The following is a 240,544-nucleotide window of genomic DNA, read 5'->3' as shown; positions in this document are numbered from 1 at the left end:
GATTGTATGCGAAACAATTGACAAATGCTTGAGAAAGTTGTTCCCAAATCTTGATTTTATGCCTGAGGGTACCTTTACATAAGGAAAGAGGCGGAGGTCCCTAAACTTAGTGGATGGGAGATCCACCGCACGTTGCGTTTATTATTTTTTTTCCTCCATTTCTCGCAGTTGCTCACTTTTGGAGGGATCATATGGGAGAGGTTTCACCCCTTACCAAGCTTGTCCTGTATCATTCTCCTAATATTTGACCTCGTTGACACCCCTGTGATTCCTACTTAGAGGAGGCTGAATGTGGTAGTTTCTCCCATTATAAGGAGTTTGTTGACCTGAGACTAGAAAATGAGACTAGAAAGAAATCCTGGTTGCAGGAGATTGTTGAAATTGACTAGAATTCTCGTAATGGAGGGAATTTTGGAATTGACTAGGAGTCCAGGGTGTGAAGTGATAGAACTTACTATCATTCATGGGAGGATATTGGAAGAAATAACCTAAGGTAGATGGTCGTGCTAACTTGATGTCTCCATTGGGAGGATATCAGAAGTCCAATGTGAACCTTGACTATTGTGCTTGTTGTGTTGGGTCAGCTTATGTGTTAGCTATTGGAACTTGTTGTGAGTCGGCGAAGCATTTCTTGCATGATTTTTATATTATGGACCACCTCCTAGATGCAAGAGACTAACATTGGTCTTCCTGGATGCGATTATGGAGGAATGCCTTTCTATATATTGAGAGCGGGGAAGGGGAGAGCTCCTTATTCATGGTTGGCCATGGCTATTTAGGATCTCGTTTAGATTGGGTTGTGGTAGAAGGTTATGGTGGTGGTTTTTTTAATTTTTTTTTTCTTTTTAAGAGATTGTGATTAATGTTGAATGCAAATGCATAAGAACTATAATGCCTATAAGTTTGTAAAATCCTACTTTTCAAATCAGGTCTCAGCTTAGTGGGACTAAGGCATCCCTAGTAGAGTCGTTATTCTGTGGATGTTGGATCTCGAACGGAATCAACTTGTAGCTTCCATGGATTGCCTCTTTCGAGGGCTTTTGTGTTTGGTATGTTTAAAAGGGTGTTATGTTTGACCAGAGTCGACACTAACCAGTTACTCTATTTCTACAGTCGGCTAGACCCTATAGAAACACTAGAAGAAAGGATCCGAGGATTCTTCGCTCTAAGATAACTCTTTGATTTGCATTAAGAGACTCATGTGAAGGACCGAGATTATAGAGAGGGAAGGTGTTAGGTACCTCACTCTGCTCTGTACAAACATATGGTCTCTACTTCACATAATTAAACTATTTTTGAGGATTATTTTTAGTTTTTACATTTTGATGATGCGATTGTGTATAGTGTACTATTAAATATGAATCAACATCAATTTTTATTCAACAATATTCGATTATATTAGCAAGCTACAGAGCATACGTTTGTACTGACTGGATATAGGGATGTTTATATGTGCTATGTGGTGTTAACTGCAATGCATTTAATAGACTTTGATTCGGGCTAGATAAATCTGTCATAACTTCACTTGCCAAAGAGATAGGACCAACCATCAGAAGTTTCTGATGAGCAGGATCCAATTACGTCATAACAAGTTTCTTCAATATTGTCCTCCATATATCCAATTCTTCATTATCTTATTTTCAGCTCTAAATTCATTCTTTTAAGCACATATTCATTTTAGGTTTCTAAATCACATCGCATGACGAAAACATATATAATTAAATCAAACTAACACTTAAATGCTAGCAACACTAATATAATTGAAGGGTTCAATATACAACCCCCCCCCCAGCATTTGCTTGTCTCCGGCAAAACATGCAAAAGATATTTCGAAAACAAAAGAATAATTTCCATAAGCTTCTAAATGTAATCCAGATTATAGAAATCTAAAATATATTAACGTTGAGTACTACTTTCTCCTAAACTCTAGCACTTTATAAATGTCCTAATTAAATTCAAAGCATTAATCTTATAATTAGAAAAAAAAAAAAAAAAAAACTCTAACCAATGAGTTTTATGGGAACATAGTAAGGTTTATACTTATCACAACCAAAGGTTTGGTTCTCTACTTTGATGATAACATTGATGATTTAAAGAACATTAAGGATAATCAAAACCTAAACAAAACTTGCCTTACAAGTCAACATTCTACTCATCTAGCTTTTAATTTTTCCATCGACGACTTTCACATTATTTTCACATTTCTTTTCTCTTCTTCTTTACAATCCATTTCATATAACTTTAATAGGTAGCCCTTTTCGACGACAACTGTTTTTTAGCTGAGTATCACTTCTCTCTTCTTTTTTTCCTTTCAATTCTTTTCATTGAACATGATAGACAAATTCTCCAGATTTGGTTCCTATCATTCTTAATAATCATCAAGTTAACAATTCAATATAAAACTTAAACTTTAATGTGTAAGCTAGATGTAATATATGAAATCATGACTCAATCAATGTTTAAAACTTCCAATTCAAAGATTAAAAACTTCAAACTTAATTTTGAAATATATCAAATAACTAAAATTTAGAATTCAAAAATCCTTAACAGTAAGTATCTTATCATTCTAATCTCTAGATTATCTTCGAAATTACTTAAATTTACAAAAAAATAAAAAAATAAAAAAATCCATTTTTTTAAAAAAATTTATGGCTCAAAAATTTAATAATTCAGCACAAATCTGAAGTTTTGAAGGAAATCTATTCCCCGACTTAAATTCTACATTGTTCGCAATGTATAAACATATGTAATAAGAGTAAAATTGAGAGCAACTAAAATAAAGAGTAGATGAAAAGTACCTGAAAGGCGACAGGCAGATAAGCAATTGCAAATTTCCTATCAAAAGATATATCAGAACTACACTGAACTGAGTAAAGAAAATTAATCCTAAGGAAGCAATAAATTCATGATCCTAACTATCAATCATCTAGAGGCATCGGTTCCTCTAGCAAGTATCTCAACAGATTTCTCAACAAGCTTTTTAACAAGATCATCCAAAAATCTACTTTAAAATAAGTTTGGATGTCCTGGACCATCATCATCCAAAGAAATATATGCACCTCATCAAATATTTTCTTCTTATTGTCATGAGGTGTCCAAAGAATGTAAGATTCACCTGTGGCAGAAAAAAATTTCAATTGGTGAATAAAAGACTACAAACAGTTGAATATCAGAAAAGTTTTTAACCAGCTTGTCTCCATAAAATTTGAAATATTAAACTTCAGTTCAGAATTCAACTCATCCACCTATAATGGTAAGAAGTCATCATTGGTAGAATGACGGTTTTCAAAACAATTATCTTCTCAGCCAGTGTCAGGAACTGGGACACAATCCCATAAGGCATTTACTATGTCTTTAATTGTAGGATCTTTTGAATATGCATAGTGTGCCAAATATACTTCTAGAGATTTGGGAGTTTCAATCGAAAGAGGCTCATCATCTTCAAATATATCAATCAAGTTTACCTCATGTATCGCATCCTCTTGTGATTTGTGCAAATTAAACACGTTCAATTTTAAGGTCATATTCCCAAAATATATTTTCATGATCCCATTGCGGCAATTAATTATGGAATTTGCAGTAGCCAAAAATGGTTGGCCTAATATGACATGGATTTGAGTACTCACGTTTATAACCGGGTGTGTGTCCAAGATAATGAAATCTACTGGGTAGTAGAATCTATCAACTTGGATAAACACATCTTTTACCACACCTCTCGGTATCCTAGTTGAGTGGTAGGCCAATTGTAATGTTGTCTTGATGGGTTTCAACTCACCAAGGCCCAAGTGCTCGTATACCAAGTATGGTATCAGATTAATACTTGCCCCAAGGTCTAAAAGTGCTTTATCAACCTGAAAGTTTCCTACTATACATGAAATTGTAGGACTTCTGGGATCCTTGTATTTAGGGGGAGTATTTTGATTTATGATGACACTCACTTGTTCAGCTAAAAATGCTTTCTTATGTACATTCAGCTTTCACTTTACTGCACATAGATCCCTTAAAATTTTGGTATAAGACGGGAACTATCTAATCGCATCCAACAATGAGATGTTGATATTGACTTACTGGAAAATCTCTAAAATATCCTGGTTTTCACTTGGCCGTTTTGATGCAGTGAGATGTTGGAAAAACAATGCCACAAGCCTATATTCCCGCACTAGCTTTATGTTATGTGAAGCACTATTAGATTCACCATCATCCTTTGAGTCTTTAGACTCCTTGGAATTCTCAACCTTCTTAGGAAACTCATTGCCAATCTCTTTTCCACTTCTCAAGGTGGTGATGGATTTAACATGTTCCACATGTAGAGTTAAAGAGTTGGGATCACTTGCCTCAAATTGTCCCTTAGGGTTAGGTTGAGGTTGGGCTGAAAAGGTCCCTTTCTCCCTAACATTTACTTATGTCTTAATTCTTGCAACTGAAGTTCTGAGTTTATTTATGGCCTGCAATTGCCCTTGCATGAATGTATTCAATGTATCCTTAAGAGTTCTTCTGGATGGAGGTCCATTAGATAGCTCTTAGGGATTATTGGTTGTATTCGCAGTCAATCCATTCTTCCAACTAAAGTTCAGATGGATCCGTCAATCGGGAGTGTACGTGTTTGTAAGTGTTATGGTTTCTAGCTCCTATAATTGTCAAATTTTGTAGTGTCAAAACCTCTCTTGGAATCCATGTCTTGTGTAGCTCATTTACATAATGAAGACTGTGCATCTCTCAAGGACAATGGTCTTTAGTTCAAGAACTTCAAAGGCAAGTGTACTTGAATTCAAGCTTTCAAGCTTCAAGAGTTCAAGATTTTCAAAGCTTCGTACAAGTCAAGACAACATTATTAGATTTTGATACTCAAGTTCAAGCTTCAACTTTACTCAATTTCAAGCTTCAAGAGACTCAAGTTCAAGCTTCATCCTATGACAAGATCTCAAGCTTCGCGATCTTCAAAGAATGACTATCAACTGAAGGAAAAAAAGTTTCAATATTCATACATCATGTTTAAGGTATGAATGACCCTAGATTGACCATAGAGTAGGTCATTTTGAATACATAATTCAATTGGCTCATTTTATAAGTGAATAGCCTATTTCTTGACTAGTCTTGGACTCTATTCGACTAGTCCTAACACTGGCTTGACCAGTGTAAGAAATTTCTCGACCAGTCCTAAGTTTGTTATAAATTTTTAGAATTTTTTGTTAAGCCTTGACCAGTCCTGGAGACTGCTCGACCAGTCATGTGAACAGTGCTCGACTCGTTCTCGACCAATCCTGTAGCCTCGACTCAAAGTCCAACAACTAAATCTGGTTCCACATGACCAGTCGTGGACATGTCACGACCAGTCGTGTAGGTCCTTCGACCGGTCATGAAGGGCCTACGACCAGTCGTGGAATGATTTTATCTTATCGCGCTCAAAATTTCAAAAATCTGTTGGTCCTACGACTAGTCGTGGTGTCCTCAGGATCAGTCGTGAACGCGATTTCTTCACCTATAAATAGAGCACGAATTTTAGAGTTTTTTTATTCAATTCAAGCTTAATCAATACGCTACTCTGAGAGATAAGTTAGTGATTTTTTTAAACTATATTGTGCTCATTTAATATTATCTTTTATTAGCTTTCTTTGCATTTGATTTTGAATTTCCACATTCCAATTTTACTTGAAAGAGGGATTGAAGTATTCCCATTTCTTGGAATCAAAATCAAATCAAACTAGGCCAAGGTGCTTTAAATCTAAAATCAATTTAGAACTTAGAACTATTTCATAAGTAAGTTTGGACATTGAACTTCTACTCCGATTTGGTTCTTCCAGGCTTCATCAAAAAGAGAATACCCATGTATTATATATTATTGTAAATTTCTATATTTTGGTTTCATTGAGATTGTGCCAGAAAAATCTCTCTGTTTTGGTTTGTCTGAAGTAATTCAGAAAACTCAGAGTGTGGGGTTTTTGAATTGTGTAAGCCCACTTGAAAGACACAATTGTGAGGGTTTTAAGTGAACCTGGAAAAACCTATTTTCATAGTGAACGCTAATATCCACTGTGTGAGGATATTAGAAGTGGAGTAGTTGTGTGGCTATTTTTCTAAATAGTTGGTGTACACACAAGCGAACTACTATAATTTCTGGTCTTGTGGATTGATTGTTTATTTCTTTTTGTGGATGATTGTAATTTCCCTTTTTGCATTATGGAGAATGTTGTAATTTCTTTTATGCAAGTGTGAAAAATGTTATAATAGCATAGATTTTTTTCCTTGCTATTTATTTCTTTATTCCTCTGTATCACTTTGAGTTTTTGATACACAAACCGTTCTAGTAAGGTTGTCCTACCATAAACCCTTGATTTTTATGGTGTAAGGTTGTCCTTAGAACAACATTTGTATCAACCTCTCAATACTCATTCATTTGAGGTTGTCTTTAAATTCAGCATTGTGGGATTGTCTATTGCTATCTATATTTAATTTATTTAAATTCCACTTTTATTTTTTAATTTGGCATAGTCCTATTCACCACCCCCCCTCCCCCCCCTAGGACATATAACTCGGCCTTTTCAGTGTTGGACTTTGGTGCACTGAAGGGGCGTTGATAAGTATTCGTAGAATTTGCTTGAGCATGCAACACCTATTGGAATATGGGGATTGTAGGACAATCATTTGTTAGGTGTACATTGTTCACAACCCCAAGTGTAGGGTCGCGATGTAGTAATAATCTCAGTGAGACCGATGTCGAATCCACAGGGACTGAACTTGTGTATCTTTTGAATTTAACTAGAACTAGAACTAGATGAAGCACTAAAACAGAAATCTGAATTTAAAGGAGTAATTTTGAAATGAGTAAAGTATCAATTAAAAGTGGGAACTAGGGTGCCAAGGATCCACTTGTAGCAATTGAGGTGCTACCTTGCTTAATTCAAGAGATCCAACTAGAATCAAAGTCCTATCCTATCTAGTTGGAAGAAGAGACAGTCAAATCTCTGAACCTCTCATTGATCTAGCCTCAATAAAAGAAGATTGTGGTGAATTGGAAGGGATCCCATCACCCAACCATGCCCATGGGACGATGGCAAACAAAAGAATTTACCAAATCCATAATCTCAAATAGAAAAGAAGATATTTAAAATTATTACAAATATATTGTAATTTGAGTCACAACAAACCATTAAAAACTGAAAATATTCCTTAGAATCAACTAGAATTCAATGACGTTCGAATATAAACATGAATCAAAATAAAGTAAACATCTCAATCATGCTACAAGCTTCACCTCTTAGCCCTAGGTAAGAGTTTAACCAACCATAGACATGATTGAACTAAAGTCTCTTAAACAAAGCATAAAACAAACTAAAGAACGAAGAAGAAAGCTCTTGGACAGCGGCTCCACTCCTTGAACCCTATAAGATGCTTAGCAACGTCCTAGAGACTCCTATTTATAGTTGTGAATCCTCCTCTTACGCACCGACTTAGAATTTCCATAAACCGCCTCAAGCTATACAATCCGAGTCGACAATTCTATGTGATTTCGGTGGCACTGAAATCGTATATGAAATTTATCGCATCTGAAATTGTATTGTGCAAAGTACTTAGGTGGCACCGAATTAAGCTTAGGTGACACCGAATTAAGCTGTTTTCTTATTAGACTGTTTTGTGCATTTTCAGTGGCACTGAAGTTGGCTTAGGTGGCATCGAAATGTCCTTTTTTTCAGCTGTTTAACTTGTGCCTTTGCCAATCTTTTCTCCATCCTCTGTACTTGGTTTTCTTGGATCTTAGGCATGAGAATCTCCATTCTTGGTTTCCTAAGTTCCCTTCTTTGCCTTGATGATTCTTGAGCCCTAAATCCATGCTTTTAGCATTCTTTTTAATCCAAGCTCTCAGATTCACCTTGTAAACACAAACATGCATAACATATAATATGAAGCAATATCATGTTCATAAAATCAAGATATAAATGGGGGATAATATGCAATATTTGACCCTCAACATACATCGCTTTCACAAATACCACATACAATCAATGACCATTTTGGGTTAGATCGCTTCCTTCCAAGATTCCAAGGCCTCAATCTTCCTTGTGAGATCCGCCAACCTTATACTAACATCTTCCTATTCTTTGATCATATTTACACCCCTCTCTCTTGGCACTACCTTGGGATTACTAGCTTGGTTAGATGAATCCCATGATTGGGCATTTTAGGCTAGCATGTCAAAGTAATCCCAGGTATCTTCCAATTCCTTGCTCATAAATTCGCCATTGCACATCATCTCTATGAATTTGCGCATATTTGAATTCAGTCCTTCATAGAAAAAGTTAATCACCTACCAAATCTTATAGCTATGGTGTGGGCAAGCGAGAAGTCCTTGAACCATTTCCAACACTCGAAAAAAGTTTCATCCGTTTTTTGGGAGAAGTACATTATATCTTGTTTAAGAGTGTTGGTTTTATAAGTCGGGAAGAACTTTTTAAGGAACTGTTAGGTCATTTCGGCCCATGTGTCAATGGATCTCGGCCTTTTGGAGTGAAACCATGATTTGACATTCTCCTTAGAGAGAATGAGAATAATTTTAGTCTAATCATGTCAGAAGGAGCATTGTTAAAGTCTATGGTCATAACAATTTATTCAAATTCTTTTATGTGAAAATGTGGACTTTTTGAATCAAGTCCATGGATTTTAAGGAGTAATTGGATCATGAAGTCCATGTTTTCTACATTGGTTGGGAAAATCATGCAGGAAGATATTCTTATTCTTGTCAACTATAAATAATCACATAAGGTCCAAACTAGTGGAACTTGGTGTACCTCATTCTCATCACGCAACATCCTAATTGGTGGTGTGTTCCGCATCGGATTCTCATCAAAGTGTTGTTCAGTTTCAACCATAGTTCCAGATGGTGTTTCAGGAGTATTTAAATGTTTTATAACTTGTCGATGGATCGCAAGCCCGTCAACTAAACCTCATTTACTCAAAAGTCTCCATGTATGGTCTCTTACCCACCTGGGCATGAACCACACCAAACTCTAATTCTAACCTAAGTCCTAAGTCATATAACGATTATGAAAGTAAATAGCGAGAGAGAAAGGATATTACCCATAAGAAAGAACTAGAACTAGAACTAGAAATAAGAATCATACAAAACCAAAACAAGTGAACAATGTTAGTAATGTTAGAAGATCTAAAACAAAACAAACTCCAAAGAAAATTCTAAACTTTAGAAAAATCTAACTTAAAACAAAAATCAAACCTAGAAAACCTAAATCTAAACCTAATTGTCTTTGCACCACTCATCAGCAACGGTGCTAAAAACTTATTATGACAACCCCAAGTGCAGGGTTGTGATGTAGTAATAACTTCGTGAGACCGAAGTCGAATCCATAGGGAACGTGGAACACAGTTCAGAACTAATCTAAGTTTAATGTGTTGGTCTGAGTTTTTAATCCAGCGATTTAGGAAAGAGTTTTAAAACAAATAAATAAAAGACTAAGGATCTGAGAATCCATTCATAACAATCATAATATTCAATTTACTGATTTAATGTATATCTCAATTGAAATTGAAGTTCTATTATATCAAATTGGAGGATAATTCAGTTAAAGCATTAATAAACATTATAAGAGATTTTAATTGATTGATTCTCTCATGAAGTATTCAGATATCAATCGCAGGGAATCGAAAGCATCTAAAGAACCCATAAATGACAATATACCAATAAATTATATAGATTAAATCATTATCAAATTAAGACTAAACAATTTTTAAATCAAACCATTCACTGTACCCTGAGTGCAAACAAATCCAGACATGAACAATTCAAAGAATTATAATAATTCCAAATTAAATCAATCTAATGTCATCATTCAAAATAATGTATTTGAATACAATAAACTAAATACTGAAATTAACTGCAAGCTTCATCCCTTAGCCTTAACTAAGAGATTAGCTAGTCATAGTTAAATAAAAAATAAAAGAAAAACTATAACATCTACTAGAACCCATTAAGAAATCGAAGTGGAAGAATGTTGTTGATGCTCTACCTAAGCCTTTGCTCTTTTTCCAAACCTTAGAAGATGCTTTGGGACGTCCTAGGAACCCCAATTTATAGTTTTGGAACTCTATCTTTTATGCCACCTTGAAAAAATTGCAAACCGACTTTGAATTTATGCAGTCGTGCGGGCATCTTTTTTTTTTTTTTTTTTTTTTTGTGGCACCTTCTATGGCATTGGAGCTTTTAAGTGCTATTATTTTAAAGCACATTTTACACATTACTTGTCAAATTTCGTCTTCTCAAAATATCTTAGCAAATAATCTTTAAGTTAAACTCATGTTGAAGTTCAAGTTAAGCTCAAGTTGAAAATCAAGCTCAAGCTCTACTTGAAGACTAAGCTCGATCTACTAAATTTCTAGTAGAAGATCAAGCTCCTAAGAGATGTTCTAGTCTCTAATATACTTCAAGGCAATGAAGTTTAGTCCATACGAGTATTAAATCTGTAAAAAAATAATGTTTTATTCAGTAGCCATTGGTACTATGGTTGTAATGTAGTAAGGGTCGAGGTTGTCATGTTATAAGAGTCGAGGTCGTGGTTATAATATAGTAAGGGTCGAAGTTGTTATGTTATAAGGGTCGAAGTCATAGTTGTAATGTGGTAAGGGTCGATGTTGTCATGTTATATAGGGTTGAGGTTGTGGTTGTATGTTATAAGGGTTGAGTTCGTGGTTGTATATTATAAGGGTTGAGGTCATGGTTATAACGTGTCAAGGGTTAAGGTTGTCATGTGTTAAGGGTTGAGATTGTCATTTGTTCACTACCTTCACAACAAAAAATGAATCAAAGGCTACGGATTAAATTCGTAATGAAAGAATATATTATAAGGGTTAATGTAGTGGTTGTAATGTGGTAAGGATCAAGATTGTCATATTATAAGGATCGAGTTCATAGTTATAATGTGGTAAGGGTCGAGGTTGTCAAGTTATAAGAGTCGAGGTCATGGTTGTATGTTATGAGGGTTGATGTTGTGATTGTAATGTTTTAAAGGTCGAGATTATCATTTGTTCATTGTCTTCACTACAAAAAATAGATTAAAGGCTACGAATTAAATCCGTAACGAAAGAATATGTTATAAGGGTTAATGTTGTAGTTGTAATGTGGTAAGGATCAAGATTGTCATATTATAAGAATCGAGTTCATGGTTATAATGTAGTAAGGGTCGAGGTTATGGTTGTATGTTACAAGGGTTGATGTCGTGATTGTAATGTGTTAAAGGTCGAGATTGTCATTTGTTCACTGTCTTCACTACAAAAAATAGATCTACGGCTACGAATTAAATCCATAGCGAAAGAATATGTTATAAGGGTCATGAATGTAATGTGGTAAGGGTCGATGTTGTCATGTTATAAAGTTGAGGTCGTGGTTGTAATATAGTATATGTCGAGGTTGTTATGCTATAAGGGTTGTGGGTCCTGCTGTGAGTTATGTGTTGAATTCACTCCATCCATTAGATTTATAATTTAATTTAACTTCATAGGTAAAAAAATGAGTTACATCTCAGAATTCTATGGCTCCAGAAGATTTTTAATGGTAGGTTTTCAATCTCACTGTTTTCTATGGTGTGGTACACGTGAGCCTTTGATATGCCTCATTTTTAGGCTCATTCCCTAAAATGATCTTTCAAAATGGATGTACGTTGTGGATAAAATATATACATCACAGTGGTCCCACAGGACTATCCATCTCTAAGATGGGTCCAGTTAACTGATCCCCGACCCATCACATTACGTTGACGCGGATTTCGAGGGAAAAACTTTTTGGAAGTCGTTTCTATTGCCGTAAGCTATGTTAGGCCCACCTTGATGTTTGTGGAAAATCCACTCTATCCATTCATTTTTGAAGATAATGTCCATACATTAGACAAAATATTAGATGGATTTGAAACTCAGGTGGACCACACGACTAAAAATAGTAGAAATAAATTGCCTACCATTCAAACTTTTCTAGGCTCTACTGTGATGTTTATATCAAATCCAAACAGTTTGTAAAGTGGCCCAAATGTTCATAAACTCATTACCATGGGGATGGACTGAAAGAACAAAAATATTAACTTGATCCAAAGTTTCTGCAGCCCCATGAATGTTTCAACCGTGGGTGTATGATCTCCACTTAAGCTTTGGATCTACCTCATTCTTGGCTTCATGTCATAAGATAATTTGACAAAACATGTGAGCAGTGTGGATTTCTCACAAACACCATAGTGGGCCCCACAATGTTTACCCATCCGAATCCCTCGGTCGCTGTCACAGGCTGGCTCAATGCAAAAGGCAGCCAGGGTAATTTTATCTCAACTTAAAAAAAAAAGAAAAAAAGAAAAAACAAGAAGAAGAAAAGGTGTGAGGTCACTATCCATGATATTTGTTTAATCCTTCTAATATTCTGGGCATTTGGGAATATCACGGTGCTTTGTTTTTATTCTTCGAGTTAGAATCCCTTCCCAAAACCATAAGCTCTGTAGGGCCACTATCATGCATATCACTTCATTCATCAGGGCATGAACCCAAACATGAGCAGATCCAAAGCTCGTGGGGAAATAGCGGAGGAATGATCATCCGCCATTAAAAGCATTTTGAAGGCAGATAAGTATTGGATCAAGCTGGTTGAAGTGTCCTTATGAAGGGGTTGGATGGAAAATAAACATCATGGTTAGCCCTAGCAAAGTTTCAAGCGGGCCTCATTTTCCCTACTGTTTCCTTTTCGGGCGTGGTTCACTTGAGATTTGGATGTGTCTCTTGTTTGAGTTATTGCGCTAAACGAGCTGACCAAACATATGGACGGTGTAGATGTAACAAATACATCACGGTAAGCCTCTAGTACTGGGAGCGGATTACGTGCGCCCCGTCCCACCCAACACAGTGCGGCCTTGACGTGGGGCCCACTTGATGTCTTTTTTTTGGATATCTACGCCGTCCATCTGTTTTTCCATCACATTTTAGTATACGAGCCCAAAAATGAAGAAGATCCAAATCTCAAGTGGATTACACCACATGAAATAGTGGCGATTAACCGTTAAAAACTTCTTGTGGGTCACTAAAGTTTTGAATTAAGCTGATATTTGCGTTTCCCTTCATCATGGTCTGCATGACCTTATCAAAAGACTGGATGGCAAATAAAAATTAAGGAGGGCCTAAGGAACTTTTTAATGGTGGGCATTCAATCACCACTTTTTCTTATGGTGTGGTTCATATGATGTTTAGATCTGCTCATTTTTGGCTCACGCCCTTAAAAGAATTTTAAAAAACTGATAGACGGTGTGGATATAAACTACATATATCAAGGTAGGCCCACGTTCGGGGCCGCACCTAATCCGCTTCCCTACTGCTGCGGAAATATTCTTGGAGGGCGCTCAGGTCAATCCGCGTCCGCCTGCTGGTCGGTGCTGGAAGAGGTATGTGGGCCCACCGTGATATATGTGTTTTATCCATGCGGTTTCCCCTCATTCTAGGGCATGATCCCCAAAAAGAGGCAGATCCAAATGTCAGGTGGATCACACCACCGAAACAGTGGTGATGGAATGCCCACCGTTAAAAGATTTTTGGGAATAACAAGTAGATATATGTGTTTTACTTATCAAGGTTCGTGTGACCAAATCAACAAGTTGAATGGACCTGTTGATTTGGTCAGTGGACCCTAGGAAGTTTTTAATGGTGAGCGTTCAATCACCACTGTTTTAATGAATGTAAGCCATGAATAAACACATACATCATGGCAGGGCCACAAAGCACCGACTAGCCACCGACGCTGTGGATTGCATGCTGCATCGGCCAGTAGGCACTGGTCGGTGCTGGAAAAACTCTTTCAGCCCACCACGAGGTATGTGTTTTATCCACATCCACACCACGGGACGCGGATTGCGTCCTACCTCCGCCAGAACGGGCAGGAGCTTTGGGTGGCCACCGTGATGTGATGTATGGGTATTATCCACACCGTCCATTCATTTTTTGTATCATTTTAGTGTATGAGACCAAAAATTGAGGCAGATCCTAGGCTCAAGTGATCCACACCACAAGAAGCAGTGGTGATAATGATTCTCACCATTGAAACTTTTCTAGGGCCCACCGTGATGTTTATTTTCCATCCATCCTATTCATAAAGTTACATAGACCTGGATTAAGAGAAAACACAAACATCAGCTCCATCCAAAACTTCCGTGGCCCCCAAGAAGTTTTCAACGGTGAGATTAATACCCATTTTGTAGTCCACTTGAGCCCTGGACATACCTAATTTTTGGGCTTATAACCTTGAAAAAAAAGAAAAAAGAAAAAAAAAGAAAGAAACAAGGATGGATGGTGTGGATAACACCCATGCAACATGGTGGCCACTCAAAGCTCCTGCGCGTTCCCAGCAGGAGACGGGCGGGGTTAGGACGCAATCCGCGTCCCACACCGCGGTGGTTGTGAATGGTGCCTTTGTTTCGAAAAACAAAAGCAATAAAAAAGAAAAAAAGATCTCCACTTTGCAACAATACAAATCACTATATTTAAGTGAAGATTGTAGACGATGGATGTAGGTCCTATTCAAATCATCCAAACCGTTTGTATGATGGGCCCCACCGTAGATGGAGGGTGCATTATGAAAGTTATCTCAGTTTTGAACAAACCTTCGATTATTTAATTCTTTTCCTTTGTATATGTACATTATCTTTAACCATTATTTTCATGGCAGTGATTAGTAAATATTCAAATCTTAAATTTTGTATTTCCGCAGATCATATGAACGGTTTCGATCATTGCAACATGACCCGAATGAAGGGCTACAGTTCCGAAAAAAAAAGCATCCGGATGTATTTTAGCAAAGGTCGTTCTAGATACAGAGAGTTACCCGCTTATTAGCCACCAAGACCTAATTTGAAACGAGGTATCTTTCACTCAGTCTACGTCTTGAAACGAAGTATCTTTCACTCAATCTACCACTTGAGCCATGGATCAGGGTGTGCGTCACCCGCTTATTTACGGTACCTGTAAGCTATCCGATCGAAGATATTTTTGAGGCATAGTCCATGAATGAATGAATGGTGGGACAATAGATGAACGGTAAAGATCACAAAACCATTGGCACCATTTTTCAGAATTAAAAGCCCGTGTATGCCCACCAAAGATGCGGAGTCGGATTGGGGAGTGACCCCTCCCATACCTACTGGTCGGTGCTGTGTGCCCCACCATAATTTATATGTTTTATCCATGCCGTCTATCCATTTTTCCAGCTCATTTTAAGGCTTGAGCCCAAAAATGAGGCAAATCCAAAGTTCAGGTGGACCACACCACAGGAAATAACGGTGATTAAATGACCACCTTTAAAACTTCCCAGGGCCTACTTTAATGTTAATTTGCCATCCAACCTGTTGATAAGGTCACAAAGATCTGAATGAAGGGAAAACACAAATATTAGCTTCATCCAGTACTTTTGTCACCCTCCATGAGTTTTTAACGGTAGTCATTCGATCACCCAGGACCCACCAGTACAAAGTTCCTCTTTCATAGAAGATCATTTCCTGACCAAAAATAAAATAAAAATAAATAAACACGCACTCACCCCCCCCCCCCCCCAACACACACCCCGTAGTAGTTTTTCACCGCAATCGAATCCCAGACCTAGCGTTTGAACTTTTTATTTATTTATCTATTTATTTATTTTTTAAAGCTTGTTGATACACCCACTGACCTAGTGTTTAAACTCAGTGAGAGGCAAGGGAAGTCTAAGGACTCATCACTACGACTTGTTAAGGCCACACGGTGGTGTTTTCATTTCGACTAAGACTACCAACGCCGCATGCGTCTACAATATCAGGTCCATTCATGAGGTAAGACACAAAGTCTAACTCTCAGATGGGACATTTGTATGTTGAATATGTACCATTAATCGTATCTTCCGTTCATTCATTTTTCTCATATGCATGGCCCATCTGACATGTAGGTCCCAACTGATTTTTTGGGTCAGAGCATGATCATGATCAGAACCATATTTATTGGATGGACCAGATCCCAAACGGTTGTGCCAATTTGGCAGGTGTGCCGTGAAGAAACGCTGCCATCTCAAGTGAGCAAATCCCGTTCGGCTGTTTGCCGACGTCTTCCATCAATGCCAATCCACTTTCATTATCACAGACTTTGCTCCGGCCGCATTGGATATGGATGAGAGTTTGTCGCATACAAGCAGAGACGTGTATCATGGGATGGCCACGAATCCAGATCATCCATCCATTTGCTAGAAAAACCGCCAAATGGACGACTATCAGTGAAAATAGATTGGAAGTAAGAAATTTATTGATAAGATCGCCCATTTGGGGAGATCTCTAACGTAGGTCCATCCATGGACAGGAGAAAATGTAGAAGACTTAGATCCACTTACCACATGCCACGTGTCAGTCAACGGACAAAAACGATCTTAACATAATCCAACGCGACCGGAACGGAGTCTTCCACCACACGTCTTATACTCAACACCAAAGTTCACACCGTACATCAGGTGAAGACCACTATCTGTACCGTAGAAAAAGAAAAAAGAAAAGAACAAATGAGGTATAAAAAACTCAGGTGGGCCAAACCAATGGGACAATGTAAAACACCTCCTGAGTTGACGCTGTGTGGCCCTCCCGATACTTGGATCAGGATAACAATAGCAGCATCGTGGCCCCACACAAATCTACGGTTGGCATCCACCTATGGTATCACCCACCTGTGTTGAATCTTGCTGACTTCTTTTTTGTTTTTTTTGAGACCAATACCTATATATCGAGGATAGAATCTGATGGACGGATTGGATGTTACATATACAAGATGACCCACAAGCTTGGGTGTTGGAGAGGATTCCAGTCCGCCGCGATGGATATCCGAAAAGTCGGGCCCGATAAAGAGAAGCGGAGAAAGGAAATTGGAAATTGAAAAGAGAGAGAAGGGGATCTGTTGTATAATTCGAGAGAGAGGGAGAGAGAGATGGGGAAGAAGGCACTGCTGGTAGGGTGCAACTACCCAGGGACGAAAGCAGAGCTGAAGGGATGCATCAACGACGTGAAGAGAATGCACCGCTGCCTCATCGACCGCTATGGCTTCTACGAAGACGACATCACCGTCCTCATCGACACAGATGATTCCTACACCCAGCCCACTGGCATCAACATCCGTCGCGCCCTCTCCAACCTCATCCGATCTGCTGAGCCCGGTGACTATCTCTTCTTCCACTACAGCGGCCACGGCACCCGCCTCCCTGCCGAGACTGGCGAGGACGATGACACCGGCTACGATGAGTGCATCGTCCCCTGCGACATGAACCTCATCACCGGTATATTATCTTCCCTTTACCTCTTTTTACAATTATTTTCTCTGACTAGATTCGAGCTTATCATCTTCTCAGCTTTTGGGGTGCGTTTGGCAACCCCCCCAAATTTATTAGGATTGTGATTTGGATAGGGATCATGCCGAGCTCACTTCTATCTATGCCAGATGTGTCCTTGATTGTTAAATTGAGAAACTGAAAGAGGCGTGGCCCATGAACAAAGTCATGGTCTGGAGGTAGTACTGTTGGTGAATGCAGACCCATCCATCTGTGTTTGACCTACTGTAGTGAAAGAAGAAACACCAATCAAGCAATCCTATCGGTTCATATGCTGCCTTGAAACACACCAGTGAAAAACTGTCAATGGGTCCAGATTCAATCAAATGACACTCTACTGTACCATGTTTCCCAGATGAAGTTAGATCAACCACAAACCATTTCTCCTCTTAAAACCAATTGAGTGATTTATTGCAATTAGCAAGCATTTAATCTAAATCTGTTGTTGGTGTGCAGATGATGATTTTAGGGAGTTTGTGGACATGGTCCCAGAAGGCACTGTGCTAACCATAGTATCCGATTCATGCCACAGCGGAGGCCTCATTGATGAGGCCAAGGAGCAAATTGGGGAGAGCACCAAACGTGAAGAGCAAGAATCGAGCTCCAGTTTTGGCTTCAAAAATTTCTTGCACCAGACTGCGCGAGATGCATTCGAGTCCCGTGGTATCAACCTTCCATTAGGCAGGCACCACCACCACCACCACCGACATGATGATGAGGGAGAAGGTGAAGCTGAGACTGAATATGGTGGGCCAGGACACATAAAGAATAAGTCTCTCCCTCTTTCAACACTGATAGAAATTCTGAAGCAGAAAACAGGTAAGGATGATATCGACGTGGGGAAGCTGCGGCCTACATTGTTCGACATTTTTGGGGAGGATTCGAGCCCTAAGGTGAAGAAATTCATGAAGGTCATAATGGATAAGCTCCAAGGTGGTCAAAACGAAGGCGGCAGTGGTGGCGGATTCATGGGTATTGTCGGGAATCTAGCGCAAGAGTTTCTCAAGCAAAAGCTGGAGGGTAATGATGAGGATTATGTGAAACCTGCACTAAAAACAGAAGTGCATAGCACCCAAGAAGTTTATGCCGGATCGGGTAATCGTGCCTTACCTGACATGGGTATTCTGATCAGTGGTTGCCAGACCAACCAAACATCTGCAGATGCAACCCCTTCAGGCAATGCTGCTGAGGCATATGGAGCTCTGAGCAATGCGATACAGACCATCATTGCTGAGACCGATGGTCGCATTACCAACCAGGAGCTTGTGCTGAGGGCTCGAAAGATGCTGGCCACACAAGGGTTTACACAGCGGCCCGGCCTCTACTGCAGCGACAATCACACTGATGCTCCTTTTATATGCTAAATTGAGCACAGATATAAAGTTGAGAGTGGAATCTTGTGCAAGTGGTTTGTGTCTAGTTTGCGTTTGGAGTGCTGGTGTGCTTTCATGTCTGAGTTTTATGAAAGTTGAACAATAATAAAAACTTGAATATATAGGCTCTTGCATTTCATTTTGAATAAATTGTAGTGTTTGTGTTGTTCATCATACCAATGTTCCTTTTCTTCTCTTGGGAAGTTGTCTGATGATGTTGATGATTTACAAGACATCCAAAAAAAAAAACAAAAAACAAAAAACAAAAAACAAAAAAGACAAAAACAAAAAATCAAGCAAATTGTTTTACATGAATGCTTCAGCTGGTTGGATTGATCTTGTGAGCATTGCTGGCTCAAGCACACGTAAAGCTGTGGCATATATTTATGGAGGTGGCATGGTGCCTAGCATCGTTTGATCAGGCCATCAACCCGAATGCAAAATGTCTCTGCGACTGTTATAATCTCAATCATCGATCTCCTGGACCCATGATAAATCTGCCATAAAGAAAGCAATGATTACTAAGCTTGGACAACTGTAACAGTGATATTCCACTCGAAGTTGGTGAGTGTGTACCCTTCATGCCCCATTCCATACTATAACTTGAGAAATTTTGAGAGAAACATATAGCATTCCATCGTATGTTAATGGAAGTTCTAAAAGAAACATAGAACATTGGAAGGGGCTCATTCCAGATGATTACAGAAAGAAAAAGGGGGGAAAAAAAACGAAATTTTATAAATTTTGCTGCCATTACTGCACCACAAGATGCAAAACCAGTTAAAGTGTACAGGTATCTTTTACAATGAAAAAAGTACTTGTGATTAAGTGTATCATCTGCTGTGTTGGCAAGAGAATGAAATGAGAGGTGCAGAAACTGACTGATGATGCATATATTGTAGCTAGCAAATCATATTTGGAATGTACTTAACAAAAGAAGGAACATACCATGGAGAACTGATTCCACTGCTGCATTTGGAACGAGAAGCCCAACTATCCGCTGATTGTCAGTTGTAGTCTCTAAACGAACAACACGGAGCCGCCTATGGCTTTGACGAGCCTGTCAAACAGTGAAATCAGTCGATATCCATGAACATTTTGCCCTCTGGCTATGAAAAGTCAAATGAGGTGTGCTACCACACAGGAACACCAAACTTGTGGCACCCAACTGATCCTTTTTTCTTTTTTTTTTGTTAGAGAAAAAAAAGTTGTCTACAGAACAAATAATTTGCAAGTATATCTGGCAAGTGTCAATTGCAATGGTCTGCTGCATCCTTCAGCAACCATAGAAATAAAACCCAGTAATTTTAATTTTCAAGGTAAAAATTTTGCCGATAGATGATCCATAGATCCTCCCAGTTGTTGAAAATTTGAGATTACCACTTTCATGCTCCTGCAAGTGCATCCTGCTTGCACACGATGCAACCAAGGGGAGACATACTTCAATAGGTTTATTGTACTGCATTGCTGAAAAGAACGGGAATTACACGTGCCCTGGTCAGCTAGATGTGTAACCAGCATTTTCCAATGTGTAAGGACCCAATAAGGCTATCAAATCAAAGTGGTGGATCGTATCTATTGAGACCTACCCTATCAAATCAAAGCTGGGGATTTCAACATTGATCGAGCTCCCCTATATTAGCATATTTGTGGTATCCAGAAATTGCCAAAGAATCACTCAAATTCAAATTCCACTGTGTTTGCACGAGGATTGCCTTTTCTCAAGCTGACTTGAATGAGAATTTCTTTTCTCCATTCAAATTGTTGCTTTGTTAGGGAAAGATGGAGCAAAGAAAATTAATTGCCCCACATGGTAACCAGGTATTCTTCTGCTAATCCCAAGATTCAATTATTCATGAGATTGACTGTTTAAATTAAATTCCTATGGAAGACATACTTGAGAGGGAATATACTTAAATTAAATTCTTCACGAGATGCCTCTGAGACAAAGTGCAGGCTTTCTGTGACTAATGAATTGAAGAACTTCTGCCTTATTTCGTTCATGCAAGTTTAAGAAATTCGGGAATATACTTATGACGGAAGTTTTATTGATAAACCCACTGATAGGATCCAAACCATGCCTTAGGTGCAGATATCTACACCAATGTTTTAAATAGTGTGTAGTGTATAGCGTAGCATTTGGTTCTCTATAGCGTGTAGCTTATTATTATTATTTTTAATATTTCTTAATTAAAATAATAGAAAAATATGATAAAATTTAAAAAATGCATAATTCCTATGAGTTATTGATCATGAATCTGGATCATCAACCACATGTTTCCATGCAAAATCTCCATCTCTGTCTTCAGACATCTGGTCTCTAAGTGTGACCTCTTCATATATATATATATATATATATATATATATATATATATATATATATATATATATATATATATATATATATATATATATATATAAAATTATTTATTTATTTATTTATATTGAAACATCACAAATTCACAATATGGACCACAATTTGGATGGTCTGGATTGATCTAAGTGCTCTATCCACGATATGGACGACAATTTGGATTGTCCGGATTGATCTAATGTAGTGCCACGTGTGATGGGGATGAGTCACCATCATTTTAAAATAGGAGTTGAACTAGCATTAGAAGAAGAACTTAAAAAGGAGATTTCAGGTAGCATACGCTACCTGTGCTACACGCTACATGTAGCGTATGCTACATGCTCTGTAGCTTATGCTACATGCCCCGTAGCTTATGCTACCAGGGAGTTATGCTACCTGCATGCGCTACATAGCATTTTAGCTACGCTACAAGCGCTACCGAAAACACTGATCCGCACATAAGAGATTTGTTCAAAAATGGACTCCAGTGGCTAAGCATCCAAGCCAGCCCATCTGAATCAGCAGATTGTCCTATTTAGTGCTTATAAACAACTGTATGAGGTATGCCCTCTTTTGTTTTGTATGGTTGCATATCATGATAGGGTTGATACACAGTTTTGGGATCTCTAGCACATAAAATTAATATCAATACTAGTCTTCTGCTTGTTAGATGAGCTGGTAGAGAGCGTAGTGTGTGTGAGTGATGCAGGTTTCAATCCCTGGTAGTGTTACCTCTAAAAAAATTAACAATAAAATAATAATAATAATATAGATACTAACCAACTATTATAGTAGGCTCGTATATGCAATACGGTAAACCTCGGTAGAAAAAATATTCATGTATGGAAGTTGTAAGTGGGCTAGAAAACAATTTTGGACCAGTTTACAGCCCTAGAATACACGTACGGTTGTGATATGGAACCAATATGCCCGGTTTATAGAGTAAGCTTGGACTTTCCGTTATTTCCTAGACATATTTTTGGAAAGGAATCCCTATGAGCCAACAGGATAATTTCTTTGCTTTTTATTTTATTTTATGGTATCGAAAGGCGGGAGCATGCCACATGTAATGGGAACTTTCCCTTGGTTTTTGGCATCAAATAGCAGTTTCTATTCATGATATTAAAAGGGAGTAATATAATAAATTATAGATGATGAATATTCGACTAGAAGTTTTGTTTCTAGAGGTTTCAAGCATGTGTGCTTTCTCTACGGCCTTGGGCTAGCATTTTTACTGGTTCTAGCTACATGAGTTCCTTAACTCTCCTCAATAACTCGCTATTCTCCTATTTGATCAAGTTCCATGATGAGAACAACGCAACAGTCCACTTTCGTGATTTTGATCCTATTCATGTTGCGCCATTATTCGACAAATTTTCCATCCGCATGCATGGCAGCAGTCCATTCGTTCTATTGACAACTTAAACAGTTAAAGGGGCATTAAGATTGATTGACCTAAAACTTCATTTCCTAGAGGGGTTTGATCCTCTCCTTCTGCCAAAATACAATTCAGCATTTTAAATCCATAAAAGATCAGAATAATTATTGACTAAAAATAAATCAGACGAGTTGCACTAGCATGCTATACCCAAGCATATGCAAAATCACTTTCACCTCCTTGCAGCATAACACAATAAATTCATTCTTTTCAACAATGTATACCTACTTTCAAGGCACAAGGGTTGCAATGTGCATCAGGTAAAATCTTAAAGCTTAAGCCAGATAATGGAAACCAGATGATAAAAAGAAAATACAAATGTAACAAAACGATCCATTAGACAAGAGGATGAGAATGAAAACCTGCTTCGAGAGGGCTTTCTCAATAGTTCCCCAAACAGGAAGAATGAGGCCACCCAAAACATTTACTTCTTGTAATCGTCTGCCAACTGTACAATAACTGCTGAGTTTGCACTTGGGCCCATGCATGCACTGCAATTTACATCAAGTTATGTCTAGATAATCAAAACATATACACTACACAGCAATTTAGAGAAAGTGGTTTCAATCAGCCTGTGTAAGGAACAACTTTCTCAGCCTGACTATTAGACTTTGAGCAAGGAAATACTCGATAAAAAGAAGAATCAAGCCGTTAGAGATGGTAGAGAAAGTCATCATCATCATAGCATGTTTTATATATCCGATAGATATGGACCAATATGGGGTCATGTTGTGGCCTATAGGGATATGTCCCCCAATGCCGATGTTCATAAGCCTGCATCAAATGCATAGCCTTTCTCCCAGCAATTTGGGGTTGGGTTAACTTTTTAAGTGGTAGATTGGTGAAAGTTGTACGATGGCTGCCTACCAGACATTAACCTCCACCTTTTACTTGGCTATGAGACCAACCAGTAAGAATACTTGGACATAATACCAACTAACAATGCCAACAAAACCAAGGAATTGCAGAATGAAGAAGTGCCTCTATAGCATGATAATTTAGGGCTCAATAGCTTATTTCATTTTCATTCCCAAAATGTAACAACAATCTGCAGAATATCATTTTCACCAATTTGCATTCATTATCAACTCAAGTGGAAGGGAGGGGGGGAACACTGGTGAATGATAAATAAATTCTACCAGTAACACTATGGCTTCAGTCAATATTTTCATATTTAGCATTAGGTGATCTAAATGAGATGCATTACTGACATCATCAAGAGTAAGTGGGTGCCCAGATGCATCTCTTGGTAACAGTCATGTGAAGCACATATTACTTCCAAGTTCCAAATGATCATTAACTTTTGGCTCCTCTGGACCACTTAGCAAATGCTTAACAATTGGCAGCCTGCCTAACATCAACCATCCTCTAACCTGGCTTGGGACCGGCTGGCATATCGTTGGAAAGCACAGTTCATCTAATTACATGCTTCTTTTCTGTTCTTTTCTTTTTTCACTTTTTTTTTTTTCCCTGACTAGTTCACCAGCTTTTGTTATTAATTAAATGCAAAAATCCCCACCAATACGATTCTTAAGGCTGCTTTATATGAAAAGCCAGTTAAGACGTATATTAAGTCTCCTCATGTTAGTGCATGGCCTATCTGCTCAACAAGGACTACCATAAAGAAAAAAGCTTACCATTCTGAGTTCTGGGCCCTTTTGGATTTTTGGGCTTCACAACAGGTCTGGCCCACACAACAACTAGGCCTAGCCATGACAAATCTCCCCCATTGAAACAAATATCACCAAGATATTTAAAATCCCAAAATATTTTCATGGAAATTTGATAAAACAATTTTATCATGAACTGTGATAACATTGGGAGATATTCAAAATTTCCAAATATTCAAGTTTTGTAATTTTATCACGAAATTATCACAATTTTAACCCAGAAATTATTTAACAGTTAAACTAATTAAATTTTGTACCTGTATTTTTGATGTTTTGAAGTTATTTATTCATTTATAAATACACATTTACAAACCTTTCCAAAACATTTACAAACCATTCATATCAGAATCTCAAGGGGTGTCAAACAAACCCTTCACCAAGATTTCTTTTAGGTGTTTTAACTCCGGAGCTAGAAGCTACGTTTATAGCATTGATTCCAAAAAAGGAGGGTGTGAAAAGCTTATCGTATTATAGGCCTATAAGTCTTCTGGGTGGGCCGTATAAACTATTGGTGAAGATCTTGGCTACAAGATTCAAGGAAGCAATTGGGGGAGTCATATCAAAGTCTCAAGGGGCATTTATAGCAAGGAGGCGGATTGCGGATAGCGTGTTGGTGGCTCATGAAAGTATAGATGCATGCCATAGGAGAAAAGAAAAAGGGGTTGTATGTAAGTTGGACATCCAAAAAGTGTACGATCACGTTGATTGGGATTTTCTGGATTACATGCTGCGTCGGTTGGGTTGTGGAGAGAGAGGCGGGCTTGGATTCATGCATGCGTAGCGTCCGCATAGTTTTCAGTCTTGGTTAATGGCTCGCCAGATGGCTTTTTCTCCTCATCTAGAGGGTTATGACAATGAGATCCATTAACCCCTTATCTGTTTGTGGTTGTGATGGAAGCATTGAGTAGAATGATTGACAAAGGGACAAAGGAAAAGCTAGTGCAGGGCTTTGCTATTAATAACTCAGATTTTCAGCTAACTCACCTTCAGTATGTGGACAGCGCACTTTTGCTATGCAAGGCTGACAAAGATCGGGGGAGAATCTGTGCATGATCATTGTATGTTCTGAAGTAGTCTCGAGACTTGAGATTAATTTGTCAAAGAGCGAATTAATAGGAGTGGGTGTATCTACAGAAGAAGTAGCTCTTTTTGCGACTCTATTTGGGTGCAAGGCATGATCTTTTCCATCCACTTACCTCGGCCTTCCTTTGTGTATTGGAAAGCCCCCTAAGTGTGTTTGGGACTAGGTGACTGAGCACTTTGAAAAGCAACTCTCAAAATGGAGGACTACATCTCTATCATTATGGGGGAAGGATAACACTCATCAAGGCGACGATGTCAAATTTACCGGTCTACTACATGTCTTTGTTTAAATGTTTGAAATCAGTTTTGGAGAGATTGGAGAAAATCAGGAGAGCTTTCCTAATGGAAGGGTGCAGAAGATATGCAAAAGATCCATCTTATGAAGTGGGAGGAAGTTTGTAAGCCATGAGATCAAGGGGGCGGTGGTTTGAGAAACTTGGAGAGAATGAACAAGGCGTTGATAGGAAAACGGGTTTGGAGGTTTGAGGTGGAAGAGGATTCCCTTTGGAGGGAGGTCAGTGGGTAGGAGGTATGGGGTTGATGGCGGGGGTTGGTGGATTTGTTCCTCATCGCTGTATAGGTCTTCCTCGATGTGGAAAGCGGTAGCTCGAATTAGGAGTAAGGTGTGGGAAGGTGTTGGGTTTTCTTTAGGAAACAGTTTGAAGATCAAGTTTTAGAAGGACATTTGGGTGGGGGATCAGAAATTAGAGGAGGTGTTCTCGAGGGTTGCCAGGTTGGCAATGGGGGAGGGGATGGTAGTGGCAAGTTGTTTCTCGATTTAGGGCGATGTGGTTACGTGGGCTCCGCCATGTAGTAGGAATTTAGATGATGATGAGGTCGAGGAGCTAGTCAATTTGTTGTCCCTCTTTGAGAAGGTGAAGCCGGTGATTTCATAATCAGATTCGCTAGTGTGGCTGAAAGATAGGTTTGGAAAATTTTCGATACGATCCTTTTATAGGTTTTTGGAGGGTGGGGACATCAATAGTTGGCTAAGCCTGACTGCTTTTGTTTGGCGTTATGGAGCGTCTTTAAAGGTGGCGGCTTTTGCTCGGCTAACAGGGCGTAGCAAGATTCTTACGGTTGATAAAGTAGAAGATGATTTGATGATTATAGTGTGGAGAAAAGAGGAGAAGAGTGAAAGAGAAGAAGAGGAAAGAAGAGAGTTTGGGGGAAATGTTATGTATTGGCCACCATGCCCTAACACACAATGTTTTATTAGAATAGACCATATAGTACACTGCAAGAGAAGAGGAAAGTGTGCACATACACTTACATTAAAAGAGCCACTAACCACACACAATATACACTAACACTCTCTAAACTCCCCCTCAAGTTGGAGCATAGATGTTGATCATGCCCAACTTGTCACGAACACGATGAAGAGCACCTCGACTCAAGGACTTTTTAAGAACATCAGCAAGCTGATTCTTGGATCAAACAAAAGGGGTGATGATTTCCTTAAAGGCAACTTTCTCCAAAATAAAGTGACAATCAACCTCAATATGCTTGGTTCGCTAGTGAAAAATCGGGTTACGAGCAATATGGATGGCCGCTTGGTTGTCGCAATGAAGAGGAATAAGAGGTGAACGAGGATAGCCAAGTTCTTCAAGAAGGGTGCGAAGCCGCATGAACTCACACGTCGCATGAGCCATAGGCCCATAACACGATATTCTGCTTCAACCGAGGATCGAGCAACAACCGATTGCTTCTTACTTTTCCATGTGACAAGATTGCTACCTAGGAAGATACAAAAGCCGGATGTAGAGCGTCAATCATAAGTACTACCTACACAATCAGCATCAAAATAGCCAGAAAGATGAAGATGACTATGTGACTAAAAGTAGAGGCCAAGACCTGAGGTTGATTTTAGATATTGAAGGATGCAGTATACAGCCGTGAGATGTGAAGCATGGGGAGCTTGTATGAATTGGCTAACAACGCTCACTGCAAAGGAGAGATCTGGGCGAGTAATATCAAGTAAATGAGCCAACCTACAAGTCATTGATGTATCCCGGGATTAGAAAGGAGAGAACCATCATTTGGCCGAAGCTTTTGCGAAGTATCCATGGGGGTGGTAGTGAGTTTTGCATCCTAACATGCTAGTCTCCATGAGAAGATCAAGCGCATATTTTCGTTGTGACAAGACCAACCTGAATGAGGAGTGACTAACTTCGATTCCTAGGAAGTAGCGAAGAAGACCAAGGTCCTTGATTTCAAACTTGGTCTTCAAAAATTCTTTGACCTCCCGCATTCCAACTGAATCACTACCGGTTAGAATAATATCATCCACATACACAATGAGAACCATGATGCCCGTCGATCGACAACATATAAAGATGGAATTATTAGCATGACTATGAATAAAGTTGAACTCCATGAGAGCCTGACTAAATTTTTCGAACCATGCATGCGGAGATTGTTTGAGTCCATAGAGAGCCTTCTTCAACTGACATAGCGCAGGGTTGTGGGAAGCAACAAAGCGAGGAGGTCGATATATGTAAACTTTCTCTGTAAGGTCCCCATGGAGAAATGCATTTTTAACATCAAGTTGAAATAAGGGCCAAGATAAATTAATGGCCAAGGAGATAACAACACGAATAGAATTAAGCTTAGCCATCGGAGAGAATGTCTTTAAGTAATCCACACCATGAGTTTGCATGTAACCCCTAGCAACAAGACGAGCTTTATAGCGATCAATGGAGTCATTTGGAAGGAACTTGATCATGTAAACCCATCAACATCCAACAAATTTATGCCCTAAAGGAAGATGCACAAGCACCCAAGGATGATTCTTCTCAAGAGTAGACAGTTCTTCTATCATCGCCTTCGTCTAGTCAAGACTTTGAAGAGCATGTGAGAGAGACCGATGAATATGATGCAATGAAAAGGAAGCTACAAATGACTGAAAAGACAGTGAAAGATGATCATATGAAACGAAATTACTAATGGGATGTTGAGTACAAGATCGTGACCCTTTACGCAAGGCAATGAGGAGATCCAAACTCAAGATAGGAGAGTCACCTGAGCCAACATCCAAAGTGAGCGGAAGGGTGGATGACTGAGCGTGTGAAGATTTATCTCAACGATGATACACTAGCAGAGGCTTAGGGTCACTCAAATCACCAACAGGATGCTTCACGAAGAGGAGAGTTTCCCCATGATCACTAGTGGAAAAAGAAGATGAAAGGATCATAGAGGGATCGACCTGGAGCTGAGAAAAAAGAAATATCCTCAAAGAAGGTTACATCGACAGAGACATATTTCTTGCGAGTCAAGGGGTCATAACGTTTATACCCTTTCTGACTTCGAGTGTACCTTAAGAAGACACATTTAATTGCCTTGGGGCTAAGTTTATCATTACTTCCATCTGAAATTTGAACAAAGCATGTGCAACCAAAAACTTTAGGTGGTAGATGAAATGGATTGTCTTGAGGATACAATATAATAAATGAAGATTTGTAAGATAGGATACGTGAGGGTATATGATTAATAAGAAAAGTAGCAGTTAGAAAAGCAACACCTAAAAAATGTTTAGGTAGGTGCATACCAAGGAGAAGGGTGTGGGCAACTTCAAGAAGATGACGATTCTTTCGTTTTGCGATACTATTTTATTGAGGAGTGCAAGCACACGACGTCTAAGACAAAATACCATGCTCCTGCAAGAATGATAGAAAGGCAGTAGACAAGTATTCCCCCCCCCCCCCCAATTATCAGAATGGAAGGTTTTGATGGAACAATGAAACCGAGTGCACACTTTATGATAAAACACTTTAAACGCATCAAACACTTCACTTTTAGATTTTAAAAGATAAACCCAAGTTATGTGTGAATAATCATCAATAAAAGTGACAAAATATCTAAATCTAAAAGTGGAGGTAATCGAATCTAGTCCCTAGACATCTAAGTAAACCAGAACAAAAGATTGAGGTTTTCTCCCAGAAGAACTAGGAAGAAACGTAGCATGATGATGTTTAGACAATTTACAAATATCACAGCATAACGGTTTAGTAACAGATAAGGAGGGAAACAAAATTCTCAAGAGGACAGAGGCAATGAAGGAGAAAGAGAGCTGGAACCGATCCTAGAGATAGGAGTTTGGGTTCCATTTGCGATTGTGACATACTGAGTATGAGGAGAAGGAGAATATGAGAAAAAAAGTTGTGACTTACTATTCATATGGGAGGAAGTTTTAGAGTTTATGACCCAGGAACTAAGAGAGGCTGACGTAAGAAGAGCAGTACTTGACTGGGCCGAAGCTGCGTCAGAAGGATCAGGAATATCATGAACATGAAGCCACATTAGGGCATCATATGTAGCCCGATAAATGATGAGACTACCGTGAAGAAGATTGTTCAACTGTCGGGGTGGAAGACTGTCCCTTAGGGGAAATTGTGGAAGCAACAGAAATAGCGGCACATGTAGGACGACCATGGAGCTACCAACAATAATCAGCAGTGCAATTGGTTTCAATGCAATGCGAACAAATGTGGGAACCGTCACGTCCTCGTCCACGTCCACCACGACTACGAAGATTACGACCGTCATTGTGATCTCCCTCGCGGCTTCTAGCACAACCACCATAACTAAAATTGTGCCCTAAACTCAAGATGTGTTGAATGCTCTGGTGGTACAAATGAATGGAAATGAAGAGCGGGGATAGTAGCATGCTGGCACATGGCATATACTATAGTCAATAAGGGAAGATGATCTTGCACAACAACTTGATCTCGGATATGAAGATAATCGGAGTTCAACCTGGCTAGGAACTGCATGATATGAGTATCATCCTGTTGCTTATGGCATGTTCATGATCCTCTTTACATTTGGAAGGAAAAGGCTAATACATGTCCAGCTCATCCCAAATGCCCCGAAATGTCGAATAGTAATCTTTTAATGAACTTATGTTTTGTTGGAACCGATCAATTTCCTGAATAAGCTGGAATACCCATGAAAAATTCTGACACTCTGACAACATATCATGAAGTATATCCCAAATGCCTCTAGCTGATGATAAAAACATCACTGAGTGGCTAATCGAAGAATCCATACTATTCAACAAATATGCAATAACTTGATAATTCTCCTTTGTCCAAGACTTATAAGTAGTATCTGTAGAGCTTGGTGGATCATCCAAAATATACGACAACTTCTCACAGGCTCCTACGAACACTTTTACAGATTGCGCCCATTGAAGATAGTTGTCACCATTCAACTTAATGGAGGTAATCTGCAAGGGTTTGGATTCAAGACAGCCCATGCCAAGAGATGAGGGCCCTTTTGTCATACATAGGAGACTCCAAGTAAGAAGGATTGATTCAAACAACTTTCTCAATCAATCCGTTAAGGGAATGAGAGATAAACCTCAAACAATTAGTAATCTTCCAAATTAACAAGAAACCCAGTCAGATCTGACGCAACCGATTGAAAAATAGCCCAGCCGCACGTTCGTTTGAGGTTAAAATGCACTCAAACATGAATAATAGCTAAAATATCCTCGATGAGTAGCTTGGGAGGAAGATTTTGGTCTATCTTGAGCAAAGAAACCAAATAAAAACTTACTGATTTGAGGTAGATCAAAGAAAAACGGATGGAGGATCCGATTTTTGAATTTCTCTATTTCGGCCAAACCACCATGAAAGGAGGTCTAAAAAATTCTGAAAAAATTACAACAAATCTTCTGAAATCAAGATCTATCAAACCCCTAAACTTTTAGCTCAAATGGGGTCCATGAGTCCGTACAACACTAACGTCAGCCCTATGGCTGCTGACGTCAGCAAGATGACATGTCGCCTTTCAACTTGTTGAATGCAGAATGCCTTGATCTATGCTTTGATACCAAGTAGAAGATGATTCGATAATTACAATGTGGAGAAAAGAGGAGAAAAGCGAGAGAGAAGAAGAGGAAAGAAGAGAGCTGGGGGAAATGTTGTGCATTGGCCAACATGCCCTAACACACAATGTTTTATTAGAATAGAACATATAATACATTGCAGGAGAAGAAGAAAGTGTGCACATGCACTTACATTAAAAGAGCCACTAACCACACACACTATAACACTAACACTCTCTAGAGATAATTTTAGGAAAAGAATGATGATTCTCCCCAATGTATGCGTTATGTGCTATCCAGCTAAGGAATCGGCGGATCACCTATTCATTCATTGCGGTTTTGCGAGTAGGGTGTGACAAGAGTTCCTCAATCTTTTTGGAGTAATGCGGGTCTTGCCAAACTCTATTGGTCAGTTTTTTGTTATATGGCATGAAGGTACACATAGGCAAGTGGGGCAGAAAGTGTGGCGGCTCACTTTGCTGGCAGGATTATGGTTCATATGGATGGAGAGGAATAATAGATGCTTCAGGAATCGTTCGGGGGAAGTTGAAGAAGTTTTTAAGAAAGTGAAACAACATGTAATAGAATGGGCAGTGGCATCGAAGGCTGTAGTTACTTTTTGGGATAACTGGGCTGATTAATAAGCGCTACTGGGTTGTTGTATAGTTTTTTCTGCTTTGTATATTCTGGCTGTGGCATTCTCTCAATAAAAATTTTCTCATCATTGCTCAAAAACCTTTTTAAAAAAAGTATTCATTTATAATAAATGCTTTTTATTTTTACTTTCAGTGAGATTTTCCCAATGATATTGCAAGTAAAACATCAAAGGCTGAAATCTTCCACAATATTCCCAAGCTGAGAAATTGCCAAGAATTGAGATTTGCCACTATGATTACCCCAGCTAGAAAATTTGATGGAAGAGCAAGTGAGCCCATCCTTTGACTTGGTTTACTTCACAACTTCGCACAAAGTTTAGGGCAAGGATGCCCTGGGAAAAAAAATAATCTTCTTCCCATCAACACAAACCTAGTTTCTTCATTGAGATATTACTAAACAATACTCTTTTTCTTTTTAATTTTCTTAAATTTTTTTTTTGTTTTTTGAAGGCAAATGAGCTTATTAAAGGAAAAGGAAAAAAGCATTGAAATGACAACAGTGAATAACGTTATTGATGAAAAGCATAACTGTATATCATTGATGGCTGATTGGAAGCTGCTAACTAGGACAGATGTTCCAACAATGTTCTCAAGAGGAATCTGGTGGTTTTTTTTTTTTTTTGAGAACCCATTGGAGCAGCACCTGTGTAGATGGTTCATGCAACAAAGGCTTCAATTCTCATGTTAGTAAATTTGGATCAAGATAACTAGGCATGCTTATAGCTGAGCTACTTTTTAAGTTTACCAAATGTCCAATAAGTATGAATAAAACAAAAATTATAAAACAAAGGTCCTGTGCCATTCAGAAGATACCTGGGATGACAATCCCTAGAAATATACATAACAATGACCACATATTCGAAATCATTGAAAGGTGAAAGGATTACAATTCCTCCAAAGAAACCTTACCTGTTTAGATGATTCTTCATATTCATCTTCCCAACCTTTACGAGCCTTATCAAGTGAAGACACCTTTCTGTATTTATTTTTGAGACCCGATAAAGGCATCTCCCTAAAAGCAACCAAATGTGAAGTGGATTGAGAAGCAAATGGAGGCGTCTTATAAGTGGATGAAGAATGAATTAACACCATTCAAGATTACCTCAAGGCTTCTCCAACAGCTGGACGAAATATTTTAAACATTCCTGAATCTGAACTGAAACAACAAATTAAGGAGAGTGGAGACAGTGTAAGTAACCTAATGAATAGTGGAGACAGAAATATTGAATGAATAGCAGATCCAACATACAGAATCACGTATCCATGGCAATCCTACAATATTTAGTGCACGAATAGACCATAAAACATTTCGACAGGTGCATGGATGTGACTACAGCGCACTGGTAAGCAATAGCTAAAAAAAATCCGGCACACAGGAAAAGACAGGAAAGTGGCCATCATAGGGGGAAAAAACATAGTAGAACAATCACCTACAGGCAATGGTATCACCACTTGTGGTACTGTACCACTTTTCCACCAATGCCACTTGTGTACGAAATCAGTGCACTGAAAACAATAGACACAACAATGAAGATCACCCTCCTTGACAATCAGGCTAATCTGTTCACTAGGTGGGCCACACCCGTGCATTGAGTCATCCCATCGGTTGTCTATTGATTCCAACAGTCTGGCCCACCTGATGAGCAGACCAGCCAGATTTTTGTGCCAGATGATATTCGTGGTGGGGCCTACCATTTTCATGGTACTGATATCCCAAGGATTGTGGTACCTTGCCTGCAAGTAATCAGTTCTCAAGACAAGCATTTGTTAGACTGCCCAATGTAGCCCAATGTAGAAACCTATATATATGGACGCATAGCTCCGCATTAATTTTGTAGTTTTCTGTAGAACAAGTAATGAAACCAAAAAAGGATAATAATGCCCCTGACTTTATTACAATATGACATGGGCACCTTAAGTACATATAATAGGACTAAGGGACAACATGACCAACAGGAAAGATTAGGTGGGCCATATGAGGGTCCCAACTCATGGCTTAGTGGTGGATTCACAAGAGTTAAAACAATAAGGTCATGGGTTCGAGTACCCATTGTGGTGTGTCGGTGTGAGGGTGTGTGCGTTAAAAAAAAGGTGGGCCATATGACTATAGGGCCCTTTTTACAATCAGCCACGTGGACCATACAATCATATGGCCACATCCATCATAATTAACATTCCAACACAAGCTGGAGTATAGATGTAGCCAAAGCCTAGCTTGGAATAAATACATGAAGACCAATCGTGACCAAGAGCTTTAGTGAACATATCAGCGAGCTAAGACTTCATGTACGACATAGAAGTTTCACTGCTAGAAACCTTCTCTTATATGAAGTGAATATGAAGTGACAATCAACCTCAGTATACACGGTTCTCGTGATAAACCAAATTATTTGCAACATGACAGGCTGCTTGATTATCACAAAACAACTGCATTAGTAGGTTCATTGCAAAACACACCCAGATCCATAGCTCAACTGGCAAACTGAGTGGAGATACCTCGTTTCAACACTTGAGGTCTTGGTATTGATCCCTAGAGGGGGTGGTTAACATGGAGTGTGTGTACTGACATGGGTGTGCACTAACAAGCTAACCCAAAAAAAAAAAAAAAAAAGGTTCATTGCAAAACCTATATCCTATAACAACTTTAACCACACAAGCTCATATGTGGTGTGAGTTATATCTCTATACTCCACTTCGACATGGGATCGGGTTGCAACGCCACTTTTTTACTTTTCCATGTAACTAAATTTCCACCCCTGAATGTACAATATCCGGTTGTAGACCGCCTATCAGTAGGAAAACTTGTCCAACCCACATTGAAAAACCCTGTAACTTGGAGATGATTAATCTACAAGATTCCTTGGCCCAATGCTCGTTTTAGATATCACGGACTCCGAACTACTACATCCATATATGGGATCCTAGAACTCAAAAACTGACCAACCACAGTCACAACATATGATAAATGCAGTGCGGTGGTGGTCAAGTAGATAGGTTTCCCAACCAGTCTTCTATAACTTCTAGGTCAACCACATCTAGTTGATCACTAATAAGAATCAAATCCATTGGTTTATCAGCCTTCTTAGCACGGCATGTTTTTGTGAGCAAATACAAGACACATTTGCTTTGAGATGGATTAATGCCTTCCACTGATCTTGCAACTTCTATTCCAAGGAATACCAAAGATGAGCCAAATCCTTTTATCAGAAAGTGAAGTTCAAGATACTAAAGAACATTGATCCCTCTACTATCATTAATTATGACCATAATATCATCTACACATACAACTAACCAAAAAAAAAAAAAAACTCTCTCTATATGAAGACAGGATGATCAACATGGCTTTGTAAGAAACCATAGGCCAACACAACTTTATTGAATTTGCCCAATAACACATAACGAAGATTGCGTCAACCTATAAATCACATTTCTTAATTTACACACACTATATGAATCCCCCTAAGCAACAAACCCAAGTGATTGCTCTATACAAACCTCCTTTATGAGACCCCCATAAGGAAAAGTGTTTTTGACATCAAGTTGGAACAGAAGCATTGATATCACAAGTTTTGTTGGCCGAGGATACAGAAGAGGATACAGAAACAATATCGATATCACTGATAACCGGAAATGTGGAGAAACATTGGGGAAATGGTGGAATTTTTCAATGAAACTTTAAGAGATGCTAAAATATATATATTTGCATATTTAGGAATAAAAAAAAAAAAGTGCAAGAGAATGCACACATAATAAGTTTCCATTTAATGGGGGTCTAAACGCATGTGCTATCGTAAGAAACTTGTCCAACCAGCACATCCATCCCAACTATTTGTGTGACCATCCCATCTATCCATCCAAACATCCATCGATATTTTAAAATATTGACAACACACGATATTTCACCCAGAAATTGTCGACAATTGGAAAGGAAACAAAAGACTATGATCTTGATATCACCCATGTTGTGATAAAAATAACATCGTGATATGATCAATATTATCATCGACAATTTGAACACTGCATACAATCATGCCCCCATAAAAAAATTTGAAATGGAAATTCTTTTAATAAACAGATTTTTGGCGATATCAATACATTGGCGATTTTATCAAAATATCACTAATACACAGGAAATACAAGCGGCACTTGGAATTTACATAGTCGAAATATTAGTGATATTGATACATCGACGATACAAGTGACACTAGAAATTTACATGGTAAAAAATATTGGCAATACTCAACGAAACATTGTCGATACCTAGAAATTTTTTAGATTCCCAATGTTATCAGTATCACTACCAATATCACCAGTACAACCAAGCTAGAGATACGGATAATATCGAGGATACTTCAATAATATCGGGGATACTCTAAACAATGCATCCATGATTAACCACTATAGAAATAATGGCTCGAACGGAATTAAGCTTGGTGGCTTGAAGAAAATGTCTTTATATAGTTGACACCAAGAGTCTTAGTGTATCCTTAACAACCAGCCAAGCTTTCCATCTTTCCATAGCATCGCCAGGCTGAAATTTAATGGTGTATACCTACCAACATCCAACAACACATTTGCTAGCTAGAAGATTGGTCAGCTCCCAAATGTCATTGTGATGAATAATAGCCATTTCTTCCTCCACAACCTGCTTCCACCTCTTATGAGAGAGCTTTACGATATGACTCAAGGAAAAAAAATGAGAAAAGAGACAAGGAAAACTTATGAAAAAATTGAAGATAGATAATGAAAGGAGATAGGTGCCATCCCTCCTTTTATGATGGTGGGAGCCACGTGTTTGACGTTGGTGCCAGCTTGTGGAGGGTGTGAGAGGAGAGATGTGTTGTGGTCGGTGATACTGATATCGACATACCATTGACTCATGCGAAGGGAGGGGCTCGTGCGCCTGTATTTCCACTGCAACTCATGCACTGGGTCTCTAGAGAGTCAGTACAACGCGAGTTGATTACTTCTCGTATCGAGGGGGGGGGGTCGGTCATTGTGCATGGAGGATCAGGGAGGCATTATTGTTTGGGATAATCTGAATGTAGTGGAAGTAGAGTTGTAGCCAGTGTTCGAAATATTGGTATCACGCTATGTATCGCACCCTAGGGATACAGATATGTATCGGTTATCGCATGGGATATATCGTTTGTATCGCGTAATTTATTGCACTTTTTAGGAAACATGGGGAAACATTGGGAAAATTGTTGAATTTTTCAATGAAACTTTAGGGATTATTAGAAAAAAACCTTAATACACACTTTTAAATCATAAAATCTCAAAAAAGAAGTGCACATAATAGGTTTCCTTTATAAAGGATCCTAAGCTATATGTTGGCTGACTGAACTAATGCAATTATATTCAAATTGAATGCATAAGATTTATACATGTATCAAGACATGTATGAAAACATAATTAATTCATTCAAAAGCGAAAAAGAAGTAGAAATTGTAATACATATTCATCAATAATGTGAATGGATTGATAAACTTCCCATGTCTCCCCATGCAATAGAATGTGGACACAAGTAGTGACTCACTACTGAACGGTGCTTTGTAGGCTCCACCATGATGTGTGTGTTTTATCCGCACCGCCCCATCCATTTTTCCAGCTCATTTCAGGGAATGAGCCCAAAAATGAGGTAGATTTAAATCTCAAGTGGACCACACCACAGGAAAAGTTGGTGATTATTAAAAACTTTTTAGGGGCCACAACTTTTAGAGGAAACTGATATTTGTGCTTTCACTTCATCCAGGCCTTTGTGACCTAATCAACAGGTTGGATGGCAAATACACATTATAGTGGGCCTTAGGAAGTTTTTAATGGTGGGCGTTCAATTACAACAGTTTTCATTGTGTGGTCCACTTGATATTTGGATTTGCCTCATTTTCCGGATCATGCACTAAAATAATATGAAAAAAATAAATTAATGGCATGGATACAACACATACATCATGCTAGTACCTACAAAGCACCGTCCAGCCACCTTGGTACTAGAAGCATCAATATGGTCCTGCGGATTTAGCGAGTTCCTGCATTGGGATGATGGGTGGAGCCCACTGTGATGTTTGTGAGAAATCCAACCTATTCATCCATTTTGAGAGCTCATTTTTGGACATGTGACAAAAAAATGAAGCGGATCTAAAACTCAAGTGTGCCATGCAAGAGGAAACAGTGGGGATTCAGTGACCACCTTTGAAACATTCATATGGTCCTAAAATTTTTGTACCATGCTATTTATTTATTATTATTATTTTTTGTGCTTCACTTTATCCTAGTGGGAATGACCTTATAAACGGTTTAGATGGCATATAAACATCAAAGTGGAGTCCACGAAGGTTTCAACGTTAAGAAATCCTTTCCCCCAATTTTCCCTCTTGTGTTTTGGACTTGCCTCAATTGTAGTCACATGTCCTAAAATGAGCTCTCAAAACAGATGAACAAAATGGATTTCTCACAAACATCATGGTAGCCCCACCTAAGTATCCTAGCGCTGGAACTTCCTGCCAAAGGCTTTCGCAAGAGGACGCTTCCCAATCCATGTATGCGCACTAGTTTGGGTACTACCCAATCCACGTGAGATGAAATAGCGTAATGGGTGGGATCCTGATTGTGGGCCTCACCACGATGTATGTGTTGAATCCTCATCGTTCATCCAGCTCTTTGTGACCTTACCAACAGGTTGGATGGCAAATAAACATTCCGGTAGACCCTGTGAAGTTTTATTGGTGGGGATTCAATCACTATTGTTTCTTGTGTTATGATCCACATAAGATTTGGATCTGCTTCATTTTTAGGATCGTGTCCTAAAATGATCGTTCAAAATGGATGGAGAGTGTGGATGTGAGGTACATACATCATAGCGGGCCCCACAGAGAACTACCGAGGATCCACCCAATCTGCCCAGAACTAGTGATCCGGGCATCCACCAAAACCACACAGATGGAGCAATAATGTGGGTGGGACCCTGACTGTAGGCCCCACCATGATTTATGTGTTCTATCCACATCGTCCATCCATTTGGAGAGATTATTTTAGGGCATGAGCCAAAGAATGAGGTCGATCCAAAGCTAATGTGGACCCCACCACGGAAAACAGTGGGGGCAGTGATGCCCACCACTGAAACTGAAACCATTCCTAGAGGGCCCACCATGATGCTTATTTGAGATCCAACCTGTTCATAAGTTCATACAGATATGAACGAAGAGAAATCACAAATATTAGCTTGATCGAAAAATTTTGCGGCCCTAAATAAGTTTTTAATGGTAAGTATTCAATCCCCATTGTTTTCTATGGTGGGGTCCACTTGAGCTTTGGATTTGCCTCATCCTTTGTCTCATGACCTAAAATGATCTCTCCAGATGGATGGGCATCATGGATATACAATACATACATCAATGTGGGCCTCATCGAAAGGGCCGCACTGTCTTATGTGCAACCGGGTCGCACCGAATCCACTCTTCGTTAACTTAAGGGGCACGGATTAAGTGTTACTCGGGTAATAGCTGAGTGGGTGTAAACCTTACAGGAGGGCCCACCTTGATGATATTGTATATATCCAATCTATCCATTTGTTTTTCCATCCCATTTTAGGATGTGGTCCCACAATGATGATTGAACGATCAAAATCTCGTGTGGACCACACCACATGAAACAATGATGATTGAACGATCATCATTAAAAACTTCCCAAGGCCCACCTGAGATTTGGATCTGCTTATGTTTTTGGATAACGTCCTTAAATGATCGAGAAAAACTAATGAACGGTGTGGATATGAAACACATTCATCAAGATGGGCCCCACATGGTAAGGTTAACACCCACTAAGCTGTTGTCCGCAGAATAGCTAATCTGCTCCTGATTTAAGAGGAGAGTTCGAGAGAAAACTCTCTTCTTCTCCGTTAAAGAAGCCGCAAATCCCCACCTATTCCCAAATATCAAAACCTAAAATTTTCTCCCGATTTTTTTTTTGGCTTTTTTGGCAAATCCCAATCCAAATCCCATCTTTCTTGGCGGAAAATTGGTTTCCTTCCAAAGTAATTTCCTTTGAAGAAAAAAAAATGGGTTCTAGGGATTTTCATTTTCTTACATGATTTGGCAATGTTGACCGCGTCTGCGTCCTACCAAATCAAATCGAAAGTAACTCATTCAGGAAGATCACAAATGTAAGAGAAATTTATTCTACAATTTTCAAATTTGTGGATGGGAATTTTTGCAATATTAGGGATTATCGATCGATATATCGCAGATATCACCGATATCTCAGGAAAATTTGCGATATCTTGCTATATATTGCACGATACACTGAAGTTGGTCAAAATTTTAGTATTTTTTGAATTTTTGGTTGGGCCGCGATACCGATAATATTAGCCGATAGTATCGATATTGCGAACACTGGTTGTAGCAACCCCTTATTAAAGACTGCTCTTCAATGGCCTTGGATATTTCTCCTTTGCAGTATAATAAGAGGAGCAATGATGAGGTGCAGTGTTTAGCAAGAGTTCTACTTTCTAAGTTAGTAATTCCCTCTCGAGGATATGTAAGTCATGTGCCAATGGTGAGAGGTACGCACTGGATAAAGAATGCTTTAGGGCATGTGGGAAGAGTGGTTGGGGTGACGTTCAGGGATTGTGAGGAAGATTACCTAGCACTGTTCAAGCTCATCAAATAGAGGGGTCTATAGAAGGCCTAGGAGTCTGATGCAGGATGGATAGTCTAACCTAGAATGATGCAATGAAATTAATCAATAGATTAATTAAAGAAATCAAAACACAAAATAAAGCTAATCTATCACAAGGTTAAAGAGTTCAAGTATTAAAGGATGCTCCAATTCAAGAGTACCTACAATTCCGTAGTATAAGTCTTAGAGTATATTGATTAATTAGGACCTATGGAAGGTAGAACTCAACTTCCATCTAGCATTGGGATAATCTTAATTCAAAAGAAATCACTCGGTTTCATTAGGATTTTGGTAAGTTAGGGTTAGGGTTTGGAAATTGGAGTTTTAGGAATCATGTTTTTGGAAAGTTTTTGAGAATTATGGTTTGAAGATGGGAAGCGAAGAAGCAAGAAGGGGGGTTAAGGCTGTCCATACGGACGACCGTATGGTCGTATGGACTGGGTTGTTGATGCAAGACAATTAACCACTTGCTCTAAAAGCTCGAACTGGCAAATTAATCCCTTCATCTCACAGCCCAGGCCCCACATCTCATGGGTTAGGACCTTGGCCGAACCCCCCTCGTGGGCCCCAAATCACATGGGCCGCCCACCTCGAGTGTGTCCCCGCATCCACAGGCTACCCCACTCGAGCCCAGTGTGAAATGCACATTAATCACTCCCGGTGAGGAGTCTCGAACACGAGACCTCCCTTGTGGGCCCCAAATCACATGGGTCACCCACCCCGAGTGTGTCACTGCATCCCACAGGCTACCACACTCGAGCCTGGTGTGAAAATGCCCCCCCATTAGTTGTTCATACAATTGGGTGGGGTGATGGCTTAGGAGTGGTCCGAACAGCTAGGGTGATGGTGGTGATAGTCTTTGGTTAGAAACCAAAAAAAAAAAGATGAGAAGAGAGAAGGAATTTTTTTTTTAAAAAAAATAAAAAATAAAAAATCTAGAAAGACAATAAAAGAAAGAAGATAATTAGAATCACTCCATGGATTCACACCGAACTCCAATCATAAGAGGAATTTTGCTTCAAAAAAAAGCAAGAAGAAAAATTCATTCAATAGCCAATAATGCCCTAGGATTCATACGTCCAAGCCTTATAAAAACACCTTTAATACTATAAAATGTCTAAAGCACCCCTAATATCAACTAAATCATAAAATAAACCAAAATAAATAAATTGGCTAAACAAAATAACTAAAACTAGTTCCAATATGAGTCCATGATCAAACGGTTAAGTTGACCCATCGTTTGAATCCAACAGTCCGATGGATGTATCCAATTGATCCAATACTCTCAACTAAGTGGCCCACATGCATCTTCCTAGTATGGGGTCTTCAAAGATGCATAATTATGCATTCTTCAACGTGGCTAGGAACTTGAAGTGGGCCCACTGGGCTTACCTAGCCACAAAAGAATTTGGGGCTACTCTCCTCCTCCTCTGATAAACTCTAAAAGGTGCTCAAATGTCCTCATAAACTCCCCTCGGTTGAGAAGAGTTCGCCTCTGGCAAAAAAAAAACTGCGATAACACTCTAGGAGATTCGGGTCTAATCTTTGAAGCTTGGTCTCTATAATCCACGAATTGTCTGACTCTGGCATGTTTTTACACTTAACGAGATTTCCTGGAAACCTCTGTCTAGTAGAAACCACTTGTTCATCCAATATACATTCTATCTCCTCTTTTGGTAGGTATGGATGGTAAGGGAGGTAAATGCTAGGAAGGTTGGGTTGGCAAGAGCCACGGGTCATGGGACAGATCAGAAGCACCACCACCTGGGCCAATGTGAAGTAGGGAGAAAGGCTATTGGGTGGAGTTGTTGGACTCTTTAAAGAAACGAGATCTTCCACATTGATTGCAGAACTAATTCCCATGTTACGTGGAAGATCTACAATATACGCATTGGAACCTAATCTTTTCAATGTTTTATAAGGTCTTGCACTATGGGCTTGTAATTTCTTCACGGCTCCTTGCGGATACCGTTCTAGCCTTAGCTGAACCATCACATAATTTCCTACTTGAAAATCTTTAAACCTGCGATAAGAGTCGAAAAATATTGTTTACATTTCATTGCTCACATTAATCCATTTCAATATTTTTTACTTTTCAATATTTTATAAGGTCCTGCACTATAGGCTTGTAATTTCTTCACGGCTCCTTGTGGATACCATTCTAGCCTTATCTGAACCATCACATAATCTCCTACTTGAAATTCATTAAACCTGCGATAAGAGTCGGAAAATATTTTTACTTTTCATTGCACGCATTAATCCGTTTCTTAATTTCAGCATGCAAGGCATGAATATGTCGTGCAAATGCATCTGCGGACTCTGAAGGAGACTGACATGGGAATGAGATCTATAGGCTTCCCGAGCTTGTAACCATGCATCACCTCAAAATGACTCATGCCTATTGACGTATCAACTTAACTATTATATGCAAACTCTGCTATTGGTGAAACTGAATCCCAATCCTAATATGGTCACCCACACGACACCATAACAGGTTTCCTAAGCTTCGATTAACTACTTTCGTTTGACTGTCAATTTGGGGATGGTATGCTTTGATTTTCCTGAGATCTACAGACATGAACCCTAAGAAAACTTATCAGACATGAAAGAACACTTCTTCATGTTGGCATATAACTTGTCCTGAGGATCCTGCAAACTTGCCTCAAATGGTGATGTTGCTCCTTGGAAGTACTATAAATGAGGATGTCATCAAAATATTCCATCAGGAATCAAGGGAATTAGGATTTAAAGATAGAAAACAAAGAAACAAAAGGGGGGGGACGGCCATATGATGCGTCCGTACGGACTGAGCGTACTAACCGAGTTGCCCATACGGTTGGGTGGGGTAACGGCTTGGGAGTGATCTGGACGACTAGGGTGATGGTCTTTGGTTGGAAACAAAAGAAAATGGGGGAAAAAAGATGAGAAGAGAAGAAAGCGAAAATAAGATTACCTGGAAAGAGAATAAAAGATAGAAGATAATTGGAATAACTCCATGGCTTCATACCAAACTCCAATCACATGAGGAATTTTGCTCCAAAACAAAGTAAGAAGCAAGATTTCAGTCAATAGCCAATAAGGCCCCAGGCTTCACAGGTCAAAGGCTGATATACTCTATTTGGAGTGTTTTTTACAAAAAAAAAAAAAAAAAAAAAAAAACCCTTTATACTATAAAATGTCCAAAACATTCAACTAAACCATAAAAATAAACCAGAATAATCAAACCAACTAAACAAAATAAACTAAAACTAGTGTCCAATATGAGTCCATGATTAAGACGACCCAACCTTCAAAATGGTCTAACTGTCAAGATGGCCCATCGTGTGTAGTCTAATAGCATGATGGATGTATCCAATTGATCCAACAGTCCCATACTCTCAACTAAGCATCCCACATGCATCTTCCCAGTGTGGGGTCTTCAACGTGGCTAGGAATTCGAATTGGCCCACTGGGCTCCATGTAAAGATTACCTAACCATAAAGAAACTAGGCCAACTCTCCTCCTCTGATAAACTCTAAAAGGTGCTTGGATGTCCTCATCAGCATCTACGCAAACAAAAGACTATACGGGAATGAAAGGGAGCTGAGAATTAAAGGGCCTCATTTGGTCGATCAACTACGAGGTTGGAGTCACTTCAAGAAATGAGGAGAAGGGGAGAAAAGGAAGAGAGAGCGGTCGATGAAGATTATGAGTTGGAATAAAAGGGGATTGGGTTGCCCACTAAAAGGAACTCAAATAAGGGCTGGTTGTAGGCATTACAAGGCACAGATCGCTACGCTGCAAGTAAACAAGATGCACACTTTAAACCAAAGGGTTATTGATGAGTTGTGGAGTGCGAGGTTGAATGACTAGGTGGCATTGGATTTTGAACCAGAGGGTTATTGATGAGCTGGGGATTGCGAGGTTGAATGACTAGGTGGCATTGGATCCTGAATGCACAACTGGTGGTGTGGTGGTGATTTGGGACACCGACGTCTACACAAAGAAAGACAGGTGGTGTGGCTAGTATGTAGTTTCAATCTAACTCAAGGATGTGGTCTCATGATTTCAGTCCAATTCAAGAACTCAGATAAGGTATGCTTATAGGCATTATAAGGCAAAAATAGTTAACACTACAAGAAAACAAGATGCACTCGTTGAACCAAATGGTTGTTGATGAGTTGTGGAGTGGGAGGTTGAATGCCACTGGCATGGTTGAGGGTGTGGTGATGATCTAGGACACCAAAGTCTAGGTGAAGGAAGACCGGTGGGGTGGCTGGTATGTAGGTTTGATTAGTTTAAGGATGTGGTTTCGGGATTTTGGTGGGTTTTCATTGCAGTGTATGGTCTAAATACCTCAAGTCATTGTCGGCTCTACGGGAATATCGAGCTGATGTTGGTAGGAGATGGGTGCTCATGGTGTGTGTGCATATGGGTGGATGAGGACACTTAAATGCTGTTAGGTTTCCCTTCGAAGTAGCATGGGGAACTTCTTTGAATGGATGCAAAGGAGCGAGCTTGTCGATCTTTCGTTGGGAGAATAAAGTTGGCAGTCAAATGGGCTGGATTAGCTTGGTTGGTCCACTGTTTTCAGTGTCTCCAGAATGGGTGGGCGGATTTCCCGTTCTGAGGTAGCGCGGTCTCCAAAGCCTACGTCCGACCATTACTCGATTTCGTGGGAAGTAGAAAAGGACAATAGGGGCCCGATGCCGTTCAAATTTGAGTTTTTGTAACTTGAAGTGAGTGGCCACGCAGAATTAGTGAAAGAGTGGTGGTCTTCATTTGCGATGGAAGGAACCCCAGGTTTGTTTTACTTTAAAAATTAAAGCTTTAAAAGGCAAGCTCAACGAGTGGAGAAAGAAGGTGCTAAGGAGTCTGTATGTGGAAATGGAAAATATTTTAAGTGCAATCCAGGCTCTTGATATAAAAGAAGAGGGGATGGAGTTATCGAAGGAGAAAGCCAAGAGGGATTCCCTTTTATTTGAGTACAAAAAACACCTGGAAGAAGAGGAAATCGAATGGAGATAGCGATCAAGAGCCATGTGGCTTAAGGAGGAGGATAAGAAGGTAAGGTTCTTCCACGAGATTGCGTATGCGAGGGCAAGAAGCAACATAATTAACAATGTGGTAATCGAGGGGGTAAGGTTGGAAGAGAGATTAGGAGTCTATGATGCAATTGTTAGGTGACAAAGAAATTGCGGCAAAAATGGAATGTACCTAGAATCTAGTTGTGGCTCGTGATAGAGTGTATAACTAAAGCACAAGTTGCATCACGAAACAAAAACTGAAAATAATTTACCTTTCATCTACTTTAAGAAGATTTCATGCCAGCTTAACATAAAATGATACAAATGCAAAGTTGTGCCCATCAACTTTGGCCAACAAGAAGGAAAAAATGAACAATTATAGCAATGCTACTGGCTATATGGAAGCCACCTAACCAGTAGCTAGTTGCCCTCCACATGGAAAGTAAATGGACTAAAGTAACAGACACATGATACAAAGTTGTACCCGTATCTTTGGCAAACAAGAAAGAAAATGAACAATTATAGAAGATACTACTGGGTACATGGAAGCCACCAAACCAGTAGCTAGTTTCCCTCCACATGGAAGGTAAATGGACTAAAGTAACGGCCACATGAGAATGAGGATACAAAATCCTTGAAAACTGACATTCAAACATGCTAAAAGCCAATCATTTGGTTTTGATGACTAGACCAAAATGTTAGATATCTCGGTTGTTAGCAAATCCTTTTGCTCAAGCCTAATACTACTTTTCCCCCTTCCTACCAGCACGCGAGTCATTTTTAGGGATAATATCTTCTGCAGCATGTGTGGTTGACTGCATGTATGGCGATGGAAATACAGATTTCCAAGAACGGGCGATCACATGGAAGTGCACATGGAAAGCGGCGTGTGATGTGTAATGTGTATGCAGATGGAAGGTTCAGATTCAGAATACTACATCAACAAATGAAAGCATGATACATTTCAAGAATAAGCTTGGGGTTCATTGGAATAGGTAACAAGCTAACAGCAAATTCAGATTGAAGTATATAGACAATGTAAAACCAAAAATAAAATGAAAATAAAATAAAAGCCCAGTAAACCTAAAACTAAAAATAAAAAAAAAAGCCATCAAGCATTCATTGCAAAGAAAGATAATGGCTAAAACATTGAATGACATAACACAGCATGGACAGTTCATCATCATACCCTTCAAATGCTAACAGGAAGTGCCTTCTACCAAACCATTCCCTTCTAGATTCATAGAATCCATCACTGCTATTCTCAAGTCCATCTTTTCTCTTATCATTAAGCAGGTTAGTTGCAGCCTTCACACCGATAGGTAAATTTGGAAAAAGATAATAGTTAGTTCAAGAAGTGCTTAAGCAGAGAGACCTTATACTAGTAATCTTGTTCATCTCACAATGTAAACAACTCTTTCTTTATTTCCTCCACAGTTTTTTTTAAAAAAAAAATATATATATATATAGGCAAGCTGGGCTCAAACCCAAGACCTCAATGCTGAAATGCAGTCTGTCTACCATTGAGCAACTGGCTTAAACCCATTAAAACCTCCCATTTCGAAAAGATCGTGCAAGTAATCTTTAAAAAAGTAAAAATAAAAACACATGTACTTACTTCCCAAGTGAGTCCACGATCGACAATGAATGTGAACAATACTGTAGGGGCTCCAGACATATGATCCACATGAACAGTCTGCAGCCGAATGAACAAAATACATCATCAACAAATTAGCGATACAATAACAATATAAGCATGTATTCATGTTACATTAAATAACCTTTGGCGGTCCTTGTTGTTGAATAATGTTAGCCTTGATATCAACAATTCCTGAGTCAAAATTTCCTTCGTTGCGTGCATTACGAACTAGGAGATCAAGGATATTGATGAAAAACTCAAAGAGCCTGAAATTAATTTTATCTGTTAACATTTAACATCCAGGTATAATTTACTTCAACAAGAACAAAGAATCCAAGTAAAATTTCAACAAGCACATAGACCTTATAAACAATCAACAACAAACCTATTTTGGATGTCAGGAGGCAATCCTAAAAGCCGATTAAGGAAACGACCAACATCATGCATGTCTGACTCAACTATACGGCCAGAAACTTTTCCTGCGTCCATTCCATTGCCTATGCAAAAATTAAAAAAAAAAAAATAAACATAAAAAAGAAGAAGAAGAAGAAGAAGAAGAAGAAGAAGATAAGAGAAAAGAAAAAAGGAAAAAAAAAAAGAAGAAAAAAAGAAAGAAAGAGAAACTGTCTGTCATCAGACTACTCAAGGAGTGAGAGTCAAAGATCAATTCATTACAAAATCTCAAGTAATGGAAGCAGTTTCTAACAAGTAACAAATCAACTACTCAACATAGACAGTAACTTGTACAAATTTCCTTCAACTTGAAACCTTTGCTAGAATGTTCTCATAATGCAATCAATTATCACATTTTGGACGAGAATTTTTTTTTTACCTAGAACTGTATCCCTGATTATTCCAACAGACACAAGAGCAGCCTTTGCCTTGATAATGAAACCATGTATGGTTTCTGGTTTTTCAGATGAACATCCAGGAGGTACAGCTGGTAGAGAAGCCTGAAAAACTAAGCAAATGTTACTTTATTCATTTTCTTGAATTACCCTAGCAGAACAAGAGGTTGATATGAAATTTTTTTTTTTTTTAAAAAAAAAACACCTGATCCATTATTCCTTTATACATCATCATCAGGGCCTTCTTTCCATAATTACTGTCATAATTATAAGCACTCAAGGATGGCCCCGCCCTACAGCATATGCAGATGCATAGTGAGCAAGTAATAACCAGAATGCCAGTACATTGACCGGATGATCAACCCTGATTGTACAAGTAAAGAAACAAGATAAATTTAAATCTCAACAAAACTTACCTGCGGTCTCCCTGCGTCAAGGCTCCAAGAGTCGCCAATCTCTTTGCAACAATAGAAGCGAACCGGCGTTCACCTCCAAGATTAGTAAAGAGAAGCCTGCCCAACATACATGAAAGCCAACAAATCTTTTCAAAATGATAAATCAAGCAGGTCAGTCAGGCAAACAAAGCTGCCAACGATTAAATTGGCCAGCCACTAGAAGAGGAAGCTAACACTCTTAACTGGCCAATATGCCTGGAATCAGTGTTCAGAGACCATTGTTGTCAATTAATAACCATATTAGCGTTGTTTTGAGACACCACACAAATCCAAATATAGATCACCTTGTGACTCCCCACAAATGCAAATATCAACCTCCCCCACAATTCTCCTTAATCTTCTAGATCGATGTATGAAAGCATCCATCAGGGGAAATCTCATTGCATGATAAAGGGAACTGTACAATGGATAACCATCAGAATGTTATAAGCTACAATAGATGCATAGTTATTATATTTTGGGGTTGTAGAAGAAATTAGTATTTTCTTCAATTTATTGACATAATAGGATTTGTATTCCGCTTGTCTCAACATTTCCCAGTATGACCTGGTAATGGAGCCCACACAAATAAGACGGGGTATTCCCATTTGCATAAGATATGATTTATTGTTCGTCTTTTGAAAGAAATTTTAATACCAGAAAATTAGAATGACGTAAAAGACCTGATCAAGAAGATCATGAATGACACAACTTTTGAAAGATCTCTCACTGGTGCCTGTGCAAAGACAAAGTTTGCCTCCATTTAAACAGTCCATCTGAACGAAGTGTGGAACATACATCTGTCTTTCATGGTAGTTTAAATATGTGTACAGATTTTATGCATACTTTCATCAGTAATTGGTTCTTTTAAGAATTTTTATTTTTATTTTCCTAATGATAGGTGGTTCCTACTTGTGGCTACATTCCTGATATACATTCCTTTGCAATTGTTGATGATTTTATACATACTTTCATCGGTAATTAGTTATATATTCAATGTTCTTCCATTTAAAAATTTATGAAGCATTCACTCATGGTAGGCCTCTTCATAAATCAGCAGGTTTCATTACTGCTATTCCATTCCGTCCTCTCATAACTCTGAAGGATAGCAAATGATTGTTTTGCTATTGAGAGCATTAACCCCAAAAGAACAAATATAGTAGTGTTCTAACAGTGGCAGATTGCTAAAATACACATATTTACACATTTAAGAATATGTTTTTTTTTTTTTTTAAATGCGAAAAAGATGCATATTTTTATATTTAGGAATCAATAAGTTTAGTTTTAATGGGGCCTAAAAGCATGTATCGTTGACTCAGGGAAGCATTGGGGAAACATGGGGAAAATGGTGGATCCATCCATCCATCCATGCATGCATATACATACATACAAACACACATGATCCATCACGCGCGCGCGCGCGCGCGCACCCACACACACCAATACATATATATAGAGAAATGCTCACACAAAACTAGTCATACCCAATGTAAATGTGAAACCCACCCCAACAATCAGGTGTCACCCCATGTAGACCCAAGGCCCAAAAATCAGCCTCATCAGCGGTTCAGATGGACCACATGATTGGACATAGTGAGCAAGGAACACACACACACATAGAGGTGGGTAGGATCCGACTCGACCAAACCGGTCAAATCCGATCCAACCTGAACTGAAAGCCAAGGTTGGGTCAGATCGAGTAGACGCACTCGGATCCGATGCCAAATCGAGTCGAGTTCGGGTCATGTAGCAACTCGATCTGATCCGATCCGGACCGAAATCGAATAGTATAAAGTCAGATTTTACTTTAAAAAAAAAAAAAAAACCTTTACCCTTCTTCTACTGGAGCCCTAACCTTACCCGAGCCGGCGCCGCTAGATGAACCTTTGTGGTGTGTAACAGCTGCAACTATACTAGCCTTCCCGTCCTGCTAGTTGAAGCACGACCAGCGAACAGGGCTTGACCTGGTTTTGAGGTCCTACCCGGTGTGAGAGGAGAGTTTGGGTTGCTGACTCGGGTTCGGCGGACAGCCTGGCGTGGTGCGGCACAGCAGCCCGAGCCGACTTCCTCTCTTCCCTCCTTCTCTCCCTCTTTCTCTCCTGATTTCCCTCCTCTCTCCCTCTTTCTCCCGATTTCCCTCATGTTTCCTTACTAGCACCAGAGTCTCTGGCTCGACTTGACTCAGCCCAGTCCAAATCGACCGGACAGACTAAACTCGATCTGACTTGGTTTCCTTGACCAAGTTGGACTTGGTTCGGGTCAAGTTAGCAAGGAATCGGTTCGAATCGAGACAGCCCTGTTGGACTCGGTCCCGAATCGATCGAGTTCGGGTCAGGTACTTGTAAAAATTGGATTAGAGTCGAGTTGGACCTAATCCGGTCCGACTCGACTCGATGCCCACCTCTACACACACACACAATGATACATACATAGAGAAATGCTCACACAAAACTAGTCATACTCGATGTAAATGTGAAATCCACCCCAACAATCAGGTGTGTCACCCCATGTTAGATCCAGGGCCCGAAAATCAGCTTCATCAGTGGTTCAGATGGACCACACAATTGGACATAGTGTGCAAGGAAAACCTCACCCTCCAAATTGTTTCCCTTGGTGTAGCCTGCTCGAACCACGTATGGGTCTGATTTTGGGTATGATTTTTAGGTCCCATGCCTAGCTTTTGGTGTGGAATCTTAATGGTTGGAGTGGATTTTACATACTCATAATAGTGGGCCCTATAAAAATGAAGGGCAGAAGTTTCTCTCCCACTATTTCCCTTGGTCAAAGTGGATCTCACATACACATCATGGTGGGCCCTGTCAAAATCAAGGGTGGGCGTCCTGCTAAATTCCTTGTTTTATTGAATTTAATGAGAAGGCATAAAGTCCAATGGGTTAGACTATAGGTCAAGGTCCAACAACAGATAACTTCCAACCTTTAATGTGTATATGACGTCCAATCCATCTATACTAGGTTGGCTCGACATGAGCATCACTATTTCGAAAACTATGCAACAGCCACTCATTGAGTGGACCAGACTTGTATTTCACTATTTACCAAGGTTTGAACATTGTTTTATATGGTGTGAAAAACTTGATGTTTAGATAATACTGACCATTGCACTAGGCGATCCTCCTTGTAGGGCCCACCTCAATGTTTGAAATATCGGTATCGCATTACGTATCGCATTCTTGGGATATGGATACATATCGGTTATCGCATGGGATATATCAGCTGTATCGCATAATGTACCGATGTTGTTGGAAACATTGGGAAATTGGTTGAATTTTTCAATGAAACTTTAGTGATTGTTAAAAAAAGACATCAATACACACTTATAAATCAAAATATTAAAAAATAACTAGTGCACATAATGGTTTTTTTTTTTTTTTTTTTTATATGGAGTCCTAATCTATGCGTTGTCTAACGAAATTGATGCAAGTATATTCAAAGTATATTCATATAATTTATAAATGTAAGAAAACGTGTGGAAACACAAGCAATACATTAAAAAATGAAAGAAGAATCACTAGATTAGGTTACATACATGTTTGAATTTATGTTTGGACACAAAGATTGCAACCAATTTGAGAGAAATTGAGAAATTTTGATTTTTTTCAATTTTCATCAACTCGGCCCATCTCCAAATCTCAAAATCGAAGCTCCAAATCTATGATTTTTCATACAAAATATGAAAAAATCATGGATTTATAACAATTTGACACTGATTTAACATGATTTACAGAAAAAAGGATTGAAAATCGAAAATGCTCACCGGATCAAACATATTGGATATATCGCACTACTTGTGCATTTCGTATTGCACAGGTGGGATAGAAGATATATCGTGGGATATATCGGCCGATATCAACGATATTGAAAACACTGGCCCACCTATTGGAAGGGCTGAATGTCACATGCACCTAACACTTTGGAAGTCATTATATGGGTAGATTGTAGCCTATGGTCCAACCGGTTGGAATTAAGAACAGTTTTTTGGAAATATATAACTATTTTCTTGTAACCTGTGTTTTAAATAGCGAATAGCGTGTAGTGTAGCGTTCACCCCTTTGAAGCATGAGGCGTAAGCTATATAGCATGTAGCATAAGCTACACATTACTCTTAGATTTTTAATTGAGGTTGTGCTTGGTTGCACTAATTCCATGATTCACCAAATTAGATTGAATGAAATTTAACAAACTTTCATGATATTTGGTGCAATCAAACAGGACTTTAAGTGATAGAGAAGGGTAATCATTAAGTACAAAGGTAAAGAAAGAGCAACAAAACTAATTCAATACTGTTACTTTTATTATTTTCACTAAAAGCATTAAACATTGAAAATAGAAAAATGTCACAAATCATTGAAAATATTATTTAATTTTAATGTGTAAAGAAAAATAACTTGTAATGTGAGGTACGTAGCGTATAAACTAATGTATGTAATGTGTAGCGTATGCAAATTATCATGCAGCGCAGGCTACACACGACTTAAGCTATTTTCATGAGCTACGTAGTGTAAGCTACACGTTACATAACATCACTATTTAAAACACCGCTTGTAACTATGGGAGACGGATGCCCCCACCCTTAGTTTTGTACAGGGCCTACCTTGATGTGTATATGTGAATTGAGATCCACTCTGTGTAATCCCATCTTGGGGCCAAAGCCAAAAAATAAAGATGACCAAATATTCAAGTAGGCCATACCAATGGAAACAATTGGGAGAGAGATGTCCACCCTTGATTTTTACAAGGCACACAGTGATGAAATGTAAAATCCACTCCAACCATTAGATGCCACACTAAAAGCTAGGCTTCAGGCCCCAAAATAAGGCCCATATGTGATTCTAGTGGGCCACACAAAGTAAAATATTTTAGAGGGCGAGCTTTTCCCTGTATATTGTTCCCAATCATGTGGTCCACGTGAACCACGAATGGGGTTGATTTCTGAGCCCTAGGTCAAACATGGGGTAACGCACCTGATGGTCGGTGTGGATTTCGCATTAACAACAAGACCCATCCCAAACTGCCAACCCCTTTGACGTGAAATAAATCTTATCGAATCATTTATTAGCCCTCTTGTCTCGGTGTTTATTAGGATTAATTTAGGCAACTAGTTTGACTTAGAACTAATTGTGTGTGAGCATCTCTCTCTCTCTCTCTCTCTCTCTCTCTCTCTCTCACACACACACACACACACACACACACACACACACACACACACACACACACTATTGGGGAACCGCAGAAGCACACAGACATGAATCAAACAAAGTACGTGCAATCGCACAACCAAGCCCAAACAAGAGCAATCTGAATTTTATGTGGAAAAATCCTTTTGGGAAAACCACGGCACAAAGCGATGAGTAATGCACTATGAAAGCATAAACTACAAGAGATGGAGTCTTACCGATTCGAACAAGCCTCGAATATCCTTCCTTAAATACTAGTTATTCCCTTGAACCCTTAAGAATGAATTAGAAAGCCCTAATACACCTTCACTCTTCCCAAATCCCGATTACACCCAATATATATACTATCACAACCAGAATAGGAAACAAATCCCACACTTATGCAACTTTGTGCGCGCTCAATGGGACCTTCGATGGCATTGACAGCCAATCGAGGATCTATTGATGGTATCGAACTCCTTCAATGCCATCGAGTAGCAACATCAAAACGTTCCAGCAACCAACATGGATTTTCCAAATTTTCTCGATGGCATCGAGTAGTCTGTCAATGGCATCGTAAGACCCCTATTACTGACAAATTTAAGATATCAACAATAATCTCCACCATGTCTTCAATCTTCATTCTTCATAGCTCATTATCAATCCTCATCTCTAATTCCACCTTCGATCATTAGCTCCACCATCGTTTCTCATGCACACTCGGTATTCCATTTGTGCCGTTGCCAAGCCTAAAGAAGTTGCACAAAACTTGAACTTCTTTGTGGGAACTACCTTTGTAAGCATGTCAGCCGGATTAACGCTTGTGTGAATCTTCTCTAAAGTCACGCCATATTTCTCAAGCACTTGTTGGAAAAATGATTACGCACATCAATATGTTTAGTACGTTAGTGATAAACAGAATTCTTTGCCAAATTGATCGCGCTTTCGCTGTCACAATTGACTGGCACGGCCTCCTACTGAAGCCACAACTGATTTATCATTCCTCTCAACCAAACACCTTCTTTAAATGCTTATGTCATTGCCATATACTCAGCTTTGGTCGTGGAAGAGCCACCACCGACTGAAGCTTCGACATCCAACTGATCACTCCACCCGCTAGCACAAAGGAGTAACCGGAAGTTGACCTTTTGTTATACATATTGAATACGTAATCTGAATCCACATAGCTTACTAACTTGTCCTCTAATTTTTCAAATGATAAGACGTAGTCCTGCATACCTTGAATATATCAAAGTAGCCATTTCAGTGCCTCCCAGTGTTGCTTGCTAGGGTTAGAGATGTATTTGCTAACAACACTCACCGCATGTGAAATATCTGGTCTCGTATAGACCATGGCATACATCAAGCTACCAACTGCTCTCGAATAAGAGACATGAGACATAACCTACTTTTTTCATTTGCTTTAGGACACTGTTCAGAAGAAAACTTAAAATGAGCCGTGTGAGGAATGTTGATTGGCTTTGCCTCGTCCATCACATACTTCACCAATACCTTCACAAGGTATTCTGCCTGAGATAATCATAAACTGCTCCTCTTCCTATCTCTGTGTATGTCAATCCTAAGAATCGCTTTTGCAGCCCACGGATCTTTCATCTCGAATGTCCCTGATAACTGAGTCTTTGGTATGTCAATTTCAAACATGATATGACTGACGATAAGCATGTCATCAACATACAATACCAAGATAATGAACTTCCTATTACTCAGTGTCTTGTAATAGACACAGTGATCATACTCACTCCTGGTAAACCTCTAACTCACCATGAAAGAATCAAATTTCTTGTACCACTACCTAGGCGACAGTTTCAAGTCGTACAATGACCTCATCAACCTACAAAACTTGTTTTCTGCCCCTTGTGTTTCAAAACCTTCTGGTTACTTCATGTAAATCTGCCTCTTTGAATTCCCGGTGCAGGAAGGCAGTCTTCACATCCATTTGTTCTAACTCGAGATTGTATTGGGCAACCAGCGCCAATACGAATCTAATAGATACTTGCTTCACTACGGGCACGAATATCTCAGTGAAGTCCACACCTTCTCTCTGAGCATATCCTTCGCTACCAACCTTGCCTTGTACCTATACTATTTTTTCTTGAAGATCCCCTTACACCCGATCGCTTTTCGGTTGACAGGAATCTCTACCAGCTCCCGCTTCTCATTCTTGTACAAAGAGTCGATCTTGTCATGCATTGCTTTCGATATTTACATCGTCAAGAGCCTCCTGAAAAGTAGACGAATCCCCCTCATTCGTAATGAGGGCAAATGAAACATTCGAGTCATCCCAATATCTCGACGGTAACCTACAATCCCTTGGCGGATTCCTTCTCACAGGTGGCTGCTACACCTGCTCATGTACCTCGGTCAGTGTCTCTGTATCAGCATGTGTTTCATCTCTATCTATATGAACGTCCACAACCGAGTTTTCTGCTTCCTTATACTGATCCTTACGGAACAAAGATCCTTTGTCGAATTTGACTTTATGACTAGGGATGATTTTACGTGTGAGCCGGTCATATAGCTTATACCTCTTCACACCATTACCATAATCGACAAACATGTACTTTTTGACCCTTTTGTCAGCTTATCTCTCAACTAACGATACATGAGAGTAAGCATCGCAACCAAATACATGCAGTCCCAAGTATCCTACCTGCTGACCACTCCACACTTCTTTTGGAATTTTACAATCAGTAGCTGTAGAAGGGGACAAATTCACCAAGTAACAAGCCATGTTAACGGCCCCAGTCCACATTTCCTTGCCCAACCCAGCATTACTGATCATGCATCAGGCCCTCTCTAAGAGAGTTGGATTCATTCGCTCAGCCACACCATTTTGCTCTGCCATGTGGCACATTGTGTTGTGCCTCACAATCCCTCTATCTTTATAAATACCAATTGAATTCCTCGAAAGTGAATTCCCCACTGTTATTTGTTCTCAACACTTTCACCTTTCGCTCTTGCTATTTTTCCATCATCGCCTTCCACTGTTTAAAGTTGGTGAAAACATCAGATTTATTTTTCATAAAATAAACCCACACATTTCTGGAATAGTCGTCAATGAACGTGACAAACCAGAAACCACGGGTGACAGCCCCCATACATTAGAATGCACATAATCTAAAAGCCTCTTACAAACATGTTTCCCAGATTTAAAAGACAACCTCGATTGTTTACCATATATACAATATGCTCGCATATACTAAAAAATCAGTACTTTTAGAAGCTAAAGTCAATCAACGGTCATAAAGTATCTTCATGCCCCGCTCGCTCATGTGGTCTAAGCATCCATGCCACATACGTGCAAACGTGGAATCCGCTACAAACGATGCAGCTCCACCAGATGAAGTGCTCCCGATTAACCTGCAAAAGTTTCAATTCCTTTGCACCTTCATGACTATAAGTACCCTCTTCGAAACTTTAAGGACACAATCAAACCTAATGAATTTGCGCCCTGGTGCCTTGAGTGAACCCATAAATATTAGGCTCTTCCTTAACTCAAGAACGTATCTTCAGTCAAGATATGCTCCATGCCATCAAACATCTCAATGTGCACCGATCCAACACCAACCACGTTACAGGTAATGTCAATGCCTATAAACACCAGGCCACCATCGCACTCACTATAACTGGTGAAAAAACTCATATAATCAAGGTGTCCCGTATCAGTATCGGTTGGCATAATGGTACCCTTCGAAACCGATACGGATACGGGAGCGTAATAGCGATACGGGGGCGTAACGGCGCAATTTTTTTTTTTTTTTTGGCCAAAAAAATATGGATTAAATCCGGAATATTCTAAGCATTCCAAATATGCATTCATTTATAAATTGGAACATGTTTATGGAGGTGTAACAGTCCACTCTTTGGTGAGAAGTTGTATCGGATTGTTTGATGAATTTATGAACCAGATAACCTGAATTTGACTACAAAATTCATATATTTAATTTTCTAAATATCTAATTTATATACTTAACAACTTGAAATCATTTCCCCCAATAGTTTTTTAAAAAAATGAAATTAAATTCAGGTAGATGGCGTTGCCAATTTGGGGCTGACTTGGAGGACTAATCTATGCACCAAATTAGCCTCAAATTCATGCAATTTATTGTCATTATGCCACTTATGAATTGGTGGACATTTATTGGATAGCGAATCATGAAAAAAAATCAAAAGGCCCTATTTTAAAAAATAAAAGTCCACAAATTAACAATTAAAACTATTCAAACAATTTGATTTTGGCATTGTGAGTTAGCAATTGCAGTCCATAATTTAATTGCTAAATTTTAAGTTAATATATGTCTCGTGTACAATTTTTTAAGGCTCGAATTAGGTAGGACTCGGATTGTGAAGTGTAGCACACGTGTCAAAGTTTTTTAGGCCCCACCCGTGATGAATGTGTTATATCCACACCGTCCATCCATTTTGCCTAATAATTTTAGGGCATGAGCCCAAAAATGAGACACATCCACAGCTCAGGTGGATTGCACCATAAGAAACAACAATAATTAAACGTTCACCATTAAAAATTTATTGGGGGCTACAAGTTTTAGATCAAGCTGACATGTGTGTTTTCTCTTCATCCACGTCAGTGTGACCCAATCAATAGGTTAGATTGAAAATAAACATTACAGTGGACCTTAAGAAATTTTTAATGGTGAGCATTCTATAACCACTGTTTCCTATGGTGTGGTCCACCTGAGATTTGGATATTATTAATTTTTCAGATCCTGACCTAAAATGACGTGACAAAATGGATGGACGACATGGATAAAATATATACATCATGGTGGGGCCCACTCGGGTTTGATCAGATCAGATTGGAGGGAAAATAAACATTACTGTGGGCCCTACGAATTGTTTAACAGTGAAAATATTATCTCCACTGCTATTTTTGGTGTGGTCCAGATGATCTTTGGATATAATTCATTTTTTGGGTAGTGCTCTAAAATGATCTCTGAAAATAGATGAACGGTGTAGATGTAATAAGTACATCACTGTGGAGCCCATATAACTTTGATCTCCTTTGAACCGTTTGTACAACTTGGAGCTTGAGGAGTGTCAACGCTCGTCTTAGCGTGACAAGTACCTACAGCTAGCTGGTGCGCGGCATGCTTGCAAAAAAAAAAAAAAAAACAGGGATAGGGAAGCCGAAAAGAAAAAAGAGGGAAAGAGGGAAAGAAGAGAGAGAGAGAGAGAGAGAGAGAGAGAGAGAGAGAGAGAGAGAGAAGAAGAAGAAGAAGAAGAAGAAGAAGGCCGCAGCCGCAGCCGCAATTGCCTGAGAAGAAGAAGAAGAAGAAGAAAGAGAAGAAGAAGAAGAAAAGAAAGGAAAAGAGGTACGTTTTTTTTTTTTTTTTTTTTTTTTTAAAGGCCGGTAATAGCCGTTATGCTCGTAATGGGCCCGTAACGGTTGTTACGGTTGCAAAATCGGCCCATCACCCGTTACGCCCCTGTATCACGTAACGGACCCCACCGTTAATGTTACGTATCGGCCGTTACGGCCGATATGTAACCGATTTGGGACACCTTGCCTATGATGGGTCATGTGGTATGAAGTCCCCATATACAAAATCCATTCTCCGTTGAGTGAACCCAGAAATATTAGGCTCTTCCTTAACTCAAGAACGTATCTTCGGTCAAGATATGCTCCATGCCATCAAACATCTTAATGCGCACCGATCCAACACCAACCACGTTACAGGTAATGCCATTGCCCATAAACACCAGGCCACCATCGCACTCACTATAACTGGTGAAAAAAACTCCTATGATGGGTCATGTGCTACGAAGCCCCCATGTCCAAAATCCATTCTCCGTTGAAGTACCCGGATGTTAATGTGGTCAATCCTCCTCACTGGATTCCACAATGTTGGCCTCTCTGGAAGAATTCTCTGAATTCTCTTTTCTCAACTTAGGATTCTATCAATCCTTCTTCATGTGCCCGATCATGCCACAATTTCAACACTTTAACTTTCCTTTCCCCTTGCCCTTGGATTTGGACCTCGATCATGAAGATCCACTGTCCCAATCAGAATTTCTCCCCTTGTAACCAATGCATCTATAGAAGCACCCATGTCATCGTTTTCCTTTCTCATTGCCTTCGACTGAAGGGCTGAAATAACGGTCTCAATGCTAATGGTCATTCTACCAGTGCACAAAGAGTCTTTGAACAACTCACACGATGCTAGAAGTGAGTTCAGCAATATACATGCATTATCTTCATCTTTCATCATTTCATCCAAATCCAATAGTTTGCAAACAAGCCTATTAAAGTTATTGATGTGGGCCTCAACGTTGGGCCTCTTCGCCATCTTCAAATTGAACAACTGTAGCTTAAAATACAAACGATTTTCAAGAGACTTCTTCGCATAGATGTTCTCTAACTTTGCCCATGTATCCACCGCAGTCTTCTCTATCATAACATTATAAAGAACCTCATTCGTTAGACACAGCTGGATAAATATATTAGCTTTCGTATCTAAGTTGTTCCATTCTTCTTCTGACAGTTTCCGGTCGCTTTCTAAGGAGAGCTTCGTCCGATCCTTGATGAACTAGGATACCGTTCATCTTAACTTTCTATATTTCAAAATCGTTTTTACTGGAATGTTTTTCTAAATCGAATTTCATGTTAGATGTCAATGATACCTTGCTTTTAGATTTGATCTGCTTACCAATGTTAGCTCTGATACCACTTGTTGGGGAATTGCGGAAGCACACAGATACAAATTAAGAAAAGTGCACGCAATCGCACAACCAAGCCTAAACAAGAGATAGTCTTACTGATTCGAACAAGCCTCAAATCTCCTTCCTCAAACCCTAGTTATGCCCTTTAACCCTTAATACACCTTCACCCGATATATATACTATCACAACCGGAATAGGAAACAAATCCCGCACTTACGCAACTATGCACATGCGCTCGATGAGACCTTTGATGGCATCGACAACCCATCGAGGATTTGTCGATAGCATCAAACACCTTCGTTGCCATCGAGTAGCAACACGAATACGTTCCAGCAACCAACATGGATTTTCCGAATTTTCTCAATGGGATCGAGCATCTACTCGATGGCATCAAGTGGTTTGTCGATGTCATCGACAGACTCCTGTTACTGACATATTTAATACATCAACAACACACGCATCCATCCATCCAACCAACCATCCATCCATCCATATATACATTCATCCATGCATGCATACATATACGCACATACAAACTAGCATTTCATCATACAACCACGCACCCATAAAAAAATTTGAAATGTTTTTTAATAAATAAATTTATGGCAATATTGGTACATTAGCGATATTATCAAAATAGCGTTAATGCATTGGTGATACAAGCAACACATGAAATTTACATAGTCGAAAATATAGGGGATACAAGCGGCCCCTGGAATTTACACAGTCGAAAATATTTGTGATACATTAGCAATAACCATACATTGGCGACACTTACTGATATATCGCCGATACCTAGAATTTCTAATACAACAAGTGTTATTGATATCGCTGAGTTGGAGATACGGATAATATCGGGGAAATTATCAAAAATATCAACGATACTCACAACGATGGTCATGATTCATGAGCATACCTACATAGGTATAGCTATTATGGGAAAGTGTATCCAAGATATAAACATAGGTTTGGAGGTGTTTAGAAACAAGTGGCATTAGGAGCGATAGTGACAATTATAGTGTGACTGCCCAATGTTTGTTGTAGATATTTCTGGACCATGAGCCTTCTCTCTCTAGACCATGCTTCGTCTCTTATTCTCCTCTTATTTATTATTATTATTATTTTTCCTCTTTTACCCTTGGTTCCAAGCTTACTTTATGTAATTTAGAACATAATATAATATAAATAAGAATGGAGCTAGACATCCACCCTTGGTTTGAGTTTTTTGTCTCCCGAAGGCTTTTTTCCTCTCAGAAATGAATCGGCCGTAATGGCCGATATGTAACGGTAATGGTGGGGTTTGTTACGCGATACGGGGGCATAACGGGCGACGCCCCGATTTTGCTACCGTAACGGCCCTTACGGGCCTGTTACGGGTGAAACGGCCGTTACTGACCCGTAACGGCTGTTACGGGCCTTAAAAAATAGAAAAAAAATTAAAATAAATAAATACTTACCTTCTTTTTTCTTTCTTTCTTTTCTTCTTCTTCTTCTTCTTCTTGGGAAGCTGCGGCTGCGGTTGTGGCCGCGGTGGCCTGCTGCTGCTGCTGCTGCTTCTTCTTCCCCCCCTCTCTCTCCCTCTTTTTTCTTTTCGGTTTCCCTCTCTCCCTTTTTTTTTTCTTTCGGAGGTGTACCGCGCACCAACTGGGGGTACGTGTCATGCTAAGACGAGCGCTGACAGTCCTTGAGCTCCGAGTTGTACGAACGGTTCAAAGGAGATCAAAGTTACGTGGGCTCCACAGTGATGTATTTATTATATCTACACCATTCATCTATTTTTAAATATCATTTTAGAGCATTAGCCAAAAAATAAATCGTATCCAAAGATCGTTTGGACCACACCAAAAATAGCAGCGAGATGATGATTTTCACAGTTAAAAAATTCGTAGGCCCACCATAATGTTTATTTTCCATCCAATTTGTTCAAAAGGTCAAAAAGACCTGAATGAAGAAGAAAAACAAATTTCATATTGATCCAAAAGTTCTGTGATCCCAAAATGGGTTTCAATGGTAGACGTTCAATCCCTCACTGCTTTTTGCAGTGTGGTCCACTTGATAATTAGATCTGTATTATTTTTCGTGTCAAGCCTTAAGACAAGCTCGTCAAATGAATGGACGGTTTAGATATAACACATACCTCATGGTCAGACCCACAGGACTTGCTTGCGTCAAATGAATGGATAGGTACGCGTTACGCAGCACGTTGCACAATTTAATACAATGTACATGTGCCACATGGGCCCCACCATGCTGTATGTATTTTATCCATGCCGCCCATCCATTTTGCCACATCATTTTAGGTTATGATTTAAAAAATTAGTAAAATCCAAATCTCAGGTGGACCACAGCATAGGAAACAGTGGTTATAGAATGCTCACCATTAAAAATTTCTTAGGGTCCACTGTAATGTTTATTTTCCATCTAACCTGTTAATAGGGTCACACTAACGTGGATGAAGGGAAAACACACATGTCAGCTTGATCTAAAACTTTTGTAGCCCCAATAAATTTTTAATGATAGTCATTTAATTATTATTGTTTCTTATGGTGTGGTCCACCTGAGCTTTGGATCTGCCTCATTTTTGGGCTCATGCCATGCCCTAATATTATTTGACAAAATGGATGGACGGTGTGGATAAAACACATTCATCATGAGTGGGGTCAAAAAAACTTTGACACTCGTATGCTACACTTCACAATCTGAGTCCTACCCAATTTGGGCTCTTAAAAAATTGTACACGAGACATGTATTAACTTAAAATTTACCAATTAAATTATGGACTGTAATTGCTAACTGAAAATGCCAAAATCAATTTGTTTGAATAGTTTTAATTGTTAATTTGTGGACGCTTGTTTTTTAAAATAGGGCCTTCTGATTTTTTATTTTTTTTTCATGATTCACTATCCAATAAATGTCCACCAATTCACAAGTGGGATAATGCCAATAAATTGCATGAATTTGAGGCTGATTTGGGGCATGGATTGGTCCTCCAAGTCAGCCCCAAATTGGCAACGCGATCTACCTGAATTTAATTTCATTTTTTAAAAGAACTATTGGGAGAAATGATATCAAATTGTTAAGTATATAAATTAGATATTTAGAAAATTAAATATATGAATTTTGTAGTCAAATTCAGGTTATCTGGTTCATAAATTCATCAGACGGTCCGATATAACTTCTCACCAAAGAGTGGACCGTTACACCACCATAAACATGTTCCAATTTATAAATGAATGCATATTTGGAATGCTTAGAATATTCCGAATTTAATCCATATTTTTTCATATTTTTTTAGCAAAAAAAAAAAATTGCGCCGTTACGCCCCCGTATCGCTGTTACACCTCCGTATCCGTATCAATTTCGGAGGGCACTGTTATGCCAACCAATACCGATACGGGACACCTTGATCATAACAAAAAAGCTCCTAGGGTTTTCTCCTCATCCACCCTTCTTGATCTCCCTTTTATTTTCTCTATTTGTGCTTCTTATTTTCTCCTTTTCTTTCTTCTTCTTAGGTTTTTCTCTCAGTTTGAGATTCATTGTAGCCTAATCAGCAATTGAAAGTAATTAACGAGGAGGGATTTTGTGGCAGTTTCTATTTTTCTTTGAAGAGTTGCTAGACATTCAATTTTGATAAGTTTTTTAGTGTGTTTTTTCTTGTTTCTTTTAGAAACTGGTTTGTGGCAGCAAGGGTTTCCTGGATATTTTAGTTTGAACAGTTTTTGTAGGTTCTTTTCATCCCAACTTACAGAGATCCTTTTACAGCCAGCAATCAAGTATTTGAGATTGTTTTTCTTTTTTAAGATTATTATGATTTGTTGTTATCTGGTGAATTTATCCATAAGATCCCATTCTCCTCTTTGGTTGTTTGATTAGATGATACAGGGATTGGTGCCTTACTTATTTATTTTTTGGGTCTTTTTTTAGACGGTTGCACAGGCTATAGTTGGTTATAGCAGTTTTTTGGCATTAATTGGTGTGACTGTGAACCTTGATATTTAGTACTCTTTTAATTGTTTGGAATTAAATATGACTTCATCATTAACATTTGAGATAGTTAATGCCATCACCTCCAAGATGGAGAGGTTAATTGTTCACTCTTAAGAATCTTGGATTACATATTGCTACTCATAAAATTAAGTCCAACAATTATCTTCGATAGTCTGTTATACGAGCCCTAATGGCCATAACGGCCTTGTAACTATCAGTTTTTTTTTTTAGGAAGAAAAATGTATCAACCACACATCGAACCATTACGGGCCATATTTTCAAAAGGGGCATACATTATGTCCCCATATCTTACGTTACCATTTTTTAACACCATGTTTCTCTATGGACCTATAGTGTGGAGCAGTGTTCGAGTTGTCGTTATCGCTACAAGTTTCGCTAGCCAGAGATAAAGATACAATATCGTTATCGCCGATAATATCACCGATAACCGGAAATGGGGGAGATACATGGGAAAATGATTGAATTTTTTAGTGAAACTTAAGGAAATGTCTAAATAGAGATATTTGTATATTTACTAATAAAAAAATTGCACATGGAGTGCATACATAATAAGTTTTTATTTAATAGGAGCCTAAAACCATGTGTTGTTGTAAGAAATCAATCCAATAGGAACACAACAATGGATTAAATCCCATTAAATCAATGAATAAGCAAATAAACATGCATAATGTATGCATACATTACACATCAATGCATAAATAAAAATATAAGCGCGGCACAAATGCATGATGATCCAACCATCCAACAATCACATCCCATCCATCCAACCATCCATCCATTCATCCAACCATCCCATCCATCAATCCAATCATCCAAACATCCATCCATCAATCCAATCAATCCATCCATCCATCCAACATCTAACCATCTCATTCATACATCCAACCATCCCATCAATGATCCGAACATCCATCCATACAACCACCCCATCCTTCCATCCATACATCCATCCAACCATCCCATCCCATCCATCCAACCATCCATCGAACCATCTCATTCATCCAATCATCAAAACATCCATCCATCCATATCCATCCAAACAACCATCCATCCATTCCCATCCCAACCATCCATCCATTTAACCATCCAACCATCCATCCATCCCATCCAACCATCTATCCATCCGCCCATCTAACCGTCTGACCATCTCATCTATCTAACCATCCCATCCAATCATCCAAACATCCATCCATCCCATCCAACCATCTCATCGATCAATCTATCCATCTGTCCATCCAACTAAGATCTATCCATCCCATCCAACCATCTCATCGATCAATCTATCCATCTGTCCATCCAACTATCCAACCATTAGATCTGTCCATCCCATCCAACCATCTCATCGATCAATCTATCCATCTGTCCATCCAACAATCCAACCATTAGATCCGTCCATCTAACCATCCAAACATCCATCCATCCCGTTAATCCATCCCAATCATCCCATCCATCCATCCATCCATCTAACCATCCCATCCATTCATCCATCCCACCTAACCATCTATCTATCTATCCATCCATCCATCCGTCGAAACATACATCCATCCATCCATCCCATTTATCCATCCATCTAACCATCCATCCATCTACATCCATCCAATCATACAACCATCTTTTCCATGCAACCATTCATCCAAACATCCATTCATCCCAACGATCCATCCAACCATCCAACATTTTTATTTTATTTAAAAAAATATTTAAACAGATTCTTTTTAGCAAGTGTCCACCAATCAAGAGGTGCCATGTGTACAATTCCTTACTACCCGTGTATCAAGCATCATACACCGCCCGAGTAACATATAAGGCCTTTTAAAGACAACACCACTTTTCATGCTCATTTATTAAAATGTCAGAAAACAGCCTTTTCCTGGCTCATTTATTAAAATGTCATAAAACAGCTTTTCTAGGCTCATTTATTGAGAGGAGAGACGGCCTTTGTAGCTCATTTTTCAAATGAGAGAGAGAGAGAGAGAGAGAGAGAGAGAGAGAGAGAGAGTTGCAGCAGATAAAGAAGAAGAGGAGCTTCTGATGAAATTCCCTCCCCTTTCTCATTTTTTCTATTATTTTTTATTTTAGGCTGTTTATTCGAACAACAATTTGCTTTCGAGATGGTGCGATAACTAGCGAGGAAATGCCGATTTCTCCACCAAATCGAACCTCTAATCCAACGTGCATTCGTAAGAACTGCTGAAAATGTCTGTTTAACTAAGATCCAAAAGAAGAAGAAGATATTTCGATTTTTTTTTTCATAATTTCAGAGGTATTTACGGTCCTTGCTAACTTGCGGGTGTCGACATCCAGCGAAAATATCGCCCATTTTATCAACTCCTCTCGACTTTTGTGGTAGATAAGCACAAATATTGGCAATAAAATGATGTTTTATTGATACTAGTGATAATATCGCGATAATATCGACGACATTTGGAAGAGAAAAGATACAAGTGGTGTTCATTGTCGCAACTCCTTTGACAAACGATATTATCGGCGATAAAACGATATTATCATCGACAATTAAAACACCAGTGTGGAGAACAACATTTGGTACTATTCTCTTATAGGAGATAGATCAGGAGAGCCCTTATCAATCAAAGAGGGAATGGCATCAATTCTTCTCATCAAGGACACGCAATCGCCACATATGATCTAAACCTTTCATATTAGGGTAGTATATAGATGGAGATTCAATATTGGATTAATAAAAATAAGGTTTCAAAAGTATCTACACTTCCATCTTTTGAACATTCCTACAATTTCCACATGAGCAAACCATCACAATTGCTCCCCATGATCAAATAACGGTTTTCCTACATTTTTTGTGGTTGTAAAAAGCCATTGTCATATTTTTTAATAGCAGACCGATGCATGACATGTGATCTAACCATTTGGAAGCAAGAGATTATTAACAGATTAATCAAAGTCAAATATAATAACATGCCGCTTTACCATGATTAAAAGAGTCCCAAATAGATAATAAAATTCAGATTTATGTTAATTCACGATCCCACACAAGCATAAACCACATAAGCATGAAAATCTAAGGCCCAATGAGGGATTGGAACTCTTACGTTAGCATAGATATGGTTCTGATTCCATGGGTAGGTTTGCACAATTCTAGGGGTAGGATTTTAAGGGCTTTTGGGAATTTTAGGGAAAATGGAAGATTTAGGATTTGGGAAGTAAGGATTTAGAGTTTAGGGTTTTGTAGGGAATTGGGGAATTAGGGTTTCGTACGGAATTAGGGGATTAGGGTTTTAGGCTAGGGTTTATAAAATAGGAAGATGAATTGAAGAAAGGAAAGAAAATGGAGCGAATGGGGCCTTATCCGCGCGTTTGGCTGTTGGTGACGAGTTGGGTTTGGAGTGATGGCTAGAAAAAAGATTGATTTAGGTAACGGGTTTAGGTCTAGAAGGAAAGGGTAAAGGGATTTAGGGTTTATAGAAGAAAAGCAGTAGGGAAGAAGGACTTGAGAAGAGATGATGAGAATTTATAAAAAAAAAAAAAAAAAAAAAAAAAAAAAAAAAAAAATTTAAAAAAACAAACAAATAAACTAACTTTTAGAAGAGAAAAAGATAGAGATGAAAAGGACTAGGCTTCACACCTTTGGATTCACACCAAATAGTCTCTTTTCACAAGAGAATCTCAAATCATATGAGAGTTCTTTCAAGCAAAAGAGTTGTTTTTCATTCCGTTATTTTAGTCTAAGCCATAAATTTCTCAAGATATGACCATGTATCAGTTATACCTGGATGACAAAAGAATGAAACTGAATTGTTAATAAAAGATTAATGATATCTAAAGGGACAGTAGATAGGTCAATTTCAAGATAAAACTAACTTGAACTCCACCCCAATTTGCTTGGGGTTTTCAATAGTTATTAGATGAACAACTGTAGGCTCAAAGAAAGCTTTACAAGAACGATTAACAGGATGTTGAACAAACAACAGATGAAGTTATTTTCTCTTTAGTTTATTAATCACTTGGTTTAGTGTCAATTTGGTAAGGTTACCCCTCAAGGATTAAAAATAAAAGGCAAGACATGCTGTTTGTGCTGGAAATTTGGGAAAGTGCATAATTTGCACTATAGGACATAATTATAGGTCAGTTATCTTTAAAGAAAAATATAAGTATAGGTCCATTGCTACTTGGGGAGGAGACTTCATTGATGGCAATGCAAAGGACAACAACTAATGCCTTTTTACTTCACAAAGGTGCAAGTTCAACCCAGAAGACAGTAGTTATGCCGGACATGTATACTTGATTTTGCAGTGGATCTGATAATATAACCTTTGCCAAAAAGATGAGACAAGTTATTATGCAAGTGAACCTGTTAGTAAAAAGGGGCAGCAAGATGGATTTCCATTTTTATAATTGGATATCCAAATTTGGGTTTACACAGAAGGTAAGTAGGGGATGGAGAGTAATCAAATGCCAAAAAGTAGAAAAGGCTACTATCACTTCTGATGATGCATCTTGGGCTTCCAATTGGGGCAAGGCTTCATCTGGAGTTTTTTTAGGACTCATTCAATGAACGGACCAAGAAAGGTTAGCACTACGTCATGAGGAGGGTACTAGGCTTATGACTAGATTGAATGAGCGTCGTTTTAATTCCTCATCCAAGAATAAGAAAATTTGGAAATGGACTGCTAACAAGAAACTTATCAGTCCCTGAGATCCTTCTTATGCGTGCTATCTAACCACGAGGCAACTGTATCGACGTTGGCCAAAGTTTAGAAGATTTACGCCCCTACAAGGGTCTAAGCAATTGTCTGGATTGCCACAGCTAATAAGGTCCTAAACATTGAAAACCTCGATATGAGGAACATTGCTATCCCTAATGGGTATACCAAATGAGTCAGGAATAACTTATTTCATCATTGCAGTGTTTCTTTGGATGTGTGGAACCGCATTTATTTTCCCTTTGGGGTAATTTGGAACTTTAATGGAGACATCTCTAAACTGTGGCTGGTCAACAGGGTTGTGTTCTCATATGGAAGATGGTGCCACCGGCAATCATGTGGGTCATTTGGAAAGAGTGAAATCTCAAATTTTTTAAGGGAAAGGGGATTCCATTGAAGCATTAAAGCAGAAAATCCTCTCCATGGTTGGGAGCTGAGCTAACCTCTTCCAGAGTTTAAAGGAATCCAGATCTCCAACCTTACAAGGAACTGGAATTTGATAATTCAAGGACCAGCCTGATTTGAGGTCACCTGCCTTTCTTTTGGATATTATGATCCAAGAAGAGATTCAAAGCAATCGATTGGATGAATCAAAGCCTAAAGGATAAAAGTAGCAGCAGGAACGTTTGCATATTGACAATATTGTTGACCATCCTCCATTTAATGGAGAAAAAGCGGATAAGTTTTTATTCATCAAGATCTAGTAGTCTTCCCTATCCTATTACATTCTTTCCTTCCTGTATGGATTGAGGAACGTGTACATGAGGCTTTGATGTTTAAGAGATACTTTTGTAGATAAACAAAGAAATGTAAGATCACCAAAGAGATTAGGAAGCTGATTCTGGGAGGTTCTATGAGGATTTCTATCCTGATAAACAATCTGTTAAATCAAACCGACAGAGAAATGGGCATGGAGAACTACCAAGAATAGAGTTGTATCCCGTTTAACTCTTTTGTATTGGGGGATCATTTCCCTTGTCAATTCGCTTTTCTCTATGATCTTCTAAAATAATTAAAAATTTATCCTCTCCTATCCAACTAGGAAGTACTGAATGCATAATCCAGACAATTAGTCAACTATAAGTAAAAGATGAAGATGAAAGGATCTACATGAGATTGCGCCAATTTTTTTTTACAATGAATTGAATGCTTTTAGATGATAAACTATGCAAGTAATGACCTGATTATAGAGCGAAAGAAAAACCAGTCGCAGTTAAATCTGGTACGAGTGAACTTACAAGAACACTCGTGATAATCTAACTGGCAATTCATAGTGATAATGGATAAGTCGGCAAAGACATGAGAAGCCCACCTGTACTCAGGTGCACTGGCTTGATTTGATCGATGAGTTCTTCCAAACTGTTGAATCGCTCGATCAGCACTCCAGGGAAGTTCAAGAGTTAAGTGAACCCTTCTTCTCTGGTAAGCAAAAGTCACAAGCACACAATTTGAACAGAAAAGCCAGCTCGAGTTCTAGAAAGCAATTTTCAGAACTCATCGTATAATAGGAACAAAGTGAAACAATGTTTCAAAGAATTAGAATATGGAGAAGATCAGACAACCAATGTACCTGATTTTTCGCCCTTCTATCTGCTTGCAAAGAAACACCAGCTGATCCGGCTTCAGAAATTATAGCAACCAGTTTCTTACCATCCATAAACAGTTGCTTCTCATTCATATTGACCATTTCCATGGCAACATCCTTTCTGGAAACAATTACAGCATTTCAGAGACTGAAGAACAATTGTAAAGCTAGGACAAATACTAGAGCATCCAGACTCACGTGTTCCTCGCCTGATAAACCACACCTTTTCCACTAGTAGCCCTAACTAGCATACCCCGCCTGCCTGTCATTTCTGCAACATTATCAGGGCCTCCAAGCTGCATATAAACATGGCAAGTAGTAGCTGTTTAGATAATTGATAGTCCTGATGTTAGGTTATCAAAACCAACACTAACGAGTTCAGATCACAAGACCAATTCTAATAAACAGAGTTACAATTGAAACCTCATTTAAACAAATAAGTATATTAACCATAAATGGAAAATGAGAATGATGCAGGACATGAAATTCAAATATGATGTGCAAGAATTCAGGCTTAAGATCACATTAGTTCAAAAACAAATACACAAATTCCATATCCCACATGAAAGTCCAAACATTCAATTAAGGGGAATCTATGCAGGTCCAGGCCTACACAAGCTAGGGCTGGAACAATAAAAATTATAAGCCAAACAATACTCAAAGGAAAATAGAATTGAGCCACACATGCATAGTAATCAGTCCCTAATCCAAGGGATTCATCAATTTCAATTCAGAGAACCCTAGGGTAAGAAAAGTGGCATAAAATTGGAGATTTGAGTAATTTAGGGTTAGGTTTATGGAATTTGGGTGAAAGCGGAGTGAAAGAGAGGAGAGACAAACCAGATAAGTACCGCATGCGTGGACAACAACAATGGCCCAGACGCATGTGCGTGTGATCCCGGCCGCACGTGTGTGGGGCCCACTATTTAGAAAAAGGCTACCTTGGCCCTGGTCGGCTAGGGATGGACTCCAAAACCCCCTATATCTCAGCTCGATCCGATGCACGGTTTGTGCGTGGTACTCCGCCCATAATTGATTCCTTGACCAACTCCATTCATTGGTCTATCCTCCAGGCCACCTGCCTGTGGTTGGACATCTACCCCAATGGTGGGATTTGTCCTGGCGATGGTCTTTAGTCGGGTAATGTGCACATCAAGTTGTTCAAAGCATTGGTCCATTTCCAAGTGCTTATCCAAAGACTCGATTTGCTAGGACAGCTTGTTTAGTGACTCTAGCAGTGTAATATCTTGGAAAAATCCGTACAAAGACCCGAGTTTCACCTCAGGCAAAAATCACTCAGGACCAAATCCTTTAGAAATTAGGCGAGAATTAGCTAGTGCTAAACTAGAGTACCTGTGAAATTAACACTAATCACTTTAAATATAATCTGCAAGACCTAAAACGTGCATAATCATTACTGCTACATTACCGTAAAACTTAGGATCAATCTCTAATCCCAGTTGCTCTCGGGAGCACTCCGAAACTCTGTATCGGACCTAGACCGCGCGTCGAAAGTCCGATTACGACGAAACCATACGGTTATGACCGCCTTGCTGGACTTGACTACCACCTCAGAAATCAAGTCCTAATAGTATCCAGAAACGCACAACTTGAGTTCGGATCAAAGTGTGTGAGAAACGCGAATACCTTTAGAAAGAAAACTGAAACTTAAGTGAATTGAGTCGTCTCACTTGCGGGCCAAATCTAAGGATTCAGACTGTCAGAATCTGACCCAATTACACCCTCGGATCAGGGAAAATTTCCAACCCATGTCAGTGCACTTGTGGCCCTGATCAAGTACCGGTGACCGTTGAATTGAAATTGGTCCGCGCGGCTGATCTGTAAATCCGATCGGACCGAAAACTTAGCTTGACCTAGATCCAATGTCAAGGAGTTTAAGTCTTACCGCATGCAGAAAAGGGGCCTCCAGAAGTGCTCCGTTGAGCCGAAACAGATGGGTTTTGGCTATAACATAAGTATACCATGGCCCTGGGGCCATTGAGCTCACATTTGAGCCTATATAAGGGCCTTAAACCCTCTCTCTCCCTTCACATACGAATTTACAAACCCTAGAGAGAGAACAGAGAGAAAAGAGAAGGAAAGAGAGAGAGAGAGAGAGAGAGAGAGAGAGTGGGAGATCGTTCTCGGGACTCAATCTCGCCGTTGCACATGCTTAGCTACCACTACCGTATCGCTATTTCGACGATTCTGATTCCGTTTTCGGGTAAGAAATCCTAACCCAAATCTGTTTTAGGGATTCAAATAGGGTATGTGATGAAATAGCTAACCTATTTCATACTATAGGTTGCCGTTGTGCCATAGACGAAGGCGGAGTGTTCAAACTGAATCCATTACGAGTTTACCGGCGAAATGTGTGGACTATAAACGTATAGGTTATGGTTTTCAAGGCTTTCAATGTCTGTTAATGATTTATAACCGACTGGGTTGCCGTTTCACAAGTTAGATACGATGTTTTCCTTGCTTTACAGTTATATATGAACTATGTTGAATATAGGCTATTTCATGTGTAGGTTGAAATGACGGGATATGTCGGGAATTTGGTTTTGTGCTTGCCATGATTATTCACCGTGAACATGTGATTGTTGAATTCGTGACAACTCCTTATGAAAGGATTTGCCCTAATATATCTTATACCTGAGTTGTACCGTGTAGGTTGAAGTGTTTATGGACATGATTGAATGAGTATGGAATTTAAATCCCTGCTTGCCATAATTATCCGTCGTGGATATATGCGTGTTGTATTCGTGACAACTCTTTAGTGAAAGGATTTGCCCTAATACATGTTGTGATCAACATAAGTCATGTATGTTGATGTGTGTAGTCTAAGTGTTTGTGAAAATGTCTGGATGAGTAAATATTTAGTAAAGTGTATGTTATATAGGTGTTGAGGTGAGATTCTCAATTACCTTAGCTATGTGTATATATCCCTTCATGTAACTTAGATTAAATTTTTGTGATTTAGCATGAAATGCATTTATGTAAAATATGTTTACCTTGTATTTTGTGAAATGTTCAATTGGTTACGTTACTTGAAATAATTGTTTAACTTTGATATGCCTACCACATGTGTTATCCTGTTATATTTACATGCGTTTGGGACTACTACGTAGTCCAGGCTATCGGTAACGGTTCCCGAACGAGTGGCTGAGTTAGCTTCGCCACAACAGATGTGTTCGAGGAATCCGAGTCATACGGAGTTTGTCGACAGTGGTTAGGCCACACGGAGTGCTTACGCACTTCATGTCGATCATCTTGACGTGCGCTCGTACCAGTCGAGCTCGTCAAGTAACCCGATTGACCCGATGTATGTTCACCATGTATAGACGCTATTGCTTGAACCTAATGTACCAAACTCACTAGTGGAAACCCTTAACCTTGGTACCTCGATCCGCTAAGACTCATGAGCTGGACATGGTGGTATGGGACACTGTGGTCCAGCTGTCGGCCTACGCTGAGGCGACGAGCCTCCCCATAGTGACCAGTAAGCAACATCGCCTCATGAGCCGAATACGGTGGTATAGGATACTGTATTCGAGCTGTCAGCCTACACTGATCAGGTGACGAGCCCTTTGTAGTGACCTCGAGCATACTCTGAGACTGCGTTGAGGCGACGAGCCTTTCCGTAGCAACTAGAGTATAAATTAGGCTTACACTGATCAGGTGACAAGCCCTTTGAAGCGACCTATAACCGCAACATCGTATGAGACTAGCTAGGACTGACGACCCTAGAATGGATCATTGTTTGGGAAGTGACACAAGGGAGGTACCTTAGCTTCCCAAAAGTGCTGTATGAATAAATCTAATTAAGTATTAGCTAACATGAGCATGCACCGCATTGCATGTGCTTTGGCGAGGAAGAGCACTTTCGGGTGGTTGCCATGTGCGCTGTAAGATGAAGACGCTGAGGGAGTGCAGGCGAGGGCATGCATCATTATCGTATATCATTCTTGCATTAACAAGAGTATCTAAGACATGTTTGCTGTACTACTTTATCATTACTGCTTGATTGAATTGATAACATGTTAACCTTTGTTTTATAGTTCCACTGAGTTGATCACTCACTCCCACGTTCCGAGACGGTGTTTTAAACACCAACCGGACTCTATCTTAGCTGCAGGTGATGGCGATGCCTACGAGGCCGAGCCAGACTTCGAGGATGACGAGGAGGCGTTCTCATACATGCAGTTATCGGGCGGGTTCATGTGAGCCGTGTCCTGATTGCCGGGGCTACAGGGACACTGACTAGATGCCCTTACACTGTTGTTCTGTATTTTGGGACACACTTGTATATTCATTTTGATCACTTTGGGAGTATACATGTATATGGTTAACCTGGTGACATTTTCACACTCTGGAGATCTACAACAACTTATACGTTATATTTATCAATCATAGTCTTCCGCTTGCGTAAATTTATTCGTCGCTGGAGTGTGATATGCTGTTTTGGCTTAATCTCATTCATCTTTAATGCACTAACACGGACAACATTAAATCATCATTATCTATGTTGCATAAGTGATGCATTGGAACTCGGGAGTTGAGTCTATGCTCAACCCCCGATTTTCAGGGCATTACAAGCAGTTGTTTCATGTTTAGTGTAGGATGCAAACCAAAATTCAGCAATATAGTTGTCAAAATATAAGAAAGTTTATTTATTTATTTATTTAAAGAAACAACCTAGTTTCTAAAAACGAAAAAGGAAAGTTTCTGAAAACAAATTAGGAAAGTTTCTAAAAAAGAAAACTATTTTCTAAAAATGAAAAAAGGAAAGTTTCTTTTTTAAAAAAATAAAAATAAAAATTAGGAAAGTTTCTAAAAAAGCAATCTAGTTTCTAAAAATGAAAAAAAGGAAAGTTTCTAAAAACAAATTAGGAGAGTTTCTAAAAAAACAAATTAGGAAAGTTTCTATAAAAAAAAAAAAAAAAAAAAAAAAAAAATTAGGAAGTTTCTAAAAAAAACAACCTAGTTTCTTAAAAATTAAAAAAAAAAAAAAAAAAAAGAAAAAAAGAAAAAGGAAAGTTTCTAAGAATAGAAAGTAAGTTAGTTTCTAAAAAGAAAAAGGAAAGTAAACTAGTTTCTAAAAAAGAAGAAGGAAAGGAAATTAGTTTCTAAAAACAGATTAAGAAAGTTTCTAAAATAGAAAAGGAAAGTTTCTAAACTTAGAAATAGAAAGCTAAGTTAATTTCTAAAATAATTCAAATAAGGGGATAACAGAAAATTTCAGCAGCTTATGTCAGGGTTTATGGACCTCTAAACAGCCATATATGATGAGAATTGATGCGTAATGGACATAAACAACTAAACCCTAAACATGTAATGCATTCCCCTATAAGAACCCTAAGCTCTGATACCAAATTTGATGCAGGACATGAAATTCAAATATGATGTGCAAGAATTCAAGCTTAAGATCACATTAGTTCATAAACAAATACACAAATTCCATATCTCACATGAAAGTCTAAACATTCAATTAAGGGGAATCTATGCGGGTCAACGCCTCCACACGCTAGGGCTGGAACAATAAAAATTATAAGTCAAACGATACTCAAAGGGAAATAGAATTCAGCCACACATGTATAGTAATCAGTCCCTAATCCAAGGGATTCACTAATTCCAATTCAGAGAACCCTAGGGTAAGAAAATGAGCATAAAATTGGAGATTTGAGTAATTTAGGGTTAAATTTATGAATTTTGGGTAAAAGCAGAGTGAAAGAGAGGAGACACGAATCAGAGAAGTACCACACGCGTGGACAACAACAATGGCCCAGACGCACGTGCATGTGATCCCACCCGCACGTGTGTGGGGCCCACTATTCAGAAAAAGGCCACCTTGGCCCTAGTCGGTCAGGGATGGACTCCAAAACCCCCAAATCTCAGCTCGATCTGATGCACAGTTTGTGCGTGGTACTCCGCCCAAAGTTTCAGCCCTCAGATTCTAGAAATCTGTTGTAGAGAGAAAAACGGCTGCAATAGAAGATGGATTTGAAGCGTAGATGATTGTAGGAGAATAGAAATATGGATTGAAGAACTTGGGAAGTATGGATGATAGAAGATAGGGGCGGATCAGGATGGATGTGGCTTCGCACCACTGTAGTTAGCCCTTCGATGAAGGGAGGGCTTCGCACCCAATTAGGCTTCACAACTCAAAGAGTAGGAAAATGCAGAATTTTTATTAATCTTCAATGAATTAAAAGAGCTACAAGGGGTGCCTATTTATAGAAAAACCTATACCCCAAAACTCGCGCCATGTGCGCAACCTATTACTTGGCGATGAAGTAAACTAAAATAAAAATCAAACAAAAGCGTTCATGATGTTCTAAATAATATCAATAAGCAAGACCTAAAATATGAGATCAATCCGACTACTGGACCATGATCATGAGATCCCATGATGGGCTTTACTTGACTATCGGGCTCACTCTTTTGAAGCAAACTTCGTCTTCTAACTAGGAGGCCCTCCCTGGACGTCGTCATCGAGCCAGATTGATGGTGGGGCCCTCCGTACGTACGTGCGTAGGGGGGGTGGCGTGCGTGCGCGTGTGCGCATGATGTCCCATCAGAGAAACTCGAGCTTCAAATGGAACCCTAAGAAAATCCATGTTACTAAACATTCTAAGTGTGGTGGTCTTTGGAGAAATTGGTTAGATGAGGACAAGTGCCCAACAATGTAACAACACGCTCAAACTGTAGCTAAGCTGCATTTAAGGAGTTCGTTATCCATAGCAAAGAAAATACTCACACCTGATCACCTTTAACGAAGGGACCATAGTGTCACAAACCAGACATTTCCATGGAGGAAATGACTGGTGAATGGGTCTTATGAAAAAGGGCCATAGCCAATGGAGATGGCCACAAAGGAAACCCTTAGGAGAGAAACCAAATATTGAGTCCTTCAATTGGTTGGGAGATGCTAGGGAGATGGATGATTTCACATGGAAGATGGATCAATATATTGAAGCTACCTCACTAGATGATGAGAACACAAAGGTACTAACAACAACTATGTATCTCATTGATACGATGGTCCTATGGGAGCAAGTCATGCAGACATGAAATGGCATACATTCGTGATCAACACTTGGGATGATTTCAGAAAGGAGATTAAGAAACCATTCTATGAGGACAACACTGAATTCTTAGCACAACAAAAGCTAAAACGATGATGTAGTGGTTCGATTAGGGAGTATGTCGGGGATTTCTCTACCATTATATTAGAGATTCATGATAGAGTAGAAAGGGACTCTTATTATTTAACTTTATGGATGGTCTATAGACTTGGGGCACCGCAATGATGAGCCATGTGGGATCTTGTATCAACCATGGAAGATGCAGTGCGCATTCCAAAAGTTACGTGGGTTGTAATACAAGAACAAGTTGGGAGCAGACTCCCACTTGTGATTTTCGATGGGGACCACTTGGGTAGTTAAACCACCCAAATTTTGGCTTGACCTCCATCAAAGTGAGATGAAGGGTTTGAATGGCCTAGATTTCATATATATGACACAATGAGGCCCCATGCAAATCAATTATGGGGTTCCCTTTCCAAATTGGTCCCTATGGTGTGGCCCGCTTTTGTTTGGATCAATCTGCTTTCTTGGTACCAGTACCATTGGAGCACAACCCATGCATACAAATACATGTGCATGCGTCTAGGGAGAGAGGTCTAAAGTCCAACTGGTTGGACCCACTGTTTGGAGTATCCTCCATATATCCATATCTCCAGCTCGGCGACATTGATAGACTGGTAGCGATGCCGATAACACTGGTAGTATCAAAAAAGTTCCACATATCGACGATGTATGGTTAAGTATCGCCAATATCTTCGACTATGTAAATTCGAGGTGTCGCTTGGATCGCAAATGTATCGATCTCGCCAATATTTTCAGCTATGTAAATTCCAGGTGTCAGTTGATCACCAGTGTATCAGTGATATTTCAATAATATCACCAATGTATCAATATCGCCAAAAATCTGCTTACTAAAAAAAAGAATCCATTTGAATGTCTTTTGTGGACGCATGGTTGTATCCAATGTTCAAATTGTCAACAAAAATATTGATAATATCACGATATTATCATTATCACTATCAAAACCACGGTCTTTTGTTTCTTTTCCAGTTGTCGATGATTTCTCCGTAAATATGGTGTTGTCAATAGGCTAAAATATCGATGGATGTTCAGATGGAAGGTTGGATGGTTGGATGGATAGATGAGATTGATGGGATAGTTGGACTGATTTCTTACGACAACACATGCTTTAAGGCCCCCATTAAATGGAAACTTATTATGCATGCATTCTTTTTACAATTTTTTAATTCCATTTCTCATCAATCAGAAAATTGAAAGAAAAAAAAAAAAAAACACATAAATCATCCATTTTCTCATGAATATGCACCAAAAAAAAAAAAAAACAACCAATAACCATGATATTATCATGTGATCAACTGTATGCGGTGTATCTATAAGTGTAAAATGTGTCATTGTGTGATAATCAATTTCAAAACCTCAAAACTTTGCCCCTGTTCAAAAAATGTTCAGCCCGGCACTATCATCCTCATCATTAGTAGCACTATCATCCTCATCATTAGTAACAATAAATTAATAATATCAATGTTAGCATCATCTTCTTGTTCAAAATTTAATATCGAAGCAAATTCATCATCCTCCTCTTCCCAAACGTTTGCTTTCCTCTGCTTCATTTCTAATTGAAAGTTTTTTAGGACCTACAAAATAGTTTATTCTCATCAATTGAGCATAACTAAATGGTATGTCACCCATCTGATCTTGTGGCAGAGCCGACACCTTCATCACCCTCCAATGCCTCAATAAAACTTTAACCCATATTCATCCAGTCGTTATCTGTAGAAATGGTAGGATTCTCCTTATTGGTGATCCACTCATCATCGGATTTCATATCCAATTAGCATTTGGATCAAGCCCTTAATTTCTCTCTTCTCATGACCCACTTCAACTTGAAGATTGTATTTTATAAACACGAGTGCTTTCAATCTCTGTTGCTCGAGTCTTTTTTCATTTTTTAGTACATATTTACATCAACATATAATTTTATAACTAGTAAATAATTATTAATTAAGTATCAAAACAATTAAAAAAGAGATTCATGAAATAATTTCTCACTAGCTAAGAAGTGTTCCAATTGTGCTCACAGGCAATAGCACTACATGCTAGACTCAAAAATATGAATGGCCAGCTTTTGCAATTCTAAACACTCATCCATGTAACGCTCCCACCAACACTCCCACCATGCACTTTGGTATCATATAATACAAAGAATTAAATGTTTAAAAGAAATAACTTGAAAACCAAAATAGACATTTAACTAATCAAAGTCAACTAACAAATAACAAGCAAAATAATTCAAAAGTCACCTAGTTACTTTGTCGCTTTTCTTAATTTTGTGGTTTCTCTTCCAAACAAGGCCTTTAAAAAACCCTTTGCCTAGAATCCGCAATCATTCTTTCAATATAATCATATAGGCCCATTTTTATTTCCAAATCCACATGAAAGTTTTTGTCATATTGAAATCTTGGATTTAGAAAGTAGTCTGCCACATGCAAGGACCTATGGAGCTGAAGATTCCACTGCTTGTCGATAATGTCCCAAATCACCAAATACCGTTTTTTAACCTCTCCCAAATTCTTTGTTATACTCTCTTTCGCCCAATGTTTGAAATTGCAATAGCGTATTGCATAGCATTCAGCCCTTTGGAGCATAAGTAGAGTAGTGTAGAGCGTAAGCTACACGATACTTCTATTTTTTAATTTAAAAATAGGAAAATTTGATAAATAATAAGAAAAAAAAAACAGATATATATATATATATAGGGAAATGCTCACCTGCGCACCAGTTCGCATGGAACTGGTGCGAACTTTTTTGAGAACCCATCATACGTGATTTGGATCCAAAATCTGAACCGTTCATGTGAAGCAGCACCTCGTGAAACCCCCCGGGCCCAAGATTTACTTTGATCTAAAACTTCGATGGGCCATGAAAAATGAAAACAGTTTCCTCCCTTGATTTGCATTTCTCTTTGCTATGGCCCACCAGAATTTTAGATCAGGGTGAAAATTTGTCACATGGGGTTTCATGGGATTCCGCATCACATGGACCGTTCAGATTAGACACCCATGACACGTGTGCAAAGGTGCGCACGTGTGTAGGTGCGCAGGTGAGCATGACTCTCTCTCTCTCTCTCTCTCTCTCTCTCTCTCTCTCTCTCTCTATATATATATATATATATATATATATATATATATATATATATATATATACGGCTGAAAGATGATTTATTTTTTCAAGTATAAGCATGTTCAAACAAGCTATTAATTATCATTTATCAAAAGCCAATCCACATATAAACCAAATCAAATCATTATCACAACAACTTTCTAAGCAAACCACTTTAATTAATAATGCCTAATTAAAATCACAAGTTACAAGTATGAAAAGAAATTAAAATCTCACACAAAAAGAGATTTGACTATTAAATAAAAAATACTATTATCATTTGCATAAAAAAATGCAGCGTACGCTACATACGTTATGAGTGCAATACATATGCTATGAACCCTGTAGCGTATGCTACAAGGGATTTACGCTATTTGCTAATGCTACGTAGCATCGTAGGTACTGGCACTACTACGTTACGGACATTATTCAAAAACATTGCTTCCGCCCAATCCATCACATCATATATGTTTCTCATAACCAGCTTTTCATCCAAATCAACTAACCTTCGTAAGTTAAAACCAATGGGATAGTAGTCTTCAAACAATGCTTGACGGATGCCAGAAGCTTATGTGGGCAAAGACTGTCACGAACATGCTTTCCCTTTAACGTCTTGAAAAAAAGGCTATCTTCCCATTCCTTTAAGGCAAACATTGACCTCAAACCAATCCAATGCTCATGTACGCTCTTCAGTGTAAAAAACAACGTAACAAATCATGTCACAACTTGTCTAGTCAACTTGCCTTTTGTATGCTTTCGCATCAAATCCAAAACCTAACAATACTTGTAAATGTATGCAATTTTAGCCCTTACATTTGCCAGTCTTCGCATGAACTTTGCAATTTACCGATGTCCGTAAGTATGAGACCTTTGCAATGGGCTACATACGGTGACCAAAAAAACTTCTCTTCCTCATCAATATTTGACATGCTTTACATACGCAGATGCACTATCCATAATAACATGTACCACATTCTCCTCACACACCTCAACAATGACAGACTCGAAAATGTTAAAAAATTGATTGCATACTTCAAAATGTCAAGACGTATCAACATACCTTAGAAAATTATACCACTCAGACTATCAACCAAAAGTTGGTAATAGACCGATTCACTCCATCCATCCGCCTGTCCAACATTATAGTACATCCTGTTTTTATCATTCTTACTTATACAACTTCTCAACCACCATCCTTAGAAACTTGTTTCTCACTCCATGACAAGTGGGAAGCTTTAACCCCCATCCATATGTGGGTCTTCCATTACTATTGCAAAGACAAGCACTTCACAAGATCGAATGGTAAAGCATTTTCACAAAGTAAACAAGCAATACAAACACATACATTATCTCTATCTCATTTATTTATTATTATTTTATTTTTTTTACAAATTCTATTTAGTGGCTTATCAGTTTCCTCGTCCCCCACTCTCTCTTCCAACAAAGTCGTCCATAATCATATTCCATTTTACTCTGTCACCCAAGTCTTCTACGTCATGTATGCTTGGAAGGCTTCCAACATCATACATGACTTCTTCTTGTTTCTTGTCATAGAATTCGTGTCCAACAATTTCTTAAACTTCTCCCATTACATCACCTACTTGTAAACAGTGTTTTAAATATCAACGATATCAGCCGATATATCCCACGATATATCTTGTATCCCACCTATGCAATACAAAACACATAGGTAGTGCCGATATATCATATATCCCACCTATTTGATCCAGTGAGCATTTTCGATTTTCGATCCATGTTTTTGTTGTAAATCACGTTAAACCAATTTCAAATTGTTACAAATTTATGATTCTTCATATTTTCCATGAAAAATCATGAATTTGGAACTACAATTTCGAGATTTAGGGGAGATGGGTCAAGTTGTAAAAAATTGAGAAAAATCAAAATTTCTCAATTTCTCGCAAATCAATGCAATCTTTGTATCCAAACACAAAATTAAACATGTATGTAACCTGATCTAGTGATTTTTCTTTTGCTTTTGAATGTATTGCTTGTGTTTTCATACATGTCTTTTTACGTTTATAAAGTATATGAATAGACTTGGAATATACTTGCATCAGTTTAGTTCGAAAGCACGTATATTAGGATCCCATATAAAGGAAGCCCCTATTATGTGCACTTCTTTTTTTTTTTTTTTTTTTTTTTTTTACTGTTTTGATTTCTAAATGCGTATTGATGTCTTTTTCAACAATCCCTAAAGTTTCATTGAAAAATTTGACCAATTTCCCAATGTTCCCACATTTCCCAACAACGGCGATACATTACGCGATACAACCAATATATCCCATGCAATAATCGATATGTATCCGTATCCCAAGGGTGCGATACATTACGCAATAACGATATTTAAAACATTGCTTGTAAACATACTACTACATTCTTCTCTATCCATGGGACATGATTTTTCATTTGAAATACACCTCCCTAATAGCTCTTTCCACAAAAGTTGCATTTGAGGTGAAGGTTAGTGTTTTCAACCACTTTTGAGCAAAAATCCCATATAGGACCATTATCCTTAGCCTTAGACTTCTTCACCATTTTCAAGAACAATCAATGCAATCTTAAAGACAAAATTAAAAGACAAACCTTCTACGTGAGTGCCAATCATGTTTCTAATGATGCTTTATACTCGCAATTCCACTTAGCCAACATTTCGAAACAGATGCCTCCCCACTCCCACACCCAAATTTGTTTTCACTTCTTCCAACTTCAGGAAATATAGACTAGGGATTAAGGCCTGAAAAGAGGATGAGAATAACCTAAATGGACCTAGACCGAGGTGAGGAGGGTATAATGCGTACATTCACTTACGAAGGATAGGGGCTAAGATAGGATAAACTGAAATGCACAAGTAGTGCGATATATCCCACATGTTTGATCCGGTGAGCATTTTCAATTTTTGATCCTTTTTTTTTTTGGTAAATTATGTTAAATCAATGTCAAATTGTTATAAATCCATAATTTTTTCATATTTTGCATGAAAAATCATAGATTTGGAGGAGATGGGCCAAGTTGTGGAATTTATATATATATATATATATATATATATATATATATATATATATATATATATATATATATATATATATATATAAACAAAAAAAAAAAAAAAAAAAAACACAAAACAAAATTTCTCAATTTCTCACAAATCGGTTGCAATTTGTGTCCAAACATAAATTCAAACATGTTACATGTGTATCACCTAATGTAGTGATTCTTCTTTCGTTTTTGAATGTATTGGTTATGCTTCCACACATTTTCTTACATTTATAAATTATATGAATAGACTTTGAATATACTTACATCAATTCGGTTATACAATGCATAGATTAAGACTCCATATAAAGAAAAACTATTATGTGCACTTGTTTTATATATATATATATATATATATATATATATATATATATATAATATTTTGATCTATAAGTGTATTGATGTCTTCTTTTTTTTTTTTAACAATCAATTGAGTTTCATTGAAAAATTCGACCAATTTTCTAATATTTCCAACAACACGGGTACTTCATGTTATACAACCGATATATCCTATGCAATAACCGATACGTATCCATATCCCAAGAATGCGATACGTAACGCGATACCGATATTTCAAACATTGGAGCTGACCAAGGAAAATGTCAGAGACCCATGTTGGCCTCCAAATAAACATGTCATACTCCATGTGAATAGAGCATAAATCATGGTGCAGATACTTTATCCAAGGAAGGTGTCGGCCGAGCTGCTTTATGCATATTAACTTGTTTCCCCTCGTTTGATGTCCTTTCTTGTAATTGAATAAATATTTTAATTCTTCAAAGAAAAAAGGAAGTTCAAGGAATTAATTGAAAGGAAATTAATATAATATAACAATATCCCTCATTTCCGGATCAGTTGTGATATTATTGTTCATTAAATTATATCATTGTTTTCACAATGAGAAATGCATGTGCGAAACAATGTGATGAAGGATGCAAGAAACATCCCATTATACAGTTGTAAAAGTAATCCAAAAACATTAAACAGATGCAGAAAAGAGGAAGAGGAGATGCAAGCATGTAAAATGAGAAACTAGTTTACGGGTTATGTGTTGGAGATTAAACCAAAATTTGAATTTTTGTCATCTCAGCATATGGGTTGTGTTAGAGATTAAACCAATGTTTGGATTTTTTGTCATATCAGATCAACCAAGTAATATTCCAAGTTATAAAGCACAGTGTCAAAGATGCATGACCATCCACATTGTAAATAGATGAAATGCCTGATTGATTATCCTATCAGATCAACCAAGTAATATTCCAAGTTATAAAGCACTGTGTCAAAGATGCATGACCATCCACATTGTAAATAGAAGAAATGCCTGATTGATTAAAAAATACTCTCAAACACTCTAGGCTAGACCAAGATCTCAATGCTTTAAGAACTAAATTTAACGGACTGGTCAACCAGAACTACTGATTCAGGCAAACTGGCTTAACCTAGAAACTATTTCAACAACTTCTTGGAATTGAACCACCCAGATGTTTGGCAGTCATTTGCACCAGCAGGTTCACTTGGTTTTCATTTTCTCTATGAAAACTACAGTTGCAATGGGTCAGGCTCGCAAGTTTTGGACAAGGTCCAATACGAAGCTTAGGCCTATAGTAGAGAACTGTGGATCAGGTATAGGCCTGATCTTGGGACCGACTAATAACCAGGTTTAACTCGGACTTGGGCCTAGGTTTTGTAAAATGTTCTATCAATGACAGAGACAAGCCATAGAACAAGCACATCATAATGCTAATGGGTGGGCTTGGCATGCAGTCAAACCCCAAATTACTAAATGGTATCGGTTCCGAGCATGAACTTTTTCCCTGATTAATTTGTCAGGGTAGGAATGCAAATGGGTTTGGGTCAACCCATCCCCATAATAAATGGGTCTGGGTCTGAATTTGGACCCATTGGAGAGGATCTAGGTCCAAAAGTTCAGCCTGAATACTAAATGGGTCAGGTCGGGGACCTCTCAAAATCTACCCGATCAACCAGCCCAGAACCCGATTTTCTAAATGGACCTGAAAGCAAACTAAGATGGACCCAACCAAGATCCAAGACCTGTTCCAAGACCTTCCTAACCCAAACCCTGCTAAGAGCAGACTCTTAAAATCGACATATATTGACTTTAGCATAGGTTTTGTTAGAGATAGTAGGTTTACTTTGAACCCCCAGTAAATTGGTATAAGGCCTAGATGATGTTGATGATGACATGACTTTGACCACTTGAAGCTGTTCTTTTAGATTTTCCTTAATCCATAGTGCCAGATTAGTTTAGCCAATACAACTTGAATAAATTCTTAAATTCTTCTCAACTTTTACCATGGCATAACACCGTGTACTTTTGGAGCTCATTTGATTTAAGACCAGATACAACCAACATATTCAGGGCATCAGTTGTTCCACTATACTTCTTAAACCTGAACTAAACCCATCCCAGACAAGAGCCAAACCCCACCCATTAGATAATGGGACAGGTCTAGATCCTCTTCCGCTATGCCTATTAGATAAATGGATCAGGATATTCTGATATGGACCTGATGCAGACTCACCAGATATTAATCGGTCAGTTTCAGGGCCAAAATACAGACCCAACAGTTAAACAGATCAGGGTCAATAATAACTGTCGACCTTAACAGGACCGAGCCAACCCATTTGCACCACGCAGTCGGTCTGGGGCTGACCCTGACCTGGCCCATTGCCAGTGCCAACAAAAATAGTATTTAATGCCTTTTGTCTTTTGGCTGGTTGTTTTTTTTTTTTTTTGGGGGTTGGAAATCCATGTACCTTGCTTTAAGTAGGTGTCCAATACTTCAACAGTAAACCAGAAAATTAAGGGTGTGTTTGCATGCACTCTCAAATTGAATTGCAATTGTTAGTCCAATAAAGTGGCAATACAATGTTGCAATTTCCTTCCACAGAATTCATGTTAAGGTATGGCCTCCTTGGGGTTTTTGTTTCAAGTGAGAAATGAAAGAAACCCATTTTGTTGAGAACTTTCAGCCAGTTTCTTCCTTATTCTTAACATTGCTCAAGGATAAGCCCACCAAACTTGCTCAAGATGGGTTCCAAACTACAATAGTACGAAAAGAGAAAAGAAACGAAAAAAGGGGCATATGGAAACATGGCCTTCGTTCTGTTTCTATGGTTATGAAAAATTAAATAAATACCAAAAGAAATGATCTTTGGTTTGTCTAGTAACTGTTTTCTTCCATCTAGAAAGGAAGTAACATTATTGTTGGAAAACTGACAAACCAACCTCCTCTAGGTAAGGTTTCATTTTTCAAAGATATAAATGAAGAAGAAAAAAATAAAGAGTGAAAAACTAGAAAAGAAAACTAGAACTTTCTAAGATTCAGCTTTATTACGATCGTCTCTAACTTCCTACTGTAACAACGTGCTGCATTTTTGCATGTTGTGAGATATCAAGTCATTTATTCAAGTTTTAAAAGAAAGAGGTGTAAAAGAAAGAGGTGTCCTTAAGCCAAGTTCTAGCTCATCAAAAGCAGATTTACAGCCATGAATAACAGCAAGCATAGTTAAGTATTAAAATCTTGACATAGTTTTAAGAGTTTAAAACCAATTGATATCTCTGAGTAGAAAGAGCTGATGATTATCATGAAGATGGTTTAAAAAATAGGGACCAAAGCCAACCAAAATGGGACCAAAACCAACTGAAACAGACTAATACAGGGAGAATCCTACCAGTTTCGAACCCCTGGAAAGTCACACTTCGAAACCACTACTTAAATCCCTGATCTTGTACAAACTAAATGAAGAGTTATCAGATAAATATACAGTTTACTTGGTTTCTGGTTCTTTCAAGGGTTTCCTTTTCTGTCTTCTCTTTTCTTTTTCTTTTTATTTTTTTTTCTTTTCTTTTGGCTCTTTTCCTTTTTCTGAACAGGATTGTTAATTGAAAGCCCAATTTCTACCAAACAGGCATGGTTTCCGGCAAATAGGCACAGTATCCCAAAAGAAAAGAATTTTAGTAACTAGGGGTAAGCCATATAAACATTTTTTTTAAAAAAAAAAAAAAAAAGGATTAGCATAACAGTCTTCTCAAGCAACTAGAGTCGGATATCGATCAGATTTTCAAGTGTCTAACTAACAATGAAAGGATTTTCAAGTGTCTGACGACAGAAACATTTCCACCCAAGTTCAAAATGATAAAATTGCAGCAAATTCAGATGGATACAGAGTGTCAGCAAACTGTGCTTTTAATTCACAAAACTTAAGCTCGCATTGGACAGAATCTTAAACCTCAGAAACCACTAAATGTCACAATCATACAACATAACAAAATACTCCAGTATAAGAAAGATTGCATTAGCTTCAAGAATGAGAAGCAATAGCCAAACAGGTCAATGCTTCTATGTACACACATCTTGTTTCTAGAGGACCTCCAATAGATTCAACCGACTCAAGAACTATATTGAAGACATCAAATGGCACTACCTGATCAATAATATCATCCAAGGGATTGTTTGGGAGATCCAAAGAACGAATTATCTCCAAAATTTTTGTTTTGCGCTCCATAGCTGCTTCATACCTAATCAGCAGATTGACGTAATATGACATCCTTTTCTCCTTTAAAGTAGAATCGAGTTCAAGAAAAGGTGAAAACTTAGTAGTGTATCAACATCCTAACACACACCTTTTCAAGAGCTCAGCTACGTACGCATGTTTTGCCTGAAGATACTCTTCTGTCTTTTCCGTACATGAATGACATGACCAATCCTCAGGCGGTAGCTCTGTCAATGGAGGCACTAAACAAGTAGGGTGAACTAATCGTCCACAACAGGAACAACGAAGCAACTTCTTCTTTTCCTGCATTGAAAAACTTATAAGGACAATTAATAACAGTCTGTAACAAAACATTTAATAAATGTAAAACAAAGAAAATTAAAAATTACCTCTTCATTACTGCAAATCTCGCAAAATTGAAACTCATCATCAGACTCGGTTGATTCGTGGTCTGATTCAGCTGCATTAATAAAAAGAATTCATCTAGCAATATGAAAGTAATTTTCCGAGCACATCATGGTTCCATCTCTAATCAAGAGAAATTGAATGAAGATGAAAAAAAATCGAAATACGAAAACATCCAAAGATCAAATTAATTTAGCATGTGAAGGGCAGAATTTTCAAGATGACATCAAAACAAGGCATGCATTCCAGTGCAAGTTACACATTAATGACAGTTAGAATCATTATAGAGGCCAGTTGTGTGCTATATCACATTGCTTTTTTTTTTCTTTTTTTTTTTAAAGGAAAATATTATCAAAGACCTGCTAGAAAACACAAAAACAGGAAAATAAGTGAATTTTCACTTATTATAAATCTTTCAATTCCTCAAAGGGATGTTGAAATGCCAACCATGTAACCTACAAGATTCTGAAAAGAAGCCAAAAGCAAAAACACTTCCACACAAATCTGTTGTATTCTATTGCTTTTCCAATATGGCAATAAACGGTGGTGTTGAAGAAATTGCAGCATTTAAAGCTCACATATGCATGCAGACATCATCACCTTCTGTAACCTGTCACCATCATTGATCATCTCAAGCATCTAGACACGGGCATCTAGACAAAATCGGATGGTCAAGTTGATCCATTCCATCAAAAAGTGGAGTTCACTAGCTAATGAATAATAAGTCTCCCATTTTACAATTCTTCATCTCATTCCTTATTGCTTGCCAATTTTAGAGTATAGCAAGAACTGTGAATCGTTTTTCGGACAGACTGATTAGACCAGGTTCAACGAACCAAAGAATCTGTTAGAGAAATACAGGAAGATAAGAATTCAAGGTTTTAAAGAATATCTTAATTCAGAAATGAGGGATTTGCAGAGAAGGCATAAACAGCAGGTAATGGTTGGAGATGTTAAAGATGGATTTAAAGAGAACAGAGGAGACCTTAAAGATAGTGAAAGTGAAAAACCAAGGTAGCACATAGAGTGCAAGGGGCATGCGAAGAAGGTTTAGAAAATGTGAACTTCCATGGAACTACTCCATTTTCATGCTTTTGGGCAATGTATCCAGCTAGCATTACCACTCCTTACCCAATATTGACATGAAATGAAATTTCAGGAGATGAACGGGCAAATAAACGGACAGTCAGATTAATAAACACTATATAACAATGGAAGATGTAGATAAAAACCAAAAGAGCAGGTCATTATCCTATTTAACTAATCCAGCAGCTATGAAAAACAGCCCAAGGGTTACCACAAAGGCCACGAACAATTAGAAACATATGGCATTGAAATACCTGGACCCTTCAAGCCCCTCACGGAAACCTGTGGGATAGATTTGGCACGAAGTGTGAATGGGTATGGGATCTGTGTGAGCTATGGCTCAGTCATACCCTAAGCCTTTATATTGAAAACAATTACCTATATAAAATCTGCATTTCAATAAATAAATAAATAAAGATAAGGAACGTTTTTTTAAAAAAAAAATTACCATAATATAACATAACAGTGTCTCCATACCAGAAGACATGAGATCAAGGGAGCACACAACATGGTTGCAAGGTACTGCAGTTCAAAACCAGTGTATATGTCTGAGCCACGCAATATGTTGCCTACTAAATATACTCAGTTCGCCAAGTTAGGGTTAGCTATGTGTTATATACAATACACAAGGGTAGGATTGGTAGGAGATAATGTGTACTCTAACGGTGCTCTTGGGAAGTTGTGATTTCATTGTACAAAGTAATTATTCTTGTAATCTGTATTTCTAGAAGCTTCCTAAGTAGTAAATCACTAACATAGTCATAAGAAGATCTATAGAATCTCTTTAGATAAGCTTGAGTCTTGAGAAGATGTCAACAATTTACCTAGACAGACATGAGAAGATTATAAATACCATGTTCTTCAAAGAAAAAATAAGTTTATAAATACTATAAAATGTGGGAATAATTCTATCTTTCAAGGTTTTTAATGCCATAAGATGGTCATTTAATCTGGCATTCATCTTCATTTGTATGGCCAGCTAAATTCATGGTTCTGAATATCGGTATCGGGGAGCATAACAGTCCAGCTAAAAAACAATACAATACTGGCGTTGCATATTGATATTGGTCTATATTGGACAATATCTGCCCGTATTGGTCAGATTTTTTTTTTAGCAAAAAGAATTATGGAAAATATCAGGAAAAAAGAGAATAATATGATATTCAAGATTCAGTCCTTTATATATATATATATATATATATATATATATATATATATATATATATATATATATATATATATATATATATATATATATATATATATATATATATATTTGGACATATATATGATAGTGTATCGGACCATTCTTTGATGAGAATGTTGTTTGCCGGTTTGACTTGTTGAAGGTCAACCAAATAGGCCCTAATTGAACACAAATCAAGCATGATTTGGTGAACTAGGGCTCATTTCATTCAAATACAACAAAAAGAAGATGAAAATATCAAAAAGAAAGTGAAGGTTTACCCTTCTTTCCTATTTTTCCCATAATGGTCTGCTTTGCTTCAATTTGTCAAATCCCATTCAAATCATTTGTTTTATCCTAAATAGGTCTAGATCTAGCCTAAAATGAGTTTTTAAGCTTCTTCCATAGTTTAAATGAAATCGAGAGAGAGAGAGAGAGAGAGAGAGAGAGAGAGAGAGAGAGATAAGAAATGAGTGAAACTATGAAAAAAAACAAAAACAAAATCAAAATTGGGCTTTTATGGGTGTATCGGCCTTGTATCGATGCTGATATGCGGCCAATACAGATCAGGTGTTTTGTATCGAGCCAACACGACCCTATATCGCAAATCATCTCATGCCAATACGGATATGATATGTCCCTATCGGCCAATACGATACTAATATTCATATCTATGGCTAAACTAATCGCCTCAATCTTCGAGCATCCACAATTTGGCATATCTTTGATCAAAAGGCTACCAATCTCATACCTACTAGCTATTTATTCTTTTCTTCCTCTTTCATTTCATCCTGTCCAAATTCTCTTATGCCCAATGTTGTCAAAATCATTATTGTATAGCAAATCCTAAGTGTTCAGATTGTATTGAATTGCTCACCATATCGTAGATAGTAAGATCTTTTCTGATCGTTGTAGGGGATGCTTTGCTTGAGGCGGAATACAAAAGGAAGAGATAGGACAATCCCCAACAACATGGGGGGACATTTGGAGACATCGGGAGCCAGAAGTAGTGTATGGGCAGCAGTACCATCGAGAGATGAGAGGTGGAGTACATGGCCGGTGCAACAGCGGAGCACCGGTTCTAGGGGAAGTGATGTGTAAGCATTTGATTGGAAATGACAGGGTAGGTGGAATACGAACGAATGCTGATGCGAGTTATGTGGCTCCATATTCTATAGGTGATGCAGCGCTCTCGTGCACAACTACGAACCAAGTGTTGGCTATCGGTTTGGGCCCCGAACCTGATTCAAACAGGGATTTCTTAACAGATGGTAGCTTCGCTACAAGTTCTTTCACCGAGCCGGTTACTTGTTTAGACGAAATCTCCTCCCTTGGCACATGTGTCATTCCAAGCACCAAAAGTGTGGCGTCTGTCTACACGTGGATGGGAGCTGATCTCAAGGAGGGTGAAGTTCTAGAAGTGCCAAGTGGCAGCTTGCTAGTAGACCTTTTAATGGCGATCGTACCCTCTCCGGCCCGTGCGGAGCGCTTTGTGAGAATGATACATGCCAACAACGACTCACATGCTGACTTTTCAAACTTTTCGGCACATATCATTAGTCATCCCGCATGGGGACCTTTCCCTACTTATTCACGACCCGTTTGCCCCTCATTTACTTTTACCCAATCCGACCTAGAAGCAAGGCCAAAAGAGCGCAAGGAAAAGGGGGTCATCCCTTTCGAATCATCTTGCCTCTAGATTCTTTCGGCAAAGGAATCAACTCTAGAGGAGATGTCGAGGTGCTTGGGAAGTCAAACCCCTGAGGATCTGTGGGTGTGTCTTTGGATTTCCAGGTGTAAAGCAAGGACTAAAGCCAATGAAAGATGCTAGTGCAATAGATTTGGGGCCGGAAACATCTCTGGAAGATGCCATCATGATCACGCAAATTCCAGCCTCCTAACCGCCAATCCTTGGTTGGTCAAACTCACAGGTAGGGAAGGAGTTGGTAGACAGCAATCCTCGAGGGATGGAGAAAACTCCTCATCAGAGGTAGAGCTGCCCAGAAACTACAGGAAATCAAGATGGCGAAGAAAAAATCCCCAAGGGATGGAGATAACTCCTCATCCTTGAATGTTCTATCAATTACGATTCGACAGGGAAAGGTCAGGTAAAGTTAGTTGCCAATGATTATTCTCTCATGGAATGCCAGAGGGTTGGGTTGTAAGTTCAAGAGGGCTTAGATACGGAAAGTTTGCAAGAAGGTCAAAGCATAGATCATCGAAGTGCAGGAAAAAAAGCTTCAAGCTATTAACAGGCATGATCGATTCTATATGGGAGGTGAAGAATAAGGAATGGACTACGGTTGACGTTACAAGTGTTGCGGGGGGGTTGCTTTAGCTAAGAATTCTAATATCTGGTCGAAAGTGGATGCTTTTCTGGGAAGTTTTTCCCTTTCTGTTTTGATGCGGGAAGTTTCTTCTAGGAGGCAGTGGATTTTTACAGTAGTTTATGGTCCTTGTTCTAGTTATGGTAGGAATCTATTTTGGGAGGAGCTTCAAACAGTTAGGCCAAAATGGAATGCCCCATGGTGTGTGGGTGGAGATTTTAATGCGGTTTGGTTCCTTCGTGAAAAATCTAATGGCAGTCGGATAACCACCAATGTAAGGAATTTTATTGATTGGGTTGCAAGAATGATTTGGTGGATTTGCATATGGAGGGGGTAGCTTCATGTGGTCCAATGGGCAGCAAAACGCTATTTTGTCGCAGCCAGACAGATTCCTAGTATCCCTAGAATGGATTGATAAATATCCACTGGTTTGTCAACACGGTTTGCTTAGAATTGTCTTGGATCATCGACCCATCCTATTGGAAGTGGCACCGGAAAATTGGGGGCCAAAACCTTTTAAGTTTGAGCTGGCATGGGCTGAGATAGAAGGCTTTAGGTAGTTGGTGGCAGGATGGAGTTCTCTTCATGTAGAAGGATTTGCCAGGTTCTGGTTATGTAGGAAGCTTAAGTTGTTGAAAGAAAAAATGAAGGCCTAGAAGAAAGAATCACTCGGGCCCGAGAGGCAAAGTTCGAGAACATGGAGAAAGAAATTCACGATCTCGATTTATTAGAAGAGTCGGGATCTTTGTCGGAGGAGGAAAGGGATAGAAGGGTTGTTCTCAATGTGTCTTATGCTAAATGTTTGAAAGAAGAGGAAATCCAGTGGCAACAACGATCAAGACAGGTGTGGCTCAAAGAGGGCGACAAAAACACTCGTTATTTCCATAGTATAGCTCGTGCCCTGGCAAGGTGTAACCGTATAGTTAGCTTGGTGGTTGACAAAGAAAGGATCACGAGCAAAAAGAAAATTTGTGACTCCATTGTGACTTTCTACAATAAATTGCTTTCTGTCGAACCATGGAGTAGGTCGCAACTTGATAATTTGGCCTTCAATAAGCTCTCACAAGACGACGTAGCCTCTCTCGAAGCTCTGTTTTCTTTAGAGGAAGTCAAAGCCGCTATAGATTCCATGTGTGGAGAAAAGATTCCGGGCCGGATAGCTTTCTGATAGCCTTCTTCTAGATGTTTTGACATATTCTCAAAGTGGACGTTATGGATTTTGTGAATGAATTTTATGAGTGTACCAGATTGTTTGTGGAGATCGGAGCTTCTTTCATTGCTCTCATCCCTAAGACAAGAGGAGTTGAGCATCTTAGAGATTTTTGTCCTATTGGTCTAATAGGGAGCCCTTACAAAATTATAGCCAAAATCCTAACCTTGCGGATCAGGGGGAGAGCAAAGGTGATTGTGGAAAAGGCTTTCATGTTGGGCAGACAAATGCTCGATAGTGCTTTGGTTGCTCATGAATGTATCGATTCCGGATATAGAGAGAAGCAAAGTGGTATAATGTGCAAGCTAGATATAGAAAAAGCATACGACCGGCATGCCTGACTCGATCCAAGACCGGTCTGGCCTGCCCCGAACTTGATCCAACTCGATACCGAGTCCAGCATGCCTGACTCGATCTGAGTCCGATCTGGCCTAGACCGATCCGAACCGAGTCCAATCCGGTCAGAAGTACCGAGTTGGGTCGAGTTGGCACCGAGTCGGATTGAGAGATGAGGAAGGGAGAGACCAAGAGAGTAGAGAGGAGAGAGAGGAGGAGGAGGGTGATGGTGGTGGGTGGTTGTCGAGCTTGGAAGATGAGGAGGATGAGGGAGGGAGAGAGATTTTGGGATCGGGTCGTGGTGGGGTGCGGCGGGTAGGGTTAGAGATGATAGAAATTAGAAACCCGAGTTGAGTCAAGTCTAGAAAAGTCATCTCAAGCTTAGGAGGCCGACACAAATTCAAAGTCCACACTCCAAGCGTTGAAGAGTGACTCCTCCATCTCTGAATATTTAGGAAAACTTACTTATATATGCGATGCTTTTGCAAACATACAGCAAGCAGTTCTCGACAAGGACAAGGTTCCCCATGCACTCACTGGGCTTGGACCAAAAATGACTCTCTTGTTATATATGTGAATGCCCATATCCTTTTCACAAACAAACAAACAAAAAAAAAAGGACTCCTTTATTAATCCTTACAAAAACATCCACGTCCTTTTTCCCACCATTGAAGAACTACGGGCTCTCCTTAGTCAGGAAGCTCGTTTATCCACCAAAGAATCAACGTATCCCTTCTACTTTCATTGCTCAACGAGGCATTAATCTCGTGGTGGATATTCTGCTTGTAGAAGTCAATTTAGTTATGGTAATAGCTGACTCAGTCATAGTAGACAAGCCTCCATCGATGGCTCTACTCCTCCAACTCACTTTTTTTGCTCAACTGATGTCATGGATCCCAAAATATATGACGTGTCACATCAAATTTTGTTAAAAACAAACCAACCACTCCTAGAATTGTTGTTACTTCACTGAAGAAGTATCAACTCAGGTGGTCTGCCTAAACACAATTCATGCCACATGGGTTCCTCCTGAAAAGTCATCTCATGCATAGGAGGCTAACACAATTCGAAGTTCCAACTCCAAGCATTGAAGAGTGATTCCTCCATCTCCGAATATTTAGGTGACTTGTACGTGTGATGCATTCCCAAAAAAAAACAAAAAGCAATTCGGGACTAGGGCAAAAGTTCCCTATGCGCTTAATGGGCTTAGACCGAAAAATTACTCTCATGTTATATCGGTGAATATCCATATCCTTTTCCCAAAAAAATGACTCTTCTATTTATCCTTATAAAAGCATCCTCATCCTTTTCCCACCTTTCATAACTACGAGCTATGAGCTCTCTTCTCAGTCGGGAAGCTAGTTTATCCTCCTAAGAATCCATGTATCTCTTCTACAGTCATTGCTCAACATGGCAGTAATCTTGTAGCAGATATTCTACTTGTAGAGATCAATTTAGTTGTGGTAATAGTTACTTAGTCACAATCAAGGTGTTCCGTACCTATTACGATACGGTTGTAAATGCCTATACGTATAGGTAAAGGCCGTGACCGTTACACAATATGGGGTTGAAATGGGGCGGTTGGTTTTTTGCGACCGTATCGGCCGTAACTGCTACTATGAGGCATAACAACTGTTACCCCCATAAAGGTTAACAAACATCCCTTTTTTTTTTATTTAAATCAATTTTCTCCTCAAATTTTAATTTTTCTCATTCCAAAAACATTTGTACATTATTTTACAATAGATTTCTACCACTCTTACTATAGTTTTTATGATCAAAACCACAGATTGAGCAATTTGGGTGAACAGAAGCTCAAGGGACATTTTTTCAAAAAATCTAAAAAAGTGGTATTTATGCTTTTTTTTCCCGATTTCTAGTTTTAAGGCTTGATTGTGATGTGTAAATATTGGCGACACATAATCGTGTTTATAAATTCACCAGACAACCAAATACAACACTCTTACTAAAGAGTGGACCGTTACACTACTTAATAAAAAATATAAAATATAAAAATATAAATAAATTAAAAAAAAAAAAACACGAATATGTATTTGGAATATTTGCCTTAGTTTAGATTTTCTAAATATTTTTTTAGAATTTTTCGAGCAAAATTTTTCTTTCAACCATTACAAGGGTTGTAACGGTTGTTAAGCCCCTGTATTGGCCGTTACGGCCAATACTTGTATCGGAAATGGTGGTGACCGTTACAACCATTATTACTGATATGGAATACCTTGGTCACAGTGGACAACCTACTTTCCACACCATCAAGCTTGTTGGGGTTCTATGTATTTTTCTTTTCCAAGATTGTTAAGGCTTAGTTACCAACTATGCATTTGTTTTAGCAGCCATCTGAGTTTTGATAGTCTAGCCGTGAACATGAGCTTTACAATATTAGTGAACAAAAAAGAAACACCGCCCTTAGCAGCTATATTGCAATCCACAGGAATTTCAGTCTGAGTATGTTCTGCCATGACTATTGTAACCTTGAATCTTAAGTGGAACTAATTCGTATCCTAACACAGGCACAACATATTTTTTGAAGAGATAATAGCCACTTTATTAAAAAGATTGCAAGGAACAAGCAAAGAATACAAAACCAAACAAGAAGAGTAACCAAAGTTGCCTTTACATGGATAGCCCAACTCGCTAAAAGATCCATTTTCCATATAGCCAAGGCCCTATACAATGAAAAACTCTTTACGAACCACCAGCACTTCTGATTACTGTACTTGGAGGCTACCAACTCCCTCCACATTCTTCCCCCTTCCACTCCAAATCCACCTTCCAAGCAAACTTGTCTATCTTTTTTTTTAAAAGTGTAATGGAGAAATTTATTGAAGGCATGTGGCCAAAGCAAAGCAAGAAAAGAATACTAGGGAAAACAAAAACACCAAAAGACACCCAAACTAGTGCTTAGCACAAAAAACAACCCAATTCGAAAATGACAACATAATGATTTCCACAATCTCCTGAAGAGACTTCGAAGTATCCCGGAAGAATCTCTGGTTCCTTTTGCCCCATAAGATCCACCAAACTGCCGACAATGTCATGAGCCATCTTTCCCTCCTGACCTTCTCACTAAAGCCTCCATGCCATGCCTAAAGAAGCTCCCTAACATAAGACAGCATGACCCACTGCACCTCCAAGAGGGAGAGAACAAGATCCTAAACCTTGTTAGAGAAGGGGCAAAAAACGAAGAGATGATCAATAGATTTGGCGTTGCAGCAACACAACCCGCACATGTTTGGAATGACCATAGCTCTTTTTTAAAGTTGTCTATAGTAAGCACTCTTTGCCTACCCACCTACTATGTAAAAGATGCCACCTTAAACATCACCATAAATGGAAAGCATAAGCTTCTTGTGGCTGAATTTCAGGAGGCCGAAGAAGGTTATAAGAGGACCTGACTAAGAAGACCCCCAAAGGATGCAAAGATGTATATCATGTCCCCCAAGGGTTTAATTCCCACCCCTCCCTCTTTGATCGGCTTGCACACCTCGTCCCATTTGAGAAGATGAAGCTTTTCCCTTTGCTAGCGCCCTTTCAAAGAAAGTCATGCCTTAGCCTTTCAAGTCTCAATAGAACAAACTTTGGGCATTTAAATAGAGAAATAAAGTATATGAGCATATTGGAGAAAGACGTCTTAATAAGAGTTAAACGGCCTCCCAAGGATGTATACCGGCTTCCTAATACAAAGTTCCAACCCAAGATACGTCTAAGGGAAAGAACAAAACTTACAACTAGAGCTATACCCCCCAAAATGAATACCAAGCATTTCTGATTTTGCAACATTAATCTTCAAACCCGAACCACTTCAAAACACACTATTAATTTACAAAGGTTATCAAATGCATTCGCCTCTGCCTCATAGAAAAGTGAAGTGCCGCCCGCGTACTGAAGATGAGTAATCTAGAGTTCATCGCCTGCAACTTTGAAACCGCAGAACAGGCCGTTTTCCGTACCTCTAAGGAGCATCGTGCTAAGAACTTCTCCAATCACAACAAACAAGTATGGGGATAAGGGGTCCCCCTGTCTTAGCCCTCTTGAAGACTAAAAGTGTCCTTTTGGAGATTTGTTGAGAAGGATAGAGTAGAATGGAGATTGAACACAAGATCTAATCCATCCACTCCATTTCTAGCCGCAACCGACCCTATTAAGCATATAGTCCAAGAATTCCCAGCCAACATTATCGTAAGCTTTCTCCATGTTCAGCTTGCAAAACTAACCCACCCTTCTTCTCCTTATGCCTAGAATCCATACACTCATAGGCCACCAAGGCACTATCCAGGATTTGTCTTCATGTAATGAAAGCACATTGATTATCCAAGATCACTTTAGGAAGAACCTCCTTGAATCTAGGAGGGATCTTCGCTAAAATCTTTTAGGGTGCTCCTATGAGACTGATTGGCCTTAAATCTTTTAGTTGCTCAGCCCCCTCCACCCTAGGGATTAATACAATGAGGGAAGCCCCAAGCTCACAAGATAAACGACCTCTCTCAGAGAACTCTGTTATAAAATTCACGACGTCCCTTCTAGCAATGTGCCAAAACCTCTGGAAGAAGAGAATGGGGAAACCATCGACGTCGAGGGCCTTATACCCACACATTGACAGCACTGCTGCACATACTTCTTCCTTCAATATAGGCTTTTCAAATGATGAAGCTTCGTCGTCGGGAATCTTGTTAAACTGAATATTATCAAATCTTGATCTCCCCCACTTGTCAACGGGCAATAGATCCATGTGATAAGAAGTAATAGAATCACAAATTTTATCCTTGCCTAAGGTTTGAGAACCATTAATCAACAGGCTATAAATCCTATTACTGTGAGCCCGAGCACTAGCAATATTGTGAAAGAAGTGAGTATTCTTGTCGCCCCCTTTAAGCCATATTGCCCTAGACTTCTGACGCCATTTGATCTATTTCTTCTTTATCCTATGGTGCATATCTAAGATATAGGACGTTCCTCTCATCTCTACCTTCCACTGAAAGAATACCACTCTTTTACAAGATCCGGCTCGTGGATCTCTTCAGGGTTTTTTTCAAATTCTGCCTCCCTCGTGCCAAGGACGTCTTTTAGCTCTTCTTTCAATAATTTAGCTTCCAGCATAATCTGAAACCAGCATATCTATCCACTGCAAAAGATCCCCAACAATCTACCACCAACTACTCAAAATCGTCTATCTCTAGCCATGCCGCTTCGAGTCTAAAGGCTCTTGGATGCCAATTTTCTTTCAACACTTAAAGAATGATAGGAACATGATTAAAGGCCACCCTCGAGAGACCACTTGGCTCACCAAACGGAATTTTCCAATCCTATCTTCTAAGACAAAAAATTTATCCAAACGAGACATAGCAAAATGCTCCTACCCATTTGACCAAGTAAATCTAGCCCCACCCAAGGGCAGGTCCACCAACTGGTTGCAATTTACCCAATCGGGTAAATTGCAACATGAAAGATTGCGTAGACTTTTCAAACACAGGCCATAAACTGAAGACATTACCCGTTGGCACCCAGACAAAAGATCTTGCACCAAAAAAAAAAAAAAAAAGGATATAGAGAAAGAATCAATCTTTTTCCAAGCAACACTACCCCTCGCGACCCAATCTTTATGCTTAATCCCCCAAATAGAATTGAGCGTAATTGGAGAGAGCCTAAAGCACAGACTCTTGCACCATTATGATGTCGACCTTCACTTTCTTACATCTTAACTTAAGCCCTCTTAACTCTGCCTCCCAATCCTGTTAGGGCCTGTTTGGGCGGTGGGATTAAAAGGGATTAGGTGGGATGGGATTCAAAAAAATATAATTATTACCCATGGCAGGGATTGTCCCCTGTTCCCATGGGATAAGATTAATGCAATGCTTTGTTGGTAATACGGTGGTACAACGAATAAATATACCCACTATCATTTGAAATTATTGAGAATAACATACATGTGTTATATCTAAACCATTCATTTGTTTTGTAACCTCATTTTATGGCATGGGCCTAAAAATGAGGTAGATCCAAAACTTATGTGGCCCCAAAGAAGTTTTCAACGGTAAGTATTCAATCCTCATTGCTTTCTATGGTGGGGTCCACTTGAGCTTTAGATTTATCTGATTTTTTAGCCCATGCTCTAAAATAATCTCGATAAATGCATGGACGGTGTGGATATAGCCCACACATCATGGTGGGACCTACACAACTTACTAACATTGAGTGAAATTAGCACGGACGCAATGCGATTCCATCTGATCAACTTCCAAGCTTTTCCAATTCTTTCCGAACATAGAGTGGAATTGGCACGGAACCAGATGAATCCCATCCCACCTAAATCCCTTCTAATCCCACCGCCCAAACTGGCCCTTAACATTTCATTACGTATCCAATCTATCCCGCTGTCCGCCACTTGCCTTGGTCGTAATGTCATGATTAACATAGGCACAACATATCATAAGACTTTTTCTTCTTCTTCTTTTTTTTTTTTTGGTAACTTAGATACTTCCAATACAGTAAGGTCTTACAAGGTAAGACAGCTAGGGATTGAACCATAGATCACTCACAAACACTACAGTCTCCACCAGCTCTACAAACCAACCAAAGACATCGCATGACATTTGATGCAAGTACCTAGCTCACCCCAACTTAGTGATGGCACTAGATTGCCAATTACCAATGTAGGCGACGTGACTCTTCCCAAATCAAGTTGTGTTGTATGCCTCATGGCATGTTCTGCATGATCCTTTTATTCTAAAGAATTTGTTCTCAGATCAAATATTTACGCATGAATATAGAAGTTCATTAAGTTCAACTAGTGGGTCTTCATATAACCAATCTATTAAATATCGACGAGATTGGCCGATATATCCCATGATATATCTCGTATCCCACCTATGCGATATGAAACGCATAGGTAGTGCCAATATATCCCACATTTTTTTATTATGTGAGTATTTTCAATTTCTGATCCTTTTTTTTTATTGAAATTACATTAAATCCTTGTCAAATGGTTACAAATCCATTGATTCTTCGTGTTTTGCATGAAAAATCATAGAATTGGAGCTTTAATTTCGATATCCATTGGTTCTTCATGTTTTCAATGTTTTGTTTCAAAATTTTACTTCAATCAACTGTCAATTGAGACTAATTTCGAAGTATTTAGAAGTATTTAACAAAATAATCATCACATACACTCTAATTTTGAAATTTGAGTATAGGTCGTCTAATTTGGGGAAATTTCAAATTTTCCCAAATTACTTGCAATGTTGCGCTCCAAACATGAATCAAGCATGTATGAGGGCTGCTCTACTGATTTGTTAAGTCCTTGCCAATTGTCAGAAAATAAAAATCATTTTTAATTAAAAATTAATTAAAATATTTTTTTTTCGAAATTTCCCTTCAACCAACTGTCAATTGAGACTAATTTCGAAGTATTTAGGAGTTTTTGATGAAATGATCATCACATAAACTCTAAGTGTTAAGCACTCAATTTGAATATAGCTGTATTAGTTTAGTCAGACAATGCAGAGCTTAGGACCCTATACAAAGGAACCCTATTATGTGAGTTTCTTTTTTGAGATATTATTTAAAAGTGTACTAATGTTTTTTTTTTTTAATTTTATTTTATTTTATTTTATTTTTTTTAAAATCCCTGAAGTTTCATTGAAAATTTCAACAAATTTCCCAATGTTTCCCCATGTTTCCCAAAAAGTGCGATAAATTACGCGCAAATGATATATATCCCGTATGATAACCAATATGTATCTATATCCCAAGGATGTGATACGTAAAGCGATACCGATATTTCGAACACTGCATGTAACTGATATTCAAGGTGGTCAACTTCTAGCACGAGGGAATAAAGTAGGGGAGCTATGTGAATGGAATAAGGAGGAAGGTACTCATCTAGCTATGGCACAATCAGCTACATCTCATCTTAAAGCTTCTACCAATTTTTAGATGTCAACGATATCGGCCAATACATCCCACGATATATCTTGTATCCCACCTGTGCGATACGAACGCATAGGTAGTGCTGATATATCTTGCATGTTCGATCCGATAAGTATTTTCCATCTCTAATCCCTATTTTTGTTAAAATTATGTTAAATCAGAATCAAACGATTACAAATACATTGGTTCTCCATGTTTTGCATGAAAAATCATTTAGTTAGAGCTTTGATTTCGATATTCATTGGTTCTTCATGTTCTCCATTTTTATTTTTATTTTTTTGAAATTTTCCTTCAATCAGCTGTTAATTGAGACTAATTTAGAAGTATTTAGGAGTACTTGATGAAATGATCATCACAAGCACTCCAATTTCGAAATTTGAGTGCACGTGGTCCGATTTGGGGAAACTCCAAATTTACCCAATTTCGCCCAAATTGCTTGTAATGTTGCACTCCAAACATGCAATCAAGCATCTATCATGGCTGATCTACTGATTTGTTAAGTCCTTGTCAATTTTCAAAACACAAATATCATTTTTAATTAAAAATTAATTTAAAAAATATTAAAATATAAATTTTTTTTGAAATTTTCCTTGAACCAACTGTCAATTGAGACTAATTTTGAAGTATTTAGGAGTGTTTGATGAAATGATCATCACATACACTCTAAATGTTATGCATTCAATTTGAATAAAGTTGCATTAGTTCAATCAGAACACACATAGCTTAGGACCCTATATAAAGGAAATGTATTATGCGCACTTCTTTCTTGAGATGTCACCGTTTGAAAGTGTGTATTAAGGTCTTTTTTAACAACATCTGAAGTTTCATTGAAAAAATCAACTATTTTCCCAATGTTTCCCCATGTCTCCCAAAAAGTGTGATACATTATCTTGATACAAACAATATATCCAATCCGATAACTGATATGTATCTGTATCCGAAGGATGCGATACGTAACACGATACCAATATTTTGAACATTGGCTTCTACGCGCATGCGCCTCAGACATCCTAGTGAGAAGTTTTTTTGTTTTTTTTTTTTTTTTTGACAAATCATCATAGTGTGAAGATATTGACAATGATAAAGAGAAGGATGAAGAAAGGGATGGCACCACCTTTTGTTCTTGTTGTCAAATGAGCAAACATAGTGAACTTCATCTCTGCTTATCTGATAAAAAGAGCAGATTATCCACTGTTTATGGTTCATTGTAATCCAAGGGACCCTCTTGTATCCCCTTGACTCCTGGCTTTCTATTTTATATTTAGTTTTTTTATGATCATATCTGTATTCCAAGTAGAGCTGATGTGCTTCATGGCAATTGTGCAGAAAATGGGTGGAGAATGGATCCAATTTTGGGAGGATACACAGCTGTCAGGAGGTGTTGTAGATTGGTGGCATTTTGGAATCACTTGGATGGAACCCACTTTCAAGGGGCACTCAGCTTCTATGTAATAAATAACTGGAAAGAGGATTCCATGGGTGGCATGGTGCATCATAGTGTGACACATGGAAGCTGCCTCCTGTTGGATATATTAAAACTAATTTTGACAGCAGCTCCTTTAGAAATCATGGGCTGGCTGAATAGGGAGCATTGTGCAGGACACTGATGGTTCAGTGTTAGTGGAATTAGTGGGGCTGATTGGAGTGACTCACTCAACTGTTGCAGAAAGTTCAGGTATGCTCCATGCTATAAAGATTGCAGTCCGTTTCAACTTTGACCAAGTCATATTTGAGGTGACACAAAAAATGCATTTCTTGGGGAATGACGGGCTTTATCCTTGGCATATTACTTATAGAGGAGGCTCAGGAACTTTGCCATAGCAGGGATTTTCCTCTTGTTCACATTCCATGTGAGACCAATTCGGAGGCTGATCAGCTCACCAAGTTGGGTACAGTTGCAGAAAGTAGCACTCTCACTGTGATAGATAGGTATAGCAGTTATGTTAGTGGTAAGTAGTTGACCAGCAGCTTGTTCGGTGATTGTGCTCTTTTGAGTTGGCTTTTTGTTCAGTTTATTGGGCGCTAGTAGTCCAGCATGGATGCTGGCTTGTAGTTGTATTACTCTCTTTTGTTGAGTGCTTTTGTTTCATCCATTTGATAAAATTATCATCACATTTCAAAAAATAAAAATGCAAAACCTAAAAAAGTAAATAAATTAAAATAATAATTTATTTTTTTTTTTTTAAATACCTATGCCAAACATTCCCTAGGTTATACCAGCTCCCAATGAGACAAATTACGATTTCACAGTTCTATAATAGAAATGGAGGTAAGTTGCTTGGTCACCTATATTCGGAAGAACATTGAAAGATGAAGAAACTGAAGAATTTTATTGGCCTCTTTGGGCGTGCTTGAATCAACATGGAGTGAAAGCAGAACCACAACTATAATAGATCTTCTCAGTCAGATCATTCTACTCCCTTTAGCAGCGACTCCCAATAGAATGACCCTACTCCGAGTCTGATCAAATACAGATGGAAATACCTTGGTCCAACTACAGTTATGGCCTTCAGTTGCCTGGTAGAAAGGGATAAAGTTCTCACTATAGACAACCCAAGGAATGGGAATATGGTTATCACTATGGCATACTCGCTCTCTTCATAATTAGGAACGACACCTACTTTTGCATTCTGAATAGTCTATCATCATTTGGAGCAAATTTTTCAACCAGTTTGGTGTTCATTGGTTGATACCACAGTGGATCCAAGACTAACTCCAAGTTTCACATGGCATTCAATTGGGAGGAAAATTGAAATCTCTCTGGCGCCTATCACTACTAGCCATCCTTTGGTCAATCTGGTAGGAACACAACAGTTGAACATTGCCTTTTGTCATAGCTGAATGAGACTGTTTATTGTGGACTACGAGACTCAAAATTTTCCAAGGTTCTAATAGGAACCAATTTGTTGAAGTTCGGGTTTGAGGCATATGCTTTGCCTTGAGATAATCGATCATCATTTCTGGGTGTAACATCTTCTCTTTGACCACTTTTTCAATAAATTTCATTGCTGCTCCAAAAAATATATATTATAGCCCTACTTAGGGCTTTATCATCTACACCGGGAGTCAGATTTCTTTGGGTGCTTTATTTGTTTCAAGAAAATTTCTTAAAACATGTTTGCTAAGATAATCAATATTTCTCACAGTGATGGTGCTGGAGAGAATGCATTAAAGATATTTGTTTATGGTCTTGCCACCAATTGTATTACTTGACAGCTTTTCAATCCCTATACACCTCAGCAAAATGTCAACTCTTAAGAGAAAATAGATGCATTTGACAGAATGGTGTAACTCTACTTTCTCAAAGCGAGGTTCCACTACAATGTGTTTTACGATTTGCAGCTGTCAGTCTGGTCAATCATAAGCCTACTCCTGTCCTCAACAATCAACTAACTTATGAGTATGCCTTTGGAAAAGTGCCAAATTCAGCTTCCCTTCATGTGTTTGGTGGTGCAATATGATTCCTACTACAACTCACAATTTTGCACCTAAAACAAGAAGCAGATGTTCATATGATACATTTCTATTCATAAAGTGACACAAATGGAAACATCTGCATGCATTGTGAAGGAGAAAAGAGATTTGAAAACAAATGCTAAGATTCAAAGGCAACTAATCACATGCTAGCAAAGAGTATTTTCTCAAAGAGGAGAAAAGGTGAATTTGATAAAACCACGAGACCAACCAACCATCCAAAGAGAGACTATATATAGCCCAAGGCAAAACTAAACCCTAATCGCAAAATGGTGATGTAGAGTAGAAAAAAGTTTTTTTTTTTTTAATCATCAGAAATAGCCTTGTCCCAACAAACACTGCACCCCCCCCCCCGGCAGGGCCATTCAGCAAATAAATAATAATAATTCAAACACCTTTGTTAGGCAATCCTAACCATCCCATCTGGGGGTTGGAAACAAGGATGGGTACAAAAAATAAGGCTGGATCAATCTACTGGACTGTCGAGGTTACCCAATGCAACTAAAAGGACTACAACTTACAATGCTTAAAGAGAATTGGAGCATTTCTCTGAGCCAACAAGCTCTTAGACATGGCAAGAGAGCGGCTCTATAACTAAATGGGCTGAAATTTTAGACTGGACACGACAACTCAATCCCAGCCTGAGGTAGGCCATGCCCAAGAGCCCTCAGGCTAGCCCAACCAATTGACAGCAAGGGATAATATAGTTCAATTATCCATGGCTTCTGACGAGTAGAATCGTTGATGAATTTTGTGTGAAGAATGTTAAGTACCTAGGTGGTGGCGGTAACTTCGAAGTTGGAATTTCATTTGGCATACACATAACAAATGCTCTTGAAGAAGGCTCACCTCCAATTAGACAAATCAAAATACATATCCATGGATGTTAAGATGTTTTTTCTTTTCTTATGTTTTACTCCAATTTACAATGCTAAGTTCCAACTTGCTTTTGGTTGGAAGCTGCAAGTTGAGACAGTTAAAAATCATTTCATGTGTTTAATGATTTTCCATTTATGATATGGACATAGTGCATGGTTGCTCACCAATTGATCGCTTGATTGGGGCAAGATGGTGCTTAGTTATGTGATTCTATTGGACAACAGATTATCTTGTGCTGATCTAATCAGGAAACACATGGTCACTTTTTCTTTCCTGTAGTTGTTCAAGGTGAATCTAAACTCTATGATGTGGGCACGTGGCTATGGCCTACTTGGACAGCTTGGATCGTGCTACCCGTGGCTCCTGTGAGGCACAGGTGAGACAATGAGGTTAAGTAGAGGTATTTTTTTAACTTTAAAGTTTCAAAAGTATCTTTGTAATTTCTGTCTTGCATTGGTTAGTTGGAGAGTTATAAAGCTCCTTAGAGTTAGTTTTAGGTTGTTGGGGTTACTTGTGATTAGCAACTACTTGCCATGACTAGGAGCGTTAATCATGATTAGTTAGGATTTTGTTGGAAATTAGCTAGGGGCTGTTTTAGGAGATCTGTGAGTATTTTTTAAGAAGCATTTTAAGGGGGCTTTTGGATTTTATATAAAATTCAGAGAGAATTGAGAAGAGTGGACTTGCTTTTGTGTGTTTTAGTGTATTTGGATGCTAAATTACATCCCATTTTTCACAATCCTCCATTCTTCCTTCTTCCTTTTCTAACTACAAAGCAAGGCTCCTTCTGAACCAAGTGAAACAAACGGTCCAGGTTAAGTCACCATAGAAGTCTTTATTTCACCTTCTTAATTTCTAATTTTAAAATATCATGTGGGGAGCTTCTTTAAATGTGAGGCCCTTCCATGATTGGTTCCAAGAGACCAAGTAAAAGAGAGGTTTATATCTGGTGGACAATGTACGAACTATTGGCATCACCCAATGTATAGCAGCACCCATCAGATATGGAAATATCATGGGAAACATTGGGAAGTAGATGTATCGCACAATGTATTATAATTTGAGGGAAAATTAGGGAAACTTCAGGAAATTGGTGGAATTTTTAGTGAAACTTAAGGAGATGTTAAAAGACACAAGATTATAGGCTTAGAACTCAAAACATTATAAAAAACAAAGAACTATGTGCAATAGTTTTCCAATGTTTAGGGCACAAAACAATATGTTGTCAAAGAAAAAACTATGCTCCAAAATCCCTTTCTGATCACGATCTTTCCACCAAATTCGTGTTTTGAAGCAAAACAACTCAAGTGGAGCTATTAGAATGCAACTATGAAGAGACTCCCAAAAAATTTTGGGCAAAAATAGTTTTTCTTTCTGATTTATGCTGGTTTGAATCGAAATATTACAAATATCCCAAATATCGATTGTTGAGAGAAAGGTGATGACGGTGGTGATGATATATAATATACATACTGTAGACACATATATATAGATAAATACACAGCATTTACTTACATGTTGATACGCATGCATATACATATAATGTATATGCACACATGTGTGTATATGTATATGCACGCACGCACGCACGCACACACACACACACATGCATAGACATATAATGTGATATGGTGTATCACCTTTCTACCGTGCACCACCACCTACTGTAACAAGATTTGCTTGGTTTCATGACTTCAGCAGACTGGTACGGTACATGAATATACCACATAGTGAACCTGCAATGTTGTACAAGCTGATTTTGCCCAACCTGACACCCGTGATGACACCTAGACTCACACTCATCCCATTGCCCAAGTAGCATATTTTTGGCACAATTTTACTCAACAAGGATAAAAAATGTCACTTTCAATGTTGTTTAGTTACTCCTTCAGAGGTTTAAAATATATCACAGTCAACCAGTGAATTTAAAAGAAATTAGTTCATTTTAACGTAAACAGTGAGAAGTGTATGATTTGATTAAAATCACAACCTTTCCCAGGATTGCAGCTGTAATGTAAGGAGACTTGCCAGTATAAGTATCTATCCATGCACACATTTTATCTCTGGATATCAGAGGTCTCCAATATCTGAGATATGTGAAAACCAGAAATACAAGCTACCTTGCTTACACATGCCGAGTAAGAATTTACAACGGCCCGCGAAAAAACATGTCATCCTAACAAGTATTGCAATACATGCAAGACAAGTCTATGGACATGCTTGGAGTAATTCAACAGCACCATGACCACAATAGGTTTGTAAGATACTCACATAGGGATTCCTCATCACTGTCAATATCACTTTCAGCTTTCCATTTAGCAACTTTTCTTACCCTTCCTCTGAATGAGACATTAGGAGTTGCAGAGTGCCTCTTTCGTTGAAGCTCCTTAACACTTTCATCTGAATAAGCAGATCAAATAAACATTTCTTCATGCAAGAAGATGAGCGAATTCGTATCAAAACAAACTTACGTAGCACACTACAGACCTGGCCCAGTGTCAGGCTTTGGAGGCAAAGGATAGTTTTCTTCCACCAGTTTTAGCAAAAGTTCTCGAGGACCTGACACAAAATCATCCAGTTCGAGGCCCTGTTTCAAGACCAGGTGCACAGGAAACTTACAATTAGAGGGCAATAGAAGAAAAGGCATATAACACCAAGTGAACATGAACCAAAAAAAAAAAAACCATACATATTTTGTCACAGCTTCCTCAGTTCTTGCCTCTCCAGTACTCTGAAGACCAATGACAACACATTTGTTTTCGACCAAAGCTTGCTTCGCCAGCCTCACAGCTGCAGGAACCTTCGCTGACATGCACATGTGTCTGAAGAAACGCTGCCAGAGCCCAATCAGAGCATCAAAGTAAGACAGGAAAAAGATCTTTTGTTTTAAAGAATAGAAAAGGAACCAAATAGTTTATGATTGAGGTTTACATCTGAAAATTAATAGAAAACAAAATGTATACCTGATGGCTTGCCCAGTACAGTCGCCACACTGGATTAGGATTTTTCTTCTCCTCAGAAAATGCACTCGCTGAAAGTAATTCGACCCGTAATTCTGCCCAAAATTCTGCTGCCTTTGTATACATGTCCTGTGAACCAAGTGCACAAGTTCAAACCCAAACAAAAGCAAAATAAAATGCCATAACTTCTGCCTCTCTCTCTCTCTCTAGACACACACACACAGATATATATATATATATATATATATATATATATAGAGAGAGAGAGAGAGAGAGAGAGAGAGAGAGAGAGAGTTAGTGAGTGAACTAGGCAGAAGTTGATTGCGTGAGCCAATGAGAATTTATGGATTAACACTACAATTTAGCAGTGTTAAAAAAATGTTTGCATGAATATGCGTAAGAAAAATTAATGGCAATGATTTCTAGTACCATGTCTCTATGCTGTTTCATTAACAAACCTGTGGTTATGACAAGGGCAATAGAAGCCAATATGGAATTGGAAATGAGAGACTAAAATGATGGACTCCATGATAATAGATTATAAAAAATAAAGGACAACCACTAATGACAGACCCGCTAAATGACAGCCACAAAGCTGCATTAAGCTGTCTATCCCAATTAGGAATAGTGTATTAAGCTTCTACTTGTAATTTTGTCTGCCAAGGTGTACACTAGACAGCTAGCAAAAAATCCCTCACTAGAAAATTCCGTGTTGGCTATGTTCGAGGAACAACTATTTACATATGTCGATCCTCAGTCTTCCAAGAAAACAACTAAAGTAAAGAGACAGCAATACTTATATTTTTCTCTTTCCCATTAAACTGATTCAGATACATTGAGCACTTGAACAATTCTAGAACAACCAAACATTCTAGAATAACCAAACACGCATGTTATGAGACTTTAATGCATATAGATCACCAAGAGTTGTTGTGCACATTATCCCCCACAACTAAAGTCATTGGGGAAGTAGCTATTATTTCAAAATGATAACTTTTCAACTCCCATTTTGAAATGCATGTTAAGACTTCTGCCCACCATTATTGGATGGCAGAAGATATGTACGCGGGGACTCTGTACACACTGTAGATGCACAAACTATTTCCTTTGTATTATCCAAATGTTTCCAAAAATTTAGTCTTTGCTTTTATTGAAGAGTCCAAGCTTCCGAAATTACAGAGGCTCCTTCTCTGACACAATGAATTACATAAGGTAAAAGATTGAGCACCTAGGGTCTGGGCACAAATATCACCCAGCATCCGATAGTACTTAGTAACAACTAACAACAGGTGTAGCTTGTGAGCAGAAAACTATATTGAAAAGTTACTGGAAAAAAATTAAGGAGAAGCTACCAATCCTGCCAATCCAAACATTCTAAGTTAGTGAAGTTGTTGGCAGTCACCTAAGGCCATGAACAAGACAGAAACCTAAGCATCACCCAGTATGTGAAACTGGAAAGAGTTAACTGAGAAACATACATTGAACAAGGTACCCGCAAAAAACAACAGAGTCAACAATGACTTTCAAAATCTTTTGGCAAAGAAGCAAAGGAAGAGAAGAAATAGAAGGGAAATTCATTTATCTTCCATGATGCCTTTTGATTAATAAAGAGTGGCAAAACCAACTGATGGTAAAGCACTGAACTCTTATACAGTTAACCTCAGCCATAGCAGAAAAGGACCACCATACCATCATTTCTGCTTCTAATGGGGCTTCAATAACTTCAAACTCTGCTCCTTTGTAGCTGAGTGTACGACATACATACATACCCCTGAACAAGGTGAAGTGGCAAAAATAATTAGATATGATTAATTTGACATTGAAAAGAACTCTGAGAGATAATAGTTAAACTGTCTAACCTTGCCTTCATGTCCATGGCAACAAGCTCTAGTGCTCCAACACCACCTTTATCAAGAGCCCCTGCAGGTAATCCAGAAACCATCATATTTAACTGATTTGGAAGAACAAGAGCATAGTTACATGTGGAGATGCAAAGGGGCCATGCTGCAGCAGCCAGCCTGAGTCCAGAAAACTCCGGGCTGGCTTTAGGCCGAGCATCATGGCCCGTGTGTTGGACCTGGTCACAAGTTTAGGTGTAAAAGTTAATTTCCCTGGATATGAGTTCCCATCCACCCAAAGGCCTAAGAATTAGGCCATGCCCAGCATGACTTAGTAGTATGAGTGTTTTGGATGGCAGGCCAAGCCAGGATAAGCCAGATTAAAGCTGGTCTGGACCAGGACAAAGGTCCTTAGCTCATGGGCTGAACATGCGCATGCTTTGAACCAGCCTAGCCAGCCATTTAACCATACTTGAACAACATAAGCATGAACATATGCCAAAATAACTGTACACGACACCAGCAAATGAGCAAAAATACTACAGACGGATGGAAATTGGTGTATTTGCCTAATAAATTATCAAGGAAAAACCAACCATGATTGTATACTAGTATCTTTAGTTATAATTGGGTTATCTCCAAAACCAACATGAGTTTGGGAGAGAGTGATGGAGCAAACATTAAGGCATGAGATGAATGTATCATAAGATCAATTTGGATTCGTGTTAGGAAGGTCAACTATTGAGGATATTTTCCTGCTCAGTTGTTTGAGAAATATAAGGGGCAGAAGGATCTCCACATGGTCTTTATTGACTTAGAGAAAGAATATAATAGGCACTGTTCAATGAAAAATAAAAACATATGACAAGGTGGCTGGAGATTTGATTTGGTAGGTATTGGGGGATAAAAGGAGTTTCAAGAGGATACGTTGACATGATTAAGGATATGTATGAGAGAGTGGTAACGATGTGAGGACCACTAGTGGAGAGACAAGAACGTTTTACATTATTGTAGGCTTCCACTAGGGTTCAGCATTGAGCCCATATTTTTTTGCATATTTATGGACAAGTTCACAAGGCATTTACAAGATGAGGTACCCTGGTGTATGTTGTTTGAAGATGACAGTGTTTTAATTGACAAGACAAGGGTGTTTTTTTTTTTGTTTTTTAAAATTTTTTTTTATTTTTTTTTTTAACACATGCACGCACACGCCGCCACACACTCACACTGTAGTGGGATTTCACCACTTATGGGTACTCGAACCCTTGACCAGGTGTTGAAACTCCTACGAGACTACCACCGGAGCAAGAGCAAGGACCCAAGACAAGGAAGGGGTTAAACATAAACTAGAACTATAAAGAGATGCAGAATCTAAAGGTTTTAAAATTACTCGTACTAAAAGAAAGCATATGAAATTCAATTTAGTAACAATAGGAGCAGAGATGAGGAATCAATTAAAGATTGTTGACCATGAAGCACCACAAAATGACCATTTTCAATAGCTTGGGTTGCTAATTTGGAGAGCGGAGAGATTAAGGATGTTGCTCATAGAATTGGAGCCAGATGGATGAAGTGGAGATGTGCCTCTAGGGTCTTATGTGATCATTGTATACCAATGAATTGAAGGGAAATTTTTATAAGATAGCTATAAGACCAGTCACGCTTTCTGGGACAAAATGTTGGGCAGTCGAGCAACGACATGTTCATAGGATGTGCATAGCTGAAATGAGGACGTTGAGAATGATAAGTGGCGAGACAAGGAACAGTAAAATTGGAAATGAATGCATTTGAGGGAACATAGGAGCAACACCAATAGGTTTTTAAAAAAAAATGAGGGAAAGTACACTCAGAACCGCATCAATTATGAGTGAATTGGTTCAAGTTGAGGGGTCTAAAAGTGCAAGGGGAAGGCCCACAAGGACATGGACGGAGGTGATATGAAACAACTCAACAACCCATGATTTATCTGAGTATATGATCCTTGGTAGAGTAGAATGGCCAAATAGGATATGTAGCTGACCCAAATCAGTTGGGATATGACTTAGATGATTGATGATGATGATCTCCAGAAACCATATATTTCGTCCAATTCCAGTGAAACTTATTACTTTGTGGTATAAAATGAACAATTCATAACCATCATAAAAATACAAAGAATGTAATGCTCTCAACTTCCCTCTAGATCTAGCTGCTGTTGAAGCTCCATCTACAAATGGATCGTGTTGAAAAATGGAATATAATCTTCACAAGTTGGATTTCTATGGAAAATAACAGCATAAATCTACTCATGTGTCCTTCAAAACTGGTGGAGAAATCAGATTACTCATTCAAATCACAATCTGCATTGTAAGCAACTTGCCATTTTTATCCTTGGAACATCCAATGTGTCAAAAGGGTTGCCTATAACAAGGTTAACAGTGGAATAATCGGAGGCTTGATATAATCTACATATGTGTCCTTCAAAACTGGTAGAGAAATCAGATTACTCATTCAAATCACAATCTGTATTGTAAGCAACTTGCCGTTTTTATCCTTGGAACATCCAATGAGTCAAAAGGGTTGCCTATAACAAGGTTAACAGAGAAATAATTGGAGGCTTGATAAAACAAAGGAATCCAAATGGAGAAGTCATATATGTTCTCCAATATATCAGGTGTTCCTCTCAATTAGTGCAACCACAAAGAGGCATGTCATTCACATGCTAAGATGGAAAAGCATATGAAGAGAATTGAAGCATCTACCCAATTTTCTTCTATAAATGCAGATAATAGAGCACAAAAGGCGTGTAGACTAAATAGAAGAATCTCACCTATTCTATTATAAATGTAGCCAATCAATAATACAAATGATGTTGCTCATTACCACAAGACTTAGGCAAAAAGGTTTAATATATAGATACATACATATTTCAGTGTTTTAAATAGTGAACAGCATGTAGCATAGCGTTTGCCCCTTTGAAGTGTGAGGCACAAGCTAGATAGTGCGTAGCTACACACTATTTCCAGATTTTTAATCATGGAACATGGTTACGCTTGGTTGCACCAACTTCATGACATTCTACTTCAAATTAGACTGATTAATAACGAAATTTAACAAAATTTCATGATATTTGGTGCAAGCTAAAGTAATAGGAAAGGGCAATGGTTAAGAATAAAGGTAAAGAAAGAGCAACGAAACTGATTTAATATTGTAATATATTATTTTCCTAAAAGCATTGAAAAGATTAATTAATTTTTAGTTAAAATATAAAAATGTAACAAAGCATTGAAGACATTATTTGATTTTAATGTTGCAATGAGAAATCGATATTTCTATAGAAATCAGAATTGCTGAGATCTTGAAATCAAGTTTTGGTTTAATTTAGGCAGTCCTCATTATGAGATTCCATCCTCTTAAACAGATTACAGAATGCTATACATGGTATATGTTAACCCATAATTTTGGGTGATGACAATCCCTAATTTCAAGGATAATGAAGGAAACTAATTATATTCCTAAAATAGACAACCTAAGTGATGTAGAACGTGCAACGGATACGTTCCTAGCATGGTTGGGCCAAAAGAAGGTGGACTGTAAATTGGACATAACTTTTGATCCGGGTATCTTTATGGGGCGCACAACCTATCAACCTTTACTGAAACAGGCCAACCGAGGTGAACCGACCCACAAGGTGGGTCGCATTTATCCGTTTCGTCAGAAAACGTGCGCCTTCAGATCAAAAATGAACTTTTAGGGAAAAATTACTATTTTTAGTAATTCCGAATTTTTTAATATTTTCTTATTTGTAGAGTTTTAGATTTTTCTTCTTTTTCAGAAACAACTTGTAGTCATGTTAGGACTCTTCTAACAAAAGTTTATTTAGAATTTTTATTTTTAGAAATTATGTTTTAGAAGAATTTTATTAGAATTAGGATTTTTATTAGAGTTAGAATTTTGTTATCTTTGGTAATTACGAATTTTGTTTTTTTCTATATTAATGGTGTAATAGGAACACATACTAATCAAACAATTAATCACCAATCAAATTACGAATTTTATAAAATTTATTTCTATTTTACTTGTTTTTTTCTCATAGATTCGAGAAGTCTCCATGCGGAGTCTAGAGAAGTTCTATGGATTCGAAACAGTTATCGCCTTGAGGAAGACGGTGCTTGACCTCACATCCTTCCATGCGTTAGTTTGGTATCAGAGTGAGGCTTTTCCTCGGATCGATGGCTTCTAACGACGGGTCGGACAAAAATCTCATGGACGATGCTCCAGGGAATTTTCCTTCAACAACGGCGGCTTTTAAAGCAACGCAGCGATAGAATCGGCAAATCATGCAAGGGCTGCAGGCTTCCATTGATCGCTTGACGGAGGTCGTAGAGCAGTTACATGTTCGTGTAGGCACTAGAATTCGTAATCACATTGCTCACAAGATGATGCTATCAGTGAACCACAAGATCAATCTTGAGAATGTGGGATCCAATGACATGATTCCACAATATCATGGACGAGGCATTGATCGGATAGATCAGACAGATCGAGATTTCAAGACGAGGGTCGATCTTCCTAGCTTCAATGGCTAACTTCACATTGAGGATTTCCTTGATTAGCTTTCTAAAGTTAAGCGATTCTTCGAGTATATGGAAATCCCTAAAGCGAAGAAGGTCAAGCTTGTAGCCTACGAGTTGAAGGGTGGAGCTTCAGCTTGGTGGGAGCAATTTCAACTCAAGCAGACGAGACAGATGAATGCGTCAATCCGCACGTGGTCGCGAATGAAGCAGTTGTTGCGCATGTGATTCCTCCCTAACAACTACGATCAGGTATTTTTCCAACAAAATCAAAATTATTGGCAGGATAGCCGATCAATAAGGGGTTAGACAGAGGAATCCTATTATTTGTCGGCAAAAGATGACCGCATCGAAACGGAGTTGTGACAAGCCACAGGATTAATCAGTGGCGGATATATGGCCCCTATAAGAACGGAGAACCAACCCAAAGACTGCTAAAGTGGAGGGACAGTCTCTCATAACTGAACATGCCTATGTTAAACAACTTGCAATCATGTAAAATCGTGAGCCAAGTCCCTTAGGTAACTCGAGGACAAGTTTTTTTCAAGTGGAGGGGTCTGATGTAGAACGTGTCAAAGATACGTTCCTAGAATGGTTGGGCCAAAAGAAGGTGGACTGTAAATTGACCATAACTTTTGATCCAGGTATCGTTACAGGGTGCACAAACTATCGATCTTTACTGAAACGAGCCATCCAAGGTGAACCGACCCACAAGGTGGGTCGCATCTATCCGTTTCGTTAGAAAACGCGCACCTTCAGCTCAAAAATGAATTTTTAGGGAAAAATTATTATTTTTAGTAATTCCAACTTTTTTAATATTATCTCATTTTTAGAGTTTTAGATTTTTCTTCTTTTAGAAACAACTTGCAATCATGTTAGGGCTCTTCTAGCAAAAGTTCATTTAGAGTTTTTATTTTTAGAAATTATGTTTTAGAAGAATTTTATTAGAATTAGAATTTTGCTATTTTTGGTAATTACGAATTATTATTTTTTTCTATATTAATGGGGTAATAGGAACACATAGGAACACATAAAGATCAGACAATTAATCATTAATCAAATTACGAATTTTATAGAATTTATTTCTATTTTGCTTGTTTTTTTTTTCTCGTGGATTCGAGAAGTCTCTGTGAGGAGTCCAAAGAAGTTCCATGGATTCGGAACAGTTATCCCCTTGAGGAAGACGGTGCACGACCTCACATCCTTCCTTGCGTCACTAAGTATAGTACGTGATTGAATGGGATCCACGTTTTGAGAGTGTGGTCCCTCGATTGATAGAAATAGCATGTAATGTGACCTGCGTAGCATGTAGCATAGGCTACATGAGAGATAAGCTATCATCATGAGCTATGTAGCATCAATGTTTTAAATATCGACGATATCGGCTGATATATCCCACGATATATCTTGGATCTCACCTGTGCAATACGAAATGTACAAGTAGTGCGATATATCCAACATGTTTGATCCAGTGAGCATTTTCGATTTTCAATCCTTTTTTCTGTAAATCACATTAAATCAGTGTCAAATTGTTATAAATCCATGCTTTTTTCATATTTTGTATGAAAAATCATATATTTGGAGCTTCAATTTCGAGATTTGGAGGAGATGGGCAGAGTTGATGAAAATTGAAAAATATCAAAATTTCTCAATTTCTCGCAAATTGGTTGAAATCTTTGCGTCCAAACATAAATTCAAACATGTATGTAACCCAATCTAGTGATTCTTCTTTCATTTTTTAATGTATTGCTTGTGTTTCCACGCGTTTACTTACATTTATAAATTATATGAATAGACTTTGACTATACTTGCATCAATTCAGTTAGACAACGCAAAGATTAGGACTCCATATAAAGAAAACTCATTATGTGCACTAGTTATTTTTTAATATTTTGATTTATAAGTGTGTATTGATGTCTTTTTTTAACAATCACTAAAGTTTCATTGAAAAATTCGACCAATTTCCCAGTGTTTCCAACAACATTGGTACATTACGTGATACAACCGATATATCCCATGCGATAACTGATATGTATCCATATCCCAAGAATGCGATACGTAACATGATACCAATATTTCAAACACTGTGTATCATTAAGGTTACGCTACGCTATATAACATAAGCTACCAACTGCAAAGCGTAGCTACTTGTAACACTGACATATACAGTGTCGGTGGCATGGAAAGCGATGATGGGGGAGTAGCAGGAATTTTAAAAGGGGTGTTCTATGAAGTTGGAGATGGGGCACGTATAAAATTTTGGGATGATACTTTGCTTGGTAGGAATCTACTTTCTGAAGAGCATAGTAGACTTAATGGCCTTACAGCTGATAAAAACTAAAGCATTTCATCTTGTTTTAGTAGAGAAGGAGGCTGGTTGTGGATGCCAAGATTCTGGCAGAATTTTGCGGATGAGGAAATGGAAGAGTTCGTTCAATCACAGTTATTCCAAAGACGCATGGGACTCATGAGAAGAATGTTTTTTTCTCAGTTAAACCATTCTACCAGGTGCTGAAAAGGGAAGGAGGAACTCAATTGAATCCGGAGGCCCAAATTTGGTGATTCACAGGCCGATCTTTGGCAGCGAAGAGAAGAATGGTGACTATCGATCAGCTCTGGGAAAGGAATATGATGATCACAAATATATGCATAATGTACATGAGTGAGGAGTCTATCAATCATCTATTCTTGTATCATGAATTGAGACAGAAATCTGGAAGCAAGTTCTCAAGTTGTTCAGGCTGACCTAAAACACAGGTTGGCCACAACACAGGGAACAGTTGGGATGTGTCAGCATGTATGTATGTATTTCTGTATGTATTTTTTATCAGTCAATTTCATCCATATTGCCCTTCCAAAAAGAGAAGAATTGTGTAATGCTTTGCATGGATACTTGGAGATTCTGTTGGCTATCTTAAGCCATTTCTCAATATACTGATCAGGAAGTACATCAAAAAATGATCAGTTAAGCCTTTTCTCAATCTAGCTATCTTAGCTTTTCTAAATCTGGCTAACCATTGATCACTTAACAAGCAAACAGATGATTATCCCTAAAGTGCGTATTCTGTGCCTTTGGGGCGCAGATACATTGGACCACCAACTAATGCATTGTGGATTTTCGTCAATTATATGGAGTTTCTTCAACCTTTTGAAGGTCAATTGGGTGATGCCCCGGTAGATAGACAAGTTCTTTCAGGCATGGCATGAAGGCTGTAAAGGCCCAAAAGGAAAGACGGTAGAGGCTGGCTTTGGCCAATGTGGTATGAACTCAACAAACAGAACATTTCAAGATAAATTGAGCTCTCTGGTCAAGGTGTTCTTGAATGGCAAGAGGAAGGTGCTTGGCTCAGCTAGAAAATAATGGTTTCGCCAACCGGGCTTTCCTTCAAACAACAAGCCTTCTGATGCACTTGCACTACCATTCCAAAGGGAGATGGTCAACCTACAAGCATTCTGGTACACTTGACCTACGTTTCAACTGAGAAAAACCAGAAATCTCTTGTTCTAGCATATCTTTCTCATTTGAATAACGCCACATATACTGAATAAAAACTCCATAATTTTCCAACTTGAAGCTGAGTGAATGTATAAGAAGACTGCAACTTAATTAACAGGGCATCTGTACAAGAAAACTACATCTGAACGTTTAACATAAGGATACAGGTCAATAAGGCAGAAAGATGGCAAAACACGTAACAAGGGATCAGAAATATGGCATAGTACCATAGAACAAAAACAAACCTAGGAATTCATGAAAATTAGAGAAACATGTTCCCGTCCCCCAAAGTCCAAGCCGAACCATGTAACCCATATTGCGTGGCTCTGATGCACCAGTTGCTGAGCAATAGATGACACGAGCTTGAGGTAAGCGGGCCTGTTATGTCAAAAGTTGAAATTAATACTCGATGAAAATTCATACTAGCCTCATACCTCATGTACTTTTCACATAAATAAATGCTGCATTGATAAAAGTTTCAAAAGGCATATTTTTGTAAAATGGGAGGTACTCAGCAAGTATTGTCCTAGTAGAACAGATCTGTTGATGGGACACACCAAGCTACTTGACTCGCCCTCGACTCCCAGACCTAACTCTAAGATCCATTGAATGCACTAATTCAACCAAAAATGAAGGAATAAAGGTAGTTATCAACAGAACAGAGCAGAATGCTTGCATCATTTACCATCATCTCTGACCTAACCCATCACATTCTCCAACAAAAGAAAAATTCGCGTATTCCCCCAGGTTAGAGGTTTGGGGCAGTTTCTCATAGTCATACATCATTGAGAAACTTCCATGGCTAGTGCTTTAAGATTATTTTTTAACTGTTCTAAAATGTCAGGAATGCATTTCAGTTGGGGGGGCTTCAGTAAAACGTTGGAACCTTAGATCAAAGTCGCTGCCACCAATTTGGGGAAGATATTAACATTTTTTTTTTTTCCTTTCACTTAAATTGCTTCCCTTTCACCAATACAGGTCATGAACTGCTAGATCCTGCATATATTGCCTAGAATTGCTTCACTTCAGCAGATTTACATGCATTCAGTTCACTAATGCACTTTTTGTTTTTTACTTTCTTTCATTTTGATTGCCACATGCCTATGAAAATTAAATTAAATCAAAGTCCATAAGATAGCTATCCAACAATTAGAGTACCAACAGGCCAATTCTAGGCCGGGTCAACGAAAGTGCAAACATGAACCAAAAATATAAAGCCCAAGCTCAAGCCCTATCTGAACCCAGAATGGTCCAAATCTTTTAGGCCTATGCCCAACCCCAACCCATTATCTACATATATCTTAACAGTATGTGATGCATATTGTCATCACTATACCTTATAATTCCACAGCCCCAGCCTAGCCCAACTCAACCTAACAGACCAATAATCTTGACTGATGCTCGACCTGCCTTCTGATCATGCTCGAACTGTTAGACAAACCAACCCAATGGGACTAGTAGTCTTGGCCAGAACCCAACCCATGTGGGCCAGACCCAAAGACCCAACAAGCTGACCCGAACCATTCACAACCTTAATGGGCTACCCTAGGCAACATGAGCAGAGGATGAGTATATTCAGATGGATGTGTGGGAAAAACTAGGAAGTATATAATCGAGCATAAGGGACATCAAAAGTAACTTAAGAGCAACTGGAATAGAAAATAGAACAATGGAGGGCCAATTGAGATCGTTCAGCCATGTGCTACATCAAACAGATGCAGTTCCAATAAGGGGAATATTGATGGCAGTTGTAGGGCATGAAAGGAGGATGAAAGGACCTCGAGATCACGGATCGAGGTGGTGAAAAGGATCTGAAGAGCTTAGGGCCCGATTGGTTGCCGCATAAAAGTTGTTTTTATGCTTTCCACCCATTTCTGCAATCAAGTTGTGGTGAAAAGGATATGTAGACCTTAGGGCCCAATTGAATCCCACATAAAAGAAATAAAATAAAAAATAAAAAGAAAAGATTTGCACTTTTGGTCCCTCCCTCCCACATACCCATGATTCGCAGATGACGAGGATGATGATGCCTAGATTCTCACTATAATGGTGGGGATGATTATTATGTGATGCCCAAATGGTGATGTTTGGTGATGATGATGAATATGATGTTGTTGTCAAGATGATGATGCTCAGATCGTGATGGTGATGTCCAAATTATGATAACTGATGATGCCTGGATAATGTTGATGATGTTGCCATCATATATTGCTTATCTTTCACCGATACAGGGCATAATTGATGATGCCTGGCTAATGATCATCATCATCTGTAGCAAGTCGACTCGTGCTCCTATACCCTTTGAACCTTGAGAAAGGCAGATTTCCACTTTGAAACGGCTCAAAGTGGAGGCAGATTTCCACTTTGAAACAGCTCAAAGTGGTGTTGCGTGTTCCCCTCTCTCTCTCTCTCTCTCTCTCTCTCTCTCTCTCTCTCTCTCTCTCTCTCTCATTTTTTAGTATGCATTCATTGAGTAGTTATTAATTGACTAGATATAATCTAATAGCCTAACAAAACTTTTAAAAAATAATTTTAAAAAACAACTCCCTTCACCTGTAGTATTTTCACATAATTTTCTTTTCCATTGTTCCTCGAATTTTCCCCTTTTTTTTATTTTTTTTTTTTAAAAAAAAAATGTTTGGGGGTCTATGCCATCACATAAGCGCATAGCCCCCTTCAGTCGCATGGGATCTCTTGTGCCATTTGACAACATTGATCACTAGTACTCGCTATGTGGCATTATGTCTTGCACACAAGGTATTCTGTAATGGTAACAGTGGCCATAACAGCTACCATCATTACCATCATATTACAGACCACAAAGCAGTTACCAGTGATTGATGATGAGGCCAGAGAGGCAGATCTCCGTCTTGAAACGGCACAAAGCTGTGTTGCTTGCTGCCTCCCCGGCCTCATCATCAATCACTGGTACCTGCTTTGTGGCATTTATGTCTTGCACACTATGTCCAAGACTAAAGATGTTTCTCATTCTCTTTGTAAGTTCCCAAATGAGAAAACATTATAGAGTACAACCGTAAACATATCTCATCATCCTTCGGAGTCAGCTACACGTTTGTAATTGATACAATTGGCTTTACCTTTTAGGTCACACCTCTAATGTATTGTGCCATTTCATGGATCTTCTGAAGATGGTTCAAAAGGAACTCTATGTTGAAACCAAAACTTTTTGTTCTTGGCATATTTGTCACCATGGTATCCATTTGCGATATTACCATTAAAGGTGTGACATGAACAATCCAAGATAAATTTCCTCAACAAAAAATGATAAGCCCCATAATGGTCCATGATACTTGCTGAGAATTTCTACAAAGATAGAAAATAGAACTAAAAATTTTCACAGTATTAACTGCAAGGAAAATAAAAGTGAATAATCTGTGTTCCAATGGTTCATTCAAAGCATCAACCTGGATCTCAAGAACTGCTTCACCCGTTCGAGTTGATTGCCCTCCAGCTTCAGGAATCAGATTTTTGGCTTTGTGGCACTACAACCAAATCAAGTCATGAAATCTATAAGTTTAGAAGTGAAAGGCAAACAGAGTGCCCAAACTCATGTCAGGGAAGGAGAACATGTTATTTGGACAAATTTAGTTGCCAAAGATAGTAAATTACAATCAATAACAGATAAAGAGTGTGCAACAAGTTCATGACAAATATGCAGACTTCAGTCATGCAGAAGCGGCAGCCCTGTTGCAGTCAGTCAAGCGGATAGCGGAAGGCTTTCTGCCAACATTGGTAGAGGGAGACTCTAATAGTGCCATTAAATGGGCTGATTCTGAAAATGTTCCATGGAGACTGGCCCATTTCATAGAGGAAGCAACAGACCTGTACAGAGGAAAACGAATTTCCTTTACCCAGGTAAATAGAGAAGCGAATTACATAGCAGATGGACTTGCAAAATCTGGGGCTTCTAGATCTGCTATCTGGGTCTCCCTGTATTAAATTATTCTGGTTTTGGTTAGTCTCCAGGTGGTGTCTGTTGTCCCTGCTTGTATCTGTTGTTTCCCGGCTTTTGTTTAGCCGGTGGTTGCTTTTTAGTTTCTCTTCTAATAAAAATTGATTCTTGTTCCAAAAAATTAAAAAGAAAAACAGGTTCATGACAAATGAAACATTCAAAGGAAATTGCAGTGCCTCAACGTACCTCGTCAAACACCACAAGACCATCGTATTCTGACCCGCACCATTGCAACAGCTGCTGCAAACGAGAACGACCCTTCTCAGATGATGCTATAAGGCTGCTGTATGTTAAGAAAACAACTCCATCCCGGACACCGACAGACTTTGAATCAAGCTTAGAGTAAGGTAGCTTGTTCAAAGCATGCACTGCACAACAAAGAAATTAGAATGCTTCAAACAGTAGATCATGCTAACCAAGAAATCAACAGCACATCTACAAGAAATGTATAGCTTGATTATGAATAAGTACATGTGTGAGGTAAATATAGACTTCTAAACTCTATCTAGAAGGATTCAACAATATCTAGGGGGTTCTAGAAATCTAGAAATTTGCAAAATTACCACTCCATCTACAAAATTACAAGAATGTAGTCACATTATAAATCATCCTTTAACAGTAGGTTGTACAAGCTTTACATTTTTCAATGGCTAAATAATCAGAGGTCAAGTTGTAGCACAATGGTTAGGACCAGTGTTCGAAATATCGGTATCATGTAACGTATTGCATCCTTGGGATACAGATATGTATCGGTTACCGCACGGGATATATCGTTTGTATCGCGTAATTTTCACACATTTTGAAAAACATGGGGAAACATTGAAAAAATGGTTGAATTTTTCAATGAAACTTTGAGGATTGTTTAAAGAGACCTTAATACACACTTTTAAATCATAACATCTCAAAAAAGAAGTGTACGTAATAGGTTTCCTTTGTATAAGGTCCTAAGTTATGCGTTGTCTAACTGAACTAATGCAACTATATTCAAATTGAATGCATAACATCTAGTGTATGTGATGATCATTACATCAAACACTCCTAAATACTTCGAAATTAGTCTCAATTGACAACTGGTTGAAGGGAAATTTTGAAAAAAAATAATTATTTTAATAATTTTTATTAAAAAATGATTTTTATTTTCAAATTTTGACAAGGACTTAACAAATCAGTAGATCAACCCTCATGCATGCTTGATTTCATATTTGTAGTGCAACATTGCAAGTAATTTGGGAGAAATTGGGAAATTTTCCAATTTTTCCAAAATCGGACCACCTACACTCAAATTTCGAAATTAGTCTCAATTGACAGTTGGTTGAAGGACAATTTCAAAAAAAAAAAAAAAAACATGAAGAACCGGAAGAACCAATGGATATCGGAATCAAAGCTCCAACTCCATGATTTTTCATGCAAAACATGAATAACCAATGGATTTGTAACCATTTGACACTAATTTAAAATAATTTCAACAAAAAAGGGATCGAAAATTGAAAATGCTCACTGGATTGAACATGTGAGCTATATCAGCACTACCTGTGCATTTCGTATCACATAGGTGAGATACAAGATATATCGTGGGATATATCAGTCGATATCGTCGATATTTAAAACATTGGTTAGGACAAGAACATAGTTCATCCTTCCCAAAGAATCATCCTTCTTTGTAATAATGGTAATTTTGTCCTCCTGCACAATCTCTCCTTCATTCCTGGTAAGTTGCATACATCGGGAGATGATGAGGAGAGCATCAATTGGATTCCTGAGGTCGAGAGCTCAATTCTCTTTAAGCCCAGAATCATTGTATTCACTGAATATAGACCACAAGAAAATCACTCCTTACAATGGATGATACACAATGAGGAATTATAGCAAACCTCATGAGTTTCAAATCTGACAAGTGTGCCTTGTGGTCCAATAATCTAGGCCACTAGTCAATTGAGCCTAAATGTGGATGCACTACCCTTGGGAATCTCCTCCATTGGAAAATACTAAACTTTTGAATTGTGAGCTACAAATAAACAGGTAAGAAGAGGTGCAGCAACAGTCCACGCTCAAATGAAAAATTGTCCCATGATTAGTTTCTACCAACTACAATCCAGGAGATTTCAGGGCATGGCTCATCCACGATGGATTGAACAGACCAATGGCTTGGTTTAATAACCGTGGATGCCACTTTTCAGTATAGAAAATCCAAGTATATTGGGCAAGGCCTCAAGTCAAGGAGCCTATAATCCCCAATTGCTTGTAGAAAACAGGTTTTATTATTTGTTTCTTTTATTGATAAAAACATAAAATAAAATAGAAGAATGAAAATCCATAGGTGGATAAGGCTTTTTCCTATCTCGAGGCCAACACCAAGGCAGTCTGCAGCCATGCTAGGCACGAGTGTTGTCGTCACTATGCCCAGCGCTCTTATTAGTCATTAACCTTTCTTGTCCATGCACGCAACTCCAAAATGGCCGCTTGAGTGATTTTGTGAGGACAAGAATGTGGTCTCATAACAAGCTCCAATTGTTTCAATGAATTTTGAGAACTAAGGGTCTTTCAGCCACTTTATCACAACCTTTCAAGGTATGCAACTAGGAGTTGTTGCCTCCCATTAGTAATTTCATATGCCTGAGTTAATATCATTTGGGCCATGCATGTTAACTACATCTATGCAGTGTCCTATGTATCAACGGTGTCAACTGATGTTATCGGTATCTCACCTGTGAGGGACGAAAACTTAAAAAGTATTCGGAAAACTTCCCCATGTTGGGCGATATAGAATCATTTCGTGCGATATATCACGACAATATCAATATCAACAATATTAGTATCATGACATATCATCTGACTGCCCTTCAAATACTCGCATAGCAATGACCACTACATGTGATATTTCGCACCTAGCATGACAATTCCTGTGAATCAGCAAAAATGGAGAGAATCGAAAAACTCAGAAAAAACATTTTTTTAAAAATGCCCCAGATTTTTTTTGGCGGATTTTGTATGTTGTGTATTTTCAACAACACCACTTGAGTTTTTTTGGATCAAAACACGATTTTGGAGGAGAAACCGTAATCTGAGGCACAAATGGCCCAGACCCCACTCGGTGAAAAAAATTTGATTACGTTTGTTTAACTTTGTATATTTGCAATAGATTAGAAACAAAACAATTGCAAATTCATATCCATGCATGAAAATCATGCATGGAGGCAAGATTTTTTTTTATATTTTGAAGGTGGAAACGGAAGAAATTGGGAAACCAGAAATTTTTTTGTTTTCACCCTTAAAAAATCCAATTCAAGTGTGGAAAAACTATATGTTGATGAATCTAGGCTGATTTACAGATTGGGTATAGAGAATGCTAGTGTATTATATTTATATTGTGTCCTTTTAGTGTAAGTGCATGTGCACACTTCCCTATTCCCCTGCAGTGTACTATATGCTTTTTCATAATAAAATATTATGTGTTAGGGCATGCAAGCCTCACACATATCATCTCTCCCAAACTCTCCTCCTCCTTCTCTCTCAATATTCTCATCTCTTCTTCACATTATCCTCATCAAATCTTTTTCTACTTGGTATCAGAGCAAGTTCAAGGCATTCCGCATCCAACAGGTTGAGAGGCGACACGTCACGTCAGCCGTACGGCTGACGTCAGCGTTGTACGGACGCATGGACTCTGTTTGAGCTAAAAGTTTAGGGGTTTGATAGATCTTGATTTTAGAAGATTTGTCATGATTTTTTCAGAATTTATTGGACCTCATTTCATGGTATTTTGGGCGAAATAGAGAAATTCGAAAATCGGTTCCAGATTCCGTTTTTCTTCGATCTACCTCAAATCGGTAAGCTTTTCTTCGGTTTCTTTGCTCAAGATAGACCGAAATCTTCCTCCCAAGCTATCCATGGTGGATTTTTTACTTAAGATCAATGTTTGAGAGGTTTTTAACCTCAAATGGGCATGTGGCTGGGCCGTTTTTCACGCGGTCAGGCCCTATTTGACTGCGTTTCATGGTATTTTGGATGATTGACATTTGTTTGAGGTTTATCTCTTGTTATGTTGAAGGATTGAGTGAGATAGAGTTGTTTGAATCAATCTTTCTTGGCATAGGGGATCTCTTGGCATAGGTTTATTTCTCTTGGACTCTATTATGGCTGACAAAGGGCCCTCATCTCTTGGCATAGGGTCTCTTGAATCTAACCCCTTGTAGATTACCTCCATTAAGTTGAATGGTGACAACTATCTTCAATGGGCACAATCTGTAAAAGTATTTTTAGGAGCCCGTGACAAGTTGTCGTATATTTTGGATGATTCCCCAGGCTCTACAGATGTTACCTACAAGTCTTGGACAAAGGAGAATTATCAAGTTATTGCATGGTTGTTGAATAGCATGGATTCCTCGATTAGCCACTCAGTGATGTTTTTATCCTCGGCTAAAGGCATTTGGGATACGCTTCATGATATGTTCTCGGAATCTCAGAATTTTTCACGGGTATTCCAGCTTATTCAAGAAATTGGTCGGTTTCAACAAAACTCCAGATCCTTAAAAGACTATTATTCGATGCTTCGGGGTATGTGGGATGAGTTGGATATGTATCAACCTCTTCCTTCCAAATGTAAAGAGGATCATGAACATGCTCATAAGCAACGGGATGATACTCGTATCATGCAGTTCCTTGCTGGGTTGAGTTCGCGATCAGGTTGTTATCAGGTTGTTATGCAGGATCCTCTTCCCCCATTGACGACAGTCTATGCCATGTGTCAGCGTGCTATGATCTCTACTCTTCCTTCTCATTCATTTGTGCCACCCGAGTGTTCGGCACATCTTGTTGGCGATCAGTACTCCCTTGGTCTTAGGGTACCATCCTTGAGCTCAGGGCGCATTTCTGGTTTTGGTGGTCGTGGTAGAGGCCGCGATCTAGATCGCAGTCGCGGCGGCCGTAGTCTTCGTGGTCGTGGTGGACGTGGACGAGGACGTGATGGTTCCCGCATTTGTTCACATTGCGGTGGAACTAATCACACTATTGATTATTGCTGGCAGCTACATGGTCGTCCTACGTATCCGCTGCTTCTGTTGTTTCCACTGTTGCTTCTGAGACACAGTCTTCCACCCCGACAGCTGAGCAGTCTACTTCAGGGGAGTCTCTTATTATTTCTCGGGCGGCATATGATGCCCTTATGTGGCTTCACATTCGGGATATTCCTGAGCCTTCTCACGCAGCTTCGGCCCAGTCAGGTACTGCCCTTCTTGCGTCATCCTCTCCTACCTCCTGGGTCATTGACACTGGAGCTTCCTCCCATATGACTGGTAAATTGCAATTCTTTTCTTCTTATTCTTCTTCTTCTTCTCCCACTCAGTATGTCACAGTCGCAGATGGAACCCAATCTCCCATCTCTGGGATTGGTTCCATCCCTCTCTCTTCTTCCTTGTCTTTGTCCTCCGTATTGCATGTGCCTCGTTTTCCATTAAACTTATTGTCTGTTAGCTCTCTTACTAAATCACTCAATTGTTCCATCACCTTCTTTCCTTCTTATTGTTTGTTTCAGGACCTACAGACGAAGAGAGTGATTGGTGGGGGGCATGAGTGAGGAGGCGTTTATCTTCTCGATGATACACCTGTTGCCGCTTCTAGTACCCTTTCTCTAGATCAAGAGTCCATGACTCGATGGCATTGCCGCTTAGGCCACCCATCCATTGCTAGATTGAGACTTTTATTTCCCTCCTTACCTGTCACTAAACCATTATGCTGTGATATTTGTGAATTGTCTAAACATCATCGTGCTACGTCTCCTCCTAGCTCTTCTAGGAGGAAATCTCAACCTTTTCTTCTGGTTCACTCTGATGTCTGGAGACCAGCTCTGGTTACCTCCACTTTTGGATTTAGATATTTTGTTACCTTTATTGATGATTATTCCCGCATGACTTGGATTTATCTTTTGAAATCTAAAAGTGAAGTATTTGATGCATTTAAAGTGTTTTATCATGAAGTGTGCACTCAATTTCATTGTTCCATCAAATCCCTCCATTCTGATAATGGGGGAGAATACATGTCTACTGCCTTTCTGTCCTTCTTGCAGGAACGTGGTATTTTATCTAGGACGTCATGTGCTCACACTCCTCAACAAAATGGTATTGCAGAACGAGAGAATCGTTATCTTCTTGACGTTGCTCGCACCCTTCTACTTGGTATGCATCTACCCAAACATTTTTGGGGTGATGCTCTTTTAACTGCTACTTTTCTTATTAATCGTATACCCTCACGTATTCTGTCTTATAAATCTTCATTTACTATTTTGTATCCTCATGATAACCCATTTCCTCTACCACCTAAAGTTTTTGGTTGTACATGCTTTGTTCAAATTTTGGATGGGAGTAATGATAAACTTAGTCCCAGGGCGATTAAATGTGTCTTTATAGGGTATACTCGGAGTCAGAAAGGTTATAAATGCTTTGACCCATTGACTCGCAAGAAATATGTCTCTGTCGATGTCACCTTCTTTGAGGATCTTTCTTTTTTCTCCTCTCCAGGCAGATCCCTCTGTGATCCTCTTGCGCGTCAGGGGGAGTATAACTGTTATCCTCTTTCCACTAATAATCATGGGAAAACTCCTCTCCCCTCTATTCAGCATCCTGTTGGTGATATGGTTGAGCCTAAGCCTCTGCGGGTGTATCAGCGTCGAGATAAATCTTCACAAGCTCAGTCATCTACCCTTCCGCTTACTTTGGATGTTGGTTCAGGTGACTCTCCTAACTCGAGTTTAGATCTTCCCATTGCCTTGCGCAAAGGGTCACGATCTTGTACTCAACACCCCATTAGTAATTTCGTTTCATATGATCATCTTTCACCGTCTTTTCAGTCGTTTGCAGCTTCCCTTTCATCACAGACTATTCCTAGATCTCTCTCACATGCTCTTCAGAGTCCTAATTGGACAAAGGCGATGATGGAAGAAATGTCTGCTCTTGAGAAGAATCATACTTGGGATCTTGTGCCACTTCCTGTAGGCCATAAGCCTGTTGGCTGTCGATGGGTTTATACAATCAAGTTTCTTCCAGATGGCTCAATTGATCGCTATAAAGCCCGTCTTGTTGCTAAAGGTTACACCCAGACTCATGGTGTGGATTACTTCGAGACATTTTCTCCAGTGGCTAAGCTTAATTCAATTCGTGTTGTGCTCTCCTTGGCCGTTAATTTATCATGGCCCTTGTTTCAGCTTGATGTTAAGAATGCATTTCTCCATGGGGATCTTACAGAGGAAGTTTACATGCATCAACCTCCTGGCTTTGTTGCTTCTCACAACCCTGCACTTGTATGTCGGTTGAAGAAGGCTCTTTATGGACTTAAACAATCTCCACGTGCATGGTTCGAAAAATTTAGTCAGGCTCTCTTGGAGTTTTGGCTTTGTTCGTAGTCATGCTGATCATTCTCTCTTTATATGTCGTCGATCGACGGGCATCATGGTTCTCATTGTCTATGTGGATGATATTGTTTTGTCCGGGAGTGATTCTGCTGGAATGAGGGAGATCAAAGATTTTTTGAAGACCAAGTTTGAAATCAAGGATCTTGGTCCTCTTCGTTACTTCCTCGGAATTGAAGTTGCTCGCTCATCATCCAAATTGGTCTTGTCACAACGAAAATATGCGCTCGATCTTCTCATGGAGATCGGCATGTTAGGGTGCAAGCCTGCTACCACTCCCATGGATACTTCACAGAAGCTTCGACCAAATGATGGTCCTCTCCTTACTGATCCCGAGATGTATCGACGACTTGTAGGCCGGCTTATTTACCTGACTATTACTCGCCCAGATCTCTCATTTGCAGTGGGGGTTGTTAGCCAATTCATGCAAGCTCCCTGTACTTCTCATCTTACGGCTGTCTACTGCATACTTCGGTATTTAAAATCAGCCCTAGGTCTTGGCCTCCGCTTTCAGTTGCATGGTCATCTTCATCTTTCGGGCTATTCCGATGTTGATTGTGCGGGTAGTACTTCGCCGCTCTACATCCGACTTCTGTACCTTCCTAGGTGGCAATCTTATAACCTGGAAGAGCAAAAAGCAGCCAGTTATTGCCCAGTCCTCGGCTGAAGCAGAATATCATTCTATGGCTCATGCGACATGTGAACTTGTGTGGCTTCGCAATCTTCTTGAAGAATTTGGCTATCCTCCTTCGGGTCCTATTCCTGTTCACTATGACAACCAAGCAGTCATCCATATTGCTCGTAACCCAGTTTTCCACGAGCGAACCAAGCATATTGAGGTTGACTGTCACTTTATTCGGGAGAAAGTTGCTTCTAAGAAAACTGTCACTCCTTTTGTTCGATCTGGGGATCAACTTGCTGATGTTCTTACAAAATCCTTGAGTCGAGATGCTCTTCATCGTGTTCGTGACAAGTTGGGCATGATCAACATCTATGCTCCAACTTGAGGGGGAGTATAGAGAATGCTAGTGTATTATATTTATAGTGTATCCTTTTAGTGTAAGTGCATGTGCACACTTCCCTATTCCCCTGCAGTGTACTATATGCTTTTTCATAATAAAATATTATGTGTTAGGGCATGCAAGCCTCACACATATCATCTCTCCCAAACTCTCCTCCTTCTCTCTCAATATTCTCATCTCTTCTTCACATTATCCTCATCAAATCTTTTTCTACTTTGGGCACATTCTTTTTTACTGAAAATTTGTTTAAAAATGGAAAATAATTAAAAATACACTTTTCTAAAATAATGATATGTTGATCTACAAAAATAGGCCAATCTACAAATATGTTGATGAATGTAAGCCAATCTAAAAATTGTCAACATTTGTTCTTCAGAAAAACTATTTTTTAAAATCATTAAATAGAGATATGATGTGTACAAATTAGTGCATTATTTGTACTGAATTTATGCATCATTCTAAAGGATAATTCATCATAATCATATTTATCAGTTAGATATTTAAATAATTTGAAATTTTTAGAGAACTTAATAATTAGTATATAATAAATATGTAAAGGGAGACCCCATCAACTATTTGTATTTTAAAAAAATATTGATGATTTGAAATTTTAAAAACAATTAATTAATTAAACTAGTTTTAAAAAATAAAAACTTCTGAAACGATCGTACTTGATATTTCTAAAATTGCTATTGAATTCCTATTGTCCTCTCGTTGTACAGGTTGTCTAAAATGTTTGAAAGACAGCAGCCCAATACTGGCTGGCAACATTTGAAGTTGCTTGAGGGGATAAATATGGGTACAAGTGCAACAACTATCATTACATGTCAAGGAGTGGTTGACTGAAGGAGCATCCAAGAGCTGGCTATTTGAACATGAATGGCTGCCTGACATTCCGGTGGAGGTGAAAGTGCAAATAAATGAGTAGTTTCATTTGGGAGGAGGAGAGAGGGATGGGCTATGCACAAGGAGATTATGGAGGATTCGACGTGTCCTATCATAGATTGGAAAATCAGTATCATATTGGCCAATACGGGTGTATCGTATCCGTATCAGCTCGATACGATACGCAATACAGACCTATATCGGCCATATCGGAAATGGTCACACCATATCGGTCCGTATCAGCACCAATATGCTGTACCCATATCGGTCAGACCAATACGGGTATAAAAAGGGCAAAAACGTCCCTTTTCTTTCCTCTTTTCGATCTCTTTCTCCCTCATTTCTCATCCAATCCTCGAAATCAGTCAAATACATCAACCTATAGGGATTTTCGATGTCATTAACAGCTTCTTAGAAGATCAAAACATCGGATTTCAGTCGATTTGAAGGATTGAAACAGTTTGGGGCTGGTTTTGAAAAAATCGAAAAAGAGGTTTAAAAAAATCCATTTTTGGCTATCGATCCTTGTTGTAATCCATATCTATGTGTATTATACCCCTAGATCTACCAAAAACTACCGGATTTGAATATCTTTTTTAGCATTTTTGGTTTTTTCTTTTTTTTAGCATTTATGCCCGATTTTGGTATATTTTTCAAAAATCAATTTTTTTTTAATATGATCTCAGATCTATGGAGGCAACCCATTTCTGATCAAATCTCTATAGATCTGATTGGAATATATATATATATATATATATATATATATGTTGAAAAATATGTAAATTCCATAAAATTAAAATAAAAAAAATTTAATATGATCACAGATCTGGAGAGGGGATGCATCTTCGATTAGATCTAATAAAAAATGAATTTTTTTTTTTTTTTTTGGAATTTCAAATTTTCTGAAAATTCCAGAAAATGTTTGTTTTTTTCAAATATACTACTTTGCTACATTTGTTCAAATATCATGACTACTTTTCTTCAATTTCCAATTTATTTATTTTTTTTGTTTTTTTTTAATATGATGAAACTTGAAATATAATGCATGTATAGGGAGATGCAAATTTCTTAGTTGCTTCAATTTCAAATATCAATTCATGACATATATCAACAGTTTATATAATTTAAATAAATAATTTAAAAAAAAAAAAAAAAAAAAAAAAAAAAAAAAAACTAAAACCGGAACTCACAGTAGATCAACCCGCCAGGACAACATTCTTACCAAAGAATAGTCCGATGCACCATTTAATACATGGTCAAATTACAATATATATATATATATATATATATATATATATATATATATATATGATAGATTCATGAATATCTCTTTTTTTTCCCTTATTTTTCTGATATTTTTTCATATTTTTTTGCTTTAAAAAAATTGACTGATACATGGCTGATTCCGATGCGCAATGCCGTATCGTATCATTTTTCCATAGGGCCGATACCATCATTCAGAACCATGTGTCCTATACAGGGACTTTGGAGGGTGGGTTAGGAGAGCATGTACACAAAGTACAATGATGTCACATATCAAAAGGATTGTGTGACAGAATGGACCGATTAGGACAAGAGCGTCAATATGTTAAGAGAGAGGGTCAATCGATTGTCTTGAGCAATGCATTCTAGGAGCGCATTTCAACATATTCCTGAAGCTAGGGACCATTGCAAGCTTGCAACAATAGTCTCAATGAGGGGTTGAAAAAGGTAGTTCACAAATTATATGTCAATCTCTTCCCCAAGTTAAAGGGGAAAGCTTACTTCAAGAGTGAGGTAATGTTTCTTCTGCTATCATTTAAATAATTATCAAGTAGCGTGCAAATGATTCACACATAATTCTACTGAACATATTATTAAGTTTAAAGATGCATGGAGCTATTCTCGAGTGAAGAAGCAGTGAAATCAAGGACCATGTTAATGCCTTGTGAGTAGCGTCAGTGTATGCCTAAAAGTTCTTTTTTCTTTTTTTGAGAGAGTAAAAAAGTTTATTAAAAGCTCGCAAAAAACAAGAAGAAAACAAACAAGAGAGAACCACAAAAAAAAACAAAAAACAAGGCCAACCGACGCTTATTTAATGTACACCACCCAATTCAATACCAAGCCCTTAACTCTAGAAAAGATGGTCAATCATCTCCTCATTTACCATGCACATCAAGTAGATGTTGGGAAGAATTAGAACCCTTAATATGGAGATTGTCAACTATTGAAATTCTTTTCCTACCCATGACCCACACAAACACCGCCACCCGAAGAGGGATGTCGTAGAACCAATGGTGAGAGGGGTGAGATGTGGATGGGCCGCGAGCAGGTTCTTCAAATAGGTTGCATAAGGACTTCACAGAAAACTTCCCAGATCGATGCATGCCCCAAATGATGTGATCCTCAAAGAGAATATCAAGCTTGATATTCTTTAAGAAGTCCAACAAACCAACAACATCATCTATCTCCTCACCCGTCTCATCCCTCCAGCAAGGGGGGGACCATGAATCCGACGTCCCATCAGCGGATTAACAATCTGCAACAGAAATAAAGTGGTCCTGAGCAAAGCGGGCAACCCTAAGGAACAAACCCTGAAGCGTCCTATCTCCACATTTGTCAACCGAGAAACGAATGCGATTTCCACTACCCAAAACAAGTAGGCTGCCTACGCATGATGTGCTCAATGGCTGCAATTGCTTCCCAAACTCCCAAGGCTCTATAAAGAGAAGAAGTCTTGACGAACCATCCTCCCCCTTGGGTGCCATATTTATAAGCTACCAAATCTCTCCACCTCCTTCCCTCTTCAATCCCAAATCTCTAGATCCATTTACCTGATAAGACCAAATCCATGACTTCCAGAGATTTTAGACCAACACCTCCATCTTTAATAAGTTTGGAAACCTCATCCCACTTTAGAAGATGAAATTTCCTCCCCTCGTTGGCACCTTTCCAAAGAAAATCTCTTATTAACTTCTCAAGTCTCTGCAACACCGCCTCTGAACATTTGAAAAGCGACATGAAATACACGAGAATGTTGGAAAACGCGGTCTTTATGAGAGTGAGGCGACCTCCCGAGGAAAGGTAATGACATTTCCAACAAGTCAGTTTCTATTCAATCCTCTCGATAATTTTGTACGTAGGTGCTTGGGAGGCTTCCCGATACAAAGCAAAAGGCCAAGATACGATGATGGAAAGGATCCAAATTTGCAACAAAAAATGCTTACAAAATGACTGGGATCCGCCCTTTTAATATGCACTCCCAACATCTTAGATTTAGTCACATTAATCTTCAATCCCAAAGTCACTTCAAAGCACACTAAATTTTTCTGAAGGTTGTCCATTGAATCTACTTTCACCTCACAAAACAGCAACATGTCCTCAGCATACTAGAGATGGCTTAAGACTCCCCTTCTCCTACGCCATTAAAACCATGAAATAGCTCGTTCTCCTTGCCTTTCTAAAGCATCATGCTTAGGGCTTCACCAATAACGACAAATAGGTATGAGGAGGTTAGGTCACCCTGCTTAAGACCCTGAGATGCATTGATGTACCCTTTTGGCAATCTGCTAACGAGTATTGAAAAGGAAGCGGATTGCACATAGGCTCCAATCCAAGCCCTCCACTTCAACCGCACCCCAATCTATGGAGCATGTAGTCTACAAAGTCTCATTCAACATGATCGTAAGCCTTTTCAATGTCGAGCTTACGGACTAACCCACTCTTCTTCTCCCTGTACCCAGTATCAATACATTCACGAGTTGTGAGAGCGTTGTCTAGAATCTATCTTCCTGCCACGTAAGCACTCTGATTTTCCAAAATCACCTTAGAAAGGACCTCCCTGAATAGCCTACAACTTACAGGGGCCCCGATAAAGCTAATCGCTCTGAAGTCAATCAACCTTCCAACTCCTTCCACTTTTGGGATCGGCGCAATAAACAAAGCCCCAAGTTCCTTAGATATACGACCCCACTCCGAGAATTCCACAACAAAATCCATGATGTCTTTCTTCACTATATGCCAAAACTTCTAGAAAAAGGCAATGGGAAAACCATCGGGACCCAAAGCCTTGTCACAACAAATAGAATCTAAATTCGATTTCACCTCTTCCTCCAAAAAAGGACTTTCTAAGCAGGCAACATCCTCGGAAGAAAGACATAGGAATTGGAGGTCATCCAATCTCGGTCACCCCCATTTCTCGCCAAAAAGCAGATTTTGGTAGAAAGAAACTATAGAATCACATTATCTTGTCCTTATTTGTAATACTAACCCTGATCGCTAGCAATAGCGATGCAATGAAAGAAGCAAATATTCTTGTTAAAACATTGAGCCAAACCACTCCCAATCTCTGATGCCATTTAATTTCTTCCTCTCTAGCCTTGTTGGCATAAGAATTCAACAAGTCAACCTTTTTTAATCTAGCTTCTGAGGAAAGAGACCTGCTTTCTTCTAAGAGGCCAAGCTGATGAATTTCTTCCGCCATTTTATCAAACTCTTCTTCTCTCTTGGACAAGACCTCTTTCTTCCATAATTTGAGTTTCTCTTTTAGCACCATGAGTTTTTTGCTAATTCTGGAGGTAGAAGAACAGTCAACTGCAAACGAGGCCCACCAATCTGCAATGAGACAATTAAAGCCTCACACTTCCATCGAGGCTAATTCAAATCTAAATGGATGAGGACCCAGTTATCATCTCCACTTCTAAAATAACGGGCCCATGATCAAACGCTGTCTTTGGAATTGATTAGCTAAAGCATTTCACTCAAGCCAATCCACTAAAACTAAATTTTGTCCAGCATGACATGATAGGGTTTTCCTAACCGTTGGACCACGTGACCTCCCCCCCTCCCCCCCAAAACAAAAAAATTTAAAATCAGAGGACATGCTCTTGGTAACCCTAACCTCCAGATTTCTTAAAAGAAAAACTAACAACATTAAAATCCCCTCGAACACACTAGGGGGCTGCCCATCTCTATCTGACATAGTCGAGTTCAGCTCAAAACTAATCCCTCAAATTGTAACAGCAAGGACCATACACGAAAGAAAAAACCCACTAAAAACTTAAAGTTATCTCCTGAAGAAGAAAAGATACAGAAAATCTACTAGAAAAAGAATCTACCTCCAAACTTGGGACTTCCACGCAACCAAAATACCCCCTGCTGCACCCACGGCATCAATAACTGGCTAATCAAAAATTTTAACCCCCCAAATAGAGTCAATCGTACATCTATTCGTCAACTGCAACTTACATTCTTAGATGGCAATGATGTCGGCCTTCGATCTTCTACATATTTTCTTTACCTGGGCCCTCTTCGCTGCATTCGCCAAGCCTCTGACATTCCATGTTAGGATAATCATTGATCACCACTCTTGCACAATCTTACCTTCTTGGAACCACTTACTCTACTCATTGAGTCATAATTAATGGTGCATTCCAGATTAACCAGCTCCCTTCAACCTCTAGGGGATCTCCTGGGCTTCACATGAAGATTGTCCTACAAGCCCTAAGAAGCCTAAGCCCAAACAAATTGGTAAAATTCATATGCATCTTCATCTCAGTTCCCATAAGACATCCCCATCAATCCCCCTACCCTCTCCAGGACATCCTTGGTCCATTTGAGTTGCTCCTTGGATATCAAAAAGGGTATCTGATTATTTTCACATGACAAATAGGTCTGGGGCTATCACACATTTTCTCAGCACACAGTGGGGAAACAACCAAAGCTTCTTCCATGAGATCAACTTCATAAGAGTTCGCATCCGAGGAGAGTTTACCTTCTTCCAACTCTTCAACAACGATAGGGATGACTGTAGACGCAATTGCAACATTGCTACTAGAAAGCTTCACTGTTGACTAGATCAAGGACAAACTCTGATGCAAAGCCACCTTCGGGAGCCTCGAATCCCATGGCATCCTGCAATCGGATCACTTCGTTGCTCGATTCTACCTTCTCGTTCCTCGAAAGATTAAAAGAAGATGAGCAAGATCGGGATATAATAAAAAGGGATCTCTCACACGTGGGAAGAACAGGCACTCGTGTTGGGGGACTTAAGTAGGACGACACGTTTGGGACTTACAAGAACATGCAAACTCAATGGAGAAGAGATCTCACGTGGGACGCACATGATCCTTCGATCCACGCATAAGGCAGCCTCCTCTGGACACGCATGACATTTGAGCAACAATAATTGAATTCTTTGTTCGGCACTTGGCTCCGAGAAAACAACTTGACCTCGTCACAACACGCATCCCGACCCTTAGGCTCTACAGAGGCTTCAAAGCTGAGCTTTAGGAATGGCAAAGGCTCAAAATCTGAACCACCGATAGAGATCAGGTTTAGGAGAGAGGAGAGAGAAACAGCACCCACAACACATACAAAGCTAGTTGTCACGTCCAGACGCCCCTTCAACCTCACGTACCCTTTCTCCTCCAATCAAAACCTCACACGTAGCTAGCCCAGTGAAAGATGAACCTCAAGAGACCACCTCTCATGCACCTTCAAGCGCCTCACGACGGAATCCAAGGTTGTTAGGCGACCCTCCTCCTTCCCTTAGCCTCCTGCTCCTCCTGCACTAGCATCACCACCCTTTTCTCCCCCACTAGCATAGAGACTGTTTTAAGAACCTCCAGTCCTTTCTTTCACCACACTTAGATCCTTACAACACCCGCCCCCGCCCCTCCCCTAACTCTTTCGAAGAATCAATTTAAGCAAGATCTCCCAAGTATCCCACCATCACTATGAAGAAATCCTTGAACCAAAACTCCAATGGAACCCCCCAAATCAAGAACCAATCTTCCCCCATCCCAAAAATGGAGTGATCCTCCCATCCACGTGTGATGATGATCAGCCCATCTTTGTGAATCACTCCGACCATAAGAACCAGATCACTATTCACTACTGAACTCGGTTGAATCTACAACTCATTACGACCAATTGGCTTTAGAGTGAACAGTTCCAACGATAACGAACAATATTCATCCAGCCACTCGCAAACTCGGGGGATCCTGGCTTCTTCTTTAGTGATGGCAACCACCGAGTATTGTTACCATGCCCAACATTTGCCAATCACCTCCTGATTCAATCCAACCATTACTTCTCCCCTGCTAATCTCCAAGAAAACCCACTTCGCTTCAAAATCCTTATCGGAGTGTTGGTTGTCAATAGCTCCCATCTCCTACCTCCTTGGTTTTAGGCTTCCCTACTACCACATCTCTAAAGGAAATGGACTCATCTCCTTTTAGAGTCGCCTGCTCCTCCTGAGAAGATTGGGAGGCAAAAGCCTCCAACCTCCCCCCCGCCCGAAGCTCTCTCCGTGGAGCATTATCACTACCCGAGCTAGCTCCGCCTTGCAACTCTTCTTGACGAATGTGAATCCCCTTGGGACCGTCTGTGGCCCTATCCCTCAAAAGGACAACCTTCAAAAAGCTCTCCCAAATAGTCTAGAAAATTTAATCAACGCCCAACCTTCGGGATATCCTTCCACAACAAGCGTCAAGAACTCCAACAAGGTTGCCATCCCTCCCTCCTTCCACACTAGCAATGACCTACAACTCTTGACCATCATCCAAGCTTCTGCATTGGCAATTAAATGATATATGTTCTCTCCAACGTTAAATCATGGAGATTTTTTTTATGATTTCTTAATTCTTCCTAAAAGTTACTTTTCAATTAGTTACTAACAACCTGTTATATTGAACAAATAAAATATACATCAAAAATTGGCAGGTGGTACGGTGGTTAGTGTAATAAGCGACTAGTCGACCCTACAATAGCTACTAGCAAACTGAGTAATAGCCTCGAGCATTTCATCCTCATCATGTGAGTGAAACTAGAATACATCTCGTAGCCCATAGGAATAAGAGGACATGATGGGGTATGCAAAGTTCCAATAGCTTCCGTTTCTCATTACAACATTAACTTGCAATTTAAGCATGTAAACAATTGAAAGAACCAATTACTAGGGTACACAAAGTTCAACAGCTAGACCGCTTGATGGTGATCAATAAAGATGTCTTCATTACGAGGGAAGAGGAGAACTTTACAAGTGGATTAAGTCAACAGACTTGGATGAGGGAGATCGACGCCCTAATCCCACGATAGTCAACGAGACATTAACCATAAGCATTGATGTCTAGCAAGTTCTAGAAGAAGTGGGGTTATAGGACAACTCTAATGCCTTGACGAGAGGATCTAGAGGCAAGAGTAGTGAGACATCAAGGTCACGTGGGGGTCACATGGTGGTTTGAGCGATACATGGAGTGAAATCAACCGGATTATATCTAAAAGAGTGATGATGTGAGTGATGGCGGCAGTGGTGGTGTTCATAAAGAACATGAGTTAAGAGGCCTATTCACTCATTCAATTGAGCGAGGAACTATGATCACCCACATCACTACCTAAAACTTATACCATGGTGCTCATGCCCCAGCACAGGCTTCTGAGCCAAAGCAGCCGTTCTATCATAATAAAAAACAATTAGGATGTGACAAGGAGGATATTGCATGCAGCCAGGTGTCAAAATTGATGGGCAAGGGAGCTCTACTTCCATGCCGCATTATAGATATGGTTCATATGGCAATGACACGAGCAAATCCAACTTCCATAGCACATAGTCGTAGTCATATAGGAATGGATATGGTCATTTGGTTAGAGTACGCCTACGAGAATAGACATGACTATAGGAAGATGTATCTAAGATACTCTTATTGATATAGAGGTACCTAACCAAAACCACAGCCTCCGGCACTGGTGACCATGGTATACAAAAACAATTACGTAACGGTCGTTACGGCCATTACGTAACAGTAACATCCATAACCATTACGCGTTACGAGACCGAAACAACTACAACGGCTGTTACAGAAAAACCTGCATGTAAGGGCCCCGTACAGTCCTGTAACGGATTGTAATGGTCCCATAACAGTCTCAAAACAGATTTTTCCCAAAAAAAAAAAAAAAACAAAAACAAAAAACAAAAAAAAAAAGGGTCAGAACGGCCGTTACGGCCCGTATCGTAACGATAATGGCGGTGGTCGTTACAGCCACCGTTACCGTTATGGAACACCTTACCGATGACCATTATAATTTCTAGGCCAATATCCACCAGTGGACATTCTAATGCAATTTGGTGAGGATGAGTGCCAGAGATATGTTATAGAGTACAAGGCCCGGTGTCATTAATTCATGAGCAGGACACGGTACTAGTGTTATGTGGAGCAATAGTCTTATGGCCAATCCAGTGGGGATAGGGACAACAACATCCGGCACTCTATTAACTGCATGTAGATTTGAGTTAAAGGTGTAATTTTTATTCTTTTTGGTTTTGGATGTACTCTTTGTTTCTTTATTACTTGTTGCATGAGATTTGAATGATATAAACTTGTTCTGGATATAATTCCATCACTTCTATACAGCAGTAGTTTGGTCCCCCTAAACAATGGAAAACTATTATGCACAGTTACTTTGTAATCTTTCGAGTGTGTAATCATGTATCATTTAACATCTTATGAAGTTCCATATGTTTCCCTCATATTACAATGCATTCCCAATACTTTAATATTTTCTAATGTTTCCTGTGTTATTTTTATATCCCAAAGAAACAAAACACTTGCAATGTCGGTACATAAAGCATTACATCTATGTAGTTTTCTCATGTTAGCGAACCCATACCAGCTCTCTTTTCTTTTGCATGTGAGTTCATGGTTGTATCGATTTCAATTAATGACGAAAGTCCTATCCAAGCAACCATGGGGCTGTTTGGTAGGGAAAGTTGTGCCCCGACTAGTACTCATGGACAACCATACATGTCCATCGTTTGTCAACCCCCTTGTGCATAGTACAAGGGGGTTGACAAAGTTGTGCCCCAACTAGTAGTCATGGACAACCATACATGTCCATTGTTTGTCAACCCCCTTGTGCATAGTACCAATGCATTTTCGGACAACTAGTCATGGATATGTGACCATTAGACCATGGACTCAATGTCACTGGAGAAGAGGTGGAACTACTTGTCAGTGACACTATAGTTTCGGTGCACATAAGGATCATATTTATCCATGCACATCCGTGACATGTTACAATGTGCCACGTGTATGACCATCCAAGTTCAAGCATCCCATGTGCATTTATGCAACCATCAATCTTCAAGAACTAAAAGATGTGGAACATGTGTCAATGTGCACATGCACATGTGTAGGTGTGCCACCAATCAATCCTTAATTTCCCCTCATGTGCCACAATCTATACCATCCATGACTAGATGACGTCTTAGACAAACAACGAACAGAACAACTAGTCAACAACAACATATCCATGACTAGATAGTCTTGACAGCATACCATGGATCGCTAGTTGCGATGCAACTTTGCCCAAAGCCAAACAAACCGCATGAGTAGTTAGGTCTATGGATGGAACTTGTTTGTTTGTTAATCAAAATGAATCCTCGACATTGTGCATGGCAATGATGGAGGGAATTGATCAGCTTTGAGTCGCCCGTTAACTAAGAGGCCGGTTCAAGCTCTCAATCATCAACCAGGGGTTGAAACGGAAAGCAAGTGAACTGATGAAGTTCATCTCATGGAATGTGAGGGGTCTTGGTTACAGGAGGAAGAAAGCTCAGTTTAAGGAAACCCTTCGCAAATACAAAGTCAATGTTATTGCCATTTAGGAAACCAAACTCCAATTGGTAAGTCACTCTGATCTCAACTCCATCTAGGGGATCTACCATTAGAATTGGACCTTCCGAGAGGTTGAAGGCTCCTCAGGGGGTATTCTATTAGCGCGGGATTTTTCATCATGGATTCTAGAAGACTCCTAGATCAGCTCTTTTTCAGTCTTTATGGTTCTTAAAAGCATCCCTTGTGAGTTCAAATGGATCTTTTCATTTGTCTATGGACCTTTCATAGCTTCTATTAGGCATCTTCTTTGGGAAGACTTAAACACTATCAAACAAAGATGGAACCTTCCATGGTGCCTTAGTGGTGACTTCAATGTCATCTGTTTTTCCTTCGAAAAAATGAATGGCAGTCGTTTAACCAAAAGCATGAAATTGTTTTCCAATTGGGTGGGGGATAAAAATTGATTGATATAACCCTCCTTGACATTAAATTCACTTGAACAAATGGGCAAACCCCCCCCCTCTCACGCCTTGACAGGTTTCTCGACTCCCCCGACTGGATGGAAGCATTTCCAATTGTCTCTCAACAAGGTCTCCCTCGCCCCTTATCTAACCACTGCCCTATCCTTTACGACTCTATCGATGAAAGTTGGGGTCCTAAACCTTTTATATTTGAACTCTCTTGGTTAGAAACCGGAGGTGTTTCATCTTTATTTACTTCCTAGTGGAATTCTTTTGTAGTCTTTGGCAACCCGAGTTTCGTTCTCAGCCAAAAACTCAAACTGCTTAAATCCAATCTGATTAAATGGCAGAAGGAAACTTAAGTTGATGTTGAGGTAGTTGTTTCTGATTCCCTAGCTACAAATCAAGTGTTAGATGTACAGGATAAAATGGAGATAAAATGGAGACAACACTCTAAAGCTCTCTGGTTGAAGGTTGGGAACAAAACACAAGCTACCTCCATGTTATTGCCAGTGCAAGAACGCAGTCCAACAAGATAAGTAGCATTTTTATTAAAGGGTCCAGGGTAGTGGATCACGAGCAGGTATCCAACTAAATCGTTTCATTTTATTCTTCTCTTCTTTCCTCAGAGAGATGGTCGAGACCTAAATTAGACAACCTAGAGATTCCCCATATCTCTGTGAGGATGTGGACGGTTTATAAGCTCCTTTCCTCAAAGAAGAGATTAACTGGTTGTTTTTAGCCTTGGCAGAGACAAGTCTCCAAGCCCTAATGGTTTCCCTCTAGCTTTCTTTCAACTCTTCTGGGAAGCTATTAAGCCTGATATCATTTCCTTTCTATCTAACTTCAATTCTTATCGTTCGATCTCTCACTCCTTTGGGGCTTCCTTCATTGCTCTCATACCTAAGGTTGAAGGGGCCACAAAGCTGAAGAATTTTCATCCGATGAGCCCTCTAGGGGCTCCCTACAAGATTCTAGCTAAGCATTTAGCTTCTAGACTTATCACCTGTTTTGTCCAAAGTCATCTCTGAAGCTCAAGGAGCCTTTTTGGCTAACAGACAAATTCTAGACACCACCCTGTTGGCTCATGAATGCATCGACTCAAAGCGCAAATCTAGTGAGTGTGATACGGTCTGTAATTTGGATATAGAGAACGCTTTCGATCATGTCGATCAAGGGTAGTTAGACTACTTGATAATCAGATACAGTTTCAACGAAAAATGGCATGGCTGGATCAGCAATTGCCTATCATCTACCTCCTTTGTATTGGTCAACGGATCCCCAAAAGCATTATTTCCCTCTTCTAGGGGTCTAAGGCAATGAGACCCCCTATCTCCCTTTTTGTTCTAGCAATCAATGGCCTCAATCGTATGTTGTGCAAGGGAGAATCTATTGGCATTTTCAATGGCTTCAAAGTTTCCCTTTCCAGTAAGGCAATTCCCTGTTTTGATCAGAAATGTGCTTCAGAGATTGGAATATCGATATTCGATAAAAACAAAAGAAGTTTAAACAAAAAAATACTCATCATTATTTATTCCATTAATCTAGATTCTTATCACATTCCTCATGTTGTCCTTTATTCTAAAACAAAGTACACTTATGGGATTTTAAAATGATGTAATTGAAAATAATCCTGCAGCAATTCCAGCAACATTTCAGCTTATGGAGTGTCTGTCGTAATGATAGGAAGGTTATGCGAGTTTCGAACCCTTGCTTCGTACCAATACGCAAGCCAAAAGACCGAATTAGTACTCTGTAAGCATAGCAATGCGAATATCCATGATGAAACCGCATAAGATGCGCAACATATTGGCCTTGCAGGTCCTCTATTGCGCGATCGCGCAACAAGCTTCTTGTCACTGACTCCACTTCATCTTCCTCCTTTCTTCCTTCTTCATACACTGCAACCCCCTTGATACCTGAATTCTGGGAGTCTTCGACTCGAATATTTTCAATGTCCAAATGCGAAGGGTGGAGGGGTATCTATAGGCATTCGAATGCCATCCTCTTCCATTGTGCGGTCACGCAAATCATTCATGTTGCATGAGATGAACCTTGCGCTATTGGCCTCCCGCTCTCGCCCTGCTACAAAAACCATGTTTGTCTTCTTTCTATAGTTGTGCGGTCGCGCAACACACCTCTATTGTTCGGTCATGCAACACAATCTTGTTGCGTGAGCGCACTATTGATTTTTTTGTGATCCAACATATGCCCCCTCAATCCTCCTTTGAATGCTTCTTGGAGAATGCAAATGGGGGAATGAACCTCCATCCATGCAAAAAGTCCTCTTTTCGCGAACTTCATTTGTTACACGATCGCGCAACACACATTTGTTCACGATCGGGTCTGCGCAACAGCCAATCAGATACCCTTTGTGCAACCCTGTAACGGAACCTCATCGCGCGACCGCGCAACTGTCTACACTTGCGCGACCGCACAACCCCCCTCCCACTCGACAGGGATTAGCCCAAGTCCCCGGAACCTACCAAATTTTCCTCTTTCATAGCAAATGGCGAAGAGCAAAAGGACCCCTGGAACTGCCCAAGAACCCTCGACTCCTACCCATCAACCTTCTAGAAGTCAAGGAAGAAGATCGCCACAAAACCCTCAATCCTCATAGGCGGACAATCGTCCCAAAAAGAGCATTAAGACAACAACCAACCACCCCTCTCTATTCAAGGAGCCAAGTCCTCTAGTAGACTTTTTGGATAAAATAACTCATCTGGCCAGCCCCATCCGCCAAGCCATAATCATGGGGGATACAGAAAGATAGTTGTGAATCAGATTGGGAAGATTAGCTGAAGGCCACTTCAAACCTTCAGACGGATAGCTCTGGGCCGTCCAATAAAGAAAACAACCCCCCTCCATCCTTTACAAAGAATAAGCCGTCAAAGAGTAAGGAGCAGCAGCTTGAAGAGAAGATTTAAGGAATTCAACAAGAAGCACCTGCAAAACACTTGGGACAGTGTGAAGGTGCATCAAGACATAATCAAATTCACAATTCCTTTCAAGGACGAGCTGATCATCATCCCAATGAACATTCGTCACCACCTCTCGATTCTCTATAGTGAACCCACGAACAAGATGACACACAATAGAATCCTCTACACAACCCATTATACCATAAAGGATCCCCAAATTCTGGAGGCTTTTTTTATAGAAGGGGATTCCAGGCAAAGGACCAGCAAGATTTCTCCCATGCAGTTCTTAATGTCGTGCTATGACCCCCACCACCCCTTTCCTACTCATTTCTTTGAGACTATGCAGCAACGCTTTCGTACCCAAGACTCCTTGTGCAGTACAGAAGAATTTTGAACCCGCGGCTTCTTATCCTCGAGCAATTACTACAACGCTTGGGCTAGATTAATAATTTAGAATCATTCGAACGTCTTGAGATTTATCTCCCCAACGCAATTATAGTCACACCTGTTATTTCTACAAAGATGTGAGTGTGTTCAAGGGTTTTCTGAACAATCGGTGCCCTACCACCAACTCATTCCACCTTCCTATTGGTGAAGTCGGCATCACATTGTGGGACCTTAATAGAATGGCCGAAAAATTTGAAACCTCATTTGGCTTGCGCACTTTATAAGAGGTCTTTGGTACACTCTTTTTTCTTTCTTGCTTTGCTTATATCTTTCATATATTTCTCCATTAATTCTTACAAAACTGTATTTCTTTTAACCTTGTAGCTTTGCTGGAAACCATACTCAAGAACTAAATGACCTAAGGCAGAAGATCGAGGGTCAAGCAAAATATAGCAAATATGGCGAGCTAGCCGCTTTCCTGACCTATTAGCTCAGCTTGGTGGTACTCCCAAGCTCCAAATGGGCAAATGCCATAAGACCCACCTTATTTGTGGTCACTAGAGCGATGGCAGAGGGTAGAAAATATTCCCTAGCTCCTCCAATTCTTTGCTCTCACTATCGTGCTTTTGGCGATGTGGTGACCCACTACAAGAGTCCTTCAGTCGAAGCATCTTCAACCTATGCACCTTGGCACTACTTCGCAAGGTGGCAGGGAGTATATATTCCAAGGACTTATGATGAATCAGAAAAGGGGTATGTCAACCCAGATCGTCTTCCACTCTGGTATTATCAATGGTGAAAGATGATCAAGAAGACTTATTGACTGGGTTGTGGACAAAATCGAGATGACGGAGTCCATCACCTTCTTCCAATTCCCATTTTCCAACATCCCCGAAGATAGAGATGCCATCGACGACAACTCTTTATCACCAAGTGACCGCATCTTTTCATCTGCATTAGATCCAGCAGTCTCCCTTTGAGGAAGAGTAGCGAATTTTGGTGTGAACGCTACTACCCTAGAAGGTTCGCGCATCAATTTGGCTATGATCAAACCATACCGGAAGACTGCGATGTCGTCACTAGGGTGATGAGGAGTTTCGGTGTTGGCCCCTATAATTGGGCACTCATCTGGAAGCAGCTTTTGATCGTGCGCACGGGGTCTCACTTTGTCTTACCAAGATATAATTACTCAATCCAAGCTTCTTACTATTGGGGTGATGGTGAGTTAACCAATTCCATTTGATCCATCACTGTCATTCAGTAAATTATCCGGTCTGGTTAGCTCTACCAAGACTAAATAACTATAGACCTAAGCAGGGGATTGGTTATATAATGGAGAAGGATCATGCCCATGCCCCCAGTCAGGTTTGTCTGAAGATTTCTCTAGAGGAACCTCCTCGCCAAGTCAAGCCCACCAATACTTTGGAAGGTTGGATTGCTTATGGAATTCCTCTGGAAGAGCTAAGAAGATCAAGAGAGCAACTTGTCTTTGCCACGGCTCCTAGTCCATGGGAAGAGGGTAATTATCCAACCCTACAAGCACTAACAACTGCGCTTTACACCCCCACGAGAGAGACTGCAGTGGGTACTGAGATCAGGCCTGAGCCTTAAGTTGTATCTCCGATGATGAGGTCTACAAGGCAAAGTTTCCCATCCCCTGTGACTCGCTCTCAAAGGCAAGCTTGTTCTCCTCCTATACAACAAAGTAATCAAGGCTTCTCCCCTGCCTCTACACGAATGAGAACATATGCAAGTGGGGCCAGCCCATCCGGCAAGGGTAAGCAGGTCATGATTGAAGAATCTGTAGAATAGGAGTCTTCTGAGGAAAGTGAAGATGAAGAGTCAATAGCTAGCAGCAACTCTACTGGAGAAAGCAACTCCTCAAAGGACGACGGCAAAGAAGAAGAATGGGAAGTGAATATTGATGAAGATGATACCGCAGCTAAAGCCACTGCAGTTGCCCAAGAGACCCCACCAAATGTATCTACCCAAATTGACGAGGCAGGCACCCTTGTAGAAGAAGAGCCACTTTATTATGGGGAATTCAGCTATTCACATGTGGCTAACATCACTATGATTTTCAGTACGAACTACTCTCCGCTGCCTCGCGTGAAACCTGTTATCCCACCGGTCCACATTCCTCCGATTGACCCCCAAATACTTTCAATGATCATGGAAGTCTCTTCTTCAAGGGAAGCAAAACTCTCTCTGCCGGCACAGGTTACTGTGGCATTAATTTCTCTGGATGGGCCTTTATCGACTCCACGGAGCATGGAGGTTGATTAAGATATGGCAGCCCTCCCCACGGCCACTTCGGTGGCCGGTGTTGATGTTGAACAAATTTTGACAGACGAGGCAAGGCCACAATTGCATCTTCCAATGCCCCACTTACAACTACCCGCAAAATTATCTTTACATCAAAGCCTGTTGTCGCAACGACTCTGACGACTCTGGACTTGAGCACTATGGCCAAAGAGCGAACTTTCAATGTTGCCCCTATAGTTGTGATTCTTGAGCCTTCAAATTTTCTCATTGTTGTTAGAGCCTCAAACTTCATCTGCTCCTTCATTTGCAACTCCAGTAACAAGTATGACTTTAGATCTTGAAAATTTCTTCTTTCAGTAGGATTATCTTGTGTTTACTTATTTTGCATTATATTTTTCTACTTTTCTTACAACAGCATCAGTTTCGAGTTTCTCCGTGGGCTCGAATTCGAAGGGGACAGAATCGGACATTCTTTCCTTAGAAAAGATTCCTCCATACAAGCTCATCCTGATCAAGAATGCTCTCTCAGTGATTGCCTGCATGCCCCTTCCCGAAGATGCTTTAGCGATCTTAAACAATGCAGCGAAGCTTACCAAAATCAACGTCTCGAGGCTTCACGATTCTCTATCCCAATTTTGCACCTCCCTTCAGCTGTTGGAATATGTTCGCAATATGGGTATAGCACCGGAAATACTATACCGACAAAAGTTGTCACTTCTTAATGATGATATCTCTAAGAGCTCCGCAATTATTTCCGGTTATACGACGGAATGCACTTCTCTTCAGGACCAAGAAAGAGCTTCTGAACAAACTTTGGCCTCTATCAACCAGCAAATCACTAGCCTCGAAGCCCGAAGACAAGTTGAAGAGTTGAGGCTGAGCAAGACCAAGGCAGACATTGCTCAAAATATAAGATCGCTAAGCTTGAGGAATTTGAACTTTCGAAGAAGAAAACTGATGTTGTTTCCCTAGAACAAGAGCTTACAGGCACTTCGAACCAAGCCCAGCTTATTATTGATGTTAAACTTAACATTGGTGCGGCTCAAGTTCCATTGACCCAAGATCTGCAAAAGTACATGTTGGCTCTCGGTATTGCAGAATAATAATGAACATGTAATTCATGTATCATGTAATTCAGGTAGTTTCATGGCTCAAATGCATAAACAATTTTGTTTCATTAATGTTAGATTCTCTGTCATATGTTTATGAATGATTTCTATCTTTACGAATTTTATTGTGATTGTGCATGCATTTCTTTACAACTAGGAGTGTACAATACGCAATAGTTTAGTCAATTTGACTTTTGCTTGTCAGCATGCTTTACGCTATATTCTCCTTAGTGTCTGTTTGTTATCTAAATTATTTCTTAACCATTAGTGTTTTTTCTCTATTAACAAAGAAATAGGCACATGGATTCACAACCAGAGGTATTGGGTGTGCACTTACTTAGGAGTACAAATGCGAGCGACACCAAAGATAATAAGATAATTCTCCTTAATTAATTATGTAGATTTCATTTTTCTTATATATTGACGGTAATCAACGATATGTATATATAATTGTTATTCTTTTTATGTAGTTGTGACAGCTTCTTCGTCTAGAAAGAGAGGCCCTAATAGGAGTGCTTCTTTATATGTGCAGCCTGATATAAAAATAAAAAAATAAAAATAAAAAAAAAGTCCTAAAGACGAATGAATTCGAGCAACCGAATGAGGACTATCCCGATCACAGAGACTTTGCATCGCATATCGGTGTCCTCACCTATACTCATATCCCGATCATATGTCAGGACTTTCGCCAAGTGCCTCATGCACACATTCAAATGGTCATAGATACATTGTCACAATTTTATGAGTTTAAGGGTCAAAGTTGGTATACAAGTCTTATATACATAACACAACGCATCAATGAAACATGGGGGAATTATAAGAAAAGGTTGACTGCTAAATATATTAAAAACAAAGATCCTGCATGTTTCCCTATGGAGGACTGGAGGGCCTTCGTGGTCAACACAGCATTGAGCAATTCAAGAGAGCAAGCGCAAGGAATAAAGTCAATCGGGCCAAGCTAAAAGGACTTGTGTGTCTTGGGACGCGCAACATAGTTGTTACTCGCCATCAAATGATATGTATCTAAAAATAGGTATCCTATTTTAAAATTGAATTTAATTTTGAATTATCAGTCATCTAACTCCATTCATTATGTGTATTTGAATGATATGTAATGTGGTAAAGGCGACATAGAGGAATCTTACCTCTGATGCCAAGGTAGGTAGAGGTGATGTCTATTTAACAGCCAATACGAGCAAGGACAAAGTTGTCCAGTTTCCTGATCTTGTGGTAAGTGCAACCCTCCTACCACTTATCATTACCCTTATGAAATGTCAATGTATAACTTTGAATGGGATCCCCCCCTAAAAATCGGACATGAAGATTTCCTCTCATCCGGCTCAAGTAGTTACACAATTTTTTTACATACACAGGAAAAACTAGATGAGCTTTATAGTAGCAATTTGATGCAGGACAATTAACCACTTGCGCTAAAAGCTCGAATTGTTAGAGTATGGCGAATTAATCCCGTTATCTCATAGCCCAGGCCCCACATCTCATGGGTTTAGGACCTCTGCAGAACCCCCTTCGTGGGCCCCAAATCACATGGGCCGCCCACCCCGAGTGTCCCCGCATCCCACGAGCTACCCCACTCGAGCCGGGTGTGAAATGCGCATTAATCACCCCTGATGAGGAGTCTCGAACACGAGACCTCCCCCGTGGGTCCCAAATCACATGGGTCACCCACCCCGAGTGTGCCCCTGCCTCCCATAGGCGACATCACTCGAGCCCAGTGTGAAAATACCCCTGCATTAATCACCCCTGGTGAGGAGTCTCGAACACGAGACCTCCCGCTCTGATACCAATTTGATGCAGGACAATGAACCACTTGCTCTAAAAGCTCGAACTGTTAGAGTATGGCGAATTAATCCTGTTATCTCATAGCTCAGGCCCCACATCCATAGGAACAACATCACACCAAATTGTGTCTTTATATGTTCCAAATTGAATAGGGACAAGACAGCGGTGCGAGACTGGATGAATGTTTCATTAACCCAAGAGACTCTATAAGGCTGAGGATGGGCTTCCAACTTCAAGCCCAAGCGACTCACAGTGCTAGTTGATGCCACGTTGGCACAATTACCACTATCCACGATCATCTTACTGCTCTTTTCCCCATATTTTGCATAAGTGTAGAAGATCGTGTTGAGGTGCCAGTCATCAGTGTTCTTGGCTTGAGCTAGAGCGCAACGCACAATTGCGAGGGTCACAAAATGTTGTGCTCCCTCTTCCTCATCACTAGGGGTTTCGACTGGCTCATATTCCTCCTTAATATTACTCTCTAGGGGCACTACTTCTACTTGCCCATCAGTAAGGAGTACTTTGGTGCCCTCTCTCGTGCCACACTGGTGAGCAAAATGACCAAACCCCTGACACCTAAAACACCTAGTGGCCCCGCTTCCACGTGAACTAGATCCGACAATCTCTTTACCATTCTCATCCTTGGGTCTGGGCTGAACATTAGGGGAAAGTTTGTTTTGGAATCCCGTGTTAGGTCTAGCCCCAGAGGGGTTGGCCTTAGCACCGGATTCACGAAAGTCAAACCACCTTCCTATAGATGCTTTAAAGTATTGCTCGACATCTAACACTACTTGGTAAAATTGTTCAATAGTAGCTATGTCTTTGGCGAGCAATTCTCTCCTGATGTCAGGACCGAGGCCCGTTTTGAAACGATCAAGGGTAAGTACCGGGTCCTCATCAACCTCACAACGGGTCGACTACTCTTCAAACTTCTCGATATAGTCCGCAACATTCATGGAACCCTGTCGAAAAGACTGTCACTCCTCAATCAATCGTAAGGAATAAGAGAAAGGGAGGTACTTTTCCCCTATAAGAACCCTAAGCTTTGATACCAAATTTGATGCAGGACATGAAATTCAGATATGATGTGCAAGATTTCAGATTTAAGATCACATAGTTCATAAACAATTACACAAATTCCACATCCCGCACAAAAGTCCAAATATTTAATTAAGGGGAATCTGTGGGTCCAGGCATACACGCGTTAGGGCTGGATCAATAAAAATTATAAACCAAATAATACTCGAAGGGAAATAGAAACCATCCACACATGCATGACAATCAATCCCTAATCCAAGGAATTCACCAATTTCAAATCAAGGAACCCTAAAGTGAGAAAAGAGATAAAAATTGGGGATTTAGGTCAATCTAAGGTTAGGGTTTATAAAATTAGGGATGAAAAGAGGAAAACAAGAGAAAAACATGACTCGGATAAAGCTCCTGCGTGCAGATGGTGGCCCAGGGCTGACGCACGTGCACGAGTGGGTTGGCCGCACGTGATGGAAGCCCGCTTCCCCAAAGTGACACCTAGGCCTTGGTCGGCCAGGGGAGACCTCCAATCCTTACAAGTTTGATGACGATCTGACGTAAGGTCGAGGCGTAGTGCTCCGCCGAAGTTTCAGCCCTCCTACAGGTCCAGATTCTGGAAACTGTCTGTAGGGGGATGAATAGTTGCAAAAGTTGGGAAATTCAAACCAATAATGATGATAGAAGATGAGAGATATGTATGGAAGAGGGTAGGGGCAGATGGGGATAGATGTGGCTTCGCACCACGGTAGTTAGCCTTTCGAAAAGGGAGAGCTTTGCATCCACTTTTGAATTCTTCCACAACTCACTAAGAGAGCAGACAAATAAAGCAGGAATTTTTATTAAGCTTCAATGAATGAAAAAAACTACAAGGGGTGCCTATTTATAGGGAAAACCCTATACCCCAAAAACTTGCACCATGTGTGCAACATATTACTTGGCGATAAAGTAAACTAAAATAAAAACCAAACAAAGAAATCTAAAGCGTTCACGATGTTCTAAATAATAACAATAAGCAAAACCTAAAATATGAAATCAACCCGACGAGTGGGCCACGATCATGAGATCCCATGATGGGCTTTTCTTGACTATCAGGCCCACCCTTTTGAACCAAAACTTCGTCTTCTAGCTAGGAGGTCCTCCCTGGACGTTGTCATTGAGCCAGATCAATGGGGGGGCCCTCCTGCGTACGTACATGCATGGGGGGTGCATGCGCGTGTGTGCATGATGTCCCCATCAATTCTCCCCGGCTGCGAAGATTTCGCCACTGGCAAAATAAAACTCTTGAACCGATCTAGGATGTCAGGATCAAGTCTCTGAAACTCCTCAGTGAGCCACGTGTTATCTGAAGCTGGGCGTGACTTCCATTTAACCAGGTACTTCTGAAACTCGCTGTCCGACGTGGATATTATCTGATGGTCCAGAATATCCTTTATTTCCTCTTTAGGTGTGGGAAGGGCAGGTACGTGAGGTAGAGGCTGAGAAAATGAGTCGGGAAGGGTAGGTATGGGATGTAGTAGCTGGGAAGATGGGTCAGGACAGGTAGATATGGGAGGTAGAGCTAGGAAAATGGGTCGGGACGGGTAGGTATGGGAGGTAAAAGTTGGAAAAATGGGTCGGGAGGGGGTCATGGATCAAGGAAAAGGTCTGATGAATCAGGATGGTTAGGCGAAAGGCTAGACGATGCATCAATGGCCCCTTGAAATGCAACTAGATCCTCCACATTGAATGTAGAACTAATTCCCATGGAGGGTGGAAGATTTGCCACATTGAAACTGTTTCGTTTTATAATTTTGATGGGTCCAACGCTATGCGCGTGTAACTTACGAACGGCCCCTAGAGGATACCGCTCGGGCCTGATGCAGACCATCATAAAGTCCCTTACATTGAATTCCTTGAAACATTTATGCTGGTCTGTAGAAAATTTGTAATGTTCATTGCTAGTAATGATCTTCTGCCTGATTTCTTGATACCATGAATGAATGTGATGCACAAAAGACTCTGCAGGCTCTGACAACCTATCGAACAGTGACATAGGGACAACATCAATAGGTTTCTCAGGTTTATAACCAGTAACGACTTCATAAGGACTAAGACCTGTGGACCTATCGACAGAACTATTAAATGCAAACTCGGCTATAGGTATTACGATGTTCCATGTTTTGTGTGCTCTATATCCCTCCTAGGGGCAGACTCATCCGATAGATCATCAGGAAAGACATCATGAAATTCATCCACTGCCGGAATGGCCTCAGTAGGTAACTCTACACTAGCCTCTAGTGCACTCTCTCTAGCCACGAGGCCGCACATGTTGTACCCCTCAAAATAATGGTCTTGATGTACCTCATGGGGTGGAGGTACAAGTGCACACCCATGACTGATTCCTTGGCCACCTCCATTCATTGTTCTATCCTTCTAGCCACCTGCCTAAGATTGGCCATCTTCCCTAATGGTGGGGTTTGTCCTGAGGGAGGCTTCTATTTGGTCAAGGCGTTGATCTATGTCTTGTTCCAAGCGCTTACCCTAAGACTCGATCTACTGGGATAGCTTGTTTAGTGACTCTAGCAGTTGTTCCATGTTTAGTGTATGGTGCTAGCCAAAACCATGACCCATACGTGTGGGCGTACAACTTGCAACTCCACCTAAGGACTTTCTACGACGACTATATGGGACTAAATGATCCTATGAGACTCTATATGAGGAAAATTATGTAGTGCTACTAAAATCCAGCAATATAGTTGTTAAAATAAAGGAATAACAGAAAGTTACAACAATGTAAATTGCTAACTTCCTGCTAATAGAAATTTCAGCAACTAATATCAGGGACTATGGATTCCTAAAAGCTACATATGATGAACTGAATGCATGATGGACTCAAACAAACTGACCCTAAACATGTATTCCCCTATAAGAACCCTAAGCTCTGATACCAAAATTGATGCAGGACATGAAATTAAACATGATGTGTGAGATTTCAGGCTTAAAATCACCTTAATTCAGAAACAATTACACAAATTCCATATCCCACATAAAAAGTCCAAACATTCAAGTAAAGGGGAATCGATGTGGGTCCAGGCCTACACAGGCTAAGACTGGACCAATAAAAATTATAAACTAAACAATGCTCAAAGGGAAATAGAAATCAACCACATATGCATAGCAAACAGTCTCTAATCCAAGGGATTCCCCAATCTCAAGTCAAGGAACCCTAGGGTGAAAAAATAGGCAAATAAATTAGGGCTAATGCAAACTAAGACTAGGGTTTAGAAAATAGGAATGAAAAGAGGAAAACCATAGGAAAACCTGACCCGAAGAAAGCTCCTGCATGCAGATGGTGGCCCAGGGCTGACGCACGTGCGCGGGTGGGCTGGCTGCACGTGTGATGGAAGCCCGCCTCCCCAAAGTGACACCTAAGCCTTGATCATCCAGGGGAGACCTCAAATCCCTCCAAGTTTGACGACAATCCAATGTAAGGTCGAGGCATAGTGTTCCGCCGAAGTTTCAGCCTTCCTACAGGTCTAGATTCTGGAAACTGGTTGTAGGGGGATGAATAGCTGCAAAAGCTAGAAAATTTAAAGCAATAATAATGATAGAAGATGAGATATATGGATGGGAGAGGGTAGGGGCGGATGGGGATAGATGTGGCTTCACACCATGTAGTTAGCCCTTCGAAAAGGGTAGGCTTCACACCCACTTTTGAATTCTTTCACAACTCACTAAGAGAGCAGAAAAATAAAGCAAGAATTTTTATTAAGCTTCAATGAATGAAAAGAACTACAAGGGGTGCCTATTTATAGGGAAAACCCTATACCGCGCAACCTATTACTTGGCGATGAAGTAAACTAAAATAAAAATCAAACAAAAAAATCTAAAGCATTCGCGATGTTCTAAATAATAACAATAAGCAAAACCTAAAATATGAAATCAATCCAACGAGTGGGCCACGATCATGAGTTCCCATGATGGGCTTTTCTTGACTATCGAACCCACCCTTTTGAACCAAAACTTCGTCTTCTAGCCAGGAGATCTTCCCTGGACGTCGTCATCGAGCCAGATCAATGGTGAGGCCCTCCTATGTATGTGCGTACGTAGGGGGTGGTGTGCGTGCGCATGTGCGCATGATGTCCCCATCACAATTCTTCTTCCAGGATGACCGGCGTTGACGATGCCCTTACACAGGTATTAATAAATTTTAAAAATTAATTGTTTCATGGTGATTTTTAGAAGTCAAGGAAGAAAATCGCCACAAAACCCTCAATCCTCATGGGCGAATGATCGTCCCAAAAAGAGCGTTAAGACAATGACCAACCACCACTCTCTATTCAAGGAGCCAAGTCCTCTAGTGGACTTTTTGGACAGAATAACTAATATGGCCAGCCCATCCGCCAGGCCATAATCATGGGGGATAAAGAAAGACCCCCCAAAGGGATTGTGAATCAAATTGGGAAGATTAGCTACAGGCCACTTCAAACCTTCGGACGGATAGCTCCAGGCCGTCCAACAAAGAAACCAACCCCCCAACATTCTTTAATCGTTTCTTTATTATTGTTGAATACATATATTCCAACCAAAGATTATGGGTTTGATCCCCAGTGGAGTCACCATTTTGTTTCGATCAGAAACGTGCTTCAGATATTGGAATATCTATATTCGATAATAACAAAAGAAGTTTAAACAAAAAATACTCATCATATTCCATTAATTTGGGTTGTTATCACATTCCCCATGTTGTCATTGATTATAAAACAAAGTACACTTATGGGATTTTAAAATGATGTAATTGAAAATAGTCCTGCAGCAATTCCGGCCGCATTTTGGCTTATGGAGTGTACGTCGTAATGATAGGAAGGTTATGCGGGTTTGGAACCCTTGCTTCACATCAATATGCAAGCCGAAAGACTGAATTAGTACTTGGTAAGCACAATAATGTGAATATCCATGATGAAACCACATAAGATGCGTAGCATATTGGCCTTGCAAGTCCTCTGTTGCGAGGTCACGCAACAAGCATCTCGTCGCTGACTCTGCTTCATCTTCATCCTTCCTTCCTACACCTCACCCACTTGATGCCTGAATTCTGCAACTCTTGGACTCCTAAAGCTCTCGAATATTTTCAATATCTAAATGAGAAGGGTGAAGGGGTATTTATAGGCATTCACACATGTGAAACCCCAAATACACGCAACAACACCTTATTGCGCGAGCGCACCATCCTTTTCCAGTGCACAGTTGCACAAGTGACAAGTCATTCATGTTGCGCGAGATGAACCTTGTGCGATCGTGCTACTAGCATCCTGCTCTCGCCCTGCTTCCTCTCTCCATTGTTATAGAAACCATGTTTCTGTCTACTTTCTTTAGTTGCGTGGTCACGCAAAACAGTCTTGTTGCGTGAGCACACGGTTGATTTTTTTTGTGCGCCAACACTCCCAAATACAATTCATAGATGATGCCTTGTTGTTATGTGACGCCACAATCCCAGCTATTTCCAACATAAGTTATCCACTGTTTTGAGGTTATCTATGGCCTTAAGATTAATCTATTCAAAAGAGAGCTTCTAGGCATTAATACTCCTGATGAACTCCTCCATTCTCTTCCAGCAGCCTTCGGATGTAGACCTGGATCATTTCCCTCCACTTATTTGGGCCTTCCTCTTTGCATTCCCAAAACTACCAAGCATCTTTGGGATGTTACTATAGAAAGGATGGAGAGAAAACTTGCTACTTGGAAAAACCGCTACTTGTCCCTTGGGGGACGCCTTACCTTAATTCAATCAGCTCTATCTAACCTTCCCTCTTATTTTTCTATCCCTCTTCCAATGCCCAAAATCAATTCTCCTTGAAATTGAAAAGATGTGAAGAGATTTTCTTTGGAGAGTCAAGCTCGAATCAGCACAAATTCCATCTGCTCAGCTAGTTTGAGGTCTATAATCCCTATATTGAGGAAGGCGTTGGTATCAGGACTCTTACGAATGTCAACTCTGCCCTCCTCAGAAAGTGGCTTTGCCATTTCAGAACTGAACAAGGAAGCAGGTAGATGTTACCATTGCTGTTAAGTATGGCCTGGAGGAAGGAGGTTGGTTTACCAAACCGTTCCTCACTCTACAAAGCTTCCACAATTTGGAAAGCCATTGTAGGCTTTACGAGCTCCTTCTTGGCCAGCATCTCCTTCACTTTGGGAGAAGGAACTCGGATTAGATCCTGGCAGGATAACTGGATCTTAGATAGACCTCTCCTATCAGTTTTCCTAGCTTTAACCAGTCTCTTTGAATCAATCCATTCTCGTCTCTAATTGCTTTTCTTCCATTGGCTCAAGAATCCGGTGCCTTCCTTGCCATAGAGCTCTAATTGAGGCTGAGAACGATGCCTTCTTGGATCTTCTTCATCTACTGCGTGGGGTCAATCTGGTTCTTGGGCAAGATGATGGCCCCAATTGCTTGTCATCTCCTTCTAGCATATTTTCAACGAGACCTACGAGTCCATCCGTGCTCCCCCTATGAATCAAAGAGTCACCTTCCCATCCTTCTCTTGGTAATACAAAGCCCCACCGAAGGTGACTGCATTTGTCTAGCTCCTCGCCAAAGGAAGGGTGCTGATGGGGGACAACTTGCAACACCGTGGTCTGGTGCTCCCCAATGTGTGCCATCTATCTCATGACTCGGAAACCATTCCCCATTTATTTCTCCATTGCCCCTTTGTTGTGGAAGTTTGGAGCTCTCTTTGGAGCAGCTTCTGAATACCTTAGGTGATGCTGAACTCGATACATGGACTTCTACTCACTTGTCATGTTCTGTCTGGACAACGATTCCAAATCTGTTTGGAGACTAGCAGTGATGGCATCCCTTTGGGCAATATGGGGGAAAAGAAACCAGCGATGCTTTTGGGAACTCTCGTCTCGTCCTCCCCTACCTCCGTGGTGAACTGCATCAGCAGGAACATCTAGGGCTGGTCCCTCATTGTAAATCTCTTCGAAAGATCCACCATTAGAGCTGGGCATCGAGTCGAGTCGGTTTGGACCGACTCACCCATTCGGTTCGGATCGAGTCGGGTCCAAATGAGTCAGACGAGTCAAGTTAGTCAAGTCGAGTAGTCCCATGCCCAGCTCTATCCACCATTCCCTCAGCCCCTGGCTGATTTGTCTGTAGCAGTCTTTTGTAGTTTTCTATGGTTCTCGAGTTGAATAGTCTAGGTTTTTGTCTTTCTCTATTTTTTGCTTTTCTTTTTTGTTTTGTTTTTGGGATTTGCTTTGTCTCTGTTTTTGGAGCTTGCTCCTAATATATTTCAGTTCATCCTTCGAAAAAACAAATTATGGACTATGTATTAACAACTTATGGCAAGGATGTCACCACTCCCCGCTGGACTGGAAAATACACAAACAATATTATCCTGATCATCAATAATAATCTCCACAAGTCCAGCAGGGCCTTCCGTTTGGGGAAAACACCCTTCAATGCTCAACTTCAACGTCTAGTTTTCCACCATACTCTCTTAAAGATATGTTCTTCCAAACTAATGTTTCAGAGATTGTAGGTTCCTGTAGTTGTAAGCATTAGAAACCCAGCTTTTTTTCTTTTTTTTTTTTTTTTTTTTTTCTTTCGGCATGTACCATGCAGGAACAATATCATGCACAAACTATAGCTGCACAAAGCATGATGCAAAGCAACAACAAATTCGTCTACGGGAGCAGGGAAGCGTCTCTTTCAAAATGTAAAAAGTATAAATAGGTAGGAACTAGGAAAGGGAGCGAGATTCCGGAGCTGGGATTTGAAGCAGGGGCAGGACCTAGTTAGAAGGATCCTGCAACTAAGGCACAGACTATAAAATCTTAAATTGCCATGCATGCTTATTATCCACATGAGCAAACACACATGATTGGTAGAAAACTAGGTACAAGGTTATGAGCTCTGTAGACCTCTGTACGTCAAAGTGAAATGCTGGATGGCAACACTTGATGCAATAAGGGCCTGTTTGGCCGGCTGGATTAGATGGGCTTAGGTGGGATGGAATTGCATCTGGTCCTGTGCCAAATCCACTCCATGTTTGGAAAGAGTGGAAAAGCTTTTAAGTAGGTTAGATGGAATCGTATCAGGTCCCGTGCTAATATCACTCAATGTTAGTAAGCTGTGTAGGTCCCACCATGATGTGTGGGCTATATCCACACCATCCACCCATTTTTCGAGATCATTGTAGAGCATGGACCAAAAATCCAGGTAGATCTAAAGCTCAACTGGACCCCACCATAGAAAGCAATGGGGATTGAATGCTTACCGTTGAAAACTTCTTTGGGGCCGCTTAAGTTTTGGATCTGCCTCATTTTTAGGCTCATACCATAAAATGAGGTTACAAAACAAATGAACGGTTTAGATATAACACGTGTGTTATTGTCAATAATTTCAAATGATGGTGGGTATATCCTTTCAATGTACCACCGTATTACAAACAAAAAAGGGAATTAAGCTTATCCCATGGTAACAGGGAACAGTCCCTGCCATGGGTAATAATGATGTTTTTTGAATCCCATCCCACCTAATACCGTGGGATCGGTCCGGCCAAACAGGCCCTAAAAGTCTATGTGAAGGTTTTAAATATTAACCTTGGAATAAAATCTGAATAGGTACCTTTTTTTTTAAAATCTGAATATCTAAACAGTTAGTTATACAAAAACTTCCCAAAAATCAAGTCATTTGCAGAAAGCCTACAGATTGTCAGACTTGAAAGCATCAACAGATCCAAGTACATCCATGGTTGCAAACATATGCTCCATGCGTGAGCATAAGCTGGGGTCCAAGACTTGTATTCAAAAATGTTTCTGAACCAAAGAAGTTGCATAGCAACATGTATAGGTCCAAATTTTTCGTAAGAGGAAGTAACAATGAGCATGCATGTGAGAAAATTTGTATGTGCAGGAGTTCTAGATGATGTCCTTGACAGCATGCATATGATGAAGCAACATGACAAAACAATATTTCAGATTAAATGTAATATATAATGTTTTGTCATTGCCATTCAACAAAATGCAATGTTTCTCATTAATTGATAAGGCGTAAAGTTGTTTTCAAAAGTAATGTAAAAATGAATTCAGAGAATTGAAATATCCACATCTGACTGACAAAGTACATATATCATAGCATTAGCCCCTGAAAATAATTAAAAATGATGAAGTACTAGTTCCAGTGGCCAAGAAGACCAAGTTGAGCAGGTAAAAAGAGCTGTCAATTCACCATCACTTGAAACCATGGGCATTTAGCTAACTACCTTGAACACTCATTGCACCCACATCATCTAAATCTCTCCGTGCATCAAACTTTAGGTCTGAACCAACAGAAACCCACCTGCATAAAATTAAATATAAATTTTTTAAAAAAAAAATAACATTTACAGCAGCAAAAATCAAAAGACGAAACAGAAAATGCATACAGCATACCTGCCAGAAAAAGATCTATAAGCATGCATATGTGGGTCTAAATTGAACCATGAATGCCCAAAAGCAAAATACATCAATCATTATGAATTGGAAGATTGATATGCACACTAAACATGAAGCTTCTAAGAAAACATACAATGCTTTGTGTCTTCCTTGGTGCCAATTCTCCCATATCAATCCGGCAATTGTTCGCCCTTTACCTACACCAGCTCCGTCGCCTATAAAGAAGCCTGCCCTTGCACCATTTGGAAGGTGCTGAAGGTGCCTCTGTGGTAGAAGAAAAATAAGCGCTGTCAATAGGATGCGCTCTGAAGAAACATGAAGGAAAAAGGATCTCAGGGAATACAAACAACCTGACAAGCATAAACTATTGTCTCAATCTGCAAACATGACAATGCTTTAGAATTTTCCAAGTCCTCCTTTATTTTTGGATCATAGGTAGGTTCTGGAGGCTGCACTGCCGACAAGGAAGACGTCTCTACAACAGGATCTGGATGGGGAGGACCAATAGATAGCTTGGGAGGGTGCTACGGAACCCCAAAAGGGAAAAAAAAAAAAAAAAAAGCACCAGAGAAAAATCAGTTCATGAGGAAGACCATCCCTAATTACATATAGCTTCAAATGACAATTGATAAGAGATCATAGAAAAAGAGTTCAAAAAGAGTGGGACAAGAATTCAGTTCCCGTTTCTCTGGTGACAAGGGTAAAGAATGAACACACTTACATAGTCGGTAAATGTTTCTCCAACCGTCCCACCTTCATCTTCTTCTCGCTCCACATCTATGGCGACCTGAAAGATTTCAGTTTGGAAAAGAAAAAAGAATTCAAAAAATTATAAAACTGCTGACCCCAATTACTGGGGATAAGGCTTAGATGATGATAAAACTACACCGAAAAATAATTATTGATCCTTCGCTACACAAGCAAATGAATCCTCTCGATTTTGAGAAAGCACTTCACATAGGATCATTGGAAATTAATTGCAGCAATAAACTATGAAAGAGTTAACCATTTGTTGCAAACTTGCAGTAACAGCGTGTATCCAAGCATGGTCCCAATAATGGAATAAAAGCCATGCCCTGGATATGCACTCGGAGTCTTAGACCTCTAGGTAGAAATCAAGAGATAAGTTCAAAGCCATATCAATATATGCGTTTCAGGCATTGACATGGATTCTAAGCAAGAAATTTTAGATTATGAAAGTGTAAAACAGAAAAAATGGGGAAATACGAATTTCTTCCTTTTTCACCCTTAAAAGTTTTCAGCGTGGAAAAATATGTGCTCATGATTGCAGGCGATGTTTTAAATATCGACGATATCAGCCGATATATCTCACAATATATCTTGCATCCCACCTATGCGATATAAAACGCACAGGTAGTGTCGATAAATCCCACATGTTCGATCCAATAGGTATTTTCATTTTCCGATCCCTTTTTTTTAAATTATGTTAAATCAGTGTCAATTCAAATGGTTACAAATCCATTGGCTTTTCATGTTTTGCATGAAAAATCATGGAGTTGAAGCTTTGATTTCGATATTCACTGGTTCTTCATGTAAATCAGTGTCAAATGGTTAGACATCCATGATTCTTCATGTTTTGCATGAAAAATCATGGATTTGGAGCTTCAATTTCAAGATTTGAGGGAAATAGGCCAATTTGCAGAAAATTGGGAAAAAATCAAAATTTCTCCAGTTTTTCCCAAATCAGTTGTAATCTTAGTTTCCAAACATAAAATCAAACATATATGTAACCTAATCTAGTAGTTCTTGGTAAATTTGGAGAATCTTGAAAAATTAATAATTTTTAATTAAAAATAGTTAAAAATATTTTTAAAAAACTAATATTTTATTTTAAGAAATTTAACTTCGACCAATGGTCAATTGACCCCATTTCAAGCGTTTGATGAACACTAATTTGGGGATTTGGGGGAATATGGGCCGATTTGCAAAAATTTTGGGAAATTTTGAAATTTCTCTAAAGTTTTGCAAATCGGTTGTTGCAATCCTAGTGTCCAAAAATGAAATCAAACATGTATTGCTTGTGTTTCCATACATGTCTCCTTACATTTATAAATTATATGAATTGACTTTCAATATACTTGCATCAGTTCAGTCAGACAGCGCATACATTTGGATCCTATACAAAGAAAACCTATTATGTGCACTTGCTTTTTGTGATGTTTTGATTTCTAAGTGTGTATTGATGTCTTTTATATGTTATAACAATTCCTAAAGTTTCATTGAAAATTCAACTAATTTCCCAATCTTTCCCCAGGTTTCTGAAAACAGCATCACATGCGATAACCGATATGTTTCTGTATCCCAAAGGTGCGATACATCCATCAATATTACGGAAAACATTGCTCACAAGCAGTGTTCGAAATATCGATACTATTGACCGATATATCGGCCAATATTATCGGTATCGCACCACTGCGAGACAATACACCCCCGAAAACCACCGGAAGATACCAAAAAAATCGAAAATCCCAATATCGGCCGATATATCGTCGATATCGCACAATATATCGACGATATGGTGAGATTTCCTCTCCATTGGAAAAAAAAAAAGATGAAGAAGAAGAAATCGGAGCGTACCTGGCTACAGCGATGATCGGAGGTGGACCACTCGACAGGTAAGTAGTATTTTCTTGCCATTTTCTTCAACTTCCCTCTTTCTCGGAGATTCCGGCGAAGAATCAGGCCCAATAAACCGTTCCTTCCGGAACAAGATTGAAGGGGACGAGAGCTTGCGTGCGTGAAAGACTCGGATCGAACTGCGTGGATGGCGGTGAAAATGGAGAGGGAAGGCGAAAGAGGGGCGTGGCGCGGATGGGGAAAAAGGATTGCGTAATGAGTTACTCCGTGCGCTCTTATCATACTGAGTAAACTCTGTAGGGCCCATTGTGGGGTTTGTTAGTTCATCCACGCCGTCTATCCGTTTTTCCAGATCATTTTAGGGGTTGAGCCCAAAAATAAAGTATATCAAAATCTCAAGTTGAGCGTACCAAAGGAAACAGTGGAAGTATTGATTTCCACCGTTGAAATATTTATAAGCCCCCAATGATGTTTATTTGTCATCCAAACTGTTCATAATATCACAAAGACATGGATGAATGCAAAAGACAAATATTATCTTGATCTAAAACTTCTGTGGGCCCCCATGAACTTTTCAACGGTAGACTGCAATTCAAACTGTTTCAGGTGGTGTGGTCCATTGAGCTTTGGATATGATTAATTTTTCGTTTAAATCCCTGAAATTATATGATAAAACGGATGGATGGATTTGATAAAATGCATGAATGACAATGGGCCCCACAGAGTTTACTCAGTACACGGTGCGCAATCCGCTTCGGCGGATGGGGTAAAGGTTGTCGTGGTGCATTACTCAGTACAGTTTTATCGTACTCAGTAAACTTACTTGGGCCCACCTTTTATGTATGTGGTCCATCTGCACCCTCCATACGCTTTCCCATCTAATTTAAGGGTTGATCCCAAATTTTAGAAGAATATAAGATCATACCATAGGAAACAGTGGTGATACTTATTTCCACTGTTGAAACCTTTCTCTACTGTTTTCTACGGTGGGGTCCACTCGAGTTCTGGATCTGACCCATTTTTTGGCTCATGCTATAAAATGATCTCTTCAAATGTATGTACGGTGTAGATAGAAAACATACATCATAATGAGACCCACGTAACTTGGTGACGTCTTGTGGCCCGTCAGGGACGCGGATTGCGTAGCGAGTAACTCAGCACGCTAAGGGTACTGAGTAAACTCTGTGGGGTCCACCATGATTTACAGATGTTATCTACTCCGTCCATCCATTTTAAAAGATAATTTGAGGGCTCTAGCCCAAAAATAAAGTATATCTAAATCTCAAGTGGACCTCACCACGGGAAACAGTGTGAATTGAAAATCTACCGTCGAAAATTTCTTAGGGCCACAGAAGTTTTGGATCAATCTGTTATTTGTTTTTTCCCTTCATCCATATCTGTGTGATATTATGAAATGGTTGGATGACAAATAAACATCACTGCAGGCACTACCAAGATTTCAACGGTGGAAGTCATTATTCCCACTTTTTACTGTGGTGTGGCACACTTGAGCTTTGGGCTTTCTTAAATTTTCTATTCAACCAATAAAATGAGCTGGAAAAACGGATGGACGGCGTGGATAACCCACACACATTCACAGCATGCCCAACTAAGTTTACTGAGTAACTCAATACGCAATCTGAATTCGCCCGTCAGTTATCTTACTGAGTAAACTCTACTGGGCCCACCGTGATTACACGTGGTTTATCCACGCCGTGCATCCGTTTTTACTGATCATTTTAGGTGTTCAGCCCAAAATTGAACCATTACACTACTCAAGTGGACCACATTACAGGAAACAATGTTGAATGAACGTTAACCATTAAAAATGTTTTGGGAGCCATAAAAGCTTTGGATCAACCTGATATTTATTTTTTCCCTTCATCTGGGTCTTTAAGACCCAATCAACAGATTGGATGTAAAATAAACAGTACAGTGGGCCTTAGGAGGATTTTAATGGTGGATATCCAATCATTATTGTTTTCCTTTGGTGTGGTCCACCTGCGATTTGCATCCCTATTATTCTCTTTGTCATTCCTAAAATGATCCGTAGAAATGGATGAACGGAATGGATGAAACAAATATATTATGTTGGGGCCCACAGAGCACCAACCACCAGCCATGAGGGGGGTGTCAGGGGAGTAGCCAATCTGTATCCCCGCGCGCGCCATACTGACGGGTTGCGTAGCCAGACGGGCTACTGAAGTGACACACCAAGTTCTATGGCCCTTACAAATTTTTAATGGTGTGCGTCACTCTCTCCACTATTTTCTGTGGTGGGGTCCACTTGAGCTTTGGATCTTAATCATTCTTTTTCTCATGGCCTAAAATGATATCTCTAAATGGATGGATGGTGTGGATATAACACATACATTATGGTGGGCCCCACAGAACTTGGTGCGTCACTTCAGGGTCCACCATGTCCTTTACTTTCCATCCGACTTGTTGATATGTTCATATTATGGGCCACACCAGTGAATTAGTTTTGTTTTCATACATGACTATGATATATTTATAAATATCATGCATTCAATTTAAATATAGCTGCGTTAGTTCAGTTAAACATCGCATAACTTAGGACCCTATACAAAGGAAATTTATTGTGTGCATCTTTTTTTGAGATGTTATGATTTAAAAGTGTGTATTAAGAGCCTTTTTAACAATCCCCAAAATTTCATTAAAAAATTCAACCATTTTCCCAATGTTTCCCCATGTTTCCCAAAAAGTTTGATAAACTATGCGATACAAACGATATATCCCGTGCGATAACCGATACGTATCTGTATCCCAAGGGTGCGATACATTGTGCGATACCAATATTTCAAACACTGCTCACAAGTATGTAAATATGTGCATCCCAACATTCTGTAATGTTTTGAGGTCTAAGTGTGTAATCATGTATCTTTTATTGAAGTTTCATTGAAAACTTCCATCATTTTCCTTAAGTTTCTCCAATGTTCCTCTTAGACTACAAGTCTTGTGATGTTACTAATGTTTCCTATGATCTTTCTGTATCCCAAGAGTGATACCTAATGTGATACCAAAACACAAAACATTGCTTACAGTTCCATGGTAGCAAGGTTAGAAAATTCACCAGGTCAAAACATGACTCACACGTTTTTTTTTTTTCTTTCTTTTAGAGAGAGAACTTTTTTAAAAAAATGGAAAGATAACAACAATTTTATTAAAATGCTGCAAAAGAGGACAAAGAAAACAACACCCAGCCAAAATCAAGAGAGAGAGCCATCAGGGCCGAACTCAACAAAAATTGCCTAGCTAGACATTAAATGCTTAACTTTACTCACAACCTCCCTTATATAAACATTCTCATTTCGAAAGCAACGGCCATTCCACGTAGAGCTGGGCAAAACAGACCCGATTCAGTGGATCTGACCCGATCAGACCTGATCTGACCCGATCAGAACCGAACCGACGGTCTGGATCGGTGCGGATCGGGTAGCCCCATCCAGATCTGAAATCTTTTCGGGTCGAGTTCGGATCGGCCCTGATCCGACCCGACCCGACCCGAAAACCCGATCCGAATGAATCTGGACCGATCCAATCCTACCCGATCCGGAGTAGTTCTAATTGATCTTTCTACTTTTTCCTGTGGTGTGGTCCGCTTGAGCTTTGGATATGCATCAATTTTGGGTTCAACCACTAAAATGATCTGCAAAAACGAATGGACAGCGTGGATAAATCACATGCATTCAAGGTGGGCCCCAACAGAGTTTACTGTGTACAATGACAAGTGGATTTGCTGGTGTACCGCACACAGCTATGTAGCTGGCTGTAGGCGCTAGCTGTAGGTACGTGTCATGCCAAGACGAGCACTGACGCTCCTCGAGCTCCGAGTTGTACGAACGGTTCAAAGGATATCAAAGTTACATGGGCCCCACAGTGATGTATTTATTATATCTACATCGTTCATATATTTTTAAAGACCATTATAGAGCATTGTCCAAAAAATGAATAATATCCAAAGATCATCTGGACCACACCACAAATAGCAGTAGAGAATGATTTTCACCGTTAAACAATTTGTGTGGTCCACATGATAGTTAGATCTGTCTTATTTTTAGTCTCAAGCCTTAAGACGAGCTCGCTAAATGAATGTACGGTTTGGATATAACACATACCCCACCATCAGACCCATAGAACTTGCTAACCTCAATACAGCAAGTCACAGACTTGCGTGAAAAGAAAGTCAATGCACGACACGTCAACATAATACGTCCAGAGAAAACGCGATACACTTCTTTCATAGTCATGTGAGGCCCACCTTGATGTATATGTTTTATCTAAGCCGTTCATCCATTTTGACATATCATTTTAGGCATTGAACACAAAAGCACAATATATTGAAGACTGAAGTGAACCACACCATATCAAACAATCCGAATCGTACCCAACCCGATCCGACTTTCTCTGACCGAGTTGGACTCGGTTCGGGTCAAGTCAATCAAGCATCGGATCGGTCCGAGTCAGGTGACCCGGACTTAGTCTCAAATCGGATCGAGTTCAGGTTAGACTATTGGAATTTCAGATCAGACTAAGTTAGGCCCAATCCGATCCGATCCGGACCGATGCCCAGCTCTAATTCCGCGCACCCCAAAGCACCCAACAAACCGCCAAAAGACCTTCCCTAATTTGCCTACCCCAACGGTTTAATGCTAGCCCTGCCCTCATCAAGCGGTTTACAAACCTCGTCCCACCACAAAAGACGAAACTTCCTTTTAGCATTGTCACCTTTCCCATAAGAATGTCCTTCTCAACTTACCTAGCTTATCTAGCACTGAATTGGGACACTTAAATAATGATAGAAAATAGTTAGGCATGTTTGAGAACGTTGTCTTTAAGAGAGTTAACCGACCCCCGATGGAGATGTAATGACGTCTCCATGTTGCCGACTTCCTTTCAATTCTTTCAATCACCTTACCCCAGAGGTGTTTCAACAATTTTCCAATGCATAACGACAGCCCTAAATATGAAGAGGGAAAGGCTCCAGTCTTGCACCGAAGGATCTCAGTGAAGCGAACAAGATCGGATCCATCAACATTCACCCGAAGCATTTCAAACTTATTTACATTAATTTTCAGCCTCAAAATAGCTTTAAAACAAACAAGATTTTTTCATAGATTATCCACCGAGTCATCCTTAGCCTCACAAAACAGAAGCGTGTCGTCAGCATACTGAAAATGAGAAATTTGTCTATCGACCCCAGGGATATCAAATCCTCTAAACAACCCTAATCAGGCATACCATTGAGATCCTCCACCACCACCACAAATAAGTAAGGCCAAAGTGGATCCCCTTGATGCAGCCTCCCCCCACCCCTCCCCCCCCCCCCCCCTTTCTGCAGGGGTACCAAAACCCAACTTTTCAAGCATATAATCTACAAAATCCCAGTTCACATGATCATAAGCCTTTTCTATATCCAACTTGCAAACCAAAACTGATTTCTTGTCCTTGCATCTAGAGTCGATACATTCATGAGCCACCAAGGCACTATCTAGGATTTGCCTTCCTGCCACAAAAGCTCCTTGGTTTTCATAAATGACATCGGATAATGCGACTCTAAATCTAGAAGCAAGAATCTTGTAAGGGCTCCCAATGAGGCAAATCGGCCTTAAAATCTTTCAAGGTTTTCCACCCCTTCCACTTTGGGGATAAGCGCGATGAAGGAAGCTCCCATCTCAACTGAAAGACAACTCCTTTCCCAAAACTCCACCTTCTTCGCAATACTCGAAAATCTCTGAAAGAAAAGAATAGGAAATCCGTCAGGGCCAGGCGCTTATCCCCACACATCAAACCAAGAATTGCTTTCACCTTTTCTTCCGAGAGCAACTTCTCTAGCTCAAACGCATCATTAATAGAGATTGAGTTAAAATGGAGATTGTCTAATGAAGGCCTAACCCATTGAACCTCCGAAAGAAGAGAATTATAAAAGTTGACAATAGCATTGCAAATATTACCCTTATTCGAAGTAGGAGCATCATCAACCACAAGAGATGAAATCCTGTTAGCCCAAACTCTAGCACTAGCAATGCAATGGAAGAAACATGCATTTTTATCACCAGCTTTAAGCCAAACTGCCCTCGATATGTAGCGTCACTTAATTTCTTCCTCCTTGGCCCAACTCGCTAAAGCTAACAACAGATCTTCCCACTTCTAACTATCTTTTGGAGAAAGTTTCCCCTCTTCTTGTCGCAAATCAAACTCATGAATTTGATTGGCCATACTATCAAACTCCTTCCCTCACACCGAGATCATTTAAAGCTTTCTACAAATTTGAACCCTAAATATTCGTCGACTTGGAAAGAAGTCCACCAATCTTCCATAGTCTACTGAAATCCATCAATTTCCAGCCATGCCGCCTCAAACCTAAAGGGTTTGGGACCCCAATTTTCTTCAGTAACTTCAAGGATAACCGAACGATGATCCGATGCAACTCTAGGGAGACCCCGAGGAGGGTCCACCATCTCATTACACCCAACCCAATCTGAAAAGTTGACCATAGACGAGATCACCCTCTCCACATTCAATATTTCGAAAGAGAACCTGACCACATTAAAGTCCCCCCAAATGCACCAAGGATACGACCATTTCTATTTAATGGCATCCAGCTTAGCCCAAAAAAGATCTCTCAAACCCTCTCTGCACAAACCATAAAAAGCGGAGAAACCCCATTTGAATCATGACGATTGATCGCAAAAGAGAACAGAAACAAACAAAGAACCGGAAAAGGCATCTTTCTTCTGCCAGACGTCGCATCTCCAAGCAACCAGAATCCCCCCCGCAGACCACGACGCATCAAAAGTAACCCAATCAGCATTTCTAATACCCCGGATAAATCGAAGCGTACCTCTATCAACTGATTGCAATTTGGTTTTTGAATTGCAATGATATTTGCTTGTCTTCTTGCAAAGCTGCCTAATCTGAGCCCTTTTTGCGCAGCTCCCCAACCCTCGAACATTCTAAGGCAATATAATCATTAATCACCTTGAATCCCCAATCTTGCCCTTTTTTTGCCAGTTACCTTCGCAAGAAGATTCATAGTTAATAGAACTTTCCAAATTCATCAGCTCTCTCCAGCCTTTGGGAGACGTCCTGGTCTTCATTTTCTGCCTGGAAAGACATCGCTACATGGTGTTAGACTGAACAAGTCGGTAGAAATCATGACGTCCTCACATCATCCCAAAAAAATATATATATATAAAAAAAAAAAAAAAAAAAAAAAAAAAAAAAAAAACACAAAAAGTAATGTCTATAGTCCAATGGAATTGTTCTTCAAAGATCTTCCCTTTAAAAGAGAGGTCTTCAAGCCTATCTTCCGATCTGCCCCATTATAAAGGTCCCTCCAAGAGATTTTCTTGAAGAGATTGCACTTCCACCAAGATCCCTCCCGATTCTCCGACACCTGAGAGACGAGGTTCGGATTCCGCATCAAAGTTTGCATCTTGCGCATCTTCGAAGTCACCTATCAATCCGATTTCAATTGAGCCGCGATCATTGTCCTACACGAGCGATTCGGATTCAGACCCCTCTAAAGACTCCTGAAGCCCCATTTCTTCTTGGTCGGCTTCGCACAGTATCGCCTCGAGAGCTAGATAAGAAGACCTTTCTAAAAAATCGAGGCTGGGTTGCACATAAATAGATTTGGAATCCGTGTGAGCAACTTAAATGAAGCCACGCGCTTCAAATTATTGTCCCTTGGCGACCACGCGATCAAAGGCCTGGATGCATGTTTCACGCAGGAGGCTTGATCATTTCCAAGGGCAAATGGCGTGCATACACTGTACCACGTGTCACAATCTCATGCCTCGCTATCGACCGCATCAAGAGCTGGACAGCTCGACCGCCTGATCAACCGACACGTCCCGCCATCAACACTCGTCCTCCAATTCGGAAGGAGAAACCAAAAGCTCGAACTGAGTCAACATGCTTGGATTAGGTTCAGGATCCATGCCTCTTCAAAAAATCTGCTTTGGCGCTAAAAGACTTTCGACCTGTGCTCCCGCAACACACCCATTGCCGCATGTCTCCATCGCATGCAATCGAGCTCCATCTATCGTCCGGCCTTCGATCCTGATGGCACACATGTCCCCATCGAGGAACCAGTGCTCCAGGTGCACATTACGATTGTGCACCTTCAACTTCGGAAGGTCAAAAATCATTGTGACCTTGCTCCCTTCCCACCTCTCGCATCTTCCAATACGCTCCCCATCTGAGCTGAGTTCCTTCCAAACTTTCCAGCTACACCTACATTACTATCTTCCTATCACCGATAAACGTTAAAATTGTGTCCAAAACTACCTGGTTCTTCTTCCTTCCAATCCGAATTCTAGCCACTCCCATTTCTCCCCCATTCTCCGTTAGAGGATCTAGCATCACCACGTCGCCCAGACAGGACACAGTAGCTGTATAAAGGTCTGCAAAACAAAACTTCGCCCAGACAGGCCACAATAGTTGTATAAAGGTCTGCAAAACAAAGTTCTATCGAAATCCCCTGGATGAATATCCACTCCTCTTCATGCCCAAATATTGAATATTCCTCCCATCTATGGATTCAAAGGATGGAGCCATCTGTATGAAGCGCGCTTGCCATCACCAGAAGGTCCACTCTTACGTCTTAACACAAGGATATCTAGACTTCATTGAAGTGAATGGGTTTAATAGTGCATGCATCCAGCCTCAATCTGCATGATTCATCAAGCCATTCCTTAATATGAGGAGTACTCGCCCCTTCTTTGGCTACAGAATGAGCCAGCGCTTCCCAGGCTTTTGATATCACTTCCTGATTCAAGTGAACCACCCGTTGATCCCCCAAGCACTCCACTGAAAATCTCTTTTCTTCCACCGCATGCTTCTCTATCGGAATCGATGGATCACCGCCATAGCATCCAGCCGAGTGATTCTTACCCAAGACATGTAAGAGGGCCCTTGACCTATCTCGAGAAGGGGTTGTTGGCTCGAGTTTCATTCTGTCTCCTCTGCTGCAACCTTCCTCACACCAATCAGAATCTCGACTACAGGAGTCAATTTCCTTACATTACTGCTATGCTTAGGTCCGAATCTTGCCCTCTAAACCAAAAGCTTCTTGCCCCTGAAGCTCTCTCCATGCAACAGCTTCACCGCTCTGGCACGCTCCCCCTTAGAACTCATCCAAAGAAATGTGAATCCCATGCCTTCTCCTGTATGTCTATCCCTTGGTAAGACTACATCCATCACTACCCCTGCCCTGCCAAACACCCTAGAAAAGTTGATAGGCAGCCATCCTTGTGGGAAACCCTCAACGAAGAGAGTTGGGTAGTTAGCCAGGGATTTTCCACTCCCTATCTTTCTGTCGTGGGTTGGTTTTTTCTTTCTCACCTGCTCCCAATCTTCACCATCCGACTGAATCCCATCATCGTCCTCGTCTCCCCCAATCGATTCTCCTAACGTTGAATCACATCACGCTGCAATCCTAATCGCTTTAGGATTAGCTCCCACACTTGAGTTAGTGCTTCCCGATGGTTGATCTTTCCTCTTCCACATGCCTCCCGCTCTACCAAGCTCGAGAAGAGACTCAATCCATCAAAAAACTAAATTTTGGAGCCTCATGAATTTCAAAATTTTCCTTCGTTTGGGCTCCAATGCTTTTGAAGATACAGCAAATGGACTTCTTGTAGGGCCGATTGATGGGCCAAAATCTCCTCTTCAACATCTTTGTAGGGGCCAATTGACTCACACATGTTAACCTCCTTTAGGATAAAACTGAGTCGAAAAATCAAAGACTTGTCCTATCCAAAAAAAAAAAAAAAAAAAAATTTGCCAAGTTTACACGTGACTTTGTGACTCTCCCAAGTTAAGACATATCATGTCATTTTTATTATGTTGCAAAAACCCAACAAAATTCAGTCAAACATGCTGAACGGTGACTCATTGAGTTAAGGAATTCAAAAAGCTTCTCAGAAATTAATTAATATAAGAAAACTCCACCAAGAATTGATAATATGACAACAACTCCTGCAACTTTGATAGTGATCAACAAGGTACGAAAATTCCAGCAATGACATGAGTAACAGACCAGCAAGTTCTATTTGGGTGTATGGAAATACTGTTTATCCTAATTGAAAAGAAACCACAAATACTAGATTTAGGGTTTTATATGCTATTGGTTTAGGGCTTCCATTGGCAATGACAAAGGAGAAGGGAGAAGAGAATAAAGGAAAAAATAAATAAAGATTTAGGAGTTAATATTTTAGTCACATGAAGCGTGAAGGGAAGCCGCAATAGATTAAGGTTTGGTAGCAGGTAAGCATCCATTTCAAAATTTTTCAAGTATAAAAAGGTAGAAAACAGGAGCAGGAGCGCAAATCCAAAGCGTGGTTCAAAGCGGGAGCAGCACCTAGCTAAGAACCTTGCAACTAAGGTTGATATTCATTTTTGTTATGAAAGTAAGAAGGAAGAGAGAAAGGGCATAAACATTTTTCTGCTTTTCTTCTTTTCACCCATGTGTTCTTATTTGCCAGGTATGAAAAAATCGTGATTTGCGCAAGTCACCAAGCGGATTTGTCCAAGTCAAAAATTTGCAATAAGTCAAGCAAGTAGCCATGGCTGGAAATTGTTAGAAACATTATGTTTGGATACTCAATAGCCATGTTCTTCTAGTCCATAATCTGGACTCGCAATTTTGTGGCTGAGAGTGGTACAAGACATTATGTGATCATTGCTTGGCAACAATGCTCTTCAAGTAAGTCTACCTTGAGATTTTTCTCAATGGATGGGTTAACGTTGGAAGCTTTAGGGCTTGTCTGGAAAGATGCATTGCATTAGATGGAATTAACACCACTTTTACAGAATGATTACATGTCTAAAAATACCATCGTATTTTGACCATCCAATCACACATTTGGGATCGAATTCTTCCTTCGGGAAAAAAACACTATATTACGTAAAACCAGCGTTTGGTGGACACTGGATTTATAATCAATGGACCAGATTTCACAACTGATGCCAGTCACCTATATTAATATGCAACTCGAGTGTCACATGTAACGAGCGTATATGGATGGACGACGTGGATAAAACATATGCATTAACGTGGGTCCCACAGATGTAGTGAATTTCGAAATTCACCAAAAATCCCACCGTATCTCTTGTTGGGATTAGAAGGTCAAATACTTGCATTAATCCAATCCTTCCTATCGGATTCCTAACGCCAAACAGAATTGATATCCCACCTAATGCAATGCAATACTACCTAATCCTGCATTCCAGACAAGCCCTTAACGTCCCTTCAAGAGCATAGGCAAGGAATGAAATTAGAAGAAAAGGCACCAAGACACATATTAGAGCCATTTAACTCGAATATTCTTTGAACATCACTTAAATATTACGTTGTCAAAGGTAAGGTTCGGCCAAATACTATTGTGCCAACATCAGAACCTCACAAAGGGAATTCAAGACTAGTTGGGTAACTAATTTACTATACTAGTAGCATGTAAGGTACCGAATCCAAATCCGAGTGAATTCAAGAATCACAACTAAGGATTAAAAATCAGTTTCAATGTACCATATCGATCACCTCCAAAACCTATACTTATCAGCCAATGCGAAGTCAAGCACGGGACCTTTGTCTCAATCATCAAGCTAGAATCGTCATTCTGAGTGTAGCCTCATTTGACCATGGCTTTTTCACAAGGCTTGTGGGGATGTACTAAAGAAAGACATATTGCTCACCTTTGATGACTTTTATGATGAGTGTTAGATAAATAAAGGGGTGACCATTGGCTTTATACTTTTTGACTCTCCTAAGGAGGAGGACGAGGAGCTAGAAAATCTTAGGCTTACTAGTTTTGTCGCAAGCTTTTGCAAACCGCGGTTTGCCAGTTCAAGCACGGAACCGTTCGCGAACCGCGGTTCGTGAATAGTGGAACCACGATCTGTGAATAGTGGAACCGCAATTCATTTTTTACCTTATTTACCCCCTGTTTTTTAATAGAAATGAGGGCAATTTTATCATTATCGTAACAATAGAATCTCAATCGTCTCCAAGAGTCTAAGTCGCTCAATTTGCTACTCTCTCTCTCTCTCTCTCTCTCTCTCTCTCTCTCTCTCTCTCTCTCTCTCTCTCTCTCTCATGTCTCTTGGTCTTCCACTCTTCCTCTTCTCACATCAACAATAGGTATTGTTGATGTTGTAATATGGACGTCCTCACTAGACCGCTACACACTTGCAAAAGCAAACAACGATGAAGACCCTGGCAACAGTAAGGGACCCTTCGATGCCTAAGTTAGGGTAGGGAATCCGGGTCTAATAGAACTTTAGAGCTTTTAGTGTATACCTTTCTCCGTAGGCGTGCTGCTTATTTATAGTCGTTTAGTGCTAGTTACGTACATGGCAATGAATCTGTCATTCAATTGTTTATCATAAAGGGGATCGTCTCCAGAACTCAAGGTGTTATCCTCGACTTGATTCTCAACAAAGATCTCAAGGACTAATCCTCCCTATATCAAAAGGAGATCTCCCTGTGGTCGACTTCCGAGGAGATCGCGGTAGATGATCAAGGCCAACCACTAGGTCGGATTGGCCGAGGTCCTATAAACCGGGCTGAACTGTCGATCGTGGTCAAGCCTTTCTTCGAAGCAGGTCGAGTCAATACTTACAGTCATTCGTTGGTCGCAATATCAAGATGTCGATTAGAGTCAAACCCAGTCCTAGTAGTTGATGCTCGAGATGGTCGTGGAGGTCATGCTCGGTTGTCAAGGTCGAGCTCTTATCCAACCTCCTTTACTTGTGCTTTGTGTTCTCTCTCATATAGGTCCACTTGGTCAGTCTATTTTCACCCATAACAGGCAGCGTTCGAAATATCGATACTATCGGCCGATATTATCGGTATCGCAGCCCAACAATACAAAACCCTTCTGAAGATACTAAAAAATTGAAAAAATTTACAGAATACTTTGTATTGATCGATATATCGCATGATATCGCCAAATATCGTTCAACATCGCTTAATATCATCCTAAATATCATGTGATATCAACGATACTATCATTTTATCAGGATTTTATTTATTTTTTCAATAAATTTGGTGTAAAAACAACAGCTGGGCTAATATAGCCAACTCCGGGATTTTGGGACATCATCATTATCTGAAAAAAAATGAAAAAATAAAAATAAAAAGAGAAAAAATAAAAACTTTCAACAGGTAGATTTCGGTACCTGTAGAGGAGATCCCTGATCGAAGCTGCGTTTGATGGGCCATTTGAATCGAAGCGTTAGGTTAGCACAAACAAAATCTCTGATTTAGGAGGCGAAATCCGTCGAAATTTAGAGAAATCGGGAAATCGGGAGAGATTTGGGCAAAATCCGACCAATCCTCCGTGAAATCCGGAGAATTCCTTGGCAAAATCTGAAGAAAAAAAAAAACAGAAATTTGGGAGAGAGTTTAGGGTTCCGGCATTCCGGAACCCTCTCTGCTTCGAAAAAAAGGCCTCGAGCTGCTCTTACAGGAAGCAGATGGGCTGGTGTACCACACACCACAGACTTGGATGGTGTGTTGACGTCACCAAGTTCTGTGGGTCCCATCATGAGGTATATGTTATATCCAAACCGTTAGTCCATTTGGTGTACTCGCATAAGTCTTGAGTCAAAAAATAAGACAAATCCAAGGATCAAGTGGACCACACTGAAAAAAGCAGTGGGAGATTGAACGTCGACCATTGAAACCCTTTTGGGGGTCACAAAAGCTTTGGATCAATATGCTATTTGTTTTTCCTCTTCATCCAGGTCTTTGTGACCTCGTGAACAGATTGGATGGAAAATAAACGTCATGGTGGGCCCTACAAATATTTTAATAGTAAGAATCATTGTCTCATTGCTATTTGTGGTGTGGTCCACTTGAGCTTTGCATATGACTCATTTTTGGGCTCATGATCTAAAATAATCTCTCCAAATGGATGAACGGTGTGGATATAATAAATACATTATTGTGGGGCCCATGTAACTTTGATCTCCTTTAACTGTTTGTACAACCCGAGCTCGCTGGAGCGTTAACGCTCATCTTTGCACGACACGTACCCACACTGGTCTGGTTGCTGGTGCGTGGTACACCAGCCAATCCACACCGTTCCATCCATTTTCAGAGGTCATTTTAAGGCATGAGCCCAAAAAATGAGACAGATGTAAAGCTCAAGTATACCACACCACAAGAAACCGTGATAGCAATAATATCCACTAATAAGCTTCTTAGAGCCCACCGTAAGGTTTATTTGTCATCCAATCCATTCGTAATGTTTGACAAACCTGGATGGGAAAGCATAAATATTAACTTGATCCAAAAATTTTGTAGCCCCAAAAAATTTAATATTTGGATCAAGACCATCCAACCAGTTGATAAGTTAACATAGGCTTGGATGAAAGGAAAAAAAAAACAAATATCAGCTTGATCCAAAAAATTTTGTGGACCATAAATTTTTTTAATGGTCAATAACCACTATTTCATGTGGAGTAGTCCACATCTACATACAATTTGTATTTGCCTCATTTTTTAAGCCGACCCCTCAAATCAGGTTGCAAAACAAATGGACGATGCGGATATGCCGTGCATGCATCCAGGTGGGACCTATTGTTTTTTACAATAGCATCAATTGATTAAAGCCTTTTGTGGCTCCAAGAAGTTTTGGATTATAGCATCAATTCCAATTGTTTTCACTTGCGTAGTCCATATAAGTTTGAATGAAGGGAAAAAACAATTATCAGCTTCATCCAAAACTTTTGTGGCCCACTAATGGTCAATCACCATTGTTTCTTATGGCATGGTCCCCCTGATTATTGGATCTGCTTCATTTTTTGGATAATGTCTTAAAATGATATGGAAAAACGGATGGTCGGGTTGGATATTGAATACACACATCATTGATAGGTATGTTTTCTAATTTCACTATATCTTGTGCTTTTGAATGCATTGGTTATGTTTTCATATATATCTTTATACATTTATAAATGTTATGCATCATATTTGAATATATTTACCTTAGTTCAATTAGATAACGCATAACTTAGGACCTTAGACAAAGGAAATTTATTATGTGCACTTCTTTTTTAAGATTTTATGATTTAAAAGTGTGAATTAAGGACTTTTTAAATAATCCCTAAAGTTTCATAAAAAAATTCAACCATTTTGCCAATGTTTCCCCATGTTTCCCAAAAAGTGCGATAAATTATGCGATACAAACGATATATCCCGTGCGATAACCACTACGTATTTGTATCCCAAGGTTGCGATACATTGCGAGATACCGATATTTTGAACACTGATAACAAGTACCTCTCTCTCTCTCTCTCTCTCTCTCTCTCTCTCTCTCTCTCTCTCCTCTTTTTTTATGACTCGGAAATTAGACTTCGAATACATGCTACTTTTTTATCGCCAGCATGTCAAATTTGTAAGATGATCAATATGGATGAGGATGGGTACGAGGGACTGAATTCAATGTCAGCGGAGAATTCATTTGTAAAAGAAATTGAAGATGATTCTTAAGTGCTAACTACGACCCCCCTCAAAAGGTATGTAATTATTGTCATAGATCAAAAAGATGGAAATGCTTGCAAATGGATTTGTAATTTTGTTTGCAAGTCTGATGCTTATACGGGGGAACATATTCACGTATTAAAGCCCACTTGATTAGGTTATTACCTGGACAAAAGCACGTGGAATAGCATTATGTCCAATAATAAATAAGGAAGAGAGGTAGAAGATGAAAAAACTAGGGGAAGATGCTAATAGAGTTTTTGGTGGCAGTAAACATAAAATAGTTATTCCTATTATTCCACCAATATGCAATACAACTCCAGCTATGATGGCAGATAATGGGAAGAAAAGTATCTGTGATATGTTTAAAATGGCTTCTAGAAATGACGTGGATGAGGTAATCGCAAGATGTTTCTACGCGAATGGGATACTAATGAAGGACAATTAACCACTTGCTCTAAAAGCTCGAACTGATAGAGCATATCGAATTAATCCCTTTATCTCATAGCCTAGGCCCCACATCCATGGGTCAGCCAAACCCTCCTCGTTTGCCCCAAATTACATGGGTTCCACCTCACACGAGCCACTAGCCTCACGAGAGCCGCCCACTAGGAGTGTGCCCTTGCATCCCATAAGCCACTCCACTCGAACCCGGTGTGAAAATACCCCTGCATTAATCACCACCGGTGAGGAATCTCGAACATGAGAACTTCCACTCTAATACCACTTTAATGCAGGACAATTAACCACTTGCCCTAAAAGCTCGAACTGATAGAGCATGGCGAATTAATCCCTTTATCTCATAGTCCAAGCCCCAAATGCATAGGTTAGATCCTCAGCCGAACCCTCCTCATGGGCCCCAAATCACATAGGTTCCGCGGGCCACCCACCCCAAGTGTGCCCCTGCATCCGACAAGCCACCCCACTCGAGCTCGGTGTGAAAATACCCCCGCATTAGATACCTTTTAATGTGGCAAAATCCCATTTTTTAGTTGATATGGTGAGGCCTATTAATGATGCACTCAAAGGATACAAGCCACTATGTGCAGAGAAGATAAGGACATCACCTCTTGATAAGGAGAAAACTAAAGTAGAGCATGCCCTAATGCCTATAAAGCAACAATGGCCAACATATGGGGTTTCAATTGTTTTTTATGGTTGGACAAACATCAAAAACCAAACTTCAATCAATGTAATGGTAATTTCAAGACGCATGGCAGTTTTTATTAGTGGTGTTGATTAATCTGGAGATGAGAAGTCGGGTGAATTTATAGCTGAGCTTTTACTTAAAGCTATTGAAAATGTGGGAACATATAGTGTAGTACAAGCATTGACTGATAATGCATCTACTTGTAAGACTGCACGAACAATCATTGAGAAGAGACACCCTCATATTTTTTGGTTTGGTTGCATGGCTCGTACATTGATCCTCTTCATTAAGGATATTGCAAAATCCAATTATCCAAGCTTGGCTTTTGTTGATGATAGTTATGAGAGGGCAAAGGGTATTGTTACATACATTAAAAAAAACATAGTTCAGCTTTGCACATATTTCGAACATTTTCAACGCTAGATATGATTCAAGTTAAAAAGACAAGATTTGGACATCATTTTATAGTTTTGGAGCGTATTATGCAGGCGAAGAATGCCATATTCAATATGGATTTAAATGAGGAATGGGAGAAGCTCAAAAAAGGTCAATCAAAGTCGAATTTGGAGCATGAAGGGGTAAAGAGAGTTATTTTGGATTATGATTTTTGGAACAAAGTTAAGACACAGAGCCAATTTGGGAGATGATTCGATTTTGTGACTCAGATAGAGCTATGATTGGGGAAGTTTTCCAAAGGATGAATACGATGTTAAGATGTATTAAAGTGGCATTATCTCATAATGATGAAATGTATCAAGTTGTCAAAGATCTTGTTATGGCACAATGGGATAAGATGATTATTCCTTTACAGTCTTACATGTGTTCTTACACATTTTTATTCAGACTCTCGGTTGGCAGGTTTGACTTTAGGGGGGGATAAGAGGAATAAGCCCAATGTCAATACTGATGTTCACCAATCTTTTTTAAGTGCTTTGAATCAACTTGTAAGGGATCCAAGTGAAGCATCCGCAGTTTGTCAACAACTTAGTGATTTTGTTAGCAACAAGGGTGTCTTTTCTTATCCTGAAGCTATTAAAGATAGAGAGACAATGTCTGCAATATCATGGTGGGATTTATATGGTGTCAGTGCTCTTGAGCTTCATGGTTTGGCAATTAAAGTTTTGTCTCAAAGTGTTAACACCTCATGTGCAAAGAGGTCATGGAGTGCCTACAGGTATATCCACAGTATTAAGAGGAACGGGATGAATTCTGATCGGGCAGAATCTTTGGCTTATGTCCATTATAACCATCGATTATTAACACGATACAAGGAGGATTATGAGCGGTCATATAAGAGTTGGGACACTTTTGTTAACGATGATAATTGAGAAAATGACATTGCAGTTATTGAAGAAAGAGAGTATGCTTTGCTTTATGATGAGGCAGTTTCACATGATGCTCCACGGCCTCCACCTTCTAGCATTGCAATATCTAACTTAACTCCTCAAGCTCAAACTCAAGGATCATCCATTCCAACGGAAGCACAAAGGCGACGAGAGATTGCACATGGCAAAAGGCCAAGTGTGGATAGATGTGTCACTTCTACTTTCTCATTTTGTTTTTTGAGTTCATTTCTTTTGTTTTTTGAACAATTAAAATGATGAAATTGATATACATTTAAAGATGAGTTGGTACTTGATAGGATGGATTGTTTTTGTGACTTTATGAGACTGTTTTTAAATGAAGAGGTTGATTGTAGGCATATTATGCCTTTTTTTTCTACAAATGTGTATGTGTAAGCTCCATGCCCACTCCAAACCTTTGGAGCTTTGCAAATTCGGCGCTCCACCGCTCCCACTCTCGTTCCCGCTTCTGGTCACTTAGTTATGATACTTCTTTAAAAATAAAAAATAAAAAACCTGTATCGGCCCCATAATGAATTGTTACTGTTACGAGGAGCATAATGGGTCACTAGTCACTACGGGGGCATTGCAAACCATTTTTTCCATAACAGCCATTAACCATTATAACCACATAATGCGAAACGGTTACCATTGTTATTGTTATGTAATAGCCATTACAGCACACCTTGGTTTCAACATAGATAAACATGGGACCTTTGTCTCAATTGTCAAGCTAGCATCGTCATTGTGAGTGTGTGTAGCCCAAGGTATCCCGTATCGGTATCGGTTAGCGTAACGGTGCCCTCCGATACCAATATGGATACAGGGGTGTAACAGCGGCGATATGGGAGCGTAACGGCCCATAACAGTGCAAAATTTTTTTGCCAAAAAAATATGAAAAAATATGGATTAAATCCGGAATATTCCAAGCATTCCAAATGTGCATTCATTTATAAATTGGAACATGTTTATGGTGGTGTAACGGTCCACTCTTTGGTGAGAAGTTGTATCGGACTGTCTGATTAATTTTTTAACCAGGTAACCTGAATTTGACTACAAAATTCATATATTTAATTTTCTAAATATCTAATTTATATACTTAACAACTTGATATCATTTCTCCTAATAGTTCTTTAAAAAAACGAAATTAAATTCAGGTAGATGGCGTTGCCAATTTGGGGCTGACTTGGAGGACCAATCTATGCTCCAAATCAACCTCAAATTCATGCAATTTATTGCCATTATCCCACTTATGAATTGGTGGACATTTATTGGATAGTGAATCATGAAAAAAAAAAAAATCAAAAAGCCTTATTTTAAAAAATAAAAGTCTACAAATTAACAATTAAAACTATTCCAACAATTTGATTTTGGCATTGTGAGTTAGCAATTGCAGTCCATAATTTAATTGGTAAATTTTAAGTTAATATATGTCTCATGTATAATTTTTTAAGGGCCCGAATTAGGCGGAACTCGGATTGTGAAGTGCAGCACACGTGTCAAAGTTTTTTGGGCCCCACCCGTGATGAATGTGTTATATCCACACCGTCCATCCATTTTGCCAAATAATTTTAGGGCATGAGCCCAAAAATGAGGCACATCCAAAGCTCAGGTGGACTGCACCATTAGAAACAACAATAATTAAACGTCCACCATTAAAAATTTATTGGGGGCTACAAAAGTTTTAAATCAAGCTGACATGTGTGTTTTCCCTTCATCCATGTCAATGTGACCCAATTAACAGGTTAGATGAAAAATAAACATTACAGTGGACCCTAAGAAATTTTTAATGGTGAGCATTCTATAACCACCGTTTCCTATAGTGTGGTCCACCTGAGATTTGGATCTTACTAATTTTTTGGATCATGACCTAAAATGATATGGCAAAATGGATAGACGGCATGGATAAAATATATACATTATGGTGGGGCCACGCGGCACGTGTACAAAACGTGCTGCATAACTCCAGAGAGTCCGCCTGGTGTACCTGTGTGTATTGACGTCAGTAAGTCCTGTGAGTCTGATCATGAGGTATGTGTTATATCTAAACCGTCCATTCATTTGACGAGATCGTCTTAAGGCTTGACACGAAAAATAATACAAATTTAATTATCAAGTGGACCACACTGCAAAAAGCAGTGGGGGATTAAACGTCTACCATTGAAACCCTTTTTGGGATCACAGAACGTTTGGATCAATATGAAATTTGTTTTTCCTCTTCATTCGGATCTTTTTGACCTTATGAACAGATTAGATGGAAAATAAATGTTATGGTGGGCCTACGAATTGTTAAACGGTGAAAATCATCATCTCCGCTACTATTTTTGGTGTGGTCCAGACGATCTTTGGATACGATTCATTTTTTGGGTAATGCTCTAAAATGATATTTAAAAATAGATGAACAGTGTAGATATAATAAATACATCACTGTGGAGCCCATGTAACTTTGATCTCCTTTGAACCGTTCGTACAACTCGGAGCTCAAGGAGTGTCAGCGCTCGTCTTAGCGTGACACATACCTACAGCAGCTAGATGGTGTGGTGTACGCCTGCAAATAAAAATTAAAAAAATAAAAAATAAAAAATAAAGGGATAGAGAGAGAGAAACCGAAAAGAAAAAAGAGGGAAAGAAGAGAGAAAAGAAAAAAGAGGGAAGGAAGGAAAGAACAGAGAGAGAGAGAGAGGAAGAAGAAGAAGAAGAAGAAGAAGAAGAAAGAAAAAGAAAAAGAAGGCCGCAGCCACAGCTGCCCGAGAAGAAGAAGAAGAAGAAGAAGAAGAAAAGAAAGGAAAAAAGGTAAGTTTTTTTCTTTCTTTTTTTCTTTCTTTTTTTAAAGGCCCGTAACAGCCGTTACGGGTTACGGTCACAGAATTCCGTAACGACCGTTTCAACCCCGTATCGCGTAACGGTGTCGGCCGTTAACGTTACGTATCAGTCGATACGGCCGTATCATAACGGATACGGGACACCTTGGTGTAGCCTCACCATACAACATATTTCTAATTATGATTGCATACCACACCTATATGGTGAAATGTTAGCTATCTTTAAATGTTAACACTCGGTATTTCGAATAAACGAGTATTAAACTCAGGTTACAAAATTCGGGGCGTTACAGAAACAGTGGAGATTAGACATCCACTGTTGAAACATTCTTATGGCCACAAAAGTTTTGTATCATTTTTTTTTTTTTTTTTTTTTTATATTTTCAATTCATCCCAGTGGGAATGACCTTATAAACGGTTAGAATGACGTATAAACATCAAGATGGAGCACAAGAAGATTTCAACGGTAGACATTTATTTCCAAATCACATTGGCAATTGGATAAAAAGAGTAGACTCATGGTCAAGTCATCTTAGAATTTTGTATGCAGTGGAGAGCCAACTTGGGATGTGTTCAACTACCTAGGGTCAGTCATATCAAGGTCTGCCAAGGGTAGCAGCTTTCAGGTAAAAATAAGGTACTAACCAACCAACCTAGGAACAGCAATATGATGATTATTAATTAATGGTTGTATTATCACTCTGTTGGACACTAGTGGAAGTTTTGCACTCTCATTGTCAGTCCCAATCAAGCTATTAAATAATGGTAATGGTGGCCATAAAGGCCACCACCATTGCCCTTGCATTATGGCTTTCCTTTCTTTTTTTCTTTTTTTCTTTTGAAAAAAAAAAAAAATCCATTACGGGACCGTTACGAGCCCACAACGCGTAACGGTTACCACAATTACCGTTATGTAACGGCATTACAATAGTTACGTAACTATTTTGGCATACCATGGTCCCAATCCCAAAAAAATGGGGATTGTATCAAGTTCGTGGCCAGCATCAAACTTCCACCACGACTTCTCACGAATGCTGAGAAAGTGACATTTTCGAGAGTGGCATGGTGGAACAGGATTTGTGCAGTTGAGCCCAATTTGTTGGGATAAGGATTAAATGATGACGGTGGTGGTGGTTGGAGTCATAGTTTTCAATATCGGTATCATATCAGTTGATACAACCGTATCATATATGTATTAGCTTGATACAATACATGATATGGGACCAAATGGGCCTACCCTTCAAAATTGGGCCATATAGGCCGATACAAGCCAACATGCCCATAAAGGCCCAATTTTGAAATCTTTTTCAAAATTTCACTCATGTTTCCTCTTCTTTCTTTCTTTTTTTTTTTTTCCATTTAATCCATAGAGGAAACTTAGAAAATCATTCTAGGCTTGATCTACACTTATTTGGGGATCAAATGATTTGAGTGGGATTCAACAAATCGAAGCTAAGTGAACCATTATAAGAAAAATTAGAAGAATGGTAAACCTATACTTTCTTTTTAATGTTTTCAATTTTTTATTTAAATGTAATGGGCCCTAATTAACCAAATCATGCTTGATTTGCATTCAATTAGGGCCCATTTAGTTGATTTTCAACAGGTTAAACTAACAAACAACATTCTTATCAAGGAATGGTCTAATGCACCATTATCTCCATGTCCAAAATAAAATAAACTAATTTTCGAATATCTCATTTTCCTCTTTTTTTCTTGATATTTTCCTTAATTCTTTGGCTTTAAACCAAAAAAAAAAAAAAAATCAACCAATACTGGCCAAACCAATACATGGCGCCCGTAACATATCGTGGTCGATATGGAAGGAGTGAAATAATATAATTTTCATTAATAAATCAGAACCATCAATCAAGGTTTTTCATAGAGCTGAAAAGAAGGTTTATTTGTGGACAAGAAGAGTGGAAGCGTGTATTTAAAATTTTATAAATGTTGCCATTAGCTTGATGTAATCTACTCAGGATAATTGTTCACTGTCTGGTTCCTTTTTCTCTTCTTTTTTTGGCTTTCTTTAAATGCAATTACCATTTTTTGGAAGGAAAAAAAAAATGCGCATGATGACAATTCAGGACTAGTTAATCCTAAATCATTTCCGTGCAACATAGTTACTGTATCGACGAGTGTATCCTACATCCAAATGCAGCCTAAGCTACAAGTAGAATTGCCTCATAATAAAATCCTCACATTTCAGATATTACATTACAAACAACAGAAACTGGAATTCGTTCTTTGTAATTTCTGAATTCTTTTTTTCTTTTACCTTTCAAAAAATAATAGAATCCAAAAATTACAAAGTGCACCCATTCATCAAATGCATGTTTGGCGCACCATGAATTGAATTGCAATTATCAGACTAAAAGGTGTAAAACCAAATTATATTTTCTCCCTCAGTATTCATATTGAGGGTTTGGAATTCAAATTGCAATTAGGTTACTTAGGAGTTCAGAGAACCCATCAACAGTTGGAAGGTCCTACTCCCTCATGATGAATTAATACAAAACTTCATTAACTCATATTGTTTTCCTCTCGATCAACTGGATGTTTGAAAGCCAATTCACACGTGAAAAAGCGAATTAGTTTAATAGAAAGATCAGTAATTCTATATTGAGCTACACAGGTCAATGACAGTTTAATAGAAGAACCATGCAAAGGCAAATCTAACATTACAGTGAGAGAGAGAAAATGGGAATTTGAAGAACCTCATTGACTTCTTCAGGAGGGACGAAGGGCGGTGGGGTGGGGAAGTGTTGCTGGAGCTTGGAAACGTCAACAGCGAGGTCGATCCCGCACTGCGGGCAGGCGAAGCGAGCAAGGCCGTGGGGAACATTGAGGATAGCCTTGCAACGGGCGCAGGGGAGCTGGATCTTGGTGGGATCGATACCCTGCGCGGGGACCTGCATGGGGACCTGCGGCAGGGCCTGCATCAGCTCAGGGGGGAGCATCTGGGGGAGCTGGCACTTGGGGCAGCTGAATTCGGTGAGGCCAGCGGCGACGGTCAGGATACAGTGACAGCCGGCGCATCGGACCTGGTGGCTTCCGGGGAGAAGCGGTGGCTGGGGCGGCGACGGTATCGTCGGAGGGATCGAGGGCTGCCCCATTTCAATGCGAGCGTTGATTTCTGTGGATGGTGAGAGGAGTCTTTTGTAAGGGTTTTGTACGGGAAATGGCAGAAGAGAGGGTTGGAAGGAGAGGAGAATGGTTCGAGCGCGAAAGGTCTTTTTGCTCTTTTATCCCCGCGTCCTCTCTCTCGCCCTCTCTCTCTCTCGATGTCCGTCTGTTTCTTCCGATTTTATTGGGAGTCGACTCACCTAACGTTGCGTTGAGATGATATGGAAAATGAGATGCTGCTGATGGAAAACAAATAAATCAGTACTTTGATCACCGGTCGTGTGATATTCCCCGTGTGTCCACACTTGGCACGTGTACGCAACATGTGCGGCCCATAAATTTGGAGCTTGAAACGGTAATGAATGGACAATGCATGAAAAATGCCCGGAATTGAAAATTCCTAATTTTTTGGGGAAGTAGAGTTTGTACTGCTCTTTGAAAAATATATTACTAAGCTGATTTCAAATGTCAAAGGTCCAAAATATTTGGAACTTTATTTTTAGAGATTTTTAACAAGATGGCCACATCTATTTAGCCTCTACTCTTAAATGCTTATATTTTTTAGATCCGATGGTTGTATTGCTTTACATGACAAAACTACACCTTAATATTGATAGTTGCTATTGAACTTGCTTTTGAATGCAAGAGAAGATGCGGGGCCACCATAATGTATGACATGTTCAATCAAAGGGAGATTGGGCCCTACTATAAGAGATATCAAATCCATTCATTCTCTTCCCAGGGGCGTGTATGAATGGAAGAAATACTAATTTTAGCTTGATACAACCCTTCATGGCCCACAACGAATGATAACAACCAGCATTTAATTATAACTTTTTTGTTGTGGTATAGTTCACCTTTGTTATATATGTGTGTGTGTGTAAATTTTTTGTTCAATCATACCCTTAAATAAAAAATTGAATTCAATGGACAAAGTGGATTTGACATATACCTCGTGGTGAGCCCCACAAATGGTGTTTGAAGACCGTTTAAAAGGAATATCTCTATAGAGAGACTCATTCCCACCATCATCTAAAATGATGCGAAATGTATATATGAAAAAGAAAGTTTCTCAAACAAAGTCGGGGACTCAAAATGTGTCATTGAGTAATAAATTTATGTATCAACAGCTCATGGCTAAAATGCATGAGAATTTACCAAGACAGCACCGGATGAATATGATGTGAGAATGAATGTTACGTTCCCAGGGGCATGGTCACGGATCACGCATTCCACACACTACTAAAGACGTTGTAGATGGCCGGGTGTTTTTCCCTTTTTCCAAACAAAATATAAAATTCCAGATACCTTTATACGGAGAGAAGGTGAGGCATATGATTGTCGTCCAGTAGATGAGAATACACCATCATAACAATTCGAATATAGTATATAGTTATATTGAGCTTGTTGTTCATAATGCCCATAAACCTATTCTCATCCGTGAATCCGTTTCCATGGATTTGAACGAGTAGCACACAATAATGGATCCTAACATGGAGATGGAATTTACATTGCACTAAGACATGATCCAACGGTAGATAGTTGTGAGCGACAATCTTTTAGTTTGTTAGATCATGGGTTTAATGCCATGATTTTTTATGTATATGCTTGGACCCACTGACCTGGATGAATGGAAAACACATATCAGCTTGATCCCATATTTTCGTGGGACCCACAAACCTAGATGAAGAGAAAGCACGAATGTCAACTAGATCCAAAACTCTGCAGGACCCCCCAGATCATATGGCCACCTTGATGTTTATTTACCATCCAATTTGTTTGTAAGATCACATGGCCTTAGATGACGGGGAAAATACAAGTATCAGTTTGATCTGAAACTTCCATGGCCTTTCAAAGGCCTTACCATGCATGGTAGCACGTGAGGCTCACTATTGGGATGGTGGGGCTCACTGCACATGTGTTGCAGCATGTGGGCCTACTATTTCAAACAGTGGAGCCCACCATGTTGTATATGTATGTGCTATGAGGCCCACAAGGTCATGGAGCCCACCACGAACGTGTGCACATGCTGGTCCTAATCAGGCTAGCCATGCGACGTGTAGTGTAAGGACCCGAGATTTGGTATGTGTACACACACACGCGCGCTAGTACATATGCATGCGAGTATATATCCTTACATTTATTAAAGCATATATGTGCAGGTCCATCCATCTAGCTTATTTTAACTGTCCATCTATACTTTAGCCTAAATCTAAACCATTGGGAGTACTCCTTATCCATAGACCAACTTATTCGACCGTTGATTTTTAAGATGGACTATCACATCATCATGAAATCATCCTTGGATGCAATTCAAGGATTTACACATGATTATCAACGAATCTGAATGTTAGGTTATGTTCCTGATCTATATATGAATGTCTTATACCGTTGAGTTTAAATTCTAATGGTTAAAAATACACTATTTAAGATTTAAAGTTTTTATGGTGTACATATACATACGTGACGTTATTCGTTAGAAAATCTATTTATACGAACCATGTTTTGATATTTTAAAAAAAAGGTGGTTTTAGAATATTTACATTATAAGAATGAGCAAGCTCAGGTAGAAGAATATTTGCCGCCACTTCATTAATACAAGTTCTTGTTACATTCCTTACATTGTCATTGATTATAAAATAAAGTGCAATTAACATTAAATAATGATTGAGGATACTAATTTCGCTAGCATTTTGTTCCCTACTGAAGAGTCGTCGAAACGACAAAAAAGTTGAGCGAGTTTTAAACTGTTTCTGTATTCTCCCGAAAGATATTATTTGCTACTTGGGAATATGCTTAGAAAATCCTTTCTTCTATCATGCAAAGAAGTTGCACGATTACGCAAGACTTTAAGTTGTGTGTTCGCGCAACTTATCTACGAATACTCCTTCGCTTTAACTTTGATTTCCCCTTCCCCGAGATCACTCATTATGGCAAGTGTATTTCTCCCTAAGAGGAGTTGTTGCGCGACTGCTCCTCGTTCAACAAGATCTTATAGTTATTGTAAGACCCGTGTCCTAATTCGTACCATTCCGTTGGCTTCTGCGGTCCTTCCGGTCGAATTCCGGCAACCTTCGCACCGTATCCGATGATTGCACGCAATTCTAAGCCAAGTCCTGCATACCAAAGACGGCTCGACCCGAAACTTGTATCTTAGCAATCGCGCCGTTGCCGTGGTTCCAACGCCGCGACTCGCTCACCGAACCGATATCCAGGTCAGAAGATTTGGGCATGTGTTCAATTTAAAGAAAACGCCGTGTGTTGCGAATTCGAGGGAATCTCTACGATATGTCTCATCAATCAATGTCAAGTACAAGCCATACCCAAAGTACAACAACCCATCCCCACCTTTTCAAAAGTCCACTCTCTCTCTCTCTCCACCTCACCATTCTCTTTTACAATTTTCAAACTCACTCATACCTCTTTTATAAATATTTCAAACTAAACCATACCCTCCCATCCCCTTCCTTACATCATCCCATCCGTATCACTCCCATCATCTCACTCTCTCTCTCATTTCTTAAATCTCTCAAGCAACCCCAAAAATTTCATACGTCCAAACACTCTCTCCCAAGCCAAGTGTGTCCCACCCTCTCATCCCTCATCCCCACTATCAAAATCCCATCAACCTCCATCAAAGATGAAGGCAAGGAGCTTAAGAGCCTAAGGGAGCAAGAAGAAGGAGGCCTAGAGGTGGGTGATCCACTGTTAATTTCAAAATTTAGGGTCCACTTGTTGTGGGACCCACTTGATGTATGTGTTGTATCAATGGAGGGCCCATAGTGGCGGGGTCTCTCCTCTCTATCACCGTCTCTCTCTCTCTCTCTCTCTCTCTCTCTCTCTCCCTAGAATGAAGTGGGCCCCACCAAATCATGTTAAATCCACTCCATTGATCAATGGTGTGGCCCACCAAAAATCCACCATCCGGTGGGAAGTCCCACATGCAGATATATGTATATATATATATATATATATATATACACACACACACACACAATATATTATATTTACACTATGATAATATATGAACATATATATATATACATATATATAGTTGGTGGGCCATGTCCATGTGGGACCCACCACAGTGCATGTGTTTATACATGTCGTCCAGCGTCCTTGGAGGTTGGATGGGCGTGGCTAACATGGATGTGTGTATACTGACATGGAGTGTGTATATTGACATGGGTGTGTACTAATGGCTAACAAAAGTAACATATTTAGCTTTTTTTAGTAGGCCACTCGTGCAGGCCCCACCTTGATGTATGTACTCAATCTAAGTCGTCCATCCTTCTCCCCAGCTCATTTTAGGCGTTGAGCCAAAATTTGAGGGCAATCCGATTCTCAGGCGGGCCATACTTTAGGAAACAGTATTATTACTGTCCAAAACTAGCATTGATGTTTTACTCGCCCAATCATAATGGATATTAAACTCTGTTTGACGGTATCGAGCCGAGGAATACAATGGGTGGGGCAGATTTCCTTGATGTGGGCCCCACCTGTGAAAAACCACAGAAAAACTGATTTTTTTTAAAAAATAAAGAGAAGAAGGCAACGCTGACACTACTGCTGCAGATGCACGCAGGCAGCCCCTGCACTGACGGACGGATGAATGGGCTGGCCCTCACGGCCCCAGCTATGGGCCCCACCGTGATGCATTTCGAACATCAACACCGTGCATTTAAGGCATTCCCTTTAAATTATGGGATATCCCAAAAATCAGCCGTATACGGAACTCAAGTGGGACACACCATCTAAAATCATGTGAAGACATGCCTAAAACATATAAAATCACTTGGTGGGGCTACCTGAAATTTGGATGCTGCTGAAACTTGGTCTGAACCCTCAGCCAAGTGGGACACACATAATGGGTGGGCTGGATTTGCGAACCACATTACGGTGGGCCCCTGACCATGACCCTATGAACAATTTAGGTGGCAAATAAACATTTCCAATGGGCCCTAGTTTTCCCAGGTCCACGTGACCTTTTAAATAGGTTGGATGTCAGATAAATATCATGGTGGGCCCCATGTATACATTGGATGGCAAATACATATCACAGTGGGCCCAGGTTTACGTGACCTTATGAACAGATTGGATGCAAATAAACAGTACAGTGGGCCCCCAGGTCCAAGTGACCTTATAAACAGGTTGGGTGCAAATAAATATTATGGTGAGCCCCCAGGCCTGCATGACCCTATCAACAGATTGGGTGGAAAATAAACATTTCGGTGGGCCCCAGGTTGGGTGGGAAATAAACATTATGGTGGGTCCTACTTGGGACCCACTTGTGTATGAATTGTGTTCACACCTTTCATCAATGTGGACCTCCACCATGAAGTATGTGATTTATCTAGGCCTTCCATCCCTATGGGACCTACCATGATGCATATGTTTCATCCAAACCGTCCAACCATTTTGGAGGTTATTTTAAGGCCATGTGATAAGGCCCATCTTGGTGTGTTTGTGGGCTGTCCGTTGAGGCCCACCTTGATACATACAAGGCCCACCTTGATTTGTATAAGGCCCATATTATGAGGCCCATTGTGATGTATGCAAGGCCCTTGGGTTATGGCCCATTGCAATGTACGTAAGGCCCGTTGGTGCGGCCCATTGATAGGACCCACTTGATGAATATAAGGCCCATATGATACGGCCCAATTGATGTATTTAAGGCCTAATGGGGCGCAATTAGGTCCATTGCAATGCGTGATTCCTCCGTGGTGTATATAATGATGTTTATAACAGGTAGTGCCTTGAGAACAATGATGGTTAGATGCCCACATTGTAAGGATGATGTCGGTTAAATGTCCGCATTGTCACTCTCCCTAAGGCCCATTAATAGGCCCATACTTGCAGTGTATAGGCCGTCTAGGCCCATCTTTGTTATGAACAGAGCCCATCATCACATAACATGCTTAGTATAGATCCATGATTCATGATCATACGCATCATTTGTATGCCTGATGTGAGGAGTGACTGATCATAGCACATGCCTTCAGGAAGATTGTTTATAGACTCCCTGATAGGCGGGGATGCCCTACATGAGCGCTCAGTACGCGCAGGATTGTTGCATGTCTGAAAGTATGATTCATGCACTTGCATTGTATGATTATTGTATGCCCTAGTGACATCAGGGCCATAGCCTCCATAGACACATCGCGGGTGGCTGGATTGGATACCAGAAATATTGTTACTAAGCATCGGGGCGCCATAGATGTTCTTGGGTGAAAATTTCTAAACCCAATGGTACCAGAGGATGACTCCAATGTCAAGACCGAGTGGATATATGAGCGCATGAGGGCTGAATACTAGGAGGTCGCGTCTCCCACTGTGTCGTGGTCGGTTGGAAAGGGGTGTGGCCTTACTCGCCTGAGGGTAGGGGCAATACTAGGCTGAGTTCGACCAGCTCGTGAATGGATCAACTATCGACATGCCGGATAGGTATTGGCAGACCATTGGCCAGGCAGATAGTGAGGTTTCTTATGCTCACTTGGACTGTGCGGCTAGGAGAGCGGCAGTGCCACTTGGAGTGTACTAAACCCCAGTAATTATCCAGAATGCGAACTGTACTGATATATGATGAGGATTGGCATGTTTGAGTTGCATCTCGCATCGTATGGTCGTGTTATGACCGATAGCATTCATATCTTGCACCGCATAGCCTTAGTACGCTAATTGCATTCATGTACTCATCACCATGATTCCGCATTACCCTGACCTTACATTCTGAGCACGCTTATATTGCGCACACACTTACACCACCCTCTAAGCTTTCTATTAGCTTATACACGATTGATGTGTGTAGGTGATGTCAGGACGCAGCTGTAGCCTTGTTAGAGTTGGAGCGTGCAGTCGAGCTTTTGGAGTTCCTGTTATTATCATTATCTTGTATTTCCTTTCAGACGCATTGTACTCCAAAGTTTTTGATCATAGTGGATTTTGTGATGATGTTCTTGTGGTTATTGTTCGTGGGTTATGCTTATGGTTATGTTCATTACGAATTAAATTGATATTAGAAATCCTCCTTGTAGGATCCCAGGATCAGAACCTGGTAAATGGGTGCCGGGAGCAGAGAATGGGGTTCTAGGGAGGCTGTCACCGCCGGATTCTGCAATCGAAAATTTTTTGAGCCCGATTTTCGAGTTCGGGGCGTAACAGTTATTCCTAGTTCTTCAAAAGTGAAAATGCTCCCAATGAGAAGACAATAGGGGTATTTATAGGCATTCACACGTGCCTAGTGTAAATTCCATGTAATCTACTCAAGTTGTGCAGTTGCACAACATATTTAAACTTTGTGGTCATGCAATAATGACTTTCATTTGATCAACTTGTATGCGTAGGTTTTTTTTTTTTGAACCCTTCCCTTTTATGCACCTGCGTAACTCATTGTTGTTGTGCGGTCGCACAACTTATGTTTTTTTTCAATGAAATTTCTACTCTAACAAACCCGACCACAATAAAATTTTAGACAATACTTAGCTTAATTAAGCCGTGCATTATCCATTTGGGGGCTTAACTCATAAGATCCACTGTCCATCGGATTTTGCATCATTTCCATTGTAAGACCCGCCCTAAAATAAGATAACGACCATCACTGGAATTAGGGCTGTACATCGAGCCGAGTTGAGTCGAGGTGGGCCAAGCTCGGCTTGACTTGTCCATGCTATACTTGAGTTCAAGCTCGAGCTCAAGCTCGCCCTCGAGCTCAACATTGAAGCTTGGCTTGTTTGCCAAAGCTTTCGAGTCAAGTTTGTGTCGAGCTAGTGGTTTGAGTCGAGTCGAGTTTATCTTGAGTTGAGTCGAGTTTACCTCAGTAGGGTAAGGGAAAGAAAAAGAGGGAATGGGGACAGGTAGGATTTTTTAGTAAAAAGTTTTAAGTTTTAACTTTTTAAAAAAAACTTAAATATATATATATATATATTTTATATATATTTAATATTAATATAATATATATAATATATATTATTAAAATATATTACTTGAGCCGAATCAAGCTCGAGCTCGAGCTTTGAGTCGAGTCGAGTTGAAATACATCATGGTCGAACTTGGCTTGAACTCAACTCGAGCTTTAGTAAACAAGCTTGACTCGCCTTGAGTTGGCCTTTCAAGCCGAGTCAATTTGAGCTGAATCGAGTCGAGTCGAGTGAGCTTTTTAAGCTAGCTTGACTCGTGTACAGCCCTAACTAGAATCCAAGGACAGTTCCTATAATACCCCCTTTTTTTGCACTTGTGTATGTACATGGGTGGTTATGCACATGTACATCCACAATTTGAACCCGTGTTTTTTTTTAAAAAAAAAAAAAACATGACACCTTCACTTAAGTTCATTTACACACACTTAGACTCACGTACACCTCGTAGCGACTTAAAAAATAATAATGCACCATCATACACTCAATTAATCATCAAACCAACCATTGAAACAAATGCACAACACTAGAGGAAGATGTCCGACCCTTCAATTCATCATCGGACCATCTGTCCATCGTAAACTTACTTTGGAAATCATCCCATCCACTTATAGTCAAGTCCATCTAGAAATTTAACCCCTTCATTGATAGGATTTTTCCTCCTCAGTCCGAGCTGCTCGACCGGTCGAGTGAGCTGCTTGACCGGTCGAGTGGTGCTCGACTCAAAGTCCAGTGAGTTTTTAGTTTTAGAATCCCATGGTACTTGAGCAGTCGAGGGTCAGGCTCGACTAGTTGACTGGGCCGCTCGACCGGTCGAGGACCCTGCTTAACTAGTCGAGGTTACGCAGATTTAGTCCGGATTTGGTGCGAACTACGTAAATTTGAGGCGATTTCACAAGAGGTGCGAAAGGGAGTTGCCTAAATTATAAATAGGGGTCCTAGGGTTATTTTAGTGTAATGCAAGAGAGTTCCCTAAAGCTTTACAAGGGTTTGTTAAAGGGTTTAGGGCTATCAAAAGGTAAGAGAAAGAGAAAAGAGAGAGAGAGAGAGAGAGAGAGAGAGAGGAAGCTTGTGGAAGGGAGGTTCTGCTCGTAGAGGTGATCTACTTCACAGTCGATGTCTCAGTGCTTCTACGTCCTCGTAATCAGTGAGATCTCTCCATTTTTTTAAATTATTCTCTTATTGTTCATTCACTCCTGCATGAGTGAAGACGGTTTGATCGAAGTGGTGTGTGCTTGTGATCGGTTGTAACGTTCTACTTCACAGTGAATTGTTGCTCTAGACGAGGTCCCATGGTTTTTACCTCTTTGAGGGTTTTCCATGTAAAAATCTCTTATGTCGTGTGATTTATGCTTTGATTTATTTCATTGCTTTACTATCCCATAATTCTAGTGTTTTTGGGAGGATAGATCCTAAGGTTTTTGTGCAACGACCCCCAACATTCATCCCATCTAATAACCGTGTATAAACTCACTTAACCGTTGAATTCGTGATCGAGCGATCCCACTTCCAAATACATGAACTTACACACCCTTCCATACAATGCCAACCATATATAACCTTGCATACTCAATCTAACCCGTTAAATAAACTTTCCATGGGCCCGTCAAAACATCCAACTGCTTGATTCCAATCCAAACCATCCATACTCGCATTCTAACCGCTGAAGCACGATCTTTACCATGTGTTAGGTGGGGGTTAGACCGCTGCCCAAGGCATGAGTTTCCCCATGTTTTGGTAGGGGGGTCTCCCACATGTGTGAGTATCTCTGCCTGCTATGATGTTCACTTGTTGTCTGAGCTGTGAATCTCTCTTGGGCATAGGGGTTTGGACTTTTAAGCTTGGTCTTGGGCTTATTTAAGGCTTTAGGTTAATTAGGTGAGTTGGCTGGGTTTTGGGTCAATGAGTCGACTCAGAATGGCTCAGTGAGTTGACTCGGTGGGTTAACTCGGTTGAACCTGGTTTCGGAGTCTGAGGGTTTGGGTCAAAGTTTAGAGTTTGGATTAGGGTTTGGATTGGGGTTTGGATTTATCCATCCATTAGGACCATCCAATTTTAATCAGCTTGTTAGCCCGAGGTGGGGTGTCTACAGCGGTATCCTCCTAATGGAAGGATGGAAGATTTAAATACGTGAAGATCACCTTATGAACGTCTGTGCCTGAAGTTCCAAAGTCGAAGTCTTGCTTACTAATTGTCTTCTAGCTTTCTTTCTCTCTTGTACTCTTCTCCTTTGTCGATCAATTAATCTTCCTTTTTATCTTTTTCTTTTTTTTTTTCTTTTTTCTTTTTTTTTTTTTGTCATCCCATGTTTTCTAACTCCACAAACCCCGCGACCAATCCCGCGAAGGCGGGACCAACCTAATAGCTTGGGCGGCAGTTAAACCACTACCCAAGGCACTATTCATTAGGGGCCAAGGCTTGCCTTGCCTCGGACATTCCCCTCTTTTGTTAGCTTTGCTGCTTCTCAAAACCTGAGGCCACCCGTTTAGACCCCTTTCTCTTGATGATGGCCCCCTTCTTTGTCTTGTTTTTTATTTTCTTCTTGTCCATTTCTTTTCTTTTTTTTCTTTTTTTTTTATAGCTAAAGTGGCCCTCATTGGTGAGGTTGACGATGATGAAGTGGCCCCCACTCCATTGGAAGAGGTGATTTTACACAATGATATTCCTTTTCCCCCTTTTAATGCAGATCTTATTGAGGGTATTAATAGGGGTAATGATGGTTGGCTTTCCATGGTAGTTTTGGTAGCCATCAATAGTGATTTTGTTGCTGGATTTTTTGAAATTAATTATGGGTTCATGGATGGGCCAATGGATGCTATGGATGCATTGAATGTAGTGGTTATGGGAGATAGTCTTGATCCTTTGAGCTTTGATGGTGGAGATGGTTTGGTCGGGGCCATTGTAGGGACTAATATGCGTTAAGAGGGGCTGATGTGTGGTTTGGATGATGTGGGTGCCATGGATGTTACCTTGGACGGGTTAGATCGGTCTATTGATGGCCAAGATGGTTTTTCCATACCTTCAAGTGGCCTCGATGCGATTTTAGATGGTGGATTTAGGATCCCCTTGACAATGGATGGTGTAAATGCTCTTATGATGCCATTGGATGGTTGAGATGAGGATCTGGGATCCATATTTGCTTTGGACATGATAACCATCATAGATCGGGGCATTAATTCTCTAGGGATTGTCAAGGTTTTGGGCTCTGCTAGGGATTTTTGCGATGATATGGACCGTTCCCAATGGTACATTTTTCACTGTTGTCAGAACTCCATTGGGGATTTTTGGAATGATATGGACTGTTGTTTCACCAATTAGTGGCTATGATCGGGCCAAGCTTTTATCTGTATTTTCTTCGAAGTATTTTTTTTAGAAGACTCGATCTATTGGATCACGAGATCGATGGTCACGATCGATGCTGATTTTTATTGAAAAGTTTTTGAGATTTTTGAAAATTATCCGGTCCATCGGATTGCGAGTTCGACCGTTGCGATCGATGCCAATTTTATTAAAATGTTTTTGAGATTTTTAGAAATGATTCGATCCATTGAATCGCAAATCAACGGTCGCGATCAATGCCTATTTTATTAAAGTATTTTTTTATATTTTTGAAAATGATCCGATCATCAAATTGTGAGTCAACGGTCATGATTGATGCCAGATTTTATTAAAATATTTTTGATATTTTTAGAAAGGATCATGTACATCGGATCGCAAGTCAACGGTTGCGATCGATGTCGAATTTTCTTGAAGAGGCAAACTTACCTTGTTGTGTTTAGCTTTTGGTGTTCTCTTGATTGACATAATGTATGGACCATGGCGTGTTAGCAGCCCATTTTCACACATTGGCAGGTGCTAGCAATTGTGATTGCTTTGTGATTGATGAGCTTTAGTAACTAGTTTTCTAATCTTTTGCCAAGGGTCCCGATCCTTTAAGGTAGTGTGAAAATGGTATCCTTCCTCTATGATTGAGATGGGTATTGTGCCTTTTTTTTTCTTTTAAATTGATTTTTCTCCTCTTTTTTCCTATTTCTTTCTTTTCTTTCCCTTTTTCCCTCTCTTTTTATCTTGAATTACACGCTCTTGCTTCGTCCTTTCTTCTTCTTTTTTTCTTTTTTGTTCTTTGAGACTTTTTATCAAAGCACTTATTTGGGAATGGGAGGGAGCAATTCTCAAGATGACCAACTTTGGTCAGTTGACTTCAGCTTTGCTATTATAAATCTTGACAGGGTTAGATAAGCTTACCTATGAAATATCCTCACGTTATCGACGTTGATTGGCTCCAAAGGATCTTTGCCCCTCGGGTTGATGAGTTGGAGGGTGCCTCTTGGAAGAATTGTTCTGAACATTGGGATATCTTATGCGAGCTTTGAACTTGCCCCTTGAGTCTCATAGATATAGCGTTGCTCTGAATTTTCTTCCTCAACCTTACCCTTCAGGAGATTTCAACTTGAACTTGTAAGATAACTTCCATAAGTTAGCTTGTAAATAGTCTTTCCCATAATTGTGTGTACAGACGTCTGATTAGCCCAAGGTGTATAGAAGTAGTCCAATGTCTTTTGAGTTCAAGCATCTCGAGGTATTCATCCATATTTGGCATCCCATTGTCGATGTCCACGACGCATGAGCTCCTCCAATAACCGGTGATGTTGTCTTTTATGAGTGTCGTCGTGTGAGATGTAGGATGCTACCTCCACCCACTTTGCGAAATAATTGACATCCCGAGTATGAACTTGTGACAGTTGGATGTTGTTGGACTATTTTTTCTATTGATGTTGATAATCCTCATAGAGAATGGCTAGAGCGTTGTTAGGTTGTAAAGCTTCGAAGCACACACATGTATCCAGTGTGCATGCTCTTGACACTTGAATTACTTTATGACATGTTGGCAATAATTTGTCTTCATCAAGCCATAAGATTTTTTCTGTCAGTATGCATCTGTCTGTGTGCAGGCCACATACTCCATCGCAGAATGTAGGCATGGTCTTGGTAACTTTTGCTTGACATGCTTGATTTTAGGCTTCTTATTATTATTATTATAAGTTTTTAATCGAATTTGGACTAGTCTTCACAGGATGTGAGATTGAGCAGTTATAACTTCAAGAATTCAATCATTCTCTACTATTTTCTCGGGATAAGGATTCTCAATACGCACTTCCATGGCTTCAAGAGACCTTAGGTTTATAATTTCAAAATTTTTTGAGATAACATTGGCTTTTGGTTTTGAACTTTTTAAGGTGATCCTCTAGTTCGAGAGTCGGCTCATCATCTTCCACATCATTGACTTTGTCTAAACCCTTGAGTTCAAAGTCCAACTCTAGATCGAAATCATGCAAGTTGGCGTCATACTCAAGTGCTTTGACAGGTAGACTTAGCACTTTATTATATGCGGGTTTCTTAAAAAAGCTTTTTTATTTTTTTTATTTTTATGCTTTGGAAATTTTCATAGTTTTTCGAAATTTTATAAATATTTGGATTTTAAAAAAAAATTTAATATATCTTGTGTTTTTGGATTTTCGAATCTTCTGATTTATTTATTTACTATAAAGGGTATGAAGTAAGACGGTAATGGCAGATCCACCTCTTGTTGCTTTTGCAGTTTTCTCTTCATCTCTTACAACTGCTCTTGGATTTGTTCAGTTTCCGAGGGACTGAATGGGAAGGACTTTGCCCCTTGCCAGGCTTGAACTATCCCCCTCTCATAATAGTTAGCCTCATTAATGCCCCCATGACTCATACTTGGAGAAGGTTGGGCCTGATAATTGCACTTGTTATTGGGAGTTTGCTGGATTGGGATTGAGAAAGGAAACTGCGAAGAGACACTAGTTGTAGGAGGATATTGAAATTGACTGGAACTCACATTAGGGAGAAGATGTTGGAATTAGCTAGGAGTTTTAGCTGTGGAATGTGACTGGAAATGGTTCCCATTCGTGGGAGGATATTAAAAGAATTGCCCTAAGGTAGATTATTGTGCTGGCTAGATGATTCCATTGGGAGGATATCAAAAGTCCTAGGCGAACCTTGATTGCTGCAGTTGTTGTGCTAGGCTAGCTTGGGTGCTGGCTATTGAAACCTGCATTGGTGTGAGTTTGCAAAGCATTTCTTCCATGATCTTTATATTCTGAACCACTTCATGGACACAAGAGACAAACACTGATCCTACTGGATACGACTATGGGGGAATGCCTTCCTATATATCAAGAGCGTGGAAGGAGAGAGCTCCTTCTTTGTGGTTGGCCATGGTTATTCAGGATTTGGTTGGGATTAGGCTGTGGTGGAAGGTTATGGTGGTGGTTTTTTTTTTATAGCATTTTTTTGGAGATTAGGTTGAATGCTGAATGTAAATGCATAAGAATTACAATCTCTAGAAGTTTGCAAAATCCTAATTTTTAAGTCTAGTCTCAGCTTAGTGAGACTAAAACAATATCCCCAATAGAGTCATCATTCTGTGAACGCTAGATCCCGAACAGAATTGACTCGTGGCTTTCACAGGTGCCTCTGTCGAGGGCTTAAGTGTCGGTATATTTGAGTGGATGTTATGTTTGGCCATAGTCACCACTAGCCAATTACTTCATTTTCACAGTCAGCTAAACCCTATGGAAACATTAGGAGAGAGGATCCCAAGTTGCTCTACCCTATGATGACTCTTTGATTTGCGTCCAGAGATTCACGGTAAGGACCACAGTTATAGAGAGGTAAGGTGTTAGGCACCCCACTCTGGTTGTACAAATGTACAGTCTCAACTTCACAGAATTCAACTATCTATGAGGATTAGTTATGGCTCTTGCACTTTGAGGATGCAATGATGAGTATTGTAATGCTGAATGTAAGTCAACACAAGTTTTTGATGGGTAGGATTTGATTATATCGACAAACCGCAAAGCATACGCTTGTACTAACTGGATGCAGGGATATTTATATATGCGATGCGATGCTGTATGATGTAATAACTATCCGACCAGGGTTTCTGATGGGCATGATTCAATTATATCAACACGACACCGAGCATACACCTAGATCGATTAGGTGTAAAATACAATGTAATGTAGAGTTGATGACTTGGTCCAACAAGGGGGTTTAGGATGGAGTAGATGTTACACAATGCTAATATTGGAATTAGATGAAATTGCTTAGAATTTGAACGGTTAGACGGATGATTTTGTTACAAGGATTAGATTGAGCAGCTTGGATTTGAACTAGACTGGCTTGAGAGGTTAGGATTAGGGTTGGATTAAGGCTAGACTCTCTTCCTCATTGTCACTCTCTTTGGTGGAGGGATGAGATGGCTAAGAGGCTAAGGGGTGTGAGAGGCCTATGGATTTTTATGGATAATTCTTGGATGCTTGAAATAAGAAGGGAAGGGGGCTATTTACAGCCTTAAGCTTGGTTTTCTAGTAATTCTTTGGAAGTTTAGGGTTGAAGGGCCGAGATTCTCCCCGCTGAAGCAAGGCGTTTGCCATGTGTCTAGCAGCAGTAAGACCGCTGCTCAAGGCACACGTTCCCCCTATTTTAGTAGGGGGTCTCCCACATGTGTGAGTGTTATGAAGTTCACTTGTTGTATGAGTTGTGAATCTCTTTTGGGCCTATGGGTTTGAACTTTAAAGCTTGGTCTTAAGCTTGTTTAAGGCTTTGGGTTTGCTAGGTGAGTTGATTGGGTTTTGCATCAGCGAGTTGACTCGGAATGACTTAGTGGGTTAACTCGGTTGAACCTGGTTTCGAAAGTCCTAGAGTTTGGGTTAAGGTTAAGAGTTTGGATTGGAGTTTGGATTTATCCGTCCATTAGAACCGTCCAATTTTGATTAGCTTGTTGGCTTGGGGTGGGGTGGGGTGGGGTGTCTACAACAATATCCTTCCAATGAAAGGGATGGAAGATTCATATAAGTGAAGATCACCTTATGAATATCTGCACCTAATGTTTTAAAGTCAAAATTTTTCTTACTGATTGTCTTTTGGTTTTGTTTCTCTTGTACTCTTATATTTTTATCAATCAATTAATCTTCCTTTTATCTTTCTTTTTTTTCCCCAAGTTTTCCAACTGGTCTCTAGTTATAACTTACATCACTTTGAAGACAATAACTACCCATGATCTTCAAACGTATAAGGTACTTGTGTTGAATATAGTGATCCAAAACATTGATTTGGTGGGCCCTCATAAGACCTATCACGTAACAAAATCTTCTCCATTAGATACTCCCAGTTGTCCACGTAATTACTTGTAAATGGATAGCTAAGAAAGGATAGGACTAAATATCTACAATTAGTAGAAAAAATGTCCATTAAATAGATGGTCATGATTATACCTGTTGCATGGACCATTTGTGATGGAGACTGCAAAATGAGTAATTTGTATCTCCAGTAAATAGGTCATCCCTATTTAATTTTGGGCCAAAAATAAAAAATAAATTGGTTGGATGCGATTTTTAGACTATGACCCATCTAAAAGATTGTTGGTGCATTTGAAGGAAGATGTAGTTTATGTACATCAAAGCCCGTTGCTCAATTTTGTACATTCATATGTTGCAAATTGCATCAATCGGACATAATCCACATACATTTATAAATTAGATCTTCTACACCTTATATTTCTTGGCATGTGAATGTAAGATCTAAGCCATCCATTATGGACCAGAAAAAGCTTGATTAGAGGCAGAAGTGATCCAGACCGTTAAAACCTTAAAACGAGCATATCTCATAATCTGGAATGAGTTATCCGACATGCGATATATGATTTTGGGGTAGGATGTGCTATTTTAGCCACCCAACCTACTATGCCAGGTTGTGCATACCAAATTTGTGAGATTCCACGTAACGCTTCGAAAATCAGCACCCGAGTACATCGACTCCGATCCCGAGTTCCCGGGTGTAAACTTAATAAAATGCACATGAGTCTTCATTCAGATTCACATAAAATAATTAGAGTAATGCAAGCTAACTTAGCAGATACAAAGTAAGGTAGAGATAGCAAAAAATCCAGAAATATAGGGCTAATAGTCAAAAATACAATTCCAATGGTGGTGATCGCCCAAAATAGAGATTAAACAAGCAACAACGAACATACAACAAAATTTATATATAAAGCATGCCCGATCATGGACTCTAACATATACATGTACAAAATAAAAATAAAAGCAAAGTCTTCTAACTTTGCTCGACTCTCCCAAGGCATCATGGCGAAAAGTGCAAGCTAATCCAAGCCTACCCGCCGGAGGCCTCGATAGAACTTGCATTAATAACAATGCCTATTTGGTGTTTTAAAACACCATCCCAGGTGGGAGTGAGTAGCTAACTCTGTGGTGCCACTAGTTCTAAGTTACAATGTTATCAACCCAATTAGTGCAGGTAATAATAAAATAAGAAAATAAACATTTCCTAAATGCTCTTATTAAATGCACAAATGAGATTATGTAATGATGCATGCACCTTTCAATCCAACAGTCCCTCACATAAGAATTCAATGCCTATTTCACAAATTCCAACACTCCCTCATCACGTGACTCCAATGCCAAATTGGCACATCCTATCTAATGCAATGCAATTGATGCATATGGTAGTCGAGTAATTATTAAGTTCCATTCATCTAACATATTGGCAAAGGTGGATTACCGACGTTATATCACGAATCCTTATCCGGATCACGTGGCTCGTTGTCACACGTAGCAGATCCTTACCAGTGTCCCTTGATCCAACTTTAGGTATCACCCATTTATTTCACAAATCAATGATTCCAAAGGTATGACATGATACTTAAATGTATGAGGATCAACTTGATATGAGCCGTCACCCAAACACCAAGTATGATCACTCAGTTCCGAGGTGCGGGCTTATCATATGAAATCAGATCACCACAAGGAAAGGGCTTGTCACCCAATTCCATTCATGCCCGGGTCGTTCGAACGGTACTCTGGCACGCAACCATCGGCCAGGTAATTTGACGGGAGCCGTTCGAACAACAATATCTCACCTCCATCAGTGTTCACTGGTCACTATGGGGGCTCGTCACCCTAACATAGGCCAACAACTTGGACATGGTTTTCTATACCACCATGTCCGGATCATGAGTCTTAGTGGGATCGTATCGTACTAATGGTTATGAATGGACTCATCCACTGGGAATGTGGTATCTTAGATTCAGTTTAGTCTTGTCATACATTGTGAACATACATGATCAATTGGTTAGTGGACTAATTTGATTGACCTGGGAGAACCCTAGTGCAACTAGCATTGGGTGTAAGCATCCCGTGTAGTTCAGCTACTGTCGGTCGTCTGTGTTTAGCTTGAGTCAATCAAACATGCTTAGGGTGGTCGGCCTAACTCGAGCCACACCTTGGTTTGGGAGATTTATCGACTGACCCAACATTATAAGCAATCTAAGTATCACTACAAACTTAACAATTCATCATACCGTCAACATAGATTCAACGACACAACCATATAAGCATTTTATCAAATATGAGAGCATCCATAGAATGCTCATCTAATCACCTAGGCATTTTATCAAATATGTGATTCTCTATGGAATAACACATTCATTAGAGCATTTAATCAGACATGTAAGCATCAATAAATTAACACATCCAATCAAGTATTCAACCAAACATGTGAGCATCATTAGAATAACACATTTATTCACCTGTGAATTTTATCAAACACGCAAGCATCCATAAACCACCAATGACACATATTGTAACCAAACTCAAAATATGGACATCCTAGCTATTTACAAACCATTCACTATAAGACATAATTAACTGAGACCCTCAAGGGTCGATAAATGGAAGCCTACGCGTAATAGTCTGCAACTTTACAATGATTCGCCCGACTTAAAACACTCATAGGATTAGGGATTTGGGGAAATGATTCTTATACCAATTTCAAAGCAACTAGATGAGATTCATCCAATTCAACTTGGAAAAGCCTAGGTTGGGAGTAGGGTTTGTTTCTTACCTTTCAATCATGAGTGGGACGGATTCGATGGAGGAGAACATTAAAGTTAAGGCTTGATGGAAGGGAATCCATTAAGAACACTCCAAGATCTCTCTCCTTCTCTCTTTCTCTCCTTCTTTCTTTCATTCTTGAGAAAAATTCGCATGGAATGATAGAGTGCCCAAATGAAGCTCTTATATTGTTCCAAAAGTTGTGTAAATGCCCCTAAGGGCTAGGTTTTCATTATACTAGTCTTATGAGAGAGTGTTTCTAACTTTTACGGCCCATTATAGGGTGTATATGTTGATATACACCATAGAATAGTTAACCCTAATGATGATCTACATATGGATATGATCGACTCGCTATTTAGATGCACTGATCGACGGGTATGATCAGAAGTCTATTTGACGGTCATCGATGGTTGATCGGGGCCGCGGCTATATGAATATGTGTGAGAAAATATCTTTAATCGGTACCTCGAATTTCGTCATAAATCGACAATCTAAAAGTTACAACTTCGCGAAAGAACAAAGTGCTAGTTTCACCTAAATTTTAGGTTTTCACTAAAGGTATTCACATATCCCATGCACTTGTCTTGCATTCCAAGTTGATCAATTTGAAATGCAACCTCAGCTTGATGTCCTACGATAGACGTCAAGCCCGCTAAGACAAATGTCTTTCTATAGTCTCAGGTTTAATGGCCTACTAACGAGCAGTCTGGAGCTTGTTTGGATAATCAGGGCATTTATAGAATGAATTTGGTCTCTAGATTTCTTGTGCACAATGATTAGGGTTTGCATTAGCTAAGTTTGTAGTGTGGCCTATTCAAAATTAGCAAAAATGATGATTCAGTCAAAGTCACTCTAAGCCATTGGTTCTTAGGCTGAAAGGATAATTGGGTCACTTTAGTTTGTTAATTAAGATCTAACCCCTAGTTGTCTCGACTTTGGGTAGATCTTATTTAATTACAGTTGTCTCGATTAGTCAGTGATAGGTCGGATCGATTTGGGCCACATGCAGATAAATCACGAGGCTAAATTCGATGTTTAAGTGATTGGACGGATTCGTTGGCTTCCTATGGTTGATTAATCAGATTTGTGCGATTCTTTATTGGTACCACCCGCCTATAAGCTAATATCGAATGTTAATGGTCAGTGAGTGATACCATAAGCTAATTATAATGAAAATTTCAAGGATTTTTGGAAATCTAAAATAGTGAAAATCCAGGACGTTACATTCCATCATATCAGTGGTTGAATTTTCATTTTATTTTCTTTTTTACTATTTATAGTAAGTTTTAGTTTAATTATAACTCTTTATCCATTGGGCTTTAAGAGTTGCATCCAACATGAAAGTGCTTAGAATAATCAGGAGAATAACATGGTTGAGCTGAATAGGACATTATTTGTAACATCTTGAAAAAATCTGTACAAAGACCCGAGTACCACCTCAAGCAGAAATCACTAAGGACCGAATTCTTTGGAAATTAAGCGGAAAAATTAATTAAGTACTAAACTGAATTAATTGGTAGATTAGCTTGAACCACTTTCTATACGATCTGTAAGACCCAAAACCAGTAAAATCATTAACTCTACATTACCTAAAACTTAGGATCAATTTCTAAACTCAGTTGCTCTTAGGAGCATCTTGAAACTCCATATCGGACCTGGACTACGTGTCGAAAGTCCGATTACCGCAAAACAATATAGTTATGACCGCCTTATTAGGCTTGACAATCATCTCAGAAATCAAGTCTCAACAGTATCTAGAAAAGCACAACTTGAGCCTGGAGCAAAGTGCGTGAGAAACGCGAATATCTTTAGAAACTGAACTTAAACTTAAGTGAATTGGGCCATTCACTTGCAGGCCAAATTTAATGTTTCAGACCATCAGATTCTGACCCAACCATATCCTCGGATCAGAGAAAATTTTCAACACATGTCAGTGTACTTGTGGCCTTGATTGAGTAACAATGATCGTTGAACTGAAACAGGTCTACCACGGTCGATCCGTAAATCCGATCGGATCAAAAACTTAACCTGACATAGATCCATTATTAGGGAACTTTCTCTGGACTATATGCAGAAAATGGGCCTCAAGATGAGCTCCGTTGACCCAAAACAGCTACTATTTGGTTATAACCTAAGTATACCATGGCCCTGGGGCCATTGACATCAGTTCTGGGCTTATATAAGGGCCTTAACCCACCCCTCTCTCATTCCATACGAAATTTCAAACCCTAGGAGAGAGAAGTGAGAAAAGAGAAGGAGAAAGTGAGGAGAAGTGAGAGAGTTGTGGTTTATTGCCGGGATTCGATCCCGCCACTACACGTGTTGAATCATCCTACCTGCATCGCTATACTGGCGATTTCGATTCTATTCTTAGATAAGAAATCCTAACTCTAATCTATTTTAGGTATCCAAATAGAGTAAATGGCGAAATAGCTAACTTATTTCATGCTATAGGGTGCCGTTGTGCCGTAGACGAAGACTTAGTGTTCGAACTGAGTTTGATACGAGTTTACCGGTGAAAGGTGCGGACTATAAACATTTAGGTTATAGTTTTCAAGGCTTTCAATGTCAGATAATGATTTATGACTGACTTGATTGCTATCACATGTGCTTAGATGCGATGGTTTCCGTGTATTACACACACATATATATAAGCTATGTTGAATATAATGCATTTTATGCGTTTGTTGAAATGTTTAAATGAATACAGAATTATGATTTGTGCTTGCTATGTTTACTTATTGATAATACATGATTGTTGTATGTGTGGCAACTCCTATGCAGAAGGACTTGCTATAATATGTGTTTTAACTAATATATTACGTGTATGTGATATGTGTAGTCTTAGTGTTTGATAAAATGCCTGAATGAGAAAATGCTTGTTGAAATATACTTAATGAGGGCATTGAGATAGGATTTGTAGCTCCCTTATCTATAAATATAGTTTCCTTTATGTAACCTATCTTATTATTATGTGATTTATGGATGAAATGCTTATGTACGAAAACATGTGTACTATTTGTTTGTTAAAATGCTCAAATGAGATTTATATTTAGATTGGCTATCACATGCTGTCTTTGACTATCACATGTGAATGCTATTGTTTGGAGTGTGATTGGGGCTACGATGTAGTCCAAGCAATCGGTAACGGTTTATGATTGGTGACCGAACTATTTTAGCCACGACGGATATGTTTGATGAATCCGAGTCATACAGTGATTATCGACAGTGGTTAGGCTACGCGGAGTGCTTACGCTCTCCATGTCGATTAATTTAATGTGCGCTCGTACCATTCGAGCTTGTCAAGTAACCCAATTGACCTAATGTATGTTTATTATGTATGGACACTACTACTTGAATCTAAGGTACTAACTTACCAGTGAAAAACTCGTTTAACCTTGGTACCCTGATTCGCCAAGACTCATGAGCCGGGCATGGTGGTATGGGACACCGTGGTTGAGATGTTAGCCTACGCTGGGGTGACGAGCCTCCTCGTAGTGACCAGTGAGCAACCCAACTCGTTAGCTGAATATGATGGTATGGGACACCGTATTTGAGCTGTTAGCCTTCCTTGGCGCAGCCTGGCTATGGTCCCTAGTCGGGTTGGTGATGAGCCTTCGAAAAAAGATTGTTAGTTGGTAGGGCGTCGGTGGAGTAACCTTGAGTATACACTAGGACTATGCTAAGGTGGCGAGCCTTTCCATAGTGACCTTAAGTATAAACTAGGCCTACGCTGAGGTGATGAACCTCTCCGTAGTAACCTGGAATTGTATGTTGGGAAACCTCACTACCAAAAAATCGAGTAAAGGCTATGGAAGTTGAAAGCTTTTAGCTACGGATTAAATCCGTAGCAAAATAGCTACGGATTTAATCCGTAGCTATAGCCTAGGTTCTCTGTAGCTAAAACATATATTTCAACCTATAACCTATATGGTGCTGAGGGGGATCCATGAGGTCCACTGGAATATATGTATTTGATCTTAGCCGTCCGAAAATTCGGATATATAATGTTGTTGCATAAGCCGAAAAATTATGTGGATTGAATATTTAGGTGGACCACACCATAAGAAATAATATAAATTAAATGTGTACTGTTAATTTGTTGTGTGGTCAGCTTAAAGATTTGATCTAAATGAATTGTTCATCATAGTTAAAATAATATTTTAAATTTATTGGATGGAGTGGATGTATGAAATACATCACAGTGGGCCCCACGTAACTAAAATTCTAAAACCGCTCAGGGCCGTCCGTCACGCGCCCGTCGAAAACGCCATCTCCCTCCAAAAACCCAACCCAGCGGCATTATCTCCCGCCCTCCAAACCAGAAACCCACTCTCCATCTCCGTCTCCATCTCTCTCTCTCTCTCTCGCACTCAGTCTCTCTCGTTCCCTTGCCCTCTCTTCATCTCCCGATCTCCCTCACCCTCTCTCACTGTCTCAAGGCCGCATTCCATAGTCCTCCGAAACCCATTTCGCTGCATGAAGTAGAAGAAGAAGAAGCATCGTACGGTGAGTATATTTCTTTTTCCCTATTTATCTCTTTCTCAAATCTTTCAGAGGTTCAATTTGCATTCCCCTCTCTCTGTTTCTGAAATGTAAGGGCCGTTTGGCCGGTCGGATTGGAAGGGATTGGATGTTATTGGAAGGGATTGGAAGGATTTGCCCCTTCTGTTTTTGAAATCTAAGGGCCGTCTGGCCGGTCGGATTGGAAGGGATTGGATGTTATTAGAAGGGATTGGAAGTTAAATTCTGGATTGGTCGGGCGTGCCAAACAGAGTCGGTGATCAACAGCCAACTGAGACGCGTTTGGCTCGAGGGATTGGAAGGGATGGTAAGGTTTAATTCCAGTATTGGCCGGGTGTGCCAAACAGACTGGATATATCAATCCAGGGATATAGCAATCCCATGTATCTGAAGACAATCCACTGTCAACACCATCAATACCTAGAAATCCAGGCCATCCACCATAATACCTTTCAATCCCTTTCAATCCACCCAGCCAAACGGGGGAACGGACTGGCTACTCCCCCTGACACCAGCCAATGGCTGGTGGTCGGTGCTCTGTGGGCCCCACCATGATGTATGTGTTTCATCCATGCCGTTCATCTATTTTTACAGATAATTGTAATAATTGCTCAGGAGGCATCGCCGGCTGCTGAATCGGCAGCAACGGGGATTGTGCAGTCGGGAGAATTGTGTGCCGGTGTCAGGTATTGCCTTGTGAATTATAATTCTTTGTTTAGGTTTTGCTGGTTAGATTCTGCCGATTGTTATTTACGGTTTTAATTTATATGTTCGGTGATTGGAAGTTGGAATTTGTGAGGAGAAATGCGAAGGAGATTCGCTTGGACGGTGAATTGGGGGGAACATGCTGTTGTTACACAAGGGTGTAAGATCCTAGCCAGTAATCAGGTGGGATGAACATGCCTTGGATTATAAACCTGTGGTTGTGGTCCACTCATTAGGTTGCATGCTAGTTTCTGAGTAAAATGGATGGTGGAAAGAAAGGGCAATGAATGGTCCATAGTTAATGTACACGTATGGTCCGCCTGATGAGTAGACCAGTTTGGTTTTTTGCCCAGGGGATGTTCATGTTGGGCTCTGTCTGATGAATGGTCTGGACCTTTCAAACAGCCTTAGAGGAACGGATGGATGAGCAATTATTAGCAGTGTTGTCAAAATCCTAATATCTACGATTTATGATTTGAATTGAATTTTAAGTAAGACGATTTGAATCTCACCTTGTATCCCATTTTATATAAATCCTACGATTCTCTGATTTGAATCCTATGATTTATGATTTAAATCCTGATTTACAATTCAAATTATGCTTGGTCTAGTACTTCTCTATGCTGGAAATGATTTTTGGATCGTTAAACTCTTGCAAAGTATAGGCAATGAGAAGGTAGTGAGTATTGTTTTATTTATAGATGAAGCTACTATTATTGGTGGGTGTTCATCCATTGATGCTTGAGCTCCATCAGAAACTATAATCCAAACCATTAGCAATGTTTATGGTTTGCCTGTTCATCAACCATCAAATTCTGCCAGAGTTTCAAATAAATCCCCTTTAATCTTTTAAGTTCTTAAATAAAAAGTAAAAAAGAAGAAGAAGAAAAGAAATGCACTGAATGGCTCAATTCATCGAATGTCCAGCGTCAAATCAGTGACGTACCAATGCGGTTTAAGGTTTCGACCACATACATTGAAACCAATATTTTGGACCTTGTGATTTTAGCTATCCAAATATGGCTCGACAAATCCAAAACTTGTGTAGGCCACTTACCAATGACAGATAAACATATTCAGTCTACATTCCATATATGGTTTAACAAAATCCAAAAGTTGTGTAGGTTTGTTACGATGCAAAGTAATACACATTAAGTCAGGCTCATGTGCCATGATGTTTGCTTGTCATACATTCCACACAATCTCACAATCTCGCCCATTGCGCTTGTGTCCGTATGCATGGTGAAGAATGTGCATATGAATGCTGTGGCTTAAGTGAAATTCTGGGTGCATTCGGTGAAACTCGTGCCTATACTATTTAAGCTTCCCTCGGCTTTCATATTATGTTTTTAAATTGGTGGGGGCTTTAAGAATCATTTAGAAAAGGTAAATTATTTTATTGTGCTCTTTATGAGAGATTAAATGATATATATTTTCTTCAACATTAAATCATGGAGCTGTCTCTCTCTCTCTCTCTCTGTGTGTGTGTCTCTCTCTCTCTCACTCTTTTTAAGATCTCTTACTTCTTAACTAGTTGAAACACCAAATTAATGTATGACTTATCTGGAATGTTTTCATGGGTGCTTACGATCATGTGGACTTATCTGTATTGTGGAATAGTGGTTAGAAATCAAAATATCTTTTTCTGTTGGTCTACATAATCAAATGTCACTTTTCCAACGTGATTCTAATTCATGAAATGTCACAAGAACATAAATTATCAAAGGATCCTTGTATGTTTTTTAAATGAAATTTCTTGAAAGATAAATAATAATAAAAAGGGAAGATAAGAATCCTTTATCGCTATCATAACATGGTATTACTTGGCGCATATTGATGGCAAAAGGATGATTGATAAGTTTTTAATTTTTTTTGCTTATTTATATTTTTCCTTTTTGTAGAAAATCATAAAAATCTTACAATTTACAATATGATTTTCGATTCGATATGATTCAACCCCTATTATGATTTGCAATACAATAATGATTTTGACAACATTGATTATTTGTTCCAAACTTCCAACGCAACATGGAATTAGCTCCCCTAATTTCCATTAGAAAGGCCTCCTTGAGATGCACCTCTTTTGGTGAACCCACAAGATTTCGAAAGTTCTCTACTTGCGTTTAGGCCATATCGACTAAAACCCTGCTAGCTAAGTTAGCCTTCAACAGACCATTCTTTCTAGGCCTTGGCAACCTCCGTGCCATACTTGAAAGAAGGGGCCAATCATCTAAGGCATCACCAAAATTTGCTTGAAAAATCGGAGAATCTCCACTATAGGGCCCTCACAAAGTCGTAGTGCATCAATACATGATCTACCTAGTGGAGATTATGAAGGCAAAGGATTCAAATCTTTGTCTTTCTTCTCTTTAGGTGATCTTGCTTGAACACCTTACTTCTCCCGACCTGAATTTTGTACTCTATATTTGAACGTATTTATAGTCTTAGGCTCCATTTGGTCATCACATTAGTATTTATAAAAATATTTTTTTTAAAAAACCAAATGGAGCCTAAGCTCTTTTTTAACTCCGCCAATGCAACTCCTTGCATTGCCGGTCCCAAGCCCGGGTAAAGGAGGAGGGAGAAGGGCTTTAGAATGAATCGTCAACTATGGAGGAGATCTTGAAAATGCAGTGAGTATCTCTGGTTTTATAGTTTTACTTGTACATTCCTATAATGATTACTCAAGCATGACGGTTATGCGCATTCTTTCAGGTGGATGTTGCATGTGGGAGGGTTGGAGCTGCATATTTCAGATTCAAGCATCTGGTACGTCTCTTGTCAAGAATGCACATGTGTAGTTCATTAAACAGTACATTATGTGATATCATGTGCATGATATCTATGTTGTAATTTCCCTCATGTATTTTGCTTAAAATCCATGTTTATGTATGATTCTCATGCATTGACATGGATTTGAGCTAAAAAAGATCGAAATAGAAAATTTGAGAAGACATGGGAGATTTTCTTTTATAAAGTAAGTATTTGGGACCAAGTGGTTACGTATTTGCTCCATTAAATTTGCTCGAAATTAATGGAGCAGACCCAGATGTGCGTCGGAGCTATCCGGATGAGCGGGGGTCCCTGGAAGGTGGGAACCGCTGTTATGACCATGATGAAGCTGTCCATTTCCTATGGACAGCGTTAGAGGGGCCTGTCCATTTAGATAGGCCGTGTTTATGTATTTGATCGAAATTAATGGAGCAGTCCCGGATGTGCGTCGGAGCAATTCGGAAGAGCGGGGTTCCCTGAAAAGAGGGAACCGCTATTATGACCATGATGAAGCTGTCCATTTTTTATGGACAGCATTGGAAGGGGCCTGGCATTTGCGTCGGATGGCCTTGTTTATATCTGTATTTGCTTTGCAGGGACCATACCCTTAACCTTTCTCAATTCCCTAAACTTAAACCTACACCTAATCCTAATCGTAACTCCCTAACCTAAACCTATCTTTAAACTTGAAAACCCAAACATAAACCCGACCCCGAACCTAAACCCGATATCCTAAACCTAAACCTTAACCTATTCTCAATTCCCTAAACCTATGTCTTATAACCTAAACCTAAACCTAAACCTAAACCTAAACTTATAGCCTAAACTCAATTCCCTAAACCTCAACCTAAACCTAAACCTAAACCTATAACCGAAACTCAATTCCCTAAACCTCAACCTAGACCTAATCCTAAACCTATAACCAAAACCCAAACCGACACCTAAACCTAAACCTAAACCTAAACCTATAACCTAACCTCAACCTAGACCTAAGCTTAAACCTATAGTCTAAACTCAAATCCCTAAACCTTAACCTAGACCTAGACGTAAACCTAAACCTATAGCCTAAACTCAATTCCCTAAACCTCAACCTAAACCTAAACCTAAACCTATAGCCTAAACTCAATTCCCTGAACCTTAACATAGACCTAGACTTAAACCTAAACCTATAGCCTAAACTCAAATCCCTAAACCTTAACCGCTGACCTAGACCTAAACCTAAACCTATAGCCGAAACTCAATTCCCTAAACCTCAACCTATACCTAATCCTAAACCTATAACCAAAACCCAAACCGACACCTAAACCTAAACCTAAACCTAAACCTATAACCTAACCTCAACCTAGACCTAAACTTAAACCTATAGCCTAAACTCAAATCGCTAAACCTTAACCTAGACCTAGACCTAAACCTAAACCTATGGCCTAAACTCAATTCCGTAAACCTCAACCTAAATCTAAACCTAAACTTAAAACCTAAACTCAATTCCCTAAACCTCAACCTAGACCTAATCCTAAACCTATAACCAAAACCCAAGCCGACACGTAAACCTAAACCTAAACCTAAACCTATAACCTAACCTCAACCTAGACCTAAACTTAAACCTATAGCCTAAACTCAAATCGTTAAACCTTAACCTAGACCTAGACCTAAACCTCAACCTATAGCCTAAACTCAATTCCCTAAACCTCAACCTAAACCTAAACCTAAACTTAAAACCTAAATTCAATTCCCTAAACCTCAACCTAGACCTAATCCTAAACCTATAACCAAAACCCAAACCGACACCTAAACCTAAACCTAAACCTAAACCTATAACCTAACCTCAACCTATACCTAAACTTAAACCTATACCCTAAACTCAAATCGCTAAACCTTAACCTAGACCTAGACCTAAACCTAAACCTATAGCCTAAACTCAATTCCCTAAACCTAAACTTAAACCTAAACCTAAACCTAAACCTAAAACCTAAACTCAATTCCCTAAACCTCAACCTAGACCTAATCCTAAACCTACAACCAAAACCCAAACCGACACCTAAACCTAAACCTAAACCTAAACCTATAACCTAACCTCAACCTAGACCTAAACTTAAACCTATAGCCTAAACTCAAATCCCTAAACCTTAACCTAGACCTAGACCTAAACCTAAACCTGTAGCCTAAACTCAATTCCCTAAACCTCAACCTAAACCTAAACTTAAACCTATAACCTAAACTCAATTCCCTAAACCTCAACCTAGACCTAATCCTAAACCTATAACCAAAACCCAAACCGACACCTAAACCTAAACCTAAACCTATAACCTAACCTCAACCTAGACCTAAACTTAAACCTATAGCCTAAACTCAAATCCCTAAACCTTAACCTAGACTTAGACCTAAACCTAAACCTATAGCCTAAACTCAATTCCCTAAACCTCAACCTAAACCTAAACTTAAACCTATAGCCTAAACTCAATTCCCTAAACCTCAACCTAAACCTAAACCTAAACCTATAGCCTAAACTCAAATCCCTTATCCTTAACCTAGACCTAGACTTAAACCTAAACCTACAGCCTAAACTCAATTCCCTAAACCTCAACCTAAACCTAAACCTAAACCTAAACCTATAACCTAAACTCAATTCCTAATCCTCAACCTAGACCTAATCCTAAACCTAAACCTAAACTCAAATCCCTAAACCTTAACCGAGGCCTAGACCTAAACCTAAACCTATAGCCTAAACTCAATTCCCTAAACCTCAACCTAAACCTAAACCTAAACCTATAACCTAAACTCAATTCCCTAAACCTCAACCTAGACCTAATCCTAAACCTAAACCTAAACCTAAACTCAAATCCCTAAACCTTAACCTATAACCTAACCTATATCTATAACCAAAATCCAAACCGACACCTAAACCTAAACCTATAACCTACACCTAAACTTAAACCTATAGCCTAAACATAAATCCCTAAACCTTAACCGCTAACTTAGATCTATATCTAAACATTTATAATAAACTCAATTCCCTAAACCTCAACCTAGACCTAATCCTAAACCTATAACCAAAACCCAAACCGACACCTAAACCTAAACCTAAACCTAAACCTATAACCTAACCTCAACCTAGACCTAAACTTAAACCTATAGCCTAAACTCAATTCGCTAAACCTTAACCTAGACCTAGACCTAAACCTAAACCTATGGCCTAAACTCAATTCCGTAAACCTCAACCTAAACCTAAACCTAAACCTATAACCTAAACTCAATTCCCTAAACCTTAACCTAGACCTAATCCTAAACCTAAACCTAAACTTAATTCCCTAAACCTTAACCTAGACCTAGACCTAAACCTAAACCTATAGCCTAAACTCAATTCCTTAAACCTCAACCTAAACCTAAACCTAAACCTATAGTCTAAACTCAATTCCCTAAACCTTAACCTAGACCTAGACTTAAACCTAAACCTATAGCCTAAACTCAATTCCCTAAACCTCAACCTAGACCTAATCCTAAACCTAAACCTAAACTCAAATCCCTAAACCTTAACCTATAACATAACCTAAACCTATAACCAAAACCCAAACCGACACCTAAACCTAAACCTAAACCTAAACCTATAACCTAACCTCAACCTACACCTAAACTTAAACCTATAGCCTAAACTCAAATCCCTAAACCTTAACCGCTAACCTAGACCTAAACCTAAACCTATAGCCTAAACTCAATTCCCTAAACCTCAACCTAGACCTAATCCTAAACCTATAACCAAAACCCAAACCGACACCTAAACCTAAACCTAAACCTAAACCTATAACCTAACCTCAACCTAGACCTAAACTTAAACCGACACCTAAACCTAAACCTAAACCTAAACCTATAACCTAACCTCAACCTAGACCTAAACCTAAACCTAAACCTATAATCTAAACTCGAACCCATTCTCAAATTCAAAAACCTATAACCTAAACCCAAACGTATAACCAAAATCAAAATCAAAACCAAAACCAAAACCTATAACCTAAACCCGAACCCATTCTCAAATCCCAAAACCTATAACCTAAACCGAAACCGTAACCTAATCCTATAACCTAAACTCAAATCCCTAAACCTTAACCTAAACCTATACTTATAACGTAAAACTATTCCCAAATCCCAAAACCTATTACCTAAACCTAACCTCTCCCTAAACCTATAACCTAAACTCAATTCCCTAAACCTAAACATACACCTAATCCTAATCTCAACTCCCTAGCCTAAACCTAAGCCTAAACTTGAAAACCCAAACTTAAATCCAATCCCGAACCTGAACTCGATTTCCTAAACCTAAACCATAACCCATTCTCAAATCCAAAAACCTATAACATAAACCTAAACCAAAACCAAAACTTATAACCTAAACCCGAACCCATTCTCAAATTCCAAAACCTATAACCTAAACCCGAACCCATTCTCAAATCCCAAAACCCAAACATAAACCTAAACCTAAACATAAAACCTAAACCTAAACCTATAACCTAAACTCATATCCCTAAACCTAGACCTAAACCTAATCCTATAACCTAAACTGAAATCCCTAAACCTTAACCTATAACCTAACATAAACCTATACTTATAACCTAAAACTATTCCCAAATCCCAAAACCTATTACCTAAACCTATAACCTAAACTCAATTCCGTAAACCTCAACCTAGACCTAAACCTAAACCTAAACCTAAACCTATAGCCTAAACTCAAATCCCTAAACCTTAACCTATAACCTAACCTAAACCTATACTTATAACCTAAAACTATTCCCAAATCCCAAAACCTATTACCTAAACCTAACCTTTCCCTAAACCATAACCCATTCTCAATTCCCTAAAGCTATAACCTATAACCTAAACCTAAACCTAAACATAAACCTAACATAAACTTATAACCTTTCCTAAAACCTTTAACTTAAACCTAAACTTAAAACCTAAATGTATTCTCAAATTCTTAAACCCAAACCTACACCTAATCCTAATCTCAACTCCCTAACCTAAACCTAAACTTGAAAACCCAAACCTAAATCCGATCCCGAACCTGAACCCGATTTCCTAAACCTAAACCTTAACCTGTAATCAAGTTCCCAAAAGCTATAACCTATAACCTTAACCTTAACCTAAACCTAAACCAAAATCTATAACCTAAACCTTAACCTATAATCTAAACTTAATTATAACCTATAGCCTAACCTTAACCTAAACCTATAACCTAAACCTAAACCAAACCTAAACCTATAATCATATGGTGAGACCATTTCTTTTGTGTCAATTTCATTCCTCTTTGAGTTTTTTTTTTAATTCATTAAGAAAAAAAAAAGTGGTTATACGTGATGCACTTCTTTTACTGTCTTTCTTTTCTCTAATGGGCATTCTAATTTATGAATGACATGACTGTTTGTAGGATGATGGAATATACGAAGTCTGAAATTCGGTGAAGTCGAGCACATTTCTCTAATGAAGCCAAAGATTTGTATTTTCAGCATTATTGTATTTGTAACTGTAATTGATTGTAATTGTAATTAATTGAATGAAGGATTGTAATTGTAATTGAATGAATGAAGGATTGTAATTGTAATTGAATGAATGAATGATTGTAATTGAATGAATGAATGATTGTACAGGTGATATTTGAATGAACAGGTGATGAATGAATGAATGATTGTACAGGTGGTATTTGAATGAACAGGTGGTAATTGAATGAACAGGTGATTTAATTTTTCAATGTACAAAATAGCTACGGATATTGACCGTAGCCACTAATCAAACAGGTGTAGCCTTTTTAATTTTGGCACTCAGCTACGGACTTTCAGCTACAAATAATATCCGTAGCTGTTTGTGCTTTTCGCTACCGATATAATTGCTATGGATTAAATTCGTAACCATAGGTTTAGCTACGGATTAAATCCGTAGCCAATAATCAGATAGGTATAGCCTTTTAAAATTTGCCCTATTGCTACGGACTTTCAGCTACAAATAATATCTATAGCTGTTTATTTTTTTTGCTACAGGGGAAAAGGCTACGGATTTAATCCGTAGCCATAGACATAAGGCTACGGATTAAATCCGTAGCTATAGGTTCCAGACCTATCGTTATGGCACCTACGACGACGGTCGTGTTACGGACTAGCTACGGACTTAATCCGTAGCCTTAGGTCTATGGCTACGGATTTAATCCTTGCCTATCGTATGTGACGAACTAGGATTGACGACCATAGATGGATCATCGTTTGGGTAAATGATATAAAGGGAGGTACCTTAGCTTCCCAAATCTGCTTCATGAATAAACCTAATTAAATATTGGCTAACATGATCATGCATCGCATTGCATGTGCTTTGGCGAGGAAGCGCATGTTTAGGGAGTTTGTCATGCGCGACCGTGAGATGATGCCACTGAGGGATTGCAGGCGAGGGCATGAATCATTATAACATATCACTCCTGCATTAACAAGAGTACTTAGGACATGATAGTTGTACTGCTCTATCATTACTACTTGACTGAATTGATAACATGTTAACCTTTGCCTTATAGCTCCACAGAGTTGATCACTCACTCCCACTCTGGGTCGATGTTTTAAAACACCAACCAGACTCTAGTTTAGTTGCAGATGGTGGCGATGCTTACGAAGCGGAGCCTGACTTCTATGATGATGAGGAGGAGTTCTCCTACATGCAAATCTCTGGCAGGTCTATGTAGATCCGGAGTTGCGTCGACGGGATTACACGGTTGCAAACTAGTTGGATACTAAATTTTATCATTTTGTGAATTTTGGAACTATACTTGTAATTATTTAACCTGGTGACATGCTCATGCTCTAGGGACTTATAATCACTTATATGTTTTATATATTTTTCACAGTCTTCCGCTTGCGTAATCTAAATGTTCCTGGAGTATGATATGCTGATTTGGTGTAATTCCATTCATGTTTAATGCACTAATATGAACAACATTCAATCATCATTATCTATGTTGCATAAGTGATGCATTGGAACTCAGGAGTTGGGCATTCGCTCGACCACTGATTTTCAGGGCGTTACATTATTTTTAGCCGAAAACCGTTATGTCTAGTAGGAATCACGACCATCTATAAATAATAAGTTTACTATTTATAGTAAGTCACGATTTCTAGGAGTTTTTGTTGTAGTTTAATTCTGAAACTTCTTCCTAGGTTTCATGTCATTATTTAAGAATGTTATAAGCTTGTTTTAATGATCAATCAATTTATTACGAATTTATAGAAATTATTCTATTTTCTTATTTTCCTTGTGGATTCGAGGTATCTCTTTGAGGACTCTAAAGAAGTAGAGTAATTCTGTGGATTCGGAATAGTTATCCCCTGAGGAAGTAGTGCTCGACCTCAACACGTCCTCCCTTGCATTAATTATAGAGTGGACATTATTTTAAATTAATTGTCCAAATATGGAGTCGTCTTGCAGCAGTGGATGTGGGAATAGTCAACCAACCACTCTTTGCTTGCATAATAGGTGCAAAATATTCATAATTCATCTTCAATCCTTAGCATGTGTCAAATGTGCTTATGTTTCGTTATTCATGTATTGTCCATTTTTTTTTAATTCCTTTACTATAATTTATGGAAATTAAGTTTCTTAAGGAATATTATTTCCTTTCTCATATTTTCCACGAATCTAAACAAAACCCTGAATTTTAAAATAACATGTTGAAATTTGTGGTTTTTGAAAAATCAAAATATTCGAAAAATTTCAGGATTTTCATTTTACCGCCAAAACGTTTTTTGGAGTCAAATTGAAAAGTGCGGTGTGTGCTTTTGTCCCACATGGAAACGAAAAGAGGAAAATCATGGTTTATACATGTAGAGGTGTGTGTAGTATTCTTACTTAGAGCTTTGGAGATTGAGACGCTCGGGTTGCATGTTCCAGTGGGTAGCATTGGAACGCATGCACACATGCATGGGTGTGGGCGTGGCAGTGTGGCTGTAGTGGGACTAGTTGGCACACTTCGTACGTGCACATCGTTTTGCGGAGTGATCACTCCATCGGGATCTTTTGCGGGATGGTGTGAGTGATCTGGTATGAACCTAGGTGCGATGGGTCTGAAATGAGCCGGGGTTTTATAGGTGACTGAGAACGGTCAGATTATTAATCCAAAATGGTAAGCTATTTTTGAAAACGGCTAGTAGCCTTAAAAGACACAATAGTTTAAAAATAGACGGGACATGATGATCCAACGGTCAGATCTTTCAATCCGACAATCAGAAACAACTTAAATTAATGGTCAATGGTCAGAAACATTTTTCAAATGTTCTAAACCATTGATGGCCACCCAACAACAGTTCACTCCATGGTGCCTATATAAACTGGAACATTCCGATCCAAATTTCAATCAACTTAAACACATCTTTCCTCATCCATTAGATCCTTCAGATAACATTTCCATCTTATAATACTGTAAACACATTCACTGTTTAATTCTACTAAAAGGTCTACTGTGTTGAATTGTTCCTAAGTGGACCCTTCATGATTGCTGAACGTAGGATCCAGACAAGCTTATCTTACCCTAAAAGCAATTCGCCTGTAACCCATCAGCAATTGATAAGGGGGCGAATCATGCTTTAAAGACATCGTATATTTTACCTGATTCAGCCTAGTGAAATGAAAATAATTAACCTTATTTAATTTTTAATTTTTGGTACTTCCAACACAATTTTCCAACTAACATATTTATCTATCTTTGACTTGTTGAACTTCAAATGCTACAGGCGATTAGGCTAAAAGAAGGTCATGGATTGAGAGCGGATTAGGTGTTACCTAATTAACAACTTAGTGAGTGTTACCGCTTCCGTGGGGGGCCCACCTTAATGATGTGATGTATATCCATGTTGTCCACATGTTTTTTCAACTCATTTTAAATTGTGGTTCAAAAAATTAAGCAGATCCAAATTTCAGGTGGACGACACCACAGGAAACAGTGGTAATTGAATGTCTACCATTAAAAACATCCTAGAGCCCACCCTAACCAGATCCGTAATGTTTATTTGTTATCCAACCCATTGATAAGGTCAATGTTGAGTGTGAAATATTGCATATTTCTCCCTATTTATACCTTGGTTTTATAAACATGATAGTACTTAATCGATTTAATTATGCATGTTTTCATGTGCGAGGTGATTTCGAGAGCTTAAGGTGAAATTGATGCCAAAAGGAAGATTTATGCTCAAAAGATTACTAAATGAAGATTTAGAGATTTGGAAGTCATTAATGAAGAATTCACATGCCAAAGATTCAAGAAAACCAAGTAAGGAATGAAGAGAATCAAAGATTGGAAGTGAAGAAAAGGAATCTTGAAATTGTTTTGAAAACAAGCATATTCCTGAAATTGTCCTGAAAAAGCATATTTTGAAACTCCAAGTATATTTTGGAAAACTACACAAAGTGTGTAAATTTGAGGCGGTTTAAACTCCGAGCCTATTTTGGAAAACTGCGCAGAGTCCGTAAATTTGAGGTGGTTTCTAGAGTTTTCCAACTAGATGTGAAAGTTGGAGTTCCACAACTATGGATTGGACTCCTTAGAATACTCCAAAGCATCTTTTAGGGTTTGAAAAGGTCTTAAGGAGCATACACAAGGGTGGAGCAGCCGCCAAAGAGTTTTTCTTCTTCTTTAGTTTATTTTTCATACTTTGTTTAAGAGATTTGGTTTCAATCATGTCTCTGGTTGGTTAAACCTCTTAGTTAGGGCTAAGAGGTGAAGCTTGTAGCGTGTTTGTATGTTTATTTTGCTTTGATTCTTGTTCTTATTGAACGTTATTAATTTCTAGTTTGATATTAAGGGAATATTTTCAGTTTTCTATGATTTCATGTGACTCAAATTATAATAGATCCTATAGTAGCTTTGGATATCTTCTTTTCCTGTTTTGAGATAGTGAGATTGGAAAATCCCGTTGTTCACCATCATCTCATGGGAATGGTAGGGTGATGAAATCCCTTCTAATCATTATAATTCTCTTCCATTGAAAATTAGGTCAATAAAAAGTTCAGATTTGATTTAATTGTTTTATCTTCCAATTGAATAGGATACGAATTCAATTCCAATTGTATTCCTTGAATCAAGTAAGGTACCATCTTGATAGCTACAAGTGGATCCTTGGCACCCTAGTTCCCACCTTGAAATTCATAAGTTTTAATAAACATTATTCACCATTACTCTCAATTATTCAGATTTCAATTTAGATCTTTTTCTAGTTCTAGGTGTAGTTATTTTCAGAATACGTATAAGTTTAGTCTATGTGGATTCAACCTCGGTCTTATCGAGTTATTACTACATCGCGATCCTACAGTTGGGGTTGTGAATAAGTTTTTGGCACCATTACCGAGGACCGGCTATGTTTTTCTAGAATTAATTGGTATTAGAATTAAGTTAAAATTAGGATTTATTTTTCTGCTATATTTTTTTATTATGATTTTTTCTGAAATTATTTTTAGAAACTAACATTGTTTTTTGTTTCGTAAGATCCTAAAATAGCAACTCTTATTCAGTAATTTTGTTCCAACCCTCTCTCTTATCTTTTCTAGATCTCTTATTTGTTTTAATTTTTCTAATTTTCTTTTTAGGCTTAGTTGTTTAGTTACTCGAGTGCTGAGAGTGTTTCATGCCTAAGTGGGTTCGTGATAACACTCTACGTCTTTTGAATGAAGGAGGAGGATTAGTCAAAGGGTTGCCTATCCATCACGGGATTAGACACCACTTAAGACCCTCTAAGTTAATAGAAGTGATGGCTGCAAATCAACCTCAACCTCAAGTTGAGGAAGTTCAAGATGAAAACAAGGTGCAGAATGCACCCCCACCTCGTACTCTACGATATTATTTACAACCGGCGGGGGTGAGTACACCTTCCTGCATGATATTTCATTGAATGAAGGAACTGTGGATATTAAACCAGGGGTAATTCAACTCCTCCCTAAGTTTCATGAACTAGAATTTGAAAGTCAATACTTACATATGAAAGAGTTCGATGAAATCATTTCTACATTACACTTCCCAAATGTGTCTGAGGACACAGTTAGAGTGAAATTGTTTCTTTTCTCTTTGAAAGAAAATGCTAAGTCATGGTTACATTCCTTAAGACTAAGGTCCATTGGCACGTGGGCTGAGATGACAAGGGAGTTCTTTAAAAAGTTCTTCTTCTATCATAAAACAAATACCTTAAGGAAAACAATCATGAATTTTGCGCGAAAAGAGGATGAGGCCTTCTTCTAATGTTGGGAGTGATTTAAGGATCTCATAAATTCATGTCCACAACATGGCTATGAAACATGGTGTATAACAAGCTTTTTCTATGAGGGATTGACTCCACCCATGCGCTAATTTGTGGAGATGATGTGTAATGGGGAATTCATGAATAAGGAAGCTGATGATGCGTGGGATTATTTTGATAAAGTTGGTGAAATTGCACAATCATGGGATACGTCTTCAAGAATTATCACTTCTAAGCCTACTCAATCAAAGGAAAGGAGAGGAATTTATGTTTTAAAAGAAGAAGATATAAATGCAAGAGTGGCTGAACTTACAAGAAAAGTCGAGGTCATGGAACTTAAGAAGGTAGAACCCGAAAAGACTGCGGAAGTTGTTTGTGGTATTTGTGCTTATAACATACATACAATTGATAATTGCCCAACAAATCTCACTTTTCAAGAGATATTGAATGAGAAATCAAATGCCGTAAATAACTACCAAAAACCTCTCTATGGACCCACCTCAAATACATATAACTCAAGTTAGAGGAACCATCCAAACTTCAGTTGGAGGAACGGACAAATGGTTGCTCTTTAAGGGATTCTTAACCAATTTCTAAATCAAAGAAAACCTCAAGAGGATCCGGTCTTAAAACATATACAAAATCAAGAGCTTTTTAATTAAGGTATGCTGCAAGCCTTTCAAGACCTTACAAAGGCCATACAAGGGCTTGAAATAAAAAATTTGATTGAGGACAAAGGAATCCTTTCGTCTCAGCCTCTCCCTAACCCAAAATAGCAATATGAAATAAGTGACCCAAGCTCTTCAAAACATATGTAGCAGGCTAAGTCTATCACCACTCTTAGGACTGGGAAGACAATTGACAAATCTATTCCGGTGAGGGCTGAAAAGCCTAAGGATCTGGAAATAGATGAGATTGATAGACCTAGCAATGCTCCACATGGGTTAGAACTAGAACCTCAAAGTAAGCCGATTGTGTCGTTCCCTTAATGGTTGATTGCACCAAAACCTCTCTTTAACTCTCAGGATATTCTAGAGGTGCTTAAACATGTGAAGGTCAACATCCCTCTACTGAATGCCATTAAACAAATCCATTCATATGCCAAATTTCTGAAAGATTTATGTACGACTAAAAGATGGTAAAACATATAAAAGAAAATCTTTTTGATAGAAAAAGTGAGTGCCATCCTCAAGCAAGATGTACCACAAAAATAAAAATATCCCGGTAGCATAACCATCACTTGTGTAATTGGGAACCACCAGATTGAGCACACACTTCTTGACTTGAGGGTGAGAGTAAATCTGATCCCTTACTCGATTTACGAACAATTGGGTCTAGGTGATTTCAAACCCACCCAGACCACATTACAACTTGCCGATCACTCAGTTCGTGAACTAAGGGAGATGATTGAAGATGTGTTAGTCGAAGTTGATAAATTCTACTGTCCAGTAAATTTTATTGTCTTAGATACTCAACCCATCATAGATATGAGCACTTAAATACACGTCATTCTTGGTCGCCCATTCCTTGTTACATTAAATGCTATCATTAATTGTAGGAATAGAATTATGAATTTATCTTTCAGAAATATGACATTGGAGCTCAACATCTTTTTCAACATGAATAAACAGTTAGAGGATGATGATGATACTCATGACATTAACATGATCGATTCTTTCGTGGAAGATAGAGCACTCCCAACTCTATACTCTAACACTCTAGAGATGTGCTTGGCTCAGTCTCCTAATTTAGATGATGATATGATTAGGGAGATGGATGCCTTGCTTGATGCTACGCCGGTACTTGAAGCTAACCGGTGGAGGCCACGGTTTGAAAAATTGCCCCAAACCGATGTAATGCCTCTACCGTCTACCCTCAAAGTACCGAAGCTTGACCTAAAAGCTTTGCCCGCTAATCTTAAATATGTCTATTTAGGTCAAGATGAGACATACCCGTTGGTGATCTCTTATTGAGAAAGAACAAGAGAGTGTGCTCATGTCCACTCTTATTGAGCATAAAAGAGCGCTTAGATGGTCGATTGTGGACCTCAATGGAATTGACCCTTTGATTTGTACTCATCACATCCATCTTGAGGATAATGTGAAAACCACCTGACAACCACAATGTCGACTCAATCCAAATATGAAAAAAGTGGTTAAGGTTAAGATAATTAAGTTGTTGGATGTGGGTATCATATAACCTACATTCGACAATCAATGAGTGAGTTCAACTCAGGTAGTTCCTAAGAAGTCTAGAATCACCATCGTAGATAATGCTGACAATGAACTTATGCCAACTAGAGTTACTACTGGTTGGAGAATGTGCATTGACTACAGGAAGTTGAATATAGTCACAAGGAAGGACCACTTTCCTTTGCCCTTTATTGATCAAATTTTGGAAAGGCTAGCCGGTCACTCTTACTATTGCTTCGTTGACGGATATTCAGGCTACAATCAGATAGAGATAGCCCTTAAAGATCAAGAGAAGAGAACATTCACATGTCTCTTTGGATGCCATTTAGACTATATAATGCCCTTGCCACTTTTCAGTGATGCATGTTGAGTATTTTTTCTGACATGTTGGGCCAATATTTAGATGTCTTCATGGATAATTTTGTCTTTGATCCATCCTTCAGCAAGTGTTTGAAAAATCTCAAAAATGTGCTGAAGTGATGTGAGGAGAAGAATTTGGTTTTGAATTAGGAAAAATGTCATTTCATGGTTCCCAAGGGAATAGTATTTGGACATATAATTTCGTTCAAGGGAATTGAGGTAAACAAGGCTAAAATTGCCCTTATCTCTAACTTACCTCTACCTAAGAGCATACGTAACGTGCGATCCTTCTTAAGACATGCCAGATTCTATAGACGATTCATAAAGGACTTTAGCCATCTCTCTCATCCTTTATGTAATCTCCTTCAAAAATATACCATACAAGTAATTTGAATTATTCCAGGAAGCTTTCATTAAGCTCAAGGCTATGTTAAAAACTGCTCCTATCATGCTGCCATCCAATTGGAGTATTCCTTTTGAGATTATGTGCGACATGTCTGACTATGCTATTGGGGCGGTGTTAGGCCATAGAAAAGAGAAGAAGCCCTATGTGATTCACTATACAAGTAGAACTCTAAATCTTGCCCAAGTGAACTACTCTATTACGGAAAAGGAACTCTTAGCCGTAGTGTTTGCTTTGGACAAATTTAGGTCATACTTAATCGGATTCAAGATCATCATTCATAATCGGTCAAAAAGTCATTCTGTACAATTCTCGATTACATCTTTTTCTGAAAAAACTTCGATCTTATTGGACCGACTCTTTCATTATTACAAATGTCCATCCTCATAGGGCTATTGAGATAAATAATTTGACAAATGGCAATGTTTTCAAAGTGAATAGACATCGTCTCAAGCCATTTGTTAAGAAGTTTGATTCAAAGGACATGTCCATGCCTATGACTGATCCTGTGTACCAGGATTGACCTCCTAGTCTAATGGAGGTGTAGTTAGGTTTATTACTTTCATAGAATTTAGGATTAGGATAATTTGATTTCAGTTTGTTTAGTCTTCATGCTAACCCATTTACATGTTAAGAACTTTGAAAAAACTTCAATTCTCCTTCTTTAGGTATTATCTCCCCATCACTTCCCATTTCTTTTTGTTGTCTCATGTGCATTACATACTCATATCTTTTACATTGAGAATAATGTAGGTTTTAGGTTGGGGGGTGTGGATTAGGTAAACTAATCATTGTTTTCTTACTTTTGACTAAAAATTATGAAAAAATTTAATTTTTTCAAGCTAAAAACATGTTTGGGAAATGATAAGAATGCTTTGAGTATTATGATAGTATGATGGTAAGATAGAGATTGAACTTTGAATTGTTGGAGTTTGATCAACTGAGTAGACTATCGTCTAAATTCTTGCATTTAATTGATTAAGAGGAAGTTTGAATATTATATTAATCTAAGTCACAAGACACGTTCAATTTGCTTTATGTGAATAGTACTAGAATTTCTGATTGTTAGTGTGTATATCATTGAAAGATATTAAGAATTAAGTCTGGAGAATTTTATCCACCTTAAAAAGCTGAAAATAAACAATTAAAAAATAGAAAGATCGACAAAAAGGTCATATATGATGAAAAGACTGAAAAGGAATGAAAAGTTTGGAAAGAATTAATACATAAAAGGGACCATCGATATAAAATAAAAAACTGAAAAAAAAGGAAAACGCGATAAGTTTGGAATCAATACTTGATTATTCAATAAAACTTGAGGTGATGAGCATGGCTAACATTATGAAATAATAGTATGTTATAAAAAGTAAATAATATTCACTAAGCACATTGAAAAATTTTGATACTTGAACTTATGCTCTTAAATGATTGATAAAGAAACTTTTTGATTGATTGCTGTGTGATTTGGCTTTAGGATTTCAAAATTGCACTCTCGCTTATTTAGATTGTACTCATTCATACTTAATTGCACAAAAGATTATTTTCTGAAAGTGATTTGAACATTGAAGATTGAAGATCACTTCACGCACGTTTTGCTCGGGACTAGCAAAATGCTGGTTGGGGGGTGTGTTGACTGTGAAATATTACATATTTCTCCCTATTTATACCTTGGTTTTATAAACATGATAGTGCTTAATCGATCTAATTATACATGTTTTTATGTGCGAGGTGATTTCGAGAGCTTAAGGTGAAATTGATGTTAAAAGGAAGATTTATGCTCAAAAGATTACTAAATGAAGATTTTAAGATTTGGAAGTCATAAATGAAGATTTGGAGATTTGGAAGTCATTAATGAAGAATTCTCATGCTAAAGATTTAAGGAAATTAAGTGACAAAAGAAGAGAATCAAAGATTTGAAGTGAAGAAAAGGAATTTTGAAATTTGTCCTAAAAACAAACATATTCCTGAAATTGTCCTGAAAGAAATCATATTTTGAAACTCCAAGTTAAAAAAATGAAAGTTTTGAAAGTCTATTTTGGAAACTACACAAAGTGTGTAAATTTTAGGTGGTTTAAATTCTGAGCCTATTTTAGGAAACTGCGCAGAATGCATAAATTTGAGGCGGTTTCTAGATTTTTCCAACTAGGTGTGAAAGTTGGAGTTCCACAACTATAAATAGGACTCTTTAAGATACTCCAAAGTATCTTCTAGGGTTTGGAAAGGTCTTAAGGAGCATACACAAGTGTGAAGCAGCCACCAAAGAGTTTTTCTTCTTCTGTAGTTTATTTTTTATGCTTTGTTTAAGAGATTTGGTTTCAATCATGTCTATGGTTGGCTAAACTTCTTAACTAGGGCTAAGAGGTGAAGCTTGTAGCGTTTTTGGATGTTTATTTTACTTTGATTCTTATTCTTATTGAACTTTATTGATTTCTAGTTTGATATTAAGGGAATATTTTCAGTTTTCTATGATTTCATGTGACTCAAATTACAATAGATGTTGTGATAGCTTTGGATATCTTCTTTTCCTGTTTTGAGATAGTGAGATTGGTAAATCCTATTGTTCACCATCGTCTCCTGGGAATGGTAGGGTGATGAAATCCCTTCTAATCATCATAATTCTCTTTCATTGAGAATTAGGTTAATGAAAAGTTCAGATTTGATTTAATTGTTTTATCTTCTAATTAGATATGATACGACTTCAATTCCAATTGTATTCCTTGAATCAAGTAAGGTAGCATCTTGATAGCCAGAAGTGGATCCTTGGCACCCTAGTTCCCACCTTGAAATTCATAAGTTTTAGTCAACATTATTCATCATTACTTTCAATTATTCAGATTTCAATTTAGATATTATTCTAGTTCTAGTTCTAGTTATTTTCAGAACACGTACAAGTTTAGTCCTTGTGAATTCGACCTCGGTTTTACCGAGTTATTACTACATCGCGACCTAACACTTGGGGTTGTGAATAGTTAATTAGACCTGGATTAAGGGAAAATAAAAATATTAGCTTAATAAACTACTTTTGGCTTACAAAAAGTTTTAAATTGTAATTCACTACTTTTTTCAGTGGTGTGAGCCAAAGTAGATTTGAATTTGCTCAAGTTTTTGCATAACATATTAAAATGAGCTGAAAAAACAGATGGGCAGCATGGATATACAACACATTAATTAAGTTGGGTCCCACACAGTAAGGTTAACACCTAATCCACTCCCCATGGAAGATATACTGTTTTATCTAGAGACATGTATTTTTTGCAGGTGTTTCTTACTCTAATTGGTATTTGATCACATCCGTGACTAGCCTACAGAAAAAATGGAATTAAACTACCATTCAAACGTACATGATTAAATCCCTAACGATGTCTTCATGTTGTCGAATTGTTCATGGATGATTTACCATGGCTCCGTTGTTGGCATTTTCTTGTGGAGGCTGCTTTTGGATTGGAATCTTGAACACACAGTCTGATGTAGGAAGGTCGTGTAGAGGTCAAGCACCATCTTCTTGGGGCATAACTATTCTGAATCCATGAAATTTCTTTGGACTCCTCATAGAGATGCCTCGATTCCATGAGGAGTGATAGAAAATTGAAAATATTTCTAATAAAATTTGTAATAATTTGATTGATGATGAAAAATGAGTTTACCTCTTAAATAATGACATAAACCCTAGCAAGAAGTTTCAAAATTAAACTATAACTAAAACTCGTATAAATCGTAACTTACTATAAATAGTAAACTTACTATTTAAAGGCGGTTATGATTTCCATGTGCATAGTAAGTATCCAATTTGGCTTAACCGTATGATTTTCCTAATTATTCTAAGCACTTTTCATGTTGGGTGCAACTCCTAGATCCTAACGGATGAAGGGTTATACTCAAACTAAAACTTACTATTAATAGTAAAAGTAAAATTAAAATAGGAATTCAACCGTCAATTGGATGTTATATCGCGAATTCGGCGTGTGCTACCTAGGTGGCTAAAGTAGCTCCTCCTACCCAAAATCAAATATGGCACGTTCGATAACTCATTCCGGTTTACGAGATACGTCCGTTTTAAGTTCTGACTGTCTGGATCACCTTCGTCTCCGATCTGGCCTTTTCTGGTCCATCATGGCCATCAAAATTATTGCGACTCGCTCTACATCATAGTCGGAGCATGAACCCAACTTGTGTTATCTCCAATGGATGAATCCTTAGTTAATGACGCTATGTTGTATGGTTTCTGTTTCACAACATTGGATGGCTCACATTTCTCTGTCTATCATTTTGCTTTGGTCCTAAGTTGATGGTCCAATCACACAAGAGATATTACTCTTTTTCAGTGGTGGAAATATCATTTCCCTTTATACTTCTCTGACAAGTAAGAAATGAGCCACTCCATTTTGTTTCACTTAAGTGGTATGACTGTGACTATAGATTCCTTCCACAGGATGGGCCCACAACATATTAGATCTCTACCCTAAACTGGGTACAATCAACTGTGGGTCCCATTTTGAGATGGAGCCTCTCTCCTAATGCAATCATTGTATGGAGAAACTAGGAAAAATATCTCATACCTTCTTTATTCTCATAAGATTTATAATAAAGAGTGTGGTCCTCAATAAGTATCTAAGAAAACAAAATAAAATCAAATAGTTCAAATAGATTCTTGCCTCTGTGCCCTTCCATACAAGAGATTTATTCAAATGTAAATTCTAACACAACAGCTTGGGCCTTAGATCTTCAAGTAGCACTTGAGGGGCTAGGCATAACATGCTCAGCTGGTGAAACCACATCGAACATGTATAACCTGGAGCAGTATTGCCTTCCAATTTACATATGAGATCCACCTCGGCAATAATGCGACAACAATAGCCTGTTAGTAAGTGCAAAGCGTTGTGTGGCTGGTATAACAAGTTGTTATGGGGATCACACTTTGGTGGCTCCATTTACACGTGGGGCCCAAAGGTTTATCTATAAACCTTTCTAGAGCTACAAATCTTTCCACAAGCAATTTCTCCCCTTTTCCCTTATGATATGTTCGAAAACTAAGGATTTTATGCAAAATAATGGAAAAAGGTTTTTCTTTGATATAACAATTTGTGTTGTTTAGATGGCAAAGGAGAGGATGGATTCCACTAAGCAATTATTACACTTGTTGATGCGAAAAATCGGTTAGCCTTCCCTGGACCTTTGTATACCTGCACAAAGGACAAGCAAAGACGACCTTGGCTGTAGCAGGGGACCCTCCGATGTAGGGAATATGGGCTTAGTAGATAATAGGGTTTTCGACTAACGATTGTGCGTACCTTTCACCATTAGAGGGTCTCCTAATTATGGGTGAGGAGAGGCGGTGACGTAAAGGAGGTCTTCCTATTTAGTAAGAACATACTGTAATAGGATTCGGATCCTGTGCATGTCGCGAGGAGTTCCCGAGATTCTCAGCTATGATCTCGGGTGGATCCGTATCGTGGTCAATTTCCTAGATCTTTAGCTAGGATCTTTGATAAACACTATTGGGATCAGGTCAAAACTAGCAGACGAAGGGTCGTGCCGACCTAACTCCTCTAATCGAGAAGCGGTTGGGTTTCCTTTGGCATAGGGCCGAGATCGAGCTCGACCTCATCTCTAGTCTTCTGACCTACTGACAAGAGACCGAGCTCGACCTCGTTTCTTACTCGGTCTGGGGCCAGAGGTTGAATCTTTAGTCATTTTTGTCATTGTCTGACCTGATGGCGTACATAAAGTCCCGACCTGACCTTATCTTTTTGGTTGGTCCATTTTCCCTATAACAATAAGCCCCTTACTTTCGAGGTCACGTAGTGGGCTTGACAAGTAGGTTAGGGTCAGGTCAGACTGTCGTATGACCAGGACGTTGAGTCGGCTTGCTATTAACATCAAGTTGGGCGGCGTACATGAGAATCGGTGTGTATCCACAATCATGACACGCTACAGTCGAGGTGGCGTGCCGTAGCTCAAGGTCATGTGTGTTGTCAGGGCGTCCTTTCGGTGTTCGGCATATGGGGTAATGACACATGGCTTGTCCTTGTTGGCTGAGCTATACAGTGAGTGGTTGCGTTCCACGTGTCTGAGCGGGGAAGTCGAGGAGCTGTTTTTCAGCTACTCATTGAATGCGAACATTAATTGCTCATACGGGCGATCCTGTTATAAAAAAGGAGCACCCTAGCATCATCCAGGGCTATTTGCCCCTCTTCCTCCTTTGTCCCTTTTACTGCATTCGCCTCCTCCGGAGTAGACGATTCCTAGGGGGACTTTCAAGCTTTCCTCGGCGAGCCTCGCACTCATTCTTCTCCCCCCTCCCCTCCTTTGTCTCTTTCTTTTTCTTTGGGTTTTCGACAGTTTTCCCGCCTCGGTGATATGTCTGGGTCACCTGACCAGTAGAGAGGGACGTCCCAGTGTGATGGTGGGGTAGATGAGCTTCACCTTATGCTGAGCCCACCATCACCATTGGTGGTGATCAGCGACAGGGACTTTTGGGCATCCCACGAGTCGCGGATGGCAAATCGATCCTCGGCCAAGTGGCCAGAGGATGCAGAGGGGGCTGCCCTAGTAACTGAAGAAGTTAGTGGGTATTCATCAGAGGAAGAGGAGAAGGGCCCGGTAGGGTCTTCATTGACAGGGGTTGACCTGGTGCGGATAAGGTCGTGGTATCATATTTCCGACTCCGTGGTACTCCGAGCTCCCGCACTAGGTGAGTATCACAATGAACCTCGAGAGGGCGATGTGGCCATCTTGCAGGTCTCCCTCTAGTATGGGTTGAGGCTCCCTCTACAAAGGATAGTAAGGAGAGCCCTCGCATATTTGGGATTAGCTCCTGGGCAGTTGATCCCTAATGCTTAGAGAGCACTGGTGGGGACATTCATTCTTTGGTCCGAGCTTGGCCAATCCAAATTGATTGTGAATGAGTTTCTCCATTTGTACCAAGTGAAGTCCAATCCTTTTCATGAGCTTTGGTATTATTTTACCGCTTGGACGAAGACTGGTAAGGCCGTAATCACAGACATCTTGACCTCGAATAAGAACTAGAAGACCAACTTGTTCTGGGCGTCGGGGGATTGGGTGACACCAGGAATTTTTGGGTTGTGTTCTTGGGTTCCGACCTCTTTCACCAAACCAGGTCAGTATATCTGAACTGCTTTTCCTTAGTTTATTTCATTTTCTTCATTTCTAACTGTGGTCATCCATGGAAGTTCTGCCCAAATACCTTGCTGGAGTGAGTGGGGAAGAGCAAACTTGGATCGCTGAAGCGAGGTTGGTGGACACCGAGTTGAGATCTTGGAGACGCCTGATCACGCCCCAACTACTGCTTAAATCAAGTCTTTATTTATTCTTGAAAGGTACATCTTTTAAGGAGTTAGTCAAAGACATTTTTGACCTTATGTGGTTATTGATCATCACCTTCTATCATGTAGAGATGCCCGAGCAGAATTGGCTTAAGCGAATGGCTCCTTCTGCAGCCAAGTTGGCCCAGAAGAAGCAAATGCATGCCTCGAGGAAGAAGGTAACAACTGACTATGCCAGTATCGTTGTTGCCGCTCCTCCAGACTAGACTGCGGTCTCTGGAAGTGTCAAGGTTGTCACGGGGGTGGCCCTCGCGGTCACGGCTCAGCTCCATGAGGTACGAGCGACCTTTAGTCGTGAGGTCTAACCCTCCTCACCCCAACCAGGCAGTTTGGCTGGGGGCCTGGGTGACGAAGCTCAGGCCCCCCTTCAATCATCCGTTGCTGTGATAAAGGGCTTCATGCCCTGGATTGCCCGACATGTGGTTGATGCCGAGTTCACCTGAGTGATGGACATGGCTTCGGAAGCCGTCGCGGGACATATGGCGGCCCTCTTCTACAAGGTAAGTCCTCTCTTCTCCCTTTGCTCAATAGTCATCTTTCTGTACTTAGTAACTCTAGTGTCCTCTAATTGTGGGTTCGTTTTCAGTTCGCCCCCTCCCTTGTGAATACCCATCGTGATATTCTACGCATCAGGACAGTGTGCAAGGAGGTAGAGGTGACCTTACTACAAAAGAGCGTTGAGTCTAAGCTGCTTCACTCTGAGAATGCCGCTTTGTTGGCTCAGGCAGAGGGGTCGAAGGCTGAACTAGAGGCCACGAGGACCGAGCTGGAGGTAGCAAAGGTACTCCTTAATGAGGCCCTAGAGAAGGGTGCTCAATAGAAGTCCGAGCTGGGAGAGTTGAGGCATAGCCACAATGTAAAGATGAAGGAGGCTTAAGCAGCCATCTCGAAGGCTAAAGAGGCAGCTGAAGAAGAATTGAAGACCTCCAAAGAGTGGGAGGAAGAGAGGGATGCTCGTTATAATGCTGGGTATGACAACTACCTGGAAGACATTAAGGAGGTGCACCTTAAGCTTGACCTGTTTGCTTTCGAGGTCGGCCCTTCTGAAGATTCTACCCCGACTAGGAGTTAAAATCTTTACTTCCTTTGTACCCCTCTCATTTTATTTCTTTGTACTTTTCTTTTATTATATTAATGAAAAAGAGTTTTTGTTGATGATTGTTTGTGTAGATCTTCTAGTATTGTTTCCACTGAGGTCGGAGCGTGTGTGTGGTAAGCTTGTCGCATGTCGCCGATCTGACCCCGCAGTTCATTGAGCTCAGCTTTTTAAGGATCTTCGCTCTCGGCCATTGCCTCAGACACTATTTTGGGAGCTCCGCCGAGTATCCAACTCATGGTGTAAGTTAGAGGCAGGCAGCGCGGCAATACCCTAAACATGGGAAGGTGCCAGCCTGGAGATTTTAATCTATGTACTTCTTCGAGAATTGGTGGGCATTCTAGATCGCGCGGGGGTTTCAGTAACTACCTGTGCATCTTCTTCTCCAGTCCCTTAGATGGGAGGAAGTTGTAATTGTTCCAACATTCAATTCATCGAGTTCATATTGTTATTCAGTGCCTCAACTTACTGCTTGAGGGATACAAGTCATCCTCCCCTATTCCGGGATCGCTGCGTCAGTCCCGCAGGTGCAGCGTCAGTTTGGAGTTGGGAAGAGTAATCCCAGTGGCTGGTAGACTACTTCAGCGGTGCGAGATCGGGTGCACTGGTGGAGGTTAGAGCTTTCTTTTTCCCTTTCACCATTGTTTAGCCTCGGTAGATTATGAGAACGGCTTTCTATGTCGTTCCCACAGATGACACCAAACTATTGATGTAGAAAACTGGTTAGCCTTCCCTAGACCTTTATATACCTGCACAAGGGACAAGCAAAGAAGACCCTAGGTGTAGCAGTGGACCCTCCGATGCCTAAGTCTAGTAGGGAATCTAGGTCTGATAGATAATGGAGTTTTCTGATAACAATTATGCGTACCTTTCACCATTAGAGGGTCTCCTATTTATGGGTGATGAGAGGCAGTGGCGTAAACGAGATCTTCCTGTTTAGTAAGGACATAGTGTAGTAGGATTCATATCCTATACATGTCGTGAGGAGCTCCCAAGATTCTCAGCTAGGATCTCGGGCGAATCCGTATCGTATTCGATTTCTCAGATCTTCGGCTGGGATCTTGGATAGAAGTTGTTGGGATCAGGTTAGAACTAGTAGATGAAGGGTCTACTAGAGCTATAAACTTGCCACGTAAGGCCAAAGAATCGAGAAAATCCTTCGACCTGAATAACTCCTATGATTG

The 240,544-nt window shown here is 39.4% G+C and overlaps 2 protein-coding genes and 1 non-coding gene across 4 annotated transcripts; 1 reads left to right on the top strand and 2 right to left on the bottom strand.

The window, feature by feature from the left end:
* The first annotated feature begins 16,891 nt into the window (after positions 1–16,891).
* LOC131221177 (metacaspase-5) lies at positions 16,892–18,903 on the top strand. The gene is made up of 2 exons (XM_058216346.1): positions 16,892–17,305; positions 17,813–18,903. The coding sequence occupies exons 1-2, from the start codon at positions 16,960–16,962 to the stop codon at positions 18,718–18,720; spliced, it is 1,254 nt and encodes a 417-aa protein (XP_058072329.1). The 5' UTR covers positions 16,892–16,959; the 3' UTR covers positions 18,721–18,903.
* Positions 18,833–190,085, bottom strand: LOC131221176 (protein FORGETTER 1). 2 transcript variants are annotated; one of them, XM_058216343.1, is made up of 32 exons: positions 189,464–190,081; positions 164,038–164,103; positions 163,667–163,840; positions 163,450–163,580; positions 163,145–163,221; positions 124,210–124,391; positions 123,476–123,553; positions 120,296–120,428; positions 112,023–112,083; positions 111,853–111,934; positions 110,167–110,292; positions 109,893–110,036; positions 109,691–109,790; positions 109,475–109,603; positions 88,746–88,816; positions 88,487–88,659; positions 88,288–88,381; positions 70,715–70,812; positions 70,502–70,637; positions 70,244–70,350; positions 48,348–48,443; positions 48,137–48,224; positions 47,916–48,036; positions 47,469–47,580; positions 47,226–47,349; positions 47,063–47,140; positions 46,634–46,752; positions 32,862–32,915; positions 32,669–32,771; positions 22,883–23,011; positions 19,678–19,789; positions 18,833–19,226 (listed from the first exon to the last, which is right to left on the bottom strand). In XM_058216343.1, the coding sequence occupies exons 1-32, from the start codon at positions 189,860–189,862 to the stop codon at positions 19,195–19,197; spliced, it is 3,729 nt and encodes a 1,242-aa protein (XP_058072326.1). In that variant the 5' UTR covers positions 189,863–190,081; the 3' UTR covers positions 18,833–19,194. The 2 variants fall into 2 exon arrangements, with proteins under 2 accessions (XP_058072326.1, XP_058072327.1); XM_058216344.1 differs by lacking the exons at positions 18,833–19,226; positions 19,678–19,789; positions 22,883–23,011; positions 46,634–46,752 and having other exon boundaries at positions 32,668–32,771; positions 189,464–190,085.
* Positions 190,086–227,910: 37,825 nt separating this feature from the next.
* Positions 227,911–228,018, bottom strand: LOC131222125 (small nucleolar RNA R71). Its single transcript, XR_009159832.1, has one exon. It is a non-coding gene; the product is annotated as a small nucleolar RNA R71 (small nucleolar RNA).
* Positions 228,019–240,544: the final 12,526 nt, after the last annotated feature.

This window comes from Magnolia sinica, chromosome 12 (assembly GCF_029962835.1).
Source record: "Magnolia sinica isolate HGM2019 chromosome 12, MsV1, whole genome shotgun sequence".
NCBI classification, from domain to species: domain Eukaryota; kingdom Viridiplantae; phylum Streptophyta; class Magnoliopsida; order Magnoliales; family Magnoliaceae; genus Magnolia; species Magnolia sinica.
The sequence above is the reverse complement of the archived record's forward strand: the minus strand, read 5'-3'. Positions and strand labels throughout refer to the sequence as shown.

Coding starts and splice junctions, on each gene's coding strand:
- LOC131221176 (XM_058216343.1), bottom strand. CDS start 189,862: ATGGGGCAGCCCTCGATCCCTCCGACGATACCGTCGCCGCCCCAGCCA. Junction 164,104..189,463: donor CTCCTGAAGAAGTCAATGAG/GTTCTTCAAATT, acceptor GAAATCTTTCAG/GTCGCCATAGATGTGGAGCG. Junction 123,554..124,209: donor GTCTTGTGGTGTTTGACGAG/GTACGTTGAGGC, acceptor ATTTGGTTGTAG/TGCCACAAAGCCAAAAATCT.
- LOC131221177 (XM_058216346.1), top strand. CDS start 16,960: ATGGGGAAGAAGGCACTGCTGGTAGGGTGCAACTACCCAGGGACGAAA. Junction 17,306..17,812: donor CGACATGAACCTCATCACCG/GTATATTATCTT, acceptor GTTGGTGTGCAG/ATGATGATTTTAGGGAGTTT.